The sequence below is a fragment of the Scyliorhinus torazame genome, chromosome 17 (assembly GCF_047496885.1).
Source record: "Scyliorhinus torazame isolate Kashiwa2021f chromosome 17, sScyTor2.1, whole genome shotgun sequence".
Lineage (NCBI taxonomy): Eukaryota > Metazoa > Chordata > Chondrichthyes > Carcharhiniformes > Scyliorhinidae > Scyliorhinus > Scyliorhinus torazame.
This window is the reverse complement of record NC_092723.1, coordinates 70652037-70940394: the sequence shown is the minus strand read 5'-3', so window position 1 is coordinate 70940394 and position 288358 is coordinate 70652037. Positions and strand designations below refer to the sequence as shown.

The window sequence follows — 288358 nt, the reverse complement described above, 5'->3', positions numbered from 1 at the left end:
TATTGCCAGAAAAGGTGGTGATATGTGGAATTCAGGGTGAGAAGAGTAGTGTTCCATTATATAAGGTAAAGTTGGAAAGTCCAGTGAAGAGTAGGAGTAATAGAGAAACTATCTTGTCCAGGAATACAGTTTATCTTGGGTAATGATATAGCTGGATTGCAGGTGGGAGTGATGCCTACTGTGGTTGATAAGCCAGTGGAAAATCAGACGCCTGAAGTGTTGAAGGGCGAGTATTCTGGGATTTTTCCAGGTTGTGCAGGAACAAGGTCGTAAAGTCACAGGTTAAGACAAGAGAAGAAATCAAAGAGTGAAGATGAAGTTGAAGTGCAATTATCAGAAACGATTTTTGATCAGATGGTTGAAAAAGAACAAGAACAGGTGGAGGATGAGGCAGATATTTTTTGTTCAGGAAAATTGGCAATTTACAACAGAAAGATGTAGAAATAAACCAGATCTTTCAGAAAGCATTCACGGAAGTGGAATCTGAGTATATACCAGAGTGTTAATACCGTAAAAGTGATGTCTTGGGACTTCCGGTTGTGGCTATGCGGAGCTAAGCTGCACGATTCGGCAGCTCCCGCTACCATGGACTTTCGGGCTCGCTAGAGGAGCCCCAACGGAACTTTTTTTTGACGCAACCTGTGGGGAAGGGAAGAGAGAGGTCCCCCTCCAACTTCTATGGAACGGACTAGAAGTGCAACGGCCAAAAAAGCGGCACTGGAGCAACGGGAGAAGCGAAGGAAAAAAAAAAATGCCGGCGGCCAGGGACAAAGGGGAGCTGCAGGAGTTCATCAAGCGCTGCTTCGAGGAGCAGCGCGAGGAGATGCGCAAGGAGATGGTGGCGCCTATGCTTTCGGCAATTGAAGGACACGGGATCACCCAGAAGGCCCACGAAGCTAAGATCCAGGAGGTAGAGAAAAGAGTCAGTCAGAACGAGGACGAGCTCGTGGGCCTGGCGGTGAGAGTGGAGCAGAACGAGGCGCTACACAAGAGGTGGGCGGGAAGACGCGAAGACCTGGAGAACAGGTCGAGGAGAAAGAATCTGCGGATCCTGGTCTCCCTGAAGGAGTGGAGGGGGCCGATGCCGGGGCATACGCGAGCACGATGCTCGAGGCGATGATGGGCACGAAGGCCCCTTCGAGGCCGCTGGAGTTGACGGGGCACATCGGGTGCTGGCGAGGAAGCCCCAGGCAAATGAGCTGCCAAGGGCGATGGTGGTGAGGTTTCACCGGTTCACGGACAGAGAGTGGGTCCTGAAATGGGCCAAGAAGGAGCGGAGCAGTAAGTGGGACAATGCAGAGATCTGAATATACCCGGACTGGAGCACGGAGGTTGCAAAGCGGAGAGCGGGTTTCAACCGAGCCAAAGCGGTGCTGCACCGGAAAGGAGTGAAATTCGGAATGCTGCAGGCAGCGCGACTGTGGGTCACATACAAGGGCCAACACTATTACTTCGAAACACCTGAAGAGGCGTGGATCTTTATACAAACCGAAAAGTTGGACTCTAACTGAGGGTTTGTGAGGGTGGGGGGGAATGTTTGAGGTTTGATGTGTGATGATTGTTGTATATAGGGGGTCAATCACGCGCAGGAAATGTTACATGGGCTGGGGGAGAGAGACGAGGCCGCGACAGGAGCTGCGCAGAGGGGGCGGAGCGGGTTTTGGAAAGCGCGGGGTGTTTTCCCGTGCGCGGGAAGAAAGGCGGGAAGGGGAACGAAGGAATGCATATTGATCAGGAGACTTCCACACGGGGAGGCCAATGGGATGGCGGGGGAAGCCGGGGTCAGCAGGCGTCAGCTGACTTAAGGGAGTGACATGGGGGGAGCAAAAAAGCTAGACAGGGGTCTAGTGGGGGGGAGTGGAGGGGGGGAAGGGGGGGAAAAAGGGTTGCTGCTGCACTGGCCGAAAGGGAATGGGACGCAGAAGAGGTGGTCGGGACGGGGGTCCCCTGTCTGGGGGACTGGAGGGTGAGGGAGGCGTAGAAACGAGACTGGCCCAGAAAAGGAGATGGCTAGTCGGCGAGGCGTTGGGGGGGGGGGGGGGGGGGGCGGGTGAGAGCCCCTCCAATCCGGCTGATAACGTGGAATGTGAGGGGCCTGAACGGGCCAGTGAAGAGGGCTCGAGTGTTCGCGCACTTAAAGGGATTGAAGGCGGACGTGGTCATGCTCCAAGAGACACACCTGAAGGTGGCGGACCAGGTCAGGTTAAGAAAGGGATGGGTAGAACAGGTATTCCACTCGGGACTGGACGCAAAGAATAGTGGGGTGGCAATATTGGTGGGGTGTCATTTGAGGCCAAGACTATTGTAGTGGACAATGGAGGGCGATATGTAATGGTGAGCGGTAGGCTGCAAGGGACGTGGGTGGTGTTGGTAAATGTATACGCCCTGAACTGGGATGATGCAGGAGTCATGAAGCGCATGTTGGGGCGCATTCCGGACCTGGAGATAGGAGGCCTGATAATCATAGATTATCGTAGAATTTATCATAGACCCATCGAGTCTGCACTGGCTCTTGGAAAGAGCACCCTACCCAAGGTCCATACCTCCACCCTATCCCCATAACCCAGTAACCCCACCCAACACTAAGGGCAATTTTGGACACTAAGGGCAATTTATCATGGCCAATCCACCTAACCTGCACATCTTTGGACTGTGGGAGGAAACCGGAGCACCCGGAGGAAACCCACACACACACGGGGAGGATGTGCAGACTCCGCACAGACTGTGACCCAAGCTGGAATCGAACCTGGGACCCTGGAGCTGTGAAGCAATTGTGCTATACACAATGCTACCGTGCTGCCCTATGGGAGGGGTCTTCAATACAGTGTTGGATCCAGCACTGGACCGCTCCAAATCAAGGACTGGAAAGAGGCCGGCGGCGGCCAAGGTACTTAGGGGGTTTATGGATCAGATGGGGGGAGTGGACCCATGGCGGTTTGCAAGGTCGCAGGCCAGGGAATTTTCTTTCTTCTCCCATGTACACCTCCTCCCGTGCCCGCCCAGGAGTGAAACAGGAACGAACACCGAAACGCTCCCGGAGACGACAATGCCTGAACAAGCACCTGCACCACCACCGGGGCTGAGGCGATTGACGAAGAAGACCAGACCGCCCGCTCGACTCGTGGCATCGGCGTGACACCAAGAATGTTGTTGGATTGTAACAAAAAAATGTTTTTCTCTTACTAATATTGTAAATAGTTTCACAAACTTTGTACAGCCCAGTGTAGGGCTAAAACTGTAGTAACATGCCCAAAATTTTCCTCCCAGGACCAGCCTTGTAAACCCCTACCACCATGCGAACCACCACCCTGCCGGGTTCCTTTTTAACAAGGGGTGAATGTGGTGGTATGTATTAGGGGTCATGTGGGACTGTGAAGCCGTGATGCTATTGGCTGACAGACCCCGGGTCCTGGTTGGCTGTTGACTCCTGGCTCCGCCCTGAAGGCGGAGTATAAGAACCTGAGCTTCTCCCCGCCGCTTCATTCTGTTGCTGAACTGCTGGGGACAAGTCTCGCTTAATAAAGTCTCATCGACTTCATCACTACTCGTCTCTCCCGTAAGTCATTGTGCGCTACAGAGGGAAATGGGGGAGTCAAAGATGGAAGGGGAGCCACGGTTCGGAGTGCGACGAAAATAAACAAGGTATTTAAGGCCTTTTACGAAGAGCTGTACAGATCTGTACAGTAAGAGGGGATGAGACGATTCCTAGATTAACTGAGATTCCCGAGGGTGGAGGAGCAAGAGGTGGCTGGTTTGGCGGCACCAATTGGGTTGGAGGAGCTGAGCAAGGGTTTGGGATGCAGGCGGGGAAGGCCCCGGGACCGGACGGATTCCCGGTGGAGTTCTCCAGGAAATACGTACACCTGTTGGCCCCGCTACTGGTGAGGACCTTTAATGAGGCAAGAGATGAGGGGATCCTTCCCCCGACAATGTCGGAAGCGACAATTTCTTTGATCCTAAAGCGGGACAAGGACCCACTGCAATGTGGACCGTACAGGCCGATCTCGCTCCTCAATGTGGATGCAAAGTTGCCGGCAAAAGTGCTGGCCACGAGGATTGAGGACTGTGTCCCGGGGGTGATCCATGAAGACCAGACGGGCTTCGTAAAGGCAGGCAGTTAAACACTAAGGTGCGGCGGCTCTTAAACGTGATGGTGATGCCATTGGAGGAGGGAGAGGCGGAGATAGTGGCAGCTATGGACGCGGAGAAGGCCTTTGACCGAGTAGAGTGGGAGTACCTCTGGGAAGTGCTGCGTAGGTTTGGGTTCGGGGGAGGGTTTATCAGTTGGGTTAAGCTCCTTTACAGAGCCCCGGTGGCGAGTGTAGTGACGAACATGCGGAGGTCGGAGCACTTTCGACTGTACCGAGGGACGAGGCAGGGGTGCCCCCTGTCCCCCCTGTTGTTCACGTTGGTGATCGAAACATTGGCCATGTCATTGAGGGAGTCTAATAAATGGAGGGGGGTGGTCCGAGGGGGAGAAGATCATCGGGTGTCGCTATATGCGGATGACCTGTTGCTGTACGTGGCGGATCCAATGGAGGGGATGGTGGAGGTCATGCAGATTCTAAGGGAGTTTGGGGATTTTTCGGGCTATAAACTCAATGTAGGGAAGAGTGAGCTCTTTGTATTACAGGCGGGGGACCAAGAAAGAGGGATAGGGGACCTACCGCTGAGGAGGGCGGAGGGGAGCTTTCGGTATCTGGGGATCCAGATAGCCAGGAGTTGGGGGACCCTACATAAACTGAATCTGACGAGGTTGGTGGAGCAAATGGAGGAGGATTTCAAAAGAAGGGACATGTTACCGCTCTCGCTGGCGGGTAGAGTGCAGTCGGTCAAAATGGTGGTCCTTCCGAGGTTTTTTTTGTGTTTCAGTGCCTTCCCATCGTGATCACTAAGGCCTTTTTTAAGAGAGTAGGCAGGAGTATTATGGGGTTTGTGTGGGCGAATAAGGGTGGTTCCTGGAATGCAGTAGGGACCGAGGAGGGTTGGCGCTGCCAAACATGGGGAGCTACTACTGGGCAGCAAATGTGGCGATGATCCGCAAGTGGGTTATGGAGGGAAAGGGGGCAGCATGGAAGAGGATGGAGATGGCGTCCTGTAAAGGAACGAGCCTGGGGGCGTTGGTGACGGCACCGCTGCCGCTCTCGCCGACAAAGTATACCACGAGCCCGGTGGTGGCGGCAACACTAAGGATCTGGGGCCAGTGGGGACGACACAGGGGTGCAATGGGAGCATCGGTGTGGTCCCCGATCAGGGGTAACCACCGGTTTGTTCCGGGGAAGATGGACAGGGGGTTCCAGAGCTGGCATCGTGCGGGGATTGGAAGAATGGGGGACCTGTTCATCGACGAGACGTTTGCGAGCCTAGGGGCACTGGAGGAGAGGTTCGAGTTACCCCCGGGAAATGCCTTTCGATATATGCAGGTGAGGGCTTTTGTGAGGCGACAAGTGAGGGAATTCCCATTGCTCCCGGCACAAGAAGTTCAAGATAGGGTGATCTCGGGTGTATGGGTCGGGGAGGGCAAGGTGTCGGAAATACACCAGGAGTTGAAAGAAGAGGGGGAAGCGCTGGTAGAAGAGTTGAAGGGTAAATGAGAGGAGGAGCTGGGGGAGAAGATCGAGGAAGGTCTGTGGGCTGATGCCCAAGATAGGGTTAATTCCTCCTCCTCGTGTGCCAGGCTCAGCCTGATACAATTTAAGGTGGTTCACAGAGCGCACTTGACGGGGCGAGGTTGAGTAGGTTCTTTGGGTTGGAGGACAGATGTGGAAGGTGCTCAGGGAGGCCGGCGAACCATGTCCATATGTTTTGGTCATGTCCGGCACTGGAGGAGTTCTGGAGAGGAGTGGCCGGAGCAATATCTCAGGTGGTGAAAGTCCGGGTCAAGCCAAGCCAAGCTGGGGGCTAGCAATATTTGGAGTAGTGGACGAACCGGGAGTGCAGGAGGCGAAAGAGGCTGGCATTCTGGCCTTTGCGTCCCTAGTAGCCCGGCGAAGGATCTTGCTAATGTGGAAGGAGGCGAAGCCCCCCAGCCTGGAGGCCTGGATAAATGATATGGCTGGGTTTATAAAGTTGGAGAGGATTAAGTTCGCCTTGAGAGGGTCTGCGCAGTGGTTCTACAGGCGGTGGCAACCGTTCCTAGACTATCTCGCGGAGCGTTAGAGGAAGGTCGGTCAGCAGCAGCAACCTTGGGGGGGGACGTCCTGCGAGGGGGGTGGGAGGGGGGGGGAAGGGAGGCTGCCTGAGAGGGTGGATGAACAAGAGATAACATGAAGGGTTGGGGAAACTAGCACGTACGGGAGAGGGCCGGTGTACAAAGCTGTGTAAATATATCATTTTGCCATGTATATATCTTGCTCTGCGCGATTTCTCGTTTTTTTTGTTACGGGGTGGGGGGGGGGGGGGGGGGCGGTTATTGTTTGTAAGGGAGAAAAATTGTGTTAAAAAACTGTAATAAATATATTTTTTTTAAAGCGATGTCTTGATGAGAAAATAGAGACCTTTACATCTGCAGGCAGATGAAAAGTAGGCAGAAGTTAATCTGCCAGTAGGGTATAGAAAGGAGGTGTTGCGAGTTGCACATGAGGTACCAGTGGGAGGACATTTGGGAGTAAGGAAAACTCAAGCTAAAATACAAAAACATTTTTATTGGCCTGGACTACATAAATATGTAGTTAAATTTTGTCAATCATGTCACACATGTCAAGTGATAGGGAAACCTCAAGCAGTGATAAAACCAGCGCCCTTAATACCCATTCAGCGTTTGAGGAACCTTTTACAAGGATCTTAATTGATTGCGTAGGACCACTTCCTAAAACGAAAAGTGGGAATAAATATCTTTTGACTATAATGGATGTGTCTACTAGGTTTCCAGAGGCCACTCCAGTGCTTAATATTACAGCTAAAAAGGTTGTGGAGGAGTTACTTAAATTCTTTACTAGATATGGACTACCCACAGAAATACAATTGGATCACGGATCAAATTTTACCTCAAAGTTATTCAAAGAAGTCATGGATAGCTTAGGAATAAAACAATATAAATCAACTGCGTATCATCCAGAATCACAGGGAGCGTTAGAAAGGTGGCATCAGTCATTAAAGACAATGTTGAGGGTGTATTGTCAAGATTATCCAGAGGATTTGGATAGAGGAATTCCATTCGTACTGTTTGCAATTAGGGATGCACCTGATGAGTCAACCAAATTCAGTCCTTTTGAACTGATTTTTGGTCATGAGGTAAGAGGACCACTTAAATTGATTAAGGAGAAATTGGTGAGTGAGGAATCAGAACTTACATCATTGGATTACGTGTCAAATTTTAGGGAACGATTAAATAGAGCAGGGGAATTGGCTCGACAACATTTAAAAGTTGCCCAACATGTGATGAAACGGATCACGGACAAGAAATCCAAAGTTCGTAGTTTTGCCAGTGGAGATAAAGTTTTAGTATTGTTACCAGTGGTAGGTAAACCTTTAAAAGCAAGGTTTTATGGACCTTATTAGATTGAAAGGACATTAAATGAGGTGAATTATGTGGTAAGAACGCCAGATAGAAGGAAATCTCACCGAGTGTGTCATGTGAATATGCTTAAAAGGTACTTTGAAAGGGAAGGAGAGAAAAAGGAGGCGGTTTTAATGATACTAACTCAAAGTGACAAACCAAATCTAGATGACTTGGAATTTGACATACCTCAAATTAAATTGGAAAACGAGGATGTTCTGAAAAATTGGGATAAATTGTTGAGTTACCTTCCAGAGGAAAACAAACTGACATGAAAGAGTTATTGATATCACATGGGCAAGTTTGTGGAGATAAACTGGGAAGTACTAAAATGGCTATACATGATGTAGATGTGGGAAATGCTGTTCCTATCAAACAACATCTATATAGACTTAACCCTTTAAAATTGGCACAGGTTAACAAAGAGATTGAAAGTAAAACAGGCACAATTGAAGTGGGTTCCAGCCAATGGAGCTCACCCATAGTGATGGTACCAAAACCAGACAGTACCCAATGGTTGTGTGTGGACTATAGAAAGGTTAATCCAGTTACAAGAACGGACTCATATCCTATCCCACGTTTGAAGGATTGCATTGAGAAAGTGGGACAATCAGCTTGTATTTTCAAATTGGATTTACTGAAAGGTTACAGGTAGGTACCTTTATCCGAAAGGGCAAAGGCGATTTCAGCTTTTGTGACTCCAGATGGTATATACCAATTCAAAGTTATGCCATTTGGCATGAAAAACGCCCCAGCCATATTTCAACAGTTAACCAACAAAGTTGTTTCAGGATTACCCAATTGTGTGGTATACATCGACGATCTGGTAATTTTCATGGGAAGAACATTTAAAACATCTGATGGAATTATTCGATCGACTTCAGGAGGCGGGTTTGGTGGTAAACGTAGCCAAAAGTGAATTTGGAAAAGCCCAAGTCACTTTCCTGGGCCATACAATCGGACAGGGTCAAATGGTCCCACGGGATGTGGAAATAAAAGTTATTGGGGAGTTTCCAATACCCTCAACACAAAGGGAAATAATGTGATTTCTTGGCATGAGTGGATTTGGTCAAACATTTGTGAAAAATTGTTGTAGCGTCGTTGCTCCACTGACGGACATGTTAAAGAAACGTCGAAAATTTCAGTGGACAGCAGAGTTTCAGCAGGCATTTGATTGCCTGAAAACTGTGATAACCAATTCTCCTGTGTTGGAGAATCACAAGGGACTCTGTGACCAGATTGAATTAAAGTGTTTGACTTTAAAGAGAAATGCCGAGGCATAGAGAAATGGATGGATCATGCAAAGACCTTCTTGTCCAAAGAGACTGTCAATCGAGAAGGATTCCAGTTGGAGGAAGAAGAACTAAAATGGACTGTGTTATTATACCTGTTTGCGTGTGTTGTTTTTTGAAATGAGAAAATATATTTACTGTTTGTATTTCATAAAGGAAAGTGAAAAGGTGAAAAATAAAACCATCTTGAAGTTGATGGGTTTTTTTTTTCTTGGGGGGAGGTGTCATGGGAATGTCACTTTAAGAAATGTTTGTCTTCTCAAGTGGCTGCAGTGATGTCAGAGTGTGGGTGGAGCTGAGCTCTGGCCCTGCTTTTTAGTTTCATTTTGAGGAAAAGCTTGGGTGTGTCTGCGTTTTTTGGTTTCGTTTTAGTGTGTTGGAGCTGATGCCAGCCAAAGAAGGTGTAATTTCGATCTCTCTGCCATCTAAAGACTATCTCTAGATCATTTGGTGAATTCAGAGTGATAACTGCTCTCAGTAGAGAATTTAACCTGATGTGCTTCTGTTAAAAGTTTTTTTGTCTTATGGATGTTAAAAGGAAAGTTCAAGGATTAATTAGAGGCTGCATTGTTTGGGGGTGTATTTGAATTGACGGTTGCTAAGGTGTTCACTGTATGTTTTAAAAAGGTTAACTAAGTTCATGTTTTGCTTTAAAAATTACTTTTAAACTTCTGCGACACCACTCCTGTAGTGTGCTCCCCATACCACAATCTAGTAAAAGTCGTGGGACAGGTGAACTCCATGATACACTTTGGGGTTCTTTAAACCCTGGCCCATGATAACTGTGAAGACCGACCCAAAAAACCTGTTCAGTACCTCAACCATTTCCTCATCTCCCATTATTAAATTTCCTTTCTCATCCTCTAAAGGACCAATATATACCTTAGCCACTCTTTTTTGTTTTATATTTATTGAAGGCGCAATGCTATTTTGGTGCCTGTAATAACCCAACGAAGTCCATGGAGATATCCAAATTGATCTCCCATGGGACCTGTGGAATATGATCTTCCCCGCTAGTGGGCAGAGGCCCTTCCAGCTGGGGTTCATAATTACATTGAACAAAGGCCGGCCCAAACATGTTGGCTGGCCTAATGGATCTTGTAGCCATCTGGGATGGCCACTTATGATAAGGAACATGGACGGTCTCAAAGCATAACAGGAAAAATAGACAATGCAAGGTTCAGGCAGGCTCAGAGTCTGAATGTATATTTGTGAGCGAAGAATCCAGACAATATCGAAATCCCCAACCGATTAGCATCTTGATGGCCCATCTCTGTCAGACAATGGACCGATACTTGAGCGACCGATACAATCCCAGACATTTCGGCGCCACTCCCTGTACTCGGGAAGCGTAAACAACAGGGTCAATGACCGCTTAGGACACGCCCAGCCATCAAGGCACCCGCCCCTTTATTGGTTCGAATTGAACACAGTGATCAAGAATTACCCAATTAGTGGGGTCCAAACTGTAGGACCACCCAAAAGAGTGTGAAAACCCCCAAGGACACCCCCATATGTTCGGCCTCTCTTGGACCTGGCGCTCCGGCAGCGTCTACTTCCAATTGCAGCACCACCAGAAGCAAGTTCAAGTTCAACGCTCGCTACCAGACGGATGAGCCCAGCTGAGCAGTAGTTACTTCTACAGACCCGATAAACCCAGATTCGAACAAAGGCCATTGTTCCTCTGACCTAAGCTGGGTGCCTGAAGTTAAGTACAGGTTGTCATAGTTGATAGGTGTAGTTTAACTAGTAGTGTTTATGTTGCACGATAATTGTGTGTGTAAATAAAGTACCCTTGATCTTGAACTAACTAACTGGTGTTTGGCTCTTTGATCGATATCCGGTTGAACCTTGTGGTGGTATCATTCGCTACCTGGCGACTCTGAGCAATATAGTATTGATATCCAAAGAAAGAAAGGCAACCTTATTGATTGCCATATTTACAGTAGGTAAAAAAGGCAACAGTTATTGGCGACATCTGACGGGACGCGACCCAGAAGTGACCGTGTCACACCGAGAGAACCCACAAAACGTTTGAATCAGAAATCCAAATTGGCAAAGTAAAAGAAACCACAAGCAAAACCAGGATCGATCAAACCTCCAGAATTCGGAAGTGTGTAATTTGCATGCGTACTAACAAAGGGATACAAGGTAAACTCGATAGATTTTGTTACGTGAAACTTTCGGGAGTTGCGTAAACCGGAAAATAGCTTGAGCCGTACCCGTGTTTGCACCACCGCTTTATTCCCCCTTGTCCTAAATTCCCGGTAGAGACAGAGATAATCGTAGAGATGGCAATGAAGGCAATGGAACGCCTTATGCATCCACAAGAGCCCGAGGTCGCAGCGACCAATAGAGCAGAACAGTGTCCCGTATGGGAAGAGGAGATTAGAAAGTACCTAAAGGGGAAAGGATGGCCCCTATGGTCTGAGTTTTGTGCGAATGAGGAGACAGGTCCTGGTATTATAGGACAAACTTGGTGGGACAGCCTGACCGAGGTCCACAAGAAGAATTTGAGTAGAGTTCGTAAGCTGATGGCAATCGTGTCCTGCTTGGCACAATTGTGAGCCACAGAGGAGGTTGTGAGGATGCTCCGTAGACAGCTTGAGGAGAAAGAGAGGAGCAGAGAGGGAAATGTTAGCGAGTGTGAGAGATTAAACGAGCAACTCCGAGAGCAGCTATCGGCGAAGGACAAGGAGATGGCTGATGTAAAACGGGCACACCAATCTTGTCTCACTCACCTAAGTAGCTTTCAGATTCAATATGATAAGGCCAACCAGGACATGCAACGTGCGGTTTTGGCGAGAGAGGAAATGGAAAACCAAGCAGAACAGTTGAGAAAACAATGTGAGGATTTATAGGCAGCCCTATGAGCACTCCACAGTTCCACCACGGAACAGAGGCAGAGTTCGGTGGATCATGCCAAGTGCAGGCAGCAAATTGCAAGATTGCAATCACTGCTCTCAGTTCAGAATGGGATCAGAGATACCTTTGGCCCACTGTTAGATCAGGAAGATGGCCCCGATTGGCAGGAACTTAATGAAACGGCCCATCGATATGTGAACGACACAGAAAGTCAGAATAGAGCCCCACAGGCCCCGAAAAGGAAAGCACCCGCACCACCGACTGCACAGGCAGCACACAATGAATGCCATCACCACGCAGCGTAGAGTAACAACAGAAGACCAACCCGATTTTGTGTACACCACCCCACTAACCATCACCCTGTTAAGAGATGCCCGTGATAAAATTGATACTTTCCACCCCACCTCAGACCCACACCACTTTTTCAAACGAGTTAGGCAATTGAACGTCATGTACGGTCTGGACGAGCAGGAAGAAGTAAAACTCATAGTAATGAGCCTTGACCCGTCTGTTAGTTCAGCCCTTCCCGACCCACAAAATGTAGGAGGAGGTAGCCTCCAAGACATGAAAACAGCCATTTTAGGTGCCAGTGGCTACAATAGAGGAGATCCAGTAGAAGGACTCAACCAGTGTAGACAGAAAAAGGGAGAGCATCCAACAGCGTTTGCTGGACCCACTTCACCGCAATATTCGGTGATTTAGCCCGCGCCCATTTATCGGTAGACAATACGGCCAAATAGACCCGTATTCTAGCCTCCCACGCCACGGAGGCAGGACAAAAGGCACGTGCCAACTACGACCCCTCAGACCCGGCACACAATGAAGTGCGGGTACTGAAGTGATTATCTAGAGCTTGGGAACAGTCCCTCCAGAAAAAGACAGACCAGGAAAGAGTAGACGCCAACATGGATCCAGTAAGGGCACACCAAGACCCCGCATAGGTAAATGAAGGCAGAAGTAACACACAGCACCCCAAAGTGCAGGAATGCTACAATTGCGGATAGAAGAGACATTACGCACGAGAATGCCAAACCCCCCCAAAACAACAACGGAATTAGCCCACAAATGCTGCCCCTAGGAACAATGCCTGACCCATCCACAGCGTTAGTGCCCGAGCGGGTAATTTGGCCATAAATGGTGCCGATTGATGGTGTTTGGACTCCCCAACTTGGGTCTGCGACACACTTTGGGATAAGTCCGGAAAACCGGTAGTTGCAGGCACAGTCCGGGGACACCCAGTAGAGTTCCTTTGGGACACAGGAGGGTCCCGAACCACGTTAAACTGCTCCATGATGTACCAGCGAGATATATGGCCCACTACAGACACCATTACTCTTAGTGGCTTGAGAGGTCACCTCCAGCAGAACCACATTACAGCCCATGTGGATGTCCAGATCGGTAACATTAAAACAAAACACTCAGTCGTTTTGATAGATTTACCCCAGACAGCAGAACACATCTTGGGAATAGTTTTTATGAGCTCACAGAACCTTTCTGGAAAATGGCCAGAGCAGCACGCTCACAGTAGACTACGCACACAGAATTAGCTCAGTGGGAGAGTACTGGTTTGATCCACAAACCATTACCACAGACAAAACTGTTAGAGAAGTCTTGAAAAGACATAAAGCATTGTTTGCCCAGCACAAGCACGATTGCAGTAAGATCCCAGGAGTGGTCAACGTTACAGGTCTCGATCCTAAGCCCCAGAAACAATACGGTTTTCCACAGCAAGCCGAAGGAGAGATAGCCAAAGTAATCCAGAGTTTATTGGACCAAGGAGTAATTCGGCCCATAGCATCAATGAACAATGCCCCGATTAGCCCCGTATGAAAACCAGATGGTTCATGGCCACTGACCATCGATAATAGGGAATTAAACAAAGTGCCTCCGTCAGCAGCGCCCACTGTTTCCATGAGTCCCGAGACCCTGTTAAAACAGGGACCCCAATCAAAATATTTCATGGTTTTGGACATTAGCAATTGCTTTTGGTCCATTCCACTGGACAAACGTGCCAGTACAAATTTGCGTTCACTTTCCCGGGACAGCAGTACACGTGGACGTGCCTTCCACAAGGCTTCCACAACTCCCCCTCCATTTTTCACAGACAATTGGCGAACGGATTATCAAACTTTTCCCGACCTGAATGCCTCAGTATTCAGTATGTGGATGACTTGCTCCTACAGATTGAAACCAAGGAAGAGCACATTTAGCTTCTTTCGGAACTATTAGGACTCCTCAAAGAAATTGGATGCAAAATTAACCCCAAAAAAGCCCACATTTTCCAGGAAAATGTCACTTATTTAGGTACGGTCATCATGCATGGTAAGCATGAGATAGAACAGAAATGGATAGATTTGATTGTAAAATTGCCCTTGCCCCAAAATGTTACAGCACTCCGATCATTTTTAGGACTGGTCGGTTACTGCAGGAACTACATAGACGGTTTCACCACAAAAACTGCCCCACTTTCCGAGCTCCTTAAGAAACAGGCCCCATGGAAATGGCTTCCACAGCACACGGATGCCGTAGGCACATTGAAACACGCCTGAAGCACAGCCAAAGCTTTGCAGGTCCCAGATCCACATTCCTCATACGCGATAGGTAGCAACCACCGACCGAACCCTTTCGGCCGTACTCCTACAGGAAAGGCACGATCGTTTAGGACCCGTAGCCTACGCTTCACAAGTTTTAGACCCCGTAGAGCAGGGATTTCCAGCCTGCGAAAGGCACCTGCTCGCAGTTTTTTGGGCCGTACAATACTTCTCATACACAACAGGACTCAACCCCGTAACCATTTTGACCGAGCACACCCCGACACAACTTATATTAGATGGTAGATTAAAAGACGGCACAGTAAGCCAAATTCGAGCAACGCGCTGGACCCTACTCCTACAAGGACGCGACATTACAGTAAAACGGACAAAGACACACACGATTCTGGCCGACAATTTACACTATGCAGGAACCCCACATGAGTGCGAGATCATTGCAAATAAGCCCAGCACAGGCCCCTTTGTTCTCAAATCGGTGCCAAAAAAGACAGGCATCCGACCACAGACGACCCAGCCACGGACAAAGCTCTAAAAATGTAAGTAGGTGGCTCCTCCACAGTTCTGGATGGAAAAAGAAGCACAGGATGTGGAATTTATGTAGAGGACATGCAGGGACGCGCTTTAGAGGAAATCTCATTAAAGTTGCCTGGACACTTAGGTTTGCAGGCAGCCGAGTTAGCAGCCATCGTTTACATTGTGCAGCACCCAGATTCGTTCCCGACCCCAGCAGACATATATTCGGACAGTTTGTATGTGTGCAACAACTTGACAGAATTCCTGCCCCTGTGGGAATCTAGAGGATTTATATCCGCCGATGGAAAACCCCTACCCTCAGCGCCAATTCTCAAACACATCCTCCAGACAGCGAAAGGTAGAAAATATGGAACCATAAAATTTAGAAGCCACCACCATTCCTCCCACCCGGTAATGTGAAAGCAGACGCCCTAGCGAAAGCAGGCTCACATCATGGCCACTTTTGGCAACCCCCCAGAGAGTGCCCCAGTACATGCGGTCCAGGTCTCACAGACCAACATTCAAGATTTAGCCCAGGCTCGAAAAGAAGATGAGACACTAAAGGAATTTTAAAAGGAGACTTTCCAACTCCCTATGATAAGTTTAAAGATACTTTAACGATCCATGAGGGAATAATTTTAAAGGATGGTATTTATGTAGTCCCCACCCAGGATAGGAACCAGATTATTTGCCAATTCCATGACGGACACGGACACCAAGGGATAGAATCCACCCTTGCCCACCTCAGACCTCTCTGCTGGTGGCCCGATTTGAAAACCGACGTAACACATTACTTTGAGAATTGTTTGATTTGCACCCAGACAGATATGCAAAGAAAGGTCAGCTAAGATACACCTGCCCTGTTAATGGCCCATGGACGAACTTGCAGTTAGACTATATTGATCCCCTCACCCCCTGCAGAAATGGATACAAATATGTGTTGGTCGTCATCGACACATTATTTTTGAAACTCTTTTGTTGTTCTTTTGACAACAGTGGTTTAAAGAATGCACTTTGCCACAACTTTTGTTCCCCTTCCGGTGACCCTTCGGTTGCTATCCCCCACCTGCTATTTACATGATAAAACACTTGGTTGAAACAAATTTGCACTGGACGGAGAAATTGTCCGCCCACTCAACCCATCAAACACAGGCTGCGAGAGTGCTCGCACTGTGACAGAATTCTTTTTTCGGATGTCTTGTCTCCCAAATGGTCGGTTTAAAAAAAAATGAAGGAGTCACATATAGTGACGATTCTAATTTGGAAATTGACGTTGAGGAAAAACAGACAGACAAACGAGATATTAAACAAAAAAAGATAATAGATATTATGCTTGTATCCCCAGGAAGATACGAATACACCAGAAGACAGAGGAAGATACAGACAAGATGAAGACAAACCTGATGATCTGCATCATGATCATCGTTGGATCAATACAGTTGCGCGCGTTACCCGCCCCTACACCCCTCACCACACAGGCCCTAAACATGACCACCCAACACGACACCCCTAGCCCGGACACGACACCACACATGGACACAGCCACTGACAGCTCCACGTGGTGTGATAATATCATAAAGTGGTATTCCCTTTCATACACAATAGAAGCCCTATTGATTATAGCTATACTTTGCAGTGTCATCCAGACGATCAGACTTCGGAAATGGTGAAGAAGAGCCTCCCGCCCTCTAGTATACACACTCAGAGCCTCTTTCCTCGGACTTCAGCAAACCCCACACTCTTTCTGAACTTTTCCTCCCTAATAAATTCCGTGGTTTGTTTTTTTAATAAAGTTACTTTCTCTGTAAATTGACATTAGTGTTAAGTAGGAATGTGATGCTGCTATTGGTTTATTTTGTACTGTAATAGAAGTTCTTTGGTTATTTGATAGCTGCATGAGTGTAGTTTAGTTAAGGACAGTTAGAGGTTCCCCTTTTTGTGTAAAGAGACTGAACTGTATGTTCGAATGTTATAGTGGCCCCTTAGAATTTTTAGAGATATGTGTTGGATTAGGGAATACTTAGGTAAATGTTTCGACCCATAGGACAGAGTAAGATAGAACCTGTCCTTGATTGAGGGTACCTGGCATGTCAGAGAACAGGAGAAGATCCAGCAGTGCGGTCCTTCACGCTTCGCATTGAGGATCAAGAGGACGAACTGTAGCCATCTGGGATGGCCACTTACAATAAGGAACATGGACGGTCACAAAGCATAACGGGAAAAATGGGCAATGTAAGGTTCAGGCAGGCTCAGAGCCTGAATGCATATTTGTGAGCGAAGAATCCAGACGGTATCGAAACCCCCCAACCGATTAGCATTTTGATGGCCCATCTCCGTCAGACAAAGGACTGATACTTGAGTAACCGATACAATCCCAGACATTTTGGCGGCACTCCCTGTACTCAGGAAGTGTAAACAACAGGGTCAATGACCGCTTAAGACACGCCCAGCCATCAAGACACCCGCCCCTTTATTGGTTCAAATCGTCACAGTGATCAAGAATTACCCAATTAGTGAAGGATCGCCCAAAAGAGCGTGAAAACCCCCAAGGATAAAGAGAGCTACCACCATATGATCGGCCTCTCTTGGACCTGGCGCTCCGGCAACGTCTACTTCCAATTGCAGTACCACCAGAAGCAAGTTCAAGTTCAACGCCCGCTACCAGACGGATGAGCCCAGCTGAGCAGCAGTTACTTCTATAGACCTGATAGACCCAGATTCGAACAACGGCCACTGTTCCTCTGACCTAAGCCGGGTGCCTGAAGTTAAGTACAGGTTGTCATAGTTGATAGGTATAGTTTAACTAGTAGTGTCTATGTTGCATGATTAATCTTGTGTATAAATAAAGTACCCTTGATCTTGAACTAACTAACTGGTGTTTGGCTCTTTGATCGATAGCCGGTTGAACCTTGTGGTGGTATCACTTGATACCTGGTGAGTCTGAGCAATATAATATCGGTATCAAAAGACAGAAGGGCAACCTTATTGATTGCCATATTTACAGTAGGTAAAAAAGGCAACAGTTAATGGCGAGATCTGACGGGATTCGACCCAGATGTGTCTGTGCACACCGAGAGAACCCACAAAACGTTTGAATCAGAAATCCAAATTGGCAAAGTAAAAGAAACCACAAGCAAAACCAGTATCGATCAAACCTCCAGAATTCGGAAGTGTGTAATTTGCATGCGTACTAACAAAGGGATACAAGGTAAACTCGATAGATTTTGTTACGTGAAACTTTCGGGAGTTGCGTAAACCGGAAAATAGCTTGAGCCGTACCCGTGTTTGCACCACCGCTTTATTCCCCCTTGTCCTAAATTCCCGGTAGAGACAGAGATAATCGTAGAGATGGCAATGAAGGCAATGGAACGCCTTATGCATCCACAAGAGCCCGAGGTCGCAGCGACCAATAGAGCAGAACAGTGTCCCATATGGGAAGAGGAGATTAGAAAGTACCTAAAGGGGAAAGGATGGCCCCTAATTTGACACCCGGTGACTCTGAGCAATATAATATTGATATCCAAAGAAAGAAAGGCAACCTTATTGATTGCCATATTTACAGTAGGTGAAAAAGGCAACAATCTTGCTGGAGCAGAGAAGACAGAGGGGCGACGTGATCGAGATGTGCAAGATTATGAGGGGCATGGACAGGGTGGATAAGAACAGCTGTTCCCCTTAGTTAAAGGGTAGGTTCTGAGGAGACACAAGTTCAAGGTGAGGGGTGGGAGGTTCAGGGGGGATTTGAGGAAAAACCTTTTTACCCAGAGGATGGTGATGGTGTGGAATGCACTGCCTGGGAGGGTGGTAGAGGAGGGTTGCCTCACTTCCTTTAAAACGTACCTGGATGAGCACCTGGCACGTCTTAACATTCGAGGCTATGGGTCAAGTGCTGGCAAATGGGATTAGGATTGGCAGATCAGGTGCCTTTCATGCGGCGGTGCTGATCGATGGGCCGAAGGGCCTTTTCTCCATTGTATTTTACTGTGACTCTGTGACTTACTCTGTGTGTGCAATTACAGGTGTAGGCAGGTTTCTTATGACCGTGAATAAACCAGCGTTCACCCTACCGATCAGCTTCCTGGGTCTTTATACTGGCAACGAGGTAAAATAAACTCCATCTCCAATTCTGGACGTCCCAGCCGCTCGGAGCTATTGCCATGCACCAACGTGCTGGACAGACTTTTGAAACATGCCCCTTTTTGGATGTTAGAGGCCTTCACCGCAGGCCTGGAAGATTGAGCCCAGTATACTGAACAAATTAGGTACTTTTTCCAGGCTAACGGCACCAGTGAAGTGGACCGACAGAATGGCATCCTCCTGATTGTCTGCGGGGCCCCAAACTTCGGCATAGTTAAAAGCCTCACGTACCCGACTGCTCCGGATTCAAAATCGTTTGATGAATTAGTAGAATTTGTATCTAACTATTATGACCCCAAACCGTCCATGATCATGCAATGGTACCAGGCTAATATTGCTGTGCAGACTCTGGGAGAGTCAGTTACAGACTTTTTAACTTGACTCTGAAGGCTGGCCGTGCATTGCGAGTTTGGCCCATCCCTTTCATAGATGTTATGGGACAGGCCGGTGCGCGGAATTAAAAACCTAAAGGCGCAAATTCATGTCAACCCGGAGGCCCAGCACAAATACTTCAGAGCACGACCAGTTCTCATCGCCTTACTCACAAAGATAGACACTGGGTTGCGGCACCTGGAGACGCTGAGCATCATACGCCCAGTGTGATGTGCAGAGTGGGCCGCACCAGTGGTCCCGGTGAGGAAGCCAGATAAGTCAGTTCACCTCTGCGGGGATTATAACCTGACCGTAAACTGGGCATCCCGCCTGGACAATTACCCCAAGCTGCATGTGGAGGTTTTGTGCGCAAAATTAGCTGGGGCCTACTTGTTCACAAAACTGGATATGAGCCATGTTGTGTTATGTACTCTGGGATAACACAGGCTGCAACTCAATGCAGCTTTGACCAAAAGATACTCCAGACTTTGAAGTAAGTTCAATGTGATTTATTGAACCATTAGCACAGTTCTCTATGAGTTCGACTCTCCTGCTAATCTTGCTATAGTAACTCAGTCGAACTAACCAGTCTGCTCTAAGCCACGTGGCGGGTGTGATGCTTCTGGTCTGTCTCTGTCCTACTCTCTAAGTGTCGCCTGTGGAAAGAGACAGAGCATGTGTGCCCTGGCTTTATATATGGGTTGTGTAATGCCCCCTTGTGGTAGTGTCACCTCTGGGTGTCTTGACTGCCCATTGGTCGTGTCCTATTCTATGTGATCATAGGCTGTATGTCTGCATGTCATGACGTCTCTGGTGCTCCCTCTTGTGTTTACTTAGTCGTAGTGTATTTACATTAACCCCTTGTGTATTTAGAGTGATGCATTTCACCACATCCCCCTTTTTTCATGTTACATATTTTCTGTACAGTGTGAAAGAAAAATTGAACAAAAACAGGTAAATAAGCGATGACATGTACAAGTTATGATGACTGTGAGAACGATACAAGACCAAAGAATAGTTATGATGACATGGAGGATTATACAATACCAAAGGGGCTGTTTAGCTCACTGGGCTAAATCGCTGGCTTTGAAAGCAGACCAAGGCAGGCCAGCAGCACGGTTCGATTCCCGTAACAGGCGCCGGAATGTGGCGACTAGGGGCTTTTCACAGTAACTTCATTTGAAGCCTACTTGTGACAATAAGCGATTTTCATTTCATTTTCAAATAATAGTTATGAGTCCAAAGTCCATGAATTTACACGGTTGAGTGGCTTTCTTGTGCTGTTTGGAAGTGTCGATGTTGATGTTGTCATTCCCTTGTGAACGCCGTGTTTACGTAACTCAGAAGTCATCACGAGGTGTTCAAATGGTCAAATCACTTCATTGCCTGAGGTGGACTCTTTTATTTTTATGCTTGTGGTAGCGATTCTTGATGACATCTTTCCTGAAAGCTGGTTTGCTTGTCCGCAGTGTAGCAAACGTGAATTGGTAAGATGCGTTGACATGCCATGGTATATTTGCACTCTCGCCATTGTTCTGAGCTGAGCAGTAACATTGCCTTTCATGGGCAGAGTTGTACCATGTCGTACCAGTTGTTGTTCTATTGTTGTTGTCATGGTTGTTATTGACGTGCTTGGTGTCGTGTTTGTTGCGCTCAATGCCCACACCGAGTGGAGAATTTGAGTCCTTCACAAAGTTACTTGTGTCAGTGTCTTTGTGGCATCTGCTGTCTCCTTGAGCGTGCCGTCTCTGATTCCTTGGCGCTACCCGTCTGGAGTCATGTCCGGTTCACTTGAATCATCTTTGGCTTGTCGATGCTCCCCGTCTGGAGCCCTTTCTGGTTCACATGAATCACCTTTGGTTTCTTGATGCTCCCCGTCTGGAGTCATTTCAGGTTCTTGTGGAAAGGCTCGAGTAGATGAGGTTTAAATTAACGTGGTGTCACTGGAGTCACTAGTAGCCTCACTTTGATTGTCGAGTGCCTCTGTACATACTAACTGAGATCTGTCAGTCTCGCTGAGATGTCGCACATCTTGTATGGGAATTGTGAAGCCTTCGTTACTTGTCACACATACAGTGGGTAGACCTTCAGTGTCGTCTTGTCGGTTAGATGAGCTGGGTAGACTGTCAGAGTCTTCTTCTGGTGGCTCAAGTAATCTGGGTAGACTGTCATAGTCTTTTTGTTGTTCACGTGAGCATGGTAGACTGTCATAGTCTGCTGCTAGTTGCTCAGATAAGGTGGATAGACCTTCATGGTCTTGTTCATGCATGGACTGCGCTTTGGCGTCTTGAGTTGCTCCCAATGTGGAGTCTGTCAACGAGCTCGCTGTGGAGGCTTATATCACTCTCTCTGTGGAGTCTGGCATCTTTCCTTGTGTGGAGTCGTGAAGTGGTCTCGCTGTGGAGTCGATCTGTGCACTCTCAACTGAGTCGTGTAGTGGTCTTGCTGTAGATCTTTCATCGCTTTCTGTGTGGAGTCGGGGACTCTTCATGGTGCGTGGACCACTCTCTGTGTGGAGTCGGGGAATCTTCGTGCTGCGTGGACCACTCTTCGTGGTGTGTGGACCACTGGTGTGGCGTCAGGCCGCTCTCTGTGGGCTTGTACCATTCTCTGTCTCTTGGCATCAGGCCGCAGCAGAATCCTGTACTCATGGGTCGGGATGTTGCCTATGCTGGGCTGAGGATCCTCAAATCCGAAGAACTTGTCCATGACTGTGTCGGATGCTTCAATGTACAACACATCTCATTGCGGTTCGGATTTGGTACTGAGGTCGCCACGTCCAATGATGAAATCATCGTCTGAGTCGTAGTCTTCAAAGACTAAATCATCTCTGAGGGTGGTGCTAACTGCTTGTTGCAGGGTCCTGCGGAGGTTACTTTCAGCTACTGGTCAAAGTCCAGGCATTGTGCTGCCGTTCCAGGTGAAAGAATTGTGTTTTCTGGCTTAAAATTTTTTTTCACTATTTTCGGACATTTCCCTATTTTCGGACATTTCCCCTTTAAGTGGGCGTGGTCCGGGGCCTCTGACGTCATGATGCTTGTGACGTAGAGCGTAGGAATGGATTTCGCATGCGCAGATCGCTTTTCCTTCACCGTGCGCTCTTTTCGCAACTGTTTCGCCGGTTCGTGTCTTCTGGGGAACTGCGCATGTGCGGTTCCTTGTGCAAGATGGCTGCCAATCAAAATTGCCGTTTGCTTCTGTTGCAAGCCTACCTTTGCCTCATGGTGAGTATAGGCACCAGCTTTACCAATTTCTGTTGTGTTCACCTCGCAGTAGTTTTCAAACTTGTCCAGGACTGTCTGGAAGTCTCTCTTGTCCTCGCCTTTGGAGTACTTGAAGCAGTTGAAGATTTCTGTTGCACTTTCACCTGCAATAGTGAGTAGAAGATCTATCTTCTCAGCATCGACCACGCCATCCAGGTCGGATGCTACCATGTAAATCTCAAATCTCTGCTTGAATGCACGCCAGTTGGCACTGAGATTGCTGTGGTACCTGAGCTGCTGAGGAACCGGAATCTCGATCATCTTGCCTGGGTGCTGTTGCTGGTAGTCACTGATCTTGCTGAGTTTAACTATATAGATTCAACAGGCACTACTGGTACCATGTTGTGTTATGTACTCTGGGATAACACAGGCTGCAACTCAATGCAGCTTTGACCAAAAGATACTTCAGACTTTGAAGTAAGTTCAATGTGATTTATTGAACCATTAGCACAGTTCTCCATGAGTTCGACTCTCCTGCTAATCTTGCTATAGTAACTCAGTCGAACTAACCAGTCTGCTCTAAGCCATGTGGTGGGTGTGATGCTTCTGACCTGCCCCTGTCCTACTCTCTAAGTGTCGCCTGTGGAAAGAGACAGAGCATGTGTGCCCTGTCCTTATATATGGGTCGTGTAATGCCCCTTTGTGGTAGTGTCACATCTGGGTGTCTTGACTGCCCATTGGTCGTGTCCTATTCTATGTGTTCATAGGCTGTATGTCTGCATGTCATGACGTCTCTGGTGCTCCCTCTTGTGTTTACTTAGTCGTAGTGTATTTACATTAACCCGTTGTGTATTTACAGTGATGCATATCACCACAAGCCATGCATATCTTCAGTTGGAATTGGAAACTGCATCGTGGAAGTATGTGACCATAAATACCCATGGGGGTGACACCCCTTCCCTTCGGGGTCTCTTCTGCTTGTACAATTTATCAGAGGGTGATGGAAGGTATCTTCCAGGAGCTACCCAAAGTGGAGGTATATCTGGACCACTGAAAAGGAGCACCTGGCCATCCTGGAAGAGGTCCTCCGATGATTCCCCCAAGTGGGTGTCCGCCCGAAGTAGGCAAAAGTGTCTTTCAAGCGGAGGTTGTGATGTACTTGGGTTACCGCATGGACAAAGGTGGCGACTAGTGGTGGAAAAGGTCCAGGCCGTAAAAGGAGCCCCGATGCCTCAAAATGCCACAGATTGACTTTGTTTCTGGGGCTCGTAAAGAATCATGGGATGTTTATTCTGAATTTGGCCATACTGCTGGTACCTCTTCACGTCTTATTAGGAAGAACCAAAGGTGGGCTTGGGGAGCTCCACAAGAGGAGGCATTTGTCAGGGTGACGAGACAGTTGTCATCCTCCCAGCTGCTGGCCCACTCTGATCCCTCACAGCCATTCTCATATGTGACCACTCTCCATATGACATCGGAGCGGTGCAGTCCCATCAATGGGATGGTGGCACGCAGCTCCCTATTGCGTGCACTTCCAAAACCCTGGAAGATACGGAACGCTGCTTAACCTGAATTAAAAAAGAAGGCTTGGCTGTGATATATGCAGTGAAAGAATTTCACCAATATGTCTTTGGGTGGCATATTTTCATCATCATGGACCATATGCCTGCCACTGTTGGGTCTCTTCAAGGAGGACGAGGGGATTTCCCCCATACCCTCGACCTGAATTCAGCGCTGGGATCTATTACCAGCAGCATACAAATATACATCACCTAGGGGTTGTTATGGGCTAGGGTGTAGAGAACCCCAAAGTGTATCATGGAGTTCAACTGACCCACAACTTTTAATAGATTGTGATATGGGCAGCAGACGGCCCACTCTACAGGTGTGGTACAGCAGAAATGGAAAAGTATTTTTTAAAGCAAAACAATGTTTATTCTATAAACTCAAGTTAACCTTTTTAAAACATACAGTGAACATCTTAGCAACCATCAATTCAAATACAACCCCTGAAGAATACAACACTAAGTAATCCTTAATAACTTCCCAAACAACATCCAGAAGACAAAAGAAACATCTTTTGACAGAAGCACATCAGGTTTACATTCACTACTGAAAACATTTATAATTCTGAATTCACCAAATGATCAAGAGATAGTATTTTCATGGCAGAGAGATCAACAGTACACCTGCTTTGTCTGGCTTCAGCTCCAACACTGAAAATGAAACTAAAACACACCCTGCAGCAAACACCCTAAAATGAAAGTAAAAAGCTGACAGACAGACCAGCTTCACCCACACTCTGACATCACTGATAAACACCCATTTCTTAAAGGTACATTTCTTAAACACCCATTTCTGAAAGATACTCTCACATGACCCCTCCCCCCAAGAAAAAAAAATAAACCATCAACTTCAAGATGGTTTCATTTTTCACCTTTTCACTATCCTTTAAGAAATGCACACAGTAAATATACTTTTTCGTTTCAAAAAACAACACACGCAAACAGGTAAAATAATATAGTCCATTCTTTTCTCGTTCGTCTTCCTCCAACTGAAATACTTTTTGATTGACAGTCTCTTTGGACAAGAAGGTCTCTGCACGATCCGTCCAATTCTCTACGCCTCGGCATGTCTCTTTAAAGTCAGATACTTTAGTTCAATCTGATCACAGAGTCCCTTGTAATTGTCCAACACAGGAGCATTGGTTATCACAGTTTTCAGGCAGCCAAATGCCTGTTGAAAGTCCGCTGTCAACTGAAATTTTTGACATTTCTTCAGCAAGTCCATCAGTGCAGCAACCACGCTACAAAGATTTTGCACAAATGTTCGATCAAATCCACTCATGCCAAGAAATCGCATAATTTCCCTTCGTCTTGAGGGTACTGAAAACTCCTCAATAACTGTTGGTTTCACACCCCATGTGACCATTCGACCCTGTCCGATTGTATGGCCAAGGAAAATGACTTGGGCTTTTCCAAATTCACTTTTGGCTAGGTTCATCACCAAACCCGCCTCCTGAAGCCGATTGAATAATTTTATCAGATGTTTTAAATGTTCTGTCCATGTCTGGCTGAAAATTACCAGATCGTCGATGTATACCGCACAATTGGGTAATCCTGAAACAACTTTGTTAGTTAACCGTTGAAATGTTGCTGGGGCGCTTTTCATGCCAAATGGCATAACTTTGAATTGGTATATACCGTCTGGAGTCACAAAAGCTGAAATCTCATTCGCCCTTTCAAAAAGGTAACCTTTAAGTAAATCTAGTTTGGAAATAAAAGCTGATTGTCCCACTTTCTCAATGCAAACCACCAAACAAGGGATAGGATAAGAGTCCGTTCTTGTAACTGCATTAATCTTTCTATAGTCCACACACAACCATTGGGTACCGACTGGTTTAGGTACCATCACTATGGGTGAGCTCCATTGGCTGCAACCCACTTCAATTATGCCATTTTTAAGCATACTCTCAATCTCTTTGTTCACCTGTGCCAATTTTAAAGGGTTAAGTCTAAATGGATGTTGTTTGATTGGAACAGCATTTCCCACATCTACACCATGTACAGCCATTTTAGTACTTCCCAATTTATCTCTTCAAACTTGCCCACGCGATATCAATAACTCTTTCAGGTCAGTCCGTTTTTCCTGTGGACGGTAACTCAACAATTTATCCCAATTTTTAAGAACATCCTCATTTTCCAATTTAATTTGAGGTATGTCAAATTCACAATCATCTGGATATGGTTTGTCACTTTGAGTCAGAATCATTAAAACCTCCTTTTTCTCTCCTTCCCTTTCAAAGTACCTTTTAAGCATATTCACAAGACACACTCGGTGAATCTTCCTTCTACCTGGTATTTTTACCACATAATTCACCTCACTTAATTTCCTTTCAATCTGATAGGTCCACAAAACCTAGCTTTTAAAGGCTCACCTACCACTGGTAACAACACTAAAACTTTATCTCCACAGGCAAAACTACGAACTTTGGATTTCTTGTCCACGACCCGTTTCATCACATTTTGTGCAACTTTCAAATATTGTCTAGCCAATTCACCTGCTCTATTTAATCGTTCCCTAAAATTTGACATGTAATCCAATAATGTAAGTTCTGATTTCTCACTCACCAATTTTTCATTAATCAATTTAAGTGGTCCTCGTACCTCATGACCAAAAATTAGTTCAAAAGGACTGAATTAGGTTGACTCATTAGGTGCATCCCTAATTGCAAACAGTACGAATGGAATTACTTTATGCCAATCCTTTGGATAATCGTGACACTAAGCCCTCAACATTGTCTTTAATGTCTGATACCACCTTTCTAACGCTCCCTGCGATTCTGGATGGTACGCAGTTGATTTAAATTGTTTTATTCCAAAGCTATCCATAACTTCTTTGAATAACCTTGTGGTCAAAGTTGATCCTTGATCTAATTGTATTTCTGTGGGTAGTCCATACCTAGTAAAGAATTTAAGTAATTCCTCCACAATCTTTTTAGCTGTAATATTACGTACTGGAATGGCCTCTGGAAACCTAGTAGACACATCCATTATAGTCAAAAGATATTGATTCCCACTTTTTGTTTTAGGAAGCGGTCCTACGCAATCAATTAGGACCCTTGTAAAAGGTTCCTCAAATGCTGGAATGGGTATTAAGGGCGCTGGTTTTATCGCTGCTTGAGGTTTCCCTATCACTTGACATGTGTGACATGATTGACAAAATTAAACTACATCTTTATGTAGTCCAGGCCAATAAAAATGTTTCGGGAATTTAGCTTGAGTTTTCCTTATTCCCAAATGACCTTGCACTGGTACCTCATGTGCAACTCGCAACACCTCCTTTCTATACCCTACCGGCAATACTACTTGATGAACTTCTGCCCACTTTTCATTCACCTGCATATGTAAAGGTCTCTATTTCCTCATCAAGGCATCACTTTTACGGTAATAACACTCTGGTATACACGCAGATTCCTCTTCCGTGTATGCTTTCTGATATATCCGTTTTATTTCTACACCTTTTTGTTGTAACTCTGCCAATTTTCCTGAACCAGAAATATCCGCCTCATCCTCCACCAGTTCTTGTTCTTTTTCAACCATCTGATCAAAAATCGTTTCTGATAATTGCACTTCAACTTCACTCTTTGATTTCTCCTCTTGTCTTAACCTGTGACTTTGCGACCTTGTTACTACACAATCCGGAAAAATCGCAGGATATTCATCCTTCAACACTCCAGTTGTCTGATTTTGCACTGGCTTATCAACCACAGTAGGCATCACTTCCACCTGCGATCCAGCTATATCATTACCCAAGATAAACTGTATTCCTAGACAAGATAGTTTCTCTATTACTCCTACTACCACTTCACCACTCTTCACTGGAATTTTGAACCTCACCTTATATAATGGAACGCTACTCCTCTCACCCTGAATTCCACATATTACCACCTTTTCTGGCAACATTCTACCCAAACTACATAACTCCTCATAGAATCATAGAATCATAGAATTTACAGTGCAGAAGGAGGCCATTCGGCCCATCGAGTCTGCACCGGCTCTTGGAAAGAGCACACTACACCCTATCCCCATAACCCAGTAACCACACCCAGCACTAAGGGCAATTTTGGACACTAAGGGCAATTTAGCTTGGCTAATCCACCTAACCTGCACATCTTTGGACTGTGGGAGGAAACCGGAGCACCCGGAGGAAACCCACGCACACACGGGGAGAATGTGCAGACTCCGCACAGACAGTGACCCAGCGGGGAATCGAACCTGGGACCCTGGAGCTGTGAAGCAATTGTGCTAACCACCATGTTACCATGTTTACCATTAAAGATTGACTAGCTCCCGTATCTCTTAAAATTGTGACTACCTGCTCCTTCTGATACACATGAGTAAACTTTACCCACACAAGTAAATTCTTTAAAGAGATCTGGCACGTTCTCATCAATCACCTCTTGATCAGGCTGTACAATCTTTTCTACCTCCTTCGCTTCACTTGGGCTTTACTTTACCACTTTAACAAACCCCACTGTCTTATCCTGTTTTACCACATCAGCCTTCCCAGTGCTTTTCTTCAACCACCAACACTGTGACTTTACATGGCCTAGTTTATTCCAGTGAAAACATTTGAAATTTTTCATTTCTTTTCCACCCTCCTGGATTTCATTTTTAATCTGAGGTACACTCTCCTTATTATCTCCCATCAAATCACCTTTACCTTTACCACTTGAGTATTTCTCATGTCCCCAGTTTCTACCCCTCACAGGCTGAAACTGATGTCGCAACCAATCTTTGATTTATGAACTAATTCATAATCATCTGCCATTTCTGCTGCTAATCTCACAGTTTTAACCCTCTGTTCTTCCACATGAGTTCTCACTGCATCAGGAATTTTCTTAAATTTCTAAACCTGTGTCTGTAAGCTTCAGGCACTAGTTCATGTGCACCGAAGGTGGATTTTTTCACCTCCTCATACGTTCCAGATACCTCCTCCGGTAGTGATGCAAATACTTCACTAGCCCTTCCTATCAGCTTTGTTTGAATCAGTAATATCCACATGTCCTTTGGCCATTTCATTTGTTTAGCCACCTTCTCAAATATAATAAAAAAGGCTTCCACCTCCTTCTCGTCAAACCTTGGCAATGCTTGGACGTATTTAAATAGATCCCCACCAAGCCTTCGACTTTGACGCTCTTTTTCACTCCCCTCATCACTGTCATCCAACTGTACGTTTCCCTTTACGTCTGCCAATTTTAACTGACTGTCATGTTTCATGGCCATTTTCTGAAGTTCAAACTCTCTCTCTTTATCTTTTTCACTGATCTGTATCTCCCTTTCTCTTTCTTTTTGTTCTGCTAGGGCTATTCTTTCTTTTCTCCTTTCTTCTCTCTCCTTTTCTTTTTCCTCTCTCTCTCTTTCTTTTTCCTCTCTATCTCTTTCTCTTTCTTTTGCCGTTCTCTCTTTTTCTTTTTCCTCTCTTTCGTATTCAAGCTGCTTTAATTCTTTCTCATGTTCCATTTGTTTAATTTGTAACTGCATTTTTGCCATTTCCAATGAGTCAAACTGTATCTCAGGCAACTTTAAATGCTTAGTCACCGCCATAATTACCTCATCTTTTCGCATTTTGTCAGGTAATGTTAACTGCAATTTTTTTGCCAAATTTAACAGTCTGCTTTTAGTCTCTGTCCGTAAGGTACTGCGTGTGACCGTCTCCACCCCCAAAAACTTCAGAGCCTCTGAAAGAGCCATTGTCCACAATACACCCCACTTAAACTAGAATACCACACCTGAAAAGCAACCACAATATGCTCACCCCCGACTGTCTTCAAGTTCACTAAGCCAATCCAATAGATGGACTTTTATCCCAGACGAGCCCCCAATTTGTTATGGGCCAGGGTTTAGAGAACCCCAAAGTGTATCATGGAGTTCACCTGACCCACAACTTTTACTAGATTGTAGTATGGGGAGCACACGGCCCACTCTACAGGTATGGTACAGCAGAAATGGAAAAGTATTTTTTAAAGCAAAACAATGTTTATCCTATGAACTCAAGTTAACCTTTTTAAAACAGACAGTGAACATCTTAGCAACCATCAATTCAGATACAACCCCCAAAGAATACAACACTAAGTAAATAGCACAATTGCTTCACAGCTCCAGAGTCCCAGGTTCGATTCCAGCTTGGGTCATTGGCTGTGCGGAGTCTGCACATCCTCCCCGTGTGTGCGTGGGTTTCCTCCGCGTGCTCCGGTTTCCTCCCACGGTCCAAAGATGTGCAGGGTAGGTGGATTGGCCATGATAAATTGCCCTTAGTGTCCAAAATTGCCCTTGGTGTTGAGTGGGGTTACTGGGTTGTGGGGATAGGGTGGGGGTGTTGACCTTGGGTAGGGTGCTCTTTCTAGGAGCCGGTGAAGACTCGATGGGCCAAATGGCCTCCTTCTGCACCGTAAATTCTATGATAATCCTTAATAACTTCCCAAACAACGTCCAGAAAACAAAAGAAACACCTTTTAACAGAAGCACATCAGGTTTACATTCACTACTGAAAACATTTATAATTCTGAATTCACCAAATGATCAAGAGATAGTCTTTTGAAAACATTTATAATTCTGAATTCACCAAATGATCAAGAGATAGTCTTTTCATGGCAGAGAGATCAACAGTACACCTGCTTTGTCTGGCTTCAGCTCCAACACTGAAAACGAAACTAAAACTCACCCTGCAGCAAACAGCCTAAAACGACAGACAGCCCAGCTCCACCCACACTCTGACATCACTGATAAACACCTATTTCTTAAAGGTACATTTCTTAAACACCCATTTCTTAAAGGCACTCTCACATGTCAGGGTCCAAATAGCAGATGCTGACACCCTCAGTAATCTTCCACTGCCTATGAGCCCCCCCCTCTGCCAGTGGTGGACAAAGTCATGGCTTCTTTAAACTTCATGGATAGTCTGCCGGTAACAACTGCACAGATTCGCACATGGACTCGGAGAGATCCCACATTTGTGACATTTTGCCACATTACTTTGCATGGCAGATTACAGGAGACCCCTTCATCCACCAGCCCAATGTTATGAAACAGCAGGAGCTGAGTATGGAGGAAGTATCCTCCTATGGGGAGCTTGTGTGGTCATCCCAGGCCAGAAGTTGATCCTGCAGGACCTGCATAGTGGGCATCCTGGGGCATCAAATACGAGGAGGAGCTATATCTGGTGGCCAGGGATCGATGGCGATGTCGAGAGAATGGTGAAAAGATGCCAGGCATGTCAAGTGCACCAGAAACTGCCTCAACCGGCCTCGCTTCATCTTGGGAATAGCCAGGGTGGGGTTACACACTGACTTCGCTGGACTTTTCATGAGGTCCATGTTTTTAATCCTTGTGGACGCCTTTTCTAAATGGCTAGATATGCACTGGGTGACCTCCACCACTATTATTGAAACATTGCGATGCTCATTTAGTACCATGGGATGCCAGAGGTACTGGTTCCAGGCAACGGGACCCCATTCCCAAACAAGGAGTTCTGAGCATTTGTGCGTGCTAATGGGATAAGACACATCCATACTGCGCCATACCACCCTTCCTCTAATGTCTTGGCAGAGCGGGTGGTACAAACATTTAAGCGAGGCATACGGAAGCAGACCACAGGCTCCCCGGACACACGACTGGCAAAATTCCTCTTTCATTACCGGACCATGCCACATGTCATGACAGGGGTAGCACCGGCACAGCTTTCATTGATAGGCCGACGCCCCCGAACTCGCTTGAGTCTGACTTTTCCAAGCCTTCTTAACTGTTAAGAATAATTGTGAAACTTTCGGGATAGCGTTGTATTTGACTGCACAGCAGTGGCCATTTATACAAATGGCTGGGAGAAGACTGACAAGGCAGAGCAATACATAAAATTGACAAGACAAAGTCTGTCAAGGACATCGTTGTCTCATAAGACAATGGGCTTTCAGCAGGATGGTCAACTCTGTGTTGAGTGTTACCCACTGTGTCTCAGGAGGCCCACTCTGGCGTGCCAGCCTCCGCTGCATTTATTGCAAAAGAAGACAGTGGGCTGAGAATATCCGTGATTCATCGGCCTGTGTTTACTCTTCACCCCCTTCTCGCCCAGCTGAGCTTTTAGTTTCTCCCCAGCCCTTCCAAACATTAGCCCCCACTTTGATGTGCGATCAGTGATGCCTTTATAAGACTTCCGGTGGCAGCCATGGGGGAGTAGGTCACACATTCGATAGCTCCCGCCTAAATCGAACTTTCGGACCTTTTCTCCCGGGTTTTTGTGGACTTTATGGAATAAATCAGTGGAGGTAACATCAGTAAGGAAGATTTACCCCCCCCCCCCCGGCGTATGGATAGCTCGACCAGAAGTGGCCGTGTGAAACAAATTAGTCCCGATAGAGGGAAGCGAGGGGAGCTAGCAGTGCGGCGAAGCATGGCAGACGGCAAGGACCGGCGGTGGCCCACTGGCCGAAGGAGCAACAGATGGAGTTTTTCAAAAGTTGCTTTGCCGAGCTAAAAAGGGATACGCTTGACCCGATGAAAGTATCGATCGACCAAATGGTCGTGACTCAGGCAGCCCAAGGGAAAGCGATCCAGGAGATCGAATCAAAACTCTCCAACCAAGAGGATGAGATAACTGTGCTAGAGCATAAGATGGAGGTGCTAGAGGACCGCCACAAGCAGATGCAGGAGAAGCTGGAGGAGATGGAGAACAGAACCAGGAGGCAGAATTTAAGAATCGTGGCTTTTCTGAAGTTATTGAGGGATCAAATGCGGGAGCGTATGTGGCGAGTACGCTGGAGTCATTGATAGGAGCGGGGGCCTTCCCTCGACCCCTGGAGCTGGATGGAGCACACAGAGCCCACGCAAGGAAACCCAAGGCGAACGACCCGCCAAGGGCCACGGTGGTCCGTTTTCACCGATTTTCAGACAAGGAGCGTGTCCTGCGATGGGCCAAGAAGGAACGGAGCAGCAAGTGGGAGAATATTGAGGTGCGCATCTATCAGGACCTGGGAGCGGAGCTGGCCAAGAGACGTGCGGTGTTCAACCGGGCAAAGGCGACCCTCTTTAAGAAGGGGGTGAAGTTTGGGGTGTTATACCCAGCGAGACTGTGGGTAACGCACGAGGACCGACACTATTATTTTGAGTCGCCAGAGGATGTTTGGACACTGATTAAAGAGAAGAAGTTGGACTCAAGTTAAGAGACACTTAATGCTTCGAAGATGGGAGGAGGCGGCGGATTGCAATTGTGTTCTGTTTTAATACAAGATTGTGGTTAGTCATGGGCGAGAGAGCGGGTTGGGAGGACGGTTGGTGGGCGCTTTGTTCAGAAGATGGTTGATCCGGGGGGGGGAGGGGGCCCTGAAGCTAGCACTACCCTTCGGGGGACTGGGTTTTGTTTTAAGTGAGAGTGTTTGTTCGGCTTTATGGTTATGCTAATGGCTTTGGGAGAGCTGATGTTTACTTATTGGGGAATGTGATCTTGTAAATAGGTTTTTTCTATGTGGGGAGAGGGGTCTGAACAATAGGGCGATAGTCTGACCGGCGCCAGGGGCGGGGCCTATCGGGGCCAGCATGGATCAGCTGACTCTCGGAAGCGGGGTGGGGGGTGACTTAGTGTTGAGTTGGTGTTTGATTTGGGAGATTAGGTTTCTGGTGTTTGGGGGAGAGGGGGTGGCTTCTCTGCGGGCAAGGGAAAAAATTTCTTCAGGGAATAAAGACGCTAAGGAGCGTCGGGGGCGGCTGCTGCTTGAGGGGGTACCCGGGGAAGCGGGGGGGGCGCAGGCTTGGGGCTGGCCAAGAAAGGGTGATGGCTAGTCAGCGGGGTTGGGGGGGGGGGGTTAGCCCCCCCCCCCCCCCGTCCAGGCTGATCACTTGGAACGTGAGAGGTCTGAATGGGCCAGTGAAGAGAGCACGCATGTTCGCGCATTTAAAGGGACTAAAGGCAGACGTGGCAATGCTCCAGGAGACACATCTGAAGGTCACAGACCAGATGAGATTAAGGAAGGGTTGGGTGGGTCAGGTGTTCTATTCAGGGCTGGACCCGAAGACCAGTGAGTTGGCAATTCTGATCAGCAAGCGAGTGGCATTTGAGGCTGGGAGAATAGTGGCTGATAAAGGGGGTAGGTATTGTTATGGGCAAGGCGTTTTCAGAACCCCAAAATGTATCATGGAGTTTAACCAACCTCTCCCTTTAATGGATTGTTGCTTTTGAAGCACGCGGCTTGTTCTCCAGGTGTGATATTACAATTATGGACACGTGGGTTTTTAAATACAAAACACTATTTATTCCATGAACTCATCTAAATAAACATTGGCTCTCTTAACACCCCTTACTTCAAAGATAACCCCGAAAATATTACAAGACTAAATAATCCTTCAGTTATCCCTTTCAACATCCCTTTCAACATCCATGAGACTTAACACCTTTAAACAGAAACACATCAGGTTAAAGGCTTTACTATTATGAGTTTAAATTACCCAAATGATCCAGAGATAGTCTTTCATGGCAGAGATCACAGCAGATCCAGCTCACTGCAAAACACAGACACACACCCAAGCTCTTTTTCAAACTGAAACTTCAAAATGGCTGAACTGAGCTCAGCTCTACCCACTCTCTGACATCACTGTTTTCTTAAAGGTACATTACTTAAACATCCATTTCTTAAAGGTACTCTCACATGACACCTCCTGCCAAGAAAAAAAAAACCATCAACTTCAAGATGGTTTCATTTTTCACTTTTGCACCATCCACTAAGAAATACACACAGTAAAAATGCTTTACTAGTTCAGAAAAAACAACACACGCAAACAAGTATAATAACAAAGTCAATTTTTCCCGTTCTTCTTCCTCCAACCGAAATCCTTCTCGATTGACAGTCTCTTTGAACAAAGTCTCTGCATGATCCATCCATTCCTCTACTCCACAGCATTTCTCTTTAGAATCAGATACTTTAGTTCAATCTGACCACAGAGTCCCTTGCAACTCCCCAATACAGGAGCATTGGTTACCACAGCTTTCAGGCAGTCAAATGCCTGTTGAAAGTCCGCTGTCCATTGAAACTTTTGACGTTTCTTTCGCAAGTCCATCAGTGAAGCAACCACGCCACAAATCGTTTGCACAAAGGTTTGATCAAATTCATTCATGCAAAGAGATCGCATTATTTCCCTTCGTCTGGAGGATATCGGAAACTCCGCAAGGAAAGTGATTCGGGAAATGTTCTTTCCATGTCGGGAAGTTGAAAATAAAAGCAGATTGTCCCACTTTCTCAATGCATACTTCAAATGTGGGATAGGATAAGAGTCCGTTCTTGTAACTGCATTCACCTTTCTATAGTCCACACACAACCATTGGGTACCATCTGGTTTAGGTACCGTCACTATGGGTGAGCTCCATTGGCTGCAACCCACTTAAATTATGCCATTTTTAAGCATACTCTCAATCTCTCTATTAACCTGTGCCAATTTTAAAGGATTAAGTCTATATGGATGTTGTTTGATAGGAACAGCATTTCCCACATCTACATCAGATATAGCCATTTTAGTACTTCCCAATTTATCTTTACAAACTTGCCCATGTGATATCACTAACTCTTTCAGGTCAGTTCGTTTTTCCTCTGGAAGGTAATTTAACAATTTATCCCAATTTTTAAGAACATCCTCATTTTCCAATTTAATTTGAGGTATGTCAAATTCACAGCCATCTGGATTTGGTTCGTCACTTTGAGTTAGAATCATTAAAACCTCCTTTTTCTCTCCTTCCCCTTCAAAGTACCTTTTAAGCATATTCACATGACACACTCGGTGAGTTTTCCTTCTATCTGGTGTTTTTACCACATAATTCACCTCACTTAATTTCCTTTCAATCTGATAAGGACCACAAAACCTAGCTTTTAAAGGCTCACCTACCACTGGTAACAACACTAAAACTTTATCCCCACTGGCAAAAATACGAACTTTGGATTTCTTTACCGCTCCCGTTTCATCACATTTTGTGCAACTTTTAAATGTTGTCTCGCCAATTCACCTGCTCTATTTAATCGTTCCCTAAAATTTGACACGTAATCCAATAGTGTAATTTCCGATTTCTCACCCACCAATTTTTCCTTAATCAATTTAAGTGGTCCTCTTACCTCATGACCAAAAATTAGTTCAAAAGGACTAAATTTGATAGACTCATTAGGTGCATCCCTATTTGCAAACAATACGAATGGGATTCCTTTATCCCAATCCTCTGGATAATCTTGATAATAATCCCTCAACATTGTCTTTAATGTCTGATGCCACCTTTCTAACGCTCCCTGCGATTCTGAATGGTACGCAGTTGATTTAAATTGTTTTATTCCTAAGCTATCCATAACTTCTTTGAATAACTTTGAAGTAAAATTTGATCCTTGATCTGATTGAATAACTGGACGTGGGGTTGTAAGCAGGCGAGGCGGTTTGTGGGCGGGTGAATAAGAGTATCTAGAACTCTTTGGAGACAAACAACACGGGAGAGGTATCGGCAGCGACGGTCTGGGAAGCCCTGAAGGCAGTTATTAGAGGGGAACTTATATCGATCCGGTCCCATTGAGAAAAGAGGGAAAGGGCGGAAAGGGAGAGCTTGGTGGAGGAGATACTCCAGGTGGATAGAAAATATGCGTGGTCCCGGACGCGGGATTCCTGAGGGAGCGGCGCAAGCTTTAGGCGGAGTTTGAATTGTTGACCACAGGGAAACAGTTGAGGAAGGCTAGGGATGCGGTGTATGAATATGGGGAGAAGGCGAGCAGGATGCTGCGCACCAGCTTAGGAAGAGACAGGCGGCCAGGGAGATTGTGGGAGTAAAGAATAAGGAGGGCAACTTGGTCTCAGACCCGGAGGGGGTGAATTAAATTTTTAAGGAATTCTACAGCAAACTATATGAGTCAGAACGGGTGTAAGGGATGAGGCAATTTCTGGATGAGTTGAGGTTCCCGAGGGTGGAGGAGGGTATGGGGGAGGGGCTGGGGGCGCCGATTGAGATAGAAGAAATTATTAAGGGGCTGGAGGGCATGCAGTCGGGCAAAACTCTGGGGCCGGATGCCTTCCCCGTGTTTTTTTTTAATTCAGAGGTGTTGAAGCCCACTACTATTGAGGACATTTAATGAGGCGAGAGAGAAGGGAATCCTCCCCCTTACAATGTCACAGGCCTCGATCTCACTTATTCTCAAACAGGAGAAGGACCCTGAACAGTGTGGGTCTTACAGGCCCATCTCGTTGCTAAATGTGGATGCCAAGCTATTGGCGAAGATCTTGGCCATTAGGATAGAGGATTGTGTCCCGGGGGTGATAGGGGAAGACCAGACTGGATTCGTTAAGGGTAGGCAACTTAATGCTAATGTGCGGAGGCTTTTAAATATTGTTATGATGCCCTCAGAAGGAGAGGAAGCAGAGGTTGTGGCTGCAATGGATGCAGAGAAAGCTTTTGATCGGGTGGAGTGGGAATACCTGTGGGAAGCGCTGCATAGGTTTGGGTTTGGTGAGGGCTTTATCCGGTGGGTGCGATTGCTGTACCAGGCGCCTGTGGCAAGCGTGCGCACGAACCGGTTTAGGTCGGAGTATTTTAAATTGCACCGGGGGACGAGGCAAGGGCGTCCCCTTTCCCCGTTATCATTTGCTCGAGCCATTGAGCCGCTGGCCATAGCATTGAGAGTGAGAGCTTCAAGGAACTGGGAGGGGCTGGTCCGGGGGGGAGGGGGGGGGGGGAGCACTGGGTCTCCTCCTGTATATCTCAGACCCACTGGAGGGGATGGGGGAGGTCATGCGGATCTTAAGGGAATTTGGCAGTTTCTCGGGGTATAAATTGAACGTGGGGAAGAGCGAGCTGTTTGTGATCCAGGCTAAAGGACAGGAGTAGAGACTGAGGGAGCTGCCGCTGTGCCGCTGAGGAGGGTAGGGAAGAACTTTTGTTACCTGGGTATACAGGTGGCCCGGTAGTGGGACATGTTGCATAGGCTTAATCTGACCCGGCTGGTGGAACAAATGGAAGGGGACTTTAAAAGATGGGACATGCTCCTGCTGTCACTGGCGGGGAGGGTACAGACCGTGAAAATGACGGTCCTCCCAGGTTCTTATTTGTATTCCAATGCCTTCTCATCTTCATCCCTAAGGCCTTTTTTAGGCGGGTTAATAAGATCATCTCGGGATTTGTGTGGGCGAACAAGACCCCGCGAGTGAAGAGGGTGCTGCTGGAATGCAGTCGGGGGGAGGGTGGGCTGGCGTTGCCAAACTTTTGCCACTACTGCTGGGCGGTCAACATTGCCATGATCAGGAAGTGGGTATTGGGGGAGGGGTCGGTATGGGAGCGGTTGGAGGCAGAGTCATGCAAAGGCGCCAGTTTGAGAGCGCTGGTAACAGCACCTCTGCCGATCTTGCCGGCCCGCTACTCCACAAGACCCGGTGGTGGTGGCGACATTGAAGATCTGGGGGCGGTGGAGGAGACACAAGAGGGTGGAAGGCGTGTCGGTCTGGACTCCGTTATGTAATAACCACAGGATGGCAGGTTCCAGAGCTGGCAGAGTGTGGGTATTAGAAGGATAGGTGACCTGTTTATAGAGGGGAGCTTTCCCAGCCTGCAGGCGCTGGAGGACAAATTTAAATTGCCGCCAGGGAACGGCTTTAGGTATCTACAAGTGTGGGCCTTCCTGAGGGAGCAGGTGATGGCCTTCCCGCTGCTGCCGCCACAGGGGATACAAGATAGAGTGGTATCCGGTACCTAGGTGGGGGAGGGGAAGGTGTTGGATATCGACCAGGAGCTGTTGCAGGCGGAGGAAACCCCGGTGGAGGAGCTTAAAGGCAAGTGGGAGGAGGAGTTGGAGGGAAGTTAGAGCCGGGACTATGGGAGGAAGCCCTAAGCAGGGTCAATTCCTCATCATCATGTGCCAGGCTCAGTCTATTACAGTTTAAGGTGGTGCATCGCGCACACATGACGGCGGCAAGGATGAGCACGTTTTTGGGGGTGGAAGATGTTTTGTTATGCTCTTGACGTGGCATAAGCTACTTCCTTGATGTGCACTCTGACAAAGGAAGGTTCAGACTTGGAGATAGCTTTAACACGTTTATTAAACTATTAACAATTCTCCTACTTGGATTCAACGCTACTGTTAATCCTGCTGTAGCTGCTCAGACTGATGAACCAGTCTGCTACAATCCATGTGGTGGGAGTGATGTTCAATCAACCCTATGTCTGTACTCACTGAGAGTCTCCACTGGAAAGAGACTGAGCATGTGTGATGTGTCCATTTATATGGGTTGGTGCAATGCCCTCCTGTGGTAGTGTCACCTCTGTATGTATCGTGAATGCCCATTGGTCGTGTCCTATCTTACTGACCTATTGGTTGACTGTCTGTGTGTCATGTCTCTGGTGCTCCCTCTAGTGTCTAGCTAGGTGTAGTGTATGTGCATTAACCCTTTGTGTACTTACAGTGATGTATATCACCACATCCCCCCTTTTTTCATGTTACATATTTTCTGTACAGTGTTAAAGAAAATTGAACAAACTAGGTAGATGAGTGATTCTCTGCTCAAGTTATGATAACTGTGATCATTAAACAATAAGTCCAAATCATATGCATGGGTCCAAAGTTCATTAATTATTATGGTCGAGTGGCTTTCTTGTTTGGTTGGTGAGTTGGTGATGTTGATGGTGGCATTGCTTTGGAAACGCCATCAGTGTCCCTGTGCTGAAGGAACCAAGAAGTGGTCACATCACTTCGTTGTCTGATTTGGACTCTTTTTTTCTTTCGATGCTTGTGGTGGTAATTCTTGATGGCATCTGTCCTGAAAGCCAGGTTGCCTGTTGGTAGTGCAGCAAACGTGAATTGGTGAATCATCCTGCCATGGTATGTCATTGTACTGAGCTGAGCAGTAACAGTGTCCCTCATGGGCAGAGTTGTACCATGTCGTACCAGTCGTAGTTCCATTGGTGTTGTGTTTGCCGTGCTTGTTGTCGACGCTGTTGCCTTTGGTACGCTTCTTGCTATTGTCTTTGATGTTGTTGTTGTGGTTGGTTTTGTTGCCGTGTTTGCTGCGCTCAAGGACCACACTCTGTGGATAATACGAGTCCTTCACACAGTTACTCGTGTTAGCGTGCTTTGTGGCATCTGTCTCATTGAGCGTGCTGTCACTGAGTTTGCGGCGCTCCCCGTCTGGAGTCATGTCCGGCTTACTTGAATCAGCTTTGGCTTGTCGATGGTCCCCGTCTGGAGTCTGGTCTGTTTCACCTGAGTCAGTTTTGGTTTGTCGATGCTCCCCGTCTGGAGCCCTTTTTGGTTCACCTGAATCAGCTTTGGTTTCTTGATGTTCCCCGTCCGGAGTCACTGCAGGTTCACTTGAGCCAGCTGAGATTTCTTGATGCTCCCCGTCCGGAGTCATTTCAGGTTCACTTGCATCTTCTGGGGTTTCTTGATGCTCCCCGTCCAGAGTCAAAACATGTAGGAATGCATTTGCTTGCGGAGAGGCTCAAGCGGATGAAGTTTGAAGTAACGTGGTGTCTCCGGAGTCACCAGTTGTCTCACTGTGATTGTCGAGTGCCTCTGTACATTCTAGCTGAGGTCTGTCACGTTGCACATCTGGTATGGGAAGTGGGATGCTGTCATCACTTGTCGCACATACAGTGGGTAGAGCCTCAGTGTGTTCTTGTCGTTCAATTGAGCTGGGTAGACCGTCAGTCTTCTTCTGGTGGCTCAAATAATCTGGGTGGACTCTCAGAGTCGCTTTGTTGTTCACTGGAGCATGGTAGACTGTCATTGTCTTTCTGTTGTTCACTTGAGCGTGGCAGACTTGCATCGTCTGCTGCTGGTTGCTCAGAGGAGGTTGCTAGCGCTTGGAACGGACTTTTGGGCTCTTTTCAGGGCCCCCAACGGTATTGTTTCGACATTTCCCGGTGTGGAAAGAAGACTGCAACATTCCCCCGACAGTGTATGGCTTGGACGACTAAAAAAGTGGTGGTGAACCCAAAGAAAGTGCGAGGGAAGAAGAGCAAGATGGCGGCGGATGGGGACCAGGCAGCATGGATGCAGTGGCCGCAGGAGCAGCAGGAGGGTATCCAGCGCTGCTTCAGGGAGCTCAAAGCGGACCTGCTGGAGCCAATGAAGGCTTCTATTGATAAGCTGCTGGAGACCCAGATGTCCCACGGGGTGGCGATCCGCGAGGTCCAACAAAAGATCTCAGATAACAAGAACGAGATCTTGGGCATAGCGGTAAAGGTGGAGGCGCACGAGGCACTCCACAAGAATTGGCAGGAATGGTTCGAGGAGATGGAGAATCGGTTGAGGCGGAAGAATTTGCGGATCCTGGGCGTCCCAGAGGGGCTGGAGGGGTCGGACATGGGGGCCTATGTGGTCACCATGTTAAACTCGCTGTTGGGAGCGGGGTCCTTCCAGGGGCCCCTGGAGCTGGAAGGGGCTCATAGAGTGTTAGCGAGGAGGCCCAAGGCTAACGAGCCTCCGCGGGCGGTGCTGGTGCGGTTTCATCGGTTCGCTGATCGGGAGTGCGTACTCAGGTGGGCCAAGAAAGAGAGGAGCAGCAGGTGGGAGAACGCGGAGGTTCGAATATACCAGGACTGGAGCGCAGAGGTGGCGAAGAAGAGGGTCGGGTACAACCGGGCGAAGGTGGTGCTGCACAGGAAGGGGGTGATGTTTGGCATGTTGCAGCCGGCGCGATTGTGGGTTACCTACAAGGACCGGCACCATTATTTTGAGTCCCCGGAGAAGGCGGGGGCCTTTGTTCAGGCCGAGAAGCTGGACACAAACTGAGGGTCGGGATGGGGGGTCGGGCGTGGGGATGGTCGGGGATTGTTGTTGTTGTGGGGGGTTCTTTGTTCTTGCTTCTTTTTGGTTCGGTGTGGGTGGTTAGGGAGGGTTGGGCACTGTTTTGGTTGGGTCTGTCAGGTGGGCTCTTGGAGGGGGACAAGTAAATGGAGTAGGGGGTGGAAGGCCGGTAAGGGGGATGGGGCCCCGCGGGGGAGGGGGAGGCCCGCGTCGGGGGTGAGGGGGCTGGGCCTGTAAAAGGACCTGCGCCAGAGGAGGCAGGGCCGGGCAGGTGGAAAGCACGGGCTTTTTCTCGCGCTGAAGGCTGGAGGGGGCGGGGCCGGGGTGGGGAAACGCGGGGTTTTCCCGTGCTTGGGGTGGAAGGGAGAGGCAAAGAGCCTGCTGGTGGGTAATGGAGGGGGAGGGGAAGTCCCACAATGGGAGGAGTGGAGGGAGAGCGGGAGTGGCCGGGGTCAGCAGGAGTCAGCTGACTTGCGGGAGTGCAATGGGGGGTGCAAAGCAGCTATGAGGGGTCCTAGCTGGGGGGGGGGGGGGAGTGGCTGGGGGGGGGGGGGGTTGGAGTGGCTGGGGGGGCAGGGTTGATGCTGGTATGGTCAAGGGAGGAGCTGGAGCGAGTAGAGGGGGTTGGGACGGGGGTCTGCCGCCGTGGGGAATGGGCCGGGCGTGGGGTGCGGGCGCGTGGTTGGCCGAGGAGGGGTTATAGGTAGTCGGCGGGGGAGGGGGGCGGGTAGCCCCCTGATCCGGCTGATAACCTGGAACGTAAGGGGACTGAACGGGCCGGTTAAGCGGGCCCGCGTGTTCGCACACCTGAAGGGGCTCAAGGCGGATGTGGTTATGCTTCAGGAGACACACCTGAAGGTGGCAGACCAGGTAAGATTGAGGAAAGGGTGGGTAGGTCAGGTGTTTCATTCGGGGCTGGATGCCAAAAATCGGGGGGTGGCGATCTTGGTGGGAAAGAGGGTGTCGTTCGAGGCATCGAGCATTGTGACAGATAATGGCGGCAGGTACGTAATGGTAAGTGGTAAGTTGCAAGGGGAGAGGGTGGTACTAGTCAACGTGTACGCCCCGAACTGGGCGATGCAGGTTTTATGCGGCGCATGTTGGGTCGGATCCCGGACTTGGAAGTGGGGGGCCTTATAATGGGGGGAGACTTTAACACTGTGCTGGATCCGACACTGGATCGCTCCAGGACTAGGACGGGTAGGAGGCCGGCGGCGGCTAAAGTGCTGAGGGGGTTTATGGACCAGATGGGAGGGGTGGACCCTTGGAGATTTGCAAGGCCGGGGGCTAGGGAATTTTCATTCTTCTCGCATGTTCATAAGGCCTATTCCCGGATCGACTTTTTTGTTATGAGCAGGGCGCTGATAGCGAGCGTAGAGGATACTGAGTACTCGGCGATAGCCATTTCGGATCACGCCCCGCATTGAGTAGACCGAGAGCTGAGGGAGGAGAGAGACCAGCGCCCGTTGTGGCGCTTGGAGGTGGGGCTGTTGGCGGATGAGGAGGTGAGTGAGCGGGTCCGAGGAAGCATAGCGAGATACCTGGAGGCCAATGATAACGGGGAGGTCCGAGTGGGGATGGTCTGGGAGGTGCTGAAGGCGGTGGTTAGGGGAGATCTGATCTCCATTAGGGCCCACAAGGAGAGGAGAGAGCAGAGGGAGAGGGAGAGGCTGGTGGGGGAGATGGTGAGGTTAGACAGGAGGTACGCGGAGGTGCCGGAGGAGGGACTGTTGAGGGAGAGGCATAGCCTCCAGGCCAAATTCGACTGTTGACCACCAGGAAGGCGGAGGCGCAGTGGAGTAAGGCCCAGGAGGCGATTTATGAATATGGGGAAAAGGCAAGTCTGATGCTGGCGCATCAGCTTCGGAAGCGGGACGCAGCTAGGGAGATCGGGGGTGTTAAGGATAGGGGAGGGAGTGTGGTGCGGAGTGAGGTTGGCATCAATGGGGTCTTCAGGGACTTTTATGAGAAACTGTATCGTCCGAGCCCCCACTGGAGGAGGGAGGGATGGGCTGCTTTCTGGACCAATTGAGGTTCCCGAAGGTGGAGGAGTGACTGGTGGCGGGATTAGGGGCCCCGATTGGGCTGGAGGAGCTGGCCAAACGGATAGGGAGCATGCAGGCGGGGAAGGCACGGGGGCCGGACCGTTTCCCGGTCGAATTCTACAAAACATATGTGGACCTGTTGGGCCAGTTACTGGTTAGGACCTTCAGTGAGGCAAGGGAGGGAGGGGCTTTGCCCCCAACGATGTCCCGGGCACTGATCTCCTTGATCCTGAAGGGGACAAGGATCCCCTGCAGTGTGGGTCTTACAGGCCGATTTCATTGTTTTTTAAAAATATATTTTATTCAAATTTTTTCCAGTCAAACAAAACAATACAAAGGTTTACCTTTTTACAACAATAAAACAATATATATAACAGTGACCGTTTTAACAAATAAATAAATAATATATAAACTAAATGGCAACTGCCATAACAAAAATAATAACTCTCCAGAGATAAAATCAAACAATCCAATATACATAACCAAGTACAAATATCTATACAAAAACACCCCCAGGACCTGCCCGAGCACCCCCCCCCCCCTCCCCCCTGGGTTGCTGCTGTTGCCTTCCCATTTCCTTTATCGTTCTGCGAGGTAGTCAATGAACGGTTGCCACTGCCTGGTGAACCCTTGAGCCGAAACCTTTAGTGCGAACTTTATCCGTTCTAGTTTTATAAACCTTGCCATGTCATTTATCCAGGTCTCCACCCCCGGGGGTTTGGCTTCCTTCCACATAAGCAATACCCTTCGCCGGGCTACTAGGGACGCAAAGGCCAAGACATCAGCCTCTTTCGCCTCCTGCACTCCCGGCTCTTCTGCAACCCCAAATATAGCCAACCCCCAGCCTGGCTCGACCCGGACCTCCACCACCTTCGAAAGCACCTTTGCCACCCCCACCCAGAACCCCTGCAGTGCCGGGCATGACCAAAACATGTGGGTGTGGTTTGCTGGGCTTCTCGCGCATCTTCCGCACCTATCTTCTACCCCGAAAAATTTACTGAGCCTTGCTCCGGTCATATGCACCCTGTGCAAAACCTTGAATTGTATCAGGCTTAGCCTGGCGCACGAGGACAACGAGTTTACCCTACGTAGGGCATCAGCCCACAGCCCCTCCTCAATCTCTTCCCCCAGCTCTTCTTCCCATTTCCCCTTCAGCTCATCCACCATGATCTCCCCCTCGTCCCTCATTTCCCTGTATATATCCGACACCCTACCATCCCCCACCCATGTCGCTGAGATCACTCTGTCTTGAATCTCCTGCGTCGGGAGCTGCGGGAATTCCCTCACCTGTTGCCTCGCAAATGCCCTCAGTTGCATGTACCGAAATGCATTCCCTTGGGGCAACCCATATTTTTCCGTCAGCGCTCCCAGACTCGCAAACGTCCCGTCTACGAACAGATCTCTCAGTTGCACAACCCCAGCTCTCTGCCATGCTCCAAATCCCCCATCCATTCTCCCCGGGAAAAACCTATGATTATTTCTTATCGGGGACCGCACCGAGGCTCCTGTCCTTCCCCTATGTCGTCTCCACTGCCCCCAAATTTTTAGCGTTGCCACCACCACTGGACTTGTGGTGTATTTCTTCGGGGAGAACGGCAACGGCGCCGTCACCAGTGCTTGTAGGCTGGTTCCTTTGCAGGACGCCATCTCCAATCTCTTCCACGCCGCTCCCTCCCCTTCTCCCATCCACTTACACACCATTGAGATATTGGCGGCCCAGTAGTATTCACTTAGGCTCGGTAGTGCCAGCCCCCCCCCTAGCCCTGCTACGCTGCAAGAACCCCCTCCTCACTCTCGGGGTCTTCCCGGCCCACACAAAACTCATGACACTTTTCTCAATTTTCTTGAAAAAAAGCCTTCGTGACCATCACCGGAAGGCACTGAAACACAAAAAGGAATCTCGGGAGGACTACCATTTTGACCGCCTGCACCCTACCCACCAGTGACAGGGGCACCATGTCCCATCTCTTAAACTCCTCCTCCATCTGTTCCACCAATCTTGTTAAATTAAGCCTATGTAAGGTTCCCCAACTCCTGGCTATCTGAATCCCTAAGTACCTGAAATCTCTTATTACCTTCCTCAGCGGTAAATCATCTATTCCCCTGCTCTGCTCCCCCGGATGCACCACAAACAACTCACTCTTCCCCATATTCAATTTGTACCCCGAAAATTCCCCAAACTCCCTGAGTGTCTGCATTATCTCAGGCATCCCCTCCGCTGGGTCCGCAACATACAGCAATAAATCATCTGCATACAAAGATAACCGGTGTTCTTCTCCTCCCCTGAGTACTCCCCTCCACTTCCTGGAGCCCCTCAGTGCTATGGCCAGGGGCTCAATCGCCAATGCAAACAGTAACGGAGACAGGGGACACCCCTGCCTCGTCCCTCTATGAAGACGGAAGTAGTCAGACCTCTGCCTGTTCGTGATCACACTCGCCACCGGGGCCCTGTACAGCAGCTGTACCCATCCAATAAACCCTTCTCCAAAACCAAATCTCCTCAGCACCTCCCACAGATAATCCCACTCCACTCTGTCGAATGCTTTCTCGGCGTCCATCGCCACCACTATCTCCGCCTCCCCCTCTGGTGGGGGCATCATCATTACCCCTAGCAACCTCCGTATGTTCGTGTTCAGCTGTCTCCCCTTAACGAACCCAGTTTGATCCTCGTGGACCACCCCCGGGACACAGTCCTCTATCCTCGTCGCCATCACCTTGGCCAGGAGCTTAGCATCTACATTTAAAAGGGAAATGGGCCTGTAGGACCCACACTGCAGCGGGTCTTTATCCTTCTTCAAAAGGAGCGATATCGTCGCCTCCGACATAGTCGGGGGCAACTGCCCCCTTTCCCTGGCCTCATTAAAGGTTCTGGTCAAAAGCGGGGCCAGTAGGTCCATATATTTCCTATAAAATTCCACCGGGAATCCGTCCGGTCCCGGGGCCTTCCCCGCTTGCATGCTCCCAATCCCTTTTACCACCTCCTCCATCTCAATCTGTGCTCCCAGTCCCGCCCTCTCCTGCTCCTCCACCTTCAGGAATTCCAGCTGATCCAGGAAACACCTCATTCCCTCCTTCCCTTCCGGGGGCTGAGCCTTATATAACCTCTCATAGAATGCCTTGAACACCCCGTTCACTCTCTCCGTTCTCCGTTCCATCTCTCCCTCCTCATCTCTCACCCCACCCATCTCCCTCGCTGCTCCCCTCTTCCTCAATTGGTGGGCCAGTAGCCGACTCGCCTTCTCTCCATACTCATACTGTACACCCTGTGCCCTCCTCCACTGTGCCTCTGCCTTACCCGTGGTCAGCAGGTCAAACTCCACATGTAACTTTTGTCTTTCCCTGTACAGTCCCTCCTCCGGTGCCTCTGCATATTGCCTGTCCACCCTCAAAAGTTCTTTCAACAATCGCTCCCTTTCTTTACCCTCTTGCTTCCCTTTATGTGCCCTGATGGATATCAGTTCCCCTCTGACCACCGCCTTCAACGCCTCCCAGACCACTCCCACCTGAACCTCCCCATTGTCATTAAGCTCCAAGTACCTTTCAATACACCCCCTCACCCTTAAACATACCCCCTCATCCGCCAATAAGCCCATATCCATTCTCCAGAGTGGGTGCTGTTCTTTTTCCTCTCCTACCTCCAGGTCTACCCAATGTGGAGCGTGGTCCGAAATGGCTATGGCCATGTACTCCGTCCCTGTCACCTTCGGAATCAGTGCCCTTCCCAAGACAAAAAAGTCTATCCGTGAATATACCTTGTGAACATGGGAGAAGAATGAGAACTCCTTACTCCTAGGCCTACTAAATCTCCAGGGGTCTACCCCTCCCATCTGCTCCATGAGGTCCTTGAGCACCCTGGCCGCTGCCGGCCTCCTCCCGGTCCTGGACCTCGACCGGTCCAGCCCTGGATCAAGCACCGTATTGAAGTCTCCCCCCATTACCAACTTTCCCACCTCCAGGTCCGGGATACGTCCCAACATACGCCTCATAAAATTTGCATCATCCCAGTTCGGGGCGTATACGTTCACCAGACCCACCGCCTCCCCTTGCAATCTGCCACTCACCATCACATATCTACCCCCACTATCCGCCACTATGGTCTTTGCCTCAAACAGTACCCGTTTCCCCACTAAGATAGCTACCCCCCTATTCTTCGCATCTAAACCCGAATGAAACACCTGTCCCACCCATCCTTTACGTAGTCTGACCTGGTCTATCAGTTTCAGATGCGTCTCCTGCAACATAACCACATCTGCCTTTAATTTCTTTAGGTGTGCGAGTACCCGTGCCCTTTTAATCGGCCCGTTCAGCCCTCTCACGTCCCACGTGATCAGCCGGGTTGGGGGGCCCTTTACCACCCCCCCCCCCCTTGTCGATTAGCCATCCCCTTTTTTAACCCAGCTCCTCACCCGGTTCCCACGTACCCGTATATCCCCCCGACGGTGCCCTCCCGCCTCGATCACCCCATCCCATAACAGCTCCCCCTTCTCCTTAGCAGCTGCAACCCAGTTAACCCCCCCCCCCTCCACTAGATCCCCCTCTAGCGTAGTTGCACCGCCCATGTTGCTCCCAGAAGTCAGCAAACTCTGGCTGACCTCGGCTTCCCCCCTTATCCTCGGCTCCCACTGTGCGAGGCCCCCTCCTTCCTGCGTCCCTGTTCCCGCCATAATTACCATAGCGCGGGAACAAAGCCCGCGTTTCCCACTCGGCCCCGCCCCTAATGGCTGGCGCCCACAGTTCCACATGCTCCCCCCCTCCCCCCAACATGGGGAAGAGAGAAAAGTTACAGGATCACAAAATTAACAAATTGAAAAATCATCCCCCCGCCCCATCCCCTGTAATCACACCACCACTTTGTCTCAAAAGCTCTTTCTCTTGCCAGACTATTCCAGCTTCTCGTCCACAATGAATGTCCACGCCTCTTCTGCCGTCTCAAAGTAGTGGTGCTTCCCTTGGTGTGTGACCCACAATCTCGCCGGTTGCAACATTCCAAACTGGACCTTCTTTTTGTGAAGCACCGCCTTAGCCCGATTGAAACCTGCCCTCCTTCTCGCCACCTCCGCACTCCAGTCCTGCCTGGTATACGCGGATCACCGCGTTCTCCCACCTACAGCTCCGAGTTTTCTTCGCCCATCTGAGAACTGTCTCTCTGTCATTGTAGCGGAGAAACCTCACCACTATAGCTCGAGGTATTTCTCCAGCCTTTGGTCTTCGCGCCAGAACTCGATAAGCACCCTCCATCTCCAGGGGGCCCGTCGGGGCCTCCGATCCCATTAGCAAGTGAAGCATCGTGCTCACATATGTCCCGACATCCGCCCCTTCTGCGCCTTCGGGAAGACCCAGGACTCTTAAATTCTTCCTCCTTGAGTTATTCTCCAGCGCTTCCAACCTCTCCACACACCTTTTATGCTGTGCCTCGTGCGTCTCTGTCTTCACCACCAGGCCCTGTATTTCATCTTCGTTTTCAGCAGTCTTTGCCTTCACTTTTTTTTTAATAAATATTTTATTGAAAATTTTTGGTCAACCAACACAGTACATTGTGCATCCTTTACACAATATTATAACAACACAAATAACAATGACCTATTTTATAAACAAAAAATGAATAAATAATAAATAACAAAAATGAAAACTAACCCTAATTGGCAACTGCCTTATCACAAGTAACACTCTCCAAAAATATAATTTAACAGTCCAATATATAATTATCAGTCGCAATGACCTATACATATTATACAGTATATATTAACAACCCTGAGAGTCCTTCTGGTTCCTCCTCCCCCCCCCCCCCCCCCCTCACCCCCCCCCCCCCCCCGATCCTGGGCTGCTGCTGCTGCCTTCTTTTTTCCATTCCATCTATCTTTCTGCGAGGTATTCGACGAACGGTTGCCACCGCCTGGTGAACCCTTGAGCCGACCCCCTTAGAACGAACTTAATCCGCTCTAGCTTTATAAACCCTGCCATGTCATTTATCCAGGTCTCCACCCCCGGGGGCTTGGCTTCTTTCCACATTAACAATATCCTGCGCCGGGCTACTAGGGACGCAAAGGCCAAAACATCGGCCTCTCTCGCCTCCTGCACTCCCGGCTCTTGTGCAACCCCAAATATAGCCAACCCCCAGCCTGGTTCGACCCGGACCCCCACTACTTTTGAAAGCACCTTTGTCACCCCCATCCAAAACCCCTGTAGTGCCGGGCATGACCAAAACATATGGGTATGATTCGCTGGGCTTCTCGAGCACCTCGCACACCTATCCTCCACCCCAAAAAATCTACTGAGCCGTGCTCCAGTCATATGCGCCCTGTGTAATACCTTAAACTGAATCAGGCTTAGCCTGGCACACGAGGACGACGAGTTTACCCTGCTTAGGGCATCTGCCCACAGCCCCTCCTCGATCTCCTCCCCCAGCTCTTCTTCCCATTTCCCTTTTAGTTCATCTACCATAGTCTCCCCTTCGTCCCTCATTTCCCTATATATATCTGACACCTTACCATCCCCCACCCATGTCTTTGAGATCACTCTGTCCTGCACCTCTTGTGTCGGGAGCTGTGGGAATTCCCTCACCTGTTGCCTCGCAAAAGCCCTCAGTTGCATATACCTGAATGCATTCCCTTGGGGCAACCCATATTTCTCGGTCAGCGCTCCCAGACTCGCGAATTCCCCATCCACAAACAGATCTTTCAGTTGCGTTATTCCTGCTCTTTGCCACATTCCATATCCCCCATCCATTCCCCCCGGGGCAAACCTATGGTTGTTTCTTATCGGGGACCCCCCCAAGGCTCCAGTCTTTCCCCTATGCCGTCTCCACTGTCCCCAAATCTTCAGTGTAGCCACCACCACCGGGCTTGTGGTGTAGTTCCTCGGTGAGAACGGCAATGGGGCTGTCACCATAGCCTGTAGGCTAGTCCCCCTACAGGACGCCCTCTCCAATCTCTTCCACGCCGCTCCCTCCTCCTCTCCCATCCACTTACTCACCATTGAAATATTAGCGGCCCAATAATACTCACTTAGGCTCGCTAGTGCCAGCCCCCCCCTATCCCTGCTACGCTGTAAGAATCCCTTCCTCACTCTCGGGGTCTTCCCGGCCCACACAAAACCCATGATGCTCTTTTCAATCCTTTTTAAAAAAGCCTTCGTGATCACCACTGGGAGGCACTGAAACACAAAGAGGAATCTCGGGAGGACCACCACCTTAACCGCCTGCACCCTCCCTTCCAGTGACAGAGATACCATATCCCATCTCTTGAAATCCTCCTCCATTTGTTCCACCAACCGCGTTAAATTTAACCTATGCAATGTGCCCCAATTCTTGGCTATCTGGATCCCCAGGTAACGAAAGTCCCTTGTTACCTTCCTCAACGGTAGGTCCTCTATTTCTCTACTCTGCTCCCCTGGATGCACCACAAACGACTCACTTTTCCTCATGTTCAATTTATACCCTGAAAAATCCCCAAACTCCCCAAGTATCCGCATTATTTCTGGCATCCCCTCCGCCGGGTCTGCGACGTATAGTAGCAAATCGTCCGCATACAAAGATACCCGGTGTTCTTCTCCTCCTCTAAGTACTCCCCTCCACTTCTTGGAACCCCTCAACGCTATCGCCAGGGGCTCAATCGCCAGTGCAAACAATAATGGGGACAGAGGGCATCCCTGCCTTGTCCCCCTATGGAGCCGAAAATATGCAGATCCCCGTCCATTCGTGACCACGCTCGCCATCGGGGCCCTATACAACAGCTGCACCCATCTAACATACCCCTCTCCAAAACCAAATCTCCTCAACACCTCCCACAAATAATCCCACTCCACTCTATCAAATGCTTTCTCGGCATCCATCGCCACTACTATCTCGGTTTCCCCCTCTGGTGGGGCCATCATCATTACCCCTAACAGCCTCCGTATATTCGTGTTCAGCTGTCTCCCCTTCACAAACCCAGTTTGGTCCTCGTGGACCACTCCCGGGACACATTCCTCTATTCTCATTGCCATTACCTTGGCCAGGATCTTGGCATCTACATTTAGGAGGGAAATAGGTCTATAGGACCCGCATTGTAGCGGGTCCTTTTCCTTCTTTAAGAGAAGCGATATCGTTGCTTCAGACATAGTCGGGGGCAGTTGTCCCCTTTCCTTTGCCTCATTAAAGGTCCTCGTCAATACCGGGGCGAGCAAGTCCACATATTTTCTATAGAATTCGACTGGGAATCCATCCGGTCCCGGGGCCTTTCCCGCCTGCATGCTCCTAATTCCTTTCACCACTTCTTCTACCTCGATCTGTGCTCCCAGTCCCACCCTTTCCTACTCTTCCACCTTGGGAAATTCCAGCCGATCCAAGAAGCCCATCATTCTCTCCCTCCCATCCGGGGGTTGAGCTTCATATAATTTTTTATAAAATGTCTTGAACACTCCATTCACTCTCTCCGCTCCCCGCTCCATCTCTCCTTCCTCATCCCTCACTCCCCCTATTTCCCTCGCTGCTCCCCTTTTCCTCAATTGGTATGCCAGCAACCTGCTCGCCTTCTCCCCATATTCGTACTGTACACCCTGTACCTTCCTCCATTGTGCCTCTGCAGTGCCCGTAGTCAGCAAGTCAAATTCTACATGTAGCCTTTGCCTTTCCCTGTACAGTCCCTCCTCCGGTGCTTCCGCATATTGTCTGTCCACCCTCAAAAGTTCTTGCAGCAACCGCTCCCGTTCCTTACTCTCCTGCTTCCCTTTATGTGCCCTTATTGATATCAGCTCCCCTCAGTCTTTGCCTTCACGACCCGAAGCTCCAGCTCTTGGGTCCTCTGCTCCTCTTTTAGTCCTTCAATCGCCTGCAATATCGGGGCCAACAGCTCCTTCTTCAACTCCTTCTTCAGCTCTTCCACACAGCGCCGCAGGAACTCTTGCTGCTCCGGGCCCCATAGCAAACGGCCTCCTTCCGACGCCACCTTGCTTTGAGCTTCCCTTCCTTGCCGCTGCTCCAGAGGATCCTCCGCAATTCGGCCGCTATCCTCTCCCTTTTCCATGCGTGTCCGGGGGGATTCCCTTCTGGTTTACCGCACAGTGTTTTTGCCGTTTAAATTGCCGTTGGGGCTCCTATTAAGAGCCCAAAAGTCCGTTCCAACGGGAGCTGCCGAAACATGCGACTCAGCTGGTCATTGCCTCACCCGGAAGCGATTTCATTGTTAAATGTAGATGCCAAGATGCTGGCGAAGGTCTTAGCCGCGAGAATTGAGGATTGGGTGCCGCAGGATATCCACGAAGACCAGACGGGGTTCATGAAGGGGAGGCAGTTGAACGCGAATGTGCGGAGGCTCCTGAACATTATTATGATGCCTGCGAGTGAGGGTGACGCGGAGATAGTGGTGGCGATGGACGCTGAGAAGGCCTTCGATAGGGTAGAGTGGGGGTACTTGTGGGAGGTGCTGAAGAGGTTCGGGTTTGGGGAGGGGTTCGTCAGGTGGGTTAGGCTGTTGTACAAGGTCCCGTTGGCGAGTGTGGCCACGAACAAGCGGAGGTCTGAACACTTCCGGTTGCATCGGGGGACGAGGCAGGGGTGCCCCCTGTCCCCCCTGCTCTTCGCACTGGCGATTGAACCCCTGGCTATGGCACTGAGGGAGTCGAGGAACTGAGGGGGTTGGTGCGGGTGGGGGGGGGGGGGGGGGGGGGGGGGTGGGGAGGAGCACAGGGTGTCGCTCTATGTGGACGACTTGTTGCTATATGTGGCGGACCCGGTGGGGGGAATGCCGGAGGTAATGAGGATCCTCAGGGAGTTCGGGGATTTCTCAGGGTACAAGCTCAACATGGGGAAGAGCGAGTTGTTCGTGTTTCACCCAGGGGACCAGGAGAGGGGGATTGGCGAGCTCCCACTAAAATGGGCGGAGAGGAGCTTCAGGTATTTGGGGGTCCAGGTGGCCAGGAGCTGGGGGGGGGGGGGGGGGGGGGGGGGGAGGCCTGCATAGACTTAATTTCACGAGGTTGGTGGAGCAAATGAAGGAGTAGTTTAGGAGGTGGGACGCGTTGCCGCTGTCCCTGGCTGGTAGGGTGCAGTCAGTCAAGATGACGGTGCTCCCAAGGTTTTTGTTCCTGTTCCAGTGCCTCCCCGTGTTTATACCGAAGGCTTTCTTTAGACGGGTCAACAGGAGCATAATGGGGTCTGTGTGGGCGCGAGGTACTCCGAGGGTGAGAAGGGTGTTCCTGGAGCGGAGTAGGATGGGGGGGGGGGGCTGCCGCTGCCCAACCTCTGTGGATACGACTGGGTCGCCAATGCGGCGATGGTGCGCAAGTGGATGATGGAGGGGGAGGGGGCTGCATGGAAGAGGCTGGAGACGGCGCCTTGTGAGGGTACGAGTCTGGAGGCGATGGCAACGGCGCCGCTGCCGCTCCCTCCAAGGAGGTATACCACGAACTCGGTGGTGGCGGCTAACCTCAAAATCTGGGGGCAATGGAGGCGGCACAGGTGGGAAGTGGGGGCCTCGGTGTGGACCCCGATACGGGGGAACCACCGGTTTGTCCCAGGGAGAATAGATGGAGGGTTTTCGGGGTGGCACAGGGCACGGATAAGAAGGTTGGGGGACCTGTTTGTGGATGGGAAGTTCGCGAGCTTGGGTGAAATGGAGGAGAAGTATGGGCCCCCCCGGGAAACTCCTTTAGGTATCTACAGGTAAGGGCGTTTGCCAGGCGGCAAGTGGTGGAATTCCCGCGGCTACTGCCACACACAGTACAGGACATTGTGCTCTCGGGGGAGGGGGGGGGCGGGGGGGTTGGAGAGGGGAAGATCACGGCAACATACCAGGTGATGCAGGAGGAGGAGGAGGCCTCGGTGGAGGAGCTGAAAGGTAAGTGGGAGGAGGAGTTGGGGGAGGAGATCGAGGAGGGGACATGGGCAGGTGCCCTTGGGAGGGTGAACTCTCCCTCTTCGTATGCGAGGCTCAGCCTCATACAGTTTAAGGTGCTGCACAGGGCACACATGACCGGGACAAGGATGAGCCGTTTTTTGGGGGGTGAGGACAGGTGTGTTAGGTGCTCAGGGAGCCCAGCAAACCACACCCATATGTCCTGGACGTGCCCAGCGCTGGAGGAATTTTGGAAGAGCGTAGCGAGGACGGTGTCGAGGGTGGTAGGATCCAGGGTCAAACCGGGCTGGGGCTCGCAATATTTGGGGTTGCAGGGGAGCCGGGAGTGCAGGAGGCGAAAGAGGCCGGTATTCTGGCATTTGCGTCCCTGGTAGCCCAGCGAAGGATTCTTCTTCAGTGGAAGGATGCGAGGCCCCCAAGCGTGGAATCCTGGATCAACGATATGGCGGGGTTTATTAAATTGGAGAGGGTGAAATTTGCCTTAAGGGGATCGGTGCAAGGGTTCTTCAGGCGGTGGCAACCGTTCTTGGACTTCCTGGCAGAACGGTAGACAATGGTCAGCAGCAGCAGCAGCAGCCCGGGGTGGGGGGGGGGGCGGGGGGGGGGGGGTTCTATTTCATTTTTGTTTGTCTATACTGGGGGATCTGAGGGGGTGTATATATTTGCTATGATTGCTATGTGTTAATTTGGGGTGTTAATTTATTATTTATGGCTTGGGGGAGGGGGCACGGGGTTGTTTTGTTTTGTTTTGTATTTAATTCTATTGAGTTCCTTTTACATATTGATGTTGATATTTTGTGAAAACTTTAATAAAATTTTTTTTTTTTAAAAGAGGAGGTTGCTGGGCCTCATGGTCTTGTTCATGCAAGGACTGCGCTTTGGAGTCTTGCATTGCTTCTATCGTGGAGGCTGTCCACGAGCTCGCTGTGGAGGCTTGTGTCACTCCCTCTTGGAGTCTTGCAGCGTTCCCTGTGGGAATCGTGCATTGGTCTCTCTGTGGAGACTGTCATCACTTCTTGTTCATGCAAGGACTGCGCTCTGGAGTCTTGCGTTGCTTCTATCGTGGAGTCTGTCCACGAGCTCGCTGTGGAGTCTTTCATCGCTTTCTGTGTGGAGGCTGGGACCCTTTGTGGTGCGTGGACCACTCTCTGTGTGGCAGCAGGCCGCTCTCTGTGGGCTTGTACCGCTCTCTGTCTCTTGGTGTCAGGCCGCAGCAAAATCCTGCACTCACGAGTCGGGATGTCATATATGCTGGGCTGAAGATTCCCCAATCCGAAGAACTCGTCGTCGGGGTCTTCAGTGTACAACACGTCTAGTTGCAGATCGGATTTGGTACTGGGATAACCTCCCAAGGTGAAAATATCGTCTGAGTCGTTGTCTTCTCAGACCATATCATCACGTTTTGTGTTGGAGCTGGCATTGGGCTCGCGATGTCCAAAGAAGAATGAGTCATAGTCTTCAAGGACTGTATCATCTCTTTGGGCGGTGCTAACTGCTTGTTGCAGGGTCCTGCGGAGGTTACTTTCAGCTACTGGTCGAATTTCAGGCATTGTGCTGTCGTTCCAGGGGAAAGAATCTGGTTTTGAGGCTTTAAATTTTTTTTTCATGATTTGGGACATTTCCCCTTTAAGTGGCGGTGGTCCGTAACCTCTGATGTCATGAAGCATGTGACATAGTGCGTAGGAAGCGATTGCGCATGTGCAGATCACTGTTCCTTTACTTGGGGCCTTGTTCTCAACTGCGCATGTGCAGCACCTTTTCCAAGATGGCTGCAATTCAAATCTGCCATTCGTTGCTGCAAGCCTACCTCGCGATGAGTTTTGCCGCCTCTTTTACCTTTTCTTCTTGTATGTTCCTCGCAGAATTCTTGGAATTTGCCTGGAAATCGCTCTTGTTTTGCCCCTTTGAGTATTTGAAGGTCTGGAAGATTTCAGCTGCTTCTGGACCCGCAATGGCAAGTAGAAGCTTTATTTGTTCTTCATCTGCCACGCCATCTAAATCGGACGCTACCTGGTAGATCTCGAATCTCTGCCTGAACCAACGCCAGTTTTCACTGAGATTGCCTTGGTACCTGAGCGGTTGTGGAACCGGAATCCCGAACATCATCTTGCCTGCTGTTGTTGCTGGTTGTCACTGTTCGCTGAGTTGCAACTATATGGATTTAACAGTTCACTCCTGGAACCATGTTTTGTTATGCTCTTGATGTAGCATAAGCTGCTTCCTTGATGTGCACTCTGACAAAGGAAGGTTCAGACTTGGAGATAGCTTTAACACATTTATTACTGTTCACAATTCTCCTACTTGGATTCGATGCTACTGTTAATCCTGCTATAGCTACTCAGACTGATGAACCAGTCTGCTACAATCCATGTGGTGGGAGTGATGTTCAATCAACCCTGTATCTGTACTAACTGAGAGTCTCCACTGGAAAGAGACTGAGCATGTGTGATGTGTCCTTTTACATGGGTTGGTGCAATGCCCTCCTGTGGTAGTGTCACCTCTGTGTGTATCGTGAATGCTCATTGGTCGTGTCCTATCGTACTGACCTATTGGTTGACTGTCTGTGTGTCATGTCTCTGGTGCTCCCTCTAGTGTCTAGCTAGGTGTAGTGCATTTACATTAACCCTTTGTGTACTTACAGTGATGTATATCACCACAGAAGACAGATGAGCGAGGTGTGCAGGGAGCCCAGCAAACCATGTCCATATGTTTTGGCCATGCCCGAAGCTTGAAGGATTCTGGCAGGGGTTTGCCAGGGCAATGTCCGAGATGCTAGGAACACAGGTGGTGCCGAGTCCAGGGGTGTCGATCTTTGGGGTGTCAGAAGTCCCGGGAGTTCACAGGGCGAAAGAGGCCGACGTCTTGGCCTTTGCCTCCCTGGGAGCCCGGAGACGGATCTTGCTAATGTGGAGAGACTCGAAGCCCCCGGGTGTAGAGACCTGGGTTAGTGACATGGCTGGGATTCTTAGCCTCGAGAAAATAAAGTTTGCCTTAAGAGGGTCAATGTTAGGGTTCTCCCGGAGGTGGCAGTCGTTCGGGGGCGGGGGGGGGGGGTGAATGTTGTGCTTGTTTGTTTTTTGTTATTCTCGATGGTCTGCGAAGACAGAGCCGTTCGGGGAATTATCTATTTTTGCACTATTAATGTTGAACGCTGATTGGTCTTTTTCTGTTTTTGTTATAAAATTTTCCAAATACTCCAATAAAAATATATTTTTTAAAAAGTTATGCCTTTAGAATCGGCTTCCATGGAGATGGTGAATGGTTAGCACCATTTGCCTGAGACAGGTGACGTCAATGGTCGGCATGGATTGAAGTGGGGGATACATCTCACTGCTACAATTAGCCAAAAGTAGAATTTGCCAACTCCAGGAGCCTGCAGAAATGAAAGGTTAACCCCCTAAACTCTGCAGAGAACATCCTCAGGAAATAAATCAGAAGAGATTTTCACCAAATCGTACTCTTATCAAAAAAAGCTCTTTGAACACTTTTGTTTAATGAGTTATAAAAAATATTGAGGATGGTTAAAAAGAAATCAGACTGTTTGACTGGGTGGGGAGGTCAGAGGCCATGTGATAAAACATCCAGTATTATGTGCGACCAGAGTTGGCGACCCAAGCTCTGCTTTGACCCCTGTCAGGAAGGAGCAGCACCACCGGGATGATACAATGTTTGGGTTCTTAAACCCAGCAAACTGTAGGAAGACTGAGGGACATGAGCAGCGGCTCAGTTTGAGGTCCAGGGTAACAAATTAGTTTGATTGGGAGGTTGCGCAGTGCATCTTGATGGAAGGTGAGAATTCTGGGAACGTTGCAACAGGATAAAAAAAGAAAAGAGATTATTAAACACTGCAAGCGAACATATGGAAGGCAGACCAACAGGACCGAGCTCGGCCGTGAATCAATCAATCAAAGTCCCAGAGGATTGGAAAATCGCTGTTGTAATCCCCCTGTTCAAGAAGGGAACAAGAAAAAAGATGGAAAATTATAGGCCAATTAGCCTAACCTCGGTTGTTGGCAAGATTCTAGAATCCATCATTAAGGATGAGATTTCTAAATTCTTGGAAGTGCAGGATCAGATTAGGACAAGTCAGCATGGATTTAGGAAGGGGAGGTCGTGCCTGACAAACCTATTAGAGTTCTTTGAAGAGATAACAAATAGGTTAGACCAAGGAGAACCAATGGATATTATCTATCTTGACTTCCAAAAGGCCTTTAATAAGGTGCCTCACGGGAGACTGCTGAGTAAAATAAGGGCCCATGGTATTCGAGGCAAGGTACTAACATGGATTGACGATTGGCTGTCAGGCAGAAGGCAGAGAGTTGGGATAAAAGGTTCTTTTTCGGAATGGCAACCGGTGACGAGTGGTGTCCCGCAGGGTTCAGTGTTGGGGCCACAGCTGTTCTCTTTATATATTAACGATCTAGATGACAGGACTGGGGGCATTCTGGCTAAATTTGCCGATGATACAAAGATAGGTGGAGGGGCAGGTAGTATTGAGGAGGTGGGGAGGCTGCAGAAAGATTTAGACAGTTTAGGAGCGTGGTCCAAGAAATGGCTGATGAAATTCAATGTGGGTAAGTGCGAGGTCTTGCACTTTGGAAAAAAGAATAGAGGCATGGACTATTTTCTAAACGGTGACAAAATTCATAATGCTGAAGTGCAAAGGGACTTGGGAGTCCTAGTCCAGGATTCTCTAAAGGTAAACTTGCAGGTTGAGTCCGTAATTAACAAAGCAAATGCAATGTTGTCATTTATCTCAAGAGACTTGGAATATAAAAGCAGGGATGTACTTCTGAAGCTTTATAAAGCATTAGTTAGGCCCCATTTAGAATACTGTGAGCAATTTTGGGCCCCACACCTCAGGAAGGACATACTGGCACTGGAGCGGGTCCAGCGGAGATTCACACGGATGATCCCAGGAATGGTAGGCCTAACATACGATGAACGTCTGAGGATCCTTGGATTATATTCATTGGAGTTTTGGAGGTTGAGGGGAGATCTAATAGAAACTTACAAGATAATGAATGGTTTAGATAGGGTGGATGTAGGGAAGTTGTTTCCATTAGCAGGGGAGACTAGGACCCAGGGGCACAGCCTTAGAATAGAAGGGAGTCACTTTAGACAGAGATGAGGAGAAATTTCTTCAGCCAGAGAGTGGTGGGTCTGTAGAATTCATTGCCACAGAGGGCGGTGGAGGCCAGGATGTTGAGTGTCTTTAAGACAGAAGTTGATAAATTCTTGACTTCTCGAGGAATTAAGGGCTATGGAGAGAGAGCGGGTAAATGGAGTTGAAATCAGCCATGATTGAATGGTGGAGTGGACTCGATGGGCCGAATGGCCTTACGTCCGCTCCTATGTCTTATGGTCTTATGGGGCGAAATTCTCCCGAAACGGCACGATGTCCGCCGACTGGCGCGCAAAACGGCGCCAATCAGACGGGCATCGCGCCGCCCCAAAGGTGCGGAATGATCCGCATCTTTGGGGGCCGAGCCCCAACATTGAGGGGCTAGGCCGATGCCGGAGGAATTTCCGCCCCGCCAGCTGGCGGAAACGGCCTTTGTTGCCCCGCCAGCTGGCACGGAAATGACATCTCCGGGCGGCGCATGCGCGGGAGCGTCAGCGGCCGCTGAAAGTTTCCCGCGCATGCGCAGTGGAGGGAGTCTCTTCCGCCTCCGCCATGGTGGAGACCGTAGTGGAGGCGGAAGGGAAAGAGTGCCCCCACGGCACAGGCCCGCCCGCGGATCAGTGGGCCCCGATCGCAGGCCAGGCCACCGTGGGGTCAGATCGCCCCGCACCCCCCCCAGCACCCCGGAGCCCGCCCAGGCCGCCTTGTCCCGCCGTTCAAAAGGTGATTTATTCCACGCCGGCGGGACAGGCAATTTATCGGCGGGACTTCGGCCCATCCGGGCCGGAGAATCCAGCGGGGGGGCCCGCCAACCGGCGCGGCCCGATTTCCGCCCCCGCCAAATATCCAGTACCGGAGACTTTGGCAACCGGCGGGGGCGGGATTCACAGCAGCCCCCGGCAATTCTCCAATCCGGTGGGGGGTCGGAGAATGACGCCCATGGTCTTAATACTGTAACATATTTCCAAAAAAAACAACCAAAACTAGGGAAACACTGGAGAGTCACATTTATACACCACCCCTCTCTCAACAGTAAGTAATCTAAAGTGACACTAAGGATAATGTGGTCATTTGCTGTTTGTGGGATGCACAAAATGGCTGGCACCTACAAAAAGACTAAACTGAAAATAATGAAGTGGCTGTGAAACGGTTTAGAGCATTGAGACTATGTGAAGAGCCGACACTTGTAACAGCTGCTGGTCTCTGGTGCCCTCCAGTGGAATAGTTGAGAATCACAGCGGCGGCCCAGCTGCAGGAACAGAAGATATCAGCTCTGCTTCCAACACAAGAGCACAACCGAGGTTTCTGTCTCTTTCCAGGGATGTCCTGCTCTGTGAAATGAAGATGCTGTGTCCGACAGACCTGGATTCCAACAAATTCTCTAATTTACCCTGCCTCCATGTAGCACCATCGGTCACACATGAGGCGAGACATAGAGAACGTCAATCGAGGCTTTATTGAGCAGACTTGTTCCCCAGCAGCTCAGTCACAGAATGCAGCTGCGGGGAGTAAACCGGGTTCTTATACCCCGCCTATCTGGGTGGAGCCCAGTAGGCGGCAGATCCAATCGGGACCCAGCATCTGTCCCCCAATAGCTCCTCGGCATTCATGGTGTATCGTATTACCCCTAATACATACCACCACATTCTCCCCTTGTTAAAAAGGAACCCGGCGGGGTGGTGGGTGGTATGGTGGTCGGGGTTTACAGGGTCGGTGCCTTAACCATTGAACTATATACAACCATGCCGCTTTTACTGGGCCACTGAATTATTCACATTTTACCCGGTTAGCAGCATTAACTATTTACAACAATGCCGCTTTACTGGGCCACTGAATTATATACATCTTAAGTCGACTCGATGAGTCGAGATGGTGCTCTGGTCGCCCTCTCCGATCGTCTCAGCCCGGGTGGTGGTGGTGCTGACTCGGGTCCTGTCGACTCTGGGAGCATCGCGCTGTCCCTCTCTGTTTCCTTACTCCTGGGCGGGCCTGGGAGGTGAACCGATCCCCTCGGGAAGGGGTTGGCTGTGGGGTGCACCGGCGGGAGTGAGGGGGTGGTGATTGGTGTTGGGGGGGTGTGGGGAGTTCCGGCGGACGCCAGGAGAGACCGTGTCCTGTCGGCCGTCTGGGAACGCCATGTAGGCGTACTGCGGGTTGGCGTGGAGTAGATGTACCTTTTCCACCAGTGGGTCTGATTTGTGCGCCCGCGCATGTTTCCGGAGCAGGATGGGTCCCGGGGCTGCCAGCCAGGTCGGAAGTGACGTTCCAGAAGCGGACTTCCTAGGGAAGACAAGGAGGCGCTCGTGAGGCATTTGGTTCGTGGTGGTACACACCGGATAGAATGAAGGGCATCCGGGAGGACTTCCTGCCAGCGGGAAGTTGGGAGACTCCTAGACTGTAGGGCCAGTAGGACGGTCTTCCAGACCGTTCCGTTCTCCCTCTCTACCTGCCCGTTCCCCCGGGGGTTGTAGCTGGTCGTCCTGCTCGAGGCTATGCCCTTGCTGAGCAGGAATTGACACAGCTCGTCACTCATGAAGGAGGACCCCCTATCGCTATGGATGTAGGCGGGGAACCGAACAGGGTAAAGATGGTGCAGGGGACTTTAATGACCGTGGCTGTGGTCATGTCGGGGCAGGGGATGGCGAAGGGGAAACGGGAGTATTCGTTAACGACGTTAAGAAAGTACGTGTTGCGATCGGTGGAGGGGAGGGGGCCTTTGAAGTCCAAACTGAGGCGTTCAAAGGGACGGGAAGCCTTTATCAGGTGCGCTCTAACTGGCCTCAAAAAATGCGGTTTGCTTTCTGAGCAGATTTGGCAGTTCCTGGTGACTGTTCGGACCTCCTCGACGGAGTACGGGAGGTTGCGGGCCTTTATGAAGTGGTAGGAACGAGTGACCCCCGGGTGGCAGAGGTCCTCGTGGAGGGCTTGGAGGCGGTCGCATCGGACGGCTCGTTCAGCTTTCCAGGACGATACAAGATCTAATAATTGGAGGTGGAGAGTTCGATTCTCCACCGCAGGATCTTGTCGTTTTTTATTTTGCCCCGCTGTGCATTATCGAATATGAAGGCTACCGACCGTTGGTCAGTGAGGAGAGTGAATCTCCTACAGGCCAGGTAATGCCTCCAATGTCGCATAGCTTCCACTATGGCTTGGGCCTCCTTTTCTACTGAGGAGTGGAGAATTTCTGAAGCGTGGAGGGTCCGGGAGAAAAAGGCCATGGGTCTGCCCGCTTGGTTGAGCGTGGCCACCAGAGCTACGTCGGATACGTCGCTCTCGACTTGGACGGGGAGGGACTCGTCAATGGCATGCATCGTGGCCTTTGCGATATCCGCTTTGATGCGGCTGAAGGCCTGGCGGGCCTCTGTCGACAGGGGAAAAGTAGTGGACTGGATTAGTGGGCGGGCCTTGTCTGCGTATTGAGGAACCCACTGGGCGTAATAAGAAAAGAAGCCCAGGCAGCGTTTCAGGGCTTTGGCACAGTGGGGGAGAGGGAACTCCATGAGGGGGCGCATGCGTTCGGGGTCGGGGCCTATCACTCCATTACGCACTACGTAGCCAAGGATGGCTAGACGGTCGGTGCTAAACACGCATTTTTCCTCGTTGTAGGTGAGGTTGAGGGCGTTAGCGGTCTGGAGGAATTTGCGGAGGTTGGCGTCGTGGTCCTGCTGGTCGTGGCTGCAGATGGTGACGTTGTCGAGGTACGGGAACGTGGCCCGTAAACCCGGGCTGGTCAACCATTCGGTCCATCTCCCGTTGGAAGACAGAGACTCCGTTCGTGACGCCGAATGGAACCCTTAAGAAGTGGTATAGCGAGACTTCCGGTTGCGGCGATGACCAGCTGAGTCGCACGTTTCGGCACCTCCCGTTTTAACGGACGTTTGGGCTCTTATCGGGAGCCCCAATGGAAATTTTTCACGGCCAAACTCAGTGTGAGGCGATAAAGGAAGGAGTCCCCCCGGTTGTGGATGGAAAGAAGCGATAGTAGTGGCCAGATTGCGGAGGATCCTCTGGAGCAGCGGCAGAGAAGAGAAGGGAGTAGCAAGATGGCGGCTGAGGGAGCCCAGATGGTATGGGGCCCGGAACAGCAGGAGTTCCTCCGGCGATGTGTGGAGGAGCTCAAGAAGGAGGTGCTGGTGCCGATGTTGCTGGCGATTGAGGGATTGAAGGAGACGCAAAAGACCCAGGCAATGGAGCTCCGTGGAGTGAAGGCAACGGCAGCCGAGAATGAAGACGAGATACAATGCTTGGTGGTGAAGACGGAGATGCACGAGGCACTACATAAGAGGTGCATAGAAAGGCTGGAAGCCCTGGAAAATAGCTCGAGGAGGAAGAATTTAAGGATTTTGTGTCTTCCCGAAGGGTCAGAGGGAGCGGATGTTGGGGCATATGTGAGTACGATGCTCCATACTTTAATGGGAGCTGAGGCCCCGACGGGCCCCCTGGAAGTGGACGGAGCATACCGGGTCCTCGTGAGAAGACCGAAAGCAGGGGAAATACCGCGAGCAATAGTGGTGAGGTTCCACCGCTACAAAGACAGAGAAATGGTCCTGAGATGGGCTAAGAAGACATGGAGTAGCAGGTCGGAGAACGCGGTGATCCGCGTGTATCAGGATTGGAGTGCGGACGTGGCGGACGTTTGAGGTTAAGACCATAGTGGTGGACAGTGGGGGCAGGTACGTGATGGTGAGTGGCAGATTGCAAGGTGAGGCGGTGGTGCTAGTGAACGTATATGCTCCGAACTGGGATGACGCGGGTTTTATGAAGCGTATGTTGGGGCGCATCCCGGACCTAGAGATGGGAAAGTTGGTAATGGTTGGGGACTTCAACACGGTGCTGGACCCAGGGCTGGACCGGTCCAGATCTAGGACCGGGAGGAGGCCGGCAGCGGCCAAGGTGCTTAAGGGGTTTATGGAGCAGATGGGAGGAGTAGATCTCTGGAGATTTGCTAGACCGAGGAGTAAGGAGTTTTCCTTCTTCACCCACGTCCATAAAGTATACTCCCGGATAGACTTTTTTGTCCTGGGAAGGGCGCTGATCCCGACCAGCCACGTGATTTGGAGAGAGATTCGCTGGTGCATAATTACTTAACCTCGGAGCTTGAAGTTGGGTGCAATTCCCAGCCAGGCTAACCACTGGGAAATGTGACCTGAAACCCGCCCGCCACAGCATTTAGTTTGAAAAATTGAATATTCCGCACATAGACTAGTGCCATCTCTGTGTATCTCTGAGAAATAAAATGAACAACGTCCTGCACAAACTGTTTTACATCCTCATTGTACTCTACTTGTCCTGTATCAACTGGTAGTCTCTATTTCCCCACTATCATCAATATCACCTCCACTTATATTGTAAGAATCCTCCTGTTTAAACCCTATTTGTTCCCCGTTTTCCCATTTCTTTTCTTTGGTATTTCAATTTTGATCCACGGATGACTATTAGACCTGTGACTTTAATGCAGCCTTTGCCTTTAATTCAAGCAGGAGAGATCAGTGATGACTCAGTTTGACCGACTTGGCTGGTGGCCGATGAACTTGCTCAAAATGTGGGCTTTGCTGATAAGTAGTGATTGGTTTCAATTTCTCTGGAATCTCTCTCCCCAGGAAGGCTGGGTTGTTTAGTTTCACTTTAGATTCTGAAGTGTGAAAAGAGCAGCTCTAAATCTCTCAGTCTCTGATAAGGTTAAATCTGTCTACAATTCAGTGTAAGAACTCTCATCTCTCCCAGCAAGGCTAGATGTGATGACATGTGAGAGTACCTTTAAGAAATGGTTGTTTATAAATGGGTGTGTATATAAGTATCTGTAGTGAGAGTACCTTTAAGAAAAGGGTGTTTATTACTGCAGAGATGTCAGAGTGTGGGTGGAGCTGGGCTGTCTGTCAGCTTTTTACTTTTGTTTTAGGCTGTTTGCTGCAGGGTGTGTTTTAGTTTCGTTTTCAGAGCTGGATAGCTGCAGTCACAGCCAGAAGGTGTATTAGAGTCTCTCTCTGTAATCCAAAGACTACATCGATCCTGGTGATTTAAAACTAATAACAGGAGTGACTTTAACCTGATGTTCTTCTAGTAAAAGGTGTTTTAAGTCTTATGGATGTTAAAAGGAAAGCTTGAAGGGTTACTTAGTGTTGTATTCTTTGGAGGTTGTATTTGAATTAATGGTTGCTAAGATGTTCACTGTATGTTTTAAAAAGGTTAACTTGAGTTCATAGAATAAACATTGTTTTGCTTTAAAAAATACTTTTCCATTTCTGCTGTACCACACCTGTAGAGTGGGCCGTGTGCTCCTCATACCACAATCTATTAAAAGTTGTGGGTCAGATGAACTCCATGATACACTTTCTGATTCTCTAAACCCTGGCCCATAATAGTAATTTTAATGAAATTGCAAAGGATTGAGGTCAACACCCAGGCTGGAAGCTGGGGTTGATGTAAGACAAAGGGTCTTAAAGGGAAGTCCACTCAAAGGTGGACATTTGAGTTGAAGGCCTAGTTTAATAAAAGCTAAAGTGTCTCTCTAGAAGAAATCCTACTGCCTGTGAGTACTGAATGAATGGTCCTGCAAGAAGACCATCATCAACTGTACACAGGTGGCTTTGATCAAGCAGCGTGTTAGGAGGACAGTTTTCTGCAAACAATTCATCATCGAAAGCAAGGACTCTTATCCCTTTTTAACTCAAATCTTAATATTTTCCCCTTTCCATCCCTCTGTGTTTGTATGTCTTGTGTATGTTGAGGTAGAAGGTGGGACAGTTAAAGGGGGGATAGTAGGTTAGCTTGCTTGTTATCCAGCAAAAATTACTGCATATTTCATCTTCATTTCTATTATAAATAAACTGTTTGTGTGTTTCACCTTACAAACCTGGGGACTGAAATTATTGGACATCCGCAGCCAAGGATTTGGGGAATTTTTATACAAATTATTGGTTATTTCACTTCTGCAGAGATTCCTTGACGTGTGGGGCTGGAATTGACCACACACCAGCCCAGGCTGTGGTAACAATATCAGCCTCAATAATGGCAGCTTTTCATCCAGAAAACACAACATCAGACATCCTGAATGAAGGTTGAACCCCACATTCATTGAGTGGGAAACCTCATGGGATTGGGAGGAACCCTCCCTATAGACCCTGTTGTTACTGTTAGAATCATAGAATCATAGAATTTACAGTGCAGAAGGAGGCCATTCAGCCCATTGAGTCTGCACCGGCCCTTGGAATGAGCACCCTACTCAAACACACACATCCTCCACCCCCTCTCCTTAACCTAGTAACTGCAATTAACCTTTTTTTTTTGGATACTAAGGGCAATTTAGCATGGCCAATCCACCTAACCCGCACATCTTCGGACTGTGGGAAGAAACCGGAGCACCCGGAGGAAACCCACGCAGACACAGGGAGAACGTGCAGACTCCGCACAGACAGTGACCCAGCCGGGAATCAAACCTGGGACCCTGGAGCTGTGAAGCAACTGTGCTAACCGCTATGTTAACGTTAGCCTCTTATATTAATATTAGCCTGTTATTACTCTCCCTTGACAGGCAGCTCACGTTGAAATTCCAGCCCCTCCCAACCCCTAAATCTTCTTGCGGGAGAGAAAACAGCCAGGAGGAGCTGCCTCTTAATGCGAATCTTCCAGGCCATTCTGAGGAGGTGGTGGGGGAGATTCCGGGCTGGGACAATAGGGAGGGAACAAGAGGTGGAAGTACTGATCTCTCACCTGAGCCCAGTACAGGTAGAGACATTGCCCAACACCTTCAGTCCTGTGAAGAAATTGTGCTTTGTAAATCAGTCCACCCCTGATCCTATTTATAAACCCAATCTGCAGTCACCCGGGACAGATGGAGACATTGTGAGCTTCTGCCAGCACACTTGCACTTTGCTAATGAAATCTTCTTAATCGCCATGAGTCGCTCTGCTAATCAGATCTGTCTATCTACCTTCTGACCACGAGATTTCTAGCAGACCGTCACATTGTTTCCAAAGAATGCCTCTCCACCCAGACACACTGCAGCAAGTCTGGGCTTCAGAAACGTGAGTTCGCATTTCGAAAACATTTCCATAATTGAGCGAGCATAACCAAGTCAGCTGGAGCTCGGTGAGGTCACACATTTCGTGAGCTACAAGAAAAGGAAATCTGTGTATTTTCTAACTGGAGTGAGAAACTGGGAACGGTAGGAGAGATTTGGAGGTCCAACGAGCTAAATCAGTTAAATAAAAGCGAAATACTGTGGATGATGCCGGAAATCTGAAACAAAAGCAGAAAATGCTGGGAAAACTCAGCATCTGTGGAGAGGAAAGAGTGTTTATGGGCAGGACTTTCCGCCCATTCACGTTGGCGGAATCTTACAGTCCCACTGACGGCACACAGTCGCCATGCATTTTCCGACAACGAGGGGTGCGCTCAACGGGAAACCCCTTTGACAAGACGGTGCGGCACCCAGCCACTGGCGAGCCGCCCTGTGCCGCTACAGGACTCACTGCGGAGGGGGTGCAAAATCCCACCCAATGTTTCGAGTCCGTATGATTCTTTTTCAGAGCTGTTGTTGCCTCAGAGCTGTTGTATAGTTAAATCTGTTAAAGCGGGTGGGCAGTTACAAAATGCATTGTAGTTATTGGAATATTGATCTCTTTCTCGAGTGGGAGCAAGTGGTGTTCAGTTCTACACAGCTCTGACTGGATCCTGTGTTGAATTCTGTATTCTGTTCTGGACACTGCTCTTCAGGAAGGAGACACTGATTTCCGAGTGGTTGTAGCACGGATACACCAGACTGACAGCAGGGTTAAATAATGAGAAACGTTTGCCAAAACCTGCCTTCTATTTCTTTGAGGGCAGCTGATGGACAAGTGAGTAGGTAGAGGAATTTAAATGTTAAAAATGATTTGATGGGTAAGATACAGAAGTGCTGTTTCTTCTTGTGGGTAATTAAGCACAGGAGGACATCATCTTGAAGTTAGAGCCAGGCTATTTCGGAAACCAAGAAATACCTTGTTTACACAAAATCAGGATTTACCTGCCTCAGAAGTCTGTGGATGCTAGGGGACAATTGGGAGGTTTAGAATTCTCAGGCTGTGAGGTTTCTGTTAGGTACGAGTACTGGGGTATGGGGAGCAAAGGCAGGAAATTGGAGGTTAGTTACAGATCAGCTGTGATCTTATTGGACCATGATGGAGGCTCGAGGAACTGAAGACGCACTCCTGTTATATTCTTATCCGTACTATTCAATCATTCAATTTTGTTAAGCATTTAGATCTAACTAGCATTAGCATTAGAGGGACATAGTTACAAGGTGACCAAGGTTTGGAAATAAATATTCCATGGTGCACAATGTTTCAGAAAGACAGTCAAAATGGCAAAGGAGGTGAGCATGCCCTGATAGTAAAGGATGACTTAAAGCCTCAGAAGATTGCAAAGTAGAATCAGTACGAGTAGAAATTAGAAAAAACTCGAGTCAGAAAATACTGTTGGGAGCAGTGCTATGACTTGACCCTTGGCTAGGTCTGCAATTTTGTTCTGGGGCGAAATTCTCCAACCCCCCGCCGGGTCGGAGAATCGCCGGGGGCTGGCGTGAATCCCGCCCCCGCCGGTTGCCGAATTCTCCGGCACCGGATATTCGGCGGGGGCGGGAATCGCGCCGGTTGGCGGTCCCCCCCCCCGTGATTCTCCGGCCCGGATGGGCCGAAGTCCCGCCACTAAAATGACTGTCCCGCCGGCGTAGATTAAACCACCTACCTTACCGGCGGGACAAGGCGGCGCGGGCGGGCTCCGGGGTCCTGGGGGGGGTGCGGGGCGATCTGGCCCCGGGGGGTGCCCTCACGGTGACTTGGCCCGCGATCGGGGCCCACCGATCCGCGGGCGGGCCTGTGCCGTGGGGGCACTCTTTCCCTTCCGCCTTCGCCACGGTCTCCACCATGGCAGAGGCGGAAGAGACTCCCTCCACTGCGCATGCGCGGGAATGCCGTCAGCGGCCGCTAACGCTCCCGCGCATGCGCCGCCCGGAGATTTCATTTCCGCGCCAGCTGGCGGGGCACCAAAGGCCTTTTCCGCCAGCTGGCGGGGCGGAAATTCGTCCGGCGCCGGCCTAGCCCCTCAAGGTTGGGGCTCGGCCCCCAAAGATGCGGAGCATTCCGCACCTTTGGGGCGGCGCGATGCCCGACTGATTTGCGCCGTTTTGGGCGCCAGTCGGCGGACATCGCACCGATACCGGAGAATTTCGCCCCAGATTCAGGATGAGATGCCCTCAAATAGTTATTCTCCCGGGTGTGAAGGGATGAACTGGCTCCCGTTCTTTATTCAACCCCATCAGTTTGTTGCAACAAGGTTAATTTAAAAGGGATCCTTCCTTCTTGGTACCATTTCCCAGTCCAAATGTATTTGTATTTTCAAAGGAACAAATTTAACTGTACTTTTCTGAGTTAAAGAGTGAGTTTATTAGATGCTATAACAAAATTACAAACATAAAATGCAACACACATACACACAGATTAGAAATGAAAAGTGAGTCCAAAAAAGTTTAAAAGATATCCGCATTGGTCTTTGGCTTGTCCATGAGGAGTAAGTGGTGAAACGTTGCGGACTTTAAGTTGTGTGATTCGGGCAGTGCTGACTTTGGCAGTTGTGCAGTTGTTTTGCAGATTCTTGTTTGGCAGGTTAGCTGGAAGGAGTGGCCCTGTTACCTTTTTGACTGAGGCGTTGCTAACTTGTGGCTTGCTTCCAGCAATCAGATAGAGAGAGAAACTTTACCTGAAAGCGCAGGGATGCCGAGTGGATGTTATTCAGCTGTAATCCTCACAACACACACTAGCACTGCAGTACTAGAACAACCGATGAGCACACTGTAGCGCACAAAGACTCACGAGAGACGAATAGAGATGAAGTCGATGAGGCTTTATTAAGCGTGACTTGTTCCCCGCAGTTCAGTAGCAGACTGGCCTGCGGGGGAGAACTCCTGGTTCTTATACTCCGCCTTCATTGCGGAGCTAGAGGTCAACAGCCAACCAGGACCCGGGATCTGTCAGCCAATGACATCACGGCTTCACAGTCCCACATGACCCCTAATGCATACTACCACATTCACCCCTTGTTAAAAATGAACCCGGCGGGGTGGTGCTTCGCATGGTGGTAAGGGTTTACAAGGCTGGTCCTGGGAGGAAAACTTTTGCATGTCATCACAGTATGTACATTTTTTTGTTTTGAACTATTTACAGTAAAAAGGGGGAAAAAGAAAGAGTTCTCGTTAAAGTCCACAACATTGTAGTGTTACATCGATGCCACGAGTCGGTCGGGCGGTCTGGTCGTCCTCGTCGATCGCCTCGGCCCCGGTGGTGGTGCGTGTTCCAGTGTTGTCGTCTCCGGGAGCCTTACGGTTTCTGCTTCAGCTTCACTTCTGGTCGGACCTGGGAGGAGGACCGATCCTCCCGGGAAGGGGGCGCTCGCGGGGTGCGCCGGTGGCAGGGAAGGGGTGATTGGTGTCGGGGGGGTGTGCGTGTTGCCGGCGGGCGCCAGATCTCGCAGGGAGACCGTGTCCTGTCGGCCGTCGGGGTACTCCACGTAAGCGTACTGCGGGTTCACGTGGAGGAGGCGAACCCTCTCGACCAACGGGTCCGACTTGTGCGCCCGCACATGTTTTCGGAGCAATATGGGTCCTGGGACCGCCAGCCAGGTCGGCAGCGACGTTCCAGAGGAGGACTTCCTGGGGAAGACAAGGAGGCGCTCATGAGGCGTTTGGTTAGTGCTAGTACACAGTAGCGACCGGATGGAGTGGAGAGCGTCCGGGAGGACCTCCTGCCACCGTGAAACTGGGAGGTCCCTGGACCGTAGGGCCAGTAGGACGGTCTTCCAGACAGTGCCGTTCTCCCTCTCTACTTGCCCGTTCCCCCGGGGGTTGCGGGGGTTGTAGCTGGTCGTCCTGCTCGAGGCTATACCGTTGCTGAGCAGGAACTGGCGCAGCTCGTCACTCATGAAGGAGGACCCCCTGTCGCTGTGGACGTATGCGGGGCAACCGAACAGTGTGAATATGATGTTAAGGGCTTTAATGACTGTGGCCGCTGTCATGTCAGGGCAGGGGATGGGGAAGGGGAAACGGGAGTACTCATCCACCACATTCAGGAAGTATGTGTTGCGGTCGGTGGAGGGGAGGGGCCCTTTGAAATCCAGACTAAGGCGTTCAAAGGGACGGGAAGCCTTGATCAGGTGCGCACCATCCGGCCTGAAAAAGTGCGGTTTGCACTCTGCGCAGATGTGGCAGTTCCTTGTGACTGTACGGACCTCCTCCACAGAGTAGGGGAGGTTGCGGGACTTTATAAAGTGGTAGAACCGAGTGACCCCCGGGTGGCAGAGGTCCTCGTGGAGGGTTTGGAGGCGGTTAATTTGTGCGTTGGCACATGTGCCGCGGGATAGGGCATCGGACGGCTCGTTCAGCTTTCCGGGGCGGTACAGGATCTCATAGTTGAAGGTGGAGAGCTCGATCCTCCACCTTAAGATCTTGTCGTTTTTGATTTTGCCCCGCTGTGCATTATCGAACATGAAGGCTACCGACCGTTGGTCCGTGAGGAGAGTGAATCTCCTGCCGGCCAGGTAATGCCTCCAATGTCGCACAGCTTCCACTATGGCTTGGGCTTCCTTTTCCACTGAGGAGTGGCGGATTTCTGAAGCATGGAGGGTTCGGGAAAAAAGGCCACGGGCCTGCCCGCTTGGTTAAGGGTGGCCGCTAGAGCTACATCGGAGGCGTCGCTCTCGACCTGGAAGGGGAGGGACTCGTCGATGGCGCGCATCGTGGCCTTTGCGATATCCGCTTTGATGCGGCTGAAGGCCTGGCAAGCCTCTGTCGACAGAGGGAAGGTCGTGGTCTGTATTAGGGGGCGGGCCTTGTCTACGTACTGGGGGACCCACTGGGCGTAATATGAAAAGAACCCCAGGCAGCGTTTTAGGGCTTTTGAGCAGTGCGGGAGGGGAAATTCCATGAGGTGGCGCATGCGTTCGGGGTCGGGGCCTATTATCCCATTGCGCACTACATATCCCAAGATGGCTATCCGGTTTGTGCTAAAAACGCACTTGTCCTCGTTGTATGTGAGGTTCAAGGCTTTAGCGGTCTGGAGGAATTTTGGGAGGTTGGCGTCGTGGTCCTGCTGATCGTGGCCGCAGATGGTTACGTTGTCGAGGTACGGGAACGTGGCCTGCAACCCTTGTTGATCAACAATTCGGTCCATCTCTCGTTGGAAGACCGAGACCCCGTTTGTGACGCCAAATGGGACCCTTAGGAAGTGGTATAATCGCCCGTCTGCCGCGAAGGCTGTGTACTTGCGGTCACTTGGGCGGATGGGGAGCTGATGGTAGGCGGACTTGAGGTCCACGGTGGAGAAGACCTTATATTGGGCAATCCGATTGACCATGTCGGATATGCGGGGGAGAGGGTACGCATCTAGTTGTGTGTACCTGTTGATGGTCTGGCTATAGTCTATGACCATCCTTTGCTTCTCCCCTGTCTTTACTACTACCACCTGTGCTCTCCAGGGACTGTTGCTGGCCTGAATTGTGCCTTCCTTCAGTAGCCGCTGGACTTCGGACCGAATGAATGTCCGGTCCTGGGCGCTATACCGTCTGCTCGTAGTGGCGACGGGTTTGCAATCCGGGGTGAGGTTTGCAAACAAGGATGGGGGCTCAACCTTGAGGGTTGCGAGGCCACAGATAGTGAGTGGGGGTATTGGGCCGCCGAATTGGAAGGTCAGGCTCTGCAGATTGCACTGGAAGTCTAATCCCAGTAATGTGGGCGCGCAGAGTTGGGGAAGGACGTAGAGCCTGTAGTTTTTAAACTCCCTCCCTTGCACCGTTAGGGTCACTATGCAGAAGCCTTTAATCTGTACGGAGTGGGATCCTGCAGCTAGGGAAATCTTTTGCGCACTGGGACGGATGGTCAAAAAACAGCATCTAACCGTGTCGGGGTGGATGAAGCTTTCCGTGCTCCCGGAGTCGAGCAGGCATGGTGTCTCGTGCCCGTTTATCAGCACCGTTGTTGTCGTCGCCTGGAGCATCCGGGGCCGTGCTTGGTCCAGCGTCATTGAGGCCAGACGTGATCGTAGTGCTTGAGCGTCTTCCTCGAACCCCGTGGAGCCGTCGACACTGGGGTCCATTGTTGCCGTCCAAGATGGCGGCGGGGGTGAACAAGATGGCGGCGGGGGGTGAACAAAATGGCCGCCCCCATGCATCGCACATGGCTGGGGGGGTCACAAGATGGCGGCGGGGGTGGACAAAATGGCCGTCCCCATGTGTCGCACAGGTCTGGGGGGTCCCAAGATGGCGGCGCCCCTCCTCCCCTCGTGGTGGCCGGGACCCAAAATGGCGGCGCCTGCGGATCGCACATGGGGCGCTGGGGGCGTTGGGGAGCGTTAGAAGCGGGCAGGTCACCTTGTTCTCCGGGGACAGCGGTGGCCGGGACCCAAACTGGTTGCGCCTGCGGGTCGTACATGGGGCGCTGGACAGCGGTGGCCGGGACCCAAACTGGTTGCGCCTGCGGGCCGTACATGGGGCGCTGGGGGGGTTGGGGAGCGTTAGAAGCGCGCAGGACTCCTTGTTCTCCGGGGACAGCGGCGGCCTCCCGGGACCGGCACACAGCCGCGAAATGGCCCTTTTTCCCGCAGCTCTTACAAATCGCTGCGCGGGCCGGGCAGCGCTGCCGGGGGTGTTTCGCCTGGCCGCAGAAATAGCAGCGGGCTCCCCCGGGACGACTTGGCGTCTGAACCGCGCAAGCCTGTGGGGTGGGGGGGGGGTTGTCGCGGCGGGGGTCCACGGAGCCCAAGGGGCTGCCGCGTGGTCAGGGCCGTAGGCGCGGGCGTTTCGCGCGGCCACATCCAGGGAGGCTGCAAGGGCCCGTGCCTCTGAGAGTCCTAGCGACTCTTTTTCTAAAAGTCTTTGGCGGATTTGGGAAGAGTTCATACCAGCCACAAAAGCATCACGCATTAACATGTCCGTGTGTTCCATCGCGTTTACCGGCGGGCAGCTGCAGGCCCGTCCCAAAATTAGTAGCGCGGCGTAGAATTCATCTATCGATTCTCCGGGACTTTGCCGTCTCATTGCGAGTTGGTAGCGTGCGTAGATCTGGTTCACTGGGCGAATATAGATGCTCTTTAGTGCTGCGAACGCCGTCTGGAAATCCTCTGCGTCTTCGATGAGAGGGAAAATTTCCGGGCTTACCCTCGAGTGCAGGACCTGTAGTTTCTGGTCTTCTGTGACCCGGCCGGGGGCCGTTCTGAGGTAGGTCTCGAGACAAGTCTGCCAGTGTTTGAAAACTGCTGCTGAGTTCATTGCATGGGGGCTGATCCTCAGGCATTCCGGGATGATCCTGAGCTCCATAGTCCTTTAAGCACGCTTAATAAATTGTAGCGCACAAAGACTCACGAGAGACGAATAGAGATGAAGTCGATGAGGCTTTATTAAGCGTGACTTGTTCCCCGCAGTTCAGTAGCAGACTGGCCTGCGGGGGAGAACTCCTGGTTCTTATACTCCGCCTTCAGGGCGGAGCTAGAGGTCAACAGCCAACCAGGACCCGGGATCTGTCAGCCAATGACATCACGGTTTCACAGTCCCACATGACCCCTAATGCATACTACCACACACACAAACACCTGGGTTGCAGTTGACTATCGACCCCTTTTCTTGTGTATTCCTGGAAGGTGAAAAAAACACTTATTTCAACTCATATCATGTCTGGAAAATTTCTGTTGAGATGGTAATCAGCCTCCATTATCTCCACAGGAAATTACAGTTCAGTTTTTACATTGCATCTCCTCCCTTGAAGTGTCTCTGTCTGAAATTCCTTGATATCCTCCCGGTGTGATATTCCATGGTATCTTTCAGGACTGAGTATAAGCCACACAGGAACTTCCCAGACATTCGCAGAATTTACATTCTCAGCCATCTTTTGCTTGTATGTCCGTTTTTTAAAAACACATAGTCTTCCTTAAAAATATGTCCCTAAGTAATTTGGGGCTGTGATCTGTTGTCATGACTAGTTTATAGGCTTCCTAACAGTAGTTCTACCATTGGACAGAGCATTAAACAAGAAGCATTGGAGCTTGTAACAAAGTCAATGAGCCATAACATCCTACTAGTGGCAGCAAGTCATGTCCTGTTGGAATCACAGCAGTGTATGGTGCATTTACTGCTCTGGGAAACTTTGTTTAACCTCCGGTGATCGGTGCAGATCTGGACTGCAGAGAAAGAGTCCCTGAAGGCCACAGTATGATGCAACTAGACCACTCCCCTATTTTTCACTGCACTGACCCAACACCCCTCTCCCCGATCTGATCCAACACCCCCTTCCTCACGACTTGACCCCACCCACTTCTCCCCGGAGTTGGGGGGGTAAGTCTCAAGGAGGGGTCAAGGAGGGGGCTTGGGAATACCCTGGAGAATGATTAGTCAGGGGGCGGGGTTGCAGAGTGTTGGGGATGTCTTGCGCTGGATCCAGTCTTGGTGTTTAAAATAGTTATACTGAAGGTAGAAGAGCTTTTATTTCTTCTGACTCATTCAGAGTAACTATCAGGGCAAAATCATCCGAAGTTAGCGATTTAAAGCACTTCTGTCAGATGGTTTCCAGCAAAATGCAATTCACCAGGAAATCTCTGACCAATTACCACATAAACCCTTACCTGGGAAGTTACAAGATGAATTCCCCATCTTTGGGGTACCCCCGAAATCCGATACTGGGGAGCCAGGAAGTTATGGATAATTGTGGGAAACATTGAGCTGGGTTCTCCGATTCTAGGGCTAAGTCCCCACGACGGCCAGAAAAACTGGCGCAAAACGGCCACCGATTCCCCGTTTTGCTGGGGGCCATCGATAGGTGGCGGCCATGTCCTGAGGCCATCGATATGTGGTGAGGCGTACTCTCTGAGTACGCTGCTCTGGAGGGGGTGGAGTATCGCGAAAGCAGCGCCGCACTCGATTTGGTAGGGAACTCCGATTCTCCGGCCGGTCGCCAAACGTGATTTCGCCGCTGGCAACCGGAGAATCCAGCCCATTCTTCATAAATACTGGGACAATCAAATTGGAAAGAGTAGTCTGGAATATCAGTTTGTGGAATGATTTTGTGACAGTTTCTTGGATCTATTCATTTTGGGACCAACTATGGATAAAACTGTCTTCGGTCTGGTATTGTGCAAAGTAGTAAGAAAATCCACTGAGAAATAGTGATCATAATATCATTGAATTTCAGGTTAGATTTGAAAGTGACATACTCCAATCACAAACAAGAATCTTCAATGAAACCATAGCTATGACGAGAGAACTGGCAATGGTAAATTGAGTAAATAGACTAAGAGGTATGGCTGTATCTGAGCAGTGGGAAATATTTAAAGAAACAATTCACAATGTCCAGTCTGTGCGGAGTCTGCACATTCCCCCCGTGTTTGCATGGGTTTCCTCTGGGTGCTCCGGTTTCCTCCCACAAGTCCCGAAAGACGTGCTGTTAGGTAATTTGGACATTCTGAATTCTCCCTCTGTGTACCCAAACAGGCGCCGGAGTGTGGCAACTAGGGGCTTTTCACAGTAACTTCATTGCGGTGTTAATGTAAAACTACTTGTGACAAAAAAAGATTATGATTAAAAAAGGTTATGATCAGGTATAGATCAGGTCAAGTAATGAAACCAAACATATTGGGCGGGATTCTCCCATCCGTTGGCAGCGCAGGTTTCCCAGCGGTGTGGCGTGGCCACAATGGGAAGTCCCATTGTCAGGTGGTGGGAATGGTGAATACCGATGCTGGTGAGGGCGTGCCGACAAGGAACAGGCTGTTGGCGGACTGGAGAATTCCATCCATTAAACTTGGATGTCTCCATGGGTAAATAGGCTGGGAAATAGAATTGGAACAACCAAACCCGATTACAGAGAAGATGGAATAAAGGGCCCCAGTCAAATTCCGCACACACTGTGAAATTACAACCCGACTCCCAGGTAAGATTTGCAGAGTGCTGTTTGGCTATTTGACCCTGGAAAACATCACACTGCACCAGCCAGATTGTCCCATGAAGTTCTTGGAGTTGTTCTCACTCTATCCCCAGAGGGGCAGTACACATGGAGTTCACTGCCAGCAGAATCTTGGTGATGGAGCTTGGCCGATTCTAAGCACATTCGCAGACAATAGTCTGTTTCAAAATTAAAATGTGGAAACCAAAGAAGTAAAGTGAAATGCTACAAAATACAAAAAGTCTTTGAAAGAGCAGGTCAGTCGATATCTTCACGGATCACCTTTAGAGAAGAGTCCATGAGAAATGGGAAAGTAAATGTCCTTTTTTTTTTTTGCAGCGTTATACAGGATCGACAGCACAGATTCAAACTATTTGGTCCAGCCAGCCTATAGGAATACAGGAGCAGGAGGAGCCCATTCGGACTACAATGCCATTCAATAAGATCATGGCTAATCTGGTTGTGGTCTCAATTCCACTTTCCTGTCTGTTTGGGGCAGCACGGTAGCACAAGTGGTTAGCACTGTGGCTTCACAGTGCCAGGGTCCCAGTTTCGATTCCCTGCTGGATCACTGTCTGTGCAGTCTGCACGTTCTCCCCGTGTGTGCGTGGGTTTCCTCCGGGTGCTCCGGTTTCCACCCACAGTCCAAAGATGTGCAGGTTAGGTGGATTGGCCATGATAAATTGCCCTTAGTGTCCAAAAAGGTTAGGAGGGGTTATTGGGTTATGGGGATAGGGTGGAAGTGAGGGCTTAAGTGGGTCGGTGCAGACTCGATGGGCTGAATAACCTCCTTCTGCACTGGATGTTCTATGTTCTTATGTTCCCCCATAACCCTTGACTCCATTGTCTATCAACAATCTGTCTAACTTGGATATATTCAATGACGCAGTCTCCACCGCTCTCTGGGAAATTGGAATTCCACAGGCAAAGACCCACACAGAAAAGGATTCTCCTCATCTCAGTCTTAGAAGGGAGATTTCTGATTTTTAAACCGTGTCCGCTGGTTCTATCTCACCCACATTTGGAAACATTCTCCTTGTGCCTACCTATGTCACTGTTAATGCTCCACATAGAGCATCCTCCTAAGCCCCTACTCGTTGTCATAGCAAAGTTCCACCATTTAGGTAGTCTCTGAGTAAAGTCATTTCTCCTGAATTCCTTGCTGGATTTGCTGGTGATGTCTTTATGGCCCCAGCTTTGGACTCCCACAGGAGGGGAAACATCTCTACCTTCACAAACCCTTTTGTAGTCTTAAAGATACCAGGTCACTGCTCTGCTTTCTCTTTCCGAGGAGATAAAGAGCCCCAGCCCATTTCTTTCCTTTTCCTGTCATGCATAAACTCTTGGAGTAATATTTCATGGCGGCTGGGTGGGCACGGCCAATCCAGAAGACTATTAATTAGCGTGCGATTATGTCGGGCTCGCAACTCGATGTCATCGCTCGCAACCCGATGTCATCGTTCGCAACCCAATGTCGTCGCTCGCTTGCACAATAAGTTAGTCGGTGCGCTCAGGCCTGATCCCGCTGACAATAACGGATGTAATTAAGGGGATTAAAACCGCAATGACCCAAATTTAAAGTTGCCCCTGCAATTCTAAGCTCGTCGCATGGACATGGATGTGTGAACAAACCAAATTTGTTATTTTACATGTGAGGGTGGGATAAAAGGGATCTGCTGCAAACAGTGGCTGAGGAGTTAGGCATTTGCGGGGTGAGATGAGTTGGCGTTGTGTTGGGTACATCAGGGTGGTGGAGCTCAAATGACATTTGAATCATCTGGCATCAGAGGTTTGGGTCCCTCTGTCACAGTTTGTGAACAGGTGTGTCCCATTGGGCAACCTGCTGATGGGTATTGTCTATTTGGCCGGGGGCACCTCCTTCTTTGAGGAGGAGAGGGGACAAAGATTGAGGAGGCCTTGTCACTGCAGGCATCCCCTCGGGTAGAGGTGCAGGTGCAGGATGATCAAGGCTAGCAGAGAGGGCAGGGAGAACTCCCCTACAGAAGAGACCAATACACTGCTGCCAGGATGTACAGGCAGAAATGAACATGACCAAGGTCCAGTGCTGTGGGAGGCTCCAGCTTTCAAGGGAAGCCTGCTGAGCATCTGTCAGGTGATTGGGCCCGAGACAGCCTCCAACTAGGCTGGAGGACACCATGGGCTGAATTCTCCGCACCTCGACGCCGAAATCGTGGCCGGCGCGGGGGCGGAGAATCCATTTCCCCGCACGGAATTAGGTCCAGCGGGCGGTTCCCCGATTCTGTGGGCCCCGAAAAGCGGCGTACTCAGAGAGTACGCTGCACCGCCTAGCACCTACCTGGGGCCATTCCTGGAGGCCTGCTCCTCCATTCTCCGTCCCCGACCGGCCGAATTCCCAACGGTGGGGACCACCCATGGTCTCACCGTCTATGATACCCGTGTGGCGGTTTCGGACTCAGTCCGCGGTCGCTCTGCTCGGGGGCGGGCCGATTGGAGTGCAGGGGGGGGCCTTATATGGGTACCGGGGTATTTTTGGGTGGGCGGTCAGGGTCGGGCACATGGCTGATCGGGGGGTCAATTTTCAGGATCCCGCTCTGCGGTCCGAGTCCACCATGGAGCACGGCGGCGCCGCTGGAGACCGCCACCATGTGCATGCGCGACCTCCGACCCAGAGGTGCGGGGGCCCGTATTTGCTGCAAAAGTTGCTAGATCTACGCCGGATCCCTGCTCGACCCCTGCAAGGCTAGGAATATGTGGCCCTTTCACGCCAGTATTTCTGCCGTGAAAGTCCACAGTTTTGACACTGGAGTGTAGACATAGTCCCAATCACGGAGAATCCAGCCCCCTATGCCCATGGCTCTGAATGTCAGAGTGGCATCAAATGTTTATGGCTCCGTATCCTTCCAGGGCGCTGTGAAATTACAACCCGACTCCAGGTAAGGTTTATGTGAAGTCTGGTCACTGATGTCCAGTTCAGGCATGTGAGCCAATTCATTAATTTTACTACAGCCCAGGACAACCAGGCTGAGCGGGCAAGTGGATTCACAGCCACTGCAGTGTTCCCTGCACCCAGGGTGGCATTGATTGCACCCTTGTGGCCTTCAAATCACCAGGTGCCTTTGTGAAGATGACGAGGTTTCACTCGATGAACTTTCAGGTTATATTTGACCACAAGACCCAGATTCTTCAGGTGTGCACGATGTACCCAGGAAGTTCGTACGATGCATATCCTCTTTGTCACTCGCAGGTGCCCAGGCTCTTTGCTGCTCCAGCTCGTCTAGACAGATGGTTGATTGATCACCAGGGTTACCTGCTGAAAAGGTGACTGATGATGCCTTTCAGACACCCATTCACCCGGTGAGGAGAGGGACAGGGAAGGAGGAGGACTCCTGGACATGGCTAAACTTGCCATTAACAGGTCCAGGCAGGGGAGATGGAGGGGGCTGTCCAGCCCGACTGTCTGCCCCTCTTCCGCGGCTTTGTTCGCAGCCAGGTGCCCCTGGAGCGACAGCACGTGAAGCCCCCGGGCACCATTGAGACCTTACATGCCCGGTGGGCACCGCAGGGTCCAGGTGCTTTGTGGACACTTTTAATCACCTTTTAGTTTAAGTTTTTAAGTTTCCTAAGTACGGTTGCTGAGCAATGATACAACCGCTGCCATGTATCCACAAGGGCGGTGGTGGAGAGGAACATTGGGAAACTATTGACAAGGTTCAGATGCCTTTATCGACCCGGGGGTATCCTGTAGAACCCAGGCGAGTACTGCTCATACTAATTGTCCACTGCGCTCTTCACAATCCCGCTGTCTCCAGGGGGGAGTCCTGTGACCAGGAGGACGCTGATACAGCAGTACCTTCCCCAGATGTGGACTTCCCCAACAAAGACTCTGGTGCTGATGCTGGGCAGCCAGAGGTCGAGGACATTAAGCGCGCAATCGGGAACCTTCAGGGGGGCAGGGGGGGTCAGGGATGCACTGATTCAGCAACTCTTCAGATAGGCTGACATCCCTGCCTTTCCGCAGCACCAGTGGGCACTGCCATCTTCCCAAACACACAATACTCATCCATTCCATGAGTCTATTCCCTTCCAAATAAAGTTTGATATCTCTGTTCAGACAATGATTAGTCTGGCACCAATGAAGCACGCAGGACACTTCTGCCTTGAGTACAGTATGATATTTAGTGTGAAAATATCAAGATGAAACAAATAAAAGCAAATCCACCCAGATCGTGAACAAAGTTCTTGAAATGAAAATAAAGCATTAGCGCCCAGTACGGAGCCCTTGTTGTGACGGGCGTGTCTCGAGTTTATGTCTAGGTGCCCCCCTCCCCCCCCACTTCGATGACAGTGGAGTTGGAGGCAGGTTGCTGATTTTGTTGCCCTGTTGGCACAGATTACCTTGGCAGTCGTCCTCTGGTCAGTGCAGCCTGAGTAAGCACCGCCCGGGAGGGTTCGCTTGTTCACAGTGCCAGGCAACCCTCAGTTGGTGTGGACTCGTAGGATGGAGCGGTATCTGGCAGAGGGATGGTGCCCTCATCTGGGGCCCAATGAAAAGAGTCCAAAGAGATGCGACCATCTCGTCCACCATTCTGAGGTGAGTCATCACCATCCACTTCACCAATGAAAAATAGGTAACCAATGCTGCTTGGCTCCTCCTTCTCCCACACAGGCATTGACCTCCTGAGGGCTTGCAGGTCTGAGCACAACCCCAGTAACTCATCACTGAGTTCCTGGAACTGCCACTCCATGAGAATTGCCACTCTCTCAATGGATGAGGCTGTGCCCTCGTAGCTCAGGGTCAACACAGAGCTCATGCTCAACAGGAACTCCTCCACGACAGAGTCCATGGCACGCAGACACTCAGGGATCTCCGCCAGATCACCACACGCATTCTGCTGGACATCCAGCATTTGTGCCTCATGGACAACTCCAAAGGCTCATCATCTTCCTCTGGCTCAGCATGTTCCTTGCCTTCAGCAGTCCTCTGATTGCTGCTGCACTGGACACTTTCTGCCTGCACCATTTCCCCCTGTGAGCATGAAGTGCCCTCACTGCTGTGCCCTAACATCTCGTGTGTTTAGGGGGCAGGGGGCGGGGTGGGGGCGTCTGCCTGCTTCCTGGCTCTGATGGGCGGATCATCTGAGGGATGTAAACAATTGGTTACATTCATTAGTCGCATCACACAAATCAACATCTCAGCACAAGCTGGCCATCGCGATTAGTTTTAGTCGCATTGGGGTTTCTGTGTGCCTGCTGCATGAATACCACCTTCACCCTGAATATCACACGCTTCAGCCTAATGAGATTTTATCTTCCTCAAAGATGTCAGCCTCTCCGCGGCCTGGTGACCTCCCCCCTCGCTCACCCTCCAGCTCCAGGACCCCAGCTCATGGCTTGTGAGGATCACCAGGTTCGGAACACCAGAACCAGCAGTTGCAGATCATTCCGATTGTTGTGGCTCCATTTCTCCTGTAAGTCAGTGCAGAGTTCCAATGAGCACTGAGACCCTCACCTCGAACACCATACCATGATGCAACCCCCCCCCCCCCCGCCCCCCCCCCCCCCGCCCCCCCCCCCACCCCCCCGCCAACTCAAACCCCCCCGAGACGTTTGAGAACGTTAGCACCTCCTTGGAGACCTGAATCTTTGAATCAGTAGCTGCTGATACATCTTGCCAGCCTTGGGAAGCACCGGTACAGGTGTCACCCGAGACTACATGAGACCCGCACATTCAATTGCAATCACGGACGACCACGCTCCTCAGTGCCACATTCAGTTCAATGCCCCCTCAGTCCTCACCCATGCCGAGCATAGAAGGTCATTGAACATTTTCCGCCACCAGATCATGGTTCTCCAGACAAGGTCATGACTGCTGATGTCCGCTGCTACCTCGCTCCGTGCCTTCTTGATAAGGTGGAATGGTCTCCTCCTACTATCTTTTGGCTCCAGCTCATCCCTCCTTTGAGTGACTGCTTCCACCAATTCTCAGAGGCGGTCATCTGGGAAATGGGCCCTTGCTGACCAGCCGACCCCCCTCCCGTCCACTGCGACCTCCTGCCACTGCCATCACTCTGACAATGATTCTTCTGCAGCCTGTGGAGGCCACTTTTGAAGTCTGCGATGGGCCGCTATTGGACACGGCGCTTCCGCACACCCACCAGCCCCGCTCAAGCAATTTGGATGTGATTCACACTAGACTCCACTTCAATGGCAGCCAGCATAATATCGCAAGTTTTAATTAAATTCGGGGGAACGGGGTTCAGGCCGTTTCCGGTTCAACCCACCGAGTGCGCAAGTCAAACATTAAATCTAATCTTAGTTCTTTTACAACCACCAGAGAGAGCAGACAGAACCTGGAGTTAACGTCTCATCCAAAAAATAAGATTGCAGCACCCCTATGTTCTGCACAGGGAATTTCGGACTCCGGACCGTCAACATGGACTTTTCTTTTTTTTTCTTCCTTGTTTTCCCCATTCTTAACACTGTACATAATTGCACTATTTGTATATAGTTTCACATCACCCCCGCCGGACTCATTTTTAACAGGGGGTGAATGTGGTGAACCACTGTATTATGGGATGTAAGGTAGGACCTGCACTACAGGTTTGCCGGTAGCTCCTGCCGGCTGGCTCCGCCCACTAAGATCTGTATAAATTTGCGTGACCTCCATTGCCCTGCCATTTCGCCAGCTGCAGCAGGAGGCCACGCATCTGACTGCAATAAACCCACAGTTGTACCCAATCTACGTCTTTGTGCAATTGATTGCGCATCAATTTATTGCAGTCAGATTTTTCCACAGAATGGATATCAGAATCAAAACAGATCGCCTGCAGCTGGATCCGCACTCGCCTGACGCCAGAAAAGACTTTAATCCCTGGGTAGCATGTTTTGAGGCCTACATCAACTGCAAACCCTGCGCCAACGGAGGCTCAGAAGATAAACGTCCTGTACTCCAGACTGAGCTCCAGCGTGTTCCCGTTGATCCAAGATGCCTTGAATTACGCGAAAGCAATGGCACTCCTTAAAGAACACTATGCTCAGAAGACGAACACGCTCTTCGCCAGGCATGTACTCGCCACCCGCTCGCAACTACCTGGTGAGTCCATCGAAGACTTCTGGCGCGCCCTAATTCCACTCGTCCGGGACTGTGGCTGTCAGGCTGAACACGCGAATCTCCTAATGCGCGATGCTTTCGTGACGAAGATTGCGTCGGACCGCATCCGAGAACAATTACTGGAAGGGGCCACGCTCGAACTAGCGGAGACGAAAACCTTGGCTCTCTCCATGATGGTCGCATCGCGTAATGTACAGTCTTACCCCTCCCGCCGCACTGCCCACTCTTCTACCCCTTCCTACCCCTCCTGGACCCCGCCGATGACCTCCTCAGCTGGGGCCGTGCCTTCCCAATACGTCTGCGCCGCACGCCGATCCGCGCACCCCGGGGGTCCACGCTGTTACTTTTGCGGTCAACAGAAGCACCCCGCCAACACTGCCCGGCCTGCACTGCCGTTTGTAAATCCTGCAGTAAGAAGGGCCACTTCGCGGCTGTGTGCCAGGCCAGCGCAGTCACTGCGATCGTGCCCGCTATCGCCCCCTCCCCCACGCCAAACGCACAATGGGAGCCGCCATCTTCTCTTCCCAGGGCCATGTGCGACCAATGGGCGCCGCCATCTTGTCCCCCATTCGGCCACGTGCGCCCCATGGGCGCCGCCATCTTGTCTCGACCCCGCAATGTGCGCACCATGGGTGCCGCCATCTTGTCCCGACCCCGCAATGTGCGCACCATGGGCGCCGCCATCTTGTCCCGACCCCGCAATGTGCGCACCATGGGCGCCACCATTTTGTTCCCCACAGGGTCTCCGGACATCCCGAGATCAGAACCGCACACGCTCGCCATCCGAAGCATCCGACGACTACCCGCAGCTCGCTTTGATGACGTTGGACCAATTTCACCCGCACAACCTTGGCCACCGCGTCGACAAAGGTGAAAATCAACGGCCATGTGACCTCGTGCCTGCTGGACTCCGGGAGCACCGAAAGCTTCAATTTACACATCAATTTATTGCAGTCAGATTTTTCCACAGAATGGATTTCAGAATCAAACCAGATCGCCAGCTGCAGCAGGAGGCCACGCATCTGACCGCAATAAATTGATGCGCAATCAATTGCACAAAGACGCAGATTGGGTACAACTGTGGCTTTATTGCAGTCAGGTGCGTGGCCTCCTGCTGCAGCTGGCGAAATGGCAGGGCACTGGAGGTCATGCATATTTATACAATTCTCCGTGGGCACAGCCAGCCGGCAGGAGCTACCGGCGAACTTGTAGTGCAGGTCCTACCTTACATCCCATAATACAGTGGTTCACCACAGTAATTTACTGAAGTGAGGCTTGAACCCACAAACTTCTCACTCGGAGCGAGACCCTCCCAGCCCTGACTAACAGCCATGATAGAATGGCCGTACAAAGGCAGGAACAAGTGGCTCCACGCTGCTTTGTTTACAAGTGCTTCAATTGCCTTCAATTAGCGCCACAGCTGTCCCATTAATATTTCAAAAGGGAAAGTAATTTTCTCTTGGTGATCTGTCAGGTTACAGAGACAGAACATTCTTTCGGGGGAGGGGAGAGCTGGTTTTTCAGTATCAATATAGAGCTCCCACAATGCCCTGGGTGCCACTGTCTGTTTCCACGGCAATCCCAGTTCATTGGTAGTTCCTCAAGGGGTGGCACGGTGGCATAGTGGTTAGCACTGCTGCCTCACAGCACCAGGGACCTGGGTTCGATTCTGACCTTGGGTGACTGTCTGTGTGGAGTTTACACATTCTCCCTGTGTCTGCGTGGGTTTTCTCCGGGTGCTCCGGTTTCCTCCCACAGTCTAAAGATGTGCAGGTTAGATGGATTGGCCATGCTAAATTGCCCCCATTGTCCAATGATGTGCAGGTTGGCTGGGGTTGCGGGGATGGAGTACCCTGGATGGGGTGCTCTTTCAGAGGGTCAGTGCAGACTTGATGGGTCAAATGGTCTCCTTCTGCACTGTAGGGATTCGCCATTCCTCTTCCTCATCCCTGCTCAGTGCACCTAGTGGGATAGCGGCCATGGAGAAAAACAAGGCTTCACGGACCCTTCACCTCTCCAGACTTCACTAGTCTGTTAGGGTCCTAGAGATTCCACAAATTGACGGAGGATCAGACAGCCCATGATCACTCAACAATTATCTTCAACAGCAAAAGGTAGGATTATGGGTGAAGGTTAGAATTCTGTGTTTCACTGTGGCTCAGTGATAGTGTTCTAGTCTTTGAGTTAGATGGTTGTGGGTTTAAGTCCAAGGGATTCCATGGCCTGGATTCTCCAATCCCGCGGCCAAGTTCTGAAGCCGGCATCAAAAGCGGCGCGAGCGACTCGGGCGTCAAAGGGCCTCCAGGCCTAGGCATTCACCCCTTCCTAGGGAGATAGTACGGCGCCGGAGTGGTGTCCGCTGCCCTGGCACTCGAAATCCAGCGCGCCACGGCCGGCGCGGGTCCGCGCATGTGCGTAGGTTGCCGCCTCCACGCCGGGCCCCGGGCAATATGGCGGAGCCCTACAGGGGCCCGGCACAGAGAAACATAGGCCCCCCCCACGGAATTAGCCTGCCCACCGATCGGTAGGTCCCGATAGCCGGCCTGGCCACCGTGGAGGCCCCCCCCCGGAGTCGGATCCCACCCGTCTCCCCACCAGGACGGCCCCCGCAGCCAGATCTCTGAGGTCCCGCCGCGTAGGATCATACGTAACCCACGCCGGCGGGACTCGGCCGAACGCGCCGATTCTCCAGTCGCCGGAGAATCGGCGGCCGCGATCTTTTGAATGGGATGAAAACCAAGGCCTGGTCTGCCCTCAAAGATGAGCAGGGGCATTCTAACCTGCTATCTGTCGATCAACATTCATTAAAAAATTGGTAATTATCACATTGCTCTTTGTGGGAATAGGTTGTGTGCAATTTCCTACATTCCAGCAGAGATGACACTTCAAAAGAAGTATTTTGTTGACTGTCAAGTTGTTTCAGACTTCCTGATGTTGTGAAGGGAGGGGGTTCTTGTGGTACCCCCCACAAGAGGCACAGTAGCACAGTGGTATGCACAGTTGCTTCACAGCTCCAGGGTCCCAGGTTTGATTCCCAGCATGGGTCACTGTGTGTGTCCTCCGGGTGCTCCGGTTTTCTCCCACAGTCCAAAGATGTGCAGGTTAGGTGGATTGGCCACGCTAACTTGCCCTTAGTGTCCAAAAAGGTTAGGTGGTGTTACTGGGTTATGGGGATAAGGTGGAGGCGTGGGCTTAAGTAGGGCGCTCTTTCCAATGTCTTGATGGGCCGAAAGGCCTCCTTCTGCACTGTAAATTCTATGATTCGATGGTAGCATTCGCTATCTCTGGGCCAGAAGCTCTGGGTTCAAGTTCCACTTCAGGAATTGATGGAAGGTGGGTCTATAATGTGGCCAAACAGGTTGATTGTCAGACTATAAACCTTTCAATATACCCGATGGCAGGTGGTAAGAGTGGGAGAGTTTTGTGATCAGGCACGCTGCAGATGGAATTGGCAAATCACTGCACTACTTTGCCATAATCATGGGCCATTCCAACGGTAGTCCATGGTCGCCAAGCAGGGCAGGGTACCTGAAGCAGGAGGTGGGTGTCGCGAAAGTCATGCATTCAGTGATGGTGGTGATATTCTCGCTGGACTAGTAATCCAGACACCCTGGGTAATGCGCTGGAGTCCTGGGTTCAAATCTCACCACGGCAGGTGGTGAAATTTGAATACAGCAAATCTGCAATTAAAAGTCTGGCGATGTCAATTGTCATAAAAATCCATCTGGTTCACTAATGCCTTTTAGGGAAGGAAATCTGCCATCTTGCATGTCTTACCTACTCCAGTTCCACAGCAATGTGGTTGACTCTGAAATGGCAAGCAAGGGCAATTAGGGATGGGCAATAAATGGTGGGCCAGCCAGCACCGAATGAATTCAAGGAAAATTGAATCTACGTTTTTCTTCAGATAAGGGGCGAAATTCTCCGTTATCGGCGGAAAGTCCGCCGATCGGCGCAAAAAACGGCGCAAATCCCACTTGCGTCACGTCATAAAAATGGGCCGATCGTCTCCGGCCCGAAATGGGCTAGCAGCGACGTGAAGGGATCCGCGCTTGCGCAATGGTTCACGCCGTGCAGCGTCATACGCGCTGCACGGCGTGACGGCTCATAAGGCCGCGCAGCTCCCCCCCACCCGACCGGAACACCCGACCGCAACACCCGACTGGATGGCTAGCCGTCGCTCAGCCCCGAGGTTCGAGTCACGCGATGTGGAGGCGCTCCTGGACGCGGTGGAGCAGAGGAGGGACGCCCTGTATCCCGGGCACGGCCGCAGAGTTGCCCCACGCCACAGCCGGCGTCTGTGGAGGGAAGTGGCAGAGGCCGTCACCGCTGTGGCCCTAACACCACGGACAGGCACCCAGTGCCACAAGGTGAACGACCTCGTCAGAGCAGGCAGGGTGAGCCTCCCCCATATCCCCCCTCCCCATATCCCCCCTCCCCCATATCCCCCCTCCCCATACCCCCTCCCCCATATCCCCCCCTCCCCCATATCCCCCCTCCCCCATATCCCCCCTCCCCCATACCCCCCTCCCCCATATCCCCCCCTCCCCATATACCCCCCTCCCCCATATCCCCCCTCCCCCATATCCCCCCTCCCCCATACACCCCTCCCCCATATCCCCCCTCCCCCATATCCCCCCTCCCCCATACCCCCCTCCCCCATATCCCCCATATCCCCCCTCCCCCATATCCCCCCTCCCACATATCCCCCCTCCCCATATCCCCCTTCCCCCATATCCCCCCTCCCCCATATCCCCCCTCCCCCATATCCCCCCTCCCCCATATCCCCCCCTCCCCCATATCCCCCATATCCCCAAGTGAATCCAGCCCTAACCTTAACCTCTGCAATGCACGCGCAACCAATGGCGTGCATTCATATACCTGCCTAACACTGTTGCCTTTTACCCCTGCCACCACCCCCCCCCCCCCCCACAGGAGAAGCGCGCACACAACAATAGGGAGCATGTGAGGACTGGAGGAGGGCCCGCTGATGAGAGGCCACTGACCATACACGAGGAAAGGGCCCTGGAACTGGCTGGCGGACCTGAGGACCGGGAGGTTGCTGATGCAGAGGTCGGGGCCCCACGAGCAAGTGAGCCACCAACAGCCCGTCCCCATATCCCCCCTCCCCTATATCCCCCTCCCCCGTATCACCTGATCACTGCCTGATGTCTAACCATGCATGCTTCATTGTGTATCGCAGGACCAAACGTCCAGGCACCCATCCCCGCAGATGCACACCGCCCGCAGGATGCCCCTCGCACACCACGGGAGACGGAGAGACCCGCACCCTCCAGCATGCGACGCCCGCAGGATGCCCCTCGCACACCACGGGAGACGGAGAGACCCGGACCCTCCAGCATGCGACGCCCGCAGGATGCCCCTCGGAGACCACGGGAGACGGAGAGACCCGGACCCTCCAGCATGCGACGCCCGCAGGATGCCCCTCGCACACCACGGGAGACGGAGAGACCCGGAGCCTCCAGCATGCGACGCCCGCAGGATGCCCCTCGGAGACCACGGGAGACGGAGAGACCCGGACCCTCCAGCATGCGACGCCCGCAGGATGCCCCTCGCACACCACGGGAGACGGAGAGACCTGGAGCAACAGGGAGACGACACCCCCGTCACGTGCGGGAGCGACCACCCAGCGATGAGGGGGCAGCCACAGGCCCCCGTCACATCCGAGCCAGGACACCACTACCCAGGACACCACTACCCAGGACACCCCTACCCGGGACACCACTACCCAGGACACCCCTACCCGGGACAGCACTACCCGGGACAGCACTACCCGGGACAGCACTACCCGGGACAGCACTACCCAGGACACCCCTACCCGGGAAGACGAAATACCGGACAGTGACTCAGAGTGGATGGGTGGAGACGAACCACCACCCCAAAGTGCCATGGACTCAGAGTGGGACGAAGAGCACGACACAACGCCACTGCTGTCACCAACACCTTCCACCATCGCAGAAACACTCACCACGGTTGGGCACTTTAGTGATGAGGCGTCTGGTACACTCACTGGTGCGCACAACACAGCCGTCCCGGTACAGCAGGTGGAGGTAGGAGCAGCAGAGGGACCGGGCGGTCGGAGGGTAGCCCAGGCCAAGCGAACATCTGCCGCCCAGATGGATCCCGGGTTCCTGCAGTTACCACACCCACACATAGATCCGATGCAACCACCGACACGGAGACGAGCGAATAGGGTGACGGGTGGCTTGCGGCGGCTGCGGTCGCAGGTGGAGTCCACCCGCGTCCAGGAGCTGGGAGTGGTCCCGGTCATGCGTGCCACCCAGGCTGACACCGCACGGGTGGCGTCCGCGGTGGAGGCAATGGGTGCGACGGTGTCAGACATGGGGAACGGTTTGCGAGGCCTGGGGCCTTCCGTGCAGGCGGCGTCTGTGGCCCAGGAAATGGCTGCCCTCTCACAGGAGGCCATGAGCCAGTGCCAGCGCCAGATGGCAGAGGCGCTCAACGCCATAGCCCAGTCTCTGCAGGCCATGGCCCAGTCTCAGCAGGCCATAGCCCAGTCTCTGCAGGCCATGGCCCAGTCTCTGCAGGCCATGGCCCAGTCTCAGCAGGCCATTGCTGAGGGCATCGGCGCCAGTGGCCATGTGCAAGCCGGCGTCGCACTGTCACAGACAGGGTTCGACAACCCCCTGGGCTCCATGGCTGCAAACCTGCAGACCCCTGTCGATACCAGCACGGGCCTCCAGGACTGGCAGCGCCAGATGCCGGGGGCGCGTCGGATGGCCAGTCCGTTCGCATCCCCCACCCATGTAGAGGCCTGGGGGCCATCGGGCACCCCGAGGGAGGAGGAGGTGGTGTGGTCCGTCCCGGCTCCCTCTGTAGGGGAGGTCCCGGTACACCGCGACACCTCGGACTCCCCCCCTTCCGTCCCAGGTGCATCGGGTGGGCAACGGGCAGGACAGGCTGGCAGCTCGCCATCCCAGTCGCCCGGGCCGCAGCCTGGCCCATCTAGGCCAGGACGCCCCAGGAAACGGCCGCCAAAGGGATCCAGTGTCAGAGGGCAGGAATCACAGGAGTCCACCTCCAGTTCTGCTGTACCGTCTGGGGAACCACGTAGACGTAGTCAAAGGGCCCGTAAGGCCAAACAATTAGACACTGAGTAAGTTGGCACGGGTGCAGGGCACAGATGAGTTTTAGGGGCTAGGGCACGTGCATGAACTCCTTTGGTTATTAAAGTCAATGTTACACCTACCGAAGCTGCCTTTGTGCTCTGTCCAAAGTGTGCGGGGGTGTCATGTACGTTGAGCGCAAGTGTGTGTGTGACAGGTGGTCTTACCTCAGCCCCAGGTGAGTCTGCCCCCTTCCCCCTGGGCCGACATCAACATCCCCCGGGCAGAGGACGGGACCGTGCGCTGCAGTGTCACAGCCGCATGCAGGGATGGTCCGGGCGGATGGTGGTACTGTGGCCATGGGTCAGACATAGTCCAACGTTGTAGAGCCAGGAGCTCATCGGAGGCGGGTTGTCATCATCCTCCATGGCCTGCGATAGACACGCGTCCACCCGCAACTGGGTGAGCCCGGCCCGTTCTGCCGCCGGTGGATCGGCAATTGGGGGGGGGGTGGTGTGCATGCGGGTGGGATGTGTGGGGTTGGGGAGGGGGGTGAGGGTGCTGGGTGGGTGGATGGGTGGGGGGTGTGGGTGGTCGGCTGTTGTCATGGTGTGCGGTCTGTGGCCATACTACCCGATTCCCACGCCCATCTAGTCAGTGAAGCGGGCGTCTATCAGTCTGTCCGTGCCCGCTGGGCCAGCCGGTAACGGTGGACAGCCACCCGCCTGTGTCTACCCCGTCTGCCCTGACCATTGCCCCCATCCCCCTCATCTGGGGAGGACTGGGCCTCTTCCTGCTGCTCCTCCACTCCGCCCTCCTCTGCCTGCGGCACATCGCCCCTCTGCTGGGCTATGTTGTGCAGGACGCAGCACACCACAATGATGCGGCCGACCCTATCTGACCGATACTGGAGGGCGCCCCCAGAGAGGTCCAGGCACCTGAAACGCATCTTCAGCACGCCAAAGCACCTCTCGATCACTCCCCTTGTCGCTACATGGGCATCATTGTAGCGGTTCTCCGCCTCATTGCGTGGCCTCCGTATAGGCGTCATCAGCCACGATCGCAATGGGTAGCCCCTGTCGCCCAGCAACCAGCCCCTCAGCCGGGGATGGCGTCCCTCGTACATGCCAGGGATGGATGACCGCGACAACACAAATGAGTCGTGTACACTGCCTGGGTGACGGGCGCAGACGTGCAGGATCATCATGCGGTGGTCGCAGACCACCTGTACGTTCATTGAATAGGTCCCCTTCCTATTAGTGAACACGGCCCTGTTATCTGCAGGTGGCCGCACGGCGACGTGCATCCCATCGATCGCGCCCTGGACCATGGGGAACCCGGCAACGGCAGAGAAGCCCACGGCCCGGGCATCTTGGCTGGCCCGGTCCACGGGGAAGCGGATGTAGCGGTGCGCCATGGCATAAAGGGCATCTGTCACTGCCCGGATGCACCGATGCACCGATGTCTGCGATATGCCGGACAGGTCCCCACTCGGTGCCTGGAATGACCCCGTTGCATAAAAGTTCAGGGCCACCGTAACCTTGATGGACACGGGGAGAGGGTGTCCCCCGCCAGTGCCACGCGGTGACAGGTGTGCCAGCAGGTGGCAGATGTGTGCCACGGTTTCCCGGCTCATCCGGAGTCTCCTCCTGCATTCCCGGTCCGTGAGGTCCTGGTATGACTGCCGGGGCCGGTACACACGGGGCGCCCTCGGGTGCCTCCGTTGCCGTGGGGCCGCGACGTCCTCCTCCCCCTCCTCGTCTTGTCGGTCAGGTGTCCCTCCAGCCTGGGCGGCTGCCGCCTGCCCCTCTGCGGCAGCCTGCGCCGCCTCTCTGGCACGCTCCTCCTCCTCCTCCTCCTCCTCATCCAGGGCAACATAGACATGAGCGGCTGCCACCACGGCGGCCAACATCGCTGGATGGTCTGAAAACATGACAGCCTGGTGGGGGGGGAGGGGAACGACGACATGTCATCATTGCCCATATCCCCTCCTCCCCCCAGCCAGGTGGCATGGACCGCATGGGTCCAACTGTTGGAGGCTGGCACCTGGCCAGGTGGACCAACTCATTTGCCCTCCCATCACCCACCCCAGCACGGACCCCCTCCCAAACCCCCAACCTCCACCCCGGCACGGACCCCCCCCCCCCAACCTCCACCCCAGCACGGACCCTCCCCAACCTCCACCACGGCACGGACCCCCTCCCCAACCTCCACCCCAGCACGGACCCCCCCCAACCCCCAACCTCCACCCCAGCACGGACACCCCCTCCCAACCTCCACCCCAGCACGGACCCCCCCCCCAACCTCCACCCCAGCACGGACCCCCCCCCCCAACCTCCACCCCGGCACGGACCCCCCCCCCAACCTCCACCCCAGCACGGACCCCCCCCAACCTCCACCACGGCACGGACCCCCTCCCCAACCTCCACCCCAGCACGGACCCCCCCCAACCCCCAACCTCCACCCCAGCACGGACCCCCCCCCAACCTCCACCCCAGCACGGACCCCCCCCAACCTCTACCACGGCACGGACCCCCTCCCCAACCTCCACCCCAGCACGGACCCCCCCCAACCCCCAACCTCCACCCCAGCACGGACCCCCCCTCCCAACCTCCACCCCAGCACGGACCCCCCCCCAACCTCCACCCCAGCACGGACCCCCCCCCCAACCTCCACCCCGGCACGGACCCCCCCCCCAACCTCCACCCCAGCACGGTCCCCCCTCAACCCCCAACCTCCACCCCAGCACGGACCCCCCCCCCCAACCTCCACCCCAGCACGGACCCCCCCACCCAACCTCCACCCCAGCATGGACCCCCCCCAACCTCCACCCCAGCACGGACCCCCCCTCCCAACCTCCACCCCAGCACGGACCCCCCCCAACCTCCACCCCAGCACGACCCCCCCCCCCCAACCTCCACCCCGGCACGGACCCCCCCCCAACCTCCACCCCAGCACGGACCCCCCCCAACCCCCAACCTCCACCCCTGCACGGACCCCCCCTCCCGACCTCCACCCCAGCACGGACCCCCCCCCCAACCTCCACCCCAGCACGGACCCACCCCCCAACCTCCACCCCGGCACGGACCCCCCCCCCCAACCTCCACCCCAGCACGGACCACCCCCCCTAACCTCCACCCCGGCACGGACCCCCCCCCAACCTCCACCCCAGCACGGACCACCCCCCCAACCTCCACCCCGGCACGGACCCCCCCCCCAACCTCCACCACGGCACGGACCCCCCCCCCAACCTCCACCCCGGCACGGACCCCCCCTCCCAACCTCCACCCCAGCACGGACCCCCCCCCAACCTCCACCCCAGCACGGACCCCCCCCCCAACCTCCACCCCAGCACGGACCCCCCTCCCAACCTCCACCCCAGCACGGACCCCCCCAACCTCCACCCCGGCACGGACCCCCCCCCAACCTCCACCCCAGCACGGACCCCCCCCAACCCCCAACCTCCACCCCAGCACGGACCCCCCCTCCCAACCTCCACCCCAGCACGGACCCCCCCCAACCTCCACCCCAGCACGGACCCCCCCCCCACCTCCACCCCGGCATGGACCCGCCCCCCAACCTCCACCCCAGCACAGACCCCCCCCCCCAACCTCCACCACGGCACGGACCCCCTCCCCAACCTCCACCCCAGCACGGACCCCCCCAACACCCAACCTCCACCCCAGCATGGATCCCCCCTCCCAACCTCCACCCCAGCACGGACCCCCCCCCCAACCTCCACCCCAGCACGGACCCCCCCTCCCAACCTCCACCCCAGCACAGACCCCCCCCCCAACCTCCACCCCGGCACGGACCCCCCCCCCAACCTCCACCCCAGCACGGACCCCCCCCCAACCCCCAACCTCCACCCCAGCACGGACCCCCCCTCCCAACCTCCACCCCAGCACGGACCCCCCCCCAACCTCCACCCCAGCACGGACCCCCCCCCAACCTCCACCCCGGCACGGACCCCCCCCCAACCTCCACCCCAGCACGGACCCCCCCCCCAACCTCCACCCCGGCACGGACCCCCCCCCCCAACCTCCACCCCAGCACGGACCCCCCCCCCAACCTCCACCCCGGAACGGACCCCTCCCCCAACCTCCACCCCGGCACGGACCCCCCCCCCAACCTCCACCCCAGCACGGACTCCCCCTCCGAACCTCCACCCCAGCACGGACCCCCCCCCAACCTCCACCCCAGCACGGACCCCCCCCCAACCTCCACCCCAGCACGGACCCCCCCCCCCAACCTCCACCCTGGCACGGACCCCCCCCCCAACCTCCACCCCAGCACGGACCCCCCCCCCAACCTCCACCCCGGAACGGACCCCCCCCCAACCTCCACCCCGGCACGGACCCCCCCCCAACCTCCACCCCAGCACGGACCCCCCCTCCCAACCTCCACCCCAGCACGGACCCCCCCCCAACCTCCACCCCAGCACGGACCCCCCCAACCTCCACCCCAGCACGGACCCCCCTCCCAACCTCCACCCCAGCACGGACCCCCCCCCCCAACCTCCACCCCGGCACGGACCCCCCCCCAACCTCCACCCCAGCACAGACCTCCCCCCAACCCCCAACCTCCACCCCAGCACGGACCCCCCCTCCCAACCTCCACCCCAGCACGGACCCCCCCCAACCTCCACCCCAGCACGGACCCCCCCCCCCACCTCCACCCCGGCACGGACCCCCCCCCAACCTCCACCCCAGCACGGACCCCCCCCCCCCAACCTCCACCCCGGCACGGACCCCCCCCCAACCTCCACCCCGGCACGGACCCCCTCCCCAACCTCCAACCCAGCACGGACCCCCCCCAACCCCCAACCTCCACCCCAGCACGGACCCCCCCCCCCAACCCCCAACCTCCACCCCGGCACGGACCCCCTCCCGGCACTCCCCCGGAGCCCAACCTACTCTAACCACCCCCCCCCGCCGCACACACACACAAGCCGAGACACACCTCTCCTCACGCAATCAGTCTGCGGCCACGCCATTTCCTGCCCAGAGCCAACCCCCCAGGCCGTCACTCACCTCCTCGCTGGTCGGCGTGAGCCGGGTCACGCCGATGAAAAGGAGGTTTGATTGACATCGACGTGAACGGTCATCACGTCGACGGGACTTCGGCCCATCCGGAAGGGAGAATATCGGCAGGCCGAAAATCGGCTGCCTTGCACAGACCCGTGACATTGTGTCCGCGGCAGCGGCGCCATTAACGCCCCGCCGACTTTTCTCCCTTCAGAGACTTCGGCGGGGGCGGGATTCACGGCGGCCAACGGCCATTCTCCGACCCGGCGGGGGGTCGGAGAATGACGCCCCACCATGATGTCCCATGTTGAATAGTCCCTGGTTCAAGTCAGTCCTTGAGGAAAGGCTATTTGTCTAAGTGTGCTAACTGTAATTTAAACCCTACACATTTGCGTTATATTAAATAGAGTTGCATCAGCTTTAATGGGTCAGAAATTTCCTTGAATGGGTTAACGGCCTGCTTATCAAATTTACTAGTTAACATGAAGCACGGCTGCTGCCCAGCAACGTAAATGTGTTGGAAAGTGAAGGGGTGTCATATTATGCTGAATATCCATCGGATCAGATGGAACTGCTACGTCCCTCCCTGCCGCTCCTGTCAGCGCTGTCAGTGTAAGGTGTTGATGTGAGGGACAAGCAGCTCTCGCCATGGCTGGACCTCTGGCTGAGTATACCATCTTCTGGTCCAAGTTTGTGGAGAATCCCAAATCAGCAATTCACGCTTTGGAGGAACCACATTGTGTCAAGAGGGGTATTCTCGTCAATAACAGGGGGTAAGAGACACCAATGAATACAGAAAGATTCCATATATCCAGTGTTAACTAATCGATTGTCACTCCCAGGTTACCTGTATTCAGTGTTGACTAATTGATGGTGATTGATTAGTTGTCAATGTTTAGCTTTTGGAGGAGATGATAATCTGAGGCCCGTCTGACTTCTCAGGTGAATGTGAAAGATCCCTTGGCCACTGATTCACGGAAGAGTTAATCCCAGTGCCCAGGTCAATATTTATCCCTCAATCAACATCTCGCAAAATCAAATCATCTGGTCATCGTGACATTGCTATTGGTGGAATCTTGCTGTGCACGAACTGGCTGCAGTATTTCCTACATGACAACAATAACTGCCCCTCTAAAAGCAAAGTGTTTCATTGGCTACAAATCACTTTGAGATATCCGGTGAATGTGTAAAATGCTGTATAAAGAGAAGTCATACTTTTCCTTCTTGAATTAACAAAAGGTCACTGTTCAATAGTCATGACTGAATTACCTATCTTAACCAGCAAATGGTCACTGGTTAATTTGGTCAAATGGTTAGTTTCTACAGGTATTTGAAAAGGAAAAGAGTAAATAGGTGAGCGTTGGTTCTCTAGAGAGTGAGTCGGGGGAATTAACAATGGAAAATAAGGAAATGACAGATGCGTTGAACAGTTATGTGGCATGCTGACACAGTGGTTAGCACTGCTGCCTCACAGCTCCAGGGACCTGGTTCAATTCCAGCCGCAGGTGACGGCGCGGAGTTTGCACATTCTCCCTGTGTCTGCATGGGTTGTCTCTGGATGCTCCGGTTTCCTCCCACAGCCCAAAGATGTGCAGGTTAGGTGATTGGCCACGCTAAATTGCCCCTTAATGGTGCTCTTTCCAAGGGCCGGTGCAGACTCGATTGTCCTCCTTCTGCACCATGGGGATGCTATGATTCTATGATATTTTGTATCTGCCTTCACTGTAGACGATACAAATAACATCCCAGAAGTCATTGTAAGTCAAGAGGTGAAAGGGAGGAACTTAAAACAATTGCAATCACCTGGAAAAGGTTACTGAGAAAACTAAAAGGTGCCAAGTCCCCAGGTTCCGATGGACTACATCCTCGAGGCTTAAAAGAAGTGGCTGGTGAGATAGTCGATGCATTGGGTTTAATTTTCCAAAGTTCCCAAGATTGGAAAATAGTGAATGTAACTCTTCTATTCATTAAAGGAGTGAGGCAGGAAACAAGAAACTACAGGCCAGTTAGTTTAACATCTATCATAGGCAAAATGCTACAATCTATTATTAAGGAGGTTAAGGCAGGGAAATTAAAATATCTCATTGTAATCAGGCAGAGTCAACAGAGTTTTCTGAAAGGGAAATCATGATTGACTAATTTATTAGAGGTTCTTTGAGGAAGTAACAAAGTAATGTGGATAAAGTAGAACCAGGGAATGTGTTATTTTCAGAAGGCATTTGACAAGGTGCCCCATCAAAGGTTTCTATGCAAAATAAGAGCTCATGGAGTTAGGGGTAACATATCAGCATGGATAAAGGATTGGTTAGTTTTGTGAGGGCCACGAAGAATCCAGCACGAGTTTTAAGGATACAAAGTAATAACATTTATTTACAATAACATATATATATATAACAGCAGCAGCAACTTCCCTTGCTGCACTCTCCTGCTGGTTCCAAACTGGCCAGCTTTATTTATACTTGGAGTTTACTAATGGTTTCTCCGCCCCCCTCATTGGGGAAGCTCATACTCCCACAGGATTGTGGGATTGTCATTAGTCCCCATCCAATGGTAAGCAGGCAGGTTATAACATCCTTCCCCCCCCCCCCAAAGTCCAAGGAATCCACCGAAGACCCTGGCGAAGGAGGGCGTCGGACTCGTTTTGCCGCAGGCTGGACACCATTTGCACGTGGCGCTGGATCAGGCGGCGTGTAACGAGATGGAGACCGGCGCTTCCGGATTGAACGGCGTAACGGTTGTACATCCACGGCCCGTGGACCCGAGGATTCCCCCTCTGATGCGTCCTGTGTCTCCATCTCGGAGTCAGAGTCTGCTGCCTCTGTCATGTCAGCGTCTCTATCTCCATTCGGTTCTGTAATGACCTGCGCAGGCTTTGAGTGAGGCACCAGTGGAAGATTGTGAGGGCTACATTCCCTTGTCTCTGGTCTCTGCGGCTGTAGAAATGAGCTCCGGGGGCGGGGAATCTTTGGAGGGGATAGTCTTCTGGACCGAACGTGGTCTACATGTTTGCGCTGGAGGCGACCCTGGGCTTGTACCTGGTAAGATATAGGGCCCGTTTGGCGAACGATTACGCCAGGAACCCACTGGGCACCACCAGCAAAATTCCGAACGAACACTGGGTCACCGGGTGCAAACTGCCGAATCGGCCGATGCCGAGAAAATCCCTGTCCCTGCCATTCTTGTGTGCGGCGTACTTTTGCGCCAATGTCCGGGAAAACCATACTAAGGCGGGTGCGAAGTCTCCGGCCCATTCGGAGTTCAGCTGGAGCTACCCCAGTCACCGCATGGGGGGTGGTCCTATACGTAAACAAAACGCGAGCCAGTCTCGTGTCCATTGATCCGGAAGACTGCTTCTTTAGGCCTCTTTTGAATGTCTGCACTGCGCGCTCTGCCAACCCATTTGAAGCCGGGTGGTAAGGAGTAGTGCGGATATGGCGTATGCTGTTCATCTTCATGAACCTCGCAAACTCCTCACTCGTGAATGGAGTGCCATTATCCGTGACCAGCACCTCGGGGAGGCCATGCGTACTAAAAGACAAACGCATCTTTTCAATTGTTGCGTAGGACGTTGTCCCCTACATCTTATGCACCTCTAGCCATTTAGACTGGGCGTCGATTAATAGAAGGAACATGGACCCTTGAAAAGGGCCTGCAAAATCTGCATGCAAGCGTGCCCAAGGCCGCCCTGGCCATTCCCAGTGATGTAGGGGCGCGGCCGGTGGAAGCTTCTGATGCTCCTGGCAAATGGAGCAGTTTTGGGCCACCTTCTCAATGTCGGTGTCGAGGCCTGGCCACCAGACATAACTCCAGGCCAACATTTTCATTTTGGTCACACCTGGATGCCCATTGTGCAAGTCTCTTAGTATCAGCTCCTGGCCTTTTTCCAGGACAATCACACGTGTCCCCCACAAGAGGATGCCGTCTTCGACGCTGAATTCTGACAGCTTGGAGGAAATGCCCGCAACTCGCCTGGGAGCTGTCTATGCTGCCCACCATACAGGACTATGTGCCGAACCTTTGACAGGACTGGCTCCGTCTGGGTCCACTCACGGATCTGTGATGCCATGACAGGCAAGGTATCCATACAATTTAGGGTTGCAACCACATCACCGGTCGTGGGGGTCGACATGGGGCCGGTCGATAAAGGCAATCGGCTCTGTGCGTCGGCATTTGCTATCTGCGTTCCTGGTTTGTACTCCAGAGAATACTCGTAGGCAGCAAGCAACAAAGCCCAGCGCTGGACCCGTGCGAAAGCAATGGGCAGTATTGGCTTATCCTCTCTGAAAAGTCCCAGCAGAGGCTTATGATCAGTCACGATAGTGAAATGGCGGCCATACACGTACTGGTGGAAGCGTTTCACCGCAAAAACCACTGCCAGGCCCTCCTTCTCGATCTGCGCGTACTTTATTTCCGCTGCAGTTAATGTGCGGGAGGCGAAAGCTATTGGTCGCTCGGCCCCATTCTCCACCTTGTGGGACAGGACGGCCCCAATACCATACGGGGATGCATCACATGTGACGACCAAAGGCTTTCCAGGATCATAGTGGGTTAGTAACCCAGACGACGACAATTGTTGCTTTACCCACTGGAAAGCGGTTTCTTGCGGCTGACCCCAAACCCAGGTGTGATTTTTCTATAGCAGAAGGTGCAACGGGGCCAGCGTAGTTGCCAGATTGGGGAGGAACTTCCCATAATAGTTTACGAGAACGAAGATGCGAAGTGTCAGTCGGGGAGGGGGCCTGTTGAATAGCACGCACCTTCTTTGCAACGGGGTGCAAACGTTTGCGGTCCACCCGATAACCTCGGTAGATTTTGTTTTAAAAATAATTTTTATTAAGGGTTTTCATAAAATATCAATAACAAAATGAGAAAGAAAAAAGAACCCAACAGGGGTAAGTACAAAACACAATCTAAAAAAGCAACCCCCCAAACTCCTCCCCCCCGTACCTAAATAATAAATTAACATTAACACCCCGACTTAAGACAACAGGTGTATACACCCCCTCAGACCCTCCAGTGTAAATAATATAAACAAAAATAAAGTAAACCCCCCCACCCCCCGAGCTGCTGCTGCCATTGACCAATGTCTAGCGTTCTTCCAGAAAGTCTAAGAACGGTTGCCACCGCCTAAAGAACCCTTGTACCGACCCTCTCAAGGCAAATTTCACCCTCTGCAATTTAATGAACCCCGCCATATCGCTGATCCAGGATTCCACACTTGGGGGCCTCGTATCTTTCCACTGAAGGAGAATCCTCCGTCGGGCTACCAGGGACGCAAAGGCCAGAATTCCGGCCTCTTTCGCCTTCTGCACTCCTGGCACCTCTGCCACCCCAAATATTGCGAGCCCCCAGCCCGGTTTGACCCTGGATCCTACCACCCTCGACACCGTCCTCGCTACGCCCTTCCAAAATTCCTCCAGCGCTGGGCATGCCCAGAACATATGGGTGTGATTTGCTGGGCTCCCTGAGCACCTAACACACCTGTCCTCACCCCCAAAGAACCTGCTCATCCTTGTCCCGGTCATGTGTGCCCTGTGCAGCACCTTACACTGTATGAGGCTGAGCCTCGCGCATGAAGAGGAAGAGTTCACCCTCCCTAGGGCATCTGCCCACGTCCCCTCTTCGGTCTCCTCTCCCAACTCCTCCTCCCACTTACCTTTCAACTCCACCACCGAGGCCTCCTCCTCCTCCTGCATCACATGGTAAGTTTCCGAGATCTTCCCCAATCCCACCCACCCCCCCGAGAGCACCCTGTCCTGTACTGTGTGTGGCAGTAGCCGTGGGAAATCCACCACCTGCCGTCTGGCAAACGCCCTTACCTGTAAGTACCTGAAGGTGTTCCCCGGGGGGAGCCCGTACTTCTCCTCCAGCTCACCCAAGCTCGCGAACTTCCCGTCCACAAACAGGTGCCCTAACTTTCGTATGCCTGCCCTGTGCCACCCCGAAAACCCTCCACCTGTTCTTCCTGGGGCGAACCGGTGGTTCCCCCGTAATGGGGTCCACGCCAAGGCCCTAACTTACCCCCTATGCCGCCTCCACTGCCCCCAAAGTTTGAGGGCCGCCACCACCACCGGGCTCGTGGTATACCTCCTTGGAGGGAGCGGCAGCGGCGCCGTTGCCAGCGCCCCCAGACTCGTACCCACACAGGACGCCGTCTCCAGCCTCTTCCATGCAGCCCCCTCCCCCTCCATCATCCACTTGCGCACCATTGTCGCGTTGGCGGCCCAGTAGTACCCACAGAGGTTGGGCAGCGCCAGCCCCCCCCTATCTCTACTACGCTCCAGGAACACCCTTCTCACCCTCGGAGTCCCTCGCGCCCACACAAACCCCATTATACTCCTGTTAACCCGCCTGAAAAAAGCCTTCGGGATAAACACAGGGAGGCACTGGAACAGGAACAAAGACCTTGGGAGCAATGTCATTTTGATTGACTGCACCCTACCCGCCAGGGACAGCGGCAACGCGTCCCACCTCTTGAACTCCTCCTCCATTTGCTCCACCAGCCTTGTAAAGTTAAGCCTATGCAGGGCCCCCCAGCTCCTGGCCACCTGGACCCCCAAATATCTGAAACTCCTCTCCGCCCTTTTTAGTGGGAGCTCGCCAATCCCCCTCTCCTGGTCCCCTAGCTGAACTACGAACAGCTCGCTCTTCCCCATATTGAGCTTGTACCCCGAAAAGTCCCCGAATTCCCGAAGCATCCTCATTACCTCTGGCATTCCTCCCACCGGGTCCGCCACATACAGCAGCAGGTCGTCCGCAGAAAGCGACACCCTGTGCTCCTCCCCAGCCCGCACCAACCCCCTGCAGTTCCTCGACTCTCTCAGTGCCATAGCCAGGGGTTCAATCGCCAGTGCGAAGAGCAGGAGGGACAGGGGACACCCCTGTCTCGTCCCTCGGTGCAGCCGAAAGTACTCGGACCTCCTCCTATTTGTGGCCACACTCGCCATCGGGAACTCGTACAACAGCCTAACCCACCTGACAAACCCCTCCCCAAACCCGAACCTCTTCAGCACCTCCCACAGGTACCCCCACTCTACCCTATCGAAGGCTTTCTCAGCGTCCATCGCCACCACTATCTCCGCCTCCCCCTCCCTCGCCAGCATCATGATAACGTTCAAAAGCCTCCGCACATTCGCGTTCAACTGTCTCCCCTTCACAAACCCCGTCTGGTCTTCATGGATGATCTGCGGCACACAATCCTCAATCCTCGTGGCTAAGACCTTCGCCAGCACCTTGGCATCTACATTTAGCAAGGAAATCGGTCTGTAAGACCCACATTGCAGGGGATCTTTGTCCCGCTTCAGGATCAAGGAGATCAGTGCCCGGGACATCGTCGGGGGTAAAGCCCCCCCCCCCCCCCCCTTGCCTCATTAAAGGTCCTAACTAACAGCGGGCCCAACAAGTCCATATATTTTTTATAGAACTCGACCGGGAAACCGTCCGGCCCCGGTGCCTTCCCCGCCTGCATGCTTCCTATCCCTTTGATCAGCTCCTCCAGCCCAATCGGGGCCCCCAGTCCCGCCACCAGTCCCTCTTCCATCTTTGGAAACCTCAATTGGTCCAGGAAACGGCCCATCCCTCCCTCCTCCCGTGGGGGCTCGGATCGATACAATTCCTCGTAAAAGTCCCTGAAGACCCCATTGATGCCACCCCCACTCCGCACCACGCTCCCTCCCCTGTCCTTAACTCCCCCAATCTCCCTAGCTGCGTTCCGCTTCTGAAGCTGATGCGCCAGCATCCGGCTTGCCTTTTCCCCATACTCGTAGACCGCCCCCTGGGCCTTCCTCCACTGCACCTCCGCCTTCCTGGTGGTCACCAGGTCGAATTCGGCCTGGAGGCTGCGCCTCTTCCTCAACAATCCTTCCTCAGGTTCTTCCGCATACCTCCTGTCTACCCTCACCATCTCCCCCACCAGCCTCTCCCTCTCCCCCCGCTCCCTCCGCTCCTTGTGGGCCCTGATGGAGATCAGCTCTCCCCTCACCACCGCCTTCAGTGCCTCCCATACCATCCCCACTCGGACCTCCCCGTTGTCGTTGGTCTCCAAGTACCTCTCTATACTTCCTCGGACCCGCTCGCTCACCTCCTCGTCCGCCAACAGCCCCATCTCCAAGCGCCACAGCGGGCGCTGGTCCCTCTCCTCCCCCATCTCCAAGTCCACCCAATGCGGGGCGTGGTCCGAAATGGCTATTGCTGAATACTCGGTATCCTCTACTCTCGCTATCAGCGCCCTACTCAAAATGAAAAAGTCGATTCGAGAATAAGCCTGATGGACATGTGAGAAGAATGAAAATTCCCTAGCCCCCGGCCTTGCAAATCTCCAAGGGTCCACCCCTCCCATTTGGTCCATAAATCCCCTCAACACTCTAGCCGCCGCCGGCTTCCTACCCGTCCTAGACCTGGAGCGATCCAGTGCAGGATCCAACACCGTGTTAAAGTCTCCCCCCATTATCAGGCCCCCCCCACTTCCAAGTCTGGAATCCGACCCAACATACGCCGCACAAAACCCGCATCGTCCCAGTTCAGAGCATACACATTGACCAGTACCACCCTCTCTCCCTGCAACTTACCACTTACCATTATGTACCTACCGCCATTATCTGCCACAATGCTCGACGCCTCGAATAACACCTTCTTTCCCACCAAGATTGCCACCCCTCGATTTTTGGCATCTAGCCCCGAGTGAAACACCTGACCTACCCACCCTTTCCTCAGTCTTACCTGGTCTGCCACCTTCAGGTGTGTCTCCTGGAGCAAAACCACATCCGCCTTGAGCCCCTTCAGGTGTGAGAACACGCGGGCCCGCTTAACCGGCCCATTCAGTCCCCTTACATTCCAGGTTATCAGCCGGACCCATCCCAGCTGGTTTACTCCCCCAATTGCACTTCCGCAAGTCAGCTGACTCCTGCTGACCCCGGCCACTCCCGCCTCCCCTTCGACTCCTCCCATTGTGTGGCACACCCTCCTCTCCCGCTCCCCATTCACAGGCTCTCCCCCTCCGTTCTAAGCGCGGGAAACAATCCTCGCTTCCCCGCCCCGGTCCCGTCCCCCCCCCAGTCTTCGGCACGGGAAAAAAAATCCCGCGCTCTCCACCTACCAGGCCCCGCCACCAACCAAAACAGTGCCCAACCCGCCCCATCCACCCTCCCCAACCCGAAAGAGAAAAACACAGAGAAAAAGAAACCCAAAACAATGCAAAGGCCCCCCCCCCCGAACCAAAAATAGCATAACATATCCACCGCAGTCCCCAATCGCCCATCCCGACCCTCAGTCTATGTCCAGCTTCTCGGCCTGAACAAAGGCCCATGCCTCCTCCGGAGACTCAAAATAATGGTGCCGGTCCTTGTAGGTAACCCACAATCGCGCCGGCTGCAACATGCCAAACTTCACCCCCTTCCTGTGCAGCACCGCCTTCGCTCGATTGTACCCGGCCCTCCTCTTCGCCACCTCCGCACTCCAGTCCTGATATATCTGAACCTCCGCGTTCTCCCACCTGCTGCTCCTCTCCTTCTTGGCCCACCTGAGCACACACTCCCGATCGACGAACCGATGGAACCGCACCAGCACCGCCCGCGGAGGCTCGTTAGCCTTGGGCCTCCTTGCCAACACTCTATGGGCCTCTTCCAGCTTCAGGGGCCCCTGGAAGGACCCCGCTCCCATCAGCGAGTTTAACATGGTGACCACATAGGCCCCCACGTCCGGCCCCTCCAGCCCCTCCGGGAGGCCCAGTATCCGCAGATTCTTCCGCCTCGACCGATTCTCCATCTCCTCGAACCGCTACTGCCATTTCTTGTGGAGCGCCTCGTGCGCCTCCACCTTCACTGCCAGGACTAAGATCTCGTCCTCATTGACAGAGATCTTTTGTTGAGCCTCTTGGATCGCCACCCCCTGGACCGTCTGTGTCTCCAGTGGCTTAACAATAGAAGCCTTCATCGGCTCTAGCAGGTCCTTTTTAATCTCTCTGAGGTAGCGCTGGATACCCTCCTGTTGCTCCTCCGCCCACTGCCTCCACGCTGCCTGGTCTCCGCCCGCCTCCATTTTGTCCTTCTTCCCTCCCTTCTTCTGGTCCACCACCACCTTTTTTGTCACCCCGCTCCTAGTTAAAGCCATATACTGACGGGGAACTATTATTAACTCCTTCCCACACCGGGAAACGTCGAAAAGGTGCCCTTGGAGGCCCTGAAAAGAGCCCAAAAGTCTCGAGAGGGAATCCTTTTGGCAGTGTTCGCTTCACCAATCTGCCCCAAAATGTCCGTGGAAACTCCTGAAAAAGGTCTAAGTGTCCGTTCTAGACGGGAGCTGCCGAATGCGTGACCTACTCCTCCATGGCCGCCACTGGAAGCCTCGTCCCCGCTTCTTCAGTGGCCCTGGTGAGATCTTTTCACAGTTGTTCCCTCTGCTGTTAGAATTCACTTTTGATAAAGGTCCTCAGGACTGTTTGCAGCTTTAAGCTTGCCCTTCCCCCGCTTGCATGCTGCAAACTGCTGCAAATGCTGTTTATCCTGTTGCAGCCAAATCTTCCACTGCTTCTGCCAGGCCTGGCAGCCAAAAGACACAACACTCCTGGGGGACACCGTCAGGGGAGTGTTGCAGTCCTCTTGCCACACCGGGAAATGTCAAACAAATGCCGTGGGGGCCCTGCAAAAGAGCCCAAAAGTCCGTTCCAAGCGGGAGCTACCGAATATGCGACCTAGCTCTGCATAGCCGCACCTGGAAGTCTAACCTAGGTAGATTACTTCCTTTGCCTGAAATACGCACTTTGTGCAACGCAAACGGACTCCAGCCTCCGAAAAGCGTCTAAGGACAGCCTCCAAATTTTCCAAATGTTCCTGCTCTGACGTCCCTGTAATCAAAACGTCATCTAAGTAGACAGCAACACGTGGTAAACCTCTCAAAATGCCCTCCATAACACGTTGAAAAATAACGCAGGCAGAGGATACTCCAAAGGGCAACCGTGTATATTCATACAGGCCCCGGTGTGTGTTAATTGTTACATATGGTCGGGAGGCAAGGTCCAGCTCCAACTGTAGGTAGGCGTGACTCATATCTAATTTTGTGAAGGAGAGTCCACCTGCAAGCTTCGCGTAGAGATCCTCTATGCGAGGCATTGGATATCGTCGAGTCGGGAAGCCGTATTCACTGTAAGTTTATAGTCGCCACACAAGCGAACTGTGGCATCTGGCTTCATTACAGGTACAATTGGTGCTGCCCAGTCAGCAAAACGGAGGGGCTTGATAATACCCAAACTCTCCAAACGAGTGAGCTCCCCTTCTACCTTCTCGAGCAAGGCGTAAGGCACCGGGCGCGCCCGGAAATAGCGCGGCGTGGCTCCTGGTTCGGCTTGGATACAGGCTATGGCCCCTTTTATTTTCCCCAAACCAGGCTGGAATACATCTGGGTATCGTCCTAGCACCCCAGTCAACCCTTCGGAAACTGTTTGGAGGATGTGCTGCCATTGCAACCGCAAATGGCGCAACCAGTCCCGACCTAACAGGCTGGGCCCATGGCCGCGCACCACGATAAGTGGGAAACGCCCCTCCTGGCGTCCATAAACAACAGGGGTCATTGTAGTTCCTGCAATGTCCAGTGGTTCCCCCGTGTAGCTGGCCAACCTGGCCTGTGAGTCGGTTAATGTAAGGTTCTGTATACCCTGCTTGATGCGGTCGAATGTCCTCTGGGCGATCACGGAGACCGCTGCGCCAGTGTCCAACTCCATCTCAAGCGGGTGACCATTGACCCGTACTGTTACCTTAATGGGGGCCACACGGGGAGCTGCCACACAATGCAGCTGCAGGCAGTTGTCCTCCATCTCCACGTCCTCAGGAGTAGTCGCCGCAGGTTCATCCACATGGAAGGTACGGCCCCTGGGCTGGTCCCAGTTTCGGTCGGAACGACGGCGCCTCTGGCGCCCCCAGGACCGGCGTCCGCGACGGGGTCGGCGCCTACAAGTCTGACACGGACATGGCTCCTCATCCATTGGTTCTGGAGAAGGCTCCCTTCAGGGAGGAATGTCCGACGGCCACTGGCGTCGGTCCGGACGTCGCCTCGCCCAAGGTACCGCAGGAGTGCAGGGGGACGTTTTCGGACGGAAGGGGTTGCGCCCCAAGGCATGCACTTCCATTCCCTGTAGCTCCTGCACTCCTCGTTCTGCGCTCTCTCGCGACAATATTATTTGAATGGCCTGTTGAAAAGTCAATGTTGGCTCAGCTAACAACTTTCTCTGGGTGGCCGCATTGTTAATACTGCAAACCAAACTGTCGCGTAACATTTCTGACAAGGTCTCACCATAGTCACAGTACTCCGCAATCCTGCGTAGCCTGGATAGAAAATCGGCAAGGGATTCTCCAGGGGTCCTCTCAGTGGTATTAAACCGGTAACGCTGGACTATCGTGGATGGGGTTGGGTTAAAATGTTGCCCCACTATATTCACAAGTTCATCAAACGTTTTGGTGTCCGGCGCAGCTGGGTACGTAAGGCTCCTAATCACCCCAAACGTATGCGAGCCGCAGGCAGTGAGCAATATGACCACCTGGCGCTAGTTTTCGGTGGTATTGTTTGCCCGGAAATAGTAACGCATCCGTTGTGCGTACTGGTTCCAGCTTTCCAGCGCAGCATCAAAAACATCCAAACATCCGTACAGAGGCATGGTATAATAGAAAACAATTTCCAACCTGTATCCAACAAAAATCCAGGGAGGTGGCTTCAGCAGTGTAGGCAGCTATTCACTTTAACCCTCGTCAGCAGTTTTGTGAGGGCCACGAAGAATCCAGCATGAGTTTTAAGGATACAAAGTAATAACATTTATTTACAATAACATATATATATAACAGCAGCAGCAACTTCCCTTGCTGCACTCTCCTTCCTGCTGGTTCCAAACTGGCCAGCTTTATTTATACTTGGAGTTTACTAATGGTTTCTCCGCCCCCCTCATTGGGGAAGCTCATACTCCCACAAGATTGTGGGATTGTCATTAGTCCCCAGCCAATGGTAAGCAGGCAGGTTATAACAGTTCGCTAACAAGAAACAGAGCGTAGACATAAATAGGTCATTTTCAGGTTGGCAAGATAGGATGGTGTCACAGGGATCAGTGCTGGAGCCTCAACTATTTACCATTCGAATAAATGGCTTGGCTGAAGGCACCGAATGTATGTTTGCTAAATTTGCTGATGACACGAAGATAGGTAAGAAAGTAAATTGTGAAGAGGACATAAGGAGGTTGGTGAGTGGGCAGAATTTTGGCAGATGGAGTAAAATGTGGAAAATGTGAAATTATTCACTTTGGAAGAAAGAATAAGAAAGCAACACATTATTCAAATGGAGAGAGATTGCAGAACTCAGTGGCACAGAGGGACCTGGGTGTCCTGGTCCATGAATCAAGGAAGGTTAATATGCAGGTACAGCAAGTGATGCGGAAGGCAAATGGAATGTTGTCGTTTATTATAAGAAGAATGAAATTTAAAAGTAGGGATGTTTTACTACAGTTTTACAGGGCGTTGCTGAGACCACATCTAGAGGGCTTTGTACAGTTTTGGTCTCCGGCTAATGGTCAAGGTGGGATACCCAGTTCACGGTCATTTTATAGTCCCCACAGAGCCCTACACTGACCCCTCCAGCTTTAACACGGGGACCACGAGGGCATGGCCCAATCGGCATAGTGGACAGGACGATAATCCCCAGCTGCTCCAAACAGTCCAATTCCTGGTCCACCTTGGTGCGAAGTGCATATGGCGGGAGTGGAAATACCAGGGCTAGGCGTGTTCCTCCACATTTATTGTGGCCATAGCTCCTTTAGTTGTTCCGAGGCCTTCGCCGAAAACCGATGGAAACTTGGACAGCACTCCATCCGGTCCATGGGATACATCTGGCACACGCGTTGCCAACCCAAACAAAGGTGACGCAGCCAATCACGCCCCACCAGGCTGGGTGCGTTGCCTCGGACTACCTCCAATGGTAGGCACATTGGTAGGACTGGTCTCCATAAGCCACGGGCACATGGGCGGTTTCTAAGGGCACCCCGGTAAACGTTGCCAGTCGGGGCCCCATGTCGCAAAGCTGTAGTGGCTGAAGACCTGTTCGGATGGCTGCAAATGTAAGTAGACTGATAACTGAAATTGGCGCTTCCATGTCCAGTTCTATCTCAGTGGGATGTTTAGCAGCAGTGTCACCTGGATAGGTGTCGTTCTGGGGCCAGTCACCCAGAGCAGAGGTAGGTTGGCTCCTCAGCATCCACATTCTCCAGGAAATGCGTGGGGGCTTCTGGGGGAAAATGGTCACACTAAACAGCATTGAGTCACATAGCAATCTATCTGTCAGTCATGTCGGGTGAGGGGTAAATATTTGTCAGGACATCAAGAAATGTATAATAGGGACACCATGTGTTTCTTTGATGTTTTTAAAATAAATTACAGGTTTGTTGCTAGTGCAGAGGCATTAAGCCAGGATGTTCAGCCATCTTGATGTGTCTCTGATTTGGCTCTAAATAATGGGGAACACCATCTCGAAATTGAGCCAGGCCCTGCCCCCTGCACAGTGAGGCTGTTCAGCAATGCTCCCCAAAGCTGACATTGAGCAAGAAGGGATCCTCTCTCCATTGTTGGAAGAATTGTTGACACTTTTTTTTCGAAGTCAAAGTTTTAGTTGATTAAGACAGGAGGAGCAATTCAAACATAACCTTTGTAACAGTGTATAATGGTTATCAACTTTGCATCCATAGAATCCCTACCATGCAGAAGGAGGCCATACGGCCCATCAGTTCTGCACCGACCCTTTGGAAGAGCACCCCACTGAGGTCCACTCCCTGCCCAATCTCTGTAAATCCATATGCCCACCTAGCCTGCATGTGATTGATGGATATCCCGTCCAATTTTAACCATTTGGTGCTGTGCTGCCAACCTGGCGGCACGATGTTACAAGGCAGCACAGTGGCACAGTGGTTAGCACTGCTGCCTCACAGCGCCAGGAGACCTGGGTTCAATTCTGACCTTAGGTGACTGTGCGGAGTTTGCACGTTCTCCTCGTGTTTACGTGGGTTTCTTCCGGGTGCTCCAGTTTCCTGCCACAGTCCAAAGATGTGCAGGTGAGGTGAACTGGCCGCGATCAATGTGCGGGATTACAGCGATGGGGCGGGGGAATGGGTCTAGGTACAGTGGTCTTCAATGGGTCGGTGCAGACTCGGTGGGCCTCCTTCTGCACTGTAGTGGTTCTATGGTATACTTTTGTTGCTTTTTGATATTCATGCTTTTCCAATGGTAATTTCCTTGCGGGTAGGAAGAAGCTTTTTCTGATTGTTGCGATGTTCTTGCTATCCTGTCCTGCTGGACAATCTGCTTTATCTCCAGCCTTTCTCGAGGCAGTTTGTATCTCACCGCATTCTTGTTTCCTCTCAGAATCCTCGTCAATGAAGCCGAGACTCCTCAGAGGCGATTGGAGCAACAGGTATCTTCAATATTTTCTTAATCTCTTGCATGTGAATAGATGAAGAGTAAAAGGAGTTGCTGAATTTTTTAAAAATCCTAATTTCTGCATCCTCCCCCCTCCCAACACTGATTATTTTTTGAAATCATTTTAAATTAAATTAACTTAAACAGGGGCTGTTTAGCACACTGGGCTAAATCGCTGGCTTTGAAAGCAGACCAAGGCAGGCCAGCAGCACGGTTCAATTCCCGTAACAGTCTCCCTGAACAGGTGCCGGAATGTGGCGACTAGGGGCTTTTCACAGTAACTTCATTGAAGCCTACTTGTGACAATAAGCGATTTTCATTTTGTATTCTCTGGCTACTGACCCTCCTCCTGACAATAGCAACAGTTTCCCCCATCAAAGTCCCTCAAAATTTGGAAGACCTCGATTAAATTTTCCTCTGACCATCTCGACTCTAATAGTTTAAAAGTCAATGAGATTCCTGATCCTCTTCATGTAGTGATGTTAGATCGTTTACATTGACCTGAGAGGGCCTCGATTTAATGTTTTGTTTGAAAGACCACGGGGGAGATTCTCTAGCCTCCCTGCGGCATGTTTCTCGGTGGCAGGAGGTGGCCCGCATTTGTCCAGCGACGGGATCTTCTGGCCTCGCCGTTACCAATAGGATTTCCCATTGAAACCGCCCATGCCGCCAGGGGTGCGCCATCGGCTGGACCAGAAGGTCTCGCCCCACATCTCTGACAGTGCAGCACCCCATCAGTGGTGGTGTGTTAAAGATCACTCAGGGCGTTCAAGCTGCCATGGCAACATGGACATGGATTTCTTCCATGCGTGTTGTAGTCGAGAGTTGTGGAAGGTGATGGTAGAGACTCCAACATTATTTCTGTCAGATGGATGTGATCAGGAATCTATCTCACACTTAACACCTGCCACTGGCTTGGATTGGATTTGTTTATTGTCACGTGTACCGAGATACAGCGAAAAGCATTTTTTTTCTGCGAGCAGCTCAACAGATCATTAAGTACATGGAAAGAAAAGGGAATAAAAGTAAATACATAATAGGGCAACACAAGGTATATGTAACTACATAAACACCAGCATCGGGTGAAGCATTCAGGGTGTAGTGTTAATGAGGTCAGTCCATAAGAGGGTCATTTAGGAGTCTGGTAACAGCGGGCAAGAAGCTGTTTTTGAATCTGTTCATGCGTGTTCTCAGACTTCTGTATCTCCTGCCCGATGGAAGAAGTTGGAAGAGTGAGTAAGCCGGGTGGGAGCGGTCTTTGATTATGCTGCCCGCTTTCCCCAGGCAGCGGGAGGTGTAGATGGAGTCAGTGGATGGGAGGCAGGTTCGTGTGATGGACTGGGCGGTGTTCACGACTCTCTGAAGTTTCTTGCGGTCCTGGGCCGAGCAGTTGCCAGACCAGGCTGTGATGCAGCCTGATAGGATGCTTTCTATGGTGTGTGTTGGTAGGATTTGAAAGTTGACACGCAACCTGTTTGGCCTGTTTGCTTGTGAACAGACTTTACTTGACCATCAAGTCCTGAGGTGGGACTCGAACTCGGAACTTCTGGCTCAGAGGCAGGGACACTACCCATTGTAACACAAGACCAACCCACTCCCACTGAAATATCGAGACAAAGTATATAAATTGTGGCCGAACATAGGAAATGTTATATATGTGCTTGACAAGTTAGTGTGCGTCCGTCTGTACAATGACTTATCACCCTGTAAATGCGATCAAAAGATGCAGCTCTCACCGTTCCTAATGTCTCTTTCTCTTCTCCAGACTCATTTGTCACATTCATTAAAGGAAGTTTCTGGGATATGTTTCCATCATTGCCAACTGCTAACCCGGCAAAGTTGCCATTTTAAAAGTGTGAGCTGGGGTCTTGGGTGTTGGCAGGTTCGTCACTCGGAGACAGCCAAGCCTATGGCCTAAGCTGTCTATAGTCCTCAGGGTCTGAAGATTTATGCCACCTCTGAGGGAGAGAGTTGATGTTGTGTATATCAATTTCCAAAAGACATATGATAAAGTGTCACATAACAGGCTGAATCCCACTGAATAAAAGGGACAAAGGCAGCATGCATACAAAATTGGCAAAGTGACAGGAAACAGAGCAGTAGCAAATGGATTGATACAGTCGGGTCCCCCTAGGGCCGGTACTAAGGACACTGGGCGGAATTCTCCGACCCCCCTCGCCGGGTTGGAGAATCGGCACGGTGCCGCACGAATCGCGCCATGTTGCCCTGACGCCGGGATGCAATTCTCCGCAGTGCGGAGAATCGGCACCATTGGCGCCGGCATGGTCGGCACGGCACCGGACGGGGAATGAGTCGACTCTCTGGCCCCGGGCGGGCGCGTCGATTCTCTGGCCCAAATGGGCCGAGCGGCCGTCATCAAAAAGCCGAGTCCCGCCAGCGCCATTCTAACATCCTCTGAGCCGGCGGGACCTCAGCCTTGAAGAGTCCGGGGGCAGCCTGTGGGGGCGGGGGGGGGGGGGGGGGGGTCGGACCCCAGGGGGGCCTCCGTAGTGGCCTGGCCCGCGATCGGGGCCCACTGATCGGCGGGCCGGCCTCTGTGCCCCCCCCCCCCGGCCTTCTTTCCTCCGCGCCGGCTCCTGTAGCCCAGTGCCATTTGGGTTCGGGGCCGCCGCGGGGAAGAAGGCCACTGCGCATGCGCTAGTTGGCGCCGTCCCAACTGCGCATGTGCGGACCCCGCGGTGCCGAGTTCAGTCCGGGATCAGCAGCTGGGACGGCGGAGGCCGCTCTAGCGCCGTCCCAGCCCCCTGTAGGCCGCAGAATGGGATCCCGGAACGGGTGCCGATGCTGGAGTAAAACACTCCCGTTTTTACTCTGGCGTCGGCACTTAGCCGCCCGTTGGGAGAATCCCGCCCACTGTTTTTCTTTACATGTATTAATGACTTAGACTTGGGTATACAGGGAACACCTTCAAAATTTGTAGGTGACACAAAACTGGAAGATATTGTGAACTGTGAGGAGAATAGTGATAGACATAGACAGGCTGGTAGAATGGTGGACGCAGGGCTGATGAAATTTAATTCAGAGAAATTCAAAATATATTTTGGGAGGAAGATCAAGAAGAGGCAATATAAACTAAAGGATACAATTCTAATGTGGATGCAGAAACAGAGGGACCTGAGGGTATCTGTACACAAATCATTGAAGGTGGCAGGGCAATGCTGTTCGACAGGCTTTCTGAATACAGGCACAGAGTCCAAAAACAAGGATGTTATAGTGGACCTTCGGAAAACACTGGTTCGATCTCAACTGGATTATTGGACAGAATTCTCCCAGCCTGGGGAATTTTCACAATTCTGGAAATTTTCCTAGCCTGGGGGTTTTCCCAGCCCAGGGAATTTTCCCAATTGAGGGCAGAGACACGGGGGGCCTTTTTCAGCCGCATTAGCTGTCAGCAGGAACGGCGCGCAAGAGCAAATTACGGCGAGAATCAGGAAACACGGACCCCCCCCAACCCCCAACCTCCACCCCGGCACGGACCCCCTCCCGGCACTCCCCCAGAGCCCAGCCTACTCTAACCCCCCCCCCCCCCGCCGCACACACACACACACAAGGGGAGACACACCTCTCACGCAATCAGTCTGCGGCCACGCCATTTCCTGCCCAGAGCCAACCCCCCAGGCCATCACTCACCTCCTCGCTGGTCGGCGTGAGCCTGGAGCACCGGGTCACGCCGATGAAAAGGAGGTTTGATTCACGTCGACGTGAACGGTCATCACGTCGACGGGACTTCGGCCCATCCGGGAGGGAGAATATCGGCAGGCCGAAAATCGGCTGCCTTGCGCAGACCCGTGACATTCTCCGCGGCAGCGGCGCCATTAACGCCCCGCCCTCTGGGGGGTCGGAGAATGACGCCCCAGGTTCCTTGCCGGCGAGATCGTGTTTTCCGATTTTCCAGGCACCTCTCCAGTGGCGGAATGAGAAGCCCACCGCGGAGGTTCAAGAGCCTGATTGAAATACATTAGCATCTTATCAGCGAGCCCTCCCACCGGGACCTCACCCCTCACTGGATATTCATCGGACGGGCGAATTGGGCGCTGCTGTGACGTCACGTCAGCGGGATTTACATCAGCTGTATAAGAACGAGAATCTGGCAACTTCATTTCCGAAGGGGATATCGGAAGTGAGCGCTCCATTGCCATCCAGAGTGCCAATTACAGAGGGGGCACCGGATAGGGACCCAGATAAGTACAGCTCGGGGCTGGGAGGTGGAGTTCAGTCTCGGCGACTTAGGGGGAGGGGTAACTCGCAGTCCTTAGCAGCCCTTCATGGCTGTGACATGAGTATCGAGGTTTAATGGGGCCTGGCGGCTGCTCTGTAGGCATTGCTTCTCGTGTCCTCCTTGCTGGGTTTGTGGTGATATCACCGTTGAGGGATTGCTCTTCTAGAGTGGCGGTTGGAAAGTGGGTGGGAGCAGGTGAATCCACAGGGTCAGCACGGGAGGGCGACTGTGGGGTCCCTGCATGGAGTCCCATGAGATGCCAGGCTGCATGGCCAGAGTGGGGGACTCTGATACGGGATGGTTTCCAGCCTCATGAGGCCTGAAGATCCTCACACAGCGGGAAGGACGAGTGCAGTCAGAATGAATGGCCATACTCCGGATTCACTTTGAAACCAGAGGGCATGAGATGTCTGGAAGTTCAAGGCCACTGGTTCTGGAGGCCAGACTGCCAGAGATTAGTGTATGGGTGGCTGGTTGTCAGGTTGGAAGGCTCGTTTGATCCACAGCCCATTAGGAGAAATGAGGGTGCCCACTAATGATGAAGTTGACTGCAAAATGCAGTCTTCACATGCATCAGGTGTGCCTCGCCAGCCACAAGGGAAAACCAGTTGTCTAATCGCCTCCCTGGCCCTTCCTTGATGAGTCAATTGTGCCAGTTCAGCCAACATTGCAATGCATGATTGTGCCCAATTCTAAGGGACTGTCCCTTTAATTTGTCCCTCAGTTTATTTGATTTAATTTCCTTGGTTATTTATGTAGATCAAAATGATTGGAAGCCTAGTGCCCAAGCATTGAACTCTGAGGCTAATGCTCTCATCTCTATGACAGAGAGGTGACACAGATGTGGCTCCCAATGCAAGGCGTAATGGTGAAGTCGCTCATCAGTCACCCCATTCAGGAGATGATGGGGGGTAGCGTCTTGTTCCCCTGTGAGACCAGAACACAGGTCTATTGCGTGTACTCAAACTGCCCTCATTCCTCACTCAATACGAGGGGGGAGGGGCGAGGGGGTGCCGGGATCGGACTGCGGAAGCTCTCAGGGGTCAAAGCGATCCATTCAGGCGGAGTTGAGAGGGGCAAATGTGGTAAAGAGGCTATTGTGGGACGGGGAGGGTGTGAGGTTAAGTAGAAAGACTCTCACATAAGGAAGGCTGCGCTTGGGTAGATGTCCCAGATAGTGAGGGGGCTGTGGGTCAGAGAACTGCCAGGACTCCTCATCACTCACTTTGATATTCGTTTCCTTTCAGTTTTTGATTCTGGAGAATCATGGAGCCAGACGAGTTGACAATTCTTTTGGTAGGTTTGAGCACAACAGCGACATCAATGTACCGCTGAATGAGGCCAGGACCACGCCCACCCTGTAGAGGAGGGGGAGGCAGAGCCCGTTGATCTTCTGGGAGCAGGGCCAGAGATGGTGGAGCCTCGGAGGCATCACTACCGGCCAATGATGTTCTGGTGTAGAACCTCCCACCTGCAGGTGTCAGAGCTTCAGTGCCGGAGAAGACTGCATCTGCCCGGGGGACTGGTGGACCACCTTTACCATGTGATGCAAGAATTTGCACCACGTGAACTGGGAGGTCACCCATTGCCTGTGGCCTTGAAAGTCACAGCCGTTCTGAACCTCTGTGCCAGCTGCTCATTTCAGGGCTGCACGGGTGCCCAGTCAGCCGCATACATGTGCATAAGGAAGGTCACAGATGCGCTGTTTGTGAGGGTTCACATTTACACCAACGTCAACCGGAACCAAGCAAGCCGGGATGCCAGGGCCATGGGCTTCGTCCACATAGCAAGTGTGCCTCAGGTGCAGAGTATCATCGACTGCACCCATATGACTCTATGCTCCCCATGGCGGCATGGGCGCCATTCGAGAGACCGCATGTAATACCACTCCCTCAGATTCCAGATCATCTGTTTCATAGAATTTACAGTGCAGAAGGAGGCCATTCAGCCCATCGAGTCTACACTGTCCTCTGAAAGTGCACCCTACCTAAGCCCACACTTCCACCCTATCCCTGTAACCCAGCGACCCCACCTAACATGTGGACACTACAGGGCAATTTAGCGTGACCAATCCACCTAATGCGTACATCCTTGGACTGTGGGAGGAAACCAGAGCACCCGGATGAAACATACGCAGACACGGGGAGAACGTGCAGACTCCGCACAGACTGTGACCCAAGCTGGGTTGTAAAGAAACAGTGCTAACCACTGTGCAACCATGCCGCCCATCTGTGAACACGCAATGCATGTCATGCAGGTGTGTGTTTCTTTCCAGGGGAATCTCCATGATAGTTACGTCTTACAGCACTTGAGATCTCAGCCATTTTTGAAAAAGAGCAATGGTTGGAGTGATGGTTCCTTGGGATAAGGGTGCCCCCTCAGGAAGTGGTTGGTGACACCAATGCAGAGGCCACAAACACCCGCTGAGACTTGCTACGATGAGGCTCATGCATCAACGTGAACACTAGTCGAGCAGTTCCAGTGTATCAACCGGTCAAGGAGAGCCCACTAATATAGCCTCCAGAGGGGGCCCTCATCATTGTGGTCTGCTGAGCACTGCACAACCTGGCACTGCAGTGGGGCGAGCAGCTGGACCAGGAGGAGATGGAAAGCACCACATCTCCTCAGATGAAGAGGATGTTGAGGAGGGCAGTGGGTGGCAACCCATGGAGGAGGAGAAAGGAGCTCGGGCAATGGCCAGGGCCCACATGGGCCGCAAGGCTAGGGGTGCCCTCATTGACTCTCAGTTTGGTGATGACCAGGACTAGAGAGTAAAGACCTCTCCCTCCATGGGGTCTGACACCCACTCACTACTGTGGTGCCTGTGGAAGGTCATCATGATGGTGGCTAGATTCATGGGAAGGACACTAAAGTGATTGGCTGGACGCTGCAGGAATAATATAATGACTTGCAGTGAGGACCGAGCGATGATCCTCTTATCCTTGGCGAAATGTCTGACTCCTGCCTGACTGAGAGTAGAATGTGGCCTGCCAATGAATGGTTTTATCTTGGGGCCCAGAAAGGTTGAATAACACATCTCAACTGCTACTCCTTCCTCCAAGATCAGGGCTCCCAGTGTTTTTCTTCACTTGCTATCGAGGTGGACAGACTCTCTACACATTTGTAGACCTTGGCATCCTCATAACCTGAGAATGCAGGCACACATGAGAGGCCTGAGTGTGGTGGTGAGCGGAACTCCTCAGTGCATGAAGAGTTTGGAACGCCATTTTTAAATGTCATCCCAATCTCTCAACCCCCCAGACGTGATCCATGGTCTCCCCCCCTCCCCCCCCCCCCCCCCCCCAAATGTTCCAACTTACCTGTAAGGGGGTTCTCGGGCCCCCTGTACCCTACCTCACATGGGCAGGGCACCCCCAGGCCTGATCCCTGGCGTGGGGAAAATGCCAGCCTGACACCATGGCACTGCCAGCCAGGCACATTGACAGTGACCCTGCCAGCCAGGCACATTGACAGTGACCCTGCCAGCCAGGCAGTGCCACCTGGGTACCCTGGCAGTGCCAGGTTGGCACCCAGGTGGTGCCAGGGTGGCAGTGTCAACGTGCCCATGTGGCAACAGCAGTGCCCGGGGGCTTCCGATCGCCTGGAAGACACCCCCAAATGCCTTTCTGCTGCTTTCTTAAACTCACTTAGCCATGCGAGACTGGGGGCGGGATTCTCCAATTCCGCATCAGAGTGTCCACGCCGTCGTAAACGCCGTAGTGATTTACGACGGGGTGAAAGGGCCGCTCCGATGCCTAATTCTGGCCCTACAGGGGCCAAGCACGGCACTGGAGCAGTTCGCGCCGCTCCAACTGCTGATCCCGGCGTGATCTGGGTGCCGTAGGAACCGCGCATGCACAGTTGCACCGGCGCCAACGAGGACATGTGCAGTGGCACCGGCACCAACGCGCGCATGCGCAGTGGCCTCCTTCAACGCGCCGGCCCCGACACAACATGGCGCAAGGCTACAGTGGCACCTCCGGAAAGGAGGCTCCCAGCCACAGAGGCCGGCCCGCCGATCGGTGGGTCCCGATCGTGGGCCAGGCCAAACCGGAGGCCCCCCCCGCCCCCCACTCCCGGGGTCAGAACGCCCCTGCCCCCCCCCCCCCCACAGGCCGCCACCTGACCCTTACACGCCGACGTCCCGCTGGCCCAGAGCAGGTTAGAACGGCGCCGGCGGGACTCGGCTCCTTTCCTACGGCCGCTCGGCCCATCCGGGCCGGAGAATCGGCTGGCCGGCCGTGTAGAGCGGGAATTCTCCAGCCCGGCGGCGGCTGGGAGAATCCCGCCCTGGGTCTCGCTCAATGTGGGCGGGACCCAGATCACAACATCTCCTGGAATCTGGTCAGATCTCGCTCCACAATTCTGGCGGGACGCGGAGGGTAGATGCCTGAGAGTGGTAGAGAATTGGGTAAACACTTGCAAAGAAAAATGATTACAGGGCTGGAGGAAAGGGCGTGGGAGAGCACCAGCTAAGCCATTTTCTGTGCTGCAACCATTCATGTTTCCAGTCAGGATTTTCCAGTCCCGCCCGCGATGTCTTCTGGCCTGGAAGGGAAGGGAAAGTTCCAGCCTCCATGTTTGTGAGTGTGCATGGGTATGAGCTCACTGTGTTGAATGGCCTTCAGTGTGAGTGCTGTGTGAGCGAGCGTGTTCATGTTCATGAGCAGGAATACTTTTGTTTCTGTGTATCAGCGTGCGTGACGAGGTTGGTTTGCAGCCAATCTATGTGCACAGGACCAAACTCAATGAGACTCTGGATCACACATGTCTCTAAGCTGCCTCTTTCTAGCTGAAACATGACGGGCCCTTGTACTGGTCTGGCAGACATCTGTAGGTTGCAGTAGACGGGGGCTGAGTCATGTCATTCTGATTGATGCCCTGGGATTTCATTGCAGGGTGTCATGATATGCAGACATGCAGATAATGATATACAGACAGGCAGAGACAGGCAGCTAATGAACACAGAGAACAGGACATAACCAATGCGCAGGCAGGACACTCAGGGGTGGTATCTCACTATAAAAGGAACGAGGCACTCACCCTATGCCTCTTTCCACTGATGAACATCTACAGAGTGAGTCAGGGTGTATGTACAGTATCACACCTCCAGCACGTGGCTAAGAGCTAGTCTGGTTCAGTCAGACAGAGTAACCACACTTAGGTTAGCAGAGAGTCGAACTCATAGAGAACTGTGCTACTGGTTCAATAAATCAGATTGAACTAACTTCAAGGTCTGGAGTATCTTTTGGTTAAAGCTGCATCCAGTTGCAGCCTGTGTTATCCCAGAGTACACATCATGCTACCAGGAGACTGCTTAATCGAGGTGGTTTACCAGCTCAGGACCTCCAGCATCTCAGTGCCAACTGGCGGACATTCAAGCAAAGGTTTCTGCTGAACATCGAAGCTTCAGACCTCGTGGGTGCGTCTGATGCAAGGAAGATCGCGCTTCTCCTCTCAACAGCGGGTGATCAAGCCATCGAACTCTTCAACTCTTTTCACTTCACCAAAGGCCAGGACAAGACAAAGTTTCAGACCATCCTGGACAAGTTTGACAGTCACTGTGAAGTGGACACCAATGAAATATTCGAGTGCTACATATTCAAACAGCGTCGACAAGGTAAAGATGAATCTTTCAACTCCTTCTTAACTAACCTCCGTCTGCTAGCGCTGTCCTGCAACTTTAGTGATATTGCTGCCTCCATGATCAGAGACCAAATTGTTTTTGGAGTTCACTCTGATCCTCTGAGAGAGCAGCTACTGAAAATCAAGCATATGACCCTGCCAGTCGCGATTGAAACATGCACAGTGCATGAGCATGCCAAAAACCGCTATGTCCAGTACAAATCAGCTGAAAATAAGGAACTTACCTCCCATGACACAGAGAATGTGCAGGCCATCTCCTGGATGCTGCACGTCAGCATTGATGAAAGCGGCCATATCGCTCACTTTTCCCAGGGCCCCACGCGTGCGCAATGTGAACGGGATAACGAAGCGGCCGACACCCACACGGCGCATGTGCGGCGACGCGTGGAGCGTCAGGACGCCGACGTCATGATGTGCTCGAATTGCGGCAACGCGCACTTAAAGAAACATTGCCCTGCAAGAGGCAGGCGATATTTAAACTGCAGGAAGCCTGGACACTATGCAGCCTTGTGCAGGTCTGCACCACCAGTCAGGGGCCAGCGCTCCCAATTCCGACGACAGCGCGTTCAGAGTGTGCAACGATTACAGGATTCTGATCCTGGCAGAATAACGGATCCAGAGGAAGAATGCCTGGACTCCGCCTACTGTGTGGGCATCATTACCAAATGTGAATATGCCACATCCAACTCATCACAAATTCAATCCTTCCTCACTGTGGATTCTGCGGACGAATGGCGTTCGGTGATGCAGGTCAGCCACTGCTCCATCCAGTTTAAGCTGGACACAGGTGCTTCTGCCAACCTCCTCTCACAAGCAGATTTCAAACGTATCAAGAAGCCTCCCAAGTTCCTTCCATCAGCCTACAGGCTCCTAGACTACAACAGAAATGCCATCACGGCACTGGGATCCCGCCACCTACTCGTCTCCAACCGGAGCACCCATGCACGGTTACGTTTTGAAATTGTCAAGCCAGACAGGGCATCCCTACTTGGCGCGCATGCCTGCAAGCAGCTGAACCTCGTGCAGCGGGTTTACACATCCTCCAATGTGGATCTTCAGGCCGGCATTGACGACATCCTCGCTCAGTATCCAGATGTGATCGACGGGATGGGCACGCTGCCACATCAATACAAGATTCTGCTATGACCTGATGCCAGTGGTCCACGCACCACGCCGGGTCCCAGCTCCGCTGAGGGAGCGCCTGAAGGCACAGCTCAAGGATCTTCAGCAACAGGGCATCATTTCCAAGGTAACCGAACCGACTGACTGGGTCAGCTCGATGGTATGTGTTAGAAAGCCTTCGGGAGACCTGCGCATTGATCCCAAGGATCTCAATAAGAATATAAAGCGTGAACACTACCCCATCGCGAAGCGGGAGGAACTCACCAGTGAGATGGCGCAAGCACGTTTTTTTCACCAAGTTACATGCGTCACATGGATTTTGGCAAATCCAGCTGGATGAGTCTAGCAGAAGGCTCTGCACCTTCAACACACCGTTTGGCAGATACTGCTATAATGGCATGCCGTTTGGCATTGTCTTGGCGTCGGAGATCTTCCATCCCATCATGGAGCAGATGATGGAGGGCATTGAAGGGGTTCGTGTGTACGTGGATGACATCATCATATGGTCCACGGTCCCTGAAGAGCAAGTTTCCCGTCTCCAGCAGGTATTCCGCTGTGTCCATGCCAATGGCCTGAAGCTGAACAGGTCCAAATGTTGCTTTGGCATGTCGACACTCAAGTCCCTAGCTGACCAGATCTCTCAGCAGGGCGTGCGCCCGGGCACAGACAAGGTCAAAGCCATCAAAGCCATGAAGGTTCCTGAAGACAAGAAGGCGGTGTTGCACTTCCTGGGCATGGTCAATATTCTGGGCAAGTTCATCCCAAACCAGGCCTCACACACCACAGCCCTACGAAACCTGGTGAAAAGTCCACTGCCTTTGAGTGGAAGGCAGCACATCAGGCAGAGTAGTTGGAGCTGAAAGCCAAGCTCACCACTGCACCCGTCTTGGCATTTTTCGACCCAGACAGGAAGACGAAGATCTCGACAGATGCGAGCCAGGATGGCATCGGTGCGGTGCTGCTTCAACGCGATGACACTTCATCCTGGGCACCGGTAGCCTACGCATCAAGGGCCATGACGCCCACCAAAACAAGGAATGCGCAAATAGAGAAGGACTGCCTGGGCCTTCTCACTGGAATTCTCAAGTTTCACGACTATGTCTACGGCCTGCCGACATTCACTGTCGAGACGGATCATAGGCCTCTGGTCCACATTATACACAAGGACCTGAACGACATGATGCCTCGGTTGCAGTGCATCCTCCTCAAACTCAGAAGGTACGACTTTGGCTCAGTGTACACGCCTGGCAAGGAGCTAATCATCGCTGATGCATTGTCATGCTCCATCACATTGCCTAGTGAACCGCTGGAAAACATCTGGCAGATTGAATCACAGGTGCAGCTGTGTGCTATCACCCTCCCGGGGTCTGATGAGAAGGTGGTTCGTATCCGCGAGGAGGCGGCCAAAGACCCCCTCTTGCTGCGTGTCATGCACCACCTCGCCAATGGCTGGCAGAAAGGGCAGTGCCCTCAATTTTACAATGTGAAGGATGACCTGACGGATTGATGGTATCCTCTTCAAGCTGGACCGAATGGTCACTCCACTCAGTCTCCAGAGCTTGGAGCTCCGTCAAATCCATGAGGGGCACCTGGGCGTCGAGAAGTGCAGACACAGAGACAGGCAGAGTGTCTACTGGCCCGGTATTAGTCAGGATATCTCGAACATGGTCCTCAACTGTGCGACCTGTCAATGCTTCCAGTCAGCTCAGAGCAAGGAGACGCTCCAGCAGCATGAAATCGAGATCTCCCTGTCGTCCAAGGTTGGCTTCGACCTCTTTCGTGCAGATGGTCGTGACTACGTGTTGATTATTGACTATTTATCCAATTACCTTGAAGTCGTGAAGCTCTCAGACCTCACATCTCGGGCCGTCATCAAGGCCTGTAAGGAGACGTTCTCCAGGCATGGTATCCCACTCACTGTCATGAGTGACAATGGCCCGTGCTTCAACAGCCACGAGTGGTCTATGTTTGCCAAGTCATACCATTTCAAACATGTCACTTCCAGCCCACACTATCCGCAGTCCAATAGGAGGTTGAGAAAGGGGTGCACATTGTGAAACGCTCATCTGCAAGGCCGCGGATCCTGCTTCTGACATCTACCTCACGCTGCTTGCGTACAGGGCGACCCCACTGGCCACTGGCATGTTGCCGGCTCAACTCCTGATGAACAGGGACCTGCGGACGACACTTCCAGCCATACACTTGCCCAACCTGGATCACCTCACAGTGCTGCAGAAGGTGCAGCAGCTCCGAAACCAGCAAAAGCAGGGCTATGATGCTCATGCCACCAATTTGCCCGTGTTATCCCCGGCAGACACTGTCAGGATTAAGATACCGGATGGTGGCTGGCCTGCTCCAGCTGTCGTTGTTCTACAGGCTGCGCCCCACTCATATGTTGTACGTATGGCTGATGGTTCTGTTGTGCGAAGAAACAGAGGGGCACTGCGCAATGTTGCCTGCCCGCAACCGCTTTCTTCTCCGTTTCCGTCCGTTGTTTTGCCACCTCCTGATACCTCGAACTACGAGGCCACCAGTCAGGCTTCCATCCCGCCTGTCAAGGCGCCATCGTCCCCACCACCACCTCTCCGGCGGTCGACAAGTATCAGACGCAAGCCCCAGAGATTGGACTTAGGAACATTTGTTTTGTTTGCTATGTTCTGTTTTCTCACATTAGACAGCTGTCTTCACATGTAAATACGTTCACATATGCCACCGCTTGTAAATATGTTAATATATGCCACCATATGTAAGTACGTTCCCATGTGCCAACAAAAGGGGAGACGTCATGAAATGCAGGCATGCAGATAATGATATACAGACAGGCAGCTAATGAACACAGAGAACAGGACATGACCAATAAGCAGGCAGGACACTCAGGGGTGGTATCTCACTATAAAAGGAACGAGGCACTCACACTCCGCCTCTTTCCACTGATGAACATCTACAGAGTGAGTCAGGGTGTATGTACAGTATCACACCTCCAGCACGTGGCTAAGAGTTAGTCTGGTTCAGTGAGACAGAGTAACCACACTTAGGTTAGCAGAGAGTCGAACTCAGAGAACTGTGCTAACTGTGCTACTGGTTCAATAAATCAGATTGAACTAACTTCAAGGTCTGGAGTATCTTTTGGTTAAAGCTGCATCCAGTTGCAGCCTGTGTTATCCCAGAGTACATAACACATCACAGGGAGCCAAGGCCAAGTCCCACAATGTTTTAAATTGGGCAAAGTCCAGAACCATTGAGCATGATCGACAAGGATAAACTCATCTGGGTGGTCTCCTGCACAATTTATGTACAATTCTGAGAAAATCACAAAACACTCAGCTTGCAATCCCCCTGTGCTGATATGAATGGCTCAAAATGAAGTGCTGCAGAAAATGACCTCACATTACAATGCAAGAATTTAAGAAGTAGAAGCAGGAGTAGCCATTACAGCCTCTGGAGCCTGTCCCACCTTTTATAAAATCATGGCTGGTCTTTTTTTAAATGAATTTAGAGCTCCCAATTAATTTTTTCCAATTAAGGGGAAATTTAGCGTGGCCAACCCACCTAGCCTGCACATCTTTGGGTTGTGGGGGGGAGGCCCACGCAAACACGGGGAGAATGGGCAAACTCCACACGGACAGTAACCCAGAGCCGGGATCGAACCTGGGACTCTGGCGCCGTGAGGCAGCAGGGCTAATCCACTGTGCTACCATGTTGCCCCTATCATGGCTGATCTTTAAAAACAGCTTTGCTTTTCTGCCGCATAACCCTTGATTACCTTAGAGTCCAGAAATCTGTCTATCTCAGCCTTAAACATACTCAATGACTGAGCACTCATACCCCTCTGAGGTAGAAAATACCAATAGGTGCACAATCCCCTCGGCGGAGAAGTCTTTGCTTGTCTCAATTCAAAATGGCCACCTCCTTCTCCTGAGACAATGCCCTTGCAGTGGGGGATAAAGAGCTCCTTCAGTCGCAATCCCATCAAACTGTTTCAGAGTTGAGATTGCCAAAAGTCCAGAAACGCAACTCTCTCCTCATAGGGCAGCACCCCCCTACCCATCTCAACCACCCCTCACAACCCATCATCCGGAAATCTAGTCAACTTTCATTGCACTCCCTCTGAGACAAGTATATTCTTCCTCAGTGAGAGAGGCCAAAACTCATCACAATACTGTAGATGAGGTCTCATCAAAGCTCTGCACAATTGTAGCAAGACTTTTGTGCTCTTGTTCCCTTACAATAAAGGCCGGCAGATCACTTGCCTCCTGTAATTGCTTGTGCTACTTGTATGTTGACTTTCTCTGCTTCTTGTACAAGGACACTCCCTCCCACACATAGGGAAATGTCCGCCACTCAGTCCCTTGCCCTGCACCACCCAATCAATCAGATCTGTAACTTGACACAATTAACCCTCCTTCATTCTAAATCCTTTGACACCCTCAACCAGAAAAATCTATCAAGCATAATCAGAGGCTGAAGATCTCTGATATCCACTCCTCTGCTATCAATTTTATGTGGTTTACTCTCACATTGTTGGGCACAGGCATTGGGCCAAGCAGGAAAGACAGTGGAACTGCGCTGGCAGGGGCTTTTGGGGGTTATTCGGAAGGCACAACAGAAATTCATTCCAATGGGGAGGAAACATGCTAAGGGGAGGATGAGGCATCCATGGCTGTCAAGGGAAGTCAGGGACAGCATAAAAGCAAAAGAAAAAACATACAATGTGGTGAGGATTAGTGGGAAGCCAGAGGATTGGTAAGCCTTTAAAAGCAAGCAGAGGAGAACTAAAAAAACAATAAGGGGGGAGAAGATGAAATATGAGTGTAAGCTAGCTAGTAATATAAAAGAAGATTGCAAGAGTTTTTTCGATATATAAAACATAAGAGAGGCTAGAGTAGACATTAGTCGCCTGGTAAATGAGGCTGGAGAAGTATTAATGGGAACAAAGAAATGGCAGAGGAACTGAATAGTAAATTTGCATCAGTCTTCATGGTGGAATTCACCAGTGGGATACCAGAACTCCAGGAGAATCGGGGACAGAGGTGTGTGTAGTGGCCATCGCTAAGGAGAAGGTTCTGGGGAAGTTGAAAGGTCTGAAGGTGGATAAATCACCCGGACGGGATGGACTACACCCAGAGTTCTGGAGGAGATAGCTAAGGAGATTGTGGAGGCATTGGTGATGATCTTTCAGGAATCGCTGGAGTCATGGAGGGTCCCAGAAGACTGGAACGTGGCTAATGTAACATTCTTGTTTAGGAGGGGAGTGAGGCAGAAGATGGGAAATTATTCCCGTACCAGCCTCCCCGAACAGGTGCCGGGATGTGGTGACTAGGGGCTTTTCACAGTAACTTCATTTGAAGCCTACTTGTGACAACAAGCAATTTTCATTTCATTTCATTTCATTTTCAAAAGCTGGTTATTCGGACGTTGGTCATTAGTAAGATTTTGGTGTCCATTATTAGGTTGAAATTACAGAGTACTTGGAAGTGCGTGGCAAAATAGGACTGAGTCAACATGGCTTTGTCAAGGGGAGGTCATGCCTGACAAATTTGCTATAGTTTTTTGAGGAGGTAACAAGAAAGTTAGACAAAGGAGGACCAGTGGACGTAATCTATTTGGATTTCCATAAGGCCTTTGACCGTACAGGAGACTGCTAAATAAGATAAGAGCCCATGGTGTTCGGGGCAAGGTACTTGCATGGATAGATAATTGGCTGACTGGCAGAAGGCAGGGAGTGGGGTTGAAGGGTTCTTTTTCAGGATGGTAGCAGTGGTATTCTGCAGGGACCACAACTATTCACGATATACATTAACGATCTGGAAGAAGGAACCGAGGGCATTGCATCTATGTTTACACATGATATAAAGATATGTAGATATGTAGGTAGTGTTGAGGAAGTGGGGAGGCTGCAGAATGACTTGGACAGGCTAGGAGAGTGGGTAAAGAAATGGCAAATGGAATACAATGTGGTAAAATGTGAGGTTATGCACTTTGGAAGGAGGAATGGAGGCATAGACTATTTTCTAAATGGATAAGGCTTCGGAAATCTGAACCACAAAGGGACTTTGGAGTCCTAGTTCAGGATTCTCTTATGGTTAATGTGCAGGTTCAGTTGGCAGTTAGGAAGGCAAATGCAACGTCAGCATTCATTTCGAGGGGGCTAGAATACAAAACCAGGGATGTACATCTGAGGCTGTAGATGGCTCTGGTCAGATCCCATTTGGAGTATTGTGAGCAGTCTTGGGCCCCGTATCTAAGGAAGGATGTGCTGCCCTTGGAAAGGGTCCAGAGGAAGTTCACAAGAATGATCCCTGGAATGAAGAGCTTGTCATGTGAGGAACGGTTGAGGACTCTGGGTCTGTACTCGATGGAGTTTAGACGGATGAGGGGGGTTCTCATTGAAACTTAAAGAATACTGAGAGGCCTGGATAGAGTGGGCGTGGAGAAGGTGTTTCCACTGGTTGGGGAGATTAGAACCCCAGGGTACAGTCTCAGACTGAAAGGACGATCCTTTAAAACCAAGATGTGGGGAGTTTCTTGAGGGTAGTGTATCTGTGGAACTCATTGCCTCCGAAGGCTGTGGAGGCCAAATCACTGAGTGTCTTTAAGACTGAGATAGATAGGTTCTTGATTAATTTTTAAAAATAAATTTAGAGTACCCAATTTTTTCCCCCAATTTTTAGGGACAATTTAGCGTGGCCAATCCATCTAACCTGCACATCTTTGGGTTGTGGGGGTGAAACCCACTCAGACATAGGGCGAATGTACAAACTGCACATGGAGAGTGACCCAGGGCCAGGATTCAAACCCGGGTCCTCAACGCCGTAGTTCCAGTGCTAACCACTGCGCCACATGCCCACCCCTGGTGCTTGATTAATAAGGGGATCAGGGGTTGCGGGGGGAAGGCAGGAGGATGGGGTTGAGAAACGTATCAGCCATGATTGAATGGTGGAGCTGACTCGATGGGCCGAATGGCCTAATTCTCTCCCATATCTTATGGCCGTATGGTCTTATTATCCGTCTCTAGCAGCCTGCTTAGAAGATTGTGGTTTTGATACACCAAGAGCAGATTGCCACTTCAGATGGCTGTTAAGAGTTGACCAAAAAGTGGGAATCGCACCTCGTAGGTAACTGTGTCAACTGGGATTTCCACATGAACTTTGAACAAAGCAGGTGGGTGCTGGTGCCCAAGGGGTAGCTTCTCAAGTACCCACTGGCTAGGAGACTCCAGAGGTGCAGCAGTGGAAATTCTGTACGGGGGTGGAACCGGTGAGATTGGCTTCAAATAGCACAAATATGTCATATGCGACCCCTTTTATCATTTCAAAGCGTTCAATGTCGCGTTTCCCATGATGGGACTCCATTTCGCAATTCACTGCCAATGAACAGACGGTTAATGTGAAACGCGCTCTGAGAGAGGCTCAGTTCTGCCATCGGGGGGGAGGAAATTAGATGGGCACATGGAACAAATACATCTGCAGGGCTATGGGGATGGAGTGTGAATGTGAGTCTGATTGCATTGCTCATGGAGAGTTGGCATAGACTTGGTGGACTGAATGGCCTCCTGCTGTGTTGTAACTGACTGGGGAGAATATGGTGCAATAACATAATGGAACAGGAGAGGCCTCACAGCACCTTGGTAATTTTGTCATTGGACAATATAACCAGGCAATATCAGAGTAAGCCCCCCCCACGCCCCCCGCCCCCCCCCCCCCACCCCAGCCCCCAACCCCCACTTCCCATTATACATCTTCCCCATTTTCATTTCTGTTGACTTCAATAGGAATAAAAATTGAGAGGCATATCATGGGCAGCTGATCCAACATCACACATTTCACATTCTGCCTGTAATAACCCTCACGAGACCCATGGGGATTACCCATGATCTCCTCATGGGGCTCATGGAATACGAGCGCCCCTGCAGAGGGGCAGAGACCTAGCAGCTGGGGCTCGTGAACCAGGTACTTAAAAGCCAGCCCGGATTGGGACCTGCATGATCGGTCGTCCCGGTTGGGGCTTATGTGTTACAAGCCGCGTTGCGGCCTTTACTTCTGTTTGCCGAAATAAACCTTCATTGCTTAACCTTCTCAGGACTCTGGAAGATGTTATACTGCCCAAAGTCCAAATTCACTCCTATATAATCGGCATGTTGTATTGATTGCTACTGAACTCAATGCAGGACACCAGCAGTTATCCTTTATCAACAGAACTAGTTTTCAAAGCTGCAACAACTTTTTTTTGGGGGGTGGCAGGGAGCAGTGGGGTGGGGGTGGGGGAGGGGGGCAGTGATCTGCTATCAAATATACCAAAGTTAAAGACATATCCACCATTTCACGGACACAGTCATGGACAGTTAAAGCAGGGGGAGTGGGGGGGTGTCTGTTCCTTGATGTGATTAGTACACAGATTAGTCAGGTTTATCTGGTATATCCCTCCCACCCCTGGGCCACTGCTCATAGGAAGTGTTTTACCTCAATCCGCTCAAAGTGATTGACGGCCCCAGTTACGTGGCACCAGGCTCTTGCTGAGGACAAGGCCAATCATCTTTCCCATGTCCTCTTACCGAGGGGATCCTCTCTGAACTGATCACCCTTCGAGGGGCAGCTTAAATATCGTCTTTTCTTGTTTATTCTTTGCTGTTCACCGTGGATCATCCAGCCGCGGACCTGGTCCGAGGGACTGACGGAGGAGCCCAAACTACCTGTGTCTGACAGGGGGAGGGGACTCAACTCTTTTGCCTGCTGCCAAGGATGTCTGTGGAGAAGGTGAGAAAGTGCCTGATGGATGGTGGGTGGTCAGCACATAGGAATTAAAATGGGGTTTGCGAGGAAATGTTTGTTTTAGAAAGAGGGATCTAGTTTTTTTCATTAACTCGGACAACGCTGCAAGGGCTCGGAATGAAAATGTTACTGCGTGTTGGGCCTGATGGATTTAGCGTTTCCTTGGTGCCTAAGCAGATTGAGACTTAGTCTGCTGTGATGATTAAAGCGTAAACTACTCAATGACCTTGTCACAGCCTTTTGAGATGCTCATCTCAGTTCCCTTTTGTTTTTAAAAGCTATTTCTTTGTGAAGTTAATTCAGTGGTTTGGAAAAGCATAGAGCTTGAGTGTACAATAGTCATTTGTTATATTGCACAGGCATTGAAATCATGACTGAGGCTTTTATAATTCTGACTGTGCTGGACCGAGAGTTGATGTAGGACAGGGCGCACAGGGGCGAGAGGTGACGGAACTTGGTGCAAGTTAGGATTTCGAGGTTTTGGTGAGGTGAAGTTTAAGGAAGGTGCTACATGCCTGGTGAGGAAGGCATTCTGCTAGCATTATCCTCGCATTCAGCATGGATAATTGAGAGATAGAGCAAGGACATTTGGTAGAATTATATCAGGGGTCAGGCACTTCAGTTGTGTATTGAAAGTAGAGTCGCCGGGATTGCTCTCCTGAGAGAAAGGGGTTGTGATAGACCCTCCTGTGGTAATACCAGGTATTGCAGTACCTGAGAGGTGGATGCCCATTGGCTAGACCTAGGAGTCTACCATTGGCTAATGTACATAGCTCCGCCCTGAGAGGCAGGGTATAAGAACCAATGCCATCCCAGCAGCCTTCACTTTCTGTATCGAAGCTGCTGGGGAACAGTTCTAGCTGATTAAAGCCTATTAGTTATGACTCACCTTGCCTCGAGAGTAATTGATTGTGCATCACCTCCACTGTCAGCAGGGTAAGGAGCACAATCGTTACGTTCCGATATTAAAAATCCAGAAACTTGTACCAATGACCTGGAAAATTGAGTTCAAATCTTACATCAACAGCTGGGGAATTTGAATTCAGGGTGGCACAGTGGTTAGCACTCCTGCCTCACAGCGCCAGGGACCCGTGTTCGATTCCAACCTTGAGTGACTGTGTGGAGTTTGCATGTATTCCCTCTGGCTGCGTCGGCTTCCTCTGGGTCCACACATGTGCAGGTTAGGTGGATTGGCCATGCTGAATTGCCCCTTGGTGTCAAAAGATGTGGGGTGACAGGGATTGGGCGGGGAGGGGGCCTAGGTAGAGTCCTCTTCCGGAAGATCGGTGCAGACTCGATGGGATGAATGGCCTCCTTCTGTAGGGATTCTATTCTATTCTATTCTAATTAAATGAATCTGGATTTATAAAGCTTGTATCATTGTTAGGAGCATAGGACCAGGAGTAGGCCATTCAGCCCATCGAGCCTGCTCTGCCATTCAATACTATCATGGCTGATCGCATACTTCAATGCCTTTTACACCTACTGTCCCCATAACTCTTTACGTTATTGTTCATCAGAAATCTATCAATCTCTGCTTTAAATATACAAAATGTGGAAGACGGATGAAGTCCTGAAAGCAGATTTCAGGGAGTTAGGAAGGAAATTAAAAAGCAGGACCTCAAGTGCAGTAATCTCAGGATTACTCCCAGTTCCACGTGCTAGTGAGCATAAGAATAAGAAGATTAATTGATTTAATGTGTGAATGGAAAAACAGTATAGCAAGGAGGGCATCAGCAGTGGGATTCTCCACAATTGGCACGATGGCCCGACGCCAGCGTCAAAAACCGGGCAAACCACTCCGCCGTCGGGCCGACCGGAAGTAGCAGAATTCTCCGCATTTCCAGGGACTAGGTGGACGCCGGAGGGGTTGCCGCCGTGCTAGCCGGTGCCGAGGGGATCGCGTGAGTCCGCGCATGCGCCAAAGGGCCGGTGTGATCCTGCGCATGCGCGGAACCGCCGGCATATTCTGGCGCATGCGCAGGGGGGGGGTTTCTCCGCGCTGGCCGTGGTGGAGCCCTACAGGGGCCGGTACGGAAGGAAGAAGTGCCCTCACGGCACAGGCCCACCCGCAGATTGGTGGGCCCCGATCGCGGGCCAGGCCACTGGGGGGGCCGCCAACACGAAGGGCATTCAAATGGTCATTGGATAGACATATGGACGATAATGGAATAGTGTAGATGGGCTTTAGAGTGGTTTCACAGGTCGGCACAACATCGAGGGCCGAAGGGCCTGTACTGCGCTGTAATGTTCTATGTTCTATGTTCTAGGTCCCGCTGTGTGGGACCATGTCTAATCCACGCCGGCGGGACTGGCCAGAAACCGACGGCCGCTCAGCCCATCGGGGCCCGGAGAATTGCCGGGGGGGGCCGCTGCCAACGGCCTCCGCCTGAAAACCGGCGCCGGAGAATACGGCAGCCAGCGTCAGAGCAGTGGGGCGAGATTCGCGCCGCCCCCCGGGGATTCTCCGACTTCAACTGAATCCAAAGCTGAATAAAGGAAATTATGAAGTAATGAATGAAAAATTAGCTGAGGTGGTTGGGAAAATACATTAAAAGGTATGACTGTGCATAGGCAATGGATAGTCTTCAAAGAACTATTACATAGTGTACAGCATTTATACATCTATGCAAAACCCCCAAAATGCCAGTCAACCGTGGCTAAGCAAGGAAGTTAAGGATTGTATCAGATTAAAAGTAAAGGCTTATAAAGATGTCCAAAATAGTAATAAACCTGCGGATTGGGAGGTTTTTTAGAATGAGGCAAAGGAAATCTAAGAAACTGTTAAAGGAAGAGGGAACAGAATATTAAGGCAATCTAGCAAAAAACATAAAAATGGACTGTAAAAGCTTCTATAAGTGTATGAAAAAAAAGTGTTTGGCTGCAGGAATGTGGGTTCATTCAGGAGAAATCATAATGTGGCATAAAGACGTGGCAAAGAAGCTAAATGATTACTTTGTGTCTGTTTTCATTAAGGAAGATACTGGAAACCTCACAAATGCAGAAATCCAAGGGACTTGGGAGAATGCAGAGTTGAAGGAAATTAGTGTAATAGGAAGGTTGTATTGGAGAAATTAATGGGACTGAAAGTTGGTAAGTCCCGTGGACCTGATATTATGCATCCCAGTGTTTAAAGTGGTTGCTATAGAGATAGTGGCTGCATTGGTGATCATCTTCAAAATTCTATAGATTCTGCAATGGTTCCTGATACATTGTAATGTATCAAATGTCACCCCACTATTTAAAAAGGATAGGGAGAGAAAACAGGGAACTATAGACCTGTTAGCCTTACATCAGCGGTAGGGAAAATTCTGGTTCCTATTATAAAGGATTGTGATAAATGGACACTTGGACAATCATGATCTGACCGGGTATAATCAGCATGGATTTATGAATGGGAAGTCATGTTTGATGAACTTGTTGGAGTTTTTTGAAGCTGTTATTAACAATACTGATAAAGGAAAGTCAATGGATGTAGCATATTTGGATTTTCAGAAGGCTTTTGATAATATCCCCCAGCGGAGCTTAATTAGGAGACAATATACTGTTGTGGATTGAGGATTGTTTACATGGACCCCACCTGTTCACGATATATATCAATGATTTGGATGTGGGGACAAAATATAATATTTCCTAGTTCAGGAATGATACAAAGCAAGGCAGGAATGTGTGTTGTGAGGAAGATGTAACGCAGCTACAGGTGTACTTTGACTGAGGGTGGATAATCATCACAGATTAGGCAGAAGACATGCAGAAGTCACATAGAGACCTGGGCAGCTGTGCGGCTGCTGGCCTCTGTGTCATGATATGCAGACATGCAGATAACGATATACAGACAGGCAGCTAATGAACACAGAGAACAGGACATGACCAATGAGCAGGCAGGACACTCAGGGGTGGTATCTCACTATAAAAGGCACGAGGCACTCACACTCCGCCTCTTTCCACTGATGAACATCTACAGAGTGAGTCAGGGTGTATGTACAGTATCACACCTCCAGCACATGCCTAAGAGCTAGTCAGGTTCAGTCAGACAGAGTAACCACACTTAGGTTAGCAGAGAGTCGAACTCATAGAGAATTGTACTAACTGTGCTACTGGTTCAATAAATCAGATTGATTTATGATCCAACAGAGTACATAACACGACATGCTACCAGGAAACTGCTTAATCTAGCTGATTTACCTCAGTCCGTTCCGTGACAACCAGCGAATGTATCCCGGCACCATGGAGAAGATTCAGGCTCCTCACCAGCTCAGGACTTCCGGCAATCTCAGTGCCAACGGGCGAACATTCAAGCAAAAGCTCCTGCTGTACATCGAAGCTTCAGACCTCGTGAGTGCGTCTGATGCAAGGAAGATCGCGCTTCTCCTCTCAACAGCGGGTGATCAAGCCATCAAACTCTTCAAGTCTTTTCACTTCACCGAAGGCCAGGACAAGACAAAGTTTCAGACCATCCTGGACAAGTTTGACAGTCACTGTGAAGTGGACACCAATGAAATATTCGAGTGCTACATATTCAAACAGCGTCGACAAGGTAAAGATGAATCTTTCAACTCCTTCTTAACTAACCTCCGTCTGCTAGCGCTGTCCTGCAACTTTGGTGACATTGCTGAGTCCATGATCAGAGACCAAATCGTTTTTGGAGTTCACTCTGATCCTCTGAGAGAGCAGCTACTGAAAATCAAGCATATGACCCTGTCAGTCGCGACTGAAACATGCACAGTGCATGAGCACGCCAAAAATCACTATGCCCAGTACAAATCGGCTGAAAATGAAAAACCTGCCTCCCACGAGGGAGACAGTGTGCAGGCCATCTCCTGGATGTAGCGCCTGAGCATTGATGAAAGCAGCCATTTCGCCCGCTTTTCCCGGGGCCCCACGCATGCGCGATGCGAATGGGATAACGAAGCGGCCAACACCCGCACGGCGCATGTGCGACGATGCGCGGAGCGTCAGGACGGCGACGTCATGACCTGTTCAATCTGCGGCAACGCCCACTTAAAGAAACACTGCCCTGCAAGAGGCAGGCGGTGTTTAAACTGGGGGAAGCCGGGACACTATGAAGCCTTGTGCAGGTCTGCACCACCAGTCAGGGGCCAGCGCTCCCAATTCCGACGATGGCACGTTCAGAGTGTGCAACAATGATTACAGGATTCTGATCCTGGCAGCACAACGGATCCAGAGGAAGAATGCCTGGACTCCGCCTACTGTGTGGGCATCATTACCAAATGTGAATATGTCACATCCAACTCATCACAAATTCAATCCTTCCTCGCTGTGGATTCTGCAGACGAATGGCGTGTGGTGATGCAGGTCAGCCACTGCTCCATCTAGTTTAAGCTGGACACAGGTGCTTCTGCTAACCTCCTCTCACAGGCAAATTTCAAACGTATCAAGAAGCCTCCCAAGGTCCTTCCAGCAGCCTGCAGGCTCCTGGACTACAACGGAAATGCCATCACGGCACTGGGATCCTGCCATCTACTCGTCTCCAACCGGAGCACCCATGCATGGTTACGTTTTGAAATTGTCAAACCAGACAGGGCATCCCTACTTGGCGCGCATGCCTGCAAGCAGCTGAACCTCGTGCAGTGGGTTTACACAACGACATCCTCCAATGTGGATCTTCAGGCCGGCATTGACGACATCCTCGCTCAGTATACGGATTTGTTCAACGGGATGGGCACGCTGCCATATCGATACAAGATTCTGCTACGACCTGATGCCAAGCCAGTGGTCCACGCACCACGCCGGGTCCCGGCTCCGCTGAGGGAGCGCCTGAAGGCACAGCTCAAGGATCTTCAGCAACAGGGCATCATTCCCAAGGTAACTGAACCGACTGACTGGGTCAGCTCGATAGTATGGGTTAGAAAGCCTATGGGAGACCTGCGCATCTGCATTGATCCCAAGGATCTCAATAAGAATATAATGCGTGAACACTACCCCATCCTGAAGCAGGAGGAACTCACCAGTGAGATGCCACACGCACGTTTTTTCACCAAGTTAGATGCGTCACATGGATTTTGGCAAATCCAGCTGGATGAGTCCAGCAGAAGGTTCTTCACCTTCAACACACTGTTTGGCAGATACTGCTATAATCGCATGCCGTTTGGCATTGTCTCGGCATCGGAGATCTTCCATCCCATCATGGAGCAGATGATGGAGGGCATAGAAGGTGTTCGTGTGTACGTGGACGACATCATCATATGGTCCACGACCCCTGAAGAGCATGTTTCCCATCTCCAGCAGGTATTCCACCGTGTCCATGCCAATGCTGTACAGGTCCAAATGTTGCTTTGGCATGTCGACACTCAAGTTCCTAGGTGACCAGATCTCTCAGCAGGGCGCGGGCCAAGGCAATCAAAATCATGAAGGTCCCTGAAGACAAGAAGGCGGTGTTGCGCTTCCTGGGCATGGTCAATTTTCTGGGCAAGTTCCTCCCAAACCTGGCCTCACACACCACGGCCCTACGAAACCTGGTGAAAAAGTCCTTTCCCTTTGAGTGGAAGGTAGCACATCAGGCAGAGTGGTTGGAGCTGAAAGCCAAGCTCACCACTGCACCTGTCTTGGCATTTTTCGACCCAGATAGGGCGACGAAGATCTCAACAGATGTGAGCCAGGATGGCATCGGTGCGGTCCTGCTGCAACGCGATGACACTTCATCCTGGGCACCGGTAGCCCACGCATTGAGGGCCATGACGCCCACCGAACCAAGGTATGCGCAAATAGAGAAGGAATGCCTGGGTCTTCTCACTGGAATTCTCAAGTTTCACGACTATGTCTATTGCCTGCCGACATTCACTGTCGAGACGGATCATAGGCCTCTGGTCCACATTACCCACAAGGAACGAACGACATGACGCCTCGGTTACAGCGCATCCTCCTCAAACTCACACCTGGCAAGGAGCTCATCATCGCTGATGCATTGTCCCGTTCCATCACATTGCCTAGTGAACCGCTGGAAATCATCCGGCAGATTGAATCACAGGTGCAGCTGTGTGCTGGCACCCTCCCGGGGTCTGATGAGAAGGTGGTTCGTATCCGCGAGGAGACAGCCAAAGACCCCCTCTTGCAGTGTGTCATGCACCACCTCGCCAATGGCTGGCAGAAAGGGCAGTGCCCTCAATTTTACAATGTAAAGGACGACCTGATGGTGATTGATGGTATCCTCCTCAAGCTGGACTGGATTGTCATTCCACTCAGTCTCCAGAGCTTGGTGCTCCGCCAAATCCATGAGGGACACCTGGGCGTCGAGAAGTGCAGACGCAGAGCCAGGCAGGCTGTCTACTGGCCCGGTATTAGTCAGGACATCTCGAACATGGTCCTCAGCTGTGCGACCTGTCAATGCTTCCAGTCAGCTCAGAGCAAGGAGACGCTTCAGCAGCATGAAATCGAGGCCTCCCCGTGGTCCAAGGTTGGCATCGACCTCTTTCGTGCGAATGGTCGTGACTATGTGTTGATTATTGACTATTTCTCCAATTCACAATGAAGTCGTGAAACTCTCAGACCTCACATCTCGGACCGTCATCAAGGCCAAGTCATACCATTTCAAACTTGTCACTTCCAGCCCACACTATCCGCAGTCCAATGGGAGGTTGAGAAAGGAATGCACATTGTGAAACAGCTCATCTGCAAGGCCACGGATTCTGCTTCTGACATCTACCTCACGCTGCTTGCGTACAGGGCGACCCCACTGCCCACTGGCATGTCGCCGGCTCAACTCCTGATGAACAGGGACCTGCGGGCGACACATCCAGCCATACATTTGCCCAACCTGGATCACCTCCCGGTGCTGCAGAAGGTGCAGCAACTCCGAAACCAGCAAAAGCAGGGCTATGATGCTCATGCCACCAATTTGCCCGTGTCATCCCCAGCAGACACTGTCAGGATTAAGATACCGGATGGTGGCTGGCCTGCTCCAGCTGTCGTTGTTCGACAGGCTGCACCCCGCTCATATGTTGTACGTATGGCTGATGGTTCTGTTGTGCGACGAAACAGACGGGCACTGCGCAATGTTGCCTGCCTGCAACCGCTTTCTTCTCCGTTTCCGTCCGTTGTTTTGCCACCTCCTGATACCTCGAACTACGAGGCCACCAGTCAGGCTTCCATCCCGCCTGTCAAAGCGCTGTCGTCCCCACCACCACCTCTCCGGCAGTCGACAAGGATCAGACGCAAGCCCCAGAGACTGGACTTCTGAACATTTGTTTTGTTTGCTATGTTCTGTTTTCTCACATTAGACAGCTGTCTTCACATGTAAATAAGTTCACATATGCCACCGCTTGTAAATATGTTAATATATGCCACCACGTGTAAGTATGTTCCCATGTGCCAACAAAACATTTTTAAAAAGGGATGATGTCATGATATGCAGACATGCAGATAATGATATACAGACAGGCACAGACAGGCAGCTAATGAACACAGAGAACAGGACATGACCAATGAGCAGGCAGGACACTCAGGGGTGGTATCTCACTGTAAAAAGCACGAGGCACTCACACTCCACCTCTTTCCACTGCTGAACATCTACAGAGTGAGTCAGGGTGTATTTACAGTATCACACCTCCAGCACGTGGCTAAGAACTAGTCTGGTTCAGACAGAGTAACCACACTTAGGTTAGCAGAGAGTCGAACTCATAGAGAACTGTGCTACTGGTTCAATAAATCAGATTGAACTAACTTCGAGGTCTGGAGTATCTTTTGGTTAAAACTGCATCCAGTTGCAGCCTGTGTTATCCCAGAGTACATAACACTCTGTACAATTTTTCCTACTAATAAATGCTTTTATGTTTTTAGTGAAGTCTGTGAATGTGCATTACAGGTGGCTCCAGACCCTGAACAAAATGATTTACTCTGAACTGCCCTTTGAAGTGGGCTAGCCAGCCACTCAGCTGTATTCAAGAAGGCAGCTCACCAAGACCTGGCCATGGCCATGACCTCAGGAATGAGCAATAAACACTGGCCTTGTCAATAACGCTCATATCACACAAATTAATGTTTAAAAAGACAGAAGGCATTGACTTAAGATAATTGACAAAGAAAAAACTCAAGGAAAATGTACTTTTTGCAGCAAGTCGTCATGATCTCGAATGCACTGGCTGATGGAAGCAGATTCATTGGTAACTTTCAAAACGGAATGAAGAAGGAAAACAGTTGCCTAGCGATGGGAAGGATCAAGGAGTGCGACTGATCGTTTAGTCTTTTCAAAGAGGCATGGAGGGCTAAATAGCTCCTTCAATGCTGTAACATCCTGAGACCGTAGTTTTTGGGGGGCAGATCACAAAAGCTGCAACCTCTTGACACTGCAGAATCGTGTATTTTGAACAATCTGAAAGAACACAAATCGCATGGTCTGACTCACAGATGAATAAAGTGGGGGTTCCTACATCACAAGTCCTTTAATATCAAACAATTGCAGCGAGTTCTGCTTAACGTTCAGCACAATTTTGATTTGTATTTGATCTGGTTTGTTCACTTATTCCTTGTTGAGTTCAGTCAACAGCAGTGACTTATGGAAAAAGAGAGGCCATGGGTTAGAAGAGATTGGAATGACATCAATAAAATGTCCAAAGCGTCAGTTAAGGCATTGCCTGGACAAGATCAGTCTCAACAACACCTGCTTATTGCTGCACCATCGGTATGTTCAGCTTAACGGAAAGATACTGGGGGAAGAGAAAATAAAGATTATTTGACACTGCTGATTTTATACAACAACAAGATAATTGCCATGAAATCGCATCAGGGAATTCAGAAGAAACTTGCAACCCAGAGAGAATGTGAAACTTGCTACCCAAGCGAGTGGTTGAAGTGAATAGTGTAGATGCATTTAAAGGGGAAGTTAGGCCATCGTACGGCAGAGAAAGGAATAAGTTATGGTGATAATTTTAAATGAGGAAAGGTGGGAGGAGGTTCGAGACTGTGGTACATACGGCTTACACAGAATAGCCAATTTTCTGTGCTGTATATCCTATGAAATCCGCTGTAATTTAAATTTTGAGCTAATCCGAGTGCGAAATGTCAGCACCATGGACTGGCATGATTACCATTTCACAAACACACTGGGCTGAATTTTGCCCACCAGAGGCAGAGTTGAGGGCCGGGATTCTCCGCTGGGAGTCTGCCCTGCTACCGCTGCTAGCAAGGGCAGAGGATTCGGCGCTCAACCAAATCTCCCACTCATTGCAGCGGGACTGGAGTATCCCACTGACGCAAACAGAGGGAGGATCCTGATCGAAACTGGAGGCGATGATCTGATCATTTTGCACTGGGATGTGCCAGTTGCATGATTATCCTAGTGGCAGTATCTCTGGGAAGGTGGTTACCCACTGGGAAGCAGCAGGCAGTCAGTTTGGGTAATCAGGTAGCTAGTTAAGTGATGTTGTGTCACATATGTGCAATTTTATCAACGTAAGTAATACATGCACTTTTGGACAGGGCTTTAGTCTTCATTATATTCATCACAGAGGCAGCCAGTCACGGGGACTGCCGCGATGGCAGGTTTCCTCACCTGTGGGGCAGGGTCATCTTCACTTGGGGTCATCATTGCTGTTTGTGAGAGCTTTCTGTGTGCAAGTTAGCTGCCAGGTTGCCCATAGTTTTCTCTTGTGTTCGACCATGGAATGAAAGGGACCTTGCTTGGATCATTTCTCATTCTGAGACATACTTCATACCTTTCACCAATTCTTCAATACCTCCGTCAATACAAACCAAAATTAGCTTCTTGCTACTTCTTTCATGTGGACTATCCCTGTCTGCTCTAGATGAAGTTCCTTCAACAATCTCTCTCTAAATCTTGATGGAATAATGACTCCTAACCCCCCATAGGATATGTCCTTGATCTAGACTCCATGTGTGAAATGCTCCAGCAATTTCTCACAATCACACTGTTCATGCCAGCCATTATGACATGATTGAGCACTTTACTGAGCACCACATCCCTGTGAGTTTCTTTGTTTAATTTCTCTGGCAGACACATGTATGTCATTTGTGAATGTAAAATAATTCACAGGCAACTCATTGGCTAGAAATCAATCAATCTTATCGCTTCTTGGCCTTTTGGCTAAGATGAGCAATGGATCAGATGTAATGCCTGGATCTGGTATGTCTCTCTTGTGGGGACCATGAATTGGATTCAATTTGAACCTGAATTGGTTTTTGGAGCAGGCAAGGAGCTGGATTAGGGGTTCGCCCCTGTCCACACTCTGAGCCCTGGCTTTGTAACTCTGAAAAAGTAATTTTAAAAAAGGAATCAATCAATCTTCATAGGAAACCTCAAACTATCCACATTTGTATGATCTGCAAAATTTACCATTTATACTCGAGTAATAGTCAATCTTGTATAAAAGTCAACCCCCAGATTTTGGCCAGAAATCCTAACTCTTTCTACTTACCACCCGCTCACCACCTCTGCCACAGGCTTACTCTCCCTTGTCACTTCCTTGCTTGATTCTTCCACTCGCTGCTTTCTGTCCCAAACCCTCCCTGTGAACGAGGGATCAGGACAGGGGCGAGGAGAGGGTGGAAGCAAGTGAGAGGAGCTGTGAGTGGGAGAGTTGGGCAAGGCAGCAGTGAGTGGGAACTGCGTCTCAGAGAGCAGGAGAGGCCACTCCAAAATGGTACTGATCAGGTCATGCATGCTCCATTGTCCCCGGCATAAAATGATTTCAACCCCTCAAAAATATTACTTGTGTACAGGTCGCCTTCTAGATTTTGCCTCAAGGTTTCATATCAAAAACTCAAACACAAGTATATAAATTAATATCGTATTTGTGGGCAAATAAAATCAACATCTACCTCTGAAGCCAAGCGGCCTTCTTTCTAACTTTTGCCTTAGTTTAATTGCTCTGTTTTATCACCTTTGCTCTTGAGTCGCCAGGTATCTTTCTGATACCGCCACGTGGTTCAAGTCCAAGTAATGATCAATAATCCAATACACCGCTTAGTAAGATTTAAATTAAAGCACATTTATTATACACAGCAATCACTACTCATGTATAAATTCTACGTCTAAGCTACTTCTACGACCAACAGGGTAAGAGTTGGATGGAGTCCCCGGGTAGGACGGCTACCAATGCAGTATCTCTCCTACCCGAGCGTAGTTGACCAGAGGGGGGTTCCCAGGCAGGGCGGGTCCCAAGCCATTTCTCCACTGCCTGAGCAACCGACAAGAACGGGCAAGAAATTTAGTCATCGTGGTAGGGCTACCGTAGTGGTTCTATCCTTCGAACCAGAAGGGCAGTTACGAGCAGGTGTCTGGTTCCTTAACCAGTCTCTGCAGACAAGTCCTCAGAGGTTTCAGCCGAATTGGCGTGGGGCAGTGAGAAAAAAATTCTCCTGTCGGACATACAACATTTAACCAACTTACAAACAACATAAAACATTCTGCAGGTTCCATCAGAAAGGACAACACTTCTCCCAAGCGGTTCCTTTTACAACATCATCTGGACACCTCAGTTCTCGGTTGCGAACAGGGTCGCAAAGGGGTTCTCGGTTTGGGAGTCAGACCCAAGGTTGTCCTCTTTTTCCCGGGTGCCAAACTTTTGAGTGTATGAGGGCTGAAAGGGCTGCGTGGTGTGAGGTGGGGTCGCTCTCGTCATTGCGGACGAGTCTGAACGAGTTATCTCGGTGCCAGTAATTGGTGTCTAGCTGTGTGGGGACAAAATCGGGGTCATCAGTGTGGTTCGGTAGTCGGTGGTGGGGTTTATTTAGGAAAGTGATCATGAAGGGATCACTTGGATCGTAGTCGGAATCGCTGGGTGTGGGTCCTGCTGCATGGGGATAGTAGGGAGGCGTGCTGTGGCTATCGTCTGAGTCACAGTCGCTGACTCTGCTGCTCTAGTCTGTGGGCATTCCGGGGAGGAGTGTATATTTTGGGGGTGGAGTCGACGTCGAGTCCGTGGCTGGGCTGGATGTGGTGGGGGTTGGTAGGGTTACATTGGCTGTGGGCAGGGTGGTGTGCTGCATCAAGCATGACATGGTGTGCATGGTTCGACTGTGTTCCATATGCCTTCAGCTGGTTTATATGAAACCACGCAGTCTTACCGTTGGGGTACTTTATTTTATAAACGGAAGGGCTTACTTTATCCGCAATGGAATACGGATCCGAGTATTTTGGTGACAGGAATGTGCTGGGGTTATATACAGAGAGCATAACTTGCTGTCCTATACTGTACTCAGTCGCATGCACTGTCTTGTCGAAACAAGCCTTGCTCTGTTTTTTTCTGGTGTCCAATTTTACTGCAGCTGCTAGCTGAACCGTTTTATCATTTTCCACTAATTTTTCTACTGCTTTCTCGTGTGTGAGGGCCGTCACTTCGGGGCTGGTCAAGTCCAAACCTAACAAATATTCTGTGCCTTTCATGGGGCGTCCGGTCATGAGGATGTGTGGGATGTAACCTGTGGAAATAGAAATTGTGTTACGCAAAAACATCAGCGCAAAAGGGAGGACTGAGTCCCAAGTGGTGTTGTTCTGCTGGACCATTTTTCTGAGGGTGGATTTTAGGGTCCGATTCATGCGCTCCACTATACCACTCGACTGTGGGTGGTATGCTATGTGGAATTTTTGGGTGATGCCAAATATCGTGAGGACGTTCTGCATGACACGTCCCGTAAAATGGGAGCCTTGGTCGGATTCAATGCTGCGGGGGAGTCCCCATCTTGTAAAGATGTGGTGGGTTAGAATCTTGGCTGTGGTTTTTGCAGTGTTTGCGCGGGCTGGGAATGCTTCCACCCATTTTGTAAATGTGTCAATCACCACAAGTACATATTTATAGCCATTCCTACAAGGGGGCAATAGTCCTATAAAATCGATCTGGAGGTTAGTCCAGGGGCCATTAACGGGTCGGGTGTGGCTGAGTTGGGCCTTTTTGGCATATCTGTCCGGATTATTCTGGGCACAGATAAGACAATTCTCTATGTAATGGTTTACATCTTCCTTTAAATTCGGCCACCAACAAAGCTGCTTGAGATGGGCTGTAGTGGGATCGATTCCCTGATGTCCATGACCGTCATGGAACAAGCAAATCAATTGATACCTGTCCTATTTAGGAATCACATAAAGGGTGTCTTTTAACACCACACCATCATGTGTGGTCAGTGCATTTCTAAATCTCTCATAGGGAGCTGGATTTCCCTTTTACAATCTCCCTGAGATTGCTGTCCTGCTTCTGGGCCTCTACTAGATCCTCGATCTTTGTCTGTGAGACCTGAACTGCACTCACTGGTGCACTTTCGGTGGGTGTCCAAAAGTATCCATGCCTGGAACCTGCTTTAGCCAGTGCGTCGGCTTTCACATTTCCAGGGGGGGAGGAACGATGGTGACTGCGGACTTTGATGGTCCCAAAAGGCCTGTTCTGGGCTCTTTCTAAAATATGACGGAGCAATGGGGCTGAGGGGAGGGGTTTCCCGTCTGCGGAAACAAATCCTCTTGCTTTCCACAGGGGCAGAAATTCTGTGAGGCTGTTGCAGACATAGAGGCTGTCCGAGTATATGTCTGCTGGGCTGGGGAAGGAATCTGGGTGCTCAACTATATACATGATGGCCGCGAGCTCTGCTGCCTGCGCGCCTAAGTGTCCGGGTAGTTTTAACGATATTTCCTCGAGGGCACGTCCCTGCGCGTCCTCGACATATATACCGCAACCTGTTATGCGCTTCCCATCCAAGACTGTGGAAGATCCATCCACATAGATCTTTATGGGCTCACACATGTCCGTGTGCTGGGGGCTCTGGGTTGAACTACCTATCTTTATGGGGGGTGTTTTCGCAATAAAGGGGTATGTGTAGTGGTGTGGAGAGATAATTTCGCACTCATGGGGGGTTCCAGGATAATGTAAATTGTTGGCTAAATAGGTGTGGGTCTTTGTCCTTTTAACAGTGATGTCCCGTCCCTGCAAGAGAAGGGTCCATCTCGCTGCTCGAATCTGACTAACTGTACCGTCCTTGAGTCGTCCGTCCAGTAAAAGTTGGGTGGGGGTGTGTTCGGTGAGAATTGTGATGGGGTTCAGTCCGGTAATATATGAAAAATACTGCACTGCCCAAAATACTGCGAGCAGGTGCCTCTCACAGGCTGAAAATCCCTGCTCCATAGCATCTAAAAGTCTGGAGGCGTAAGCTACGGGCCTTAACTGGTCATGCCGTTCCTGGAGGAGCACGACTGAGAGGGTGCGGTCTGTGGTCGCTACCTCTATGGCGTAAGGGGAAAGTGGGTCTGGAACTTGTCGTGCGGAGGCTGCTATGAGTGCCTGTTTTAAAGAGTCCACAGCATCCGTATGCTGCGGAAGCCATTCCCAGGGGGCTCCTTTCTTTAGGAGGTCTGAGAGGGGCGCTGCCTTGCTGGCGAAACCGTCAATGTGGTTTCGGCAGTAGCCAACCAGTCCTAAAAACGACCGGAGGGCTGAAACGTTCTGGGGAAGGGGCAATTTAGCAATCAAGTCAATCCTTTTATGCTCGATCTCGCGTTTACCGTGCGTGATAATTGTTCCCAAATATATCACTTTTTCTTCCAAAATCTGGGCCTTTTGGGGGTTGACTTTACAACCAATTGAGTGGAATAGTTCCAGGAGTTCAGACAGAAGCTCAATGTGTTCTTCCTTGGTGTCTGTCTGCAGTAGTAGATCATCTACATACTGTACCAGACATTCAGGGCGAGAGAATTTGGCTAAACCATTTGCCAGCTGTCAGTGGAAAATGGAGGGGGAGTTGTGGAAGCCTTGTGGCAGGCATGTCCACGTGTACTGCTGTACTTTAAAGGTGAAGGCAAATTTGTACTGGCACGCCTTTGCCAATGGAATGGACCAGAATCCATTACTGACGTCCAAAACCGTAAAGAATCGGGAATTGAGTCCCTGCTTGAGCATGGTCTCGGGACTTGTTGCTACTGTGGGGGCTGCTGCGGAGGTGACTTTGTTGAGTTCCCGGTAATCGATGGTCAGTCGCCATGATCCATCGGGCTTCCTCACTGGCCAAATCGGGGCATTATTAGTGGAGGCTACTGATCTAAGTACGCCCTGCTCTAATAAGCATTCTATTACCTTGGAGATTTCTCCCTCTGCCTCTTGGGGAAATCCGTACTGTTTTTGAGGTCTAGGGTCAGGTCCTGTTACTTGTACGCAGCCAGTCATCCGTCCACAGTCGTGCTTGTGGGTCGCGAATGCTGCCCTGTTCTTTTGCAGAACTGCCCTAACCTGCTTGTCTGTACTAAGCGTGGTCGGGTTGAACCAAAATTTGCCTACTGCGCTAATTCTGTTCGTGTACTCTCCTATGTTGAGCGTTGCGGGGGCTCTTGCGGATTTTGCCATCTTCCAGGCACACTGGTTGACTGGATCAAATGAAAGATTATGGGAATTCATGAAATCGATTCCCAGAATGTGTTCTGCTGTGTGAGGCAGGTCAACTAAAACTACGGGGTGCTTGGAGGTGATGGTGCCGATTTGAATGGGTACCGGGGCTGTGATGCGTCCCTGCTGTGAGTGGCCTGTAAAGCCGCTGAGGGTGATAGTGGCTGTAGTGGGCCACGTGTCCTTTTGAAATAGAGTGGAGGAATCTATGGTGGTGCGGGACCCTCCTGTGTCCCAGAGAAATTCGATGGGCTGTCCCCGAATTTTTGCTGGTCGTCCGGACCTACCCTAAAGGGTGTCGCAGACCCAACTGGGGGAGCCCGTACACCGTCAGTCCGTTACGGTCAAGTCCGTCTGATCTGAACGGGCGCTAACGCTATGAATGGGCTCTGTCCTTTTCTTACTCAGAGTGTCCGTCTGCTGGGCTCTCTGTGGCTTTTTGGGGCATTGCACTCTTTTGCGAAATGTCCCAACTGTCCGCAGTTGTAACACTCCTGTGACTTGGGTGGGGGGCTGTTCTTTCCCTCATTCACCCATGCGGGGTTCTGGTGTGTTTTTACTGCCTACATATCTGCGCCGGCCTGCTTTTCCTCACTATTCTTAACTGCGGGTTTACTTTGAACAGATTGCTCCCAAGCGCGGGACAATCTTTTCACTACCCACTTCTCGTTATGGGCCTCCTCTGAGGGATCATAACTCGTGCAAGCCTTCTGTCCTGTTTCTGTGGCATGGGAGATAAGGGTGTGGGTCCATTTGGCCATGTTGTCTGGGGACAAATGGGCGCGGTCTAAGTCTCCAAAGACTGCTGCAAAGTGGATCCACAGGCGTCCAGCAAACGTTGTGGGGTGCTCGGATTTATTTTGCCTACATTTGTTGAGGCCATCTACGGGGCCACCCCAGTTACACCCGATCGCATCCAGGATCGCGGTATGCATTTCTGCAAGGGTGCCTCCTCCTACATTCTGTGGGTCGGGAAGGGCTGCTGCTACTGACGGGTCTAAACTTAAAACTGTGAGCTTTACATGCTCTCTCTTATCCAGGCCGTACATGGTTGCCTGATGTTTTACTGTGGCAAAGAAATGGTGGGGGTCTGAGGTGGCGAGGAATGGTGTGATCTTATCGCACGCGTCCCGTAATTGGGTCACTGTTAAGGGGGTGGAATACAGAAATTCTGCATCGTCCGATGTGGCTGTGCGGTGGGTGGTTACTGGGTTCATTGGAGTGTGGACTATCTGCTGTGTGGGGGGTTGGGGCGCTTTTCTCTTTTGTGGCTTTCCCTGCGCACATGTTCCCTGAACATATCTCTGCGCTGTTTCATTTAATTCTTCCCAATCAGGGCCGTCTTCCTGATCTAATCTTTCTCCAAAAGTTTCCTGAAAACCTTTCTGAACAGAAAGCAGCGATTGCAGCTCTGCAATCTGCTTCCGGCACTTTGCGTGATCTAATGTGCTTTGTCTTTGTTCTGTGGTGGCAGCATGGAGTGCTCTTAATGCTGCCTTGAGGTCACCACACTGTTTTTGTAATGCCTCTACCTGTTTTTCCGTTTCTTCTCGTACCAGGACTGCACGTTGCATGTCCTGATAGGCCTTTTCGTATTGAGACTGGAAGCTGCTTAAGTGCGCCAGACAAGACTGATGAGCCCTTTTGGCGTCATCCACCTCAAATTCCTCGGGGTTTATTAGGCGCTGCATTGCCTGCATTGCCATCTTTCCTATCCGAATGCTTCTTTTAAATTTGGAACAGGGGAGCTAAGGCGGTGCTGTAAATACGGCAACAAAAATCTATCAGTTTTACCTTATAGCCCTGTTAGTTACGCATGCATACACACACTTCCGAATTATGACTATTGATCAGAACTGCATGAACACTTGTGGTGTTCTGTTTCCAATTGTATCTCTAATTCAAATTCTGGGTTCTCCCGCAGTGGTTTTCCACTTCTAAATCGGGTCCCGTCAGGATGTCGCTAAATAATGTTGCTAACTTTTGCCTTAGTTTAATTGCTCTGTTTTATCACCTTTGCTCTTGAGTCTCCAGGTATCTTTCTGATACCGCCACGTGGTTCAAGTCTGAGTAATGATCAATAATCCAATACACTGCTTAGTAAGATTTAAATTAAAGCACATTTATTATACACAGCAATCACTACTCATGTATAAATTCTACATCTAAGCTACTTCTACGACTAACAGGCCAATACTTAACTTGGAACTGGCCCACCAGGTCAGGGAAACGAATGGCCTTTCGTTCGGGTTCTGAGCCTGCGGGATTCAAAGTTGGTACAGATTGGTAGCTAGGAGCGCCTATCGCATAGCGAGCGTTGAAGTAAGACTTACTAGATATCAGCGATGGCTGGACCGGTCACTGTCAAGGGTTGGTTCACGTTGCTGAGTGACCCGGTCAAGCAGAGAAGCAGAGGGGCGATTGGAACTTGGGCTTGATTCTTATAGTCCCCAGGGGCTTCCCGCCTTTTGGGGCGGACCCTGTACCTGGTTCTAAGTGATTGGACTTTGTCCCAATAACTTGGTTCGATTTTCTTCAATGCTGGAACGGTTCCCTGGTCGACGGGCGGTCCTGAGGTGGTCGTTCACCTCCCATTACAACACTATATATGATGCAGCCTGTTTCTCAACTGTCAATCATTGTGCTCTCTGACTTCAAGATAGCATATGCAGCATATGCTGCAGGTTTCTCCACACTGTCTTCCATCCTGTTAGATTTAGATTCATTGTCACATGTACCATGGTGCAGTAAAAAGTATTGTTCTGCATATAATTCAGGCAGATCATTCCATACATGAAAAGCATAGGACATACGATAAATACACAATGAAAGTACATAGGCACAGAGATCGAGTGAAGCATACTGAGTGTAGCACTACACAATAGAGAAGATGCGTGAGTGTTCTCAGACTTTGTATCTTCTGTCTGATGGAAGAGGTTGAAAGAGAGAAAACCTGGGCGGGAGGGATCTTTGATTATGCTGCCCGCTTTCCCAAGGCAGCGGGAGGTGTAGACAGAGTCAATGGATGGGAGGTGGGTTTGCGTGATGAACTGGGCTGTGTTCACAACTCTCGATAGATTCTAGATTACACCGCACATAGCCCTTGTGAGACATCGCACACGAAAACTAATTTTGTTGTTGAGATTATAGTGAGTCAAAGGAACATCACTAATCAATACTGTTTTCACTTTTTTAAATGCTTCCTGATATTCCACAGACCTCTTCCAATCTATCCAAATTTGAACTGATACAGTTGCGCAAATGTGTTAACAGAGACAGGGTTAAACTTAGAGTAACACACAAAATCCCTTTGAATGCTCTCAGTTCTTCTTTGTTCTCGAATCTATTTGCTTTCAAAATCCCCTCAACTTCCTCCTGCATTGTCTGAATACCTTCACCATATACTTGATGCCCTGTTTATGTTAAACCTGACACCATGGAACAACGGTTGTGCTTTTTAATTTTGACGCTGTACTCTTGTAGTCGATCTAGGACTTTGTCCAACCATACGATGTTCTGTTTCTCGATCTTACTGCTAATTAGGTTGTAATTCAAGAAACAGCACGCTCCCTTCATCCCACTAAGTACCTGTTTCATGGCAGCAGTAGACACCTCAAATGGTGACATTTCCTAAATTGGTTATTGTGTTTCCTCCACTACAGCTGTGGCTACTTTTGAAAAAGTCCTTCATTGGTCGTAACATTTTGGGGTGTCCATAAAAGGTGTGATAGAAATACAGGTCTGATTTTCATTATGAAATGCATTACTGATTAGAGTCATATTTAAAGAAGTTTTGTAACCAATGCTTACACAGGCTTTTGACTAGAAGTGCCATACTCGTTCTTGGGCAATCTTTATAGCCTGTCAAATTGAGATCACTGCAGTGACAGCGTGTTTGTGTTGTAATTCACCGACTGATCACAAGGAGTCTCATTAGTATAAAAGTGAATGTTAGAGTCAGGTGACCTCAGACTGACTGGGGAGCTGGGAGAGAGAGGTTGCTTGTGCATGTTCATACTATTATTCATCTGTTGTTTTGTATATATTTAACCCACAGTTAATGTTAATAAATCATTTACAGCTTTAGCTACAAGTGTTCTTGTAATATAAATCAGGCCATCCAACAAGAACATTACCGTGTGATCATTCTGTCCTGTCTCAGAGAATATAGGTCGCATTGTTTAATAATTTCTTCAGTATTACTCCACCCACATTCACCCTTGGGAAGCAGTTACCGTGGGTTCATGGAATCTTCCAACACGGAAGGAGACCATCCAGCCAAATGTACTTGCGCAGCAGTTTGAAATAGCTATCCAATTAGTCCCATTCCCTCACTTGTTCCCATGTGATGGTGTTATACTTCACTCGGGAAGACTATGGCCGGATGTTCCGTGCCCCCTGCAGCATGTTTCGTGGTGGCAGAGGCGACTTGCCCTTGGCAATCAGCGGGTTTTTCTGCTGCACCCACTGTCAGCAGGGTTTCCCGTTGTTGCACCCTCCCCACCATCGATGAACACTCGGCTGGGGCTCACTGTCAATGGGACTGGAAGATCCCGCCGGCGCTAATGGCCGGAATTTTCCGGCCTACGTTTCGATGACAATGCGCACTTTCCCATGCGTATTTCAGTCTGAAGCAATGGATTGTGATGGTAGGGGCTTCAACATTATCTCCATCACGTGGCTATTCAGGAGGCTCTCCTGCTCTTACCACCAGCCACTGGAAGGATTTGCAGGTTGACCGCTCAACCTGTTCCGCCGCTTTATGAACACACCTTCCTTGGCCATCAAGTCCTCGGGTGGGACTCGAACCCGGAGCTTCTGGCTCAGAGGCAAGGACGCTACCCAGTGCACCACAAGATCTCACAAGACCTGTAAATGTTTCCAATTTATACATATTTCCAACTTCCCTTTGGAAGTTACTATTGAATGGGCTGCCACCACCCTTTCAGCCATTGCATTCCAGATCACTACAGCAGGAATGATGGCAGCAAATTAAAGTGAACTAAAAAAACATTCAGAGAACATCAATGCCAGGAAAGGCTGTAGGCAAAGTGCAACTCATGTGAGGAGGGGGATCACCAATTTCAGATTTATACTGAAATATACCCTGCCCAAAGTGGGATACAGCCCACCCTGAAAAACAGGATGTTAGATATCTAAATAAACAGATAAATCTGGCAGTGAAAGAGCAACAAGGTTCAACGAAGATCAGAGGGGACTATGGACTTTGAAGGAAAATCTTGCATTCAAGGAATACCTGCTTGTTGTAGTGAGGTGTTCCAGTTCACTCCGGTTGTCAGAGCAGCCGTGGCAACATGCACATTTACAGGCATGTTATAGTCTGGGATAATGATGGTGGCGACTCCAATGTTCTTGACAAAGCTGACCAGGAATCTCTCTCACTATTATTACCACTAGTTATTGGCAAATGAAGGAAAAGATTTCTTAACATTCATCCCTAGTTGCCCTTGAGAAGATTGTTTCTTTAACCACTGCAGTCCATGTGGTGTAGGTACACCCATAGTGCTGTCAGGGAAGTTCCCGGGTTTTGATCCAGGATTTGCAGGTTGACACTCAGCCTGTTTCACTGTGTTATGAATGCACCGCCCTAGAGTGGGCCTTGAACCCAAAGCTTCTAGTTAACAGGCAGGGATGCTACCCACTGCACCACAAGACCTCTGTCTGCTCGTAGCACTGGCAAATACCACATCACTGCCCAAACATTGTTCAGTTTAAGGCACGACTTTCAAGGAGATTTAGACTGACTTATGCTTTCAGATGCTGCAGGAACAGTCCCTCCCTGCAAAGCAGTGTATGTTTTTAACTTCTTGATAGTGTGACAGAGACAGCAGATCCTCCAATCAGCATCTCCAGCGTCAACTCAGACCAAAGTATGGGAAAGATCAAAGAGGACGAAAAATGTCCGGACCACAACAAGGCAGCTCATGGAGACAGAGCAGTCAGAGAGAACTGACGGAGCTCTCTGAGAACAAAATGGGAACCACCTCGCATCAAAAGAGACTCTGTTGGCAAAAGTCTGCCTCATAAGCAAAGCATTTATGAACTCGAACATATTGATTTAATTGCCGAAAGGGACGATAGTTCAGAAGAGATGTTTGCCGAGTATTTGAGAAAGCTTTACTCAGTGTCTTCTTTAACAGCTGTTACATAAATGCTGCACTTCTATGTTTAAACTGATGGTGCTTTTCCTCATAGTGAAATATACATTACAGAAGGATCGGGGTGGCACGGTGGCGCGGTGATTAGCACTGCTGCCTCACGGCACCAAGGACCCGGGTTTGATCCCAGCCCTGGGTCACTGTCTGTGTGAAGTTTGCACATTCGCCCCTTGTCTGGGTGGGTCTCACCCCCACAACCCAAAGAGGTGCAGGGTAGGTGGATTGGCCACACTAAATTGTCCTTTAATTGGAAAAATTTAGAAACAAAAACAATAGAAGGGTCAGAAGATAAATTCAGTTAGGGAAAGAAATTCAGCCCAAACTCTCCCCATCACAGCCGTTTTGCAGCTTCATTGTAATTATGTCCCCTTTATCCAACTTTTACTCTGCCCCCCCATCCAATTTGTACCCCATCCCTTTATCTAATTTGTACATTTGTATCCTTTATCCAATTGTACCCTTGTCCCCTATATCTAATTTGACCCCCTGTCCCGCTTATCAAATTTGTCCCTTTTATCCAATTTGTACTCCTGACCCCTTTACCCAATTTGACTCCCTGTCCCCAATATCCAATTTGCACCCCTGCCCCATCTTATCCAATTTTCCCCACGTCCTTTTTATCCAATTTGTGCCCCTGTCCCCTTTATCCAATTTGTACCCTTGTCACCTTTATCCATTTTGTACCTGTGAACTTCTGTACAATTTCACTTTGTATCTCAAATTCTTCAACAAAGAACAAGGGGCGGGATTCTCCAGTCTCCGATGCCAAAACCCCGTTTGCCGATCGACCGGAGAATCCACATTGGCGCTGAAATCGAGGGCGGCGCCGCTTTTGTGATGCTCCCCCCTTCCAATCATACTCTGGGAGTACATTGGGATGGCCTCAGGACGTTACCTGAGGCTCTGCCCCGATGCTCCGCCCCCAATGGGCCGTGTTCTCAACGGCGTCGGTCACGCATGGTATTTATTTTCCGGAACTCAGTGTGGCAGCTGTGGACTAAGTCCAGTGCCACCACAGTCAGGGGGGGGAGCCAATCCCTGGACAGGGGGGGCTTTGGTGGGGACTGGGGGCACTGGTGGGGGGTGGTCCAGGGGTGGCAAGCCTGGCCAAATTTGGCCGGTCCGCGCGCGACCGGTGCCATGTTGCACGTTGCGGCCGCTGCCATGCGCATGTGTGGCCACAGACCCGGCAATTCTACGCCCGCATCCGCAGCTAGAGCCGAGGGCTCTGTGCTGCGTGCCTGCTAACCCCCCACCAGATGGAGGGTCAGTGGATGTTTTGCACCGTTTTTACGGTGTGAAACACCACCATTCCCATGCCAGCATCAGAGAATCCAGACCAAGGTCTCACATTCTGACCATTACCCATACTTCAGTTTGCTGTCTCTAAGGACCAATCTCATGGTCTTGCCAGGAATCTAATGCTTCTGTGCTGTCAAGGGGACCAAACCCAAAGTCCATCTGTCCAGAGAACTTTCAGTAGTGCATCAGAATTCACTAACAACAACAACTTGCTTTTGTATGACACCCTTAATGTCGATTCACAGGAATGCAATCAGACAGTAACTTGCACATGGCATGGTTAATTGATTAGAGTGGCACGGTGGCACAATGGTTAGCACTGTTGCCTCACAGCATCAGGGACCTGGGTTCGATTCCGGCTTTGGGTTACTGTCTGTGTGGAGTTTGTATGTTTCCCTCGTGTCTGTGTGGGTTGCCTCCGGGTGCTCCGGATTCCTCCCACAGTCCAAAGATTAGAAGGCTAGGTGGGGTTACAGGGATAGGGTAGGGGAGTGGAGCTAATTGGGGTGCTCTTTCAGGGGGTCGGTGCAGACTCGATGGGTTGAATGGCCTTCTTTTGCACTGCAGGGATTTGATTTCAGCTGCAGGAAATGTTCTCCATGCAACAGTCAGACATACCAAAATCTGAGACAATAAAGGAAAAAATTGCTTGCATTTATAAAGTCCCTTTCACAACCACCAGGCACCTCACATTGTGTGATCTCACTGTTTAACATGTGAAAAGCACAGCCAATCAACACGCAGCAAGCTCCCACCGACAAGAAAGTGATGGTGATCGGACAATCTATTTTGCTGCCGTTGGCTGAAGCTTATACATTGGCCTGGACACTGGGGATAACTGCCCTGCTCATCTTCGGAATACTGCCATGCCATCTTTTGCATCAGCCCAGCAGACTGCTGGGTCCTTGGTTTAATGTCTTGTTTGAAAGACAGTGCTGCGCTCCCGTAGGACTGGAGTGCCAGCCTTAACGTTTGTGAAAGACATACATTTATTTAACATCTTTCCTACCTCAGGATCTCTCAGAGCACTTTCCAGCCAATGAAATGCTTTTAGAGTATGTCCAAATGATGGCCTAGGAAAGGCGGTGGTGCAGTGGTTTGTCACCCAGGATAATGCTCTGGGGCCCCAAGTTCGAATCCCACCATGGCAGATGGTGAAATTTGAATTCAATAAAAATCTGGAATTACAAGTCTAACGATGACCCTGAAAACCACTATTGATTGTTGTAAAATCCCATCTGGTTGACTAATGTCCCTTTGGAGAAGGAAATCTGCCATCCTTACCTGGTCTGGCTTATATGTGACTCCAGACCCACAGCAATGTTGTTGCTCTTAACTGCCCCTTAAAATGGCTGATGAAGGGTAATTCGGGATGGGCAGTGAATGCTGGCCCAGCCAGCGATGCCCACATCCCATGAAAAAATTTTTTTAAATGGGAGCAGGCGGGTTGAGGTTTTTCATAAGCAAATCTGGGGGGGAGGGATAAACTTTTTCCATTGCTTTGCTAACTACAGAACATAAACTCAAAATCAACAAGAACGGAGGGAGAGAATAAAGAGATTTTCATTTCCGTTGAAGGTTTATTGGTGGTGTATTGTGGGGCTACGAATGATACACGATGCAAAATCTACAATATCCTTCACCGGGAAAGGCAATTATGGATTTCAAAATGAAAGATCAGTAGGGTATGGAAAAGGCAGGGAAATTGAACTGTGTGACCAATTGCCACGATGGGATGAATGGCCTCTCGCCCGGCAGTAACACGCTTGAAGATTTACCACTTGGGGAAGCCACTAAGGGGTAACTGTCACACATGGTAATGTGTACTCCAACAATAGTCAGTGGCTTTAGGAGATGAAGGGAAACCAAATTGGAACCAAACAAACCTTTATTACATCCACATGTCAGCATGAGATGATAATATTCTGGGATGTGGTTGGCGCCATCTGTCGCCAGCAATCCTGCTGCTCTCAGCATTATACTGCACGCACTCAGTCATCTCAACATCAGAGCTCTGGGGCAGGGTCATGTTAATACTTGTCCTTTCTCTGGAACTGAGTTGCAACAAGTGACTATGATTATGCATCATGCTGGGAATTACGATGGTAGTTCAGACTGTACATATGGAGCATTTCACTTCACAACGGCTGTCACCCTCAGAGTGACTAGTACAAAAATATACAAGGACGTTACGCTCCAGTAGGTCACCTCTCCGCTCCCGATTCCTTGATACCCTTATCCGACAGGACTCTAATCAATCTCAACATCGAAAGCTCCAATTGACCCAGCACCCCCACAGCCTCATGCAGGAGAGAATTTGAGTTTCCCACGGCCCCTTTCGGATGAACAAATTGCTTTGTTATTTCCCCCCCCCCCCCCCCCCCCCCCCCCCCGAAAGGGCCAAATTTAATTTTGCGATAATCCCCTCCTCATTCTTGATTCATCGCCAGAGGAAATGGTCTCCCTATTAAATCCTTTTAACATTTGACGCACTTTGATCAGGTCACCCATCATCAGTAGCAGAATGGATAACTTGGCTGAGGTAAAGATGGAGAGTACGGGTAAAGGGCAGTTATTCACAGTGGCAGAAGATGGAAAGTGGGATCCCATGAGGATCATTGTTGTTCCTAATTTATATTAAAGATTTTCTGATGTATTAAACCTTGCAGTTCTGGTACAATCCTTGTAAATCTTTTTTGCACCCTCTCCAGTGTCTCTGTAATGTGTCAGTAATATGGTGATCAGAATTGTACACAGTACTTAAAGTGTCGTCTAACCAAGATTGAATTTCAGTTTACCTGAATTCTCTTTGTTTCAAACCTACCATATTTGCTAGAGTTCTTTGAGGAATATCAGCCAGAGTAGATAGAGGAGAACCAGTCGATGTTGTATATTTGGATTTTCAAAAGACATTTGATAAGGTTCCATACAAAAGGAGTTCATGGTGTTGGAGGTAATATTCTGGAATTGATAGAGGATTGGCTAACTGACAGGAAGCAACGAGTAGCAATAAGGGGATCTTTCGGAGGTTGAACAGAGTGTACTGTGACCGGAATTGTGGATGATACAAATGTGGGGGGGGTGTGGCTGGTTATAAGGAGGATATAAATTGTTTAGAGAGAGATATTGACAGATTTAGTGAGAAGGCAGAAAATTGGCAAATGGAATTCAATATGGGAAACTGAGATTGTTCATTTTGGAAGAAAGAATGAGAAGGCGGATTATTATTAAAACGGAGAGAGACTGCAGAAAGCTGGAGCACAAAGAGACTTGGGCGTCCTTGTTCATGAAACCCAGAAAGCTAACATACAGGTGCCGAAGGTTTCTATTTCTAGATGCCCCAACTGAACAAGGTGAGGCTATATTTAGAATATGGTGTACAGTTTTGGACCCCTTATTTAAGGAAAGATATATTATCATTGGAGGCAGTACAGAGGAGGTTTACTAGAATGGCCCCAGGTATGGAAAGACTGCCATATGAGGAAAGGTTAAACAGGTTGGGTCTGTACTCCTTGGCACTCAGAAGAATGAGCAGTGATATGATTGAAACATATAAGATTCTTAGAGGGTTAGACAGGGTAAATGTTGGAAAGATGTTTCCACTTATGGGAGAGTGTAGGATCAGAGGACATAGTCACAGAATAAGGGGGTGCTTATTTCAGATGGATTTGAGGAAGAATTTATTGCCTTAGTGTCCAAACAAGGTTAGGTGTGGTTACAGGGATAGGGTGGAGGTGTGGGGTAAGGTGGAAGTATGGGCTTGGGTAGGGCGCTCTTTCCCAGCGACAGTGCAGACACGATGGGCCGAATGGCCTCCTTCTGCACTGTAAATTCTATGATTCTATGATTTTCAAAGAGTGGTAAATTTGTGGAATTGTTTACTCCAGGAAGCTGTAGAGGCCGAGTTCGTGAACATTTTCAAGATTGAGGCCAAAGGTTTTTTAATCAGTTGGGGAATTAAGGGTTACGGAGAGAAGGCTGGTAAGTGGACTTAGTAACTGTTAGATCAGCTATGATCTTATTAAATGGTGGAGGAGGCTCGAAGGGAAAAATGGCCTGCTCTTGTTCCTATTTCGTATGGTCTTATGGTGTCATCTCTAAAAATAATTTACTTCACAGGAGTGTTACAAAACAAGGTGAGGCATAGGAGATAATAGGTCAGATAACCAAAAGTTTAGTAAAGGTGGTAGATTTAAATGGGTGTCTTAAAGAATGAAAGAGAGTTGGAGAGGTTTCGGAAGGGAATTTCAGGGTTAGGGCCCAGGTACCTGAAGACATGATCTTGATGGGATGTTCAAGAGGGCAGTATTAGATGAGTGCCAATATCTTGGAGGATTATAGGGCCAGACGAGATTTCACTGATAGGGTGTTAGGAAATCAAAGTAGTTTTACTATAAAAGGGATTTATATTTGCATTGGTAAACATTAGAAATAAGGTCTAGTTTAGTTAGGTTTAATTTTATGTTTCTGTGCCTGAAAGAAACCTATAGTTAGATTTCATGCTGGACAAAGATGTTTGTGTATGTAGGGCTTAGTTTCAGATCCAGCTCAGGTTCCATTGTGCTGAGAGAGCTGCGGTGTGAACGGTAAATATAGTTGCTTCACAATTAAGGGCCCTATTAAGGTAAAGGAAAAAGCTTTCTTTGTTCTTTAGTTTTTTTTAGCTGGAAGCTGGAGCCGTTGCAAACAAATCACAGAGCAGTTACCAGCTCTCCCCCAACTCTGTTCGGAAAAGCTAGAGCGAGACCAGCTCTCTCAGCTTTGCTAGAAGAAAAGCTATGTAATTGGACAATATGCAAGAAAAAAAGATCATAAAGAACTAAGTTTGAATGTTTGGAAACCTGGACACAGAACAGGGGCGAAATTCTCCCGAAACGGCGTGATGTCCGCCGACTGGCGCCCAAAACGGTGCAAATCAGACGGGCATCGCGCCGCCCCAAAGGTGCGGAATGCTCCGCATCTTTGGGGGCCGAGCCCCAACATTGAGGGGCTAGGCCGACGCCGGAGGAATTTCCGCCCCGCCAGCTGGCGGAAACGGCCTTTGTTGCCCCGCCAGCTGGCGCAGAAATGACATCTCGGGGCGGCGCATGCGCGGGAGCGTCAGCGGCCGCTGACAGTTTCCCGCGCATGCGCAGTGGAGGGAGTCTCTTCCGCCTCCGCCATGGTGGAGACTGTGGCGGAGGCAGAAGGGAAAGAGTGCCCCCACAGCACAGGCCTGCCCGCGGATCGGTGGGCCCCGATCGCGGGCCAGGCCACCTTGGGGGCACCCCCCGGGGCCAGATCGCCCACGCCGCCTTGTCCCGCCGTTCAAAAGGTGGTTTAATCCACGCCGGCGGGACAGGCAATTTATCAGCGGGGCTTCGGCCCATCCGGGCCAGAGAATCCAGCGGGGGGGCCCGCCAACCGGCGCAGCCCGATTCCCGCCCCCGCCGAATATCCGGTGCTGGAGACTTCGGCAACCGGCGGGGGCGGGATTCAGGGCGGCCAACGGCCATTCTCCGGCCCGCTGGGGGGTCGGAGAATGACGCCCCATGATTCTGTTCATGGGCCCCAGACAAAGCTGAGGAGGAATAGGTTGGTGAGAATGTTAGAAAAACGTTTCTGAAGTAATCCTAAAGTTTGGAATGTCTTACAACCCACTGTGAACAAATTGTAATGTATTGGGAAGAGGGTATTGGCTAGATATCAGAATTTGTGTAAGTGAAAGTCAGTCAAGGCAACAAAAACCTAAAGGGCTTTGTGCAAAATCTTGGAATGGACTCACTATTAAAGGTGGAGCAGAAACTCTGGTCAAAAGAGAATCCTTTGGAAAATGTGGAGGGGGTTTCAGTGGTGAGCCGCTAAGTAAATATATTCCTACAAAAGAAAATTTTAAAGTGTATTTCGGGAGTAGAGTTTTGAAACTCTCGCATGACAATCATCTGAGGGGATTCTGAGGAGAAATCCGTAAACACTAACTTTGTGTGCAAATGAGGGGCGCCATTCTCCGCCGGCGGGAGTCTCCGTTTTGCCGGCGCCCAGGGGTTTCCCGACGGCGTGGGGCTGCCCCACAATGGGAAACCCCATTGACCGGCCGGTGTTACGGAGACTCCCGCCGGCCGGTCGGCGCAGAAATGTGGCGGGGCGGGTAGGAGAATTTCGCCCGAGATCATTGTGGCTTCAAATATATTTTATCATCCATATTAATCTTAAAGTCTGTGCATGATTGTTAAACTAAAGGAGGATTAAAGGAGTATTGTATTAAAATCAATTTTTCATTGGATCAGAGATCATAGGATCATAGAATTTACAGTGCCGAAGGAGGCCATTCGGCCCATCAAGTCTGCACCGGCCCTTTGAAAGAGCACCACTCCTCCACCCTATTCCTGTCACCCAACCTAATCTTTTGGACACTAAGGGGCAATTTAGCATGGTGAATCCACCTAACCTGCACATCTTTGGACTATGGGAGGAAACCGGAGCACCCGGAGGAAACCCATGCAGACACGGGGAGAACGTGCAGATTCCTCACAGTCACCCGGAATTGAACCCGGGACCCTATAGCTGTGAGGCAGCAGTGCTAGCCACATACATGTTTTTTTCTTGTTCTTAAATCACTATGTTCCTCCACGTTTGATTAAAAAGACGTAATAGTTACGGTCTCTAGAGCCAGGGATCCATTCTGGAATCTTCCCGTTCAGTTATAACATCAACTGGGATTGTAACAAGAATAATTGAGGCCGTGGAGGGAGTTGAACACGAGGATGAACATTTTAAATTCAAGATAGTACTTCACTGGGAACCAATATAGGTGAGTGAGTGGTATTGATGAACAGGATCTGTTGTAAGGTAGGACATGGACAGCAGAGAATTGGATGACCTCAAGTTTACAGATGTTGGCATGTGGGAAGCTGATCAGGAGAGTGTTGGAATAGTCATGTTTAGAGGTAATAATGACATGGATGAGGGTTTCAGCAGCAGAAGAGCTGAAGCAAGGGTAAAGTAGGTCGATGTTACAGGGGTGGGAATTGACGGTCTTTGTAATGACGTCGGCGTGTAATCGGAAACTCATCTCAGGGTTGTATATGACACCAATGTTACAAATGGACTGGTTCAGTCTCAGGCAGTTGCCAGGGATAGGGTTGGAGTCAGTGGCTAAGGAACAGGGTTGTAGCAGGAGCAAAGACTTTATACGTTCTTCCCAATATTTAGCTGGAGGAAGTTTCAGCGTGAGATCCAGTGCTGGGTGTCGGACCAGCAGTGTTTTGTTAGAGTGGAGGGGGCGCAGTGGTCAGATTGAGCTGGGTGTCGCAGACTGGATGTGAAAACCAATGCTATGTTTTCAGATGATGTCACTGAGGGGACCACATGTGGATGAGAAATAGGTCGAGGACTGACCCCGAGAGACCCCAGAGTGCAGGAATCATAGAATTTACAGTGCAGAAGGAGGCCATTCGGCCCATCGAGTCTGCACCGGCTCTTGGAAAGAGCACCCTACCCAAGCCCACACCCTATCCCCATAACCCAGTAACCCGACCCAACACTAAGGGCAATTTTGGACACTAAGGGCAATTTAGCATGGCCAATCCACCTAACCTGCACATCTTTGGAGCGGGAAGAGAAGTCACCGCAGTAACTCTCCGGCTTTAACTAGATAAGAGCTGAAGTAAACGAAGGCAGTCCAACCTAGCTACCAACACTTTGGTACGTGGCAGGGGCAGAAACCTGATTGGAGGGGAGTTCCGAACATGGAGTTCCAGGAAAGATGGGCAGGGATTTGGAAAACAATAACACGTTCAAGGAGTTTGAAAAGGAAAGGAAGGTTGGAGATGGGGCTGATAGCAGTTCACAAGGAGAGGGGGTTCAAGTGTTGCTTTTTGAGGAGAGAAATGATGACAACAGATTTGAAGGAGAGAGGACTGTTAACAATATCACCAAACAATGGGAGCCAAGATGGTTATAATCAATACCATTCTATGGATTCTTCTACCTTCCAACAAATGTAAACCAGGTGAATGAAACCTTCCCTTATAATTGAACCCTCTGAGCCCAGTATCATTGGATGAAACTGAAACTACAGCATGGAGTAGGAATCATATAAAATAGAGAAAAAAAATCAATGCACGATGTGGCATGTTGATTGGCATGAGAATATCTCCTCTAATCCTTCACTTGTACTTCATTGCTAGAGCTTTGAATGAGCTGCTGTATTGCGAGGTGCCAATAAGCAAAGGAAACTGCTTGGCTCTGGCTGGATATCTGCTAATTGCATCTAGAGTCAAAGGCAGTAACTGAATGGAAATATTGCCAAAGAGAAAGTTGCGAAGTGTAGCAGCGCAATGAGATGCCGCACAAAGTGTAGTTTCTATCCCCACTGACCAACGAGTGAGTGATCTCAGCAGCAGGAGAGCTACATTTAGTCTCTACTATTTCCTCAACAAAAATAAGTGAAAAACATACATTTATATATCACCTTCCATGGCCTCTGATATCCAAAAGTATTTTGCAGCCAATTTAATACGGCAGTGCAATCGCTGTGGCAATGCAGAAAACCAATCACCATCGGGTTATTCCCGTTTAACAAGTGTGTGTGGGAAGGGGCAGCCTCAAGCTGATGCCCATAATTGCCCAATAGTCTGCCAGCACGCAACATCCAGATGCACACATAATGAGCAGCCGCTTGAACAAAGAGCAGGTGGGTCACTGTGGCTGTGGGATCTCACTATGCAACAGGCGGAAACAGGTGCCATATAAATGCAAGTTCGCTTCGCGTCAAGCCTATTCAGGAATGTTGTAAAGCACGAATGCTCACCAGTTTATGTGGCACGACTGTTGTGACCAGTAGCTGGTTGAAATATCCCTGTGCTGCGTGGCCAGTGAACACATTCGCCCCCAATTCCTACGAGTGCTTATTTGCTTCAAATAAACCATTTACTGAGTTCTTGTTGGTTGTAATCCACATGTTTTCTCAGCTTCTATAGTCTTCATTTACTTTTTCTCATCGCAGAGTCTGATATTTTGGATGTCTCTGTGTTGTGTTATTTCTGACACTGTGAGGTGAGGATTTTAAAGGCAAGCTTTTGGGGAAACTGAGTGTGTGGGCAGTTAAACTGGCCCCAGGTGGGTACCCCGCCCTGGATCACATTATCTTCTATTTCATCTTTCCAAGCTGACAATGAAAGACACCAACCTGAAAACCAGCAGAGTCCCTCTTTAATTAGGGGGAAAGGTTACGCAGGGGGAAAGACACACCAGCTAGAGACGATGACAGCAGGAAGAGGATCCTACACAAGGAGTTATTGAAGGAAAGCTCCTTATCATAGAATCATAGAATCATAGAATTTACAGTGCAGATGGAGGCCATTCAGCCCATCAAGTCTGTACCGGCCTTTGGAATGAGAATCCTATTTAAGCCCACACCTCCACCTTATCCCAGTAACCCAGTACCCCTTCCCAACCTTTGTGCACTAAATTGCACTTTGGCAATTTATCATGGCCAATCCACCTAAACCACACACCCTTGGACTGTGGACAGAAACCAGAGCACCCGGAGGAAACCCACGCAGACACCGGGAGAAAGTGCAAACTCCACGCAGTCACCTGAGGTCAGAATTGAACCCGGGACCCTGGAGCTATGAGGCAGCAGTGCTAACCACTGTGCCACTGTGCCGCCCGTGTGGGGTCAGGAGGATCAAGTGAATAGAAGCTTGTCAGGATTCCCTTGCCCCGGGCTCCCATATACTCAACAGCTAAGCCCTCCCCTCCAGCCACCTCCCTTTCACCTACAGTGTGCCAGTCAGTGGATCCATGCTATCCAAATTTCTGCACTTGCCCATGGCAGGCTGATAAGACAGGCTGCCAGGGATTGGGGACAATTGCCACTCACAACCATCCCTCCTCTTCATTCCACTACCAACCCTGCTCTCAGTTGAAATATCCAGAATTGAATTTGTTCAACATCACAAAGAGAAATTCATCATAGTCACGTTAAAACTAAAAGTGAGATGATCCGTCATTTCAAGATTGGAGAGAGGCCAGTTCATCCAGGGATTAAGTTTGGAGTTTGAGACAGTGGAGTACATTCTCACTGGAGATGATGGGTGTTCACGGGACAGTAACAGTCGAATTCTGGAGGCAGTAGTCTTACTGCCTCATTAATCCTGCTGATTGACCCACTGTGACATTGACAGAGGCCTGTCGATGGGCAGCCTGAAATGCGGTGTGATCTGTGCATGTATGCAGGCATATGTGTATAAATGTCTGTATGCAGGTGGGGTGATGTGTACACATTGTTTTAAAAAAAAATAAATTTAGAGTACCCAATTTTCTTTTTCCAATTAAGGGGCAATTTTGCCGTCCCTCCCCACCACCCTCCTTTCCCTACTCTCCCCACCATCCCCCTTCCTTTCCCTCCTGTTGGTACAGAGGCGAGGGTATCTGGTCTCTCCAGCACAAACATTGGTGCTTGTACCATTTCATGTTTGTACAACTATGTTGCGAACTGTCTTAATAATCAGAGTTTCCTACCCCCTCTCCCCATATGTTGGTACTGAGGGGAGGGTACCCTGTTTCTCCGACGCAAAATTAGTGTTTGGACCGATGGCCTTGTATATATTTTTTACTGTTTTAATAAAAAGATATGGCCAATTCACCTAACCTGCACTTCTTTTTGGACTGTGGGTGAGACCCACGCAAACATGGGGAGAATTTGCAAACGCCACACGGACAGTGACCCGGGTCGGGATCAAACCCGGGTCATCAGCGCCATGAGGCAGCAGTGCTAACCACTGCGCCACCTTGCCGCCCATGTGTACACATGGATAATGAGTGTGTGCATGTATGTGGATATGAGTGTGGGTATGTATGTACGTGCGTGTGTGGGTACACACATGGTTACGTGGCTGTGCGTGTTGTGTGTCTTATGTGTTCTTGCTTGTCTTCACTTGTGTGGACTGAATCTTTGACATCAACACGGGAAAGAGGAGCAAGGCTTGTTTTCATGTCGGAAAACAGCCTCCAGTGCGGAAGTTATGATTTTCACCAGGGAAAACCTTTGATGACATTGGTTGTATTACCTCTGTGCCTGTCAAGTGCTCCCACAGGAGGAGGGGTCAGTAGCCATCTCTTCAATGGTGGACCCTTGTCCTCTAGGATCCATCCAGGCACTTTGGTAGTTGGAGTCACCACCTGAGACAACCTGGATTGCCAGAGGATGAAGGAATAATGGCAGCTGTCAGGAAAGTGAGGGCACAAATGGAGAAAATTGATCATTTAGAGAATGAAAGCCCTCCCGTTGATGGCTCTCATTGGCTCGCCAGTATCTTGATGGCCACATGGATGCTATTGATGATGACATCCCTCTGGCACAATCCAGTGATGGAGGAATAGCCAGTGCCCCATGTCTCCACAAATTTGTGCCTCACATTAAATGAACGTGCTGTCCAGTTCTGTCAAAGAGGGCATCAGTGGCCATAGGAAAGCAGTGGTGTGCAGCCATTTGTGAGATGCTGTGAAGTTCGACAGCCAGAAGTTAAGAAGTTCACGGCCATGGTGACTTTGGTGGCCACTGGCAGGGCTTGGCAATCAAAGCTGAAAGGTATAGGGACGTCCATGCTGAAGGAACAGATGTCTGTGACCGTCCTATTGGAGAGTCACAGTCTCCTGCAGCGCGTGTTCTTCGCCCTCCCCAGGCAGATCTGTCTTCAGCAGTAGATCCTGCGTTGAAGGTTTGGCCTCCATTGCCTCCTGCCCCTCTTTCCTCTCCTGTACCCTCCTGATGCCAGGGGGGCATCCTTCATTGCCACTGGGCCCAGATTCAGACTGGAATGCTGCTATTGCATGCTGGAATTTTCCACCTGGGCAAGTGGCTTTGCAATTGTTCTTGGCAGTCTTTATCCCGACTCTTCTGTGCCCACAATATCAGGGCAGCCCCGGTCCAGTTCAGTGCCCTGAGTGCCCACTATCCAAACTTTACCCTTTAAAAAAATTTAGAGTAGCCAATTATTTTTCTTTTCCAATTAAGGGGCAATTTAGCGTGGCCAATCCACCTAACCAGCACATCTTTGGGGTTGTGGGGGTGAAACCCACGCAGACATGGGGAGAATATGCAAACTCCACACGGACAGTGACCCAGGGCCGGGAATTGAATCCGGGTCCTCAGCGCCGCAGTCCCAGTGCTAACCACTGCGCCGCATGCCACCCTCAACCTTTACCCTTTAACCTATAACAACCAAACCTGCCAGGCTTGCTGCCAGCAGAATTCAGAGCAGGTCACATGACCTCTTCATTCCTCCAGTTTACTGTAAATTAAAGATACAGTTCCAAAATGTGACAATCTTACAAACTTAGTTTTCACAGCAACTTATGTTTGTGTGCATGTCCATCCACCACCTTGAACATTCGCCCACTCCATACCTGACGCACAGTGGCAGCCGGGTGCACCATCTACAAAATGATCTGCAGCAACTCACCAAGGCTCCTTCAACGGCACCTCCCACACCCGCGGGCTCTACCACCTATAGAAGGACAAGGGCAGCAAATACATGGAACCACCGCCATCTGCATGTTTCCTTCTCAGCCATTCACCATCCTGACTTGGAAATGTATCGTCGTCCTTCACTGTTGCTGGGTCAAAATGCTGGATCTCCCTCCAAAGTAGTAAAGTGGGTGTACTTACACCTCATGGACTGCAACGGTTGAAGAAAGCAGCTCACCACCACCTTCTCGAGGATAATTAGGGGTGGCTAATAAATGCTGGCCTAGCCAGTGACACCCACTTGCCGGGAATTAATATGTATGCATTTCTGCATGTCACGTCTGGATCCTTGTGTGTCTTGTATGTGTGTATTTGCATTTGTGTGTACACTTGTGTATTTGTGTGTGTGCTTGTATGACTGTATATTTGTGAGTGTGTGTGTGTGTAGTGAGTCCTGCTGTAAAGTGGAGATATGTGGTGAAGGTTGAATTTGGGCCAGTTGTAATGAACTCCATGGGCAAAAGGTCAATTCAATATCCACATAGTGAAGAAATGCTGGATTTATGCATGGTGAGGTACCCAAGGCCTGTAACCCAACATGAGTGAGTGTCTTCAGGCAAGGAATGGGAACAATTAGCACTAACAAACACTGCAATGGTGGAAACTTGTCTCTCTATAACACACGGGGTTCGTTAGTTATTCCACTCCATGGTGTTGATCTATAACCTTTCACTCTTATTATATCATTACTCTTGCTTGTTAAAGATGTCCTTTATTGTTCTTCCAGCCTGTTGTAACAAATCCTTCTCTGTTCTCCTTGCTTGCTTTCATTGCATTGCTCTCCGGCGAGTAAGTGACCTCTCTTACACATTGTATGGTAAACTGAGCTGCAAACAGATTGTAAATCAGAAACTCTTCTGAGGACTGGTGTCCAAACTAGTCCAGACAGATGGGATACGTGCCAGCAATGCATCTTGAGTGAAGTGGCTTTGGCCATCTCAAACTGGTTCCAGAATCTTTAATTCTCTGTGACATTGGCAGTTTCACTTAGAGAGAGCACACACAATGCCTGCTGTAACAATAGTACCCATTTACATTCAACCTTCAATGTTGGAAAACATCCCAAGGATCTTCACAGGAGTTTTATCAGACACAAATTGACACCCAACTGCATAAACATGTGGAGAATGCCAAACTGATGTATTAGGGATGTCCACGCTAAGGTTTGTGTTGAGGTATTTAGGTTGGGCAATGTGGAGGATATTATCTATCTAACTGTGCCATAACGGACATTCACACATCACTCTGGGCTAGATTGGAAACCAAGCCTCGGGATTGGACAGCCAAGTTCTGACCTGGGAGTGCTTGGTTTTATTTCTTTATCCTTTCATTACCACTACACCACTGTCTTCCCGGTGCTGGCATTTTAAGGGTAATTCTCTGATGGAGTTCTCTCAGGAGGGACCCTCTCGTTCCTGAAACACTTTGCAAAAATCCAAATGACCACTGCAGTGTGAACATAGGACCAGCAGGAGGCACTCAGCCTCTCAAGCCTGCCCGCCATTCAATTAGATTATGCTTCATCTGAACCTCTACTTCATTCACCTGCCTTTCCTCCATAACCCTTGATACTCTTAAGGAACAATAATCTATTGATCAAAGGCTTGAAATCTTCAGCTGCCCCCTCCTCCCCAAGAATACACAGCCTTCCGAGGATGCGATTTGCATGACAACATGCTTCTTGAGTTCCCTCTGTAAGGACTGGCTTTATATTTAAGGTCATGTTCCAATAATTTCTCTGTGCCTACCTGAAATAATCATAGCATTCCAAACACCTCGACTTCACCCCTCAGTCTGTAAGAATTAAGTGAATTCACACCAAGTTGATACAATCTGTCCTCAGAACTTAACCCTTATAATTTTCCATATTGGCTCCTGATAGACATGGCTTCCCACCAGGAGTGTGGAGACGGTAACAATGTTCCCTTTGATGTGAGCTGCGTGCTCCATTTCCCAGAGCTATCGGCTCGCGGAGTGATGATCACAGAAACAAATGTACTTTTGGCATCTCAAATAAAAGCAAAACACTGCGGGTGCTGGAAATGTGAAATAAGAACAGAAAATGGTGGCACAACTCAGCAGGTCCGGCAGCATCTGTAGAGAGAGAAGCAGACAAGGTGCTGGCGAGCCGCCTTCTTGGACCACTGCAGTCCATGTGGTGTAGGTACACCCACATTGCTGTTAGGGAGGGAGTTCCAGCATTTTGACCCAGCGACAGTGAAGGAATGCCGATATATTTCCAAGTCAGGGTAGAGAGCGACTTGGAGGGGAACCTCCAGGTGGTAGTGTTCCCATTGTTGCTAACTTTTGGTTGGTTCAATTGGCTATGTTTTAGAACCTTTGCCAGGTATCTTTATGATACCGCCGCGAGGTTCAAGTTCGAGTAATGACCAATAACTCAATACACCGATTAGTAAGATTTAAATCAAAGCACATTTATTATACACAATAATCGCTACTCATGCATAAATTCTACGTCTAAGCTACTTCTACCACTAACAGGCCTGTACTTAGCTTCGGACTGGCCCACCAGGTCAGGGGAACAAATGGCCTTTCGTTCGTGTTCTGAGTCTGCGGGATTTGAAGTTGGTACGGATTGATAGCTAGGAGCGCCTATCTCGTAGGAGCGTTGACTTAAGACTTACGATCTCTCAGCGGCCGTTGGACCGGTCACGGTCAATGTTGGTTCGCGTTGCTGGGTGACCCGGTCAAGAAGAAGAGGGGTGATTTGAACTTGGGGGCTTAACTTTATAGTCCCCAGGGGCTTCCCGCCTTTCGGGGCGGACCCTGTACCTGGTTACAGGTGATTGGACTTCGTTCCAATGGCTTGGTTCAATTTCTCCAATACTGGAGCGGTTCCCTGATCGATGGGCGGTCTTGAGGTGTCCATTAACCTCTTTTGTGTTGGCTCCTGCTGGCACCGGGGAGTCTGGCTTAGTTTTGTTTGTCCCAAATGTTGCTATTGTACCCGGGGATTATTCATTAGTATGTAGATGGCTGCTACATTATTATGCAGATGGTCGCTGGTTTTGATGCTCTCTGGGCTTTTGCAGAGTTAAATACACAGCAATCCTGCACCTGCTGGTTTCTGCCTGTGTTGGCTGAATTTCCCTTCAGCCTTTGCCGTTCGCCATTTTAAATCGAGACTTGGCCAACTCAGGTGGCTACACCATGTATCAGCTTAACCTGGCCTTCTGGATGGTAGGGGTAATGGGTTTGCTCTAGATGGTGTCCAATCTTGGCCACCACGTTTTTGGAAATAGCTGGAACTTAAAGAGGGTGAGACAAGGTTCACTAAAATTATACCAGAGATGATTGGGGTGGCACAGAGGTTCGCACTGCTGCCTCACAGAGCCAGGTACCCGGGTTCAATTCCAGCATTGGGTGACTGTCTCTGTGGAGTTTGTACTTTCTCCTCGTGCCTGCGTTGCTTTCTTCCCACAGTCTAAAGGTGTGCAGGATAGGTGGATTGGCCATGCTAAAATTGTCCCTTAGTGTCCAAATGATGTGCAGATTAGGTGGGGTTATGGGGTTACTGGGATAGGGCAGGGGAGTGGGCCTAGGCATTGTGCTCTTTTACATGGTCGGTGCAAGCTCGATGGGCTGAATGGCCTCCCACTACACTGTAGGAATTCTATGGTTCTACTCTGTGCTTCTATGAGGGACTTCAATTATATGGAGACACTGACAGCAAAGAAGAATAAAGGGAGTTTTAAAAAGGAGTTCAAAAAGATGAACCTCTTTGACAATAAATAAGGAGGCACTGTCTTCACTGGCGGGTGGGTTGTTGATCAGAGAACTCCGATTTAAAGTAATTGCCAAAACAAACATGAAAGTGATGAGATTTGTTTTTCACAGAGTTACGATCTGGAAAGCACCTCCTGCAAAGGTGTTGGAACCACATTCAGTACTCACTTACAAAAGGGAATGGGTTATTTATTATAGATATGTTTCCTCAGACCTGGAGAAATGTGGAGTCGTTGGATTTGAATGGGTCATTGGGAAAAGGGAGAAGGAGCCCTCAATCAAAATTGTTAGCAGTTCGACCCACGTGAGAAATACAATACTTGAGTGGAATTAACTGGACCTCCGCGACGCAAAGCATAAGAGAAGGGAGAACTCCTGATAGACTGAGCTGTCCACTGGCGACATGTAGACATGGTGCTGAGAGAGCTGCAGCTTGTCTGCATTACCTCCTTCAGTGAATCCATATGTCAAATGCTCTAACAGATTAAAAATACATCCCAGTGGTTGCTTGGTGTATGGAACAATGGTGACAGTGTACTGCAGAAGTGGAAATCCCTGAGAGAATACACTGACAGGAGGCTGACGCGAAACCCTGCATTGAATGAAGAGTTCTCTCATCTTCTTTCATCTTCCATCGCTCAGCTCTGCATCAGTTATTATTTGCTGAGTTGGCAGAAACGTTAGTTATAGGGAGTGGGAGCATGCACAGCGATGAAGGCAGGGTGGTTTCCTTTGATAATATGAGGACATATAAAATTGAGTTGTGACATATATACGGAGAGAATGTTTCCTCCAGTAGGGAGGACCATAACTGGAGGCCGTCAATATCAGATAGTCACTGAGGAATTCTTGAGGGTGTTCGGGAGAAACCTCTTTCCCCAAAGAACTCACTACCACAGGGAGTGGTTGAATTGAATAGAATAGAGGCATTTAAGGAAAGGTTAGAGAAACATATGAAGAAGAAGGGACTAGAGTATTAGGATGATAGATTTAGATGAGACAAGATGGTGGGAGGTGTAAGCGGAGCATAAACACCATCAAGGATTGGTTGGAATGAATGGTCTGTTTCTGCGCCCTATATCTTATATAATCCTATGCAGTACTAGTGGGTGAGTGTTCAGTGCATCGATCTAATGTTCCTTCCTCGTTCACTTGGTGAAGATGTTAACCTTTTAACTTTCAATTGTTTAATGCCTCAGTTTCAATCGGTGTAACAAGTCAATACATTCAATGCTTTTGTGTCCCATGGGATTAATTCATTTTCCTATTGTTTTTGCTCCCTGGGAAACCTACTTCTTTAGCGAATGCACTGTTTTGAATTATTTCCTTGCTGGTTAATGTTTCAAATTGAAGGTGAATCTTCTCCGGAGCGGTTGATTTTTGTTTGGGGTTCTGAGAATTCCTTGTGCCCTTCGTTTGTTTCAAAGGGACCCTGTGGTCTAGCGTTTACTTTCTTCAGTCATCACACTTGGGTTCCTGTTTGGTGTTGAAAGGGTTGACATCCTGATAGTAGTTTGAAAAATTGCAATGGCAACCATTCCTTCAACTGGCTCCCTTGCAGGAACCCAGGACAGGAGGCGGCATGGGTCTGTTTCCAATAATAGTTCATGTGGCAGCTCTGAGCACATTGGAGAAGTGATTCCACAGCTGGCCAAAGGTAGATCGTTTTTTTCTTTGGGAAAACTCAGAGCCACCCAGTAATGACAACCCTGTCGGAGTCCTCTGAGAGTAGCAAGATAAACTGTAGCGTGCCTGAACAAAGGGTGAGGAAACGACATGCCAGAGAGCCCAGCAACCCTTCATCTTAATGATTTGGCTTCTGAAGGCGATGTTAGGAATTTCAGGCGTTCCAAAACATTAATCTTTGAAATAAAGGCTGCTTTAGTTTCTCGTCATGCTTTTTGAAGAAACTATTCCTTGTTTTTCCCATGTAATTGGTGGGGGACTGTTGTAAAAGTATATGCTTATTTGGTATACTTTGAACATCTAATAAATGAAATACTTGAGCAGCCAAAAAAAATGTTTCAAATTCAATTTTGATGGGCTGATGGACTTTGTTATTCAATAGAAGTTGAGGTTCCATAGTTCAAGGGATTTACAAATGCTTAAATCCATTCCCAAAGAGTTATTGTTGCAGTACAGAATATTTTCCCACAAATTGCAATTGACTTGGCACAGTTTACTGAAGACAAGAATATTTACTTTCAATTTATCCATTGGCTTTGAAGGTTCTGGTGCTCAGGGTAGCCCAGTTACTGCCGATCTTGTCTATGTTACATGCCTCTGTAACACTGCTTTAGATTTTTCATCTGACTTTACTTTGGACATCCCACAAGCCTGAGGCAAGGCCTGGCCCCTGCAACTACTAATCAGCGTGACGTCTTGCAATGTCTGAATCTCCACTTTTCTATTTTTATCATGCCCTCTTAGGGGTTAATTTTCCTCGGATGGGAATGTAAAGCGGAGAGTATCATATCTACTGCCAGTTATATACCCTGCTTCGGACTCCATCCCATTCAATCTAATGGAATGGACTGAGAGACGCAGTATGTAATTGGTGATCAATGTAATACCGTCCGGTTTACCTTCCTGCCCAACTCAAATTTCACCCACTTACCCCTTCCAATTCTTCACTTGGTGTAATCCTCACCTTCACTCCTTGAGTGGTCGACCAGCTAAGTAGAATGTGCACTCATTCCGGAATCCACCTGATATTCTTGTCGAAATCGTTGGAAGTGAAAGTTGAATGATCGGACAATCTGCTCTGCCGGATTTCTCCCGCATCTTGAAAGAGGAAATTACACCCTGTTTCTTTGGGCCTCTTCCAACTTCAGCCCAGCAGTGACCATCTTTGCTTTCATGTTAGTCTTGCTTTCCTGTGGCGAGTAGGGGATTTTCACAGTATCTTCATTGCAGTGTTAATGTAAGCCTACTTGTGGCAATAATAAAGATTTTTTAAAAATACATCCTCCTTAGCTTCACTCTTCACTCCAGTCAGGGAAACTCACACATCCCTTCCACGGGGCTCAGTTACCTCTTTCTTTTCCCTTCATCCTGTAACTACTGCACCTCCATCACAATCTTTTTTGTCATTCTCTAAGTTTTCCTAATGTCATGAATATGATTGGCGGCACAGTGGTTAGCACAGCTGCCTCGTAGCTCCAGGGACCCGGGTTCAATTCCAGCCGAGGATAACTGTGAAGAGTTTGCACTTTCTCCCCGTGTGTGTGTGGGTTTCCTCCAAGTGTTCTGGTTTCCTCCCACACTCCAAAGATGTGCAGGTTAGGTGGATTGGTCACCAATGATTGGTCATAATAAAATTATCCCTTAGCATCCAGGGGTGTGCAGGTTAGGTGGGGCTACATTGATAGTGTATAGCAAGGACAGTACATGAGGGCCTCTGTGGATGAATACATATCTGGGATGGTCCATGAGAAACACTGTGGATAAATGTACATCTGGGATGGTACATGAGAAGTCCTGTGGATGAGTGTATATCTCGGACGGTACATGAGAATCTTTGTGGATAAGTGTATAGCCGGGATGGTACATGAGGATCTCTGTTGATAAGTGTATATCTGGAATGGACATCAGCCATTGCAGAGGCAATAGTGTTTACAGCTGAACTTTGTCTGATCTTTAAACTCCCAAATCTGTCAAGGCTAACTTCCTGGTGGCCTGGGTAAAGGTGAATACAAACACATACATGTTTTCCCTAATAGACAGAACCATTCTGGAAGGAGACCGCTGTTCCCAAGTTCTGAGAGCCTTGAACTGTTTTGAAAGAGGATGTGCTATAAATGTGTGCCAGAAATCCCATAGCCACTGAGGCACTTGCCAGTGTCTCCAGTGTCATGCAGGAAACATTACCCTAATCTGGCCTGCAGTGCAAGCAATCACTTTTATTTTAATCCTGTACAAATACAGCACACTTCTCTATTTTCACCTTTGCAGCAAACGTCACTGCTGGTCACGTGGCCTCCGGAAGCAGGTGGTGATGGGCAGGTGGTGAGAGCACCAAGCAGGGGATCTGGTCAGCCCCTGTGGGCCCCTCCCTGCAGGGGCCAGTGTCTTTGACAAGCTGAAAGTTAAAGAGAAAGCAGAAAAGACAAGTCCAGGACTTGTGGATCATTGGATCGGCCAAGCTCCAGTTAGTTTGATGCAGTCAGCCCTTGCTAGTGAATCTCTGGGGTTGACAGTACTTAAATTCTCAAACTGTCACTGAAGTGTTGGGTACTCTGAGACACAGACGAACCAACACGGTTGTGATTGGTACAACGCAGTTTTATTTCTTTTAACTATTTATATAACAAACTCTGGTACTCAGCACATGGTGACTGTCTGGCTTGGAGGTCCTTGCCCTGAGCCGTCTCCTGCTGGACTGCCCAGGAAGTGTCATGTTCCTTGTTTTGTACTGTGTATGCTGTTGTCTGTGATTGGCTGTCGTGTTGTGTGTGCAAATTGGTCCGTTGCTCTGTCCATCACAATGTATGTGTGTATGTGCTGTGATGTTCACTTGAATATCATGACATCCCCCTTTTTTACAAGATTATGTGCCTAAGTGGTTATAAATAGAGATGTGTACTGAGTGCAGCTAAATGTGTGTGTATGTAATATTTACAGCATGTACATGGGGCTTAACTATATACAAGGGGTGATGTCGGGTGTGACACAATAACGAGGTTGTACCATAACAAAGAACGTGGAAATGTGGAACGATAAAACAAATTCCTGTAACGATAAGAACATAAACATGTTAAAACAGTGGTTGCATGAGTTCAACGTGTAAACAGTCTCATAAGTCCAGTCCAGTAGGTGGGTGACGAATTCGGGTTGACCGCATCAAGGGTGGGTCTGGAACCACTGGCTGAGGTGCGGGCCTGGCCACGGGCGGCGACGGAAGGGGCATGGTAGCAGGCAGCTAAAGTCGTTATCAGGAACCACAGGAGGACACGGTGTCAGTGTAAGGTCTCGTTGCGAGCGTGGAAGTAGGCGGAGTAGGCGAAGAGCCCGGCAATTGCGCCTACGCACGGATCCATCAGGCATGCGAACCAGGAATGAGCGGGGAGCCACGCGTCGGAGAACTTCGGCAGGTGCTGACCAGCCACCTTCTGGTAGGTGGATGCGGACGTCGTCTCCAGGGGCCAGGGCGGGAAGATCAGTTGCCCGTGTGTCATATGATCTCTTCTGGCAACCGCGCTGCAGTTGCATCCTGTGCAGTACCAGAGCATGGTCTATTGTTGGTGCCAGGATGGAAGGCACAGTGGTCCTGAGGGCGCGACCCATCAGCATCTGGGCTGGTGAGAGACCAGTGGCTAGTGGGGCCGAGCAATATGCCAGCAGAAGTCCGACCCGGCAGCAGCAGCCTTGAAGAGGAGCCGCTTGACAATGTGAACGCCCTTCTCCGCCTTTCCATTTGACTGGGGGTGCAGAGGGCTGGACGTCACGTGTGTGAAGCCATACGAGGCAGCAAACGATGACCATTCCTGGCTGGTGAAACAGGGCTCATTGTCCGACATGACCGTCGTCGGAATGCCGTGGGGAGCAAAGGTGTCTTTGCAAGCCCTGATGACAGCAGACAACGTCAAATCGTGCAGGCGTATGACTTCTGGGTAGTTGGAGAAGTAGTCAACGATGATGACATAGTCCCTGCCGAGCACATGAAATAGGTCAACACCCACCTTCGCCCATGGGGACGTCACCAGCTCATGGGGCAGAAGCGAGTTTCAGGAGGTTGCGCCGGCTGAAACCTTTGGCAGGTGGGACAGTTGAGCACCATGTTGGCAATATCGTCACTGATGCCCGGCCAGTATACCACCTCTCGGGCCCTCCGTCTGCACTTCTCGACCTCCAAGTGGCCTTCGTGTAGTTGGTCGAGAACCAGCTTGTGCATGCTGTGCGGAATCACAATCCTGTCCAGCTTCAGAAGGACACCATCAATGACGGCCAGGTTGTCTCGGACATTGTAGAACTGCGGGCACTGCCCTTTGAGCCACCCTCCCGTCATGTGGCGCATCACACATTGTAGAAGGGGGTCGGCCGCAGTCTCTCGGCGAATACGTGCCAGACTGGAGTCGTCAGCTGGTAGATTTGCCGATGTGAAGGCCACCTGCGCCTCGACCTGACATAGAACCCCTCCGAATCTGGCGGCGTGCTCACTGCTCTGGATAGGGCATCCGCAACGATGAGTTCCTTCCATGGGGTGTAGACCAGTTGGAAGTCGTACCTCCTGAGTTTAAGTAGGATGCGCTGGAGGCGAGGGGTCATCTTGTTCAGGTCCTTGTTTATTATGCTGACCAGGGGGCGGTGGTCCTTTTCGACAGTGAACCGGGGAAGACCATATACATAATCATGGAACTTGTCTAAACTGGTTAGCAAGCCCAGGCACTCCTTTTCGATCTGCGTGTAGCGCTGCTCTGTGGGGGTCATGGCTCGCGATGCATAGGCAACTGGGGCCCATGTCACTGTGTCATCCCGCTGCAGGAGCACTGCTCCAATGCCAGATTGGCTGGCATCAGTCGAGATTTTGGTGGCACGAGACGTGTCAAAGAACGCCAATACCGGTGCAGTGGTGAGTTTGAGTTTGAGCTCCTCCCATTCCAGCTGGTGTATGTGTTGCCACTGGAACTCTGTGGACTTTTTGACGAGGTGGCGAAGAGCCGTCGTGTGGGAGGCAAGGTTGGGAATGAACTTCCCCAGGAAGTTGACCATGCCAAGGAAGCGTAGCACTGCTTTCTTGTTTGCCGGCTGCGGCATGGCTGTGATGGCGCTCACCTTGTCTGCATCCGGATGGACCCCTGACTGGGAGATATGGTCCCCCAGGAACTTCAGCTCGGTTTGGCCGAAAGAACACTTGGCTCGGTTGAGGCGCAGGCCGTTTTCCCGTATGCGGGCAAAAACACGTTGGAGACGATATATGTGCTCCTGTGGTGTGGTGGACCAGATGATGACGTCGTCCACGTATACACGCACCCCTTTGATGCCTTCCATCATCTGCTCCATGATCCTATGAAAGACCTTGGATGCCGAGATGATACCAAATGGCATCCGGTTGTAGCAGAACCTGCCGAAAGGGGTATTGAATGTACATAGCTTTCGGCTGGACGGATTGAGTTGGATCTGCCAAAACCCCTTACAGGCATCCAGTTTCGTAAATATTTTCGCCTGGGCCATTTCAGTCGTGATCTCCTCCCGTTTGGGTATGGGATAATGTTCTCTCATGATATTGTTATTGAGGTCTTTTGGGTCAATACATATGCGGAGCTCGCCGGAGGGCTTCTTGACACACACCATGGAGCTGACCCACGGCGTGGGCTCCGTGACCCTGGATAGGACCCCTTGGTCCTGGATATCCTGCAGCTGCTGCTTGAGGCGGTCTTTGAGTGGTGCTGGGACCCTGCGAGGTGCGTGAATGACCGGGATGGCGTCTGGTTTGAGACAAATTCGGTAGGTGTATGGCAGTGTTCCCATCCCCTCGAATGCCTCCTGGTTGTGGGCGAGGAGCGATTGGGGCTGTGCGTTGAACTCTGCATCCGGGAAGTCAGATGTGCCGTCTGCAGAGAGAGAGTGAACTCGTTGCACGAGGTGGAGAGCCTTGCATGCCTGTGCACCTAGCAGAGAGTCCTTCGATGACTATCTCGAATGAGAGTGTGGCCGTGTGTGTGTCACCTGGAGCTGGCAGGATCCCATAGCCGGGATAACGTTCCCATTGTAGTCGACCATCCTGCACCGGGACGGCCGGATTGGTGATCTGACCTTCATGGCGTAGAAGGCTGACCATGCTATGAGGTTGGCGGAGGCGTCCAGGCGGAAAGTGATCGACGATCGGTTAACCGTCAGGGTGGCACACCATTCATCACCCGGATTGATTGTGTTGACTCAGTTCCCATCAATGACCACAACCCGGAAGGCGTCTCGGTCATCTGTGTCATCGGTCTGGATGTCGTAATGTGGAGGCTGAATGGTCCGCACGTTCCTGCGAGGTTGTCGGAGATGTGGAAGATCAACAGGTTGAGCTGCTCGACAGTAAGCAGTGTAGTGGCCCACCTTACCACAGCGTAGGCATTGTCGGGTTTTTGCGGGACATTGCCCTTTTAAATGTGCAGCTCCACAGTTGCCGCACATGGTGATGTCATGGCGTTCGTTGCGCCACTGCGCATGCGCAGTTCGGTCTTGTGTCGAACGCGCCTGCGCATCACGTCCCTCAGTGTTGCCGTAGGTTTTGGCGCGCACAAGCGCGGGAGGCCTCGAAAAGCGCGCGAAACGGCCGCCCTCGTCCGGGCCGCGGGCCAGGAGAAACTCGATCGCCTGGATCCGTTCGGCCTCGTGGGGCACCTGGCTCGCCGATCCGGTCGCGTAGGACCCCCTCTGCGCCGATTCGGTCGCCTGAAATTGGGCATAGCGGCTAGTCGCGTTCTCGTGCAGGACACAGGCTTCATCTGCAGATGCTAAGGTTAGGCCTTTTATTTTTAAAAGCTGCTGGCGTAGGCTGCCCGAGGCAACACCAAAAACGATCTGGTCCCGGATCATGGACTCTGAGGTGGTGTCGTAACCGCAGGACTGCGCGAGTATGCGGAGATGCGTCAGGAATGACTGAAAGAGCTCATCCTTACCTTGCAGGCGCTGCTGGAAGACATACCTCTCAAAGCTCTCGTTGACCTCAACGTTGAAGTGTTGGTCGAGCCTGAGGAGGACCGTGTCGTATTTAGATTTGTCCTCGCCTTCCGCGAACACCAGAGAGTTGTAGACATGGATGGCGTGCTGACCTGCGGTGGTGAGGAGGATGGCAATCTCTCTTTTGTCCGAGGCGCTCTATTTTCCGTTGGCTTCCAAAAAGAGTTTGAAGCGCTGTTTGAACAGCGCCAATTTAAGCCAAGGTTCCCAGCGACTTGCAACGGCTGCGGTGTGTTGACGATGTCCATGGCGCAGGATGGCAGATTTGTGGATAGGTTTTAATTCACTTCTGGTACCATGAAGTGTTGGGTACTCTGAGACACAGACGAACCAACACGGTTGCGATTGGTACAATGCAGTTTTATTTCTTTTAACTATTTATATAACAAACTCTGGTACTCCGCACATGGTGACTGTCTGAGTGTCTGGCATGGAGGTCCTTGCCCTGAGCCGCCTCCTGCTGGACTGCCCAGGAAGTGTCATGTTCCTTGTTTTGTACTGTGTATGCTCTTGTCTGTGATTGGCTGTCGTCTTGTGTGTGCTAATTGGTCCGTTGATCTGTCCATCACTATGTATGTGTGTATGTGCTGTGATGTTCACTTGAATATCATGACAGTCACTTCGATAACGGTTTGAGCTGCTCTGTTGATACTCGTGGAAATGCCTCAGAAGCAGAAAAGGGTATTTTTGCAGAAGAAGTTGCAACTGGAACTATTTTGTTTTTTTCTGCACAATCCAAATTGACTTCCAAGGCAAACTCTCTGGGACAGTTGATGCTGAAGGGATTTCAGCATACAATTTTCAGAGAAGCGACATAAATCGCGGGTAGATTCAACTGCATGCCAGGGGACGCAGTGGTTAGCATTGCTGCCCCACGGCGCCGAGGACCCGTGTTCGATCCTGGCCCCAGGTCACTATCCATGTTGAGTTTGCACATTCTCCCCGTGTTTGCGTGGGTCTCACCCCCACAACCCAAAGATGTGCAGGGTAGGTGAATTGGCCACGCTAAATTGTCCCTTAATTGGAAAAGAATAATTGGGTATTCTAAATTTATAAAAGAGAAAGATTGAACCTCATTGCTAGAGATCAAACTGAGACTGGCGTGCCAACCAGTCGCTTCAAAAGATTTGCCACTCACATGTTTCAGTCAGAAATGAACTGTTTACTGATATTAGTGCAGGAAAGTAGACTGGGGGTTGGGTACACAACTATGGGAGCTCAGCTGATATTCAAGGAAACTATGATGCGATGGGTTCAATCCCCATACTGATTAAAGTATTCTTGGGGCCTTCCTCATCTATTTTCCCCATTGAGCCATGATTAGAAATCCTCGGACAACAAGGATGCTATATGGAGTGGGGGGGTATCCAATTAATCCAATAATTGTGAACAGTTCTCATTCTCAATGACTGAATCTAAACTGACTAAAATCTGTCTTACCTGTCCCCACAGCGTGCACTGCTGGAGCAGAAACAGAAGAAGAAACGACAGGAGCCTCTGATGGTTCAGTCCAACACCGAGGACAAGAAGTTGAAGAAGACGAAGAGTAAACGCTCTGGTGAACAGGCGCCATTGGTCGAAGCAAAGACTGCGAATCAAAGTAAGACATTTTGGTCATGCCAATTGTTGTACGGGTGAGGACATTCCAATCGGGAGGCAGAAGCACAATGTGTAGTGTGACATTCCCGGACTGTGTGCCAATAGGGAAATTTGCACGCCTAAATGTCCAAATGTGATGTATGGTTATTCAGTAGTTTTGGAGCCTGTTCGAAAAACTGGAAATAGGGAGGCAGATCAGTGAGCTACAACTGACCTCTCTGAAGCCAGAGGAGGAAAGCAATATTGATGGCTACTGATTGGAAAGCATAAGTGTGTAGTCGCTGTGGTAACAATAGCATTAGGCTCAATGTTGGTGCCATCCATGACTCAAATGTTTATTGACTCTTATTGTCTAGATTCACATATCACAAATAAGCACTTGGCCGTACAGAACTTAAATACTGTTGAAAAGAGAGACATTTTTGACTTGAACTCATTACACAAACACAAGAATAGCAAATTTCAAACGATCACAACAATTTAAATTACAAGGCTGCTGATTGGTTGACAAATCAACTCTGATTGATCAAGGTGTTGCCGTGGAACAGGCAACGGAGAACTCCAAGATCCGAACTCCATGGCTACACCTCAGCCAATCAGCGTTGATCTTCCAACCAATCAGCACCCCCTGTCTCCTGTAGTATAAATCGTTGTGATTGTTTGAAATTTGGCATTCTTGTGTTTGTCCGAATGAATGCGAGATGGAAAAATTCAGCAACATGTCTGTTCTTTCAGCAAAATTCAGAATGTGAAGCAACATTATTTCTGCCACTATCTGGGTAATGCTGTAACAATAACCATTGCCCTCAGCAGGGTAGCAGCGAGATCCTGAGGAAGATTTTTTTTTAAATTTCATCAGAAAACTTCTGTGTGACACCAGGATGATAATGAGATCCTTGTTCTGGTGCTTGCTTCCTGGGTATACCCAATGGGGTAGATCTTGGCTTTGCAATGCAGTATAATGTAAAATGGGTGATGATGAGTCAGCAGCCCATTTTTTAACTCTACAAATTTCTATTTCCATTAACTTCAATAAAAATTAAGCCAGTATAAAGTTGTCAACTTGTTATCATTCATTTTGCACAAAGATGAGTTCTACCCCTGAGTGTCTGGACTGAGCAGGCCTGTGTCTTCTTGATCCACTGGTAAGATTCAGCTTTCTCTGGCCAGGGAAGTTATTTCATTGCTTACAATATAAAAGGGTTATTTTGCAATTCTTCTCACCTATTACTTGTCATAATATACAGCAGTATATCATGGTGCAGACACACACTGATGGACACACAGTGGGACCAATCAACACACACAACACCGCAGCCAATCACCAGTTAGAGCACACGCACTATAAAGACAGGGGGCATCAGAGTTCCTGCTCATGCGAGCTGCAGCTAGCTAGTAGGACAGAGCTCACAGCCTGCAACACAGACATTCACCATGTGCTGAGTGCATCGACTGGTTAGGACAAGGCAAAGGTCTTTAGTTAAAGCTAGTATTGTGTTAACCCACAGTCAGAGTATGGTAAACAGTTAATGATTCAATAAAATAGTGTTGCACTATTTCAAGTGTTGGTGACCTGTATGTGTTCCACGGATCCAGAACACCCAACACAACATGATACAGGAGTTGAGGGATATTAACACTTCTTAGACTTACCTGCAAGTGATCTGCCTTCCGCCAGCATTCCGTCATCCTGCAACATGGACAACATCTGCCCACCGCCGCTGCTCCGCACCGCCGGCAACCTAGAGGCCAACTGGAAGATATTCAAACAGTGCTTCCTGCTCTTCCTTGAGGCCACAGACAGGGAGGACACCTCGGATACCAGGAAGATTGCTTTTCTCCTATCCATGGCCGGGGAACACGCCATCCACATTTTCAATTCTCTCACCTTTGCGGATGATGAAGATAAAACAAAGTTCAAGACGGTCCTCCTCAAGTTTGACACTCACTGCAGCGTAGAGGTGAATGAAAGTTTTGAGCGCTATGTGTGCCAACAGGGTTTGCAGTGTAAGGATGAACCTTTCCAATCCTTTCTCACTCACCTCTGCATCCTTGCGCAGTATTGCAGCTACGGGCCCTCGTCCGACGCCATGATACGCGACCAAATTGTTTTCGGTGTTCAGTCAGACCCCCTACGACAGCAGCTCCTCAAAGTAAAGCAGCTCACCCTAGCGACCGCCATTGAGACCTGTGTCTTACACGAAAACGCCACGAGTCGGTATTCCCACAACCAAGCGGCTGAAAATGTGCAGCAAGGTCCCCACGAGGCAGAACAGGTCCAAGTGATTGAGCAACTCCAGGTCCTCAGCCTGGATGAGGGCGGCCATTTCGAGTGCTTTTCGCGGACTCCTGTGCTTGTGCGTACCAAACGAGGGGACGGCAACCTCGAAGAACGTAATGCGCAGGCGCGCACCACGCATGACCTCACCGCGCATGCGCGGTGGCGCAGCGAACGTGCTGACGCTACGGCGTGCGGCAACTGTGGCTCCGCCCATTTAAAACGACAATGCCTACGATGTGGCAGACGTGGCCACTATCCTGCCTTCTGCCGAGCAGCTCAGCCTGCCAATTCATATCGCTTCAGCCAGCCTCGCAGGAATGTCCAGACAATTCAACCCACGGTCACCGAGTCCGATGCGGACCTCCCACACAGCAGTGACACCGAGGACCCGAAGGCGCCTTTTCCGAGTCGGTGTCGTGACAAAAAACAGGGTGCCGCCGAAGCAAAGACACCAGCCGCTGTCGGTATACAGCATCGATCCAGAAGATGAGTGGTGTGCCACCCTGACGGTCAACCGGTCCCAAATACGATTCTGCCTGGGCACTGGTGCCTCCGCCAAACTCATTGCGCGGTCTGACTTCCAAAGCCTTCGTGTCAAACCAGCCATCCTTCCATCAGCCTGCCAGCTATTGGATTATAATGGCAATGTCATCCCTGCTAGCGGCCCGTGCCAACTTGAAGTGACGCACAGGTCACGCAAAGCCATCCCTCCTTTTGAAATCGTGGGCTCCTCGAAAGACTCCCTGCTTGGCACGCAAGCTTGGCACAGGCATGCAAGCTGTTGAACCTAGTTCAGAGAGTTCACTCTCTCTCTCCTGATCACACGTCTGCCTTTCAGGACACTGACTTCAGGGCGCAACTCGACGCCATCATCGACCAGCACCACGACGTCTTCGAAGGCATGGGCACGCTCCCATATACCTACAAGATCTTATTGAAACAGAACGCCACGCCTGTGGCGCACGCACCTCGCAGGGTCCCAGGACCCTTAAGGATCGCCTCAAGCAGCAGCTGCAGGACCTCCAGGTCCAAGGGGTGATCTCCAGAGTCACGGAACCAACCGACTGGGTCAGTTCCATGGTATGTGTAAAAAAGCCTTTCGGCGAGTTGAGAATTTGCATTGATCCCAAGGATCTGAACCTAAATAACTTGAGGGAGCATTATCCAATTCCCAAGCGCGAAGCGATCACATGCGAGATGGCTCACGCCAAGCTCTTCACCAAACTCGACGCCTCAAAAGGATTCTGGCAAATCCAGCTCGACAAATCCAGCAGGAAACTGTACATTCAATACCCCCTTTGGCAGATATTGTTACAACAGGATGCTGTTTGGGATCATATCTGCTTCAGAAGTGTTCCATAGGATCATGGAACAAATGATGGAACGCATTGAAGGTGTTCGCGTCTATGTCGACGACATAATCATTTGGTCAAGAGCATGTCAGTCGCCTCCAGCGCGTGTTCAAACACATACGTGAGCAGGGCCTACGCCTCAATAGGGCCAAATGCTCTTTTGGTCAGATGGAACTCAAGTTCCTCAGGGACCACATCTCCCAGTTGGGTTTGTGGCCGGATGCGGACAAGATGGCTGCTATCACAGCCTTGAAAACGCCAGAGGACAAGAAGGCGGTCCTCCGATTTCTGGGCATGGTCAACTTTTTAGGGAAGTTCATCCCTAACCTCGCCTCTCATACCACGGCTCTCAGGAACCTGGTCAGGAAGACGACAGACTTCCAATGGCTCCCTTCCCACCAGCGCGAATGGAGAGAACTCAAAACCAAACTCACCACGGTCCCGGTCTTAGCTTTCTTTGATCCAGCAAAGGAGACCAAAATGTCGACCGATGCCAGCCAATCCGGCATTGGGGCAGTGCTCCTGCAACGCGATGAGGCCTCATCATGGGCCCCCGTTGCATATGCGTCACGCGCCATGACCCCCACAGAACAGCGCTACGCGCAGATAGAAAAGGAGTGCCTGGGCCTTCTGACCAGTGTGGCTAAGTTTCACGATTATGTATACGGACTTCCTCAATTCATCGTCGAGACCGACCATCACCCACTGGTCAATATAATACAAAAAGACTTGAACGACATGACGCCTCGCCTCCAGCGTATTCTTCTCAAACTCCGGTGATACGACTTCCAGCTGGTATACACCCCAGGCAAAGACCTCATCATTGCCGACACTCTCTCCAGGGCAGTCAATACTCCGTGTGACCCAGCGGGATTCGTCTGCCAGGTTGACGTCCATGTGGCCTTCGTGGCCTCCAATCTACCTGCCTCGGATGAACGCCTCGTCCAAATTCGCTGCGAGACGGCGGCTGACCCTTTGCTACAGCGTGTCATGCGCCACCTAACAGACGGGTGGCTCAAGGGCCAATGCCCTCAGTTCTATAATGTCAGAGATGATCTGGCGGTAGTAGACGGGGTTCTTCTGAAACTGGACTGTATTGTCATCCCGCATAGCATGCGCCAGCTCGTCCTGGAACAGCTACACGAGGGCCATCTTGGTGTGGAAAAGTGCCGCCGATGGGCCCGAGAGGCAGTGTACTGGCCTGGCATTAATGACGACATAGCCAACACAGTGCTCAACTGCCCCACTTGTCAGCGCTTCCAGCCAGCCCAACCACGTGAGACCCTGCAGCCCCATGAGTTGGTCACGTCACCTTGGACCAAGGTGGGCATCGACCTGTTCCATGCGCTGGGTAGAGACTATGTCCTGATTGTGGACTACTTTTCAAATTACCCGGAGGTGATACGGCTGCACGACATGACATCAGCTGCAGTCATCCGTGCCTGTAAGGACACCTTTGCTCGACACGGCATCCCACTCACGGTGATGTTGGACAATGGCCCTGCTTCGCCAGCCAGGAATGGTCCAACTTTGCTAGGCGGTACAATTTTGCACAAGTGACGTCCAGTCCCCTGTACCCCCAATCCAACGGCAAAGCGGAGAAGGGCGTCCACATAGTCAAACGGCTCCTCTGCAAGGCAGCCAATGCTGGGTCCGATTTCTACCTCGCCTTGTTGGCCTATCGCTCCGCCCCACTGTCCACTGGCCTGTCGCCAGCCCAGCTGCTCATTGGTCGCACCCTGAGGACGACGGTGCCGTCCTTTCATGTCCCAGACCTCGACCACGTTCCGGTCCTTCGACGGATGCAGCTGTCTCGTGCACAGCACAAGGCGGCTCATGACTCCCGTGCAGCTGATCTCCCTGCTCTGGCTCCAGATGACAACGTCCGCATCCATCTTCCGGATGGTGGCAGGTCTGCAACCGCTGTGGTTCTTCGGCAGGTGGCCCCCCGCTCGTTCCTGGTTCATCTACCGGATGGCTCCATTCTGCACCGCAATCGACGTGCCCTTCGTCTCGTTCCGCGCTCGCTACGTGATCCTCCACTGTCACCTTGCCCTCCTGCTGACCCTGCCATGGACTATGCAGAGATCCCGGTCACTCTGCATCCTCCTCCTCTGACGCAGTCCAGCCCGCTCCTCAGCCGGCGGCTCCCGACCCACCCTTGAGGCGGTCAACCAGAATTCATCACCCACCTCAGAGACTTAATTTATGAACTTTGTGGACTTATGGACTTTCTGATTTGTTCTGTTCTTCCGTTTAATCATTTACGTGGTTTGTATATAGTGTTCATCTCGTTATTCTTGTGACACACTGTTTTTCTGCACCAGGCACCTTCCCATGTAAATAGTTTAGTTCTCATGTACATAGTCCTGTAAATATTTCGCACACACGTAGTCAGGGACATTCTCACAATATACTATTTATTGCCACACAGGTACATTTTTTATAAAAGGGGGGATGTCATAATCTACAGCAGTATATCATGGTGCAGACACACACTGATGGACACACAGTGGGACCAATCAACACACACAACACCACAGCCAATCACCAGTTAGAGCACACGCCCTATAACGACAGGGGACATCAGAGTTCCCGCTCATTCGAGTAGCAGCTAGCAAGGAGGACAGTGCTCACAGCCTGCAACACTGACATTCACCATGTGCTGAGTGCATCGACTGGTTAGGACAAGGCAAAAGCTAGTATCGTGTTAACCCACAGTCAGAGTATGTTAAACAGTGAACGATTCAATAAAACGAGACGACAACGGCAGCGAACTCCATCTGGGAGAAGCAAGGGACGACAACACCACGAACAGATGCCTACTTATGTGTGTAAATAATTTTGCCAAGTGTACAGAGCTGCTGCTGTTGAGCGGTGTTAATGTTCACTCTATTTTGCTGTGTTAGGATTATTACTATTTATTGTGAAAAACTTTGCAAAACTTTAATTAAAAAAAATATTCTTTTTTTAAAAATGATTCAATAAAATAGTGTTGCACTATTTCAAGTGTTGGTGACTTGTATGTGTTCCACGGATCCAGAACACCCAACGTAACATTACTAAGAATGGGAAAAAGTACGTATTAAATTCCAATACATCCTCAGCATTGTGAATTGTGAGGGCAGCACGGTGGCGCAAGTGTGCACGGTCGCCTCACAGCGCCGAGGTCCCAGGTTCGATCCCGGCTCTGGGTCACTGTCCGTGTGCAGTTTGCACATTCTCCCCGTGTTTGCGTGGAGGGCCACCGGCGGGACTTCTTGCCAGCGGGAGACTGGGAGATTCCTGGACCGTAGGGCCAGTCGGACAGTAGGGCCAGTCGGACAGTCTTCCAGACCGTTACGTTCTCCCTCTCCACCTGTCCGTTTCCCCGGGGGTTGCAACTGGTCGTCCTGCTTGAGGCAATGCCCCTGCTGAGCAGGAATTGACGCAGTTCGTCGCTCATAAAGGAGGACCCCCTATCACTGTGTATGTACGCGGGGAAACCGAACAGTGTAAAGATACCCTGGAGGGCCTTGATGATGGTGGTTGCGGTCATGTCTGGGCAGGGGATGGCAAACGGGAACCGGGAGTACTCGTCAATCACGTTCAGGAAATACGTGTTGCGGTCGGTGGAGGGGAGGGGGCCTTTGAAATCCATGCTGAGGCGTTCAAAGGGACAGGAAGCTTTTATCAGGTGCACCCTCTCTGGCCGGTAGAAGTGTAGTTTGCACTGCGTGCAGATTTGGCAGTCCCTGGTGGCCGTCCTGCCCTCCTCGATGGAGTAGGTTGCGGGTCTTGATGAAGTGGAAGAAACGAGTGACCCCCGGGTGGCATAGGTCCTCGAGGAGGGCTCGGAGGCGGTCCACTTGTGCAGTGGCACACGTGCCGCGGGACAGGGCATCAGGAGGCTCGTTTGGCTTCCCCGGACCGTACAAGATCTTGTAGTTGAAGGTAGAGAGATCTATCCTCCACCGCAAGATCTTGTCGCTTTTAATCTTGGCCCGCTGTGCATTATTGAACATGAAAGCAACCGACCGTTGGTCCGTGAGGAGAGTGAATCTTCTGCCGGCCAGGTAATGCCTCCAATGTCTCACAGCTTCAACTATGGCTTGTGCCTCTTTTTTGACCGAGGAATGGCGAATTTCGGAAGCATGGAGGGTATGTGAGAAGAAGGCCACGGGTCTGCCCGCTTGGTTGAGGGTGGCCGCCAGAGCTACGTCAGACGCATCACTCTCGACCTGGAAGGGGAGGGACCCGTCGATGGCGCGCATCGTGGCCTTTGCAATGTCTGCTTTGATGCGGCTGAAGGCCTGGCGGGCCTCCGTCAACAGGGGGAAGGTTGTGGACTGGATTAGGGGTCGGGCTTTGTCTGCGTAGTTCGGGACCGACTGTGTGTAATAGCTGAAAAACCCGATGCAGCGCTTCAGGGCCTTGGGGCAGTGAGGGAGGGGGAACTCCATAAGGGGGCGCATGCGCTCAGGGTCAAGGCCTACAACTCCATTTCGCACTACGTAGCCTAGAATGGCTAGACGGTCGGTGCTAAACACGCATTTATCCTTATTGTACGTTAAGTTAAGGATTTTCGCGGTCTGGAGAAATTTGCGGAGGTTGGTGTCGTGGTCCTGCTGGTCATGGCCGCAGATGGTGACGTTATCCAGATACAGGAACGTTGCGCGTAAGCCGTGCCGGTCAACCATTCGGTCCATCTCTCGCTGGAAGACCGAGACCCCATTAGTGACACCAAAGGGAACTCTTAAAAATTCTTAGAGCCGCCCATCTGCTTCGAAGGCAGTGTACTTGCGGTCACTATTACGGAGGGGTAACTGGTGGTAGGCGGACTTGAGATCCACCGTGGAGAAGACCTTGTATTGCGCGATCCTGTTTACCAGGTCGGCTATACGGGGGAGAGGGTACGCGTCCAGCTGCGTAAACCTGTTGATGGTCTGACTGTAGTCAATGACCATCCTATGTTCCTCCCCGGTCTTTACCACCACTACTTGAGCTCTCCAGGGACTGTTGCTCGCTTTGATGACCCGTTCCCTCAGCAGCCTTTGGACCTCTGACCTGATGAAGGTCCGGTCCTGGGGACTGTGCCATCTGCTCCTGGTGGCGACTGTCATGATATTCAAGAGAACATCACAGCACATAAACACCTACATAATGATAGACAGAGCAACGGACCAATTAGAACACATAACACGACAGCCAATCACAGACGAGAGCATACACAGTACAAAACAAGAAACACAACACGTCCTGGGCAGTCCATTAGGAGACGGCACAGGGCAAGGACCTCAAAACCAGACACTCACACAGTCACCACGTGCTGAGTACCAAGTCTGTTGTATAAATAGTTTAACAGAATAAAACTGTGTTGTACCAATCGCAACCGTGTTGGTTCGTCTGTATCTCAGAGCACCCAACATATCATGGTACCAGAAGTGAATCGAAACCTACCCACAAATCTGCCATCCTGTGCCATGGACACCGTCAACACGACGCAGCCATTGCAAGTCGCTGGGAACCTGGGCATAAATTGGATGCTCTTTAAGCAGCGCTTTGAGCTCTTTATGGAAGCCAACGAAAAACAGGGCGCCTCGGACAAAAGGATGATTGCCATCCTCCTCACCACCGCAGGTCAGCACGCCATCCATGTATACAACTCCCTGGTGTTCGCGGAAGGCGAGGACAAATCTAGGTATGACACGGTCCTCCTCACGCTCGACCAACACTTCAACGTTGAAGTCAATGAGAGGTTTGAGAGGTATGTCTTCCAGAAGCGCCTGCAAGGTAAGGATGAGCTCTTTCAGTCCTTCCTGATGCAGCTCCGCATACTCGCGCAGTCCTGCGGTCACGACACCACCTCAGATATCCATGATCCGGGACCAGATCGCTTTTGGCGTTGCCTCCAGTGGCCTACGCCAGCAGCTTCTAAAAATAAAAGGCCTGACCTTAGCATCTGCAGTTGAAGCCTGTGTCCTGCATGAGAACGCGACTAGCCGCTCTGCCCAATTTCAGGCGACCAATTCGGCGCGGAGGGGGTCCTACGCGACCGGATCGGAGAGCCAGGCGACCCACGAGGCCGAACGGGTCCAGGGGATCGAGTTTCTCCCGGCCCGCGGCCCGGACGAGGACGGCCGTTTTGCACGCTTTTCGAGGCCTTGTGCATGCCAAAACCTACGGCAACACTGAGGGACGTGATGCGCAGGCACGCTCGCACAAGACCGAACTGCGCATGCGCAGTGGCGTAACGAACGCCATGACGTCACGACGTGCGGCAACTGTGGAGCTGCACATGTAAAAGGGCAATGTCCCGCAAAAACCCGACAATGCCTACGCTGTGGCAAGGTGGGCCACTACCCTGCTTACTGTCGAGCAGCTCAACCTGTTGATCTTCCGCATCTCCGACAACCTGACAGGAACGTGCGGACCATTCAGCCTCCACATTACGACATCCAAACTGATGACACAGATGATCAAGATGCCATCCGGGTTGCGGTCATTGATGGGAACCGGGTCAACACAATCAATCCGGGCGATGAAAGGTGTGCCACCCTGACGGTCAACCGATCACTTTCCGTCTGGACACTGGCGCCTCCACCAACCTCATAGCATGGTCAGCCTTCTACGCCATGAAGGTCAGATCACCAATCCGGCCGTCCCGGTGCAGAATGGTCGACTACAACGGGAACGTTATCCCGGCTATGGGATCCTGCCAGTTCCAGGTGACACACAACACACACACGGCCACACTCTCGTTCGAGATAGTCATCGAAGGACTCCCTGCTGGGCGCACAGGTTAGCAAGGCTCTCCACCTCGTGCAACAAGTTCACTCTCTCTCTCTCCAGGCGGCACATCTGACTTCCCGGATGCAGAGTTCAACGCACAGCCCCAACCGCTCCTCGCCCACAACCAGGAGGCATTCGAGGGGATGGGAACACTGCCATACACCTACCGAATTTGCCTCAAACCCGCGTCATCCCGGTCATTCACGCACCATGCAGGGTTCCTGCGCCACTTAAAGACCGCCTCAAGCAGCAGCTGCAGGATCTCCAGGACCAAGGGGTCCTATCCAGGGTCACGGAGCCCACGCCGTCGGTCAGCTCCATGGTGTGTGTCAAGAAGCCCTCCGGCGAGCTCCGTATCTGTATTGACCCCAAAGACCTCAATAATAATATCATGAGGGAACATTATCCCATAACCAAACGGGAGGAGATCACGAGTGAAATGGACCAGGTGAAAATAATTACGAAACTGGATGCTTCTAAGTTGTTTTGGCAGATCCAACTCGATCCCTCCAGCCGAAAGCTATGCACCTTCAACACCCCTTTCGGCAGGTTCTGCTACAACCGGATGCCATTTGGCATCATCTCGGCATCCGAAGTCTTTCATAGGATCATGGAGCAGATGATGGAAGGCATCGAAGGGGTGCGCGTATACGTGGATGACGTCATCATCTGGTCCACCACACCACAGGAGCACATATATCGTCTCCAACGCGTTTTTGCCCGCATACGGGAAAACGGCCTGCGCCTCAACGAGCCAAGCGTTCCTTTGCCAGACCGAGTTCAAGTTCCTGGGGGACCATATCTCCCGGTCAGGGGTCCGTCCGGATGCAGACAAGGTGAGCGCCATCACAGCCATGCCGCAGCCGGCAAACAAGAAAGCAGTGCTACGCTTCCTTGGCATGGTCAACTTCCTGGGGAAGTTCATTCCCAACCTTGCCTCCCACATGACGGCTCTGCGCCACCTCGTTAAAAAGTCCACAGAGTTCCAGTGGCAACACACACACCAGCTGGAATGGGAGGAGCTCAAACGCAAACTCACCACTGCACCGGTATTGGCGTTCTTTGACACGTCTCGTGCCACCAAAATCTCAACTGATGCCAGCCAATCCGGCATTGGAGCAGTGCTCCTGCAGCGGGATGACACGGCATCATGGGCCCCAGTTGCCTATGCATCGCGGGCCATGACCCCCACAGAGCAGCGCTACGTGCAAATCGAAAAAGGAGTGCCTGGGTTTGCTAACAGGTTTAGACAAGTTCCATGATTATGTATATGGTCTTCCCCGGTTCACTGTCGAAAAGGACCACCGCCCCCTGGTCAGCATAATAAACAAGGACCTGAACGAGATGACCCCTCGCCTCCAGCGCGTCCTACTTAAACTCAGGAGGTACGACTTCCAACTGGTCTACACCCCAGGGAAGGAACTCATCGTTGCGGATGCCCTATCCAGGGCAGTGAGCACGCCGCCAGATTCGGAGGTGTTCGTATGTCAGGTCGAGGCGCAGGTGGCCTTCACATCGGCAAATCTGCCAGCTGACGACTCCAGTCTGGCCCGTATTCGCCGAGAGACTGCGGCCGACCCCCTTCTACAGCATGTGATGCGCCACATGACGGGAGGGTGGCTCAAAGGGCAGTGCCCGCAGTTCTACACTGTCCGAGATGACCTGGCCGTCATTGATGGTGTCCTTCTGAAGCTGGACCGGATTGTGATTCCGCACAGCATGCACAAGCTGATTCTTGACCAACTACATGAAGGCCACCTGGGGGTCGAGAAGTGCAGACGGAGGGCCCGAGAGGCGGTATACTGGGCGGGCATCAGTGACGATATTGCCAACATGGTGCTCAACTGTACAACCTGCCAAAGGTTTCAGCCGGCGCAACCTCCCGAAACGCTTCTGCCCCATGAGCTGGTGACGTCCCCCTGGGCGAAGGTGGGTGTGGACCTATTTCACGCGCTCGACAGGGACTATGCCATCATAGTTGACTACTTCTCAAACTACCCAGAAGCCATACGCCTGCACGATTTGACGTCATCTGCTGTCATCAGGGCTTGCAAAGACACCTTTGCCCGCCACGGCATTCCGATGACTGTCATGTCGGACAGTGGGCCCTGTTTCGCCAGCCAGGAATGGTCATCGTTTGCTGTCTCGTATGGCTTCACTCACGTGACGTCCAGCCCGCCGCACCCCCCAGTCAAATGGAAAGGCTGAGAAGGGCGTTCACATTGTCAAGCGGCTCCTCTGCAAGGCTGCTGCTGCCAGGTCGGACTTCTGCCTCGCCCTGCTGGCCTATCGCTCGGCCCCACTCGCCACTGGTCTCTCACCAGCACAGCTGCTGATGGGTCGCGCCCTCAGAACCACTGTGCCTTCCATCATGGCACCAACAATAGACCATGCTCCGGTACTGCATAGGATGCAACTGCAGCGCGGTCACCAGAAGCGATCGTATGACATACGGGAAACTTATCTTCCCGCCCTGGCCCCTGGAGACGACGTCCGCATCCACCTACCAGAAGGTGGCTGGTCAGCACCTGCCGAAGTTCTCCGACGCGTGGCTCCCCGCTCGTTCCTGGTACACATGCCTGATTGTTCCGTGCGTAGGCGCAATTGCCGGGCTCTTCGCCTACTTCCACGCTCACAACAAAACCTTACACTGATACCGTGTCCTCCTGTGGTTCCTGATAGTGACTTCGTGGAGCTGCCTGCTACCATGCCCCTTCCGTCGCCGCCCGTGGCCAGGCCCGCACCTCAGTCGGTGGTTCCCGACCCAGCCTTGAGGCGGTCAACCCGAATTCGTCGCCCACCTACTAGACTGGACTTATGAGACTGTTTACATGTTGAACTCTTGCAACCACTGTTTTAACATGTCTATGCTTTTCTCATTACAGGCATTCGTTTTATCGTTCCACATTTCCACGTTGTTTCTTTTTGTTATGGTACAACCTCGTTAGCATGTCACACCCGACATCGTCCCTTGTATATAGTTAAGCCCCATGTACATGCTGTAAATATTCCGCACACACACATTTAGCTGCACTCAGGACACATTTCTATTTATAACCACGTAGGCACATAATCTTGTAAAAAAAGGGGGGATGTCATGATATTCAAGAGAACATCACAGCACATAAACACATACATAATGATAGACAGAGCAATGGACCAATTAGCACACATAACACGACAGCCAATCACAGACAAGAGCATACACAGTACAAAACAAGAAACACAACACTTCCTGGGCAGTCCATTAGGAGACGGCACACGGCAAGGACCTCAAAGCCAGACACTCACACAGTCACCACGTGCTGAGGACCAAGTTTGTTGTATAAATAGTTTAACAGAATTAAACTGCGTTGTACCAATCGCAACCGTGTTGGTTCGTCTGTATCTCAAAGCACCCAACACATCAGCGATGGGTTTGCAATCCGGGGTGAGGTTCGCAAACAGGGAAGGCGGGTCGACCTTAAGGATCGCGAGGCCGCAGACAGTAAGGGGGGGTATAGGACTCCCGAATTTAAAGGTCAGGCTTTGCAAGTTACATTGGAAGTCCAACCCCAGGAGTGTAGCCGCGCAGAGGTGCGGCAGGACATAAAGGCGGAAATTGTTGAATCTCCTGCCTTGGACAGTGAGATTCGCTAGGCAGAACCCCTTTATCTCCACCGAGTATGACCCAGAGGCCAGGGAGATCCTTTGGTTTACAGGGTGGGTAACAAGTGAACAGCGCCTTACCGTGTTGGGGTGAACAAAGCTTTCCGTGCTCCCAGAGTCAATCAGGCAAGACGTCTCGTGGCCGTTGATGAAGACCGTCGTTGTTGCTGTTGCGAGTGTCCGAGGTCAACTTTGATCCAGTGTCACCGAGGCCAGATGAAGCAGATGCGAGTTCTGATTGGGCAGCGTGTAGTCGGCCGTGCTGGGGGCCTGGGGTCCCATCCAAGATGGCGTCGCCCATGGGTCGTACATGGTGGCCAGGGATGGACAAGATGGCGGCGGGGATTGACAAAATGGCGGCGCTCACCTGTCCAGCGTGGTGTCCGGGGGGCAAGATGGGTCGCACGTGGCCCTAGGATAGGGGGGTGGTGGTGAGCGCTGGCCGGCCGGGGCCTGAAGGGGGGGTTGCTGCGGCGGTCTGGAGTCGCTGGACACCGTGGCCACGGTGCGGGCCTGGCAGATTCCCACAAAGTGGCCCTTCTTGCCGCACCCATTGCAGGTGGCGGTGCGGGCCGGGCAGCGCGGGCGGGGATGATTCGCCTGCCCGCAGAAGAAACAGCGGGGCCCGGCGGCGTTAGCGTACCGTCTCGCAGTGCTGGCCTGCGGGGTCAGGGAGAAGGTCTGTGGGGCTGCCACTGCGGGGTGCCACGCAGCCCAGGGGGCCGCCGCGCGGTCGGGCGCATAGGACTGCGCGTTTTGGGAGGCTATGTCCATGGACCCTGCCAGGGCCCGTGCCTCTCTAAGTCTCAGGGTGTCCTTTTCTAGGAGGCTTTGGCGGATCGCTGAGGAGCTCATACCTGCTACGAAGGCATCCTGATTAAAAGTTCCGTGTGCTCGCTCCCCAAAACTTACGGGCAGCCACAGTTTCGGCCCAGCACCAGTTGCGCCCGGTAGAAATCCTCCAACGATTCCCCGGGGCTTTGCCGTCTAGTTGCAAGCAGGTGACGTGCGTAGACCTGATTTACAGGACGGATATAATGTCCTTCTAACAGTTCGATCGCGGCATCATAGTCCTCCGCCTCCTCGATAAGGGTGTAGATCCCAGGGCTGACCCTTAAGCGCAGGAGATGCATTTTCTGTTCTCCTGAGGGGGTGCCTCCGGCCGTCTCGAGGTAGCCTTTAAAGCACGCCAGCCAGTGTTCAAATATTGCAGCCGAGTTCTCCGCGTGGGGGCTGAGTTGTAGGCACTCCGGTTTGATTCGGAGATCCATCCTTCCAGCTTAAGTCTCATTGATTAAATTGATGCACGATCAATTACACTCAAGACTAAGTGATTTCATAACTGAAGGCTTTAGTCGACTAGAACTTGTTACCCAGCAGCTTCGGTACAGAAAGTGAAGGCTGCTGGGACGGCACCGTTTCTAATACTCTGCTTGTCAAGGCGGAGCTACGTAACAACAGCCAATGGTAAACTCCTAGGTTTAACCAATGGTCATGTGCCTCTTAGGTACAGCAATACCTGATAATACCACATACTTCAAAAGGAACCAAAAAAATACAGCGATTTGGGAAAACAGCATGGTAGTAAGATATATTGGAGAAGCTCCTTCAATGAACCAGCATATGATGGAGTGAATGGCCTCATTCCATGCTGTAACATTCTAGATTCTGCACCAGTGACTTGTTACATCGGTGAATGTGGAGTAGATGGATAGTTATGCGGCGAGGAGGAAAGCCCGGCTCACAGATGAGTGATGTCTTACCCCACAGTGACCACAGGAATTCTCACCTGCTCCTCCCCAATCCCATTTGTAGTATATTCGACATTTCCATGCAGTGATCTACTCCATCGTGTAGAGGCATGAAACCCTGTGACAAATGCCGCGCGAGAGAAAAGAAGGCCAGAGGGGAAGCTGTAAATGCTGGAATTCTGAAATTAAGAAACAAGGTGTGGAAGGCTGCAGTGCCTGCGAAGGGAGTGGGCAGGTGAACGATTCCGCGATAATCCAACGTTAGAACAGAAAACAAAGTATTTCAGTGAGGGTTGGATAAAAATGGTACGGAGAGTCACGGAGATGGAGCTGGCTTACAAATTATTTGTTAGAGGAGGGAGCTTCACCTCCTTTCAGTATTACTAATTTTTTTCAAAAGTTAATGTTTAATTAACATAACAGAATTTATGCGTTTATTTTTTAGTGTGCACAGAGCTCACAGAGATGAACAGCGTGTTTACCCATATATATAACAATGTGTTTGATCTCTACCCAGTGCTTCTGAGCTCACGCTTTATTTAGATCCTCAGTCAGTGCTTATCAAACCTTTCCTCAATGTGTGTCTATCGGCTACCATCATCATTCCTAACCCCCTGAGCCCGCCCGCACAGATCCTCAGTAGTTCTCCAATCCCAGATGGTAGGTCCGGTGCCGCCCTGCTCCGCAGATTCCTCTTTGATTGTCCTGGAAGTCTCTCACCAATGACAATGCTTGCTTTCTCTCATCCGAATGTGCACGCAAACACAAGAAGATGCCGCAGAAAAGAAGCCAAGGAAAAAGAAACCAAAGGCTGATCCAGAAGATCCGGAACCAGAGAAAGACCCGTACGCCAAGTTCATCAAAGACCCCAAGAAGAAGAAGGAGAACCCTGCATCCTATTTCACTGTGGATAAAGTATCCAAAAAACAAGGTACATCAGCCACACACACAAAGGGCCAGATCCAACACCGTACATTACTCTATATGTCACAATTTAGAAAATTAACCACAATGTGTGTATTATCTATACCACAACATTTATTTTCATTCATTTAGGGAATGTGGGTATCGCAGTTAGGCCAGCATTTATTGCCCATCCCTAATTGTCCTTCAGTGGCTTGCAAGGACATTTCAGAGTCAACCACATTGATGTGTGGGTCTGGAGTCACTTGTAGGTCAGACCAGCTAAGGATGGCAGATTTCCTTCTCTAAAGGGCATCAGTGAACCCGGTGCACCTTTGCAACAATCGGCAAAGGTTTCATGGTCATTACTGGACTTTTAATCTTTTAACTTTTCTTTATTGAATTCAATTTTTTGCTGTGGTTGCAATTCAAACATGGGTCCCAGAGCATTACCCTGGGTCTTTGGATTACTTGTCCAGTGACAGTAACATTGCAACACCGCCTCCACTATGATAATCTATGAAAGAAGGAACTTGGATTAATATAGCCTCTTTTATGTTCTCAGATCATACCAAAATGCTTTGCAACCAATGAAGTATTTTTGAAGTGTATTCAGTGATAAGCAGCAGCCAATTTGCACAAAATCAATTCAATGTGATTATCAGCAAATAATCTGTTTTACTGATGTTGGTTGAGATATGAATATTCGCCAGGACATGGAGGAAAATTCCCTTCCTCTTCTTCAAATAGTACCATGTGATCTTTTACACAAACCAGGCCTCGGTTTAACATTCCAGCAGAATGATTGCAACTCCAACAACGCAGCACCTCCATATTTCCAGAGATTTGGCCCTTCCCAAAAAAGGCAGCAAGTTCCCAGGAACAATGCAGTTTGATCGCTGCTATTTTTGATGAGGTTCCAGCAGTTTCCTGTCAGGATGAGAGAATGAGGTTGGAGGAACCCAGAGGAATTTAGGCCCAAGTGCTTCGTCTACACGAAGGGGCAGGTTTAGCACAGGACTAAATAGTTGGCTTTTAAAGCTGACCAAGGAAGGGCAGCAGCGCGGGTTCAATTCCCGTACCAGCCTCCCCAAACAGGCGCTGGAATGTGGCGACTAGGGGCTTTTCATAGTAACTTCACTTAAAGTCTACTTCTGACAATTGGCGATTTTCATTTCATTTCATTACACTTGCACGCAACCCCTATTCTACAACATCGGTACCAACATGTTGCAACAAACCCTATACTAATAACATCTGCACCCAACACATCACAACAAACAAAGTAAAATCCCAGCAGGTCTGTAGGGAGAGAAAAGAACTAACGTTTCAAGTCCAACAACTCTTTGTCAAAGCTAACAGACAGAGAAAGGGGGAAATATTTATACTGTGGAGTGAGAATGAAAGATGAGTCATAACCCCCAAAACCCAGGGAAACCGGGTGCTAATGGCCACAGAAACCAAAGGGAAAGAGTGCTAAATCAGAGGGTGAACTGTGATAGATGTAGATGTGACAGGGCCCTCAAAAGTGTGCAGTCCATCTCTTGCGCCACTACCCTCGTCCCCTCCCCTCCCTCCCAGAACAAGGATAGAGTCCCCCTCGTTCTCACATTTCATCCCACCAGCCTCCATATGCAAAGCATAATCCTCCGCCATTTTCGCCAACTCCAGCGTGATGTCACCACCAAACACATCTTCCCTTCACTCCCTCTGTCAGCATTCCACAGAGACCGTTCCCTCCAAGATAATCTTCCTCCACCATACCCAGTACCTCTCCCATCACCCATGGCACCTTCCCATGCAATCGCAGAAGGTGTAACACCTGCCCTTTTACGTCTTCCATGCTTAACATCCCAGGCCCAAAACACTCATTCCAGGTTAAGCAGCGTTTCACTTGCATCTCTTCCAATTTGGTCTATTGCATTCGCTGCTCCCAATGTGGTCTCCTCTATATCGGAGAGACCAAATGCAGACTGGGTGATCGCTTTGCTGTGCATCTTCGGTCTGTGCGCATTCAGGACCCTGACCTTCCCGTTGCTTGCCATTTTAACAAAAGACCCTGATCCCTTGTCTGTCCTTGGCCTGCTACAATGTTCCAGTGAAGCTGAAGGCAAACTGGAGGAACAACATCTCATCTTCCGGTTAGGCACGCTACAGTCTTCCGGCCTGAACATCGAATTCAACAACTTCAGATGATTAGCTCTACCCCACCTCGACCCATTTATTTTCATCCCATTTCAGTTTAACTATCTTTTATCATTTCTCACTTTCTTGTCTTTCTTAATATATATTAAACCCCACCCCCCACATCTTATCAACCTGTCTTATGCTAAATAACGTCTGTACCCAACATAACACAGCAAACCCAGTACTAATAACTTCTGTACCCAACACATTGCATCAAACGCTCTACTTATAACATGTGTACACAACACAGTGAGCAGGTTTAACTCAGTTGGATGGACAGCTGGTTCATGATGGATAGCGAGGCCAGCAGCACGGCTTCCATTCCTGTACCAGCTCAACCTTGGCCCTCGCCTGAGGTGTGGTGATTCTCAACTTAAATCACCACCAGTCAACTCTCCCCCTCATAGAGGAAAGCTGTCTATGGTCATCTAGGACTCTGGCGACTTTACTTACTTTACACAACACATCACAACAAACCCTATACTAATAATGGGTGGCACGGTAGCACAGTGGTTAGCACTGCTGCTTCACAGCTCCATGATCCCAGGTTCAATTCCCGGCTTGGGTCACTGTCTGCACGTTCTCCCCGTGTCTGCGTGGGTTTCCTCCGGGTGCTCCAGTTTCCTCCTACAGTCCAAAGATGTATAGGTTAGGTGAATTGGCCATGATAACTTGCCCTGAGTGTCTATAAAGGTTAGGTGGGGTTACTGGGTTACGGGGCTAGGGTGGAGGTGTGGGCTTAAGTAGGGTGCTCTTTCCAGGGGCCGGTGCAGACTCAATGGGCCGAATGGTCTCCTTTTGCACTGTAAATTCGATGATTCTATGAACATCTGTACCCAACCCACCACAACAAACCCTATACTAATAACATCTGTACCCAACACATCATAACAAATGTTTTACTAATGACATCTGTACCCATCATACCACTACAAACCCTATTCTAATAACATCTGAACCCAACACATCATTATATTCTCTGGTACTCTGGGCTGGGTATCACGTGGGTGAGAATTCCTACTGGTTCTGACAAACGTAGCCCTGATGCGGTGGACCTCACGGTGGGCCAAGGGGGTAACTCTTTAAGGGAGTTGCCCCCAAAATCCATCGGAGGTCACAATCCCCTCCCTCAATGCAAGACCCTCCCACCCCACCCCCACCAGACTCCCCACCACCTCACCACCAGAGACCCCCCACAGAAACACCCTAAATACAGAGACCCCCTACGGAAAATGCCCCAGAAGAGAGATCCCTGGCAGAAAGCGCCTCAGTAGAGAGATCCCTGTCAGGAAGCTCCTCAGAAGAGAGATCCCTGTCAGGAAGCTCATCAGAAGAGCGATCCCTCTCAGGAAACTCCTCAGTAGAGAGATCCCTGTCAGGAAACTCCTCAGTAGAGAGATCCCTGTCAGGAAGCTCCTCAGAAGAGAGATCCCTGTCAGGAAGCTCATCAGAAGAGCGATCCCTGTCAGGAAACTCCTCAGTAGAGAGATTCCTGTCAGGAAGCTCCTCAGAAGAGAGATCCCTGTCAGGAAGCTCATCAGAAGAGCGATCCCTGTCAGGAAACTCCTCAGTAGAGAGATTCCTGTCAGGAAGCTCCTCAGAAGAGAGATCCCTGTCAGGAAGCTCATCAGAAGAGCGATCCCTGTCAGGAAACTCCTCAGTAGAGAGCTCCCTGTCAGGAAGCTCCTCAGTAGAGAGATCGCTGTCAGGAAGCTCCTCATCGAGAGATCCTGTCAGGAAGCTCCTCAGTCGAGAGATCCCTGTCAGGAAGCTCCTCAGTAGAGAGATCCCTGTCAGGAAGCTCCTCAGTAGAGAGATCCCTGTCAGGAAGCTTCTCAGTAAAGAGGTCCCTGTCAGGAAGCTCCCTAGAAGAGAGATTCCTGTCAGGAAGTCCCCCAGAAGAGAGATCCCTGTCAGGAAGCACCTCAATAGAGGGATCCCTGTCAGCAAGCTCCTCAGTAGAGAGATCCCTGTCAAGAAGCTCCTCAGTAGAGAGATCCCTGTCAGGAAGCTCCCCAGTAGAGAGTTCCCAGTCAGGAAGCTCCTCAGTAGAGAGATCTCTGTCAGGAAGCTCCTCAATAGAGGGATCCCTGTCAGGAAGCTCATCAGTCGAGCGATCCCTGTCAGGAAGCTCCTCAGCAGAGAGATCCCTGTCAGGAAGCACCTCAGAAGAGCAATTCCTGTCTGGAGACTGGAGAAAAGTACAGACAGAGGCAGTGAAAAAAAAATCACTGCTTAACATTCACCTGGACAATACACCTGCTGGTTCAGGCAGAGGAAGCACCACCTATCAATTCCTGGAAACAGAAAACCACTCAGCTGGGTTTAAACCCTCTCACATCTTTTGAGCTGCAAGCCATTCATTCATTGTTCCATGACAATGATTTTACTGGTGTTATGGGTCCGGGTTTACAGAACCCCAAAGTGTTTCATGGAGTTCAACCGACCCACAACTTTTAATAGATTATGGTGTGGGAATCACACGGCGTACTCTCCAGGTGTGATACAGCAATTATGGACAAATGGTTTTTAAAACAAAACAATGTTTATTCTATGAACTCAATTTAACCTTTAAAAAACAAACATTGACTATCTTAACACCCATTACTTCAAAGATAACCCCAAACGACTACAACACTAAATAGTCCTTCAAACTGTTCCTTTAAACATCCAAAAAACTTCAACTTTCAAAAACAGACATGAGGTTACATTCAATATATTTATAGTCTTTGGATTTGCAGACATCAACAGACCAGCTCTGTTTCTTCGTGCAACTCTCAGCAAGCTCTGTGTTTTCTTCCTGCAGCTCTCAGCAAAACACACAGACACTCCCAGCTTTCTCCTCAAACTGAAACCAAAAGCAGAAGTGAGCTCAATTCAGCTCCCCCTACCCTCTGACATCACTTCAGTAATATGATCAGCTCCATTTCTTAAAGGTACATTGCTTAAACACCCATTTCTTAAAGGTACTCTCACATGACACCTCTCCCCAAGAAAAAAAAAATAAACCATCAACTTCAAGATGGTTTCATTTTTCATCTTTGCACCATCAATTAAGAAATGCACACAGTAAAAATACTTTTTGTTTAAAAAATAAACAACACATGCAAACAGGCATAATAATATAATCCATTTTTCCCATTCTTCTTCCTCTAACCAAAATCCTTTCCGATTGACAGTCTCTTTGAACAAGAAAGTCTCTGCACAATCCATCCATTCCTCTACGCCTCAGCATTTCTCTTTAAAGTTAGATACTTCAGTTCAATCTGATCGCAGAGTCGCTTGCAATTCTCCAAAACAGGAGTATTGGTTACCACAGCTTTCAGGCAGTCAAATGCATGTCGAAAGTCCGCTGTCCATTGAAATTTTTTAATACATTTCTTCAGCAAGTCCGTCAGTGGAGCAATCACGCTACAAAACTTTTGCACAAAAGTTCGATCAGATCCACTCATGCCAAGAAATTGCATTATTTCCCTTCGTCTTGAGGGTATCGGAAACTCCTCAAGAAAAGTGATTTGGGCTTTTCCAAATTCACTTCTGGCTAGGTTCATCACCAACCCAGCCTCCTGAAGTCAATCGAAGAACTCCATACGATGTTTTAAATGTTCTTTCCATGTCTGGAAGTCGGAAATAAAAGCAGATTGTCCCACTTTCTCAATGCAATCCTTCAAACGTGGGATAGGGTAAGAGTCCGTTCTTGTAACTGCATTCACCTTTCTATAGTCCACACACAACCGTTGGGTACCGTCTGGTTTAGGTACCATCACTATGGGTGAGCTCCATTGGCTGCAACCCACTTCAATTATGCCATTTTTAAGCATACCCTCAATCTCTTTGTTAACCTGTGCCAATTTTAAAGGGTTAAGTCTATATGGATGTTGTTTGATTAGGACAGCATTTCCCACATCTACATCATGTATAGCCATTTTAGTACTTCCCAATTTATCTCCACAAACTTGCCCATGTGATATCAATAACTCTTTCAGGTCAGTTTGTTTTTCCTCTGGAAGATAACCCAACAATTTATCCCAATTTTTAAGAACTTCCTCATTTTCCAATTTAATTTGAGGTATTTCAAATTCACAGTCATCTGGATTTGGTTCGTCACTTTGAGTTAGAATCATTAAAACCTCCTCCTTTTTCTCTCTTTCCCTTTCAAAGTACCTTTTAAGCATATTCACATGACACACTCGGTGAGTCCTCCTTCTATCTGGTGTTTTTACCACATAATTCACCTCATTTAATTTCCTTTCAACCTGATACGGTCCACAAAACCTAGCTTTTAAAGGTTCACCTAGCACTGGTAACAACACTACAACTTTATCCCCACTGGCAAAACTACGAACTTTGGATTTCTTGTCCGCTACCCGTTTCATCACATTTTGTGCAACTTTTAAATGTTGTCTAGCCAATTCACCTGCTCTATTTAATCGTTCCCTAAAATTTGATATGTAATCCAATAGTGTAACTGCCGATTTCTCACCCGCCAATTTTTCCTTAATCGATTTAAGTGGCCCTCTTACCTCATGACCAAAAATTAGTTCAAAAGGACTAAATTTGGTTGACTCATTAGGAGCATCCCTAATTGCAAACAATACGAATGGAATTCCTTTATCCCAATCCTCTGGATAATTGTGACAATAAGCCCTCAACATTGTCTTTAATGTCTGATGCCACCTTTCTAATGCTCCCTGCGATTCTGGATGGTACACAATTGATTTAAATTGTTTTATTTCTAAGCTATCCATAACTTCTCTGAATAACTTTGAGGTAAAATTTGATCCTTGATCCGATTGAATTTCTGTGGGTAGTCACAGTAACTCCTCCACAATCTTTTTAGCTGTAATATTATGTACTGGAATGGCCTCTGGAAACCTAGTAGACACTTCCATTATAGCCAAAAGATATTGATTCCCACTTTTTGTTTTAGGAAGCGGTCCTACACAATCAATTAGGACCCTTGTAAAAGGTTCCTCAAATGCTGGAATGGGTATTAAGGGTGCTGGTTTTATCACTGCTTGAGGTTTCCCTATCACTCGACATGTGTGACATGATTGACAAAATTTAACTACATCTTTATGTAGTCCAGGCCAATAAAAATGTTTCTGGATTTTAACTTGAGTTTTCCTTATCCCCAAATTACCTCCCACTGGTACCTCATGTGCCACTCTCAACACCTCCTTTCTATACCCTAACGGCAATACTACTTGATGAATTTCTGCCCACTTTTCATCCGCCTGCATATGTACAGGTCTCCATTTTCTCATCAAGACATCACTTTTACAGTAATAACACTCTGGTATACTCTGAGATTCCTCTTACGCATATGCTTTCTGATATATCCGTTTTATTTCTACATCTTTCCGTTGTAACTCCGCCAATTTTCCAGAACTAAAAATATCTGCCTCATCCTCCACCTGTTCTTGTTCTTTTTCAACCATCTGATCAAAAATCGTTTCTGATAATTGCACTTCAACTTCATCTTCACTCTTTGATTTCTCCTCTTGTCTTATCCTGTGACTTTGCGACCTTGTCACTACACAATCCAGAAAAATCGCAGGATATTCATCCTTCAACATTTCAGTTGTCTGATTTTGCACTGGCTTATCAACCATAGTAGGCATCACTCCCACCTGCGATCCAGCTATATCATTACCCAAGATAAACTGTATTCCTGGACAAGATAGTTTCTCTATTACTCCTACTACCACTTCACCACTCTTCACTGGACTTTCCAACCTTACCTTATATAATGGAACGCTGCTCCTCTCACCCTGAATTCCACATATTACAACCTTTTCTGGCAACATTCTTCCCAAACTACATAATTCCTCATCGCTTATCATTAAAGATTGACTAGCTCCTGTATCTCCTAAAATTGTGACTTCTTTACCTGCTCCTCCTGATACACATGAGTAAACTTTACCCACACAAGTAAATTCTTTAAAGACATCTGGCACCTTCGTATCAATCACCTCTTGATTAGGCTGTACAATCTTTTGCACCTCCTTCGCTTCACTTGGGCTTTCCTTTACCACTTTAACAAACCCCATAGTCTTATCCTGTTTTACCACATCAGCCTTCCCAGTGCTTTTCTTCAACCACCAACACTGTGACTTTACATGGCCTAGTTTATTACAGGGAAAACATTTGAAACTTTTAATTTATTTTCACCCTCTTAGATCTCTTTTTTAATCTGAGGTACACTCTCTTTATTATCTCCCATCAGATCACCTTTACCTTTACCGCTTGAGTATTTCTCATGTCCCCTCACCGGCTGAAACTGATGTCGGAAACCAAAGCTTTGATTTATGAACTAATTCATAATCATCTGCCATTTCTGCTGCTAACCGCACAGTTTTAACACTCTGCTCCTCCACATCAGTTCTCACTACATCAGGAATTGAATTTTTAAACTCCTCCAAAAGTAAATTTCTCTGAGAGCTTCATACATTTGATCTATTTTCAAAGCCCTTATCCACCTATCAAAATTACTCTGTTTGAGCGTTTCAAACTCCATGTATGTTTGACCAAATTCTTTCCTTAAATTTCTAAACCTTTGTCTGTAGGCTTCAGGCATTAGTTCATATGCACCTAAGATGGATTTTTTCACCTCCTCATACGTCCCAGATACCTCCTCCGGTAGTGATGCAAAGACTTCACTAGCTCCACCTACCAGCTTTGTTTGAATCAGTAATACCTACACGTCCTGTGGCCATTTCATTTGTTTAGCTACCTTCTCAAATGAAATGAAAAAGGCTTCTCCCTCCTTCTCGTCAAACCTTGGCAATATATTTAAATAGATTCCCACCAAGCCTTCGACTTTGACGCTCTTTCTCACTATCCTTATCACTATCATCCAACTTTACGTTTCCCTTTACATCTACCAATTTTAACTGACTCATGTTTCATGGCCATTTTCTGAAGTTCAAACTCTCTCTCTCTCTTATCTTTTTCCCTGATCTGTATCTCCCTTTGTCTTTCTTTTTGTTCTGCTAGGGCTATTCTTTTTTTTCTCCTTTCTTCTCTCTCCTTTTCTTTTTACTCTATCTCTCTTTCTTTTTCCTCCCTCTTTCTTTTTCCTCTCTCTCTCTTTCTTTTTCTGCTCTCTCTCTTTCGTATTCAAGCTGCTTGAACCTTTCTCATGTTCAAGTTGCTTAATCTGCAACTGAATTTTTGCCATTTCCAATGAATCAGACTGTATCTCAGGCAACTTTAACTGTTTAGCCACCGCCATAATTACCTCATCTTTTCGCATTTTGTCAGGTAATGTTAACTGCAATGTTTTTGCCAAATCTAACAGTCTGCTTTTAGTCTCTGTCTGTAAGGTACTGCGTGTGACCGTCTCCACCCCCAAAAACTTCAGAGCCTCTGAAAGAGCCATTGTCCACAACACACTCCCCACTTAAACTAAAATACCACACCTGAGAAGCAACCACAATATGCTCACCCCTCACTGTTTTTAAGTTCACTAAGCCAATCCAATAGATAGACTTTTATCCCGGACGAGCCCCCAATTGTTATGGGTCCGGGTTTACAGAACCTTAAAGTGATTCATGGAGTTCAACCGACCCACAACTTTTAATAGATTGTGGTGTGGGAAGCACACGGCGTACTCTCCGGGTGTGATACAGCAATTATGGACAAATGGTTTTTAAAACAAAACAATGTTTATTCTATGAACTCAATTTAACCTTTAAAAAACAAACATTGAATATCTTAACACCCATTATTTCAAAGATAACCCCAAACGACTACAACACTAAATAATCCTTCAAACTGTTCCTTTAAACATCCAAAAGACTTCAACCTTCAAAAACAGACATGAGGTTACATTCAATATATTTATAGTCTTTGGATTTGCAGACATCAACAGACCAGCTCTGTTTCTTCCTGCAGCTCTCAGCAAAACACACAGACACTCCCAGCTTACTCCTCAAACTGAAACCAAAAGCAGAAGTGAGCTCAGCTCCCCCCACCCTCTGACATCACTTCACTAATATGATCAGCTCCATTTCTTAAAGGTACATTGCTTAAACATCCATTTCTTAAAGGTACTCTCACATGACACTGGGATGTGATTGACAGCTTTCACAGACACAGCTGTCAGCATTGCTCCATTCATCTCCCTTCACGGTTGAGAGACTTTGAAGTGGTCAGCTAGAAACTAACAGCATTTAACTCTGGCGGTGTGGGGGGGGGGGGGGGGTGGCAAAGGGGAGTAACCATCTACGGGACCTCACTATTGGGCCGCCCGCTCAAAATGGTGGCCCGATAGCGAGATTCCCTTGAGAATCCCTCGCCATGCACAAATTTGCATGTCTAAGGATTGGAACACACTTCCTTATTTGGAGCACAGTTTTTATTTTCAAACCATGCTTTTTATTTAAAGCAGAGATGAAAGTCCATGGTATAACACATTGGAACAGCCTGTATGGAATGTGTTGGTTGGAGGTCCGAGTTTTCATCCTGTGTGTCTACCATATTGTGGAAGGACAAACAGGTGGCAATCCGTACCCACACCCAAAGCAGGGAGTAGGTCCTTTGTGTATGTAAACAAGAGGACTTGCGCCTGCTTGAGGACCCTTTTCCTTGACTGAATTTCCCAGAGTCAGCCATCGCCATTATCAGCTGCTCTCGGGGAAATCCGTCTCTGGGTAAGGGACTCGCCTGAACGTAGAACCAGAAGGACCAGAAAAGTTTCACTCCACTCTGCATTTAACCATCCTCCAAGTTGGTGCCATTCCCATTGTCTAATCCGGAATTTCTTAGCCTTGGAATTTCAGGACCAAAGGATCGCATCATTATTCCAATGAGTGAGCAAGAATTGAATTGTTTGGGGAAGGTTCCAGATTTGCATTACCCTTTCATCATTTCCCTCTTGAATGATAAGATCATCCTAACTGGTTCTGGACCCACCCCAGTAGAGGAAACCTATTCTATCTGAGCCTATGATCTACAAATGATATTAAGATCTATGTGACTGTGAGAACTGTAGACAGTATTCATCGGCGTCAGTTGGGTCTTACTGTGTTGGGAGGTTGGGTCGAGCATACAATGTATAATTTGGGTAAGTGTTATGCACATGACCATAAGACCATAAGATATAGGAACGGAAGTAAAGCCATTCGGCCCATCGAGTCCACTCCACCATTCAATCATGGCTGATTTCAAATCCATTTACCCGCGCTCTCTCCATAGCCCTTAATTCCTCGAGAAATCAAGAATTTGTCAACTTCTGTCTTAAAGACACTCAACATCCCGGCCTCCACCGCCCTCTGTGGCAATGAATTCCACAGACCCACCACTCTCTGGCTGAAGAAATTTCTCCTCATCTCTGTTCTAAAGTGACTCCCTTTTATTCTAAGGCTGTGCCCCCGGGTCCTAGTCTCCCCTGCTAATGGAAACAACTTCCCTACGTCCACCCTATCTAAGCCATTCATTATCTTGTAAGTTTCTATTAGATCTCCCCTCAACCTCCTAAACTCCAATGAATATAATCCCAGGATCATCAGACGTTCATCGTATGTTAGGCCTACCATTCCTGGGATCATCCGTGTGAATCTCCGCTGGACCCACTCCAGTGCCAGTATGTCCTTCCTGAGGTGTGGGACCCAAAATTGCTCACAGTATTCTAAATGCGGCCTAACTAATGCTTTATAAAGCTTCAGAAGTACATCCCTGCTTTTATATTCCAAGCCTCTTGAGATAAATGACAACATTGCATTTGCTTTGTTAATTACGGACTCAACCTGCAAGTTTACCTTTAGAGAATCCTGGACTAGGACTCCCAAGTCCCTTTGCACTTCAGCATTATGAATTTTGTCACCGTTTAGAAAATAGTCCATGCCTCTATTCTTTTTTCCAAAGTGCAAGACCTTCACTTGCCCACGTTGAATTTCATCAGCCATTTCTTGGACCACTCTCTTAAACTGTCTAAATCTTTCTGCAGCCTCCCCACCTCCTCCATACTACCTGCCCCTCCACCTATCTTTGTATCATCGGCAAACTTAGCCAGAATGTCCCCAGTCCCATCATCTAGATCGTTAATATATAAAGAGAACAGCTGTGGCCCCAACACTGAACCCTGTGGGACAACCTTTTATCCCCACTCTCTGCCTTCTGCCTGACAGCCAATCGTCAATCCATGTTAGTACCTTGCCTCGAATACCATGGGCCCTTATTTTACTCAGCAGTCTCCCGTGAGGCACCTTATCAAAGGCCTTTTGGAAGTCAAGATAGATAACATCCATTGGCTCTCCTTGGTCTAACCTATTTGTTATCTCTTCAAAGAACTCTAACAGGTTTGTCAGGCACGACCTCCCCTTATTAAATCCATGCTGACTTGTCCTAATCCGATCCTGCACTTCCAAGAATTTAGAAATCTCATCCTTAACAATGGATTCAAGAATCTTGCCAACAACCGAATTTAGGCTAACTGGCCTATAATTTTCCATCTTTTTCCTTGTTCCCTTCTTGAACAGGGGGGTTACAACAGCGATTTTCCAATCCTCTGGGACTTTCCGTGACTCCAGTGACTTTTGAAAGATCATAACTAACGCCTCCACTATTTCTTCAGCTATCTCCTTTAGAACTCTAGGGTGTAGACCATCTGGGCCCGGAGATTTATCAATTTTTAGACCTCTTAGTTCTCTAGCACTTTCTCCTTTGTGATGGCTACCATATTCAACTCTGCCCCCTGACTCTCCTGAATTGTTGGGATATTACTCATGTCTTCTACTGTGAAGACTGACGCAAAGTACTTATTTAGTTCCTCAGCTATTTCCTTGTCTCCCATAACTAGGTTACCAGCGTCATTTTGGAGCGGCCCAATGTCAACTTTTGCCTCCCGTTTGTTTTTAATGTATTGAAAGAAACTTTTGCTATCATTCCTAATGTTACTGGCTAGCCTACCTTCATAATTGATCCTCTCTTTCCTTATTTCTCTCTTTGTTATCCTCTGTTTGTTTTTGTAGCCTTCCCAATCTTCTGACTTCCCACTACTCTTTGCCACATTATAGGCTTTCTCTTTTGCTTTGATGCATTCCCTAACTCCCTTTGTCAGCCATGGCTGCCTAATCCCCACTCTGATAACCTTTCTTTTCTTTGGGATGAACCTCTGTACTGTGTCCTCAATTACTCCCAGAAACTCCTGCATTGCTTTTCTACTGTCTTTCCCAGTAGGCTCTGCTCCCAGTCGATTTTCGTCAGTTCCTCCCTCATGCCCCTGTAGTTACCTTTATTTAACTGTAACAGCTTTACATCTGATTCTACCTTTCTTTCAAATTGGAGACTGAATTCTACCATATTATGATCACTGCCTCCTAAGTGTTCCCTTACTTTAAGATCTTTAATCAAGTCTGGCTCATTACACTCATGACACTAAGTCCAGAATGGCCTGTCCCCTCGTGGGCTCCATCACAAGCTGTTCCAAAAAGCCCTCCTGTAAACATTCAATGAATTCCCTTTCCTTGGGTCCACTGGCAGCATTATTTACCCAGTCCACCTGCATATTGAAGTCCCCCATGATCACTGTGACCTTGCCTTTCTGACATGCACTTTCTATTTCGTGGTGCATTTTGTGCCCCCGGTCCTGACCACTGTTAGGAGGCCTGTACATAACTCCCATTATGGTTTTTTTGCCTTTGTGGTTCCTCAACTCTACCCACACAGACTCCACATCATCTGACCCTATGTCGTTTAGTGCTATTGATTTAATTTCATTCCTAATTAACAAGGCAACCCCGCCCCCTCTGCCCACCTCTCTGTCTTTTCGATAGGTTGTGAATCCCTGGATGTTTAAATGCCAGTCCTGAACCCCCTGCAACCACATCTCTGTGATGCCTACCACATCATACTTGCCAGTCACAATCTGGGCCGCAAGCTCATCTACCTTGTTCCGTACACTGCGCGCATTTAAATATAGCACCTTTAATTCTCTATTGATCGTCCCTTTTTGTTTTCTTACTGTGGTGGACCTTGGTTTACTGAGCCTTTCCATACACTGTGTCATATTTTGTGGGATGGGGACAATCGTAACCTCTCCTGAGTTCTGTCTTTTCGTGCTTTTTTGTATTCCTAAGCAGCTATGCTCCCCGCTGATTACTTCACCTCTTAGTTCCCTGGCTTTCCCTTCCCCCCCAATCTCTAGTTTAACATCCTATTGACCACCCTATTTACTCTTTTCGCCAGAACACTGGTCCCAGCTCGGTTCAGGTGGATGAGCGGGATAAATGAGCGGGATAAATGCTCAAATTTCCCACACCTTTCAGGGAAAAGCATTAAAGAAGATGTAGCAAAAAAGCAATTTGCAGCTGGAAGCGAAGTATGGGCTGGAGCAGGGGGAAATGTTTAGATACATGCAGGTTCGAGATTTTTCCAGAAAGGAGATACAGAGCTTCCCGGTGGAGCCGGCCTCCACCTTGTTGGAGGAGGTGCTGACGACAGGGGGACTGGTGAAGGGGGTAGTGTCAGCGGTATACGGAGCAATTTTGGAAGAGGAGAAGGCACCACTGGAAGGGATCAAAGCAAAGTGGGAGGAAGAGTTGGGAGAGGATATGGAGGAGGGGTTCTGGTGTGAGGTGCTCCGGAGAGTGAATGCCTCCACCTCGTGCGCGAGGTTGGGGCTGATACAGCTGAAGGTGGTATATAGAGCGCACCTCGCGAGGGCGAGCCGATTCTTTGAAGGAGTAGAAGGGGTGTGTGAAAGTTGCGGGGGCGTGGCCCGCAAATCACGTTCATATGTTTTGGTCCTGTCCAAAGCTAGAGGATTACTGGAAGGAGGTTTTTAGGGTAATTTCTAAAGTGGTGCACGTGAAACTGGACCCGGGCCCCCAGGAGGCCATATTTGGGGTGTCAGGCCAGCCAGGGTTGGAAACGGGTGCGGAGGTAGATGTTGTAGCCTTCGACTCGTTGATCGCCCGTCGGCGGATCCTGATTGGTTGGAGAGCAACCTCTTCACCCTGTGCCCTGGCGTGGCGGTGGGACTTGTTGGAATTCTTGACTCTTGAGAAGGTTAAGTTTGAACTGAGGGGAAGGATGGAGGGGTTCTACAATTCATGGGCATTATTCATTATGCACTTTCAAGAACTGGATAGCATCGAACATTAGTTAGGGCGTGTGGGTGGGAGGGTTGGGGGAAGGGGGCTGAGTGTGTTAATGGCGACTATGGGTGATCCCTAATTCCTTTTTATCATTTGTTTGTGCGAGCTAATGTTTGGGGTTTGGTGGAAGGATGGGATTGTTGTTATTGATAAGGGAATTGACATATTTGTTACTGATTATTGTTTATTGTTGGTGGGTGTAAATTTGGGAGAAAATGTGAAAAAGGAGGAGAATTTTTAAAATTGTTTTTTTTAAAGCAATTTGCATATTTGTGCATTTGGAATATCTAGAGCAAATAAGGCGTTGAGTGTGCATTCATAAGGCTATTGAATATAAGATTAGGCACACTATTTTGTCCTGGTACCAGGCTTCATCCCAGTCTTAATAAAAGCTATTAGGCACTCATATCCCCATGCCACCTCCATGCCAATTCATGCTCCTCACCCACCTCTTACCCCATGTCACCACCATAGCCATTCATCCAGTATCCACCATAGGCAAACTTAAGGAGCTCTGTGGAGATTAACAAAACTTCGAACAGTCCACAAACTTGGTAATGAAAGAAACTCCCATTCATGAAACCTGTTCAGAACTTGTAAAACTCCAAGTAGTCAATTTCTTATAAAGACGAACAAGCTTCTATACAGAAATAAAAATGGAAACTGCTGGATAAACTCAGTGGGTCTGGCAGAATCTGTGGGGAGAGAAACAAAGTTAACATTACATGTGTGGACGGCTCTTCTTCAGAACTGAAGAGGGGTAGAAATGCGATGGATTATATAGTTGGAGAGGGCGCCGGAGAAGGTGAAGTAGAATAGGTCAGGGATAGGGTGGAATGAAGGAGAGATTGACAAGGATGTCATGGACACAACACAAAAGGATTGTTAATGGTCCCATTAAGGACTGAAGAAGGTGCTAATAGTAGCATAATGGTAAGATAGCAGAATGTGTTACAAGGAGGACAAAGGTCAGTGCTCAGTGAAAGCAAACCGAAAGAACAAGTGAACAATTACCTTTTGTGAGAGGAAGCTCAAGCATCAAAGGCCGATCATAATTTTATAGCCTCTTTAAACTGTCAATCAAACTGTAAACTCAAAATCCCAGCTGAGATCACTGTGGCTTTTAAAGCTCAGGCATGCATTCATGATAACATAATAAAAACCTTTAGAAAATATCAAAAAAGACCTCTAATGAATCTGCGTGAATAGATGGCAATGTTTTTCTTTTTTTTTTAAATATGTTTTATTAAAGTTTTCAAACACAATTTTTTCCCTACAAATCAACAAAAATGGTAACATGATAACTGCTATATAACATTCTTTAACTAACATAGTAAACTAACCAAATAACATGAAGTAATGCTCCCCCCACCCCCTCTCCCCCTCCAAAAACACAAACAATGAGTAAAATCCTACGCCGAGCTACTCGGGACGCAAAGGCCACAACATCGGCCTCTTTCGCCTCCTGCACTCCCAGCTCATCCGCCACTCCAAATATAGCTAACCCCCAGCTTGGCTTGACCCGGACCTTCACCACCTTCGAGATCACTCCCGTCACTCCCCTCCAATACCCCTCCAGTGCCGGACACAACCAAAACATATGTGTGTGGTTCGCCGGGCTTCCCCCGCACCTCCCACACTTGTCCTCCACTCCGAAGAACCTGCTCAACCTTGCTCCCGTTATGTGTGCTCTGTGCAGCACCTTAAATTGGATCAGGCTAAGCCTGGCACACGAGGAAGAGGAATTTACCCGGCTTAGGGCATCACCCCACAAACCCTCCTCAATCTCCTCCCCGAGCTCTTCTTCCCATTTTCCCTTCAGTTCGCCCACTCTTCTCTCATCTCCCGGTATATCTCTGACACTTTGCCTCCCCGACCCACACCCCCGAAAGCACCCTGTCCTGGATCCCTTGTGTCGGGAGCAGCGGAAATTCCCTCACCAGTTGTCTCGTGAACGCTCTCACCTGCATATATCTAAAGAAATTTCCCCGGGGCAGCTCATACTTTTCCTCAAGCGCTCCCAAGCTCGCAAACTTCCCATCTATAAATAAATCTCCCACTCTCCTGATTCCTGCCCGGTGCCAGCTCTGGAATCCTCCATCCAGCCTCCCTGGGGCAAACCTATGGCTGTTCCTGATCGGGGACCATACCGAGGCTCCCAACACACCCCTATGTCGCCTCCATTGCCCCCAGATACTTAATGTTGCCGCCACCACTGGGTTTGTGGTAAATTTTTTTGGAGAGAGCGGTAGTGGCGCCGTCACCAGCGCTTTTAAGCTCGTTCCTTTGCAGGACGCCATCTCCAGCCTTTTCCACGCCGCTCCCTCTCCCTCCATCATCCACCTACGAATCATCGCCATGTTGGCGGCCCAATAATAATCGCCCAAATTCGGCAACGCCAGTCCCCCTCTGACTCTGCTACGTTGTAGGAACCCCCTCCTTACCCTCGGGGCCTTCCCTGCCCACACGAAGCTCGTGATGTTTCTATCTATTTTTTTTAAAAAGGCCTTTGTGATTAGTATAGGGAGACACTGGAACATGAATAGGAACCTCGGGAGGACCATCATCTTAATCGCCTGCACTCTGCCCGCCAGTGACAGCGGCTGCATGTCCCACCTTTTGAAATCCTCTTCCATTTGTTCCACCAGTCAAGTCAGATTGAGTCTGTGTAAGGTTCCCCAACTCCTGGCTATCTGAATCCCCAGGTATCGGAAGTTTCTTTCCACTCTCCTTAGCGGTAGGCCATCTATCCCTCTACTCTGGTCCCCAGGGTGTATCACAAAAAGCTCACTCTTTCCCATGTTAAGCCTATATCCCGAGAAATCTCCAAACTCCCTCAATATCTGCATGACCTCTGTCATCCCCCCCCACTGGGTCCGTCACATACATCAGTAGGTCATCCGCGTAGAGTGACACTCGGTGTTCCTCTCCCCCTCTAATCACCCCTCTCCATTTTCTGGAGTCTCTCAGCGCTATGGCCAGTGGTTCAATTGCCAGCGCGAACAGTAATGGGGACAACGGGCATCCCTGTCTTGTTCCCCTGTGTAGTCGAAAATACTCCGACCTTTGCCGATTTGTGACCACACTTGCCGTTGGGGCCCCATATAGGAGTTTAACCCAGCTGACAAACCCCTCCCCGAACCCGAACCTCCTCAGCACCTCCCATAGATACTCCCACTCCACCCTATCAAATGCCTTCTCTGCATCCATTGCCGTCACTATCTCTGCCTCCCCCTCTGCTGGGGGCATCATTATCACCCATAATAGCCATCGCACGTTGACATTTAATTGTCTCCCCTTTACGAACCCTGTCTGGTCTTCGTGCACCACCCCGGGACACAATCCTCTATCCTCGTTGCCAGCATCTTTGCCAGCAACTTGGCGTCCACATTTAGCAGTGAGATAGGCCTATAGGACCCGCACTGCAGCTGATCTTTATCTCGCTTCAAGATTAGCGATATCATCGCCTCCGACATTGTTGGGAGTAGGGTCCCCCCTTCTCTGGCCTCGTTAAAGGTCCTTACCAGCAGCGGGGCCAACAGGTCCACATATTTTCTATAGAATTCCACCGGGAACCCATCTGGTCCCGGGACCTTCCCTGCCTGCATGTTCCCCAGCCCTTTGGTCACCTCGTCCACCCCAATTGGCGCCCCCAGGCCTTCCACCTCCTACTCCTCCACCCTCGGGAACATTAATTGGTCCAAAAACTGCTGCATCCCCTCTTTTCCCTCCGGGGGTTGGGACCTATATTGTCTCTCGTAAAAGGTCTTAAACACCTTGTTTATCTTCCCAGCTCTCCGCACCGTGGCTCCCATTTCCTCCCGAATTCCCCCTATCTCCCTCGCCGCTGTCCTCTTTCGCAGCTGGTGGGCCAACAGGCGACTCGCCTTTTCCCCATATTCATATCTCATCCCCTGTGCCTTCCTCCACTGTGCCTCTGCCCTCCCTGTGGTCAACAGGTCAAACTCCGTCTGGAGTCGTCGCCTCTCCCTGTATAGTCCTTCATCCGGGGCCTCTGCATATTTTTTATCTACCCTCAAAATCTCCCCCAGTAGTCTTTCTCTTTCCTTGGCCTCTGTTTTCCCCTTGTGGGCCCTGATGGAGATCAGCTCTCCTCTGACCACCGCCTTTAGTGCTTCCCATACTACTCCCACTCGGACCTCCCTGTTGTCATTGGCCTCCAGGTACCTATTGATACATCCCCGCACCCTTCCGCAGACTCCCTCATCCGCCAATAATCCCACATCCAGTCGCCAGAGTGGACGCTGCTCCCTCTCCTCTCCTAATTCCAGGTCCACCCAGTATGAGGCATGATCTGAAACAGCTATAGCTGAGTACTCAGTTCCTTCCACCCTCGAAATCAGTGACCTTCCCAAAACAAAGAAATCTATCCGGGAGTACACCTTGTGGACATGGGAGAAGAAGGAGAACTCTTTGGCCATCGGCCTAACAAATCGCCACGGATCCACTCCCCCCATTTGGTCCATAAACCCCCTAAGCACCTTGGCCGCTGCCGGCCTTCTTCCGGTCCTAGATCTAGATCTATCTAACCCTGGGTCCAGCACGGTGTTGAAGTCCCCCCCCCATTATCAGGTTTCCTACCTCCAGGTCCGGGATACATCCCAGCATCCGCTTCATAAATCCCGCATCATCCCAATTCAAGGCATATACATTAACCAACACGACCTCCCATTCCCTGCAGTCTGCCACTCACCATCACATATCTGCCTCCGCTGTCTGCTACAATGTTCCTAACCTCGAATGACACCCGTTTCCCCACCAGTATGGCCACCCCTCTATTCTTTGCATCCAGCCCTGAGTGGAACACCTGTCCCACCCATCCTTTCCTTAACCTAACTTGGTCCGCCACCTTCAGGTGCGTCTCCTGAAGCATGGCCACGTCTGCCCTCAGTCCTTTCAAGTGCGCGAACACTCGGGCCCTCTTAATCGGCCCATTTAAGCCTCTCACGTTCCACGTGATCAGCCGAACTGGGGGGCTGCCTGCCCCCCTCCCCTGTCGACTAGCCATCACCCTCTCTGGGCCAGTCCCACGTCCCGGTTCCACACACCCACCCGTTCCCCAGGAGGCGCATTCCCGCCCCGACCACCTTTTCGTTTACCAGTTCCTTTTCGATCTCTGCAGCAGCAACCCAGTTATGCCCCCCCCCCCCGCTAGATCCCCATCTAGCATGGTCACTCCCCCCATATTGCTTCCGAAAGTCAGCTGACTTCAACTGACCCCGGCTTCTCCCGCTCTCTCCTTGACCCCCCCCCCGTGTGAGGAACTCCCATCCACCTTGCGCCTATCTTCCCGCCATCATCTTTCTGGCGCGGGAACAAGAAAAATAAACCCCGTGTTCTCTAGAGCCGTCCCGCCCATCGTGGCGCAGCTCCCTCTGCCACCCCACTCCCATTCCCCATCCCCCGCCTATGTCTCTTCTTCCCCCCACCGGCGCCCACATTTCTCAGTGTCCCCCCCCCCCCTCCCCAATTTACACCTCTATACATCAGCATTGTCGTTTCCCCTCCAACATCAGTCCCTCAGTTCTGATCCAGTTTCTCGTTTTTAATGAAGGTCCATGCTTCTTCCGCCGTTTCGAAGTAGTGATGCCTCTCCTGGTGCGTGACCCACAGTCGCGCCGGCTGCAACATCCCGAACCGCACCTTCTTCTTGTGTAGCACCTCCTTGGCTCGATTAAAACTCGCCCTCCTTCTCGCCACCTCCGCACTCCAATCCTGGTACACTCGTACCACCGCATTCTCCCATCTACTACTTCGTACCTTTTTGGCCCATCTCAGAACCACCTCTCTGTCATTGAAGCGGTGAAATCGCACGATCATCGCCCTAGGTGGTTCTCCCGCTTTTGGTCTCCTTGCAGGGACCCGATGGGCCCCTTCCACTTCCTAGGGGCCCGATGGGGCCTCAGCTCCCATTAGCGAGCGTAGCATCGTGCTCATGTAAGCCCCGCCGTCCGCTCCTTCCACTCCCTCGGGGAGACCCAGGGTCCGGAGGTTCTTTCTCCGTGATCTGTTTTCCAGGACTTCAATCCTTTCAATGCACTTTTTGTGGAGCGCCTCGTGCGTCTGCATTTTGACCGCCAGGCCCAGGATCTCGTCCTCGTTGTCCGTCACCTTCTGCTCCACCACAAGGAGCTCCATCTCCTGGGTCTTTTGTGTCTCCTTCAGCCCCTCAATTGCCTGCAGCATCGGGGCCAGCACCTCCTTTTTAAGCAGCTCCACACACTGTCTTAAGAATTCGTCTTGGTCCGGTCCCCATGTCGCCTGGGCTCCCTCCTGCTCCTTTTTTCCTTCTGCCCCTGTCCTCGAGGATTCTTCGCGATCTGGCCGCCACCGCCAATATTTTTTTTTTTCGCTGGGGGGGGGGGGGGGGGGGGGGACTCCCTGTTGTCTCACCCCTCACCGGGTTTCGTCCCGAAAAAATTCCCAGTTGGGGCTCTTAAAAGAGCCCGAAGGTCTGTTCGAGCTGGAGCCGCCGAAACGTGCGGCTTAGCTGGTCATCGCCGCAACCGGAAGTCGGCAATGTTTTTCTAACCTACAGATGTCAATCAAATCTGTTAGCTTCTGGATGCTGTTGAGCAGAGTCAAGAGTTCTGCTCCTTTTCACAAACACCTTTATTTTCCTTGAGCACACTCTATACAAAACTGTATCACCATATCACATGCCACAAAAGCCATCTGCAACCACTTTAAATTAAAATTATTGGATACTTAACATCAATGAGACATCTAATTGGAATGTCTCTTAACCCATTCCTCAACAAATCAGTCCAGCAGAGAGTTTTTTAAACTCTCACTGACAGTCTAAGCCCCTGCATATTTTCATGTTTAAAGAGTAGGGGATTTAAAAAATCTTCAGATTATGACACTTAAACTAATCTTATTTTCCCTGCAAAAGCACTCACGTCTGCTCCATCAATTCATGACTCCCACATTGTAAGATAAGGGGCTGGATTCTCCGCTGTCGGGATTCTCCATTGCGCCGGTAGCGCACCCATGTCCGAGGTTTTCCCAATGGCGTGGGACTGCCCTCAACCCTATTGGCCGGCTAGCAGGACAGAGAATCCAGCTGCCAGTGGGGGTGTACGGCACCTGAAAACGGGTGCGGCGGGACAGAGAATACCACCCAAGACCTTTGGAACAGCCGAAATGGGGTCTGTGTGAACTCAGTGCTAAGCTCAAATGGTCCTGCTGACTTTGCATTCTCTTCTATGTGATTCAGTCCTGACACCCTCCCCAGCCAAATAAAGTTTGGATCTGTTGGGTATGGAGATGGGACTTCCACATCCGGGTCCCGCGCACCATTTTTAAAGTGTCTGGAGCGGGAATAGATAAGAAGAATAGAATCACTACAGTGCAGAAGGAGACCTTTCAGCCCATTGAGTCTGCACCGACCCTCCGAAGGAGCACCCTACCAAGGCCCACGCCCACGCTGGGCCAACTCTGTAAAGTTCTGGCCCAAGATTTGACATGATGGGACATTAGATATAGTCACTGTGTGGAAACAACTCTACCACAGTTTCCAACATGAGGTAATACCACATGTCCATTCAGCTGTACTGACACTGCGATATCTCCAATATCTGACACTGTGTTTGTTGTCCTAAAATGTCTTTATGTGTCCTTTTCATTCAGAAGAGTCTGAAAATGAGGGTGATAACGAAAACAGGATGGAGCAGGACTTTTTAGAGGCAACTTCTACAAAACGTATTAAGAGGAAGGTTCTCAGGGAGAAGAAGCCAAAGCAGAAAGGTCAGGCAGATTTTGGGGTCACATTTAAAGATGTGTGTGCACGTATGTGTGTATATGTGGTGTGTGTGTGTGTGTGTACATGTGTGTACGTGTGTATGTATGGGTATATGTGTGTGTACATGTATGTGTACATGTGAGTATGTGCGTGTCTGTATGTGGGTGTAAGTGTGTGTATGTACATGTGTGTGTGTTTGTCACGTGATTGTGTGTGTATGTGTCTGCATGCTGTGCATATGTGTGTGCATATGTGTGTGTACGTGCACATGTGTATCTATGCGATGTGTGCATGTGCATGTTTGTGCCACTATGCTTCACTATATGGGATTTTATGTGTGCTTGAGTATATATTTGGGTATACGACTATGACAGTGTGTGTGTTCAAGTGGTACGTGAGTAGGGAGAAGCTAAAAGTGGTATGTGTTGGTGTTCATGGTGGCAATGTATGTGTGGATGCTGTTTGCAGGAGTTCATGCTGAATGTATTTGGGTGTGTACAATGTAGGTGTCCAGAGAGTGAATAATGACTTATGTTGTTCTAATTCTGTTGCATCAGTATCACAAACATCTGCATTCCACCAACATTTACCAGCGCAGTGAACATTTTTTTAATGACATTGATTGAGGGGCAGATATTGACCGGGCCACCCAGACAAGTCCCCTAATCTTCTTCCGATAGTGCCACGACATCTTTTCATCCAGTTGAACAGGCTTAACGATGCATCCGGAAGACAGTGCAGTACTCCCTCTGTACTGCACTGGAGTGTCAGCCCTCATTTTTATGTGCTCAAGCCCTGGCGTGGATTTGAACCCAGAACCTTGTTGTTTGAAGGCAACAGTGCTCCCAACTGACACTGTTGTTTCCTTTTCATTGATCTATATTCCTGTTCATTAGCCTGACTTACCCTCACTCACGCAGGCAATTGTGACAGACTGAAATCATTCATGAGGGTGACCATCTCCAAAAAGGGTTGCTGTCGGATAGTTTCAGTTAGGCTCGTGTCAGTGTGACTGTGTATGGCACCATTCTACTTTGAGTGTGTGCAACAATGATTGTGTTGCTTATTTTACTAATCACTTTACTCCCTGCTTGAAGTCCGAGTGTTTGGCCAGAGCAGTCATATTGGCCGGAATTCTCCGGTTGTTGGGATTTTCTTTTCCCACTAACAGCACACGCTCGCTAGGGGGTTTCCCGGCAGTGTGGAGTGGTTTCAATGGGAAATCCCATTGACAAGCGGCGGGAAGAGAAAATCCTGCCGCCAGCGAATGGCTCGTGGCCGGGAAACAGGCGGCTGGGACCGGAGAGCCCCGCCCTGTATCTTTAAACTCTGAACGTTTGAAGAAAAGGGGCGTCATTCTCCGACCCCCCGCCGGGTCGGAGAATCGCCGGGGGCTGCCGTGAATCCCGCCCACGCCGGTTGCCGAAGTCTCCGGTACCGGATGTTCGGCGGGGGCGGGAATCGGGCCGCGCCGGTTGGCGGGCCCCCCCGCTCGATTCTCCGGCCCGGATGGGCCCAAGTCGCGCCGATAAATTGCCTGTCCCGCCGGTATGGATTAAACCACCTTTTGAACGGCGTGACAAGGCGGCGTGGGCGGGCTCCGGGGTCCTGGGGGGGGGGGGCGCGGGGCGATCTGGCCCCGGGGGGTGCCCCCACGGTGGCCTGGCCCGCGATCCGGGCCCACCGATCCGCGGGCGGGCCTGTGCCGTGGGGACACTCTTTCCCTTCCGCCTCTGCCACGGTCTCCACCATGGCGGAGGCGGAAGAGACTCCCTCCACTGCGCATGCGTGGGAAGCTGTCAGCGGCCGCTGACGCTCCCGCGCATGCGCCGCCCGGGGTGTCATTTCCGCGCTAGCTGGCGGGGCAACAAAGGCCGTTTCCGCCAGCTGGCGGGGCGGAAATTCCTCCGGCGTCGGCGTAGCCCCTCAATGTTGGGGCTCGGCCCCCAAAGATGAAGAGCATTCCGCACCTTTGGGGCGGCGCGATGCCAGTCTGATTGGTGCCGTTTTGGGCGCCAGTCGGCGGACATCGTGCCGTTTCGGGAGAATTTCGCCCAAGGAAAGAATTAAACTTGGAAATTTAATAGTGTGATATTAATGTGCGAAAACTTAATATCTTTGATATTAAGAGGCATTCAACACCTTCATTTGAAAGCATCTGAGCCATAATATCTCAAAATATCATTCCTAACCTCTGATGCGTCATTTTACATAATCTCAGCACAGAGCTTTAAACATGCACATACAGACAGACACATATGTGCGTGAACACACAGACACACACATACACACAAACACACTTGCATGCACACAGACACACACATGCACACAGACGAACATGCACACCAACACAAGAATATATAAACATGGGCAGCAAGTGGCGCAGTGGTTACCACTGATGTCTCACGGCGTCGAGGCCCCAGGTTCGATCCCGGCTCTGGGTCACTGTCCATGTGGAGTTTGCACATTCTCCACGTGTTTGCATGGGATTCGCCCCCACAACCCAAAGTTGTGAAGGGTAGGTGGAGTGGCCACGCTAAATTGCCCCTTAATTGGAAAAATTGAATTGGGCACTCTAAATTTATAAAAATAGAATATATAAACATACAAATGTGCACACACAGACACACGTGCATGCACACAGACACACTTATATGCACACAGATACACATGCACACAACTACAAGAGTATATATACATACAAATGCACACAGACACGTATGTGCACACAGACACACAGACACATGCACGCACAAAGACAAGAGTTTATATACATACAAATGTGCACAAACATAGACACGCGTTTGCTCAGACACACATGCACACACAATCTCAAGGATATATATGCCTACAAATGTGCACACACACAGACCCATGTGTGTGCACACACTCTCACAAGCACACACTAACACAAATGTGCACACACAAAAAACCCAGAAAAATATACACGTGATGTGTGTAACTTTTTCTTGATTGACTATGATGGGGAAGGAAGGTTTATCTGGCTAGCACTGTCTGCACTCAGGCCTCACCAACTGGGTATCTATGACAGGCTTTGAATAGCTGATAGGTCAGGTCTTAAGCTGGAGTTTTAATCACTTTGTGTCAGTATTATGGCTTTTGCTGCTCTTTTCGTCATTGCCTTTCCTACACTAAAGGACTGAAGGTGCCATGTTGCAAATGAGATGTTAATCTCTCTCTCCTCTATCACTGTGATTGATGTGCATTGGAACAATTGTGAAAACCCCATTGAACTGGCAATTAAATTGCAAGTGTTTGAAACAACGCCAAGTGTCTCCTCTAAGAGCAGTTTTTTCCTGAGCTCCCCCCCCCCCCCACCCCGATCCTTCGCCGTCTGCTTCTTCTTTCTCTCTCCTCACTGGCTTTTCTCCTTCACTCTCTCACCTTTTGTACCATTGATTGGTTAACACTCAGAGGAAGACAAATGTGAGTCGAAGGCCAAAGGCAAAATTGGGAAAAAAAAGGATCCGACCCTCGTCTTTCAGGCCGGGAGTGAGAAAAAAGGCAAAAGCAGTAAAAAAGGTCAGCTTTACTTTCTCCTCAATTACTCTTTCCTTTCAACTGAAAGCACTTTAATTCTACTTTCTATGGAATAATAGGGATAACACCCACTGAGGGAGAGGAGTGAGGCCATGATAGAATAAATAAAAGGAAACTATCTGCACCGGAGTTGGTAACAAGAGGGCACAAATTTAGGATTATTGCCAAAGGAGCAAGAGGGAAAGTGGGAAAAATATATTTTTCTTACACTGTGAGTTGTTGTATGATTTGGAATGCATTCCTGAATGGGTTGTGGAAACAGATTCAACAGTGGCTCCCAAAGGGGGATTGGATAAATACGGGAAAAGGAAAAATCTAGAATACTAAGGGGAAAGAAAGGAAAAGGATGAGTTGGATAGCTCTTTCATAGTACTGATGCATGATGGATGGGCCAAATGGCCTCCTTCTGTGCTTGTTTGATTGTACATGGCAAATATGGGCTGAGCAGATACCGTGCAAGTTTGGCACCATTGCAAAGACCAAAACTGGACAAGGTACTGGGTTGGAAGATGGATTACAAAATTTAACAATTGATGCCATCAGAGTTAAATGCAGAAATTTATATATTGCCAATGTAAAACTGGGCAGTCTTCATAGAGTTATAGAGACATAATGGCACTGAAGGAGGCCATTCAGCCCATTGAGTCCATGCTGGCCCTTTGTAGACCAATCCAATCAGTTCTTCCTCCTGCTTTATCACTGTAGCTCTTCAAGTTTATTTCACTCAAATCTCAATCCAGTTCCCTTTTGAAATCATTGATTGACTCAGTTTCCACCACCCTCATGGGCAGTGAGGGAGGTTTGGGCCATCACTGCTTGCTGAGTAAAATGTTTATATTCTTCCTATATCCCTTGCTCAGAACCTTAAATCTGTGTTTCCTAGTCTGTTTTTACTTTTCCTTCTTTCAAGGGACCGCTGGCTAGGCCAGAATTCATTACCCATCCCTAATTGCCCTTGGGAAGGTCATGCTACCAGCTGCTGAGAATGGCTTTTCTTTGCCTACCTTATCTAAATCTGTCATAATCTTGTACACTTCTATCAGTTCTCCCTTCAATCTCCTTTGCTCCAAGGAGAAGAATCCCAGCTCCTCCTACTTAACCTCGTAGTTAAATGCCCTCATCCCTGGAATGATTTCTGGCAAATCTCTGCTGCACCCTCTGAAGGACCCACACATCCTACTTAATATGTGGTGACCAGAGCTGGACGTGATGCTTTCATTGTGACATGACCAAAGCTTTATAAAGGTTTAGAGTAACTTCCTGCTTTAGTACTCAATTCCTCTATTTATGATGTCCAAAGTCAAAATCCAGATAATACCCATCATGGCAATGTTTTTTTCTCCAATGGAGTCTTAATAATAATAATGATAATAATAATCTTTAGTGTCACAAGTAGGCTTACATTAACACTGCAATGAAGTGACTGTGAAAATCCCCTAGTCGCCACATTCTGGCACCTGTTCGGGTACACAGAAGGAGAATTCAGAATGTCCAATTCACCCAACAGCACGTCTTTTGGGACTTGTGGGAGGAAACCGGAGCATCTGGAGGAAACCCACGCAGACACTGGAGAACATGCAGACTTCACACAGACAGTGACCCAAGCCGGGAATCGAACCTGGGACCCTGGAGCTGTGAAGCAACAGTGCTAACCACTGTGCTACCGTGCTCTTGTGTCAGGAAAAGTCACTTCTGGATTTGGACAGATACTGTTAGTGCTCCAGTTCTGGGTTAAATTCGGTCCAAGGGCACCCAGTTGGCCCCAGGGATAAAGGAAACTGTTCTCATCATCTTCTCTGAACACTGAATCAGGGACATCATGTCTCCACTTACATAGGCGATTGGGCAAGCAGAGTCAATTTAAATCTATCACATACATTAAGGTTCATTAGAACTTTGGTTGATTAACTAAATGTATGATGGAATTTATTGGGAATGAATATGAAGAGAGGTACATAACAGGGGACGTACATAACAAGCACAGGAGCAGCAACAGGCATACCAAAAAATGAGATGTCAACCTGGTGAAGCTAAACACAGGACTACTTGTCTGCCAAATAACATAGCAGCATGGGATAGATGACCAACCGATCAAATCTAAGCTCTGCAGTCCTGCCACATTCAGTCGTGAATGGTGGTGGACAATTAAACAACTCACTAGAGTATGATGCTCCACAAATATCCCATCCTAAATAATGGAGGAACCCAGCACATCAATGCAAAAGACAAGGCTGAAGCATTCGCAATAATCTTCAGCCAGAAGTGCCGACTGAATGATCCACCTCAGTCTTCTACAGAGCTCCCAAGCAACACAGCTGCCTGTCATCAGTCAATTCGATCAAGAAATGGCTGAAGGCACTGAATACTGCAGAGGCTATGGGCCCTGACAATATTCCGGCAATAGTACTGTTATGGACCAGGCTTTAACAACTCCAAAATATATTATGGAGTCCGCGTGACCTATGACGTTTTATTGATTTTGGCTAGGATGAGCGCAAGAGCCTTCCTATCAAGTGTTATTCAACGGACTTCTTAGTTGCTTTTAATCAAAAAAACAAGCTTTATTCTAAGAATTTAGTTAGCATTTGTATAAACACACACAGCAAGAATTTTAAATCAATTACAAACATAAATACCCCACACAGCTGCAGTAATCTATGTACAACCCTTAATGAATTCCCCCCTAACTGTTCCAATTCAATAACAAGATCCCATAAACCAAAAGCCCCTTTTACCAAGACATCAAGTAACTATAATCAATGAGTTTATTCCTTGGAACTGCTTTTAAAATGAAGATAGAGAAAGACACTTATTTCATCCTGTGCAGTTCTAACCAGTCCAAAAAACATGTTCACATGTTTACACCCCTAGCCAAGCTGCTCCAGTACAGTTACAATACTGCCATCTACCTAGCAATGTGGAAAATTGCCCAGGTATGTGCTGTACACAAGAAACAGGACAAATCCTTCCCTGCCAATTACTGCCCCATTAGTCTACTCTCAGTGAAGTGATGAAAGGAGTCATCAACAGTGCAATCAAATGGCACTTACTTACAATAACCTGCTCACTGACACTCAGTTTAAGGTCCGCCACGTCACTCAGCTCTTGATCTCCTTACAGCCTTGGTTCAAACATCGACAAAAGAACCAAACTCAGAGAAGGGTAGAGCAGAGAAGATACATGGGGGCACCACCATTTGGACGTTCCCCTCCAAGTCACACGCCATCCTGACTTGGAGATATATCGCTGTTCCTTCACGGGCACTGGGTCAAATTCCAGGAACTCTCTCCCTAATAGCATAGTGGGTAAATCTACACCACATGGACTGTAGTGGTTCAAGAAGGCAACACACCACCACCTTCACAAGGACAACTAGGGGTGGGTAATAAATGGTGGCCTAACCAACAACACCCACATCCTGTAAAAATGAATTTTAAAAAACAAACAGGAACATACATGAGAGGTACATAACAGAGCAAGTACATAGCAGGAGACCATAAGACCATAAGATATAGGAGCAGAATTAGGCCAATTGGCCCATCAAGTGTGCTCCGCCATTCAATCATGGCTGTACAGGAAAGGTACATAACAAGTAGCTGAATCAATGTGAACCTTTTTACACAATTGCTCAATACCAAAATTATCCCCAAAGTATTTTAATTTTCTTCAGGCTCTGAATTATTTACTTTGCTCCATCTTTTGATTCATGCTGTTAATCTTTCTGTCCTTTCCTTCCATACTATCTGTCTCTCCGTCACCCAGAAGCACAATCAGAACAGGATGAGAACGAGGACTCAGAACCCAATCCAAAACCCACAAAAGTGAAGAAGAAAAAGAAGAAGAACACGGCCAACATGTTCCAGGCTGGTTCCGTTAAAAAGGAGAGAAAGAGCAAAAAGAAAGGTCACAACAGTTTCAGTCACTGTAGCTTATCACTTCACCAAGGATCCCTCAGACCCTCACCCTCATCTCCACCACACTCAATTCCCGAAGTGAATAAGGTTGGCCTATCCCTAAGATGTGATCACATTCTACAGCCTGGAAGAACAGATTACTTGTTTAAGATTATGATAGTGATGCTCCCTGCACCCTGGCTGTGTTGATGCCAAGATGTGTGGTGTGCAATTCTAACTTTGCCTGATGGTATAAGACAGGCACTATGGAATTGGTTGGCCATTATACACCTGATTGATTTCTTATTCCAATGTGTTCCATTGGAGAATCGGGTATATTAGGTGTGCTTTACAATGGGTGGCCAATTTAATATCTCCCATTTTACACCATCACCCCCAAATTGCAATAACACTCCCCCCTCCCCCCACCACCACCACCTTGCCACCCATCACTCTATCTCCTACACCTAATTCAGGACAGTAAAACTCTGAATCACCTCACACTCCCTTGGTGTCACCAAATCATTCCTTCCTGAAATATCTCACTTTCTCCCTTGCTGTTTTTAACCTGTAACCTTGCTTGGGCCTTGACTCTTCCATTGCGCCTTTCAGTAATAATAAGAGAATAAAAGGCTGGCCATGGATTCCTAAAGGTTTCTAAGAAACTTGGAGCATAGACCAATGTCATAGATATTCTGTGTTAGCTTAATGCAGTAGTTCGTGTGAGAATATCTGCCAGATACCATTGGTTTGGTGACACCATTTTGGTGCTCTTTAGCCATGCCCCAGATTTGAATTGCGCTTGGATAGAGATAGTTGGTCTCAGCCCAGAGAAGTTATAAAATTACTACATTTGCCCTCTGAATCTCTGGGCCAGGGAAGGTAGAATTTCACCAGGTACCAGCTCCTGATGACGACCCAGTGCTGGATGATCATTGTGATTTGAGCTCAGATATGAACACACTTGAACTTGTTTGTGATGGTTCCCAGAGGAGCTCAATCAATGGTAAGGTGCTGCGCTGACATGTGACAGGTGGCTAATAGGTAGGCCCGGACTTGGAATGGTATCCCAATGCTCTGTGAGATAAGACGGAAAAGGTGTGTGGGGGAAGGGAAACCACGTGAATTCCACTGTTCAATAGAATGTCCATGAGAATTCTCCCGTTCTCCCAAAGTCATTTCCAAATAAACCTTCGGAGAAATGGCTGTTGACACCATTTATTCAAGGTGCCTATTTTCGTTCACTGAAGATCAGATGAGCCCCTCCCTTCCATGATGTTTCACAGCAGCTGTACATCCCATTGTCAGGTTAATGGGTTACAAGCTGCAGGTATCCTTGCGTCAACCTGATTCTCGCCCATCAGAGATAGAACGGGATATAAATCTCCTCGTTGTGCTGCCACATGTGTAGCAACAAATCGGTTTTACCTTGTAGGTACCTGTTGTTTTGACCTGGCCCCTGAAATGTGTTAATTTGGTCTCTCGTTAGCACAAAGTCCCCGATTCGAATTGCAGAGCCTCAGTTGAGTCAATAGTTGAATTCAGGTGTGTGTCAGATTAGCGACTGGCTCCCCTGGATTTCCTACTTTTGTCCAGGAGATTGACAGCGGTACCAAATAGCAGCCAGAACAGGAACATTCCCACATGAGGAATAGAGATTGAGGGATGGTGAGAATACCAACACACTTATTCGGACACACTGAGACTGGAAATGCAATGCTGAGTGACCAGTATCCTTCAGCGTATTTTACTTTGATTCATACCTGAGCTGGGGGCGTCGCTGGCTAGGCCAGCATTTATTGCCCATCCTTAATTGCCCTGAAGAAGATGGTGGTGATCTGCCTTCTTGAACTGTTGCAGTCCATGTGGTGTAGGTACAGCCAATGGCGTTCTTAGGGTGGAAGTTCCAGGACGTTGTCCCAGCGACAGTGAAGGAACAGTAATATAACTTCAGCTGTCTAGGCGATATCATTCCAAGTCGGGATATGTGACTTGGAGGGGAACTTGGAGGAGTCAGTTTTCGTATATACTTGCTGTTGTCCTTCCAGGTAGTGGAGTTTTCTAGTTTGGGAAGTGCTCTTGAAGACGTCTAGGCAGGTTGGTGCCAATCAAGTAGACAGTATTGAGATAAAGACAGGTGAGGCCATGGAGGGACTGATGTAGAAGAATGGGAACTTTATACTTGAGGTACACAAAGGATAGCTTGTGGCCAATCCCAGTTAGTCTGTGCCGAGGTAAATGTGAGAAGGCACCAATAGAACCCCCCCACCCCACCCCACCCGGCAGCCACCACCTTCCCTACCCCAGCCTCTCTCCAGGAAGTCACCTGAAGTTACCTGCTGAGGTCTGTCGTCTTCCTGAAGATCCCACTGGCATCTTCAACTTGCAGGTAGCCTCTGCTACATTGACCTCCATCTAGCACGATAACTCAGAGATGGGAACACACCAGGTAGTGGACCGTAAACATTATTTTGCAAATTGGCCTCTGGTCCTTCCACAGGCCTGGGATCATTCAGTCCAAAGTGTATCCCAGCTTCAAGATGAATATGGGAAGAGATAATTCTAGCTCATTAATAGTCATTAATAAGCTTCAAATAAGGTAAACAAGCGATGCCACACTGATATGGTCTTGATTGACTATCTTCGTTAACCTGACTGCATTAATGGGCTGAGTCAATTTCTGATCTTGGTCAGTATAAGGTCCGTCGATACATAAATGTCACTGCTGTAAATATGCAGCAGGTCAGGCAGCATCTATGGAGAGAAAACACAATTTAAGGTTTCAGGTCTATGACCTTTCAACAGAACTAGGTTTGGTGTCTCTCCACAAATACCGCCTGACCTGGTGCATATTTCCAGCATTTTCTGTATTAGTTTCTGAATTCCAGCATTATTTTGCTTTTGCATGAGGTACGTGGGTGATACTGGTGCCCACCGCCCAGCACCAGACTGAGATATACTCTCTGGCTCCGAGTAACTGTGCACCTCTGATCTGATAGGCTCCGATAATGAGGATGAAGAAAACACAAGCTCACAAAAGAACAGCAACAGAAAAGGAAAATCTACAAAGAAAAAAGCAACCAATGTGAGTTTGTATTTCGTATAATCCAGACACTGCAAAGTATTTAATGATCCCATCGAACCACCTGTTATTTAGTGAAGCTCTGATAAGTTTAGGGACAGCACAGTGGTTAGCACCAGGGTCCCATGTTCAATTCTGGCCTTGGATGACTGTCTTTATGGAGTTTGCACATTCTCCCTGTACCTGCGTAGGTATCCTCCCGGTGCTCTGGTTTCCTCACACTGTCCAAAGATATGCAGGTTAGGTGGACTGGCCACGATCAACGCGCGGAGTTTCGGGGATAAAATAAATAAAATGGAATTGGGCCTAGATGGGGTGCCCTTTCGTAGGGTCGGTGCAGACTCGATGGGCCAAATAGCCTCCTTGTCCACTGTTGGGATTCTATGGGCTCTGAGCTGGATGGCAACAGGGCCATTAAGAGGACGGGTATTTCAGAATTGAATCAAAACTGAGATCCACCCAATGAATGGAACATAGACATTTCAATTCAGTAAGTGTGTCAGTCAGAGATTGTGGCTAGCAACAACAGAATATAGTTTTGAGCAAGGTCTAGGAGTGGGGCAAAGAAAGCAGTCAGGATATTTTTGACACGTGACTAACTTTTAAGGGTATATCCAACAGAGATCATAGAAATTAAATTTTCAGAGGGCAGCAGTGGTTAGCACGGCTGCCTCACGGCGCCGAGGTCCCAGGTTCAATCCCGGCTCTGGGTCACTGTCCGTGTGGAGTTTGCACATTCTCCCCGTGTTTGCGTGGGTTTTGCTCCCACAACCCAAAGATGTGCAGGGTAGGTGCATTGGCCGCGCTAAATTGCCCCTTAATTGGAAAAAATTAATTGGGTTCTCTAAATTTATATCTTTTTTTTAAAAAGAAATGACATTTCCATGATTTTCTTAAACTAGTGAAAGGAGTTAGACATTGAGATAGGAGATGGGTTAAGATAACCATGAGAGTTTTGTAACCAGACTTACACAGATGGCATTGCCTGCTAAATGCTTCCACCGTCAACTTGTGAATCAAGTACACCTCAGACCTACAGCTGAGAGGACTGAGGAAGACCAATAGATAACGGGTGGATTGTACCCACTATACCCATTGCAGACTTCCCAGAGGAAACCAGGAAAGGGTAGCACGGGGACAGTACTGCAGATCCCAAACCATCATGTTTTGAAAATTCCTGTTTTTTCAGAGATATGAGGAACCTGAATCAGTCAGGCAGGTGCATCATACATTCATTTGAATCAGAATCCTAGGATCCCCGATGGTATCTTCACCAGTGCGTCAGAAGTGTGGCCACTCCAACAGCGCAGTCAGTGTTCCGTCCCGTACCAGAAGGAATTTGTAGATCTCTCTTTACTGGGTGCCTCCGCATTCCCACCCATTTCCCAAAGCACTGATTATTCTACAACACATGTCCTCACTCTTACCTAACCCCTGGCCAAAGACCTCCTGGCTGCTTGATTCGACATTGCTTCCCACCGACCTCCTGGTCTTACAGTCAGCCATGGTTTGTTAATCTGAGTTGGCCCTTAAAATGGGGCTCCTGCTGCTGCTTCCAGTCAGACCAGCCACTTGATGGGCCAGTTCTCCACCTGGGAGTTAAAATTGCCACCATGCCTAACCTGCTTGTAATGTCAAGAGATGATGCCAGTTTCCAAAATAGATATTATCCTCCGCTGGTCGATGAGCTGTACTGTGTGTATATTGGAAATGAGACCCACTGGGTCATTCAATGACCCGCTTACTGATGGCGAAACTAAAGATGGAAGGAGCAATGTTTGCATAAGTGTACTGCGTGAGTCTAAAATCCAGCATTGAGCACGTCATAACTAATGATCCCCCATCTTCTGTTTCCAGGACAGTGTCATATGTAGGTCAGAGTCCCCCATCGTGGAGATTGGGGACCTAGAGAAGTTTGTGTTGACACCTGCAGCACAAGGCATGACCATCAAATGCAGAGTCACGAGAGACAAGAAAGGCATGGACCGAGGCCTTTATCCCACATACTACCTACACCTGGACACAGATGAGAGTAAGAAGGTAGAGTAGTAAAGTACACAGACAATACCGCTGGCCTTCCATTGGGTGCTGTTGATGGAGATGAATCGTCAAATCTCAGTTGTTTAGTGTTAGGATAACAGACCAGAACCCAACGTTTGTTTGGATATCGGAGGAGAACAACAAACAATGTTTTTCAATTTGTAAAACTGTGAAGAAAGGATACTTCACCCCAGAAGTGATGACTCTGACCAATAGATGTCTTTTTTTGTTAAAACAAATTTTAATTTAAACACAGAATTAACCACATTCACATCAAATAAATAGCTTTACAATTATCAGTTAAGCAGTTCTTAAACAAAAAGAAAAGCTTAAACTTACTATCTATACCTGCTACTAACTCCAATTAAACAACCCAATACAGTTCAAATGCCACTTATAAATAAAGTTAACAAACAGATTACTTGCTCAGTAGTGTAGAGACATTTGGAGAGAGAGACCCTTTCAGGAGTACAACCAGTACACGTCTGCTCAACCGAGCAGCATTTGACAAAACTGCTGTTGTGGGCGGCACGGTAGCACAGTGGTTAGCACTGTTGCTTCACAGCGCCAGTGTCCCAGGTTCGATTCCCACTTGGGTCACTGTCTGTGTGGAGTCTGCACATTTTCTCTGTGACTGCGTGGGTTTCCTCTGGGTGCTCTGGTTTCCTCCCACAGTCCAAAGATGCGCAGGTTGGGTGGATTGACCATGCTAAAATTGCCCTTAGAGTCCAAAAAGAAAAGATTGGGTATGATTACTGGGTTACGGGGATAGGGTAGAGGTGTGGGCTTAGGTATGGTGCTCTTTCCAAGGGGCGGTGCAGACTCCATGGGCCGAATGGCCTCTTTTTTCACTGTAAATTCTAAGATTCTATAATCCACTTAAAATCCTTCTGTCTTGTCAGACTCAAGTTATATGGCAAACTGTAAAACTACAGACAAACCTGGCTCCTCCCATGAATTGCATCATCTGCATCCCACTAAGATGTCACATGGCCTGCTTAACCAGGACTAAATACAACCCCTCATACTTATCTAGTCTCCAGGGAAACTCCAGAAATCATAACCATGTTCTATTAGCCCTCTATATGTAAAGACGTAATGGTTAGAAACCATGGTTACCTCTCATTTTATGCCTTCTTAATTACAGCTTTAGCAGACACACAGTCTGGATACCTTAACCTAGGTTCTTTAATAATATTACTGCAACAAGTATATACCTTGACCAATGCTTTTAAAAACATTACTGTAACAGATAGAAAATACAATATATATACCAATTTCTACTTTCATCACTTTCGGAGTGGCTTTTGGGTCTTTCCATCAAACATGTTCAATCACATGAATACCTCTGACGGTCCTCAGCAATTGTTATTGAAGTTGGACCTCCAGTTTTCATAGTGGGAATTTTACTTTGGCTGGTTAAGAAATTATTTCAAAAGCAAAAGAAGATGTTGGACAGGAAACAGTATTCAGTGAGTGAAAATGTCAGTTTACAGCCAGGCAAGATGTTAATTAGATATAACATTGTTTTTACTTGTTTGTTTTGTAACTGTGACTGGCCATTGCACCAATATTTTCCAAGAGCAAAGGCAGCTATTAACATCAATGCAGTCCACACACAGCCTCAGCATAGAGCCTCAGCAAGGAGCTCCATACAGAACCTCAGCACAGAGCCTCAGCACAGAGCCTCAGCCCAAATTTCCTCACAGAACCTCGGCACAGAGCTCCTTGTAAAGCTTGAGCACAGAGCTCCTCACAGAGCCTCAGCACAGAGGTCATTGCAGAGCCTGAGCACGGAGCTCCACTCACACTCAGCCTCAGCTTGGAGCTTGACTCACTCCGAGCTTCAGTATAGAGCTCCATACACAGGGCCTGATCACAGAGCTCCATTCACTCTCGCCTCAGCACGGAGATTCACACTCCAAGTCTCAGCTTGGACCTCCTGACTAGTTTGCTGGCTTCCCTCAGCTATTACCAAAGAGAGCTATGGGGTACTCGTAAATATTACAACACCTCCTGTGAGAACAGTTGGGAATTGTGGGCAATTTAGCAGTGTTTTTCAAACTTTTTTTCCCGGGACCCACTTTTACCAACTGGCTGACCTATGAGACCCACACCGGCCGACCTTCACGATCCAAGCCAGCCGACCTTGGTACACACCATTTTTGCTTTCCTTCAATGCGACAGGTGAGCCAGCTTGGTCCTCATGATCTCACTTACTTTGTCATTCACTGTTACATTTCTGCGAAGGACTTGAGCTGATGATTTAAATTCTCGCTGCATCCCTTGAAAAAAATCAAGAGTTTTGTCCTCGAAAGCACCATGCTTAGTCTTCAAATGCCTTTGAAGGTTTGAGGGATTTAAACACTCATTTGCCAGTACTTCCCTGAATATGGCACACATGGGCCGGGATTCTCCCCTACCCGGCGGGGCGGGAGGTCCTGGCGGGATGGAGTGGCGTGAATCACTCCGGCGTCGGGCCGCCCCAAAGGTGTGGATTTCTCTGCACCTTATGGGGCCAAGCCCTCACCATGAGGGGCTAGGCCCGCGCCGGAGTGGCTGGTGCGCAGCCGACCGACGGGAAAGGCCTTGGCGCCACGCCAGCCGGGACCGAAAGGACTTCACCGGGCGGCAGAAGTCCGCACATGCGCGTGAAGATCAGGGGCTGCTGACGTCATCCCTGCGCATGCGCAGGGGGGGAGTCTCTTCCGCGTCGGCCATGATGAAGACTGTGGCCGAGGCAGAGGGCAAAGAGTGCCCCCACGGCACAGGCCCGCCCTCGGATCGGTGGGCCCCGATCGCGGACCAGGCCACCGTGGGGGCACCACCCGGGGCCAGATCGCCTCGCACCTCCCCCCGGACCCTGGAGCCCACCTGGAGCCCGCTGGGAAGAGAGGTGGTTTGATTCTCGCCGGCGGGACAGGCATTCCAACAGCGGGACTTCGACCCATCGCGGGCTGGAGAATCGCCTGGGGGGGGGGGAGGGCTCGCCGACCGGCACGGCGCAATTCCCACCCCCGCCGAATATCCGGTGCCGGAGAATTCGGCAACCGGCAGGGGCGGGATTCACGCCAGCCCCCGGCGATTCTCCAACCCGGCGGGGGGGTCGGAGAATCCCGCCCATGGACTTTGCATTGTGTTTCCCATTGGCACAATTAACAAAGCCATGCCTCAAGAAATCATCTTTTTGCTGCTGAGTTGACAATTTCAGTTTTTTTTTGTTGGCTGTTGACCAGAGGCCCTGGAGCTCTGTACAGAGCTAACACTAGCATTGTTCTGTCCTGCCGTGGACTCTCCTGAGAGGCTCTCACCAGCAGATTCAGCTGTGAGTCCCTGGCCAGGAAACACATTGCCTATTTGTAACCCTGGCCCTCTCTTCCTTATATCAAAACAATCCATTTTCAGTTTTCACAGTTCCTTGCCTTGCTTGCTCATAGCAAGAAAATAGAGGAATCTCTCTTCCGTGATTTAGCAGCAAAAGCTAAATCTGTGTACATGACGGGCATGTGACCTGCTCTCTCGGCCGCTGTGACTGGCCAGAAGATTGCATCGTTGCATTGCCAGGGACCCAGGTTCGATTCCCGGCTTGGGTCACTGCTGCGCAGTATCTGCGCATTCTTCCCGTGTCCGCGTGGATTTCCTCCGGGTGCTCTGGTTTCCTCCCACAGGTCCCGAAAGACGTGCTTGCTAGGTGAATTGGACATTCTGAACTCTCCCTCAGAGTACCTGAACAGGCGCCGGAGTGTGGTGACTAGGGGATTTTCCCAGTAACTTCATTGCAGTGTTAATGTAAGCCTACTTGTGACAATAAAGATTATTATTATTAAAAGCTGGTCGCAGCCGGCATTCTCACCTTAAAAGCCGTTTGTGTCCATTGGGCACTTATCCCGCGATTGGGAAGCGGGACCAATCTCTTGGGGATTTTCCCGATACCTACCTGATGGTCACGAGTTGTGACCCGTCCTTCGGAAAACCCAGATTTAGCAAACAATTCTCCACATTTAAGGACAACAGGGGACTTCTCGTCATCCATCAATATTTGTGTGGTGCAGAATTGCATCATGGGGAGGGTTTGACTTGTTAAATCTCGGGTGGCACGGCGGTGCAGTGGTTAGCACTGCTGCCTCACGGGACCGAGGACCTGGATTCGCCAGGCCCCGGGTCACTGTTTGTGTGGAGTTTACACATTATCCCCATGTCCGCGTGGGTCTCACCCCCACAACCCAAAAAGATGTGCAGGGTAGGTGGATTGGCCAAGCTAAATTGCCCCTTGATTGGAAAAAAAATGTAATCTCTCCAGAAACAAAGTGATGGAAGTATCGGAAAATGGGAAAAAGCCAGCAGTGAGGCTCGATGAAGTGGAGTTTCAGTAACTGGAGGGAGCTGAACATTTGTGTTATTCGTGGACATAGACAAAAGTTGGTCTCAAACAGAATCACATTTTACTTAATAACTGACAAATCTGGGCTACTCACTCAATCACAAGACACAACATTAAAGCTCACAATCCACTAATCCACATGAACTGGATGTTGTTCAATGTTGGAAGCCCCAGGAAGGAATAGTCTGAGTTTGAGCTGATTGCTGTTTGGGATTTTAATGCGGATGTGCCATTGCCTAAGCCAGGCATTAACTGTGCTTCTAACCAAGCCTTTCTCTTTCTTCCCAGGTTTTCCTGCTGGCTGGGAGGAAACGGAAGAAAAGCAAGACATCCAACTACCTCATCTCAATCGATCCGACTGACCTGTCCCGAGGGGGAGAAAATTTTGTTGGAAAACTCAGGTTGTGCTGGCTACTATTTTGCCATCCCTTCTATTCTCTATTCTCAACATCAACCGAATGTGATACCGTCATGTGTTTCCATTCTACAATCCACCTTACCTTTTCAGCAGGCCTCTGGTCTGGATTTTGTGGATTGTGTTGACAATAAGTTATATACCGGGGTAGAGGTTCACCGTGTGAAGTAATGATGAGTGGGTGGCAGCTGCCTGTTATACACTACACTTAATTTGCAGTTCCATTAAAGTTAACAGAATTTATTATTGCTGAGGAGTAATAATAATCGGTCGATCAATACTATCTGCACAACACTCCACCCAAGCATGGATTTCCACCCTGTGTGTTTTCCATCTCTAGTATCTGGCTTCAAATCCAGACAAACTCAATGGAACTCAGCACTCCAGGGGTGCTGACTCGCTGGGAGGAGCTAACTCCCTACCCAGACCTTTCCTAACCTGCATCACAAAGCTACTCGCTGCCAAAGAGAGCCACTTCCCATCACCTCAGTCTACGCTCTGCTATCATGTCAAATGAATAGGCCCATAGGTGGCACACTCACAAACACTGGCAATCCTGCCCTCGGCTAGTTTCCACAAATTGCATGAGGCAACCCAAAGATTGACTCTGCCTCTGATAACCTGGACTAATCCGTTCAGCGACTCTGTAAGGTGTTATGTCTGACCAATAGATACTGGCATGGCAACATTGTGGTTACAAACTGTAACTTATATTTCCCTATTGCAGTTTATTGGTGCCAAGATACTGTAAGTGGGTAGGATGAGGTGCACGGGGTTTAGAATATGGTTGTCGGGGGTGAGGGGATAGAATTGGGGCATAGGATGAAGGGCAGGGGGTAAATGGATGGAGGGTAGGGGATAAATGGACGAGGGTAGGGGGTAAATGGATGGAGGGTAGGGGTAAATGGATGGTGGGTAGGGGGTAAAGGGGGTGAGGGTTTGGATGGGGGTTGGGGGGGTTATATGTTGGGTGTGCCGTATGGGATTCTGAGGATCCTTATTAGCACTGTGGGTGTACCTACACCTCAGGGACTGCAGCGATTCAAGAAGGCAGTTCACCACTATCTTCTGAAGGGCAACTAGGGATGGACAATAAATGCCAGCCTAACCAGTGACGCCCATATCCCGGAAATTATTGTCTTTGTAAATGGGAGGAGGGTTGGGTAGTCAGTGGGGCAATGAGTCAGCTGGTCAAGAGAATGACGATATTGTCAGTGAGAACGGAGGGTCAGGTGGTCATTGGGGCGGTCAGGAGGTTGGGAGGAGGGGTTGATTAGCAGTCCTGTTGAAGGCCTCGAGGGCATTTGTGAGGATGGGGCATAGTCTGGGGGATGGTCAGGGGTGTGTGGGATGTGGATGTTGATCAGGATGTACTTACTAGAGCAGTTGAAGACGGTTTAAGCTAATATGGCAAGGGGATGGGAACCTATGTAAGAATTAAGAGCAGGGGGAATCAAGAACAAGAGAAAAAGACAGCGAGGAGAATAAGAATCATAGAATCCCTACAGTGCAGAAGGAGGCCATTCAGTCCAGCAAGTCTGCATCAACCCACTGAAAGAGAACCCTACCTAGGCCCACTCCCCTGCCCTATCCCTGTAACCCCATGATGTGCCATCAATGACCACAAGACGAGTAGTGAACGTAACTGAGGCCTATAATAAACTAAGCTGAAAGCCTCCTGACCTCTGATCCCGAACTGGGTCGGAGGCGGGGACCAGCCACCTTTATACCGAGCCCGAGGGGAGGCGGAGCCATCGGGCAGTGGTTTACCACATTACATGTAATACAGTAGCCGTTTACCACAATACACATATTATATACTACAGTGGTTTACCACATTCACCCCCTGTTAAAAAAAAGAGTCCAGCAGGGGTGAAGTGGACTTAAAGATCAAGTCTGTCGAGGGCCTTGACCATCCGCCGTGATCGCATCAGTCCCGGCTGTGCTGTGGGCACCGGTGTCGAGACCTGCGCTTCCGGGAGCGTGTTGTCCTCTTCTTCACACAGTAGTTGAGTCGGGCGGGGGTGGTGGTGATGGTCGCCGGTGGGCCTGCGGGTGCCAGTTACTGAAGTAGCTGGGTAGTGGTGGAGGGAGACGGTGTAGGGTCGGGGGTGGTGGTGATGGTCGCTGGGGAATCTGCAGATGCCAAATCCCGGAGGGGAACTGTGTCCTGTCGCCCGTCATGATGTGCCCCGTAGGCATATTGTGGATTGGCATGGGGGAGCAGCACCTTCTCGACGAGGGGATCTGATTTATGACCCCTCGCATGCTTCCGGAGGAGGACGGGCCCTGGGACTGTCAGCCAGGACGGGAGCGAGACCCCGGAGGTGGATTTCCTGGGGAAGGCGAACATACGTTCGTGAGGGGTCTCGTTGGTGGCAGTGCACAGTAGCGACCGGATGGAGTGGAGCGCATCAGAGAGGACCTCTTGCCAGCGACAGACTGGGAGACTTCTAGACCGTAGGGCCAGGAGGACGGCCTTCCAGACCGTCGCGTTCTCCCTCTCCACCTGTCTGTTGCCCCGGGGGTTGTAGCTTGTCATCCCGCTGGAGGTGATGCCCTTGCTAAGCGGGAACTGACGCAACTCGTCGCTCATGAAGGAGGAACCCCGGACTTCCGGGTGCGGCGATGACCAGCTGAGTCGCACGTTTCGGCAGCTCCCGGTGGAACGGACTTTTGGGCTCTTAATAAGAGCCCCAACGGCAATTTTAACAGCTAAAAGTACTGTGCGGTGAACCAGAAGGGAATCCCCCCTGGATACGGATGAAAAAAGGAGAGGAAGGTGGCCGGATTGCGGTGGATCCTTTAGAGCAGCGGCAAGGAAGGCAAGCAAAAACCAAGATGGCGTCGGAAGGTGGCAGTTTAATATGGGGCCCTGAACAACACGAGTTTTTGAAACGCTGCGTGGAAGAACTCAAAAAGGAAATGAAGAAGGAGCTGTTGGCCCCGATATTACAGGCGATCGAAGGGCTAAAGGAGGAGCAAAAGACCCAGGAGCGGGAGCTTCGGGTCGTGAAGGCAAAGGCTGCCGAGAATGAGGACGACATACAGGGCCTGGTGGTGAAGACGGAGATGCACGAGGCACACCATAAACGATGTGTGGAAAGGCTGGAGGCGCTGGAGAACAACGCGAGGAGGAACAACCTAAGGATTCTTGGTGTTCCTGAAGGTGCGGAGGGAGCGGACGTCGGGGCATTTGTGAGCACGATGCTGCACTCGTTAATGGGAGCCGAGGCCCCGGCGGGTCCGTTGGAGGTGGAGGGAGCATACCGAGTGATGGCGTGAGGACCGAGAGCAGGAGAAATTCCCAGAGCCATAGTGGTGAGATTCCTCCGTTTTAAGGATCGAGAGATGGTCCTTAGATGGGCAAAGAAAACCCGGAGCAGCAAGTGGGAGAACGCGGTGATCCGCGTATACCAAGACTGGAGTGCGGAGGTGGCGAGAAGGAGGGCGAGTTTTAATCGGGCCAAGGCGGTGCTTCACAAAAAGAAGATAAAATTCAGAATGCTGCAACCGGCAAGACTGTGGGTCACATATCAAGGGAGGCACCACTACTTTGAGACGGCGGATGAGGCGTGGACTTTTATCGTGGAAGAAAAATTGGAATGAGCGGGTTATTAAAAAACGAACGTTTGAAACAAAGTGGTGGGGCGAGTATGGGGGGCGAAGAGGGGGGCAAAAAGGGGGGAAAGAGGAGTTGTATGTTATTAATCCTGCGATGTGGTAACTTTTCTTTCTTCCACAGGAGGTGGTGGGGGGAGGAAAGGAGGTGGAGGAGATGGGGCGTTGGCCATTGGGGGCGGGGCCAAGGGGGAAGCGCGGGCTCAGTTCCCGCGCTATGATAATCATGGCGGGAATAGGGAAGCAGGAAGGAGGGGGCGTCGCACGGTGCGAGCCGAGGTCACGGGGGGAAGCCGAGGTCGGCCAGAGTTTGCTGACTTCTGGGAGCAACATGGGGGGTGTAACTACGCTAGTGGGGGATCTAGCGGGGGGGGGTGGGAGGGGGGAATTATTGGGCTGCTGCTGCTGGGGAGAGGGGGGAGCTGGCATGGGGTGGGATGGGCGGGGGGGCACCGCCTGGGGGGGACACAGCTGCGTGGGAACCGGGTGAGGAGCTGGAAAAAGGGGATGGCTAATCGACAAGGGGGGGGGGTAAAAAGGCCCCCAACCCGGCTGATCACGTGGAACGTGAGAAGGCTGAACGGGCCGATAAAGAGGGCACGGGTACTCGCACACCTTAAGAAACTTAAGGTAGACGTGGTTATGTTACAGGAAACGCACTTGAAACTGATAGACCAGGTGAGACTACGCAAAGGTTGGGTGGGGCAGGTGTTCCATTCGGGGCTAGATGCGAAAAACAGGGGGGGTGGCTATATTAGTGGGGAAGCGGGTAATGTTTGAGGCAAAGACTATAGTGGCGGATAGCAGGGGCAGATACGTGATGGTGAGTGGCAAACTACAGGGGGAGACGGTGGTTTTGGTAAACGTATATGCCCCGAACTGGGATGATGCCAATTTTATGAGGCGTATGCTAGGACGCATCCCGGACCTAGAGGTGGGAAAGTTGGTAATGGGGGGAGATTTCAATACGGCGTTGAAACCATGGCTGGACAGGTCGAGGTCCAGGACTGGAAGGAGGCCGGCAGCAGCCAAGGTGCTGAAAGATTTTATGGAGCAGATGGGAGGAGTAGACCCGTGGAGATTCAGCAGACCTAGGAGTAAGGAGTTTTCGTTTTTCTCCTATGTCCACAAAGTCTATTCGCGAATAGACTTTTTTGTTTTGGGAAGGGCGTTGATCCCGAAGGTGAGGGGAATGGAGTATACGGCTATAGCCATTTCGGATCACGCTCCACATTGGGTGGACTTGGAGATAGGGGAGGAAACAGAAGGGCGCCCACCCTGGAGAATGGACACGGGGCTAATGGCAGATGAGGGGGTGTGTCTAAGGGTGAGGGGATGCATTGAAAAGTACTTGGAACTCAATGATAATGGGGAGGTCCAGGTGGGAGTGGTCTGGGAGGCGCTGAAGGCAGTGGTTAGAGGGGAGCTGATATCAATAAGGGCATATAAAGGAAAGCAGGAGAGTAGGGAACGGGAGCGGTTGCTGCAAGAACTTCTGAGGGTGGACAGGCAATATGCGGAGGCACCGGAGGAGGGACTGTACAGGGAAAGGCAAAGGCTACACGTAGAATTTGACTTGCTGACAACGGGTACTGCAGAGGCACAGTGGAGGAAGGCACAGGGTGTACAGTACGAATATGGGGAGAAGGCGAGCAGGTTGCTGGCCCACCAATTGAGGAAAAGGGGAGCAGCGAGGGAAATAGGGGGAGTGAGGGATGAGGAAGGAGAGATGGAGCGGGGAGCGGAGAGAGTGAATGGAGTGTTCAAGGCATTTTATAAAAAATTATACGAAGCTCAACCCCCGGATGGGAGGGAGAGAATGATGGGCTTTCTGGACCGGCTGGAATTTCCCAAGGTGGAGGAGCAGGAAAGGGTGGGACTGGGAGCACAGATTGAAATAGAGGAAGTAGTGAAAGGAATTAGGAGCATGCAGGCGGGGAAGGCTCCGGGACCGGATGGATTCCCAGTTGAATTTTACAGGAAATATGTGGACTTGCTTGCCCCGCTATTGATGAGGACCTTTAATGAGGCAAAGGAAAGGGGACAGCTGCCCCCGACTATGTCAGAGGCAACGATATCGCTTCTCCTAAAGAAGGAAAAGGACTCGCTGCAATGCGGGTCCTATAGACCTATTTCCCTCCTAAATGTAGACGCTAAGATTCTGGCCAAGGTAATGGCAATGAGGATAGAGGATTGTGTCCCGGGGGTGGTTCATGAGGACCAAACTGGGTTTGTGAAGGGGAGACAGCTGAATACGAATATATGGAGGCTGCTAGGGGTAATGATGGTGCCCCCACCAGAGGGGGAAGCGGAGATAGTGGTGGCGATGGATGCCGAGAAAGCATTTGATAGAGTGGAGTGGGATTATCTGTGGGAGGTGCTGAGGAGATTTGGTTTTGGAGATGAGTATGTTGGGTGGGTGCAGCTGTTGTATAGGGCCCCAGTGGCGAGTGTGGTCACGAATGGACGGGGATCTGCATACTTTCGGCTCCAGAGGGACAAAGCAGGGATGCCCTCTGTCCCCATTATTGTTTGCACTGGCGATTGAGCCCCTGGCAATAGCATTGAGGGGTTCCAAGAAGTGGAGGGGAGTACTTAGAGGAGGAGAAGAACACCGGGTATCTCTATATGCGGATGATTTGTTGTTATATGTAGCGGACCCGGCGGAGGGGATGCCAGAGATAATGCGGACACTTCGGGAGTTTGGAGAATTCTCAGGATATAAACTGAACATGGGGAAAAGTGAGTTGTTTGTGGTGCATCCAGGGGAGCAGAGCAGAGAAATAGAGGACTTTCCGCTGAGGAAGGTAACAAGGGACTTTCGTTACTTGGGGATCCAGATAGCCAAGAATTGGGGTACATTGCATAGGTTAAATTTAACGCGATTGGTGGAACAAATGGAGGAGGACTTCAAGAGATGGGACATGGTATCCCTGTCACTGGCAGGGAGGGTGCAGGCGGTTAAAATGGTAGTCCTCCCGAGATTCCTCTTTGTGTTTCAGTGCCTCCCGGTGGTGATCACGAAGGGTTTCTTCAAAAGGATCGAAAAGAGTATCATGAGCTTTGTGTGGGCCGGGAAGACCCCGAGAGTGAGGAAGGGATTCTTACAGCGTAGTAGGGATAGGGGGGGGCTGGCATTACCGAGCATAAGTGAGTACTACTGGGCCGCCAATATCTCAATGGTGAGTAAGTGGATGGGAGAAGAGGAGGGAGCGGCGTGGAAGAGATTGGAGAGGACGTCCTGTAGGGGGACTAGCCTACAAGCTATGGTAACGGCCCCATTGCCGTTCTCACCGAAGAAATACACCACAAGCCCGGTGGTGGTGGCGACTTTGAAAATTTGGGGACAGTGGAGACGGCTTAGGGGAAAGACGGGAGCCTTGGGGGGGTCCCCGATAAGAAATAACCATAGGTTTGCCCCGGGGAGAATGGATGGGGGATTTGGAATATGGCAAAGAGCAAGAGTAACGCAACTGAAAGATCTGTTTGTGGATGGGAAGTTCGCAAGTCTGGGAGCGCTGACCGAGAAATATGGGTTGCCCCAAGGGAATGCATTCCGGTATATGCAACTGAGGGCTTTTGCGAGGCAACAGGTGAGGGAATTCCCGCAGCTCCCGACGCATGAGGTGCAGGACAGAGTGATCTCAAAGACATGGGTGGGGGACGGTAAGATGTCAGATATATATAGGGAAATGAGGGACGAGGGGGAGATTATGGTAGATGAGCTGAAAGGGAAATGGGAAGAAAAGCTGGGGGAGGAGATTGAGGAGGGGCTGTGGGCGGATGCCCTAAGTAGGGTAAAGTCATCGTCCTCGTGTGCCAGGCTGAGCCTGATTCAATTTAAGGTGTTACACAGGGCGCATATGACTGGAGCACGGCTCAGTAAATTTTTTGGGGTAGAGGATAGGTGTGCGAGATGCTCGAGAAGCCCAGCGAATCACACCCACATGTTCTGGTCATGTCTGGCACTACAGGGGTTCTGGATGGGGGTGACAAAGGTGCTTTCGAAAGTAGTGGGGGTCCAGGTCGAACCAAGCTGGGGGTTGGCTATATTTGGGGTTGCACAAGAGCCGGGAGTACAGGAGGCGAGGGAGGCCGATGTTTTGGCCTTTGCGTCCCTAGTAGCCCGGCGCAGGATACTGTTGATGTGGAAGGAAGCCAAGCCCCCGGGGGTGGAGACCTGGATAAATGACATGGCAGGGTTTATAAAGCTGGAACGGATTAAGTTCGTCCTAAGGGGATCGGCTCAAGGGTTCACCAGGCGGTGGCAACCGTTCGTCGAATACCTTACAGAAAGATAGAGGGAATGGAAAAGAAGAAGGTAGCAGCAGCAGCCCAAGGGGGGGGGGGGAAAGGGGGGGGGGGGAGGAACCAGAAGGACTCTCAGGGTTGTTAATATATATGTATAATATGTATCGGTCGTTGCTCTAAATAATTGTATATTGGACTGTTAAATCATATTTTTGGAGAGTGTTTATCTGAGACAAGGCAGTTGCCATTTCGTTTTAGTTTTAGTTTTTGTTTATAAAACAGGTCATTGTTATTTATACCGTTATATTATTGTGTAAAGGATACACAATGTACTGTGATGGTTGACCAAAAATTTTCAATAAAATATATATTTTTTTTAAAATGAAGGAGGAACCCCGACCGCGATGGATGTAGGTGGGGAACCTAAACAAGGTGAAAAGACTGTGCAGGGCCTTGATGACGGTGGCAGAGGTCATGTCAGGGCATGACAGGGCATGGGATGGCAAAGGAGAATCTTGAGTATTCATCAGCAATGTTGAGGAAGTACACGTTACGGTCAGTGGAGGGAAGGGGCCCTTTGAAGTCGATGCTGAGGCGCTCAAAGGGGCGAGAGGCCTTGACCAGGTGCGCCCTGTCTGGCCGATAGAAGTGCGGTTTGCACTCCGCGCAGACCTGGCAGTCCCTGGTCACGGTCCTGACCTCCTCGATGGAGTAAGGCAGGTTGCGAGCCTTGATAAAGTGGAAAAAACCCGGGTGTCAGAGGTCATTGTGGAGGGCCCGAAGTCAATCTACTTGTGCGCTGGCACATGTACCGCGGGAGAGGGTATCTGGGGGCTCATTGAGCTTCCCAGGTCGATACAAGATATCGTAGTTGTAGGTGGAGAGCTCGATCCTCCACCACAGAATCTTGTCGTTCTTGATTTTGCCCCGCTGTGTATTGTTAAACATGAAGCAACCGACCGTTGGTCAGTGAGGAGAGTGAATCTCCTGCCGGCCAGGTAATGCCTCCAATGTCGCACAGCTTCTACAATGGCTTGGGCTTCCTTTTCGACGGAGGAGTGTCGAATTGCGGAGACATGGAGGGTACGGGAGAAGAAAGCCACGGGCCTGCCCGCCTGGTTGAGGGTAGCGGCCAGAGCAAAGTCCGACGCATCGCTCTCCACCTGGAATGGAATGGACTCGTCCACAGCGTGCATCGCGGCTTTGGAAATATCCGCCTTGATGTGGTTGAAGGCCAGGCGGGCCTCAGCCGTCAGGGGAAAAATGGTGGATTTAATAAGTGGATGGGCCTTGTCCGCATAATTGGGGACCCACTGGGCATAGTAAGAGAAGAACCCCAGGCATCTCTTCAGGGCCTTGGGGCAGTGGGGGAGGGAGAGTTGCAGGAGGGGGCGCATGCGGTCGGGGTCGGGCCCTCGGACTCCGTTTTCCACAACGTAGCCAAGGATGGCCAGGTGGGTTGTGCGGAAAATGCATTTCTCCTTATTGTAGGTGAGGTTCAGGAGTTTAACGGTGTGGCGGAAGTGCCGGAGGTTTTCGTCATGGAACTGCTGGTTATGGCCGCAGATGGTGTCATTATCTAAGTACAGGAATGTGGCCCGCAGCCCGTACTGGTCAACCATTCGGTCCATTTCTCGTTGAAAGACCGAGACCCCATTGGTGACGGCGAAGGGAACCCTGAGGAAATGGTAGAGGCGGCCATCTGCCTCGAAGGCAGTGTATTACTGGTCCTCCGGGTGGATAGGGAGCTGGTGGTACGCGGACTTCAAGTCAACTGTGGAGAAGACTCGATACTGCGCAATCTGGTTGACCATGTCAGATATGCGGGGGCGGGGGTACGCGTCGAGCTGCGTGTACCGGTTGATGGTCTGACTGTAGTCGATGACCATCCGGTGCTTCTCCCCAGTCTTGACGACCACCACTTGGGCTCCCCAGGGGCTGGTACTAGCCTCAATGATCCCCTCTCGTAGGAGTCGCTGGACCTCCGACCTGATAAAGACCCTGTCCCGGGCACTGTATTGTCTGCTCCTAGTAGCGACAGGCTTACAGTTCGGGGTGAGGTTAGCGAGGGTGGGGCGACCTTAAGGGTCGCGAGGCTACAGACGGTAAGGGGGGGCAGGGGCCCATCGAACTTTAAAGTAAGGCTTTGGAGGTGGCACTGGAAGTCGAGCCCCAGTAATAGGGCAGCGCAGAGATGGGGAAGGACGTAGAGCTTAAAGTTAGTGTACTCAACGCCTTGTACAGTAAGGTTCGCGACACAGTACCCCGGATTTCTACTGAATGTGATCCGGAAGCCAGGGAGGTTTTTTGGGTCGCGGGTAAAATTGGGAGGGAGCAGCGCCTTACCGTATCTGGGTGTATGAAGATGTCTGTGCTCCTGGAGTTGAAAAGGCAGGCCGTCTCGTGCCTGTTGATCCGGACGGTCATCGTAGATTTTATGAAGTGATGAGGCCGGAACCGGTCGGCGTGATGGAGGCGAGCTTCGGAAGGTGATGGGTAGGCCGGTCGGACGTGGCGGCGGCCCGCGTACGACCGGGTGAGCAGGGCTCCCGGGAGGCTGCAAAATGGTCCCAAGATGGCGGCCCCCATGGATCGCGCGTGGCGGGTGGCGTCGGAGATGACTTCAAAGGTGGCGGCCCCCATGGTCCGGCATGGCGGGCGAAATCAATGATGGCGGCGCCCACGGGTCACACATGGCAGCTGGGGGTGGCCCCGACAGGCAGCAGGCAACGCTGCTGGGCCTAGGAGTTTTATGGAGAGATCAGGCCTGGCAGGCTTTCACAAAGTGGCCCTTCTTCCCACACCCGTTGTAAGTCGCGTTCCGTGCAGGGCAGCGTTGTCTGAGATGCTTACCCTGGCCGCAAAAGTAGCACTTCGGGTTTCCGGCGTTGGTGGGCTGCTTGCGCTGCACTTGAGTCGGATGATGGCGGCGTCCACGAGAGTGCCGCGTGGTCGGAGGTGTAGGCTTCCATGTTCCGGAAGGCCATCTCCAGCGAGTTTGAGTGAACCCACTTCTAGCAATCGCTGGCGGATGTAGTTCGATTTCATGCCTACGACATAAGCGTCCCTGATCAACAGCTCCATTGTGTTGGGCAGCCGATGCCGCCTGGCAGGCACAGTTCCGGCCGAGTACCCGCAAGGCACGCAGGAATTCGGCTATTGATTCCCCAGGGCGTTGTCGCCTCGTGGCAAGAAGGTGCCTAGTATACACCTCGTTTACAGACTTTACATATTGTCCCTTCAGCAGCATTATCGCCTCCGTATACGAGGGGGCGTCCCTGATGAGAAGGAAAACTTGAGGTCCTGGCTAAAAGGCTGAAGGACTCTGCACCAGAGGTGGTCGCTGAAGACCAGACGGACTTTGTCAAGGGTAGGCAACTCACTGCGAGCATCAGGCATCTGATGAACGTAATAATGACCCCACCCCCCAGGGAGAGAATACCAGAGGTGATCGTTGTGGTGATATGCAGCACTGTAAATACACAAGGGGTTAATGGAGGTACACTGCAACTAAATAAACACTAGAGGGAGCACCAGAGACATCATGACGCGCAGACATTCAACCAATAGGTCAGTAAGATAGGACTCGACCAATGGGCAGTTAAGACACACCCAGAGGTGACACTACCACAAGGGGACTACCCATATAAAAGGACAGGGCACACATGCTCTTTCTCTTTCCATAGGCGACACTCAGAGACACAGGAGCAGAATCAGAGCATCACACCCACCTCATGGATTAGAGTAGACTGGTTAGTTAGATTGAGTTACTATAGTTAGATTAGCAGTAGAGTTGAACTCAAGTAGGAGAATTGTTAACTGTTCAATAAATGTGTTGAAGCTATCTCCAAGTCTGAACCTTCCTTTATCAGAGTATGCATCAAGGAAGCAGCTTATGCTACATGAAGAAGCATAACACAACAATCGTCTCTTTGGATGCGGAAAAGGCCTCCGACATTCGAATGGAAGTACTTTGAGGTACTGCAACGGTTTGGGCTAGTTGCAGGATTTACTGCCTGGGGCAGACTCCTGTACAACACTCCCAAGGCAAGCGTTCGAACTAACACCACCAGCTCTGAATACTTCCAGCTGCAAAGAAGCACAAGGCAGGGATGCCCATTGGTTCCGCTCCTGTTTGCATTAGCAATCGAACCCCTGGCGATAGCCCTACAGGGTGCGAAAAGCTGGAAGGACATCCAAAGAGGAGACAGAGAGCATAGAATCTCACTCTATGCAGATGACCTGCTCCTATACGTCGCAAAGCCACAGGAAGGACTGAAATCGATGATGCGGATACTAAGAGTTCGGAACCTTCTCAGGTTACAAACTCAACCTGAGCAAAAGTGAGGCATTCCCAGTGAATCCAAACGGGGGAGGGACTCCCGTTCAAAATAGCCCAAAATAGATTCCGATACCTGTGGATTCAAATAATCAGAGACTGGATACAGATTCGCAAGTGGAACCTGACCAGACTGCTGAAAGACAAAATGGACCTACAGAGGTGGGACGCGCTACCACTCTCCCTGGCGGGGAGAGTGCAGATGATCAAAACGAACGTGCTGCCAAGGTTCCTCTTCCTGTTCCGGTCCATACCAACCTTCATCCCCAAGACCCTCTTCCAGAACCTAGATAGCTTAATTTTTTTTTTTTTTTAATAAATGTTTTATTGAAAATTTTTTCCCAAACAACAATTTTTCCCCTCTTACAAAGCAAACGCAACAATAACAATACAGAAATTTTAAACAATACACAAGTAACAAAACCCCTTTATCTTTGACCTAAACTAACCCCCCCCCCCCCCCTCCCCCCCCCTGGGTTGCTGCTGCTGGTCATCTGTCTTCCCTCTAACGTTCCCCTAGGTAGTCGAGAAATGGCTGCCACCGCCTGGTGAACCCTTGAGCCGATCCTCTCAGGGCAAACTTTATCTGCTCCAGTTTAATGAACCCCGCCATATCATTTACCCAGGCCTCCAGTCCGGGGGGTTTCGCCTCCTTCCACATGAGTAGGATCCTGCGCCGGGCTACTAGGGACGCAAAGGCCACAACGTCGGCCTCTTTCGCCTCCTGCACTCCCGGCTCTTCCGCAACTCCAAATAGAGCTAACCCCCAGCCTGGTTTGACCCGGGCCTTCACCACCCGCGAAATCATATATGTATAATATGTATCGGTCGTTGCTCTAAATAATTGTATATTGGACTGTTAAATCATATTTTTGGAGAGTGTTTATCTGAGACAAGGCAGTTGCCATTTCGTTTTAGTTTTAGTTTTTGTTTATAAAACAGGTCATTGTTATTTATACCGTTATATTATTGTGTAAAGGATACACAATGTACTGTGATGGTTGACCAAAAATTTTCAATAAAATATATATTTTTTTAAAAATGAAGGAGGAACCCCGACCGCGATGGATGTAGGTGGGGAACCTAAACAAGGTGAAAAGACTGTGCAGGGCCTTGATGACGGTGGCAGAGGTCATGTCAGGGCATGACAGGGCATGGGATGGCAAAGGAGAATCTTGAGTATTCATCAGCAATGTTGAGGAAGTACACGTTACGGTCAGTGGAGGGAAGGGGCCCTTTGAAGTCGATGCTGAGGCGCTCAAAGGGGCGAGAGGCCTTGACCAGGTGCGCCCTGTCTGGCCGATAGAAGTGCGGTTTGCACTCCGCGCAGACCTGGCAGTCCCTGGTCACGGTCCTGACCTCCTCGATGGAGTAAGGCAGGTTGCGAGCCTTGATAAAGTGGAAAAAACCCGGGTGTCAGAGGTCATTGTGGAGGGCCCGAAGTCAATCTACTTGTGCGCTGGCACATGTACCGCGGGAGAGGGTATCTGGGGGCTCATTGAGCTTCCCAGGTCGATACAAGATATCGTAGTTGTAGGTGGAGAGCTCGATCCTCCACCACAGAATCTTGTCGTTCTTGATTTTGCCCCGCTGTGTATTGTTAAACATGAAGCAACCGACCGTTGGTCAGTGAGGAGAGTGAATCTCCTGCCGGCCAGGTAATGCCTCCAATGTCGCACAGCTTCTACAATGGCTTGGGCTTCCTTTTCGACGGAGGAGTGTCGAATTGCGGAGACATGGAGGGTACGGGAGAAGAAAGCCACGGGCCTGCCCGCCTGGTTGAGGGTAGCGGCCAGAGCAAAGTCCGACGCATCGCTCTCCACCTGGAATGGAATGGACTCGTCCACAGCGTGCATCGCGGCTTTGGAAATATCCGCCTTGATGTGGTTGAAGGCCAGGCGGGCCTCAGCCGTCAGGGGAAAAATGGTGGATTTAATAAGTGGATGGGCCTTGTCCGCATAATTGGGGACCCACTGGGCATAGTAAGAGAAGAACCCCAGGCATCTCTTCAGGGCCTTGGGGCAGTGGGGGAGGGAGAGTTGCAGGAGGGGGCGCATGCGGTCGGGGTCGGGCCCTCGGACTCCGTTTTCCACAACGTAGCCAAGGATGGCCAGGTGGGTTGTGCGGAAAATGCATTTCTCCTTATTGTAGGTGAGGTTCAGGAGTTTAACGGTGTGGCGGAAGTGCCGGAGGTTTTCGTCATGGAACTGCTGGTTATGGCCGCAGATGGTGTCATTATCTAAGTACAGGAATGTGGCCCGCAGCCCGTACTGGTCAACCATTCGGTCCATTTCTCGTTGAAAGACCGAGACCCCATTGGTGACGGCGAAGGGAACCCTGAGGAAATGGTAGAGGCGGCCATCTGCCTCGAAGGCAGTGTATTACTGGTCCTCCGGGTGGATAGGGAGCTGGTGGTACGCGGACTTCAAGTCAACTGTGGAGAAGACTCGATACTGCGCAATCTGGTTGACCATGTCAGATATGCGGGGGCGGGGGTACGCGTCGAGCTGCGTGTACCGGTTGATGGTCTGACTGTAGTCGATGACCATCCGGTGCTTCTCCCCAGTCTTGACGACCACCACTTGGGCTCTCCAGGGGCTGGTACTAGCCTCAATGATCCCCTCTCGTAGGAGTCGCTGGACCTCCGACCTGATAAAGACCCTGTCCCGGGCACTGTATTGTCTGCTCCTAGTAGCGACAGGCTTACAGTTCGGGGTGAGGTTAGCGAGGGTGGGGCGACCTTAAGGGTCGCGAGGCTACAGACGGTAAGGGGGGGCAGGGGCCCATCGAACTTTAAAGTAAGGCTTTGGAGGTGGCACTGGAAGTCGAGCCCCAGTAATAGGGCAGCGCAGAGATGGGGAAGGACGTAGAGCTTAAAGTTAGTGTACTCAACGCCTTGTACAGTAAGGTTCGCGACACAGTACCCCGGATTTCTACTGAATGTGATCCGGAAGCCAGGGAGGTTTTTTGGGTCGCGGGTAAAATTGGGAGGGAGCAGCGCCTTACCGTATCTGGGTGTATGAAGATGTCTGTGCTCCTGGAGTTGAAAAGGCAGGCCGTCTCGTGCCTGTTGATCCGGACGGTCATCGTAGATTTTATGAAGTGATGAGGCCGGAACCGGTCGGCGTGATGGAGGCGAGCTTCGGAAGGTGATGGGTAGGCCGGTCGGACGTGGCGGCGGCCCGCGTACGACCGGGTGAGCAGGGCTCCCGGGAGGCTGCAAAATGGTCCCAAGATGGCGGCCCCCATGGATCGCGCGTGGCGGGTGGCGTCGGAGATGACTTCAAAGGTGGCGGCCCCCATGGTCCGGCATGGCGGGCGAAATCAATGATGGCGGCGCCCACGGGTCACACATGGCAGCTGGGGGTGGCCCCGACAGGCAGCAGGCAACGCTGCTGGGCCTAGGAGTTTTATGGAGAGATCAGGCCTGGCAGGCTTTCACAAAGTGGCCCTTCTTCCCACACCCGTTGTAAGTCGCGTTCCGTGCAGGGCAGCGTTGTCTGAGATGCTTACCCTGGCCGCAAAAGTAGCACTTCGGGTTTCCGGCGTTGGTGGGCTGCTTGCGCTGCACTTGAGTCGGATGATGGCGGCGTCCACGAGAGTGCCGCGTGGTCGGAGGTGTAGGCTTCCATGTTCCGGAAGGCCATCTCCAGCGAGTTTGAGTGAACCCACTTCTAGCAATCGCTGGCGGATGTAGTTCGATTTCATGCCTACGACATAAGCGTCCCTGATCAACAGCTCCATTGTGTTGGGCAGCCGATGCCGCCTGGCAGGCACAGTTCCGGCCGAGTACCCGCAAGGCACGCAGGAATTCGGCTATTGATTCCCCAGGGCGTTGTCGCCTCGTGGCAAGAAGGTGCCTAGTATACACCTCGTTTACAGACTTTACATATTGTCCCTTCAGCAGCATTATCGCCTCCGTATACGAGGGGGCGTCCCTGATGAGAAGGAAAACTTGAGGTCCTGGCTAAAAGGCTGAAGGACTCTGCACCAGAGGTGGTCGCTGAAGACCAGACGGACTTTGTCAAGGGTAGGCAACTCACTGCGAGCATCAGGCATCTGATGAACGTAATAATGACCCCACCCCCCAGGGAGAGAATACCAGAGGTGATCGTTGTGGTGATATGCAGCACTGTAAATACACAAGGGGTTAATGGAGGTACACTGCAACTAAATAAACACTAGAGGGAGCACCAGAGACATCATGACGCGCAGACATTCAACCAATAGGTCAGTAAGATAGGACTCGACCAATGGGCAGTTAAGACACACCCAGAGGTGACACTACCACAAGGGGACTACCCATATAAAAGGACAGGGCACACATGCTCTTTCTCTTTCCATAGGCGACACTCAGAGACACAGGAGCAGAATCAGAGCATCACACCCACCTCATGGATTAGAGTAGACTGGTTAGTTAGATTGAGTTACTATAGTTAGATTAGCAGTAGAGTTGAACTCAAGTAGGAGAATTGTTAACTGTTCAATAAATGTGTTGAAGCTATCTCCAAGTCTGAACCTTCCTTTATCAGAGTATGCATCAAGGAAGCAGCTTATGCTACATGAAGAAGCATAACACAACAATCGTCTCTTTGGATGCGGAAAAGGCCTCCGACATTCGAATGGAAGTACTTTGAGGTACTGCAACGGTTTGGGCTAGTTGCAGGATTTACTGCCTGGGGCAGACTCCTGTACAACACTCCCAAGGCAAGCGTTCGAACTAACACCACCAGCTCTGAATACTTCCAGCTGCAAAGAAGCACAAGGCAGGGATGCCCATTGGTTCCGCTCCTGTTTGCATTAGCAATCGAACCCCTGGCGATAGCCCTACAGGGTGCGAAAAGCTGGAAGGACATCCAAAGAGGAGACAGAGAGCATAGAATCTCACTCTATGCAGATGACCTGCTCCTATACGTCGCAAAGCCACAGGAAGGACTGAAATCGATGATGCGGATACTAAGAGTTCGGAACCTTCTCAGGTTACAAACTCAACCTGAGCAAAAGTGAGGCATTCCCAGTGAATCCAAACGGGGGAGGGACTCCCGTTCAAAATAGCCCAAAATAGATTCCGATACCTGTGGATTCAAATAATCAGAGACTGGATACAGATTCGCAAGTGGAACCTGACCAGACTGCTGAAAGACAAAATGGACCTACAGAGGTGGGACGCGCTACCACTCTCCCTGGCGGGGAGAGTGCAGATGATCAAAACGAACGTGCTGCCAAGGTTCCTCTTCCTGTTCCGGTCCATACCAACCTTCATCCCCAAGACCCTCTTCCAGAACCTAGATAGCTTAATTTTTTTTTTTTTTTAATAAATGTTTTATTGAAAATTTTTTCCCAAACAACAATTTTTCCCCTCTTACAAAGCAAACGCAACAATAACAATACAGAAATTTTAAACAATACACAAGTAACAAAACCCCTTTATCTTTGACCTAAACTAACCCCCCCCCCCCCTCCCCCCCCCCTGGGTTGCTGCTGCTGGTCATCTGTCTTCCCTCTAACGTTCCCCTAGGTAGTCGAGAAATGGCTGCCACCGCCTGGTGAACCCTTGAGCCGATCCTCTCAGGGCAAACTTTATCTGCTCCAGTTTAATGAACCCCGCCATATCATTTACCCAGGCCTCCAGTCCGGGGGGTTTCGCCTCCTTCCACATGAGTAGGATCCTGCGCCGGGCTACTAGGGACGCAAAGGCCACAACGTCGGCCTCTTTCGCCTCCTGCACTCCCGGCTCTTCCGCAACTCCAAATAGAGCTAACCCCCAGCCTGGTTTGACCCGGGCCTTCACCACCCGCGAAATCACTCCCGTCACTCCCTTCCAATACCCTTCCAGTGCCGGGCATGCCCAAAACATATGTGCGTGGTTTGCCGGGCTCCCGCCACACCTCCCACATTTGTCCTCCACTCCAAAGAACCTGCTCAATCTTGCTCCCGTTATGTGTGCTCTATGTAGCACCTTAAATTGAATCAGGCTAAGCCTGGCGCATGAGGAAGAGGAATTTACCCTGCTTAGGGCATCAGCCCACATACCCTCCTCTATCTCCTCCCCTAGTTCTTCTTCCCACTTTCCTTTTAGTTCGCCCACCGACTCCTCCCCTTCTTCCCTCATCTCTCGGTAAATCTCTGACACCTTGCCCTCTCCGACCCACACCCCTGAAAGCACCCTGTCCTGTATCCCCTGTGTCGGGAGCAATGGAAATTCCCTCACCTGTTGTCTAGTAAATGCCCTCACCTGCATATATCTCAAGAAATTTCCCCGGGGCAACTTATACTTTTCCTCCAATGCTCCCAAGCTCGCAAAAGTCCCATCTATAAATAAATCTCCCACCCTCCTAATTCCCAACTGGAACCAGCTCTGAAATCCTCCATCCATTCTTCCTGGGGCGAACCTATGGTTGTTCCTGATTGGGGACCCCACCAGGGCTCCCCGCACCCCTCTCTGTCGCCTCCACTGTCCCCAGATATTCAATGTTGCCGCCACCACCGGGTTCGTGGTAAACTTTTTAGGTGAGATCGGTAGCGGCGCCGTCACCAGCGCCTCTAAACTCGTCCCTTTACAGGACTTTCTCTCCAGTCTTTCCCACGCCGCTCCCTCACCCTCCATCATCCATTTACGTATCATTGCCACATTGGCGGCCCAATAGTAATCGCCCACGTTCGGTAGTGCCAATCCTCCTCTGTCCCTACTACGCTGAAGGAACCCCCTCCTTACTCTCGGAACTTTCCCTGCCCACACGAAGCTCGTGATGCTCCTGTCTATTTTATTAAAAAAGGTCTTAGTGATTAGTATAGGGAGACATTGAAATACAAATAAGAACCTCGGGAGGACCATCATCTTAATTGCTTGCACCCTGCCCGCCAGCGATAGAGGCTGCATGTCCCACCTCTTGAAGTCCTCCTCCATTTGTTCTACCAACCGTGTCAGATTAAGTCTGTGCAAGGTTCCCCAGCTCCTAGCGATCTGAATCCCCAGGTATCGGAAGTTTCTTTCCACTTTCCTTAGAGGCAAGCCTTCTATCTCTCTACTCTGGTCCCCTGGATGTATCACAAATAATTCACTCTTCCCCATGTTTAGCCTATACCCCGAGAAATCCCCGAACCCCCTCAAAATTCGCATAACCTCTATCATTCCCCCCGCTGGGTCCCACACGTATAACAATAGGTCATCCGCATATAACGAGACTCGGTGTTCTTCTCCCCCTCTAATCACCCCTCTCCATTTCCTGGAGTCTCTCAACGCCATGGCCAGAGGTTCAATTGCCAACGCTAGAACCTAGATAGCTTAATAATGGCATTTGTGTGGGGGGGCAAGAATCCAAATCAGCAAAGCATAGGAGGAAAATTATGGGAGGCCTGGCACTGCCAAACCTGCAATATTACCACTGGGCAGCTACAGCGGAAAGAGCGAGAGGATGGGTGCAAGAACCCAACTCGGAGTGGGTGCAGATGGAGAAGGCCTCCTGTAAGGGGACGACCCTCTAGGCCCTGGCCAGGGCAGCACTCCCGTCCCTCTCGACGAAATACACATCGAGCCCAGTGGTAGCGGCCACACTGAAAAAGCGGGGCCAACTAAGACAGCACTAAGACAGCCACCATCTGCGGTAACCACAGACACCCGCCAGCCATGCTGGACGCAACGTTTAAAAAATGGGACCAGGACGGGGAACGCTGACAGTTAGGGACTTCTACGTAGCACACAGACTAGCGACACTGAACAAACCATCGGAGGAATGGGAACTACCGACAGGACAGGAAATGAGACACTTACAAATAAAACACTTCCTCCGCAAAGAGACAGTAGGATACCCCTGGGCCCCGGAGACCACACTATTAGAGGGCCTGATGACCATGGACAATAAGGAAGGGGGACTCTGTGGGAAAATATACGGACAGCTACTGAACAGAGCCCGAACACCACTGGACGAGACCAGATGGAAATGGGAGGATGAACTGGGGACAGGAGTTGGGTGGGGCATCTGGAACGAAGCACTGAACAGGGCCAACTGCACCTCCTCCTGCACAAGGCTCAGCCTAATGCAGCTCAAAGTGGTGCACAGAGCGCACCTGGTGTTATACCGTCAATTCACTGTGAGACCGTGAGAACGAGTGAATACTAGGCTTTCTTATCCATGAACTTGCCTGCCAGTATCTGTTGTACAAATGAGTGCCACCCACAGGTGGCCGGTCTATATATCCCCCGGTGAGGGCGGAGCCAGAGGCGGAGCCCACCGGGGTTCCAGTACAGTACCTGAAACTAGACCGTATTCTCATTTCCAGGTCATAGGTCACAGCAGTATACAGAAAGTTCATACTTAGTGAATACATTCACCACATTCACCCCCTGATAAAAAAAGTCAAGTCCAGCGGGGGTGACGTGAGGTCATCAAATATTCAATCTGTCTGGAGGCCAGATCAGTCTTTTAGTCCTCCTCAGCTCTGGCGATGCGGCGGGTACGGTTGTTGCAGGTGGTGACTCCGGGGGCGTGTTGTCTGGAGCTTGAGCTTCAGTCCGGCGTGTCGGAGACAATTGAGGGGTGGGGGTAGGCAGGGGGGTGATGGGTGGCGGCAGTGCAGGCACGGAGCAATACAGGAGACCCATAAGGGGCGCTGGGGGTGGTGGTAGGCAGCAGGGGGAGGGGCTCGTTGGCAGGGGAACCAGCTGCCGCCAGGTCCCGTAGGGAGACCGTATCTTGCCGTCCGTCCTGCTGCGCGACGTAGGCGTACTGGGGGTTGGCGTGCAGCAGCTGGACCCTCTCGACCAGGGGGTCGGTCTTATGGCTCCTTGTATGCTTCCGGAGAAGGTCAGGTCCCGGTGTTGTCAGCCAGGAAGGAAGCGAGACCCCGGAGATGGAACTCCGAGGGAAGACAAACAAACGGTCATGGGGGGTCTCGTTCGTGGCTTTGCAGAGGAGCGATCTAATGGAGTGGAGGGCGTCGGGGAGGACCTCCTGCCAGCGGGGAATCGGGAGACTTCTAGACCGGAGGGCCAGAAGGACGGCCTTCCATACCGTCGCGTTCTCCCTCTCCACCTGCCCGTTTCCCTGCGGGTTGTAGCTCGTAGTCCTGCTCGAGGCAATGCCCTTACTGAGCAGGCACTGACGCAACACATCGCTCATGAACGATGTGTCCCGGTCGCTGTGGACGTACGCAGGGAAACCGAACAGTGTGAAGATGCTGTGCAGTGCCTTGAAAACCGTAGCCGAGGTCATGTCGGGGCAGGGGACAGCGAAGGGGAAGCGGGAGTACTCGTCAATGACGGTCAGGAAGTCTATATTATGGTTGGTGGAAGGGAGGGGCCCTTTGAAGTCAATACTGAGGCGCTCAAAGAGCCAGGAGGCCTTTACCAGGTGAGCCTTGTCTGGCCTGCACTCCGCGCAGACTTGGCAGAGCCTGTTCATGGCCTTGACCTCCTCAGTGGAGTAGGGCAGGTTGCGGGCCTTAATGAAGTGGGTAAGCTGGGTGACCCCCGGGTGACAGAGGTCATCGTGGATAGTCCGAAGTTGGCTATCTTGCGCGCTGGCGCATGTGCTGTGGGACAGGACATCTGGGGGCTCATTGAGCTTCCCAGAACGATACTTGATATCGTAATTGTAGGTGGACAGTTCGATCCTCCACCTCACAATTTTGTCATTCTTAATCTTGCCCCGTTGTGAACCTCCTACCGGCTAGGTAGTGCCTCCAGTGCCTCACGGCTTCCACTTTGGCTTGTGCTTCCTTCTCGACCGAGGAGTGTCGGATTTCGGAAGCGGGGAGTGTTCTAGAGAAGAAGGCTACTGGTCTGCCCACCTGGTTGAGTGTGGCGGCCGGGGCGACATCTGATGCATCGGTCTCTACCTGGAAGGGGACGGACTCGTCCACCGCGTGCATTGTGGCCTTAGAGATGTCGGCCTTGATGCGATGGAAGGCCAAGTGGGCCTCAGCCGTCAAGGGGAATGTGGTGGTTTTAATAAGTGGGCGGGCTTTGTCCGCATAGTTGGGAACCCATTGGGCATAGTAGGAGAACAGCCCCAGGCATCGTTTGAGGGCCTTGAGGCTGTGGGGAGGGGGAAGTTCCGTGAGGGGGCGCATGCGGTTGGGGTCGGGCCTTCGGACTCCGTTCTCCATGACGTAACCTAGGATGGCTAGTCGGGTAGTGCAGAAAACGCACTTCTCTTTGTTATATGTGAGGTTGAGGGATTGGGCGGCCTGGAGGAACCTCTGAAGGTTGGCGTCACGGTCCTGGTGATCGTGGCCGCAGATGGTAACATTGTCCAAGTACGGGTATGTAGCCCGCAAACCGTACTGGTCCACCATTCGGTCCATCGTTCTCTGAAAAACCGAGACCCCGTTAGTGACGCCAAAAGGGACCCTGAGGAAGTGGAAGAGTCGGCCGGCTGCTTCGAAGGCAGTGTAGTAGCGCTTTCCCTGGCGGATCGGGAGCTGGTGGTAGGCCGACTTCAGATCGACCGTTGAGAGCACCTGGTACTGTGCTATCACCCATCTCCGCTATGGGGGTAGGGGGTGCCCACCCAATTGCGTGAACCGGTTAATGATCTGGCTGTAGTCCACAACCATCCGATTCTTCTCCCCGGTCCGGACGACCACCACTTGTGCTCTCCAGGGGCAGTTGCTGGCCTTGATGATCCCTTCCCTCAACAGTCGCTGGACCTCCGACTTGATAAAAATCATGTCTTGGGAACTATAGCGCCTGCTCCTGGTGGCGACGGGCTTACAGTCGGGAGTGAGGTTCGCAAAGAGGGAAGGGGGAGGGAGCTTGGGGGTCGCAAGGCTGCATACCGTGAGGGGGGGTAAGGGTCCGCCGAACTGTAGGGTCAGGTTTCGGTGACTGCATTAGAAGTCTAATCCAAGCAGTAAGGGGGCGCAGAGGTGAGGGAGAACGTACAGCTTAAAACGAGCGTAATCGGCTCCCTGCATCGCGAGGTTAGCGATACAGTACCCCCGGATCTGAACCGAATGGGATTCGGAGGCAAGGGAGATGGCTTGGGAGGGGTAGATGTGAAGGGAGCAGCGCCTTACCGTGTCAGGATGAACAAAGCTCTCCGTGCTCCCGGAGTCAAAAAGACAGGGGATCTCGTACCCGTTGACCCGGACGACCATCATGGAATTTTTCAGGTGCTTTGGCTGCGACTGATCGAGGGTGACTGCGCCAAGCTGCGAGTAGCCTGTGAGGTCGGCGGTATCACAAAATGGCGGCCCCCATGAGTCGCACGTGTCGGGCTGAGTCGAAGATGGTGACCAAGATGGCCGCCCCCATCGGTCGCACGTGTCGGCCGGTGCCGGAGCCGGCAGCCAAGTTGGCGGCCCTCATGAGTCGCACGTGTCGGTCGGTGTTGGAGCCGGCGTCCAGGATGGCGGCCCCCATGAGTCGCACGTGTTGGTCAGTGTTGGAGCCGGCGGCCAAAATGGCGGCCCCCACGAGTCGCACGAGGCTGATGACACGTCTGAAGGGGGCGTTCCCAGCAGGCACGCTGCCACATTGCGGGGTCTTCGGGCCTGTGAGTCCATGGGTCGGGCTTGGTGAGTTTTCGACTTCTGTGCTTTAGGTCGGCCCAGACAGACTCTGGCGAAGTGTCCCTTTTTGCCACAGTCGCTGCATGTCGCCGTGCGGGCTGGGCAACGCTGCCGGGGTGTTGACCCTGGCCGTAGAAGTAGCACTGCGGTTACCCGGTCTGGACGGGCAGCCGCGCGGCACAGGCCTGTGATGTAGTCGAGTCCGATGGGGGCCGCGACGATGGTGTCCACGTGGGGTTCGCCGGGTCCACGGGGAACCCACCGAGGCTCTGGTAGGCCACCGCTAATGAGGTGGCTAGTTTTACTGTGTCCCGCAGGTCAGTGGTCCCGTTTTACAGCAGACGCTGCCTGATGTAGTTTGATCGGACCCCAGCCACGTAGGTGTCCCGGATCTGTAGGTTCACGTCCTCCTCCGCCGTCACATTCCGATAGCTGGAGTTCCTTGCGAGTAGGGTCAGGTTTTCTAGGTACTCGTCCAGAGATTCCCCTGCGCGTTGACGGCGAGTAGTGAGGAGGTGTCGAGCGAATACCTCGTTTACGGGCTTCACGAATTGCGCCTTGAGGGTCGCGACCGCCGCCTCGTACGTGACAGCTTTCTCTATCATCACGGAGATTCGATGGCTCACCCGAGCGTGGAGGAGTCGCAGATTGAGGGTTTCAGAGGGAGGCGTTGTTTGGAGTTGAGGTAGGTCTCGAAACAGCGAAGCCAGTGTTCGAAGACCTACTTGGCCTCAGTCGCTCGCGCATCGCGTTCGAGCTTATCTGGCTTTAGAGCGGCTTCCATGGTGCTGTCGATGGATAATGAATTGTTCTCCCGTCAATTCACTGTGAGACCGTGAGAACGAGTGAATACTAAGCTTTATTATCCAGGAACTCGCCTGCCAGTATCTGTTGTACAAATGAGTGCCACCCATAGGTGGCCGGTCTATATATGCCCCGGTGAAGGTGGAGCCAGAGGCGGAGCACACCAGGGTTCCAGTACAGTACCTGGAAGTAGACCGTATTATCATTTCCAGGTCATAGGTCACAGCACTATACAGACAGGTCATACTTAGGTGAATACATTCACCACACCTGGCCAGAACCCGAATGAGCAGGTTCTTCCCGGAAGGTGGAGGACAAATGTGAACGGTGTCAGAGGGGCCCGGCCAACCACACCCACATGTTCTGGGCTTTTCCCAAACTGGCTGGGTTCTGGACAGTCTTCTCCGAGGCAATGTCCAAGGTTGTGTGGGTGAGGGTGAAGCCATGCCCAATAGTGGCAATCCTCGGGGTATCGGAGCAGCCAGAGCTACACATGGGAAAGAGGGTCGACGCCCTTGCTTTCACTTCCCTCATTGCACCCAGGAGAATCCTGCTCAGCTGGCGATCAGCAGCAGCGGCAAACTGGCTAGCTGACCTTTCGGAATTCCACACCTGGAGAAGGTCAAATAAGCCATCCGAGGGTCGGAGGAAGGCTTCCTTACTGCACGGGGCAATTTGTCGGTCTGTTCCAAAACCTGCTTGAGGCCAACAACAGCCAATAGAGAGGGAACTGGAAGGATTAGAAAGGGAAAAAGGAAAAAACAAAAGACAAGGAGGAACGCCAGAGACGAACAACCCGGGAGGGGTGGAGGGGGCGGAAAGGAGGCAGAGAATCTGAGATGGACAAAGAGGGATAACATTGGGGGAGGGGGAGGGAGGGCATGCCGAACTAGGCAGCAACAATTTGTAAATATAGAAACACAAGACAAAAGCCTTTTTTTTTTGCACTGTACGATAAATGAAAACAAACGTCAATGTACATAATTTTGAAAATGGCAATAAAAAGATTTTATTATAAAAACAATAATCTCGGACCGGCACGGGAGCACAGTGGTTAGCACTGCTGTCTCCCTGTGCCAAGGAACTGGGTTCAATCGCGGCTCTGGGTCACTGTCCGTGTGGAGTTTGCACATTCTCCCCATGTCTGCGTGGGTCTCAACCCCACAACCCAAAGATGTGCACGGTAGGTGGATTGGCCACGCTAAATTGCCTCTTAATTGGAAAAAAACGAATTGGGTACTCTAAATTTATAAACAAAAAATAAGACTACAATAATCTGGTTCATGACAAGCAACTATTGAACGAACCAATGACCTTCTCTGTAACAAATGCAGAAATGTTGTAGGTGCTGAAAATCTGAAACCAAAAATCGAAAACGAAGACATTCGGCAGTTGAGACAGAGTCCGTGCTTCAGGTCAACCTGAGACATTGGGCTGGATTCTCCGCTGGCGGGATTGCCCGTTGGCTACCCACAATTGCGTGGGGCTACCCACAATTGGAAACCCCATTGGCCGGCTGACGGGACGGGGAATCCCGCTGCCAGCGGGGCAGGGAATCCCGCTCATCAACTCTGTTCCTCTCTCCATAGTTGCTGGCTCGTTGGCCGAACCTTTTGAGCATTTCCTGTTTTGATTTTAGTATTTTTATGTGGTTTTAAGGTCTCTTTCACATTAGCTCCTTCATTCTCCACATCATTGCTGAAGACAGAAGGATGATTTTACTCCGATTAATAGGCCAGTGAGGTGTAACAGACAGACTGGAAGCAACCTCATCCCATAGCACAAACTGACAACAAGAGTAACAGTGTGCTTTTATGTGGCACATTCTATGTAGAAAAGCATCCCAACGAGGCGCTTGCAGAAATATTACCATGAAACTTCCAAATCTGCAGGCTGGATATGATGAGGTGGTTCTTTTCCCAGAGAAAATGGAGATCTCAATGTCTTGCTAGCTCATGCAGACAATGTCAGGTTGCTGAATTCCTTCAAGCAAGAACTGAATATGTTTCTGGCCTGGTCAGATTTGTGCAAAAGGTAGATCCTCGGCTGGATTCCCCGTTCTGGAGACGTCCCCACGCCGGCATGAAAACTGGCGCAAAACGGCCACCGATTCCCTGTTCCAGGGGGGCTAGCAGCCAGGCAGCGTGGAGCTCCCAACTCTAGCTGCTGATACGGCCTGGAGAGTTGCCGGCTCCGTGGCCGTGCATGCGCATGGCGGATGCCACTTGCGGACCCGGCCCGCAAAATAGTCCCCCCTTTGGCCAGCTCGCGTGCCCCGGAACGCCCTACCACAGTGCCCCCAGCCCTGAATATGCCCCCCCTGCCCGCGGATCGGCCCTCCCCCGACTGTGGCAGCGCTGGACTGAGTCTGCAGTCACCACGCTGAGTTCCTGACGGGTGAGACCACACGCGACCCACGCCGTCGGGAACTCGGTAGGTCGGGGACGGAGCATCGCGGGGCGTGAGAGTACGCCGCTTTTCAGGGCATGGAGCATCGCGAAAGCACCATCGCCCCTGATTTCGGCGTCAGAGATTGAGAATCCAGCCCCCTATTCGGGTGGATGTATCCCTTTACCATATCCAGGTTCAGGCAGAGTTTCACAGTAACTTCATTGCAGTGTTAATATAAGCCTACTTGTGACACTAATAAAGATTATTATTAATCGTAGTACCGCTGTTTGACTCAGAACGTCAGAGTGATTTCTTGGAGAGGTTCAAATGCATAGAATCCCTACGGTGCAGAAGGAGGTCATCAGCCCATCGAGTCTGCATCAACCCTCTGAAAGAACACCCTGCCTAGGCCCACACCCACCCTATCTCCATAATCCTATGTGGTGAACCACTGTAATAGGAGATGTAAGGTAGGTCCTGCACTACAGGTTCGCCGGTAGTTCCTGCCGGCTGGCTCCGTCCACGGAGAACTGTATAAATATGTATGACCTCCAGTGCCCTGCCATTTCGCCAGCTGCAGCAGGAGGCCACGCATCTGACTGTAATAAAGCCACAGTTGTACCCAACGTTAGTCTTTGTGCAATTGATCGTGCATCAATTTATCACAGTCAGATTTTCCACAGAATGGATATCAGAATTAAGCCCGATCGCCTGCAGCTGGATCCGCACTCGCCCGACGCCAGGAAAGACTTTACTCACTGGCTAGCATGTTTTGAGTTCTACATCAAGGCTGCGGGCCCCGAGCCAATGGAGGCTCAGAAGATAAACGTCCTGTACTCCAGACTGAGCTCCAGCGTGTTCCCGTTAATCCAAGACGCCACGAATTACACAAAAGTAATGGAACTCCTTAAGGAACACTACGCGCAGAAGGCGAACACGCTCTTCGCCAGGCATGTACTTGCCATCCGCTCGCAACTACCTGGTGAGTCCATCGAAGACTTCTGGCGAGCCCTAATTTCACTCGTCCGGGACTGTGACTGTCAGGTCGTTACGGCCGCCGAACACGCGAATCTCCTCATGCGCGATGCCTTCGTGATGGGGATTGGGTCGGACCGCATCCGAGAACGATTACTGGAAGGGGCCACACTCGAACTGGCGGAGGCGAAAACCTTGGCGCTCTCCATGACGGTTGCATCCCGTAACGTACAATCGTAGCCCTCCCGCCGCGCTGCCCACCCTTCTACTCCTTCCTAACCCTCCTGGACCCCGCCGACGACCTCCTCAGCCGGGGCCCTGCCGTTCCAATACGCCTGCGCCGCACGTCGATCAGCGCACGCCTGGGGGTCCCCGCTGCTACCTCTGTGGTCAGCAGAAGCACCCCCGCTAACACTGCCCGGCCCGCACTGCAGTTTGTAAAGCCTGCAGTAAAAAGGGCCACTTCGCGGCTGTGTGCCAGGCCAGCACAGTCGCTGCGATCGCCACGATCCCCCACGCCAGACGCACAATGGGAGCCGCCATCTTCTCCTCCCGGGTCCATGTGCGGCCAATGGGCGGCGCCATTTTGTCCCCCTTCGGCCATCTTGTCCCGACCCCGCAATGTGCGCACCATGGGCGCCGCCATCTTGTCCCGACCCCGCAATGTGCACACCATGGGCGCCGCCATCTTGTTCCCCACAGGGTCTCCGGACATCCCGACATCGGAACCGTACACGCTCGCCACCCGAAGCATCCGATGGCTACCCGCAGCTCGCTTCGATGATGCTGGACCAATCTCGCCCGCACAACTTGGCCACCGCGTCGACGACGGTTAAAATCAACGGCCACGCGACCTCGTGCCTGCTGGACTCCGGGAGCACCAAAAGCTTCGTTCACCCAGATACGGTAAGGCGCTGGTCCCTCGCGGTCCGCCCTGCCAATCAAAGGATCTCCCTAGCCTCTGGATCCCACTCCGTCGCGATCCGAAGCTTTTGTACAGTCACCCTCACGGTCCAGGGCGTAGAATTTAGTAAATTCCGCCTCTATGTCCTTCCTAATCTCTGCGCTGCACTCCTGTTGGGCCTGGACTTCCAGTGCAACCTCCAGAGCCTCACCCTCAAATTCGGCGGGCCCTTACCCCCCCTTACCGTTTGGGTCCTCCATTTTTGCCAATCTAACTATGGATTGCAAGCCCGTTGCCACTAGGAGCAGACGGTACAGCACCCAGGACAAGACCTTCATCAGGTCCGAAGTCCAGCGGCTGCTTAAGAAAGGTATTATCGAGGCCAGCAATAGCCCCTGGAGAGCCCAAGTGGTAGTGGTTAAAACTGGGGAGAAACACAGGATGGTCGTGGACTACAGCCAGACCATCAATCGGTACACGCAGCTCGCCGCGTACCCCCTCCCACTCATATCTGATATGGTCAATCAGATTGCGCAGTACCGGGTCTTCTCAACAATTGACCTGAAATCCGCCTACCACCAGCTCCCCATCCGGATGTCGGATCGGCCATACACAGCCTTCGAGGCGGACGGTCGCCTCTACCACTTCCTTAGGGTCCCTTTCGGTGTCACAAATGGGGTCTCGGTCTTCCAAAGAGAGATGGAACGAATGGTTGACCAGTATGGTTTGCGGGCCACCTTTCCGTACTTAGATAATGTCACCATCTGCGGCCATGACCAGCAGGACCACGATGCCAACCTCGATAAATTCCTCCGCACTGACCTACTCTTCTCAACCTGACCTACAACAAAGAGAAGTGTGTGTTCAGCACGACTCGGTTAGCCATTCTCGGCTATGTAGTCCAAAACGGACTTCTCGGGCCCGACCCCGACCGCATGCGCCCCCTCATGGAATTTTCCCTCCCCCACTGCCCCAAGGCCCTCAAACGCTGCCTGGGGTTCTTCTCCTACTACGATCAGTGGGACCTAAACTATGCGGACAAGGCCCGCCCACTCAATCAGTCCACCCAATTCCACCTCGCGGCCGAGGCACAACACGCTTTCGCCCGCATCAGAGCAGACATCGCCAAGGCCGGGATGTGCGCAGTGGACGAGTCACTGCCTTTCCAAGTAGAAAGCGACGCTTCAGACGTCGCCCTTGTCGCCACTCTAAACCAGGCAGGCAGACCCGTGACATTCTTTCCCCGCACCCTTCATGCCTCTGAAATTCGACACTCATCCGTCGAAAAGGAGGCCCAAGCTATCGTTGAAGCTGTGCGGCATTGGAGGCATTACCTGGCCGGTAAAAGATTCACTCTCCTTACGGAACAACGATCGGTAGCCTTCACACAACGGGGCAAGATCAAAAATGATAAAATTTTGCGGTGGAGAATCGAGCTCTCCACCTATAATTACGAGATCTTGTATCACCCCGGTAAACTCAACGAGCTCCCAGACGCCCTCTCCCAAGGTACATGTGCCAGCACACAAGTGGACCAACTCCGGGCCCTACACGACAGCCTTTGTCACCCGGGGGTCACTTGATTGTACCATCTGGTCAAAGCTCGCAATCTGCCCTACTCCGTCGAGGAAGTAAGGACAGTCACCAGGGACTGCCAGGTCTGTGCGGAGTGCAAGCCGCACTTCTACCGGCCAGACCGTGCGAGCCTGGTGAAGGCTTCCCGCCCCTTTGAACGCCTCAGTGTGGATTTCAAAGGGCCCCTCCCCTCTACCGACTGTAACACGTACATCTCAGTGTGGTCGATGAGTACTCCAGATTCCCCTTCGCCATCCCATGCCCCGATATGACGTCTGCCACCGTCATCAAGGCCCTCAGCACCATCTTCGCTCTGTTCGGTTTCCCCGCCTACATCCACAGTGACAGGGGATCCTCATTCATGAGCGATGAGCTGCGTCAGTTCCTGCTCAGCAGGGGTATAGCCTCCAGCAGGACGACCAGCTACAACCCCTGGGGAAACGGGCAAGTAGAACGGGAGAATGGGACTGTTTGGAGGGCCGTCCAGCTGGCCCTACGGTCCAGGAACCTCCCAGCCTCTTGCTGGCAGGAGGTCATCCCTGACGCTCTACACTCCATCCGGCCACTATTGTGCACCGCCACTAATAACACACCTCATGAACGTGTTTTTACCTTCCCCAGGAAGTCCACATCCGGGGTGTCGCTCCCGACTTGGCTCGCTGCTCCAGGACCGGTCCTTCTCCATAGGAAATTCCGACTCCACAATGCGGACCCCTTGGTGGACAGGGTTCACCTGCACCATGCCAACCCTCAATATGCCTACGTTGGGTTCCCTGACGGCCGCCAAGATACTGTCTCACTCAGGGACCTGGCACCGTCAGGTTCCACCCCAACACACCTCCCCACCAATGCGCCCCCCCCCCCCCACCTCCCACTGCGCCACCAATATTGACCCCACCAGAGAACCCCCCCCCCTCCCCTTTTCTGCACAAGACGACGAAGAGGACTTCTGCACGCTCCCGGAGTTCCCCGATGACTGGCCAGCATCAGCACCGCCGCCACCGCCATCGGTGCCATCTCCACCACCGCCAACACCGACTTCACCGCCACCGTTACGCTGCTCCCAACGAAGCACCAAAGCACCGGACCGGCTGAACCTTTGACGGATTCCGGACCGTCAACATGGACTTTTCTTTCCCTACCACTGTCCATAATTGCACTAATTGTATATAGTTTCACGTCACCCCCGCCGGACTCATTTTTAACAGGGGGTGAATGTGGTGAACCACTGTAATAGGAAATGTAAGGTAGGACCTGCACTAAAGGTTCGCTGGTAGCTTCTGCCGGCTGGCTCCCTCCACGGAGAACGGTATAAATATGCATGACCTCCAGTGCCCTGCCATTTTGCCAGCTGCAGCAGGAGGCCACACATCTGACTGTAATAAAGCCACAGTTGTACCCAACTTTAGTCTTTGTGCAATTGATCGTGCATCACCGCACCTAACCTTTGGACACTAAGGGGCAATTTTAGCATGGCCAATCCACCTAACCTGTACATCTTTGGACTGTGTGAGGGAACCAGAGCACCCGGAGGAAACCCGTGCAGACACGGGGAGAAAGTGCAAACTCCGCACAGTCACCTGAGGTAGGAATTGAACCCCGGTCCCTGCTGCTTTGAGGCAACCATGCTAACCACTGTGCCACCGTGCCTAAGGATGATTGGAGAGCTTTTCCCAGATTCTTTATTCCCAAACTGTTGTCCCATTTTCCCTGATTTTCCACCTCTCTCACACAGTTTTGGATAGGGCGCGTAGTCTATGTATTGTGATGCTCAAGGTATTTCAAACTGTGTAGAACAGGCCGGATGCACCAGAGGATTGCTGTCACTGTTCAAACGCTCACCTTTTGAAGTCTTCCTTTCCCCTTGTCCCCTTTGTGACAGTGTTGATAATGATTTTCCCATTGAAGTACAGCAGCTTTATTTTGGTCTGTTTGAACTTGCTAAGGTCGAACCTGATGGGGACCAAGTTTACAGTGTTTGACAATGGAGTCAACCCTGAGAGGGGAAAGGCCGACCGATCCAACATCCGTCAGGAGCTCGCTGCTGTCACTTACGTAAGTAACTGTAGTGAAGAGATGGACTTGCCGCCACAAATTGCCTCAGGTTTGTACTTTCACTCACTAGGAGCGAAGAACCTGTCCTTTTGATAGGACGTTTCACAACCTTGGGACATCCCAAACACTTTACAGCCAATGAAACACTGCTGGAAGTTTCAAATGTGATGGCAGGAAATGTGTGGAAATCAAAATGTCATCAGTGACTAAGTGGAACACTGGCAAGCTCCTCGGAATCAGTACCAGTCCTGAATGGAGAAACCAATGATGCAATGCTTCCAATCGGTTCTGTCCACATCACAGCCATGGATTAATAGCAACCAAACTACAAACTCCACCTTAATGTGTGTATTCTCCTCACTGATCAAGGATTGTCTCTCAGTGTCAACTCAATGGTGTGGTGACAGCTTCATCCTCATCCTCAATGAGACATGGGTCTGGGGCTCCACTTTCTTGACATCATGAATAGGCCCTGTAACTACTGTCAGATGCCCCCTCTCCCCGCTCAAAGCTTGCGGGCAGCTCCTGTCTATAGCCTACGCTACTTGCCCACATGCTGGTATTTCTGTCGTGTTGGGTGTTCTGATGCACAAATGATCCAACACGGCTGTAGATGGTACAACTCTGTTTTATTGTCTTAACAACGACAACTACGACTTCCGGTTGCGGCGATGACCAGCTAAGCTGCACGTTTCGGCACCTCCCATTTCAACGGACTTTTGGGCTCTTATCTTGACTGGGTTGCTGCTGCTGAGAGTAAGGGGGAGCTGATACGAGACGAGGTGGTCGGGACGGGAGGGCGCCGTCTGGGGGACAGACGGGTGCGTGAGACCTGGGTGAGGAGATGGGTTAAAAAAGGGGGTGGCTAGTCGACGAGGGGGGGGGGGTAAATGGCCCCCCAACCCGGCTGATCACGTGGAATGTGAGAGGCTTACATGGGCCGATTAAGAGGGCAAGGGTGTTTGCGCACTTAAAGAGACTGAAGGCGGACGTAGTTATGCTCCAGGAGACGCACCTGAAGTTGACGGATCAGGTTAGACTAAGGAAAGGATGGGTGGGATAGGTATTCCACTCAGGGTTGGACGCGAAAAACAGAGGGGTGGCAATACTGGTGGGGAAATGTGTATCGTTCGAGGCTAAGACCATAGTGGTGGATAGTGGGGGCAGGTATGTGATGGTGAGTGGCAGATTGCAAGGTGAGGCGGTTGTGCTGGTGAACGTATATGCCCCGAACTGGGATGACGCGGGATTCATGAAGCGAATGCTGGGACGTATCCCGGACCTGGAGGCGGGAAACCTGTTAATGGGGGGGGACTTCAACACAGTGCTGGACCCAGGGCTGGACCTGTCCAGATCCAGGACCGGGAGAAGGCCGGCAGCGGCCAAGGTGCTTAAGGGATTCATGGAGCAAATGGGGGGAGTAGATCCGTGGAGATTCGCCAGACCGATGGGTAAAGAGTTTTCCTTTTTCTCCCACGTCCACAAGGTATATTCCCGGATAGACTTTTTTGTTTTGGGAAGGGCACTGATCCCGAAAGTAGCAGGAACGGAGTACTCGGCCATAGCCGTTTCAGATCACGCCCCGCATTGGGTGGAGCTGGAACTAGGAGAGGAAAGGGACCAGCGCCCACTCTGGCGATTAGACATGTGACTACTGGCGGACGAGGGGGTATGCGGAAGGGTGAGGGGATGTATCGAAAGATACCTGGAGGTCAATGACGATGGGGAGGTCCAGGTGGGAGTAGTATGGGAAGCGCTGAAGACGGTGGTTAGAGGAGAGCTGATTTCCATCAGAGCCCACAAGGGGAAACAAGAGGGTAAAGAAAGAGAGAGATTAGTAGGGGAAATTTTGAGGGTGGATAGGAAGTATGCGGAGGCCCCAGACGAAGGGCTATACAGGGAAAGACGAAGATTACAGACGGAGTTTGACCTGCTGACCACGGGAAAGGCAGAGACACAGTGGAGGAAGGCACGGGGATACAATATGAATATGGGGAATAGGCGAGCCGGCTGCTGGCCCAACAACTTCGGAAGAGGGGGGCGGCGAGAGAGATTGGAGGAGTTAGGGACGAAGCGTGAAAGATGGAGCAGAGAGCAGGGAAAGTGAACGAGGTGTTCAAGACATTTTATGAGAGGCTGTACAAGTCCCAACCCCCAGAGGGGAAAGAGGGAATGATACACTTTTTGGACCAGCTAGAGTTCCCGAGGGTGGAGGGGCAGGAGGTGGCAGGTCTGGGGGCGCAGATCGAGGTGGATGAGGTGATCAAAGGAATTGGGAACATGCAAGCAGGGAAGGCCCCGGGATCAGATGGGTTCCCGGTGGAATTTTATAGGAAGTATATGGACCTGTTGGCCCCGCTTTCATGAGGCTAAGGAAAGGGGGACATTACCCCCGACAATGTCGGAGGCGACGATATCGCTAATTCTGAAACGAGACAAAGACCCGCTGCAGTGCGGGCCATACAGGCCCATCTCCCTCCTAAACGTAGACGCCAAACTGCTGGCCGAAGTGATGGCGACAAGGATAGAGGATTGTGTCCCAGGGGTGATACATGACGACCAGACAGGGTTTGTTAAGGGGAGACAATTGAATGCCAATGTACGAAGGTTGCTGGGGGTGATGATGATGCCCCCACCGGAGGGGGAGGCAGAGAGAGTGGTGGCGATGGATGCAGAGAAGGCATTCGATAGGGTGGAGTGGGACTATTTGTGGGAGGTGCTGAAGAGATTTGGGTTCGGGGAGGGGTTCATTAGATGGGTTAGACTCTTGTACGCGGCCCTGGTGGCAAGCGTCATTACAAACAGGCAAAGATCGGGATACTTTCGATTACATAGGGGTACAAGACAAGGGTGCCCCCTGTCCCCGTTACTGTTCGCGTTGGCAATTGAACCATTGACCTTAGCGCTGAGGGACTCTAAGAAGTGGAGGGGGGTGCTTAGAGGGGGAGAGGAACATCGAGTGTCACTATATGCAGACGATTTGCTGCTATATGTGGTGGACCCGGTAGAGGGGATGCCAGAGGTAATGCAATACTCAGGGAGTTTGGAGAGTTCTCGGGATACAAATTAAATATGGGAAAGAGCGAACCTTTTGTGATGCACCCCGGGGAACAGGACAAGGGGATAGATGCTCTGCCGCTGAGGAGAGTAGCAAGGAATTTTCGATACCTGGGGATTCAGGTGGCCAGGAACTGGGGAACCCTACATAAACTTAACCTGACGCGATTGGTAGAGCAGACGGAGGAGGACTTTAAGAGGTGGGATATGGTGCCCCTGTCATTGGCGGGCAGAGTACAGGCGGTTAAAATGGTGGTCCTCCCGAGGTTCCTTTTCGTGTTTCAGTGCCTCCCCATCCTGATTACAAAGGCCTTCTTCAAAAAAATAGACAGGAGCATTATGAGCTTTGTGTGGGCAGGAAAGACCCCGAGGGTAAAGAGGGGGTTCCTGCAGCGCAGTAGGGACAGAGGGGGATTGGCACTGCCGAGTCTGAGTGACTACTATTGGGCCGCCAATGTGTCGATGGTCTGTAAGTGGATGAGGGAAGAAGAAGGTGCGGCGTGGAACAGGTTGGAGATGGCGTCCTGTAAGGGAACGAGGCTAAAAGTGCTGGCGACGGCGCCGCTACCGTTCTCTCCGAAAAGGTACACCACAAACCCAGTGGTGGTGGTGACCTTGAAGATCTGGGGGCAGTGGAGACGACATAGGGGAGTGCCGAGTGCCTCGGTGTGGTCCCCGATAAGGAATAACCACAGGTTCGTCCCGGGGAGGATAGATGGGGGATTTCAATGTTGGCAACGAGCAGGAATTAGGAAGCTGAAGGACCTGTTTGTGGACGGGACGTTTGCGAGTTTGGGAGCACTGGAAGAAAAATATAAGCCGCCACCAGGGAATGCTTTCCGATACATGCAAGTGAGGGCATTTACGAGGCAACAGGTGAGGGAATTTCCGCGGCTCCCGACGCAAGGGGTCCAGGATAGAGTGATTTCGGGGGCATGGGTTGGAGAAGGTAAAGTGTCCGAAATATACAGGGAGATGAGAGACGAGGGGCAGGCGATAGTAGAGGAGCTGAAGGGAAAATGGGAAGAGGAGCTGGGGGAAGAGATTGAGGAGGGGCTGTGGGCAGATGCCCTAAGTAGGGTAAATTCCTCGTCCTCGTGTGCCAGGCTTAGCCTGATTCAATTTAAGGTTCTACACAGAGCGCATATGACGGGAGCAAGACTGAGCAGGTTTTTGGGGTGGAGGGCAGGTGTGGGAGGTGCTCGGGAAGCTCGGCGAACCACACTCACATGTTCTGGTCGTGTCCGGCACTGCATGAGTTCTGGGAGGGTGTGGCAAGAGTGATCTCAAAGGTGGTGGGGTTCCGGGTCAAACAAAGCTGGGGGTTTGCTATATTTGGGGTTGCAGAAGAACCGGGAGTGCAGGAGGCGAAAGAGGCCGACGTCTTGGCCTTTGCGTCCCTAGTAGCCCAGCGAAGGATTCTACTTATGTGGAAAGAAGCGAAGCCCCCGGGCGAGGAGGCCTGGATAAACGACATGGCAGGGTTCATAAGACTGGAACGAATAAAATATGCGTTAAGAGGATCGGCTCAGGGGTTCACCAGGCGGTGGCAACCGTTCCTTGACTATCTCGCGGAACGATAATGGAAAAACAGAAAAGACAGCAGCAGCAATCCAGGGGGGAGGGGGGAGGATTATTCCGTGTTCTTGTTTTTTCTTAGTTAGTTGTTTTTTGTTTATTTCTTTTTCCATCTGTTGTTAGTTTAATATATTATTTAAATAACGTTTAATGTATATTCCTTTATTGAGTTGTAAAAACGGAAAATCTTTGTTTGAAAAACTTCAATAAAATATATTTCAAAACTACCAGGGTGCCTGGGTGGCACTGTCAGGCTGACAGGGGCACAGCAAGGGTGCCAGGGTGGCAGTGCTCAGGGTCAGGCCATTGGGGGCCTTGTTCATAAGAGAAAGGTGAGGGGGGCTCGAGGACCCCCTAAGGGGTACGTTGGGTGCAGTGGAGGGGGGAGGTTCTGGAGACCAAGGTAGGGTGGCTGAGGGGGGGGGGGGGGGTCAAAAGATCAGGGTGCCGTTTATAAATGGCGCCCTGATCCTCAAATACTCTTCCTGCACTGACGAGCTGAGCTCAAGCTCATCAGTGCAGGAAATAAGGTAAGTGCGGCCTTAGCGGGGTGTTCCTCACCGAGGCAAAAAAAAGGGCAACATCCCATTAAATAGCGGCTGCAGGCATCGAGAAACACCCCTCTAAACAGGCCCAAAGCGGGACTCTGTTTTTGTCCCGTTTACTCCCGCCCAATGTCTATCATTAAAGTTATTTCAAGCTGATCCTGTTAATTGGGACTGTGACCCTCGATCGCTTCAGTCACAGCTTCTAGGAGCGGTGCAGGGGCTACCCTTTGAGCCTCTAACCGTGTAGTGCTCTGACAATGTATTTGCTTCGTGCTCCATTTCGGAAGTGTCAAATTGGGGTAATTCATGTGGGGCCAGTTTTACAATTGGAGTTAGTGTGAGATAGTTGTAATCATCGCTAAACCTTGAACCTGACCAGATGTTCCTGCCTTCTGACTAATGTGGTGCCCTTGGGTTTTTGTGCCATTTAACACAAAGTTGTGAATTGTTTACAGGAGACAAATGTCCTTGGATTTAAAGGTCCCAGGAAGATGACAGTGATTGTCCCAGCGATGGATGAGGACCAAGAGCGTATTCCGTTCCGACCACGCAACGTGAGTTTGAAGGAAACATTTAAAATGTTCATCATGTTGACCTCTGACCAAGCAACTGAGTTCCTTGTCTCCCGACCAAGCTCTCATCTGAGATACCAGGGCTGGAAACTATCTGCTGGTGGAATAAAACGAACACCCCCTCCACTGGCGTAATGGGGCAACAATGCCCCCTCCCCCATACTGGAGTAATGGGGCAATAATTCCCCCTCCCCCACACTGGAGTAATCCCCTTCTCCCCACTGGAGTAATGGGGTAAACCACTGACCTCCCGTCCCCCGTTCCCATCTCCCGTCTCCCCCGTCCCCACGGATGCATGAGACAAACCACTTCCTCCACCCACAACTGGAGTAATGGGGTAAACCACTCATTCCCCCACAACTGGAGTAATGGGTTAAACCACTCACTGCCCCACAATTGGAGTAATAGGGTAAACCACTCCCCCACTAGAATAATGGAGTAAACTGCTCACTCCCCCCACAACTGGAGTAATGGCGTAAACCACTCCTTCATTGGAGGAATGGGGTAAACCACTCATTCCCCCACAACTGGAGTAATGGGTTAAACCACTCACTGCCCCACAATTGGAGTAATAGGGTAAACCACTCCCCCACTAGAATAATGGAGTAAACTGCTCACTCCTCCCACAACTGGAGTAATGGCGTAAACCACTCCTTCATTGGAGGAATGGGGTAAACCACTCCCTCCCCCACAAATGGAGTAATGTGGTAAACCACTCCCTTTCCCACAATTGGAGTATTGGGGTAAACCACCCCCACAATTGGAGTAACGGGGTAAACCACTCACCACTCCCTCTCCCACAACTGGAGTAATGGGGTAAACCACCCCCACAATTGGAGTAACAGGGTAAACCCCTCACCACTCCCTCTCCCACAACTGGAATATTGGGGTAAACCACTCCCTCCCCCCACAACTGTAGTAATGGGGTAAACCACCTCCCCCCCCACAACTGGAGTATTGGGGTAAACCACTCCCTCCCCCCCCACAACTGGTGAAACAGGGAAAATCACTACTTCCTGCACTGGAGTAATGGAGTAAGCCATCCCTCCTCCACTGAATTAATGGGGCAAACCACTCTCCCCACTAGAGTAACGAGGTAAACCACCATGGTGCACATTTCCTTGATCAATCAGCTTACATTTTGTGCGAGTAAATTAAAGCTTTAGATCAATACAAAGTATCTCATGGCCTGAATCAGCGCCTGGAAGCCCAGCACATTTGATTACGGATTTTGGCTTTGGCACAAAACCGAGGGCTCACGGGCTGTAAAGGTCCCTCCCAGATTGTTGAGCGGTGAGGGGCCTGTGCTGGAATTGGCTGTGAAATGATGTGGAACTGTGATAATCCCTTTAGGACAAAGATGGTCTGCTCTCGAGGTGGCAACGTAAAAACATGGAGAACTTAATCGAGCTGCACAATAAGACCCCGGTGTGGAACAATGATACTCAGTCTTACGTGCTGAACTTCCACGGGAGAGTGACACATGCTTCCGTGAAGAATTTCCAAATAGTCCATGAGAATGATGGTAAGTTCCATGCCCAATCTGTCACCTTTACATTGAGTGCCAGAACACTTTATAACTGTTTTTTTTGTGTGAGAATGTGGCTACCTCTCCTCTCAGGTTTTAGTATTCTGCTCCACTCAAATTTTATTTTTATCTTTTCACTAATTTCATGTGCCATTTCCCATGGAAAGGCCTTGGGGAGCTGCTCTCAGACCGAAAACATTCAGACTTTGGCCCAGTGGCGGAGGAGCTTGGCTCCTTGTTCCCCTGCTCTGTCTTTAGGGAGTGTCTCGCCGTCAGTGTCTGTCCTTCCAGTGAGCCTGGGAGACCAGCGGTGTGCATGCTTTTAAAAAATTCATTCTCGAGATGCAAGTTGCTGGAAAGGCCAGAATGCCTTGCCCACTCCTAGCCGCTCTTAAAAAGGCCCTCTTCTTGAACCACAGGGTTCTGTGGCGACTTGCTATACCACTTCAGGGGGCAGTTAAGACTCAACATTGTTGTGGGGCCAGAGTCAGCCATAGGCCCAGGCTGAGTAAGGATGGAAGATTTCTTTCTCGAAAGAACATTAATGAACCAGTTGAGCTTTTACAACTTAATAGTCACTTTCATTGATACCCAATGTTGGATTTTTTTGTAAGGGCCACAAAGAATCCAGCACGAGTTTTAAGGATACAAAGTAATAACATTTATTTCCTATAACATACATACATAACAGTAGCAGTACCTTCCCTTGCTACATACTCCTTCCTGCTGGTTCCTGAACTGGCCAGCTTTATTTATACTAGGAGTTTACTAGTGGTTTCTCCGCCCCCCTCATTGGGGAAGCTCATACTCCCACAGGATTGTGGGATAGTCATTAGTCCCCAGCCAATGGTAAGTAGGCAGGTTATAACAGGTTTTAACTTGGGTTAAAATTCTCAGACTGCTGTAGTTTTGTTTTGTTTTTCTTTTTTTTTAAATTTAGAGTACCCAATTAGCATTTATTGCCCATCCCTAATTGCCCTTGAGGGGGCAGTTAAGAGTCTGTGGGTCTGGAGTCACATGGAGGCCAGACCAGGTAAAGATGGCAGACATTTTGTACAACAATTTCATGGGCATCGCCGGACTTCCTAATTCCAGATTTTTATTTAATTCAAATTTCACCATCTGTCGTGGTGGGATTGGAACCTGGGACCCCAGAGTTCTCTGGATTACTAGTCCAGTGACAATATCACTACACCACCACCTCTCCCTGTGCTCACTTTTGCCGGATCATCAGTATGTGACATGCAATACTGTTCCTGAACATTGATCTGGGCCTCACATCATTGCTTCACAATTTTCTGGTAAAATTAGGTCCCCCAGATGAAACTTCATTCATATTTTGTTCATTTCTGAAATTAGCCAGATAGCCCACAGATCCTTTCAGGCCCCGTCCCCGATGTTGGGCCTTTGCCCACGTTTGGATCAGATCAGGTTCCGTGTGGAATCACTGGCGCAATGAGGAGGCGACCATTTCAGGAACTACTGGATGGCATCAGCCTCGATTCTGGGTTGGGTGGTCTGAGCTGGAAGAGATATTGGAACCAAACAAAAACTCTCAACAGAGGAAGGGGAGAATTAAAAAAATCTCAAGATCCCACTCCGGATCCCTGACTTCTGCTGGCAAGTTGGCACCATATCACATTGGGCAAGGACATCACTGGGCTCTTTCCCATATTCAAGACCTGTTGGTGAGGCTCACTGGCAAATAATGGCCACTTTGGTGTGATGCCAGAGAGGCAGCCTGTAGCCAACTCACAAGGAATATCTGGCTCCTCAATTCTGGGGATGGATGTGATGGAGGTGGGGCTATTGGGGCTGGGGTGGGAGTGGGCAGGAATAGGACGGCGGTAGAGGGGCTGATGTTTTAGAGAATGATGGGTAGGAATGGGGGTGCAATGGGAATGGGGAATGTAGGAATGGGATGCTGTGGGAATGGGGATGCTATGGGAATGGGGAATGTGGGAATGGGGAATGTGGGAATGGGGATGCTATGGGAATGGGGAATGTGGGAATGGGGATGCAATGGGAATGAGGATGCTATGGGGATGCTGTGGGAATGGGGATGCAATGGGAATGGGGAATGGGGGTGCTGTGGGAATGGGGAATGTGGGAATGGGGAATGTGGGAATGGGGATACTATGGGAATGAGGATACTATGGGGATGCTGTGGGAATGGGGATGCAATGGGAATGGGGATGCTGTGGGAATGGGGAATGTGGGAATGGGGATGCTGTGGGAATGGGGATGCAATGGGAATGGGGATGCTGTGGGAATGGGGAATGTGGGAATGGGGATGCTGTGGGAATGGGGATGCTATGGGAATGGGGAATGTGGGAATGGGGATGCTATGGGAATGGGGAATGTGGGAATGGGGATGCAATGGGAATGAGGATGCTATGGGGATGCTGTGGGAATGGGGATGCAATGGGAATGGGGAATGGGGGTGCTGTGGGAATGGGGATGCAATGGGAATGGGGAATGGGGGTGCTGTGGGAATGGGGAATGTGGGAAAGGGGATGCTGTGGGAATGGGGATGCTATGGGAATGGGGAATGTGGGAATGGGAATTCTATGGGAATGGGGATGCTATGGGAATGGGGACTGTGGGAATGGGGATTCAATAGGGGGATTCTATGGGGATTCTATGGGGATTCCCCGAACAGGCGCCGGAATGTGGCGACTAGGGGATTTTCACAATAACTTCATTTGAAGCCTTCTTGTGACAATAAGCGATTTTCATTTCAGTTCATGAGGCACTGCCTTCTATGCCAATTTATTATCCGATTAGAAGCTTCTTAACTCAGTGAAGCAGCCTTTTTATCCAGTCCCCAGTACTTGTGTAATGAATAAATTAAATTGTGGCCAAAAAAATGAAAAAACGCCCAATTTTGTATTGTATGGACTGTAACTTCTTTGGGTCATTTCCTGGGTATTTGTCACAATATAGGAGATTTATCTTTACTCCTGAAGACACCGGGAAAATCTTGGAGGTTTGGAAATTCAAGGGATGGCAAGGGGATAGCGAATGGAATGATTTAATTTTATGATTTATTCTTTAACGGGGTGTGGGCGTCATTGGCAAGGCCAGCATTTGTTACTCATCCTTAATTGCCCGTGAAAAGGTGGGCGTGGGGTGAGCCACCTTCTTGGACCACTGCAGCCCATGTGGTGTAGGTACACCCACAGTGCTGTTAGGGAGAGTGTTCCGGGATTTTGACCCAGCAACAGTGAAGGAACAGCTGATACATTTCCAAGTCAGGGTGGTGAGTTGGGGCTTGGAGGGGAACCTCCAGTTGGTGGTGTTCCCATGGGTCTGCTGCCCTTGTCCATCCAGGTGGTAGAGGTCGCAGGATTGGAAGGTGCTATCGAAGGAGTGCTGCCTGGGGCAGCATGGTGGCGCAGTGAGTAGCACTGCTTCCTCATGGCGCCGAGTTCCCAGGTTCAATCCCTGCTCTGGGTCACTGTCCGTGTGGAGTTTGCACATTCTCCCCGTGTTTGCATGGGTTTCGCCCCCACAACCCAAAAATGTGCAGGGTAGGTGGATTGGACACATTAAACTGCCCCTTAATTGGAAAAAATGAATTGGGCACTCTAAATTTATTGAAAAAGAAAAGAAAAAAGAAGTGCTGCCTAAGAGGATGGACTTTGTGGCCAGTTTAAAACCTGTGCCCTGGGAGGCACGGTGGTGCAGTGGTTAGCACTGCTGTCTACGGCGCTGAGGACCTGGGTTCAATCCCGGCCTCATGTCATTGTCCGTGTGGAGTTTGCACATTCTCCCCGTATCTGCGTGGGTTTCACCCCTATAACCCAAAGATGTGCAAGGTAAGTGGATTGGCCACGCTAAATTGCCCTTAATTGGAAAAAAGTTGGGTACTCTAATTCTTTTTAAAAATCTGTGTCCTTTGGGTTTAGAATCATCATAGAACCCCTACTGTGCAGTCGGAGGCCATTTGGCCCATTGAATCTGCATTGACCCTCCGAAAGAGAGCCCTAACTAGGCTCAATACCCCTGCCCTACCCCGTAACCTCACCTTTGAATGCCTTGTTTAACGATGTGAAGACAACTTCAGCCTCTCTTTCGTCCCACCCTCACAGTTGACTACATTGTGATGCAGTTCGGGCGGATAGCGGATGATGCATTCACCATGGATTACAGTTACCCGATGTGCGCTGTCCAGGCATTCGCCATCGCCCTCTCCAGCTTTGACGGGAAACTGGCATGTGAATGACATGTGATGTGTGGCTCATCTCCTGCTTCGCCCCCATCCACCCATCTTTGTTACTGAAGTGCGCTTGATGTAAGATGTACAACTAGTGTTAGAATAAAGAAGCGACATAGGTGGAAAGCATGTCTGCATAATGTTCTGAAGGACAAACCTGGGCAGTAAGACTGAGACAAACAAAATACTTGTCTCTGTGATCAAACGGCACAATTGAACATCACCGTTCCCAAAATGGATGCTAACAGCTCCCAAAATAGAGGAGGCACTTTCTGGTTTTTTTCAGCACTTTCTGTTGTAATACCCTGCCTGGGGACAGAGGATGATGTTTTTTGTTTATAACGCCATTTTTTTTAAATGCCTGTTCCTAATTCTCTTTTCTCAGAATGAAATAGAAATATCTCTGAGGATGTTTGGAGCCTGTAGGTTTTGTGTTGTGGAAACCATTTTCTGATTAATTAAAGTTATAACATGACAGGTGAGGCGGGTCCAGCTTTGATATACGAAGTTCAGAATTTACAGACAAATCTAACCGCCCCCCCAACACACGCCCTCTTCCCCCACACACACAACCCCCCTCCTCCCCACATGCACAACCCCACTCCTCCCCCCCCCACACACACACAACCCCCCTCCTCTCCACACACACAACCCCCCCCTCCTCCCCACATGCACAACCCCACTCCTCCCCCCCCCACACACACACAACCCCCCTGGGGTTGTGGGGGGGGGGGGGGGGGGTGGGGGGAGAAAGAGGAGTAGGTATGGGTAGAGTGCTCATTTGAAGCGTCAGTGCAGACTCAATGAGCCGAATGGCATCCTTTTGCACTTTTGGGATTCTATGATTCTATGCATCCCCTCCTCCCCCACACAATCATCATCACCCCCCCCCCCCACAGGCACAGCCCCTCCCTCCCATACACACAACCCCTTCGCCCCACACATGCAACCCCAACCCCCTCCCTGCCACACATACTCCCTCTCCTCCCCTCACATACAACCCCCTTTTGAAATGAAAATCACTTATTGTCACAAGTAGGCTTCAAATGAAGTTACTGTGAAAAGCCCCTAGTCGCCGCATTCCGGCGCCTGTTCGGGGAGGCTGTTATGGGAATTGAACCGTGCTGCTGGCCTGCCTTGGTCTGCTTTCAAAGCCAGCGATTTAGCCCTGTGCTAAACAGCCCCTCCACACATTCAATCCCCTCCCCACCCCACCCCACCCAAAATAAACAGAGCCTCTGTAGTTGCCTAATTTCCCATGCAGCAGGTGAGAGAGACACAAAACAGGTTCATTTAATATCAGAGTCTGTTCCAAGTGGAGACTGAGGGAACAATCTGAGTCTAAAATATATCCCTCCGAGTTTCCCCTTTCGCTATAAGAGGTTCACAAATTTTAATCAGAGCCATTAAAGAAGTGGAACTCATAAAGGAAAATTGCACATGCTGAAAAATCAGAGGTATTGAGAGAAAATGCTGCAAATAAACAGCAAGTCAGACTGTGGTTGGGCCTGTATCCTTTATCTGTGCAGCTGATGGGATTGTCCAGTGAGAGAGATCACAGCAACATCTCCACAATAGTAAACACCTACAGCTCTGGGAGGCAGAACTGAATGCTTCATTTTTTGAGGGGTCGTCGCAAAAAGACTTTGGTCCGGAATGGTTTAATGTAAGAGCTGACCATTGATATTTTGTCCTGCATCTTGTTCGTTGAACACCAGAGGGTGCCATGGCATACTGTAGCACCCCAGGATTTTCCCCATGTGAACAGTTGAGCTTTGGTGAGGACTTTTCAGAGTCTGAAATAAAGGAACCAATGTATAACCACACCACCCTGAGTGTTTATTCCTAATGATATCCGTGTCCATTTAATTAAACTATTGAAGTTCAGGAGATCCAAGAAGGTGATTCTAAACATTGACCTCTGGAAAGCCCCGGCGAATTCGGCATGTAAACGTACCCAAGGGTGCCCCGGCCTCTCCCATGGGTGGAGCGAGGCTAATAACTGGAGCTTTTGATGTTCTTGGCACACCGCACAATGCTGCACCAACCTCTCAATATTGCCATCGAGCCCTCGCCACCACACATAGCTCCCGACGAACATCTTCATTTTGGAAACTCCCGAATGTCCACTGTGCAAGTCCTACAAAATGGTTCTTCAGCCTTGCCTCAGGACTACTGCAAGGGATCCCCAAAGAGAATGCCATCCTCTACAATAATCTCCTGTTGCTTGGCTGCGAATGCTCGCAGTTCTTTTCGACGTTTCCCCTGCAGTCCCCCATGTTGGGTGATGTGAGACAATGGTGCCAATGTAGGCCCTTTTGAGTCCAGACACAAATTTGTGAGGTTGTGACAGGCAAAGTGTCCATAAAATTAAACAGAACTCCGTACGCTACTGGCAGGGACGGGGGCATATAGGCAGCAGGTGTTGTCCAAGGACATCCGCGTGCGCAATTTGTGCACCTGGGTGATATTCGAAAATATATCAAAATGCTGCCAACAGCAATGCCAACGATGGGACAACACTGCCCCAATGCCTCATGGGGAGGCGTCGCAACTGAGTATCAGCAGTTTTGATGGGTCACAGTGCATCGGTAGCCTGGAGGATAATTGCTGGCGCCTTACTTTGGCAAACGCCTCTTCTTGTGGTGCTTTCCATGCCCATTTTTGGTGCTTCTTTAAGAGCGCATGAAGAGGCGCCAGTATGTTTGCCTGGTGTGGAATAAATTTTCCATAATAGTTAACGAGCCCGAGAAATGACCTTAGCTCTGTCGCATTCTCTGGCATTGGGGCCTGCTTGATGGCTCAGACTTTCTCTTCCACCTGGTGTAACCCATCTTTGTCGACCCGGTATCCCAGGTATATAACTTCTTTTGCCTGGAAGACGTCTGCACTTGCCTCTTTTCAGGCAGACACCTACTTCCGAGAAACAGCAGAGGACTTCTCCTACGTTGTCCAGGTATTCCTTCTCAGAAGCTCCTGAAGCCAACACAGCGTCCAGGTAGACTGTCATCCTGGGAGCCCTTGAAGAATGCTTTCCATAACCCGCTGGAAAATGGCACATGTGGACGATACTCCAAATGGGAGCCTTCTCTACTCTTACAATTCCCTGTATGTATTGATTGTAATATATTTTATGGACACCTTGTCCAACTCCAGTTGGAAGTATGCATGGCTCATATCCATAATCGAGAAAGAATAGCCCCCAGCCACCTTTGCATAAAGATCTTCCACACATGGCATCGGGTACCAGTCGAAATGGGAGGCCATGTGAACCATCATATTATAGTCACCGCACAAGCGGACAGACTTGTCCGGCTTCAGCACCGGGACACTGATACAGCCCATTCTGCAAATTGGGCGGAGCAAATAATCCCCAGGTTCGCTAGCTGGCTCAGCTCATAGTCCACTTTTGACAGCATGGTGAATGGATCTGAGCGGGCCCTGAAATACTTCTGTTGGGCATCCGGGTCAATGTACATTTTATCTTCCCCAGGCCTTCATAGAATCATACAATCCCTACAGTACAGAAGGAGGCCATTCGGCCCATCGAGTCTGCACCGACACTCCGAAAGAGCATGCCACCTAGGCCCACCTCTTAACAATCCCAATACCCAACCCACCTTTGCACACTAAGAGGCAATTTCTTTATCATGATCAATCAACCTAACCTGCACATCTTTGGACTGTGGGAGGAAACCGGAGGAAACCCACGCAGACAAGGGGAGAACATACAAACGTCACACAGACAGTGACTGAAGGCCGGAATTGAACCCGGGTCCCTGGTGCTGTGATGCAGCAGTGCTAACCACTGTGCCACCCAATTGCTGAAAGACTTCCGGGTATTTTTCCAGGATCTTATACCATGCATTCTAAAACTTGGTTGCCAGTCACGGCCCAGAAGGCTGGGTCCGGAATCCTGCACCATAACCAGCAGCAGGCAAACTGATTGTTGTCCATTAGTAACTGGGGTCAGCGTTGTCCCAATAATAGTCCATGCTTCCCCGGTATATGTCGCCAGCTGTGCCTTAGTGTCCTTTAGGCCCAGGTGCTGGATCCCCAAACTGATTTTCTGGAATGTCTGTGATCCAATGTCTGAGGCGGCAGTCCCCATGTCTAATTTGATATCCAAGGGGTGGCCATTCACTTGGAGGGTTATCTTAATTGGGGCTACATTTGGTGCCATAATGCAATTTAGCTGCATGCAACCATCCTCATTGAGCTGGGCAATGTGTTGAGCCCTGGCTCAGGATAGTTGTGTTATCCAACCAGAGCAACGTATTCGCTGTCGAGTCTGGTGTCCCCGGTCACCACAGTTCCTGCGACCACAAGTGCAACGCTGTTGTGAGTCTTCTCCCTGGACCTCAGGGAGGTGTCTCGTTGGGCTGCAGTGGTTCTTGGCCAATGGATCTCACCACGACGTTGCTCGGATGGTAACTGGGTACCATAGGCCCTGATCTTGGGGGGTTAATGGGGGGGTGGGGGGCAAGACTATTTACATAAAAGGCCTTGGAACCCTTGAGTTCCTGACCTCCCCTTTCCACGTTTTCACGCAAAAGGGATAATCTATTGCCCATTTTAAATCCAAGGAAGGTTCCGCAAACAATTTCTGTTGGGTCGCCATTTTGCCGTGTTATTAATGCCACACAAGAGGCGGTCTCATAGCAGGAGGGATGTGCCATAGCTCAGCCAGCTTGCGGAGAGAGCGTCAGGAATTCTGTGACCGATCCCCTGGAATTCGCCTGGCTGTGTTGAACCGGTAACTCTGTACGATCACTGATGGTTTTTTAGGGTCATAATGATTTGCGACAAGCTCTACAAGTTCATTCAAGGTC

General features: G+C 50.5%; 1 protein-coding gene across 8 annotated transcripts; it reads left to right on the top strand.

Moving 5' to 3' along the window:
• The first annotated feature begins 67457 nt into the window (after positions 1 to 67457).
• Positions 67458 to 285350, top strand: LOC140393941 (tubby protein homolog). 8 transcript variants are annotated; one of them, XM_072480610.1, is made up of 14 exons: positions 67459 to 67764; positions 112285 to 112333; positions 182316 to 182463; positions 199038 to 199196; positions 222112 to 222228; positions 225659 to 225766; positions 229547 to 229687; positions 232677 to 232762; positions 234617 to 234799; positions 239469 to 239581; positions 271916 to 272024; positions 277663 to 277761; positions 279133 to 279304; positions 283402 to 285350. In XM_072480610.1, exons 1-14 carry the CDS (start codon positions 67718 to 67720, stop codon positions 283533 to 283535), a joined length of 1665 nt encoding a protein of 554 aa, XP_072336711.1. In that variant the 5' UTR covers positions 67459 to 67717; the 3' UTR covers positions 283536 to 285350. The 8 variants fall into 8 exon arrangements, with proteins under 8 accessions (XP_072336713.1, XP_072336711.1, XP_072336709.1 ...); XM_072480608.1 differs by having other exon boundaries at positions 199035 to 199196; XM_072480612.1 differs by lacking the exon at positions 225659 to 225766 and having other exon boundaries at positions 67458 to 67764; positions 199035 to 199196.
• The last annotated feature ends 3008 nt before the right edge of the window (positions 285351 to 288358 follow it).

Bases quoted from the DNA above. Each gene is read 5' to 3' on its own strand.
- LOC140393941 (XM_072480608.1), top strand. From the start codon at position 67,718: ATGCCTCTCCACCCAGACACACTGCAGCAAGTCTGGGCTTCAGAAAC. The intron at 112,334-182,315 runs GTATCTTCAATA...CTGTCCCCACAG, and splicing joins AGAGGCGATTGGAGCAACAG to CGTGCACTGCTGGAGCAGAA. The intron at 279,305-283,401 runs GTAAGTTCCATG...CCACCCTCACAG, and splicing joins AATAGTCCATGAGAATGATG to TTGACTACATTGTGATGCAG.